The sequence below is a fragment of the Podarcis muralis genome, chromosome 12, assembly GCF_964188315.1.
Source record: "Podarcis muralis chromosome 12, rPodMur119.hap1.1, whole genome shotgun sequence".
NCBI classification, from domain to species: domain Eukaryota; kingdom Metazoa; phylum Chordata; class Lepidosauria; order Squamata; family Lacertidae; genus Podarcis; species Podarcis muralis.
In genome coordinates this window covers 20,062,522-20,298,988 of record NC_135666.1, presented here as the reverse complement: position 1 = coordinate 20,298,988, position 236,467 = coordinate 20,062,522, and the positions used below count along the sequence as shown (strand labels likewise).

General features: G+C 43.0%; 1 protein-coding gene and 1 long non-coding RNA gene across 5 annotated transcripts; one reads left to right on the top strand and one right to left on the bottom strand.

Moving 5' to 3' along the window:
* Positions 1–80,774: 80,774 nt before the first annotated feature.
* LOC114607785 (uncharacterized) lies at positions 80,775–143,940 on the bottom strand. Of its 2 annotated transcripts, XR_003709222.2 has the most exons (4): positions 143,725–143,940; positions 121,603–121,693; positions 90,180–90,849; positions 87,334–88,107 (listed from the first exon to the last, which is right to left on the bottom strand). It is a non-coding gene; the product is annotated as an uncharacterized LOC114607785 (long non-coding RNA). The 2 variants fall into 2 exon arrangements; XR_003709221.2 differs by lacking the exons at positions 87,334–88,107; positions 90,180–90,849 and adding an exon at positions 80,775–83,485 and having other exon boundaries at positions 143,725–143,918.
* A 48-nt stretch (positions 143,941–143,988) lies between these two features.
* ZEB1 (zinc finger E-box binding homeobox 1) lies at positions 143,989–230,401 on the top strand. Of its 3 annotated transcripts, none has more exons than XM_077936800.1 (9): positions 143,989–144,108; positions 197,927–198,127; positions 207,464–207,526; positions 209,668–209,829; positions 212,792–212,994; positions 218,167–218,272; positions 219,618–221,428; positions 226,883–227,063; positions 227,856–230,401. In XM_077936800.1, the coding sequence occupies exons 1-9, from the start codon at positions 144,051–144,053 to the stop codon at positions 228,443–228,445; spliced, it is 3,375 nt and encodes a 1,124-aa protein (XP_077792926.1). In that variant the 5' UTR covers positions 143,989–144,050; the 3' UTR covers positions 228,446–230,401. The 3 variants fall into 3 exon arrangements, with proteins under 3 accessions (XP_077792926.1, XP_077792927.1, XP_077792925.1); XM_077936801.1 differs by lacking the exon at positions 143,989–144,108 and adding an exon at positions 146,511–146,693; XM_077936799.1 differs by lacking the exon at positions 143,989–144,108 and adding an exon at positions 164,992–165,093.
* Positions 230,402–236,467: the final 6,066 nt, after the last annotated feature.

Sequence of the window (236,467 nt, the reverse complement as noted above, 5' to 3'; positions counted from 1 at the left end):
CCTCCATGGACAGGTGTGAGTCCAAAATGACTCCCAGGCTGCACACCTGCTCCTTCAGGGGCACAGTTGCCCTATTCAAGACCAGTGAGTCCCCCACACCCGCCCACACCCTGTCCCCCCAAAACAGTACTTCTGTCTTGTCAGGATTCAACCTCAATAAATATTAGATGTGGGGTATAAATAATGGGAGAGTGCTGCTTTCTTCACGCCTGGCTTACTGGCTTAGCAGAGGCTTTGGCTGACTACTGCTGGAAACAGCATCACTTATCAACTGGCTTCCAAGGTTTCAGACAAGAAGTCTTTGACCAGCCCTGTGCGAAGGCATGGGTGACTGAAGTTTGTACCTTCTGCATGCAAAGCATGCACTCTGCCACTGAGCTACAGTCCTTCCCCATATCTAATGATGCAGCACCAATCCATGGATATTAACTTTAACTCTGTTCGCTTCAAGTAAGTTGAGGCTCTTAAGGCAAGAAAATTGTAAAAGTTCTCTCTCTTTTATCTCAGTAATTGACTCTTTTCCTCCCTCATTCTCCTCTCCAGCTAGTTCATTTCCACATGACACATTAGATCTATTCCTCTTCTCCAGTTAAGTTAGTTGAACATATATTTGCAGTTTAGCATTTAGTAACCGTGCAGCCGTAATATAATTCCACTGCGATGTTCTCTGCCAGATGTGATTGTTCTCCACAGCTGGGAGGGATATTAAGGGACTATTGCGTAACTCCCATTCCCATCCTAGCACGGAGGGAAATTAAAATTTGCAATTCAAGAACTGTGTCCCCAAATCACTCCTAGCGCTTCCTCCTGGGCTGTTTCACCTGTCAGTTTATAGTTAAATAAAGTCCTGCTTTTCATTTTAATCTCTGGCCAGACACCGGTTCATCTCTCATTTTCGCTCACTCTTCAGGCATACAAGTTCTTTGGCTTTAATTGCCTGTCATTTTTGTTGACCAGAAAATGGAACATTGCAAAAATCCAGACTTCAATGCCATCAAGCCTATAAAAGACTCCTTCATTACTCCACCTGATTAGGAACATCCTCTTAACAGATCTACATTTTAATAAGCAGGGCTAAATCATTAGCTTTGAAGTGAAGTTTATTCAGATGTGATCCTTCTTTGAGGACTTACTAAACTGAAGAGGGGATGAGGTATATAATTTATGACAAAAGGGACCTGGAAGAACTAACTTGTAGATTAGAAATCCGACTGCAGTTGAATGTGCAACAGATGTCTGGCAAACATTTGCCTCTGTGCTGCCAAGTGAGGCAAGCACAGGTCTGCACTTGGGAAGGAACACAGAGAGGGAGATTAGAAGATTGCAATCCTAAACCACTTAGGGGCGTTGCATACATTACATGCTCCTACACAAAACAGGAAGCCATAGCCAATCATAGCTTTCTGGACCACACACCTTTTGTGACTGGAAACATGTGCTAGTTGAATGCACGTATTAAACATTTCATGGGAATGCATTCAAAATGCAATGTCAGGAGGAGCAATTGCCCAACCATCTTAGTGAATGAATGCATGGTCTAGTCCAGCAATGGCCACCACAGGAGCAAGTGGAGGAAGAATTTATTACGTCCTTCATCCTAAAGTCCCAACAACTAGAACACAATACAAGAAACAGTATAAAACAACTTGCAATCATGCCCTAAAAACATACATCTCAAGTGTCAAAAGACAGGACAAAGACCTAAGGGGCAAACAGAAAGGCCTGGGGGTCGCATGTGAGCCCTGAGCCAGAGGTTCCCCACCCCTGGTTTAGTGAGTGAGGGGCACCTACTGTAAGTTCATTTGTGTTCGTCACTCAGGTCAATTTCATATTCCAAACCTCAGCCAGGACATCTCCAGGAAAGCACCTATTTTTCTTTAAGCAAAACCGACAACTTATTTATTCTCAGCAGACACTCTAATCACCTGTATTTACAATGAACATGGCAAGCAAAGAGCATACTAAGCATGGATGGCTAGGATGCATTTAAAAATTATTATGAATAATTTCTAAAGTACATTCCAAACGACCCAAAGTGCTTTAAGATCCTTGCCTGGCACCACCTGTAAGAGGAAGGTTAGGCTGAGCGATAGACCACCCAGCAGGCTTGGAGAGTAAAAAGGGATTTTAATCTGTGTCTCTCAATGTTCTAGCATGCTGTAAATCCTTTACTGTTCCTTTGGACTAAATCAAATTATTTTATTGTCTTTTTTTTTGGTCATCTTTTTGGTGCTATATTTTTGTTTTGTTTTCTTTTTTAAACTTATATCCTGCCCCCTTTGTCAAAAGGCCCAAGGGCAGTTTACAGCAATGAAAAAATAAGTAAAAACAAAACAAAATCAAGCAATTCAACACAGTAAATAAACTTCATCTATTTGGGAACATATTACTATACAGGCCAGAGCTCAGCATTCAAAGCCCTGCTGAAAAAGACAAGTATTTAGCTAGTGCCCCAAACTGTGTACCTGGACCTCTGGTGGGGAGGGAGTGCATTCCATAATAGGGGGGCTATTGCTGAAAAGGCCTTTTAGTGAGTCACAGGCCCCTGCGTTTCACTCAGTGATGAAGCGTCGGAAGGTCTCACATCACAGGCAAGATGGTATGGGGAGAGGCACTCCTTCAGGTAACGAGCCCTTAAGATGTTCAGGGCTTCATAAGTCAGAACCAAAACCATGACTCAGGCTCAGAGCCGATACAGATCTTTGCATACTGGTGATATAGGGTCTCTCACTGTCAGATCGAGCAAAAGCAACTCCATTTTCCACCAGCTGAAATCTCCAAACTGTCTTCAAGGGCAGCCCTACCTAGAGCCCAATGAAGTAGTCTAAACCAGAGTATGGATCACTGTGCCTAGCTATCCCTAGCCACAATTAGCAAGATCTGGAAATGGGCTTTCTATGCTACTGGAGAAACGTGGGCCTCCAGTGATAAGGGAAAACCCAGGAGTCCCCCCAGATTAAAGATCTAGTTCTTCAGGGGGGCTGCAACTGCATTCAGGCTGCCTCCCTGATTCAGAGGCCCATTAAGCCAAAGCACCTTTGCTTAGCCAGGATTCAGCTTCAGCCTGAAACACTGCAGGAAGCTTTGCATCTTCCACATTTGTGCATTTTCCCACAAGAAAGCAGTCTGTTTCTCACGGGTGGTATAAATTATGCAAGGTTTTCTATATAGCATAAGTTCTAATTGACCTCCGCTGACTAAATTGCTACAAATAATGTGCAACCCTGGATGGGGATTAATGAAGCAGCATGTGGACTCTGACCTGTTGGAACACACACTGTTGCATCTTCAGTGGGGGAAACAGCACTTTTAAATTAAAAGCATATTTTATGCACTCATGCCATAAATATTCTGTGGTCAGGTGCGGCAGAAGTACAGAACAGACACCTACCAAAGAAGGATAGGGGAAAGGGATCCAACTTGTGCAATTCAGACACAAGCCCCCCCCCCTTCCTTTTTTGTTTTCAGAACAAAAGAAATAAAATTGGAGTAACAGACACCAAAATGCACAAAGGACACCCAACCCACATGGCTGATGTTACCATCACATCCACATCTCTGAGAAGCACTAAAATAATGCTTAAATCCTTGTTTGGGGGCCCTCAAGTGAGGGTACCATGGTGCCCTCAGACGTTCCACACTTGCTTTTTGTCTGCCAAGGCCATCTGTCCTCCCATTTTGTTGTTGTTGCCTGTTTTTTCTCCTTTGGCCTGTGTTTTTAGGAGGGGTGTATGTAGGTGTTCTGCCTGTTGTTTGTGTTTGGATGGGAAAATTCTGAGCAATGGGTATTTTGTAGTGACAGTTTCTTAGATGTGCTCCTGGGCTCAAAAAGGTTGGGGACCTCTAGCCTAGTCCCTCAAGCAGAAAGATTATTGACCCAGTCCTGGTGGGGGCCAAAAGCCCACATATCCATCAGCTGAGGCGAATAAAGTTTCTATGGCTACTGCTAACTATGCCCGCTTATATCATCAGGTGGTTTTCTATTGTTTTTATGCTGCCTTCTTACTCTGAATCCCCTCTCCTCTGCCTTGTCAGCCCCTTTAGAAAAACTGATTGTAAAAAAGAGTGATTAAATAAATAAATCATCAAATAAGGCCAGACCTAGGAAAATGAAACAGCAAAATGGATTGTATCACTTCAGATTGTTGGTGGGGAACGCAGTTTTTGAATGTTCTCCATCATATATCTGAACAAAGTGCTACAGAGGTAGTAGAATTCCTCCATGCTGCACTTCAACAGATGCCAGGGGTGGTGAGTCATATTTATGAATGCTCCCATAGACAAAAAGGTTGACTATGCTAAATTTTGCTTGCCAATCTGCTAGTTGTATGGATGTTGTTGCTGTTGTTGTTTGAATGGATGTGTTTTATATGACCTTCCCCAATGACATGCTCTACGGGGAGCTGGCCAATTGGCAGACAAATTCTATGTTACAAATATATCTGCAGGTGTGACATGAATGCTGGCAACATCAACTCTTCCATGTGGGATTCTCTTGCAGACAACCATAGTGTCTGGAGACAAGCAGTCACGTCATGTATCCAAAGCAGTGACCAGAGGAGGAATGACTCCTGGGAGGAGCATAGACAGAAGAAACACCATGGTGCATGTGCAACAGCACAACTGGACACCTTCATCTGTCCCAGCTGCAAGAAAACATGTCTCTCCTGCATTGGTCTCTACAGCCACAGCAGGCACTGCAACCTTCCAACAGATTGACCTCACCCCAAAGGTGCGCTCCATTGTCTCCCAAGACAGATGGACACCAACTAATCATTCAAAATTTAACTTTGCTGAAGCTTAGCTTATGGGAGTCTGGGTCTAGCTCAGTGCCTGTGTAGGAATGTTTAGGAAGGTAGGAGAGGATATATTACTGGTAATTAGATATGATCCCTCCTCACTCACACTAGTAAGCATACACAGCAGAGCACATTCCTTGCAGCAAATACTGAAGCTGTTGATGACTGGTTTCAGTCTGTTAATTAAGCAATCCAGGAAGCCCTTTGTGCAGACTGGATTCTTCCTGGTAATTTCCCCTTTATTTTCCTCTTTAAATAATAACACAGTTTACTCACATTCAGTAGCAACTAAAGGCAGGCTTTAGTTGTAGTTACAGGTAAAGGTAAAGGGACCCCTGACCATTAGGTCCAGTCACAGACAACTCTGGGGTTGTGGCACTCATCTCATTTTATTGGCTGAGGGAGCCGGCGTACAGCTTCCGGGTCATGTGGCCAGCATGACTAAACCGCTTCTGGCGAACCAGAGCAGCTCACGGAAATGCTGTTTACCTTCCCGCCGGAGCAGTACCTATTTATCTACTTGCACTTTGATGTGCTTTCAAACTGCTAGGTTGGCAGGAGCAGGTTGGCAGAACAACAGGAGTTCACCCCATCACAGGGATTTGAACCGCCAACCTTCTGATCAGCAAGCCCTAGGCTCTGTGGTTTAACCCACAGTGCCACCCACGTCCCTGTAGTTACAGGTACATTTGGAGATTAAAGTGCAGAGAAGAGAAGTCTGAGCTAAGCCTCAAACTTACAACATGGGCTTACATCCTTTGTTATTGATGAGCCATGTGCTGGATAACAGCCAGAGAAGTCCAAAAGAGAAGTCCAAAAAGAGAGATCTAAAAATAGGAAGACGGCTGTGTGCCCAGCCCAGTTACTTGGGTCAGCTAGGGTCACGCCCATCTACCTGGTCACACTCAGGGGGAGGTGGCTCTCAACAGGTATGACAGGAAGTCCTCCCTGTTTGGAGCCACATTCCTCTGTGTGCCCATCCAAGCAAGCAGGAAATGTTGGACGTGAATGCTCTTGCTATACATCCCACAACCTGGATAGGAACCAACTCAAATCCCATCACGAGAGAATGCCAGGATACAAATTTAAATGAATATGCAAGAATTATTTTACCCCACTGAGGGTATTGGTGGGCTTCAACTATAGCAGAAATGGCAGCTCCACTTCCTTTGTTGCTTATTAGCATTCAACCTTTTTGATTAACATCCAAGTTACTTCTTAGCAATCAAAGGCAGTATTGCTTTATTGCTTTTATAATATATGAATTTTGTTTGCCCATCTGGTCTAGAGTTGTCTCCTCTGACTGGAAGCAACTTTCCTGGATCTCAGGCAAGTTTCTTTCCATTCACTGGCTCTTTCACTGGGAAAGCTGTTGACTGAACCTGGAAGACCCTTCTTCATCCAAAACATGCACTCTGCCACTAAGCCACTGGCCCTCCTTATTTACTAGATTGCTTTTTCTTACCCTAATATTGGGCCACCACTTACTTCTGAGCTATGAGACTGTACTTCAACTTCTATTCAAACAAATGATTTAAGGTTCACACCACTGAACGGAGATTCCCCAGGGCCAATAATTTTGATGCTCAACTTGCTAAGTTGGTTCTCTTTAATGCGATGTTCTCCACGCATGGTAGAACATTAAGCAGTGCCATGTCCTGATCTTTCCAGGACCCAGCAATTTGCAAAGGAATGCAGTGCCTAGATGGCTAAAGAACGTAATAATGATGTTATTACAGATAGTATCTCTGACTCCTGTATTGCCTTCCCCTAACCCAGCAACCAACACTGTTCCTGACAATATCTATCATCTATCTATCATCTATCTATCTATCTATCATCTATCTATCTATCTATCTATCTATCTATCTATCTATCTATCTATCTATCTATAATGGCATATGTTTAATTTAAACATACAGGCAGGAAAATGAGTATCTGCAGCTGGAAAACCAAAGGAGTACAGATGAACTTTCACTGCACTGATAACATAAAGCATGAATATTGGAGAAAAACACATTTCCAACTAGATATTGAAATGTCCCCAGTCAACAAGGATCACAACATGCTACATCAACAAAACACCTGGTCTGATCCCCCACCCACCCTTTTCCAGAGTTTTTTTTATAAAAAAAAAATGAAACAGCATTCTTTATAGCATGCAAATCCAGGTCCTTGGATCGTCACAATAAGAGAAATTCTGACCACATGATGGTTTTTTTAGTGATATGAGAAGGGCTCGCTAGTCCAGTTTTCACCTTCAGTGTTAAGAACAGCAGAGTTCTTATCTCGAATGTGTCTCTTTATAATTATGTAATTACACACCTCATTTATCCAATTGTTAAGCCAGGAGTTTGATTAAATATTAACAACGGCCTGGTTCTTCTAGTGTCATTAGTTGGAAAGCAACCCTGTAATCTCAGGTAACACATGATAGCAATTATCGTTCACAGTCACACTTAGCAGAAACCCCAGCACAATCAGGACAGATAAGGCTGCTCAGTCGAAAACGCATTTACCTGGATTGCCTTTGTTATCTTAACAGCACGGAGGATAATGTAGGTTTCACGCCACTTACGTGCTGTATATGAAGTAAACTGCAATGTGGAATTATATCACAGTGTTAGTAAGCTGTTAAATGTTCAAATTGAAAAAAATTATCAAATTCAAATTAAATTGAATTAATTTGAATTGATAAGCAGTTAAATGTTCACCTACTCAACCTATTTCTTCAACATAGTACAGCAGGCTATATGAGGGTCAAACAAAATGCAATATCAATTTGCATGAAGGAAATTAATTGGTTGATATGTAAACTGTAATTACAGAGAAGCTGGAGAAGCCTTGGAAGTGGGGGAATTTAACTCTTTTCCTGTCATGGCCCCAACAAAAATTGCCCCTCTAAAGCTGCTATTTGCATGCCAAGCGAAGCTTGCTTTGATGGAGCTTCAGAGTGGTGTGTTGTTGTTTTTGTTGGAACTGTGATAGGGAGAGAACGTTAAACCTGCATTTCTGTTTCCCATGGTCCTGAGGCCTAGCTAGGCTTCCCCACAGCTGCTATTCATATAGCATTAAAAAAATCTGCAAATTAATTGCATTTATGCAATTAAGGCCACATCTAGTTCGGCCCTGAGATCACAACCTTTGACAGCAAATGTATGACTGGTTTTTCCATGATGTGTCCGCCCAGTATAACTGCCACTACAGAATTAAACTGGAAATGGAGAAGGGGGAAACACAGATACCATGGACAGCTACCATAGGTGACACACGACTGCTTTAGACAATTAGGTTGACTGAACTCCGCAAAAAACAAACAAACCGATTTACCAGAGAACAGGAGATTGACCAAAAGGCCTCAAGGAGTCTCTCTAAGTTCAAATGGAAGGATATGAATGTTTGGTGCACAGAAAAGAGGGTGGCTTTGAGTTTTCAGAGGAAACTTCTACCTTTTTATTTGCAATTCTCCTTGGCAGGGCTAAGCTCCAGTAGACCTGATGCATCAGTCTCCACTGGTTCTAGAACTAGAGCCATTATGTCCCATCCTGTCTGGTCTAGCAGTAAAGATCCAGCACATACAGTTGGCATCCTGAATAGCTCAGCTCATAATTCTTCATGATGTGTTTATGCTGTGTCGCTGGTCTCATAAGCCTTCAACACTGCTTTATGCCTTAGCCACACACCTTGCAGAACTGTGCTGTCATGTCAAATATCTGGCCCCAGGTGTTATATTGCTTATGCATGTTAAAACTAGGGTTCTAAGCTAACTATTTTATGGTGAATTGTTTTTCATCATTATATAGAGAGCAGCTGAAAAGCTTCTGGTTTTCTGTTACAGAATTCAGATTATTTTTATTTCCCTCCCACTTTTGTAAACTATTCATCACTTTTGGTAAAATGTTGTGGCAGACAGCTGCAAGATCTTAGCTGATTGAATTTATTGATTGCATCCTCCTGGATCTTGCAAATCTTATTTCAAATTTTTGCATCTGCCAATTATGTTTTAGGAGCTATTTATCATAAAGCTGGGGTGAATAGCACATACATACATACATACATACATTTGGGGGGCATTTGTGTCCCCCCAAAATGTATGCATGGTTCCACTCCACTGTGCACCTGTCAGAATCTCCCCATTTGCTCCAAGCGAGGGGGAAATTCTCCACAAAGTGAAACATGACCTTGTATATGAGGAGCAGGACTCCATTTAAGTGAATGGGTAGGCCAGGCATCCCCAAACTCAGCCCTCCAGATGTTTTGGGACTACAATTCCCATCATCCCTGACCACTAGTCCTGTTAGCTAGGGATGATGGGAGTTGTAGTTCCAAAACATCTGGAGGGCCGAATTTGGGGGTGCCTGGGGTAGGAATGCCTATTCAGTCATTAACTTTAGGTGTGCTCACATTTCTGTCTCAGAATATAGTGAAGTTGTTGGGGTTTTCCTGGTGCATTTCACAATTATTTCTCCCCAAACTGTTCACATCAACATATTCATTAGAGTCAGATTTGTTTCTCTTTGTGTCCACACCAGGGGGTGTTGAAAGAGTGGGGATATATAGTCTCTCGCCCTCTCATTCTCTCTACATATAGAGCCAGGGAAAATGTTTTGTAGTGGAGCTTAGATTTTGCAGATCTAACATATCCAGTTCTGAAAAAGGAATATTCCACAATGTGATCCCTTACAAAGAAAGAAGTTTGAAGATTTCAGTCATTAAAATAATCAAGGGTTCCAATACCAGCTGGCTAGATGGCCTGTTCCCTGGATATGTAATATTGTAGGTCATTATCGATCTTTTAAAAGCGAGCAGTTGAACCCAACTCCATTAGATTTAAACAGACTGTAACCTTTTTGTAAGCTTAAAAGTTAAATATAAACTGGGCAACACATAATTTACATGCTGAATGCATTTGTTTATCCTTTTTGGAAAGATATATGGAAGTCCTTGGAGGCTTTTGAAGGTTTATTAAGACTTGAAGGTGATTATTTGGCCTATTGAAGATTCAGAAGAGGAAGTGCAGAGAGCTGAAAAGAACAGATACCGGAGTATTAAATCTAACCTTGATATTCTGAACAGCAGACACCTTTAAAAGATTTGTGTGTATGCGTGATACCCCATGTCAGCTGTAAACTAGAGATTCTGTTGCTTTGTAGACTTAACAGAAATGAAATTCTAGCATCTGCTTTGCAAAACAAAGCAATAATCTCCTTAAGTGAGACGGAAAAACAAATTCTATTTTCAGAATAAATTACAATTTCAAGTTCATGAAGTTTGATTCTCCACCACTCAGAATAAAACCTGCTTAAAGCTAAGACCCTAAAAGTATTTAGCTTAAAATAATTTCCAGCATAAGTGAGAGAACTTTCTTCTAAATAAACATGGAAGTAAACAGAATATAAGCACAGAAACATAGGCAGTTGCCTTAATCCAAGTCAGATCACTCCCCATTCAGTTTAGTACTATTGACGAAGGCGGGCAGTACCTTGAACTTAGCCCACTAGGTATTTGACAGACAGCTAGAGAACCCAGAGAAGGCTGTCTAATTTAAGATCTTACTGCATGGGCAGGCACATATATGAACCAGTGATCCTTCAGGTATCCTGGTCACAAACAGAGGAAGCTCTGACGGTCAAGGACATATCAATTGTATCCTGCAGTAGTGGTGGTGAAATCTTGCTCATGTTAATCTTGGGTGTTTCATTAGCTCCATGGGGGGGGGGGGGAGAATGAAACTTTTTCCAAATAATTTATGGTTTAACTTCTATAATCCCTTGTCTCCCCCACACAAAATGATCAATTAATATTTCACAGCCAGCTCAGAAGACCATCCTCACTGGAGAGGATTACTAATTATACACAGGAGACTAAGGCTAAGTTTTTGTGATGTACCCATTCAACATTTCAGCTGTCAAATCCTGGAAGTCTAGTTAAAAGGAAGTGATGGAGCATTCTGTGGACAGGGAAAAAATCTTTACTGAAAGCATGAGGAAAGTTTGTTATGAAGTGCTGCTTATGCATCCACCATTCTGTAAAGCAGTAGCAATATCTTTTGCCACCAGTACCAACACTGAAAGAAAAATAATTCAATGTCCCTTTATGTTTAGAATAAAGCCCTCAGGAACAGAAACATTTAATATTAATAACCTTTCATTATGAGACATTGGCTGGTGCCCGCTTTAGTGTAGCTTCTGTTTCCAAGAGGCGAACTGAGAGATGTGGAGAAAGTGAGATACGTGGCCACAGAATGGGTAGACGGACCATTCAAGTGGGTAGTGACTGAGGAACTGGCCAATCAACCCTTACAACCTTATGAAATGGACTGTCCAAAAAATTTGATGCTAACAAGAGTTTTGTGAGTTAAAATGTGTGAGCAGGCGGAGTTTACTGTGCAATATTGGACTGGACCACCCTTAGTAAGACAAAACCATTCCCACTGGTGAATAGAGACAAGGAAATCTGTCCATTTTTGTTTCTCTCAAATTCTAATTTTATAATCTTAAATTCAGTTCTCCACTTGTGAATTATTATTTTTTTCAAAATTCATCAGCATTTTAGGAAGAATTTCTCCTAATTTGCACCTTTGTTATTTTGTCTAATATGCATATTTGTGGAATCCATTTTCCCTAATATAATCCATTTCTGTACATTATTCTCACCAATATATGCATTTTATGCACACTTTAATATATGCATTTTTGCATACATAACCTGATTAGAGAACTGCATTGTAAAATTAGAAAAATGCAAATTTTAAAGGATGGTTGCCCAACATTGGAAGGGACTCCCTCGGAAAGTGGTGGACTGTTCTTTCTTGGAGAGGTTGGGTGGTCATCCGCTTTAGTTGAAATTCCTGCATTGCAGGGGGTTGGACTAGATTACCCTCAGAGTCCCAACCCCACCTTTCTAGCATTCTATGAAACACTTGACATGAACAATGCTCGAAAAATGCAGGAGGACATCTAAATGCTGCAGAAGGAACAAAGATGAGAGTAATTGGTTCTTCTGACTACATTACTTTGAGCTCAGGGTTGTTGTTTTTTAAGTCTGCAGGAAATGCTCTTAGCGCTTATGGAGCTTAATCAAATAAACTCCAAAAACATTTATATTATATATATATATATATATATATATATATATATATATATATATACACACACACACACACACACACACACACACACACACACACACATATATACCATGCAGCCTGCTGTGAATATTTGTATAGTGCTAAAACATAAGCAATATTTTTCAGGACTAGTTATTTGTACAAAATGACTCAGAGATGTTGCCAACATTATTAGCAGGGCTAATGCATGCTTTAACATGCTGATTAACTGACTAGAGATCAAGTTGATTAAATTGATGGGAGTCCATTTTAATCAACGAGGGAACATTTCAATCAGAGATGCTGCAAATTAAAGATGCAGCTTTTTCATTTCTAAAAAGTACTTTGTGGTGGGATCACAGTGGCTGTTTCTTTGTATAGGGATGCCCATTTCCCATGAGAATGTAAGAAGCTATCTTCTACCAAGTCAGACCATTGGTCCATCTAGCGCCATGTTGTCTACACTGGCTGGCAGCAGCTCTCCAGAGATTCAGTCAAGGGTCTGTCCCAGTCCTACCTGGAGATGCTGGGATTTAACTTAAGGCTTTCTGCATGAACAGCAGATGCACAACCAAGAATCCTCCCAAGTCTTGAGAATCAGTTCACAATGGGAAATCAACCCCAGGTCACTGCCTGATGCAATATCTATTCCCCCACAAAAAACTGCATTTCTCTTTCAGTCTAGGTAACTCATTGCAAGGGCCACCAATCAATACAGACCACCTGCCCCAGCCAACCACTGGCTTTCCCCCCCTGCCTGCCTGTCTTCCACTATTTTTAAAGAAAAGACTGATTGATTGATTGATTGATTGATTGATTTGATTGCATGTGGGTGGCGCTGTGAGTTAAACTGCAGAGCCTAGGACTTGCCGATCAGAAGGTTGGCAGTTCGAATCCCTGCAACCGGGTGAGCTCCCGTTGCTCGGTCCCTGCTCCTGCCAACCTAGCAGTTCAAAAGCACGTCAAAGTGCAAGTAGATAAATAGGTACCGCTCCAGTGGGAAGGTAAACGGCGTTTCCGTGCGCTGCTCTGGTTCACCAGAAGCGGCTTAGTCATGCTGGCCACATGACCCGGAAGCTGTACGCCGGCTCCCTGGACCAATAAAGCAAGATGAGCACCGCAAACCCAGAGTCGGCCACGACTGGACCTAACAGTCAGGGGTCCCTTTACCTTTACCTTTATATACCCTTTTCTCTAAGGAGCTCTAAGTGGTTCTTCCCCCTCCTCCTTTAACCTGCACAACCCTATGAGGTGGGTTAGGCTGAGAGGCACTCTAACCACTATACCATACAACAGTCAAGAATGAAAACTCTGTGCGTGCATGGGCATAATTACACTGATGTCATTCACATTCATTCCAGAGGGCAAGTGATAGGTAGGAGCTAAGCACAAAGGAAACCAGCCTGTGTGCATGTCCTCCAATAAAACAAGTTCTGCTTAGACAATTCAATTTTCATACACTAAGCACAACCCACTGAGCACAATGAAAATCCCTTTCATTTCACTGGCGCATCCAGGGGCACATATCTGTGCCTAATATGCTCTAAAAGGAAAACACAGAGGAGAAAAGTGTGCATCATAATGCATGTCTATTCATACAATGGAAACCTAGATGTAATTACAGTGTCAATGGCAAGCCACATAAGGGTACCAGTGATGCAAACAATTTGATGCACTTAGGAACCAGTTTTCATAAGAAGCCAGAGGAGCATAAGCCAAGGAATTTACACTATCCTGCCTTTGTAGAATTAAAACAGGAAGCAAAGTCCATGGCTGAAATGAAGTGGTAAAATAGAGACATATTCTAAAGGCATTCTCTACTCTTCAGTTAGAGCTAACAAAAGCTTGCATGAAAGAGTTTCAACAACAAATGGTTTCCATTTCTCTGTATAAGTTCCATTCATAAATCACAGAAGCATAGAAATGTGGAGTTGGAAGGGATCCCGAGGGTCATCTAGCCCAACCCCCTGCAATGCAAGAATCTCAACACATGGTTCCCCATCCAACTGAAACCATACCGGACCCTGCTTAGCTTTGCAAATGTGCCAGCAATTTTTATGCAGCACCACTAGGAGGGGGCAAGTTACCTGTAAGACACCAGGCGAAGCTTTCTGGTAAACTGAACCAACACTGCAGCTTTACACACACACCCCAGTCAAGTCCTTTATGTTGGCCAGGTATTCCTGTGAAATAACAAACTTGTGGTGCTCCTTGGTGCTGTCAGCTGCCAGGTCCCCCCGCACCACATAGCTGTCCTGTCCCTGCTGTTTTGTTCTGCGTTACTCCCAGAACTTGATCAACATCTCTCCTCACTAGATGTACTTTGCCAGCTTTTGTCTTCCTCACTAGCTCACCGTTCCTTCTCTTCCCCCTCTCTCCCCACTTTCCAGCCTAACTGCCCTGTCACTTTCCCAATCATCTGATCGCCTTGGCAACAGTTGTCAAGACTGCCAAAAACTGTCTCACCCCTAACTAGTTTCAATTTTACTTATTTCCCCCCACCCCATGTTCCCCAGGCAAGTAGCCTTATGAAAAATATTAAAACCAAAACAGAAACATTTAAAAACCATCTCATGACAAAACCACATCAATCTGCTGCAAGCACTGAATTGTGAGACAGCCAGATTTGCAAATGGCATCTAGTTATTCTGGATTGTATCATCAGGCTGAGAAAGGATCTCTCCAAACTAGGTTATGAGGCTCTGGACAACCACAGTTATAATTAACTTATGGACTGTAATGCCACAGAATGTTACAATGGCCATTAGATATATGGAAGGCAAATTCAGGGAAGGTCAGTTGATCAATAACTATTAATCACAACAGTTAAAAATGGAATCTACGGATTCAGTGGTATTATAAATTTGATTACTAGATCTTGGGTTGAATCAATGGGGATGGTTTCCCAGAGGGGTCTGGCTGGCTGCTGTTAGAGGCAAAAATGGCAGCATCAATTGATCTTTGGTTAAAAGTCCAAACTCCATCCAAATTCCCAGATAATAAATTATATATTTCATTGTTGTAGCATTATATTACCCGAAATGAACAAGAAATAGTAGCTGGAAGGTGGGAATACTCTAACTTTAAATGCTTTTTTTTTTTTTTTTTTTTTTTTTTTTGCATTCATTTGGCTTGAACATTAAAGGAACTGGGATGTTCCTTTACGATTGGTATCTTCTAGTTATAGGCCAGGATCCAAAGAACTGTGCAATCCATTGTATGTGACAAAGGAACATTCACAGCACAATTTCATGTATGTTTACCCAGAAATGTCTCATTGGGTTTAACTGGACTTACTCTTAAGTGCATGTGCAAAATATTACATTCTATTAATCTCAATCAACAGCTGGAAATCTGTTCCAAATCAGAAAGCTTAAATATTCCATGGGGCTAAAGCAAGCCCCTTATGTCACCACAACAATTCTTAGGATCCTGCCTGTACCATATGCAGTGGTTTTCAATTACTGCAATTAATCTATTTGGGAATAGGAAAAAAGATTCAACCATTCATCAAGGCTAGGTGCTGGACAGGTAAAATATAAAATGATCGTGAAATGGAAGGAGTATTATTCATATCACACAACTTGGGTTCAACACCTTCGGAAGAGAGGCAAGAGAAATCATTTGCATTATCATGATAGGCATATAAGCCAAAAAACCCCCCCCCAAAGTTACCTTGAAATTCTTTTTTTCCATTCTTGCCTCATTATACATGCCGGCATAGGGAAAACAGACTACAGTTTATCTGCCTCAGAGTTTTGCAGATGTGCCATTTATCTTCTTTAATATGCCTAACAGCAACAGACTTCTGGAGTCTGTCTGTATTCAAAAGTATCTTCTCTCAAGCACTGATTAGCTTGGCAGAACATATAGCAGGTGACCAGATGACTTAAGGGCATGAAGGCAGATTTACTGGCAACCATGTCCGCTTTGCACTTACGACAAGTAACATTCTGGCAGTTAGCAAAAAGTAGCTGGATGGGATTCAGGCACCAACTGTTGCCTGATTGGCTAAGAAGCACAAAAAGGATTTATTTGAATAGCACATTATGGCAAGCCCAATTTACTTCAGTCTGGAAAAAAAGGAAAAAAAGAAACACCCTGAATTGGGAAAGAACTAGCCTGCCATGGAAGCTGCAGACACAGCACTTGACTTGAGGTCAAAAATATTCACCCAAGATTATGTATTCTACTTCTGCACCACAATGATTTGTTACTTATGCCAATATTGGAGAATTCTTGCTTTCTTTGAACAGTATTATGACAAGTCATTGTCTGATGCAATGCAACAAGTGCAGCAAAGGCCTTCCACTGCAATATTTTTAAGAAGCCAGTTTTGTGCTCCTATCTCTTGATCACGCCAAACCTCAAAAGTGTGGCTTAGAAAAGTCATGTCGGATGAATTCCTGGGTAGATTGGCACCTTGTGGGACACATTCCCATGACTCGTGTGGAAGCGGTCTGTACCCAAGATCCACGGTGCAGAGTGATTTTGGCTAGGTGTGGATGGTGAGCCTCAAATGCAAGATTGGCAGAGAGGTTGGAGTAAGACTCTTGACCGACACAATAAGAAATCACACAATGCAAGAAGTCTTGCTTTGTGCCAGGAGCAGCTTCAGTACAAGGCTGCTGGGCAGGATGAAGAGGATAAAGCATATCCCCCAACTGCCCACCTACAATAAAATACCTAGAGAAATGGCCACTTTTCTCTAACAGAACAGCATGGCTGTAATAACCTTTCCGCTTGTACACCTCTCCATGATGCTTCTAAACTTGCACCAGTGTCCTGGTGTGCTATTTAGATATGCAGGGAAATCTCTGCAGTTGACCTTAAGATCATAAGCAGGCGGCCTGCTGGATCAGACCAAAGGCCCATCTAGGCCAGCATCCTGTCCCCTGCAGTGGAAAACCAGGAAGACCGCAAGCAAGACACGAGTGCAACAAATCTCCTGCTGCCCCATCCCCTCAGAGATTGGTATTCAGAGGCAAGCTGCCTATGGTCCAGGAGGTGGCATACCCAGCTTGACTAGTACCAGCTGATAGCCTTTACCCTCCATGAATTTGTCCAATCTGATTTTAAAGCCATCTAGTGGCAGCCATTCCTGGTGAAAGCAAATTATGGAATTTGCTTATGTGAGTTTATGTGAGATATTTGCTTTGTTATGTTTGTCCTAAATCTCCCACTGTTCAGATTCATTGAGTGACTCTACATATTAGAATTATGAGAGGGAGAAATAGTTCTCTCTACCCACTTTTATTTACCTCCGTCCTCTCCCCTGGTCTTATTTTTCTACTCTAAAAAAAGCCCTTAAAATTGCAACCTTTCCTCCTTAGTGGGAGTTGCTTTTGCTCCTATCATTTTGGTTGCCCTTTTTCTGCATTTTTCCCAGCTCTGCTGTTTTTTTGTTTGGGTTTGGGTTTTGGAGACACAGTAACCAGAAGCATACATAGCATGGTCACACCATGAATTTGTAGAAAGCAGTCAAACTCTCCTTAAATTTTAATGCTGAAGGTATAAGGTTTCCCATGCATGTGTGGGTATCTAGCTTCCTGGAGAAGAGCCATAGCTCAGTGGTCGAGCATCTGCTTGCATGGAGACAGTCCCAAATTAAATCTTTGGCATCTCTAGTTAAGGCTGGGCTTGTCTCCTATATGGAAGTATAGAGAGCTGTTGCCGGCCAGTGTGGACAACAGTGAGGTAGATGGATCGATGGTCTGACTCAATATAAAGCAGATTCCAATGCTCCTAATTGTGACCTCTCTCTCCACACACACACACACACACACACACACACACACACACCCCTATTGCCTGCAGGGGAAGAAATCATAACAGAATAAATCAGCTGTAAAATGGTATTAAAATGAGAAGAGACAGCCTTTGCTACTCTTCTCAAGTGATCACATTCCATTTGCTTCAAAAGGATGGAATTTTAGCCTCGTGCCATTTTTCAGAGCAGGCATTTTCACACTCCAGGAATGGTGAAGGGAAGTCAGCATGCAAGCCTTGTACATTTAACCGTGAGACGTGATCAGCACGAGTCTGTGCTATAGAAGAGTTTTAGAATAAGAACAGCCCTGCTGGATCAGGCCAGTGGCTCATCTAGTCCAGCATCCTTTTCTCACGGTGGCCAAGCAAATGCCTATGGGAAGCCTGAGAGCAGATGATATGCAGTTCTCTAAATGTAGACTGTTTTCCTTCCAAAGTAACTACAGATGTAGGTGGAATTTTGAAGGAAGTACAATAAACGATATTACTAAGCTTTCATAAGCTGGGTCTGCATCTGAGGCATTGGACTAAGTTAGGGGCAATATAGGCCATTCTCCCAAATTCCTGCTCATCCCCATCGTGACACTATCTGCCAAAAAGCCGAGTGAATGGAAGATACAATCTGTATCTAATGAGATGTGACAGGCAGCTTTGGTGGAGCTAACCAGCAGAGGCCTGGATTTCAAGACGTAAATTAAGTTGAGCGCTCGTTGCCAGCGAGGCTGTTAAATTTGCCATAAGAAAGTACAGCTCTTCAGCAAGAGGAGGAGGAGACTGTGCAAGCAAGGTGGAACTCTTCCAGAGTCAGATTATTTACGGCGGGAAGAGAAAGAACCGTTTTCTGTGCGGGAAAACTGATGTAAACAGCGAAGCTGTAAAAGAATTAATGGAGAGACAGAGTTGGAGAGAAAGAAAAGGCTGGGTCTGCATTTAAAAACTGCTGCAGTTAGAGAAAAGCAGGATCCAAATTTTTTAATAATAACAATATGACAAATCCTTATCCTGTGCCCATGGAGAGATCTCCATAGACTCCTACTCTTCACTGGGCATGCTGCTACTGTGCCAGGACAATGGGGTGTGCCCATTCGGATCAGCTTAAGGTGTTTTGCCTATCCAGGGGCAGCCTACTCCCTGGAGACAAGTGCAATTCAGTTCCAGCGTGTCAGTAAAACCCAATGCCATTGTGTTTCATTTAATGAAGTTGTATAGAGCTTGGAAAAACCTGGAAGTGCTGGTGGCAGATGGAGGAGGGTCCCTCAGAGGTCCTCCTCCTATATGGTCTCACCACTTCCATCACCACTGAGGCTTTGCTCATTTTCTCACTCTCTCTCCCCCTTTGGCTTCAAACACAGCTCTCTCGAGGGAGATGGGAAGTTGCTAGGCCTTCTCCTGGCTCCTACCACTGCTTGTTTGCTCAGAAAGGCCAGGTGAACAGACAGTGTCAAGAAGGGGGAAAGGGGCTGGAGGGCTCCAGGAACGCGCCTGGTTGGGATCTTGGCAAGGGCCCAGCCATGCTGACCCCTGGCACCCGCCCCAAAAACTGCATGTATAGAGCCTGTATACTTCTTAACACTAGCTATTTTTCTAGAAAAAGAGGTGCCAGAATTCACCCTCTTAGAATGACAATGGCGCCCACATGAAAGGTACCGGAACCTACCTGTGAGGTGCCAGAACTAAGTTCCAGTGAGTTCTGGCTGAAAAAAAGCCCTGCTTCTTGATAATGCTGGACACCAGACTGGAGAAAAACAGGAGAATAATATAGGGATGTGAATAGATGCTAGGAGATGATATATTTATTAGATATTATCCTTCCTTCCTTAGGTTTGTAAGTTCAGCAGAGTGCATCCCCTTGCAGCTTAAAAGGAAGTTTAGATAGGCTAGTTTTAGCCTTTTCATTTAAGTAATCCAGGATGCTTTAAGGCAGGCTGGATTCTCCTGGTATTTCCCCCCCTTTCTCCCCCTTAAAAGCCTACTCCCTGGAGACAAGTGCGACTGAGTTCCAGGGTGTCAGTGAAACCCAATGCCATTTTGTTTCATTTAATGAAAGGAAGTTATATAGAACTTGGAAAAACCTGGAAGTGCTTCTAACACAGACTTGTACAAGGTAAAAATAACATTTACTCACTCGGAATACTTGTTGAAGAGTAACAGATACAGCAGCTTTGTTCAGGCTGGCTTAAAATGCTAATTCAGTTACAAAGATATGCTCTAGTCTAGTTTGGAACGGTGTCTGAGCATTGCAGCTGAGACAGAGCAAATGTTCTCACATTGCTGCCGTGACGAAAAAGAGGATATGCCCAGGCAGGTAGGTAGGTAGGGGTGGGTGGGTGGGTGTACGCCCTCCCTCAGTCAGGGCATAGTGGGAGTGTATTACAGAAAAACTCTATGAGCTTCAGCACCTTTCATGTGCCTATCTGGCAAAACATGAATGGTTGGTTTGACTGCCCTTTAAATATCCCACCAGGAGGACTGTTGCTGATTCCCAGAGACAACTGGCACACCATTCTTTCTTATCTTAAATCCTTAGGGGTCATGTTGTAAAATATACTTCTAAATCTCTGTGCCCCAAATCTATCCTAACTCCAACCCTTCAAGGCAGGAGAAGGGGGAAGTTCAGTTGAACAAGTTTAAATTCTTGGGCTGATGGAGCAAGTTAGCTGGATACTACTTTAAGTGTCCTTGTTGTATCTAGTTGTTGTGGTATAACCAGGTCATTGGTCCCATTTCAATCCAGTACTGGACACTAATATTCAGAATAATCCTGCTTGTGTAAAAAGAAAGGATACGCAATGCAAATTAAATTTAAATGCAATGTATATATGGACATAATGGTGTGCATAAATGAACACTTCTGACCACCTACCTTCCAAAAAGTGATGAAAAAGATACAGCATGCTATCTTTACCATTAAATTATATGCAGATTGATACAATTTAAAATGACCATTTAAAACAGCCTCGGTAAAAAGGGCAGATCAGATGGTTAGCACTGCAATAGAGACACAGCAGTGCTGATTTTGCTCAAGCTGATATAGTTAGGTAAAATATATATCCAAAATTAGTTTTTGGGAAAAAAATAAATCAAGCCCAAGGCCAAGAGAAACACTTCCATAAAATATTAACTTTCCAGGGGGAAATGAAAAAATAAATCTGCTGTGTTGGCAATCAATATATTGCAGCACTATGCCAGAAAAGCAGTAAATTAGAAGAAATCAAAAGAAAAATTAAACTAAGTACTTGTTTGGCCTGACTTTCACAAGAAGAAATGAAACCCAAGAAAAACAGAAAGTTAGTGATCTCTTTCCAGTTTTAACAACCCTGAACAAACTTAATCATCGAGGCAGTGAGACTCATTTTTCAGCAGAGATACGATTTATACTTTGATTTTGTCCTTTCTTTGATATATTACTGCAATGTAATAATAAATATGGAAGATAAAGAAAACAGATACATTAGAGGCCATCTTGCTCTCTTTTCTAAAGCAAGTGGGATGAGGAAAAGCATGATGGAGTAGCTCTGCAACAATGAAAGATATGGACAGACTCAACACTAAAACATATCTGGCTAAAATATTAAACCAGGCTAATTCTAACCAATTCACTCACTAGGCTGAACGGTGATTCACAGTGCAATCCTAGGTGTGTCTATTCAGAAGCCAAGTCCCATTGTGTTCAATAGGTATGGGACTGCATCCTCAATTGAGGATCTATAATATAAACTCTCAACATTAATACTACATATTATTATGCTTTTCCATAAAGCAGCATTAACATACATCATGAAATGGAAGCTGAACGAGAAGGTCTCTGCCCCAGAAAGCTTACTATCTAAATATTGAGAGCCGGAGGACAAAAGAAAATTAGGAAGGAATTGGGAAAGGCTAACAAAAGAACTGAGAGGCTGAAGGCACAGCAGTAGAGTCAATTTTATGTTGAACATTAATGTTTTAGAAGCTGGAGTAGATAATTGATCAACCCCAGCTGAGCTTGACAAATGTTAGTGCTGAATTATATTGATGTTCCCCAAATCCCATGACACCCAGTAGCCAATGTGATTCTGCATTTAATATTCACAACTAGATAACTGATATTCTATCGCTGATGAAATAAATTAAAAAATTGTCCAGTAGCACCTTAGAGACCAACTAAGTTTGTTCTGGGTATAACCGTTCGTGTGCATGCACACTTCTTCAGATACTTCTCCTATTTGAGAATCAAAACACATACAGTAAAGATTCGTACCAAGAGGATGCAGGTGGTGCTGTGGTCTAAACCACAGAGCCTAGGGCTTGCCGATCAGAAGGTCGGCGGTTCGAATCCCCATGACGGGGTGAGCTCCCGTTGCTTGGTCCCTGCTCCTGCTAACCTAGCAGTTCGAAAGCACGTCAAAGTGCAAGTAGATAAATAGGTACCGCTCCGGCGGGAAGGTAAATGGCATTTCCGTGTGCTGCTCTGGTTCACCAGAAGCGGCTTAGTCATGCTTAGTCATGCTGGCCGCATGACCCAGAAGCTGTCTGCGGACAAACACAAAGTGAGAATCTTTACATTTTCCCTCAATCCTCTCTAAAACTTTTCAAAATAGGATTCCTACTTTACATCTTTAAAGCCATTTCCATCCTGCAGTTTCTCTCATTTTCTTTCATTTGAGCACTCGACATAAGTCATTTTCAAAAGTGACACGTGTGGAGATTTATGAGAAAGAGATAAATAATAATTCATCAAAATGCTGTTTGAAACAATGCTTATCCAAGCTAAGATCTCTTCAAATTCGGATCATTTTCTTTTCTGAAGCACATACATCCAGGATGCTAGAACTTGGTTACCATTCATGGCAAATTACATCATTTAGACCTGGGACCAAGTCACATTGAACTTTTAGTTTTACTTTCAGTTTAATAAATTCTACCCTATTTTTCCTAAACCCCAAAGTAGCTGACAATCATCAGTAAATAGAATATACTACCATCATAACCCTACTTTTCATCATAATGCATGTAGGCTAAGATAAAATTGGAATATACCGGCTCAAGAAAGCAGAACAAAATAATAAAAGCATCCCCAAAAGAGGCTTTCTTGGAGTGTCTGCATCCTCATGTTTAGGCAGAACTCTTTAGGCGTGTATCCAACAGAGGTGGAGCCATCACTGAGAAGACCCTGTTACACCTGTCCACACCAGCAATTTAAATTTCTTTTGCAGAAGGAATTATAAGCAGGGGGTTGATGTTCCCGTTTGGTCTTTAAAAAATGGATAGACTGCATTCTGATAATACCAAGAACACTTAAGTATTTGCTCCCCCCCCCTTCATGAAGTGAACTGTAAAACAATATGGGTTCAAACTGCGCTGCTCTGTACAGGGAGGTGTTTCTTGCTGTTTTCACAATAGGTTGTCCTTTGTAAGGTAAATGCCCTTTCTGAATGAATATGATTGCATTAACTTGAACTCTATTAAGAGAGCGGATAATACACAATATAAAATTGTAATTAATGCCCTATTTCCTCTGGGCTGCTGCAGAAAATTATTCTGACCAGGTCTCGGGTGGGGAGGGAAGCATTATTAAGGCAGGGATACAAAAAGCAGGAACAGAAATAAAAAGGTCAAGTGGAGACATCTCATGAATCAGTCATGGAGTATGCATCTTGCTTTGCTTACAAATTATAGGCAAAAATATCTTCACGGATAATGATGATTCAAGTCAAGTATCCCCAGTTCAACACGAAGGGTTGCATCCAGCTGTTATACTCAGAATAGACAGAATGAAATTAATGGACCTAAGTCAGGGCACAGCCACACTATACATTTAAACAAGGGCTGCCATACATCCGGATTTTCCCAGGAATTACCAAGATTTCAAAGGCAGAATTGACGTCCAGCGGGAATTACTGAAATGTGGCGCTTTGTCCTGGATCTTAGGCAAGTCAATCAATACACATATTTTTGGAGTCCTGGTTTAAATTATGACAACCCTGGGAGCTGTGGGGGGTCCCTATTGCCTTCACAAAACCACAATTCCCAGAGCTCCCTGTGATGAGGGGTTGATCGTTAAACGACTCTGTGGGGGAAACAGGGCTTTTCTACCAACTTTCAGCACCCTTAACAATGACAGCTCCCAGAATTCTTTGGGGGAAGCCACGGCTGTTTAAAGTGCCATCATAGTGCTTTAAATGTATGGTGTGACTGTTGTCTTAGCCATGTCCATTGATTTAAATGGGTCTCTTCTGAGTATGACAAGCACAGGATGCAACCCTAGCATGCAGTGTAACCACGTGGTTCTTTGATCTTCTGATCATACTCACGGAGGCTCCTTGTGTGATTTAGAACCTTGGAAAAATCAGGATTCTAGATCGTCCAGAGAACCTCCCCAAGTAGAGGTGGTTTCAGAAGAATGCTACTCAGCTCATAAAGGGCTGTAAGGACAGGAAATGGGGCATACTGGAAGAGACAGGGATTGCTGCCACCGCCACCCTGCTCTCCTTCATGTGGTTGCCTCATTCGAAGAAAGTGAATGCCTGAATAGGCATCATATGGTGCAACAGATGTAATGTTGGGCTCATTTATGATCCTGAGTTCAATCCCAGAGAACCTGGAGAACCATTTGCAGTCAGAGCAGAAAATACAGGGCTAGATGGGCAAACAGGCATTCAGACGTCACTTTACTCCATCTTTCAATGTCTCCTTTCCTCCTAATGTTCACATTTTATATCAACTTTTACACAGTGGAATCTAGTAGAAGTTTAGCACTCATCTCTGTGTTAACTGTTTCCCGGGGGGGAAATCAATTTGCAAGCCCATTAACTCTGAAAATTGCAGGAGTTTTACACTGTAATATTCCTGCAGTTTTCATGATCACGCACCTCTGCTCATGTGATTAAATTTGCGGTGGTATCCCAGCATACATTTAAAATTTAGCACGGAATGGTGGTATATTGCTAAAAATGTCACAGCTCCATAACACAACAGGTACTGCAGTATAAAAGAAATGTTAGAAATCAGGGCAGAGGCAATAGTGTTAAAATCAGTATAATTAATGCAATAAACCTGACGTCTGAATGCAGCCATAGTCCAACATGGTATAAAGCATTGCTTTGTTTGTTTTCGTGAATAATCAAATAATCACGGCAACGCCAATCACACTTGTTAAACACTGTCATTCACAGGAATCCTTTCAATATCTTCTTAAACTATAGTTGACATTCCGCACCAAAACTGTCTTATAACTGTTTGTAGTTCCCTGTGCCGAGCCAAACACAATAGATCTGTTCCATGAAAAGAACTGTTAAATCTATATTGGTTGTCATTCCTACTTGAGTTACGTAGCAGGGAATAAAATAAAATCCTTGTGACACCTTTCCCCCCTTTTTCCTTTTGGTATGCTCAACATACAGGAAGTCTTTGTCAAACTTTCCTGCTTTTATCATCACCCAGCTCATCACACAAGCCATCTGCATAAATAAAGATCTAAGCATCTGCTGTATGGCAAATGGTCTCAGGGGCAGATGTTTCTATCCTTGCACTCATGTCACTGAGCATAGATACATTATTTGAACAGATGCATGCAATATGAAAGTGTTGTGTCCCACAGTGAAATGCCTCCAACTGCTTCCTATCAACATACATAAATGCTATTTGCACCTGCATTTATGTTAATGATAGAAAGGCAGCAGGGGTTCCCACTGAGCGAGAGTTGATGCTATGAAATACATTCAGATGGTTAATTGAAGTTGAACGTCTGTCTCCAGAAGCCTGCATTAATACCAGTGGAAATATGGTTTTTAAAAAGGAATTTTTAGAAATGCATCCAATGAAAAATAAATTATTATATGCTGCAGTATCCAGCAATCAACATTTCCAAAATGGTTCCAAGTTTCCCAGTGTTTTGTTGTTGTTGTTTTAAAAAAGATAAAGTTGTGAAAACAAAATTTATGCCTTTGTGTCATTTTTATCCTGCTTTTCTTCCAAGGAATTATGGAGACTGAACATGTTTTCCTGGTAGCCCTATTTATCTTCATATACAATCCTGAAGCTGCAATAGTAACCTCAGTTACCTGGGTGTAAGCCTCATTCAATAAGACTTACTACTGAGTAGACTTGGTTAAGATTGTGCTGGAGAGACAGTAACTGGTCTATGCTACCCAAAGAAGTTCAAGGGCCAGTGGGCTTTTGTTTCACATTTATAGATTATCACTACATGGATATGCTACTAGAAGTGATTGATTTCCTACAGGCCATTGTAGTGGCATTTGTGATGTTTCTATAACCATTGATCAAAAGTAATGCACAGGCTGTATAAAAAAAAAATTTAATTGACTGCCTGGACATATACTGAACCAGGTTTGACAAATCATTAATGCCTACAGCCTACATATAAAGATTGCACAAAGAAAATGAATATGGATTACAGAAAAGGTATTAATGCAAGAAATTGTCACACAGAAACAAAATTAGAGATGATCAGCATGCCATGCCTTTGATCTTCCTGCTCCCCAACAACAAAACAAAGTGCTGGGTATTTAATGTTAAGCAGCAGCATTTTACTGACAATTCTAAGACATTTCGAAGACTCGCTCCAATTTTCTTTCAGTTAAGCCTTGCAACGTCTGTCCTCCAACATCCCAGCTGAAGAGTATATGGTTTTATTTCTGAGATCCCTTTCAACAATCAATCTTAACCCATCTACGTAAATCCATGTTTTAGTATTGCATGGTGGCATATTTCTCTCCACCCTTCTGTCATTACAGGAATGTTAGTGACCCAGCTCACTTGTCAATGCATGGCTGAAAGAAAGAGTAAACCCTATTGAAATCTAAGGGTAACTGGGATGAGAATTTGGAATAGGGAGTAGACACGAAAGCATTCCTACTTGGATGCTTGAGAGCAGAACTGAGAGAGGCACGGCCCATCTCAAACAGCTCCCCCCATGTCATACTTCCTTGTACCCCAAGGCCTATAGTACCTCCTATCCTGTTTCCTCACCGGGGAGGCATGGATTCCCCACCACTACATTACATAAACTTCCTAATAACTCATGACAAGCATATTGTTACATTCAGTGAAGGGTCAGAATTTGAGCAAACTCATAAATTTCATGAATTTAGCAAAGGCTGGAAATAACACCAACTAGCTTCCTCATGAGGCCAGCCTGGTGGTAGCTTGCTGGGGAGTGGGTTCTTGAAGACGGCTTGGATCGTTTGATAATGGGAGCCATCAGCCAGGCAGAAGACAATGCAGGCATGGACGGGGAGGTTGCCAGCGTAACAGAGGACATGATGTCACTGCAGGGAAAAAGGTGTCCTTTTGAACTGAGCTTTTGAGCAAGGGTTTTTAGGAAGGAGAAAAGAGGTGTGAGAACTCCATGCACTCTGGCTGGGAGAGGCTGCACTGAGAGAACGGGGTGGGGGCAAGGGGTGGGCATGACTGGCTGCTGCTTTGGACCCAAGCTTGCTGAAGCTATGAGAAGAGCAAGAGACACTATTGGGGTGCAATGTTCTGCATTCACTCCATCAAAACTCAGGTTGTAAATATGTGTAAAATAAACCATATGTCTTAAGGACACTAGCCTGAAGATCACCATGATGTGCTCCTTACCAGAGCTATGACGAGTGTCAACGACAGCTGGACAGATCACCAATTACCGTATTTTTCGCTCTATAGGACGCACCCGACCATAGGACGCACCTTGTTTTAGAGGGGGAGAACAAGAAAAAAAAAATTCTCCCCCTTTCTGCTCAGCGCCCCTTCAGCGAAGCGGCAGGAGAAACGGAGCCCCTTCCATTTCTCTTCCCGCTTCGCTGAAGGGGCGCTGCGCAGCTCTCCCTCTCTGCTGAAGTCAGGAGAGTCTTGCTCTCCCGGCTTCAGCAAAAGGAACCCGGAGCCTTTAGAGTGCAGCGCGAGGTCCCGACTATCCCTGAAGTCTGGAGAGCGAGAGGGATCGGTGCGCACCGACCCCTCTCGCTCTCCAGGCTTCAGTGAAAGCAACGTGTAGCCTCTAGAGCGTGGAGGGAGCACTCCCTCTGCGCTTCAGAGGCTTCGTGCTGCTATCACTGAAGCCAAGGAGGCTGCATTCGCTCCATAGGACGCACAAACATATCCCTTTAATTTTTGCAGGGGAAAAAGTGCGTCCTATAGAGCGAAAAATACGGTAATACATTCCATGATGGCTCTCAAGATTATACCTCAACATGGGCTTCAAGGAAGGAAACCAAGGTGCAAAATGAACGCTCAAGCCCTTCAAGATCCTATTAAGCAGGATTGCTTCCCAATGACTCTTACGGACCATCTGCTTTTGGAGTTCCCTGATAACATCAAGGAACACCGAACCAAGCTAAAAATATATATTATTTCAACCTGTGAACAAACCATTGGATACCAAACCAAGAAACACCAGGACTTGTTAGATGAGAATGATAGTAAGATTGAACGCATTATTGACAAAAAAAGGAAGGCCTTTCAGATCTGGCAAAGAGACAGAAACAGCACCACAAAAAAACCAGCAACACTATACCAATGCCAAGACTGAGGTTCAAAGAAGAACCAGAGAACTAAGAACACCTGGTGGCCAGACTGCAACTCCCACTAACCCCAGTCAGTATAGTCAATGGGAGTTGGGAGTCCAGACACATCGGGGGGGGGGCACAAGTACCTCACCACTACATTAAATAAAATCCCTGATAAATTCATGACAAGCACACAAACAGTTGACACAGAAGCTTAAAAGACTGAGCTTGGTGCTCAGCATATGGGCAGACAACACTGTTGTGTTATTACTACTTGCATTATTTTTTAAAGGAAAGTTTACTAACAAAAAATTATCATGCTTATACCCTACTTTTCCTTCAATGAGCTCAGAGTATCTGACAGAGTGATTGCCCATCCAGCCGGCTTATAGGGCTTCAATTTAGCAGTAAAATTTCAGCATATGCCTTCTTTCCTTTAGGTTCAACGCAGCTTTTCTTTCTCCAATTTTAATTATTCACAGTGTTTTTATATGGCTTGGATGGTGCTCTTTGTGTATTAATTTGGCAAATGGGCGAAGGCTGTAAATAAAGATGTGGCATACAGAAAAAATGCTGCACTTAGGATTGCTGGGTCCAGAGGTAATTAATTCTACAAAACGTTGCCTATGTCTGGGTTTTAATAGTTTGGACCCATTTTTTCTCTAAAGTGTATTTATTTTCCTGCACCTAAAACCTAGGGTGGCATTAGAGATGGCTACGTCCTGTGCAAGATGAAACTTTCTTCTCATCAAAAGCAGCCACTGTCTGTAGGTAAAAGAAATAAGGGATTATTGTCCCCAGACTGTAAAGAGCAGGGATCTCATTAGTAAGACCACCAGAGAAGAATGTACAAAAAACAAGCTAACCCCCCAACTACAGGAAGAATTGTTCATCACTGAGTTCAAGAGGAGATTCCAGGTGAGAAGGTGACCAAAGGTTGCAGGCCTGCTTATGGCCCTCTAACACAAGAGCTCATTTGAGAAGCTGTCCTATACATTTGAATGTCTTGTGGATAGGAATAATCAAATATATTTAATTCTCCCCTGGCCAGAATTTGAATGAAAGTTGAAGCATATAACTCAACCATAGCAGACATATACTTAACGGGGTTTTGTTTTTTTAATCACAAAGGGGTTATTCTCATGAACAGACCCACCCGACCCCATTTGTCAGAGTTTGTTCCCATGTGCCACCAAGATGTATAACAATTCATCATTTTTAATGCAGCTGGCCTCCCAATTCAAATTTCGCCCCAGCCATAAACTGACATAATGGCTTAGGTAAGCTATTATCTCGTAACTTTTGACTGCCATCTGTTTTACCGGAACAGCATCCTACAGAGCTCGCCATAGGTGCTTTCAGACAGAGGCTCAATTTGCAAACAGGCTGGCTTGAATATCTCAAACAAGTTGTCGGCAACAGGTTTCGCCCAGAAAGGGCAAATCAGGATTAAATTGGGTAGCGGCGGGGCGGCAGGGAGCAAGCTGGCATTTTGATGCTGGCATTGCGTGGATGCTGCAATGCGTGAGGAACACTGTTCCCGCAAGAAACACCTTTCTAAAAGAACTATTTCAGTGCTATTGAAGAATTACTAAGGCAATCTGTATGTTGCACCTTATGCACCCAATAAGTGCTACATAAAACAGAAGCTACATCAAGTCTAATCAGGCTTCGCTTTTTATTTCCATAGAAATAAACAGTAACTTCAGTCCAAGCCTATTGCTCTGCCTTCCCCAACCAGGTGCCCTCTAGATAGTTTGGACTACAGCTTCCAACCAACATGGCCAATGATCAGGGATATTGGGAGTTAAAGTCCAAAACATCTGGAGGCCACCTAAGTTTTGAAAGGATGCGCCAGATGAACAGGAATATGGAAATACAAATCAGAGGCGCTGATGGTAACTTTTTATACTGTTTTTGTAACCTATGCAGATCTGGAAATGAAAGCCCAGCTCCATTCAATTCCACTAACAGTTTTGCAATCTAGGGAGCCCCTTACTTTGAATTCTAGAACAAGGAAATGGTGAGGTTGTTGGTTCCCCCTTCTCCTCCTAAAATGTGTTGTTAAGGTAAAAAAGCAGTACAGTGGTACCTCGGGTTACATACGCTTCAGGTTACAGACTCCACTAACCCAGAAATAGTGCTTCAGGTTAAGAACTTTGCTTCAGGATGAGAACAGAAATTGTGCTCCGGTGGCGCAGCAGCAGCAGGAGGCCCCATTAGCTAAAGTGGTGCTTCAGGTTAAGAACAGTTTCAGGTTAAGAACGGACCTCCGGAATGAATTAAATACTTAGCCCGAGGTACCACTGTATATCACACTGTTCTTCCCACGCACACCTGTGGAATGAGGCCGGCGAAACATATGACATGATGAAATCACATTATGCATTTCCTTAATTACACATTAATTACATGTTACAGAGCAAGGAGGGGAGTTCAACAAAAGGCTGCAGTTTTTAGCAGCAATTCCCATGATTGCTATAATATCTACCGCTAATCTTAGATGGTTTGCCAGATATGTTGGCAAAAGTGAGGCCGTCAAGAATGTGCCTTATGAACCATAGCCTCTTTTCTAAATGTGTTTAGCAAAAGTTCATCTTTAATGTGAAACTGAAAGCCATTTATCTAGGATTGAGCAAATTTTAAACCCACACGGAGGACCGGTCGAATATTTGATTCTTAAACCTGACTTGAAAAGACTAATTTCCTTACCATATTATTGTTTTTAAAGGGATTTCTTCTGGGATTGTAAAGCAAAGGACGGCACAGTTAAAGTATCTTACACAGGAAAGAGATTTTCTTTTCCTTAAAAGCAGGAGGTTCGCCCACATGATCACCTGGGACAAAGTTGGCCAGTGCAAACAGACTAGAAGGTTATAGGAGCCTGGGAATGTTTAACCTCAAGAAAATAATTACAGCTCAGCAAGATCAGAAGGAATTACACAGGAAATGTGAATAGTAACCCTTTAGTGTCCCCCAAAGCATCCCTTAGCACTGAACCATTCTACCAAAGTACAGAGCTAACCAGACAACTGGAGAGAAGGCTATATTTACATCCTAAATAAAATAAACAATGAATTATAAACACATAAATAATACGATGGACTTTTGTTTTCAGAACAGCACTTTTTCATAGTACCCAGCGTACTGTCTTGGGCTTTATAATTAAGAGTGCAAAATAAATGTGTCATTTCAAATCCTATGTAAAATAGCATTGAGGTCAGCTGCATTTCTGCAGCTTTTTTTTTTAAAAAAAATATCATCATCAATATGACTCTTAACAAAGTAGTGGTTTTATTGCTGGAGTTCATTTTCTTGTTTGTGCTTGGACGTCTGGCCCTCAGAATTAAATTACCCCCAAAAAGGGGAGGAAAGAAAAAGGGCAAGTGGTATGAAAAAAAAATGGAAAAATAAACTAACATCTTGATCCTATGCAGAGTTTGAGGTATGTGTATGCCAACTAAAATCAGTGGAATTAGACACACCTAACTCTGTAAAAGAATCAGTCATAAGTGTGTTCTGTGTGCCAGCAACAAACAGTTGAACCTCTTGCTCCTTTTCAGCTGGCAAGGCCAGCTCAACCATGAGTCAAGGTGAGATGACTGCTTCGGTCCTCAAGATCCACCAGGGCAGAAGATCCTGCCTCCAAGGAATGCATTGCCCACTGGTGCTACAGTGATGGCAGGAACAGCTGCAGCATGCTCCTTGGAGGGCTGATCTGCCACCTCCTCTGTAAAAAATGTCACCAGAAACAGGCAGGGTGTGCACATGCATTGGGAAGGCAGGTGGGATGGATGGGATCTGCCAAGAGAGAGCTGTTTCCCTCACTCTCAACAGTGCCTCCCCAGTTTACATGATTTCACGTATACATGTGGAGTCCAGGAATGTAGTTCTTTATCATTAAGTAGACTTGCACAGAGCAGCCCTTCAGCTGGAAGACTCCTTAAAAGAAAGAACTGTCCTCTGTAAAGTAGGATACATGGCACCCTAGGCCAAACACAGATGACACAGGACATTTCTGAGTCAGCTTCCTGTCCAGTAGCCGAGGCATTGTTCTGTAAATATGTTGTAAAATTAAGAAATCAAGGGCAGCTTCATTTGAGAAGCAGTGGCGTAGTGTGGGTTGTCAGCACCCGGGGCAAGGCAAGTAATTTGCGCCCCCTAACCCGTGGATTTGCGCCCCCTAATCTGTGGATTTGCCCTAACCCCAGATGTTGCGCCCGGTGCGGCCGGCCCCCCCTGCACCCCCCACGCTACGCCACTGTTGAGAACAAAAGGTTAAAGTAACCAACTTCTAGGTACGCCCTACCAGTGGCTACCAGCTTTGGATGGCAAGCATCCAGTGCAAAACCAGCACATACATTAATATATTGATTTTAAAATTTCAGCGCATGGGAAATTCACTTTCAAAAAAATCAAGTACAGTGGTACCTCGGGTTAAGTACTTAATTCGTTCCTGAGGTCCGTTCTTAACCTGAAACTGTTCTTAACCTGAAGCACCACTTTAGCTAATGGGGCCTCCCGCTGCCGCCACACGATTTCTGTTCTCGTCCTGAAGCAAAGTTCTTAACCCGAGGTACTATTTCTGGGTTAGCGGAGTCTGTAACTTGAAGCGTATGTAACCTGAAGCATATGTAACCCGAGGTACCACTGTACTGTGAATGTAATAGAGGGTTATTGTTTTATCCTGATCTTTTTGAACTTTAATGGTGCTTTCATTCTTATTTCAAAGAATCTTCCAAGATCCAGTAATGCATTATAGAAAGCTTCAGCTCTGCAGACAACTACAAGGAAATCTGAATGCTTAGAGAGTGCAGCTGAATCAGGTTACAAAATTGTCAAGTGTCAATTCAGGGGTGGGAATGTTACATTGTTGATGCTCTTCATTACACCCATTACGCACTTCAGCTCCAGGGAATGATGGCAATCTAGCAAGCTGTTATGAGATTTTCTTTCTATTATAAAGAAGAAAGAAGATGTCATAATATCCAATACAAGGCAATGTTGTAAGAGGGCTTTTGAAAATATATTTTTAAAACACGTTAATGGTCCAAGAAAACCAAAAACAATACTACTGAAATGTTGTGGGATCACTAGTAAATGCCAGTTTTTAAGCAATTCTTCCATCTATTCAAAATATTGAAGACAACTACCTCATGCCTGTACTCACGCCTAACATGTTTGCAATGTAATCACACCAAACCTAACACTCAGGTATATGAAACATGGAAAAGAGCTGTGAAAAAGGAAGACAAATTATGGCCAGTAGCATCCTCATGGGAATACACATTTCCAGAAAACGAAATTGCACATTTTTGACATGCATTTCTATATCATTTAAATACAACTTTTTGATTCATTCAGTTTGCTTTTCTTGCCCATTCAGTTTTCCTAGTCCAAATATATTGCTCATGTATCATGGTTTTCACAGGAAGCTAGTATGATCAGGTGCTATTCATGAGCATGTGACTGGAACAAGAGGGATAAACTGAGATCAGGCACTGACATGTGCTAGCTTCAACTATTTAATGCAGCGGATTGTGCATGGTGGAAAGACACTGAATCATATCATCTTAAGTATTCCTGACAACACATGACATGAGCGACTGTCCAGAAAGTTCTAGAATTATTTCATTCAAGACCATTGTACTTAACTCTTGCTATTCCATGAGGGCCAGAAGATTTCCCTGGTGCAAATACAAAGAAATGTATAAAAAGTATATATTTCTGCAAAAGTCTTCTACCACTAACCACTTATAATATTCATGTACTTTTGTAGTTATGAACTAAGCAAGTGAAAATATTTTCCCCTATTGGTGAACTTCTGCTTTCTCCAATTTTAATTTTTTAAAATAAGAAAAAGAAAACAAGAAAGAAGAACAAATAAGAAAAAGAAAACAAGAAGTAGAAAAAGACAAATAAGACAAATAAGGGGACAAATAAGAAAAAGAAAACAAGAAGTAGAAAAAAAAGAAGGTGATTTCATTCTTCAGTGCTACAGCATTGGAGGATCACAGATATGTTTTTCAGAGTGCATATATTAAAAGGATTACTATAAAACTGTTCCACTTCTTGGAATGGAAATTACTTAATGCTTTGCTAAAGCAGAGAAAACAAGCCTCAACTATATCTCAGTTGCTACAAACCTTGAAATTTGTTATATACAGTATAAAACACTTATCCAGGGGTTATTTATAAGGATAAAGTTCAGAATTCGAAACAGTGTATGAGCACTAACTCTTTTCACATTGTTTGATAGCAACAAAAAGCCTAACAGTCAAAACCATTATTACCCTATGAGTAAAAATCTACCATTCATAAGAATGTTAGAAGTGGAAAAAAGTCACTGAGGTCTCTGCTACAATCATTCATCAAATATCATAATACATTACAATGGTATCCACTTAGACTTAAATTTGTACTGCACATCACTGGAACTTTACAGTTTTATGGCACATTGTTAGTACCATCATAACCATATATTCGAGCACCGCAAATCTTGGCACTGAATTGTAAACAACCTAACTATTCTATGGTATAACCCTTTATGCATTGTTTGTGGACTAATGCAACCTGCAGTACAGATTAAATTTTGGCTACCTAGTACTTAACCTTTTGAAGTTTTTTTGGAGGAAACACCCCTAAACTAATGGGAAGGACCGAGAAACAGTTTGTAGCAAATCTTAATTTGGATATACAGTAGTTGTATGTTTTCAGCTGGAGTTGACCAAAACTGAGGATGTAGTACAAGCTTCCTCAACCTCGGCCCTCCAGATGTTTTCAGCCTACAACTCCCATGATCCCTAGCTAGCAGAACCAGTGGTCAGGGATGATGGGAATTGTAGTCTCAAAACATTTAGAGAGCCGAGGTTGAGGAAGCCTGAAGTAGTGAATTCCTGGGGAACTTCATGCAGGATTAGCAATTGTACTCCCTGCAATAGGAGTCCTTACCTCCAATATGACTGCCTTAAAAGGTAAAGGCAAAGGATCCCTGACAGTTAAGTCCAGTCGCAGACAACTCTGGGGTTGCGGCGCTCATCCCGCTTTATAGGCCAAGGGAGCCAGTGTTTGTCCACAGACAGTTTTTCTGGGTCTTGTGGCCAGCATGACTAAGCCGCTTTTGGCGCAACGGAACACCAAAACCGGAGCAGCACATGGAAACAGGACACAGGTGGCACTGTGGTCTAAACCAGTGTTTCCCAACCTTGTGCCTCCAGCTGTTTTTGAACTACAACTCCCATCATCCCTGACTAGCAAGACCAGTGGCAAGGGATGATGGGAATTGTAGGCCAAAAACAGCTGGAGGCACAAGGTTGGGAAACACTGGTCTAAACCACTGAGCCTCTTGGGATTGCCGATCAGAAGGTTGGCAGTTGAGCTCCCATTGCTCGGCCCCAGCTCCTGCCAACCTAGCAGTTTAAAAGCACACCAAAAAGTGCAAGTAGATAAATAGGTACTGCTCCAGCAGGAAGGTAAACGTCTGCCTTACTTATTTGTAAATAAAGCAAATGATGCTATATGTCTCCAAAGGAAACTGAATTGTGGAGCACTGTACCTAAATAAGCTGGGATGTGCATAACAGTATTTTACAGAGCTGCTCCCACCTTTGTTTACATGATTTTATTTTTATTCTACTTATATTTGATTACTTTCAATATTTGCTGCAACAAGTTGCACTTGTTGAATTATCGTTTTGGAACAAGCTAAAACAAAAGATGAGTTCAGTGACAAATTTCATTTCACCATAAATGACCTTGTAACCAAAGCATCACCACTGCCCTCATAATTTTTCTGTATTCGGCAGAAATTTAGCTAATGGCCCTCTAAGACCAGAATAAATAGTACTGCCTCATTTCCTCAGCCCAATTTACAACAGATTCAGCATTGCAAGGATAAATATGGCGGGAAAATAACCATTCTGCTTCCCGCTGGGCTCAAAGAAAGGAACCACTTACTTGAGTCAAATTATTTCGATTTGCCTATTTAGTCTGTGGTTTCAGTAGTCTAATAGTACTTCAAAAGAAGACAGGACTATCACATTGAAAGATAATGAAATTCACTGGACTCACAGTCACAGCCTATGTCAGTACCTAGCACATAAGAATCATAATGCTACCATAGTACAACATCTCTCTTTTATTTTGCTTCCTCGCTGCCAGTCTTTAGACTCAGGCACATGGAACATCTCATTCTGACTTATGGTTGTCACACAGCTCTTGGTCATAAAGACAGATTAATTTTCTATGTTTGTTTGTTAGCCATTCTAATTCCATGCACAAAATAATTATTTTTATAATTTACAGAAACACAGAAATCTGCCTTATACCATCTAACCAAGGATTAACTTCAGACTGACCGCAGCTCTCCAGGGTCTCAGAAAAAAGTGTTTCCCATCACCTGTGGCCCAAGAGCCTTTGAAGTGGAGATAACCAGGAATAAATCCCAGATTTCACTTGCAAATCAGGTGCAATCAGGTCCCTCTCCATAAAATAACTACAAGATCCACAGATGCATGCACTGTATTAGAGGTCCAAAAAGCAACTATAGAAGATGGTAAATAATACATATATGTTTTCCTATCATATGGTTTCATATGGTAAAATAACCAAGGTATATCAAGCTGGTGATATATTTAATCCAGTATCAAGAGATTTGGGGCACTTTCAGACTTTCACTATATTTAGGTGAGATTCAATCACATACTGGAAAATCCAGGTTGCGCAATCTAAGTGCAGTTGAAAGACTTGCACAACAACCCTCCTTTCTCCAAAATATCAGGCTTTGCTATAGGAAAAGTGATATAAAAATGTCCTGGAAAGTGTGGAATGCCACTTGCCCGAGGCAATGCCATCTAACCTCCCATGAACAGTTCACAAAGTATGCTCAATAAAAAGGTTGTCCGGAAGCGATTTTGGACAGGAAGAAACTTCTGTAATCCAGTGCTACTGCCTCACTTCAAAATTTATTATTTAGCCTGTCGCATGTTACATCTTTTTGAACACAGCATAGTAAATAACTGAAGAACTTCAAGATATTGAGAGGCCAACAAAGAAATGTTGCCATTGACTACACTCCAGAATGCAGCATTTCTAATTCAATAAAATTATGTCTGCAAATTTATAAACATTCACTTATGTGTGAGCCCCACTGAATCAGCAGGACTTAGTTCCAAGTAAACATGTATAAGACTGGCTGTCACAATACTACAAGACAAAAAGAAAATGGATCTGGTAAGTAAAATTAAAAATTAAGTAAATTTGAAGTTCCAAGTTCTTTCATACACAGTGAAATCACATAGAATTAGGAATAAACAAATTGGGTGAGAAAGACATACTACTAAAGAAATGGATCTTACAAGTGCTTCTGAAATACGTTCACTATCATTGAAAAGCTACAAAATGTAGGGAAAGTAAAGAAATGGTGGAATGCCACAAATAAATACATCAGGTGTCAACAAAACATACATTACAAAACAAAAATGTTGGATATACTGTACAGTGGTACCTCGGGTTAAGAACTTAATTCGTTCTGGAGGTCCATTTTTAACCTGAAACTGTTCTTAACCTGAGGTACCACTTTAGCTAATGGGGCCTCCCACTGCCGCCGCACGATTTCTGTTCTCATCCTGAAGCAAAGTTCTTAGCCTAAGGTACTATTTCTGGGTTAGCAGAGTCTGTAACCTGAAGCATCTGTAACCCGAGGTACCACTGTATATGAATATGTCCAAGTCTTTTCGTAGGCCAATGGTTTAATATACAGTATGGTAACACTTGACTTAGCATGGGTCACGAAGAATCGGACACGACTAAACAACTAAACAACAACAACAACATCCTCCCAATATTACAAAAACTAAGGAAAGTAGGAGAAACTTTTCCTGATGTAGAATGTGTTCACTTGTTTGATTAATGACTTAAAAGAGCAAATACTAGATAAAATTTCAGAAAACTGGAGAGGACAGGGTTACCACTTTTTCCAAGTAGGGTTCCAATGTCTCTCACACCTGCATGACAGCCTGAAATTCTGTCACCCACCGTTCACATCATAGCATCTCTATCCTGGGGATAGTTGCGCCTGCTGTTGCCTATCTGTTTTATGATTTGATTATGATTTTGTTGGAAACTATGAATGAAAGACAGTACACAAATGTATTAAGCTAACAGCCATAAGGGGAGATGCTGTGGGAGTAATCTCTTCAGAATACAGCATTCCCCTTCAATGATTCCCTGCCCCCAGCTTAAATCAGGTAAGACATATTTAGCAGGTGGGCAGGTCACCTATATGTCAACTTGCAGTAAACATCTCCTCCCCCCTCCCCCAGGCAAACACATGTAACTTTAAAGTCTCTTAACCTTCATATTTTTGACTACGAGCCTGAACTGTTGAATTTCTACCTGCCCTGCTGATGCACACACAGGGAGAGAGGAATAACCCAAGGTAGGGGGGGAAGCCTGTGACCAACTAAGCCATGGGTCAGCAAAGTTTTTCAGCAGGGGGCCAGTCCACTGTCCCTCAGAACTTGGGGGGGGGGACAACAACTATATTTTGAAAAAAAAAATATGAACAAATTCCCACGCCCCACAAATAACCCAGAGATGCATTTTAAATAAAAGCACACATTCTATTCATGTAAAAACACTAGGCAGGCCCCACAAATAACCCAGAGATACATTTTAAATAAAAGGGCACATTCTAAAACATGCTGATTCCTGGACTGTCCGCAGGCCGGATTTAGAAGGCAATTGGGCTGGATCCGCCCCCCGGGCCTTAGTTTGCCTACCCATGAACTAGGCACTCAACAGGGGTTCAGACCTTAGAGGGGCACAGTACTGACCTTTGAAGGGCACAGTTTGTGGTATCCCTTGTTACATGGTACTTCCTTTTTGAAGTCAATCTGTGAAGCAACCTGCTACAAACTAAGGAAGCTGATTTAAATTCAGCTGCAAGCCAATTGCAATTGACCAAAAATTACCTTGTGGGCTGCAGGTGTGATGATGTACCTAAGGCCTGCAAGTGGAACAGTATCCCTTGGGAGATGGTGGAGGCTTTTGGAGGCTTTTAAGCAGAGGTTGAATGGCCATCTGCAATGGATGCTTTAACTGAGATTCCTGCAGGGGGCTGGACTAAATGACCCTTGGGACCCCTTCGAATGCTACAATTTTATGAAGAATTTGGAAAAATTGTTGATGCACAATGGAAACAAAGGAATTGATGTTGAAGATCTGTGCTGTGAACTTAACAGCAATAGCCAGAAGGCTTCTGAAGTCTAAGCCATTGTCAGCCACAAGAGGTGAACACCGTTTCTCAAAGTTCAAACTTATAAAAACCCACATATGCTCCACAATTCTAGTTACACGTAGGTAGTCGTGTTGGTCTGCTGTAGTCATTTTTTAAATTTTTTATTTTGTTTCACGCTCCACAATGTTTCAAAAGAGACCAGTTGGGTTGGCAACTATGTCAACTGAATGTGCCAAAGCACCAGCACTGAAGGAATTGGTGACAAAAAAAAAAAAAAATTGTCAAGGAAAAGGCACGCAAAATGAGATTTTGATATGCCTGCAAAGGGAAACATTTAAGAGACTTAAAAATTTAACATCACGATTCACAAGGTCAGATTTGTGTGCTGAAACGTTTCCTTTTGTATTTGGGAAAGATAGCCCAAGATTGCTGCATTACTTATTCTTGCAACTTAAAACAGATTTAGCAGTTCTGTGTTTTTCGTTGGGGTTTTTTCTACATCTGCTTTTGAAAATTGAAGTTAGCAACTGTTTTGCGGGGGGACGGGATAGGGTTTGCAAGTAGTTTGCCTTTCCTAGGACTCAAAATAGCCTGGTATTGAGCACTGCCTCTGACCCCTCTGGATTTTGTCGTACGACAACCCGCATTGCTCCTATGCTGGCCGCAGCTGACGGGAGTCGCAGTCCCACCAAACATCTGGAAGGCCACAGGCTTCCCACGTCACTGCAAATTTCTGAGGCGGCTGAAAAGAGCTTCCCAATAGGGGAGGAGCGCGAGACTGCCCGCCCAAGAAACCCCACGCTCTCTTTCTCCCACATCCTCTCCCTCCTCCCCTAGAGGGCAACGAAACTCCACACGGGGGAAGGAGCCGAGGCGGCGCACACGGTCCTGCGTCAGAAGATACCAATGCGCGCTTTTGAGGTCCGGCTGAAGGAACAGGGGGTGGAGGGGGGAGAGGAGAAAACCGTTAAGAGTCCTGAGTTAGCCTCCCGCGCGTGCGCGCCCGGCCGAAGGCTGCTTATTGTGGTAGATGCGGCTTTGAAAGGCGGAGAACGCGGGGGGATTACTTATGAGCCCTCCCTTCTCACCCCTCCTCCTCCTCTTCCTTTGCGCGGCTGCGTCACGCGCCGGACGACGTCACGGAGGTCAGGCGGTTCTGAGGCTTTTGGCGTGCAGGCTCGTGAGAGCGTCGTTTCTCTCAGGACTTCGCGGAGGACGCTCCTTTTTCCTCCCTCCCGCCTCGCCTTTGGCTCTCCGGGCAAGGCGGCAGCGGGAGGAAGGTGGAAGGCAGCGTTCGGCGGGAAAAGGGATTCCTTCAGCTCGCCTGCTGGGTCATTGTAATAAATAAACATACAAACAAACAAATATTTTGGGTGTCTCTTCTTTTTTCCTGTTCTAATGCCTCACACACCAAGCCACACCTGTTGTGAGGCTGCAGTCCTGTGCAGGGTTGCCTGGGAGCAAGTCCCACAGAATTAAGTGGGAATTAAGCATTATAAAATTTATACCCTGGTTTTTCACCCGACTCTGCAGCTATGAATGTGCCAGTGGGTACTTACTCTTTTAATCTAGCAAGCATCCCATAGTCTGGGTGGCTGCAGGGAACAAGGCTGTGCATCACTGTGGACTGGGGAGCTACAGCAAGGAAGAGATGCTGCAGGATGCTAGACTCCATGAGCCTCTTCATAGATCTAGATATAGATGGAGAAATTAATTTTGAACATGTTCAGATAATAATATAAATATATTATTTGTACCCCACCCATCTGGCTGGGTCTCCCCAGCCACTCTGGGCGGCTCCCAACAAAGATTAAAAATACATTAAAATGTCACACATTAAAAACTTCCCTGAAGTTTTTGCATGTTCTGTTTTGTGCCATGGCACAGAAATCCATCTTAGCCAAGCTCAAATTTAAACTTCGAATACAGTTTACAACGGATGCTAGTTAGTCACCTTGACCATAGCTCAGTTGTAGAGGACACACCCTGGTGAAAGGGATCAGAGAGCAGGTGATGTTCCTCTGCCTGAGACTCTGAAGAGGCTCTGCCCATCAGAATATACAATACTGAACTAGATCGACAAGTGGAACAAATCTGGAATAGATGGGAAATTGTTTCACCAGTGCCAGCTCCCAAGCACACACTTAGGCCTGTACCCATGCTGCCTTTGATCATGCTGTTTGTGTGCCCACATGACAATGTTGTGAACATAGAGCAGAAAGCAAAAGTGGGCAATTTAAAAACTGTGTAGGCTTGATGTTTTAGTTATCTACAGTCTGAGAAAATGCAAAAAGAACCAAAACATTTTAACATTACTGTGAAAATGCCCTATGTATTCACAACACAGTTTAGTATAGCACTGTAGTCAGATGCATCTGCAGATACGCTAGAACAGCACCAACCTGAACAATAAATGACACACAAGCAAAACTGGCCTGGAATATTTTGTGGGTCATGGTTATTCCGAGTTAACAGATGGCAAACTGTTCGCTGCAAATGTTTTAGATGCAGAAGTGAGAAGCAGCCTAGTCAGTTTGAAGAGCTTTCCAAAAAAGCAGAAAGGCAACACTATATAATAAGTGCATTATTCCAATGGGATTAGCTGTTTTGTGTGTTTCTGTTCTGTTCTTGCATCTTATGACTTTTCAATGGCTCTTTATTGGTAGTGGTGGTGGGGATAAGTAGTCAGCATTCTTCTGAAAAACAGAGCCCTTCTTACAATCTCTCAAGCTGTCTGGGCTGCAGTTGAATCATGAGGTCACATACGAATATTTTGAGAATTTGTCGGAGATCATTATTGTGAATGAAAGAAATTGAAAGCATCTGCCCATCTCCTCCTGCTGCATTTCCTATTCCCAGGACCTGAGTTGTGTGTTGGATAGACTATTACTCAAAAGTAAAGCTTTTTGGAGGAAAGGGCAACTGTTGCCCTTTGAAAATCTGTTCCCAGAGCATGACACAGACAACAAGAAGGCACGTTCTGGGAACACTGGGGCAGCCATTCCATCAGACTGGAACACAGAGAGAGAAGGGAAGCAAGGCCACTCCATTAGTCCAGCTGCCTTTGGCTCCCTCACATTCGTCACCTGGTGGCAGCCATTGCATAAGGCGATCTGAACTGCTGCCATCGCAGCTGGTTGTTTTGAGAACGGTAACTTTAAGAACTACAGCCTGAATTTGACTCCCCCTTCTCATCACTTTTTCTTTTTATGTCATGTCCTTTAGATTGGAACCTGATGACAAGAACAACCTTGCTTTTTCTTTTTCTTTTTGGATCTGTAAGCTACTCCTTTTCAGCTGAAGCGTTGGTTTTAAAATGTCTTAAACAAATAAATTAATAAATGATGTCATTTATGAACATAATTTATTCCAAGTTGTTCATACTGTTTTATGGATGTGTTATGTTCACCACCTAGGTACTTTGTTTACTGGGTGTTATCTGAGCCTGTGAAATAAACAAACATATCAGCTCTTGCTGAATACTTTCCAGCAAGGAATACAGTATTGCTGTAGTTCATTTGCCCTCAGTATTTTCTGCCTTGACCAAAGCAAGCTTTATGAAACCTAACCCAAATATGTGGTTGAAGATGCACTGTGTTTGAACGATTATCTCATTAGTGACCTCAGCCATCTGTGCAGACGGCTGCTAACTCTGGAGTTTGGCAAGGCAGGCCAGGGTCTCTATCATTGCATTGAGCCGTGGGTGGGGGAGGGGAGAGAGAGAGAGAGAGAGAGAGAGAGAGATGGAGATGGATGCCCCTTGTTTTTTCTGCTCTGTCTCTTCCACAAACTGCAAAGCATTGTGGATCCCCAAAGAGCAGATTCAATGTAAGAAACAATACACTCTTTTCTGAAACTTTTTGGGCACGTCTATACAAAAGTTTTCACTACTCTGATCCAATACATCTCCTCTCCTCAAGCCGTGAGATACCCATGCTTTCAGGAAGTGCATGTATAAAATTACATGCCAGTCAGGTTTGCTGTGTTGTACAGGGGTGAAATCCTGAAGGAAATAGGACTGGAATGACTAACTTCAATTGCCCAGCAATGTAAAAAGTTTATTCAGATGTATTTGTTTAATATATTTATACAAAGCTGTTCAATAGCATTGTTCTCTGGGTGGCTAACAGCAGAAAATGATAAAATGCATATCATAGGACTATTTCTAGGATAAAAAATAGTAATCTTCAACATATGCTGTCTAAATCTGAATACTTATTCAGTTTTGCTATTTGCTATTTTTTAATATTAAAAAAGATCACAACTGCAGACTTGTGCATTCTTAAGGTATGTTGACATTGCCACATACTCTTCATCAGTGTGCTCCAATTAGCCACATCCATCCTGCAGTTTCTTGACCAACACTGCTATTTGAAGAGAGTTCCCTGCCTCCCCAACCAGCTTCAATCCAACTAGAAAACTGGATGTGGAGTAAGCAGTAATGTAAGCATTTGAGACGGCCATTGCACCATGTACAGATGACAGCTTCATGAACAGGAGTTCTGGGCAGGGGTGTTTTGCAGGTTCAGGGTCATGTGCATCAGGTGAAGACACCCCCCCCCCATTTTCTGAAGTGAACAAATGCAAACTAAAATGCACTGGGGGAGGGGATGACCTTGCCGCATTTTAAGATGCAAATGTGAGCACACCCTTATTTGGGGACTACAGACGCCACCCATCTCTCAATAGGAATTATTTCCCATGAAACACATCCGGGATCAAAATGAACTACTACATTACAAGATGCAAGGGAGAACCTGCAGCCATCCAGATTTTGCTGAACTCTCAGCTCCCATCGCAAATGACCGTTGGCCATGATGGGTGGCTGACGCAAGTTGGAGCCCAACAAGTTCTGGAGGATCAGAGGGGTCTCTTTGATGTCCACCAGCATTCTAAGAGTGGCTTGGGAAAGAGACAGATGACTGGCTGACAGTGTTTTGTTGTATTTCTATTTAGCTATAGCATTCTTTTTTTTAAAGAAGTGTTGAGCTACCACAAATACAAAGGATCAAAACAGTGGTAAAGAAAAAGAAATCCACCAAAACAAAACAAAAAACAGTTGCAAGAATTGTTCCCACATGTTTAAAAAATATATTTGATCAAGGGAAGTTTCTATATTGACTCCTTGGTAAAACACACAAGCACACACACTAAAAAGAGAAGCATAGCCTTTGTACTGCCTCAGAGTTAGCTACAGTATTAAGGGTTTTTGAGGAGTAAATAAATGTAATGGCTTCCCTTGGTAACAGTATTTTAGAAAGGAACAAGGCCAGTCATTGAGCTGTTTCTTTTTAGTACCATAGTAATGCTTGACAAATTCTGCGAGGGACAGATTCACACCCATTTTTTAAGACCGTGAAGTATAATATGTGAATGTAACATACCTGCACCTGGGATAGCTCAGTTGGTACATCATAAGACTCTTATTCTCAGGTTTGTGGGTTCAGGCCCCACTTTGGGCAAAAGATTCCTGCATTGCAGGGGGTGGACCAGATGACCCTTGTGGGTCCTTCCAACCGTACAATTCTGTGATTCTATATGTCCACAGAGGCCTTCCCTGGCACCCACAAGGTCCCCTTCCTCTGCCTCTCCCTTTGCTGAAATTAAGACAATGATTTCCACAGTTTGTAAATACACCCATGGCCCAAAAAATGCGGCTAAAACCATAGAAAACTAATTTTGATTAGTTTTCTGCTAATCATCTTCAGGCGTAAGAATCCTTGATGCATACATCTCCCGACATTTGCCCTGAATCTGGGAAAAGGAAATGTTGCCCATTTTACGCAGTAGGCACAGAATAAAAGCAGGCAGTATTTGAAGCTGGTTAGGAAAATAGTCTACCCTGCTACTGTTAACAGAAGAAAGTTAAGTAGAAATTAACCTTTTGTGTGAACGTGCTTAAGGTGGTGTGGGCATCCGTCTGTCTTGGGAGACAACGGAAGAGTTTGCCTTCAGGGGTAAAGTCAAACCGTTGGAGAGTTACGGCAGCTGCTGTGGCTGAAGAACCACAGGAGATACATGTTTTATTGTTTAATGTTTGACATCTTATTATGTTTTTGCATGGTATAAATAATAATAATAATAATAATAATAATAATAATAATAATAATAGGTGGGGCAGATGAAGGTGTCCAGTTTTGCTGCAACAGGTGTCTCATGGTGTTTCTCCTCTTTGCGATCCTCGCAGCAGTCAATTGCTCTGCTAACTTTTTAAACAGAGTTGTTGTGTGCATTTCCTTTCTCTTTTTTCATTCCTGTCTTTTCCTTTCCTGTTTTTGGTTTTAAAGAACAGTTTGTTATGACTTTCCGTATAAAAGAAAAACAAGTAAAGAAACAATAAAAACTTAGAGCAGATACGCCCACATTTTTGGTTACTGCAAACATAAAAGCAAAACAAGTAGACAACAAAAAAACTCCTAAAATATACTATCTATAACACAGAAACAAGCACTAAGTGAAGCAATCAGGGAACCATCATGGAAGTAATCAACTAGAAAGGAAGAAAAATTAACTCAGCCTATAATATCACTCCATAAAGTTGATGGAAGAAGCCAATCATGCTCTTTGACTGAAACATATTTAATAAAACAGTTTCACACAAAGCGTTTTTTTCTCTTCATTTCTCTCAATTGACAAATTGAGCCACCAGCCGAATCTGAGAATACAATTCTTCCATCAAATTAGCTGTTATTAATTTCCAATTTCAGGCTACCACCATATGGGCCACAATAAAGACAAAAAAAGGAAACTGACACACTCTTATAAAGTACGGTATATTTTTGTCTCCGTGGTGCCAACAAATGCTTCATAATCAATTGGAGCATGGGAAAAAGGTTCTTCCAAAACTCATCACTCACTGGGCAAGTCCCTCAGTTATGGTAAAATGTACCTAACCTTCCACACACCCTCCAGCAATTTGGACTGGTCGTATGAGTTATCTTACCCAGAGTGTGAGGAATCAGACACCACCTATGATTCAATTGAAAAAGAATTCTCTTTAAATCTTGCTTAGGAATGATTTCCCTTTCCGATATCCTGTTGCCATACCTGGTATAGACAATAAAGGGTACCACCAGATTCACCCAGCAATATTTTACACTTCCTCTAGATAAGACAGCTTTGTCTGTAAATGAATGTAGATTTGTGCATGCTGTTTCAGACAGAGTTCTTTGAGGTACATTTTGGGGTTTTTTAACTAGTTGACAATTGTAAAATTCTAATTTACATTGTCTTTCCTTATGTTGTACTTCTTTGTTCACTGTGTCCTTCTCCTGCCCAGTGGCTCCCCTCCCCCGCTTTTCCTATTCACTTTCCCAAAATGCCTCTGCTCACCTCTTCCTCTCCCCCACCCCACTCCTGGTTTGGTGAAGTGAGCGTCCTCCAGCCGCTGACCTCCTTTTCTTTCATCTTGTGCATGGCTTAGATCTGCTGTATCTTTTGATCTATTGGCAAAGAGCATCAGAAAGCACATGTTCTCATTTGGCAACACTGCTGAGGTTTACTACAACCCCTTTTGTCCACCCTGGCCAAAAGAAGATTCTAAATTGGACATGAGTTTTCTAGCAGAAGAACCTCATTCGTTTGAGCAACTCAAGGAGCATTCAAAATGCAAGTTAATTGGATATATACAATGTCCTGTTTCCACAAGATTATGAAAACGCTGAGTTCCACTCATCAGGAAACATGGGTAGCTCAGGTACTCTACATCCTAACAAAAGATGCCTAGACACACACATGGATTGGAAAGATATTCCATGAAACTCAGATGTGCCTATGTGTGGGATTTGTATCAAGCCACACCTTGTCACAGGACACCTCTCCCCATTTTTACACAACAGCTATTGCTTGAGAGAAGCTGTGCTGCATACTCATAATAACAGAGTGGTATCAATGTCTTCCTATCTTCTTCTAAGTAGCAGAAAACTCTACAAAGTGATATTTCAATGAGCCGGAGAAACGTCCCTACATCGTTCAATATATCTGGCAAACAACTGTTCCTGATTTGCCAGATTAGAGCTATAATTAAGTCCAAATGTTCTTGATTTCCCCCCTTATGATCCCTTCGTCTGAAACCTGATGCTGGCAAGGGGCACTGTCCTCTTGTGACCTTTTCCCTTCCTGTCTCCGCAGCCCACCAACTTTTCAACTGTGAACAATTGTAAAACAGCAACAGTTGCAGGAGTTATCACTCTCCTCACACACCTGGAGGTCTGCCTGCCACTTTGGTGAAAGACCAGGCAGGGGAAATCTGTTTTGCTGTCTGATCCCACATCAGGTATAAAGCAACAGATTTCGATGAAATGGAGCGGCAGTCAGGGAGTGCAGGGACTGTACTGGAAGCTCCCCTTCTAAGCAATCAGTCACCTCTATATTTGTGGTATTAGCCATGTTTCCACATCATGGTGAACCACAGTGTGGGATGGGGCTGGTTGCCATGGGCCTTTGTGTGTGGGGGTGTCAAACAATGATTTCCCAGGGGCAAGATATGTTTCCCTCTGGAGCAGTGGTTCAAAGATTCCCGGAGCCTTGTCTGAAAAGTGTTGCTGGGGTGTGGCTGGAAATGGTCAGGGTCTGACTTAGTTCCCCAGTCCTCCGTGGGGGAAAAAACAAAACCATAATCCTTAAGCTTAAAAAAACCCATGATCTGTAAGCCAGAAACAAACCTTGGCTACAGATCATCGTTTGACTGGTATGAAATAAACCATGATTCCCAGTTTGAACATAACACTAAGCCAGGGGTCATGGTTTCATTCTCCCTCGTGCTAGCAGGGAGATCAGTATGTTTAAGGTGGATGATCAGTCGTGGCTTTCTGTGATGTATATCAATAAATGGGGAAAGTTCAGGAAATTGTCCTAATGGTGAAACTGACACATTATTTAAAAACTATAGAAAAAAGGCAACAACAAGCAATACTTTTTATTAAGCATTGTTAAAGAAACCTTCTGGTTCCTCATTCAACTGCTGGCTTTTCAGTGTTTTGAGATATGAAGGCTTATTTGTAGTGTCAGGTAATGGTCATTGATCCTCATGATGCCAGCTGAAGCAAGTGGCAGAAAGGTTTCAGTCCAGGTGAAATATTTCTTGTTTGATATTGTTAAAGCAGGTAATAGCTGTAACCCCCTTCTTTTTATAATTGTGTTTCCTTCAAGAAAGGTCTTGTAAAGTTTAACTGCAGATATAGTAAAAGCATTAAACAATTGGATTGTTCTATGCATTAATTGTTCAGACTAGTTAAATGCTTATCTATAGTGTTAAAATTCTCACTGTCCTATTTGTCTCCACAGATATCTTCCACATTTATACACCACCATTCCATCTAAGGAGACCATGATCGTCTGCACGGATTTGGTCCATTTTATTCCCACAATGGACTTTTGAGGCAGGCTAATCTGAGAGACATTGACAAGGTGAGGGGAATTTGAACCCAGGACCCCAAGTCCGCTATTCTTTCCAGCACAACACACTGGCTATGACAAGTTGCTTGCCTCCATCAGACCTCCAGATCAGTTGCTGAGATCTTCTGTGATTGAATTTTTCTTAAAAGTTATTCCAAGAGTTCACATGGTAATGTGTCACAGCTGGTCAAGGATACAGCTCATGGATAGTTAAAAAAAATAAATAAGCAGCATGCCCTGGCTCTCCCAGATGTATTTTATTACTTTATTGCCAATTCACAGGAAATGAACAATCATTTAGCACTGACAGGTACATGCTGAAACTCACTATCTTTCTTTGAAACCTTAAAATAATGTCTTGCAGAAGTTTAGCATTAACCTCAAAACACACCACTTTTTCCCCCCTTCCTTCTTTTTTGGCCGAAGTTACAATGTCTTGTGAATGCTTTTCAGCCCAACCTGAAAACGATGGCAGCAAGGCCAAAAGAACCTAACTAGAAAAAATAATAATTCAAAACACGTTGGTCTTAATACAATTACTTAAAAGATTCATTGTAGGTCTGAGCAGGGAAGGCCTGTTTTTCTCTTAATTGGCATCTAACCAAAATTAATGGAACATTAGGACCTCTTCATACATTACAATTTCCTTCACTGCTAATGCATTTTCAGTTGTTTGCTGCTGAAGAAGGAAATGTAAGAAGTGGACTTTATGGCCTTAACATTAGACTAGACAGCCAACTAAAACCTTGGGGCATTTTCAGACGTGACACTAACAGCAAATCTAAACTCCCAATCTGTGTTGTTGGATGCAGCAGGGTTGGCCACCTACTGGTCTCCACCAATGCAGAGTGGGGGCCACCACCACAGAGACACTGCCCAGGGCAGTTGGAACCTGCTGGTGAAAGCCTGTATGCCACCCCACCAAGCAGGGCATTATGGGGGCAGGCAGGAGTGGAGCTAGCCATGAATCTAAACCGCTCTACTCTCTTGAGAGGGGCCAGATCCAAGCCCCTCAGCTGCTCCACTTCACACAATAATAATAATATAATAATAATTTATTATTTATACCCCTCCCATCTGACTGAGTTTCCCCAACCACTCTGGGCGGCTCCCAATTGAGTGTTAAAAACAATACAGCATTAAATATTGAAAACTTCCCTAAACAGGGCTGCCTTCCGATGTTATAATAATAATAATTTATTATTAAATAATTTATTATTAAAATGGCCAAAGTTGCGATTTTCAAAGGGGTCAATGGAAACTTCCATTTCTCCCTCTCTCTCTCTCTCTCTGATCTATAGTTTATTCGGGGATTCACATTATTGCAGGAGAACAGTACAGTGGTACCGCTACTTACCACGGGCATGCGCAGAAGCGACACCTCCGGATACGCACACCTCAGGATCCGACCAGAGCACAACTGGAGGTACCACTGTACAGTCCTTTGTTCCTCCTTTCCCTTCCCAACTTTCCTCCCTCCCCTTCACTTCATGTTCTCTTTATTTGTTTATTTTGCTTACTGTTATCATCTCTAATATCCTGCTCTTTAGCATGCTCAACACAGTGTTGAGGTTTGCATGCTCAGATAAAGGTTGGATGAGTGAGTGTCAGGGCTCTGCTGGGCTCCCAGATTAACCTCCGTTAAGCTGAGGAAGTCCTTGAAATGCAAATGGAAGTGACGTTTGTGAGGACAATGACAGAGAGAGTAAGAGTTAAACCATCCCTCCCAACCCCCCATGGCCCCTGCCAAATACATAACAAAAAAGGGCACATTAATTGCATTCACACAATTAACATCATAGCCATCCCACCCACTTACTCCTGCTGTGCTGCAGAAAGTTCATTTGAGCTGGCATCATTCAAGAGCAGTTAAGCCTTTCTCCCATGGTGATCCTTCACAGGTGGTCTCCCATCCAGGCACAGACCAGACCTAGACCTGCTTAACTTCTCCTGAAGCTTAATATGCCCTGGTTCCATGGTCCAGCATCCAGAGGAAGGCCCAGTTTTTGGCATCTTTACTTGCAAAGATGTATGGGAGAGGGCAACTAACCTGTGACCCTTCAGACACTGCTAGGGAGGGGAACATCTGCTAAGTGAAAATGTATCTGTCATGTTAGAAACTGGAAGAGTGAAAAAGATACAGCAAGAGTTTGCAGAATGTGACACAAACAAGGGAGAGTCTTCAAATACGATAGCTGCAAAAGGAAGACAAAAGTTACACTGGACCTGTGGTTTGACTTCGAAGGACAAAAACCTGAGGGAAGTAACATCTGCAACTGAAACTTACCTCATTTTTTCCATGTATAATGAAATGTTTTTTTCCCTTAATTTTTTGAGTAAAAAAATGGGGGGTTCGTTTTATACATGGGGGTTGCCTTATACACGTTTTTCAATGGGGCGATCAACAACTTTGGCAACTCCAAAAATATTGATTTCTTAATCATTTGGGGTTCAAAAAAATAGGGGTTGTCTTATACATGGGCGGGGGGGGGCTTATACACAGAAAAACATGGTATTAAAGTTTTATTAAACTTTTATCAGTATAATTGTCTTGGCATCCCTCAAAGAGTCCTGACCACTTTAGTTTGATGAAGGATGAGTGTTATCTGATACAGATCCCTCAACCTCCACCCCTTTTAAAACTATAGTTCTTGGACGTTCACTAGGGTGGGGGTGTAAATGTTAAGCCAGTTTAAATCCGTTGTATAAATATATCTAGAGAAGAGTGTGTATGGTGTGTGTGTGTGTGTGTGTGTGTGTGTGTGTGTGTGTGCAAACACACATGCACCTAAGGTAATCTAAAGTTTCTTTGCTTCAGCCTGGAAAAAAATAGGAAATTGGTGATGTGAAAGTTAGTATAAAGAGAAGGGAAGGCTCACAGGTTAGGTTAGGGGGCAGCCGCCCATGGATATTTATATTTATTTACTTATTAGACTTCTTATGCACCCTTCATACACAGCTCAGTCAGTAGAACATGAGACGCTTAATCTCAGGGTCGTGGGTTTGAGCCCCACTTTGGCCAAATGGTTCTTTCATTGAAGGGGGCTGGACTAGGCGACCCTCGTTGTCCCTTCCAACTCTATAAATCTCTGATTCTATATGCCCACAGAGGCCTTCCCTGACACCCACAATGTTCCCTTCATCTGCCCCTCCCTCTGATGAAATTAAGATTTGAAAAATAGCTTTTGGTTATAGCAAAAAAAAAAAAAGTTGTGGGGTCAGAGGCGTAGCAAGGGTGGTACCCGGCGTGGAATTTTTTTTGTCACCCCCCCCCCCAATTGAAATTCTTAAAAGAAGGAAAAATAAGATACCGTACTTACAGTTGCAGGTGTTATTTTCTGGTTTATTTACTTAACATTGTGAGCATAAATACTTAAAATTCCCCCCCGCACTTTGTTCTTACACCCCACCTCTCCTCCTGTGCATTCCAGAGTTTGGTCCTGAGTTGAGAGAGCTTTTGCTTCTCTCCTTCCCTCCCACCTCCGCTAGTTTGCTCGCTTGCCTCCTCCAGCAGCCCAGGAGTGGGGGGCAATGGCACGCTGCGCGCCCACGACTCCCAAGCCTCCCCTGAGCTGCCAAAACAAAGCAGCCTTTGCCAGCGGCCTTCCCCCGATGGCTCAGGGTAGGCTTGGGAGTCGCGGGTGGGCAGGGCGCCAAATGTCACCCCCCTCAGCAATGACACTCAGGGCAGTCCATCCCCACCACACACCCCTTCCTACGCCTCTCTGTGGGGTGTGCTTGAGTGGGTGCGGCAACAATGGTGTCCACAGTTTGTAAATACCCCCATGGCCCAAAATGGGTTAGGATAAGTATGCCAAAGGCCACACTCTCCATAATTAGAGCTTCATCGCCTCCAGGCGTGCTCTTAGACTTCCAATGGAAAACTCCAGATCACTCTTTCTCCATTGTAGTCTAAAGGCAGAGGTACATAAATGGTCTAGAACCTTCATTTGAGCCACACAGGTACTTAGTCAGTAGGAGTTAAGCAGAAATTTGGAGGAAGCCGTGATGATCGAAAGCAACGTCTAAGAAGCAAATTTTTAGTGCCCCTCATGGGAACATGAGTAACTTCGGCTCATGTGAACTGGTTGCTTTTGGAAATAGATCTTTGTGGGGTGTACAGGACGATTAAAGGTTTGTTATTATTCTTGGCTCCCATTGCTGCCTTGGCGTTTATATTTTCCCAGTAGAATTCCCCAAATTGGAAATAGAGAAGTGTCAGCTAGCACCGCTTCAGTGAAGGTTGTGTCAACATTTCCTATAAAACGTTGTTTGTCTAGGCTTTATAACCAGACTGTAAAAATGTGCTATGCGCAGGAACTTGGCGTTGTGAAGTGAGAGCATCTAATTTAGCTTTTTCACAATTAAAAATGAAAAACATGCTCATCTGTTCCTAACTACTGCCCAGTGGGTATCACGGAAACAAGCAGATTTCTATGAATCCACTTGCATCATTCCCAAGTGTGCCTTACACAAGTTGTAAAAGGATTAGTCCTTTGACATGATTAAACCATCCATGCTTTGTAACATCAGGCTGTGGTTGGCATTCAACTTAAGCTGGGTTGATATGAACCTCCTTACATCTACGCTGCTCATTGCCAAAATCATTTGAGCAGCTGTGTTGTGAGTGACACCACAATCAGAGATACACTCTTACCAATCAAGAACATTTTTGGTGGCAGTTCCTACACCTCTGGAACCCCCTGCTCAAGGAATGTCACCTAGCTAAAAGAAAGAACACATAACTATGGAACATGCTCCCACAGGAGGCAGTGATGGTCAACAACTTGGAGTATATATCTATCAGTGGCTAATAACCATTTGGGCTAAGACAGTGATACTTCTGAATCTCAACTGCTGGAAACCACCAGAAGGGAGAGTGCTCTTGGGCTCAGTCCTGCTTTCAGGTTTCACACAGACTCTTCAGCCATGCCAGCCTGAAAGTAAAGAAATGTTCGACTAACTGCTCCCTCCATCATTGACTGGCGCAACAGCAAGGATTCAGGTGTGGCCGTGGACCCATCACTTTGCTGCTCCTAGCTGTGGATTTGGATTGCTCTGCCCAAAAGGAAGATAACCCGTGAATGAGGATGAAAGCAAGCAAGCTAAGAACCTAAGGAAAGCCTGCTGGATCAGGCCAACAGCCCATCTAGCCCAGCATCTTGTTCTCACAGTGTCCAACCAGATGCCAGGATTTGAGTGCAAGAGCACTTTCCCCTCCTGTGGTTTCCAAAGACTGCTGCCCTCCACCGTGGAGGCAGAGCATAGCTCCCGTCATGGCTAGCAGCTTTCATATATATATTAGTTTTTTAACATATAATTTTCAACAATTATTGATCATACTTTTATAACTTATACAATTTTTTTGACTTCCATCAATCACATCTGAAAATTTTCCAATCTTTTCACTTAATTTACATTTCTTACTTTCACTATTACATTTAAACCTCATAACTAATATCTCTCTTCTTTGCAATATTTCATATATTTCTCCTTACATAACTTCTTGTAGACCTACTAGCGTAATTTGTGGAGTACAGTTGCTCTTCAAATAGTTCGTATATTTCTTCCAATCTTCTGTAAATCTCTGGTCCCGCAGGTTTCGAATTCTTCCTGTCATTTTATCCAATTCTGCGTAGTCCATTAATTTTGTCTGCCATTGAGGATAATTTAAGGAGCAACAACACAAGACAGATGTGGCAGGGGATTCAGCATATTACCAACTACAAACCTAACCTTGGTGCTGTCGACGGTGACCCTTTGCTGGCGGAGGAGCTTAACCTCTTCTTTGCTCGCTTCGAGAAGGAGCCACCTGAGACGCCGGTATTACAGCCACCAGCCCATAGGGGCCCCTCATTCACGGTAGAGGAGCATGAGGTGAGACAGGTATTGAGGATGGCGAATCCGAGGAAGGCGGCTGGACCTGATGGCATCACTGGAAAGGTGTTGAAGGGCTGTGCGGATCAGCTGGCGAGGGTCTTTACTAAGATCTTCAACAAGTCCTTACACCAGTCTATTGTCCCACCCTGCCTGAAGTCGTCAACTATTGTCCCTCTGCCTAAAAAATCCACAATCAGTAGTTTGAATGACTACAGACCAGTTGCACTGACTCCAATCATCATGAAGTGTTTTGAGAAACTGGTGCGCCGTCACATTATTTCCTGTCTTCCATCAATTTTTGACAACTACCAGTTTGCATACAGGGCAAATAGATCCACAGAAGACGCTATCACCACCACTCTCCATGCTGCTCTGTCCCATCTGGAGCAGCCGGGGAGTTATGTGAGGCTGCTGTTTGTGGATTTTAGCTCTGCTTTTAACACTATCCTCCCCCATAGACTGGTGTCCAAGCTAGAGGCGATTGGACTCTCCAACTCCACCTGTCTCTGGGTTTTGGATTTTTTGTCAGAACGTTCTCAGAGGGTTAGAGTAGGGTCACATATGTCCACAGCCCTTAGCCTTAACACCGGCTCACCACAGGGTTGTGTGTTGAGTCCCCTGCTCTATGCTCTCTATACGTATGACTGTACAGCCATCTATTCCAGCAACAAAATCATCAAGTTTGCTGATGACACTACGGTGGTAGGGCTCATTTCAGGAGGGGATGAGTCCGCCTATCGGGACGAGGTGGAGCGGCTCTGTGTTTGGTGTGGAGAGAACAATCTGGCTCTTAATACGGCTAAGACCAAGGAATTGGTGGTGGATTACAGGAAAAAAAAGGCGGACATTCAGCCCTTGTATATCAACGGGGAACGGGTGGAGAGGGTGGCGGAATTCAGGTTTTTGGGAGTAACTATCGATCAGGGCATGACTTGGAGCGCAAATACCACTGCTCTGGTGAAGAAGGCCCAGCAGAGAATTTATTTCCTCAGACTTTTAAAGAAGAACAATCTGAGTGAGAGACTGCTGGTGTCCTTCTACCGAGGCTCCATAGAGAGCATTCTTACATACTGTATTTGTGCTTGGTTCTCCAGTTGTACAGCTAGGGAGAGGAAGGTGCTCCAGAAGGTCATAACCACAGCCCAAAGGATTATTGGTCATCCTCTCCCATCTTTGGAAGAACTGTACGGTTCCCGTTGTCTTAGGAAAGCAAACAACATCCTGCAGGATTCATCTCACCCGGGATACAGTCTGTTTGCACTACTGCCTTCTGGCAGGAGATATAGAAACATCAAGTCAAGGACAAATAGACTGAAAAACAGTTTCTATCCAAGAGCTGTGGCCTTTTTGAATGCTGTAACTCGATAGTGTGACCTGGGAGTTTGATGGGTGTGGGTGTGGGTGTGGCTGGAATGTGGTTTGTTTGGTTGTTGTGGTTGTTTTGCTTTTGTTGTTTTTAAGGGATGGCATCCAATTTCGTTGCACTTGTGCAATGTTGCACTTGTGTAATGACAATAAAGAATCTATTCTATTCTATTCTATTCTATTCTATTCTATTCTATTCTATTCTATTCTATTCTATTCTATTCGTCGGTATTTCTTCTTGCTTCCATATGACTAGCAGCTTTCAATAGCCCTCTGTTGTCTAATCCTCTTTTAAAGCCATCTAGGTTTGGGGCTATCACCCTGTGGCAGTGAGTCCCGTAGTTTAACTATGCGCTGCTTTGAAGAAGTAAAAGAAGGCAAAATGACATTAGTTGAGGGTCTTGCATCGCAAGGGACTGGATTAGACGGCGTCACTTCCAACGCTACAATTCTATGTCTCCACATTTCTATGCAAATGTGAATATTAGGAGAAATTCACTGAGGGATGTTCACAAGGACTTAAACTTCCAAGAATTGCCAAGTGTGAGAAACCAACACCAAAAGGTTTGCCCCAAAAGAACAAGCACAGAAGCAGCTGCTGCCCATGGCCCAGGCATTTCGATGCTTAGATAACAGTCCCAGGCACAACACTGGCAGTGCCTAGAAAGCGAGGGAGCTAGAAAGGGCAGCCTGGCGTTCCTCACATCAGTGCGAACGTGCTTCCTTTTTACGGTAGCGAGAAGCTGGCTTAGCAAGCGGAACAGCCCTGGGGTAGTTAATCTCTTCCTGCTCGGCGCTGGCTGGGACTGCATTCGTCACCATTTGTACTATGGCAGCCTCTGCTACGGGCTGCTCGGTTGCAATCCCAAGCCGCTCGTTTGGAAATGCGTTCCAATGACATCAACAGTGCCTGTTTTAAAGGCAATGACTTAAGTCAATGCACTGGTGGTTCTGAACACATACACACACTCCCACCCTTTCCACATGGAGGCCTCTGTAAGGCCTGGAAAGCAGCCTTTAACGTTTAGGCAGTCCTGCAGTGTGGCATCCGATCACACAGAGCTGCAGAGGGGAGACAGGAAATTTTGGAAGCCCCGGTGTGCTCTTGTGCTATTATGTTAGGAAATAAAAGCCTAATTTGTACAGATTTGGAGTCTTCCTGCTATCTAAGAGAAGAAAAGTCCCCAAATCTTCACCACAGACGATCCAGCAGGGCTGAACTCACTGCCCATCCAACGAGGGGCTGCATGACTGAGCATCCCAGGGGCAACTCAGTCATGGATCCAACCCAGCCATGTTTTTACCTGCTGCACACCTGGTGTCATATATGTTGTAGGCCACATACGCATGGCTAGCAAGAAATGGCCTTGCAGACCGAACTGGGACCCACGCTGGGCCAAATTTGGCTTGTGGGCAGGAGATTCCCCACTCCTGCTTTACAGTGACAGGGACTGTGTTATTTATATGCCACTTTTAGGTCCAAAGACCAATGCAGCATAATAATAATTTATTATTTATAACCCGCCCATCTGGCTGGGTTTCCGCAGCCACTCTGGGTGGCTTCCAACAAAAGATTAAAAATACATTAAAACATCAGTCATTGAAAACTTCCCTAAACAGGGCTGCCTTCAGATGTCTTCTAAACGTCAGGTAGTTGTTGATTTCCTTGACATCTGACAAGAGGGCGTTCCACAGGATGGGTGCCACTACCGAGAAGGCCCTCTGCCTGGTTTCCTGTAATCTCGCTTCTCACAATGAGGGAATCACCAGAAGGCCCTCAGTGTCTGGGCAGAACGATTGGGGTGGAGACGCTCCTTCAGGAGTGTTCAAATGAACCTCCTTACATATGAACCTCATATGAACCTCCTTACATCTATGCTGCTCATTGCCAAAATAATTTAAGCAATGCATGGCCATTTGTCATGGATGCTTTAGTTGAGATCCCTGCATTGTAGGGGGTTGGACTAAGTGACAGTTGGGGTCCCTTCCAGCTCTATGGTTCTATGATTCTATGCACAGAACGACCCTCTGCCCAATGATGAGACCCCAAAGTTGAGATGCATGTGCACGCTCACTGGTACTACTACTTTTCCTGTTGTTTTTTAGTGCATCCTTCAGTCTGTGTGTCTACAAGTTACTGTTTGCAAAAGAGCAAAAAAGGTTTTTTTAAAATAAATCTTATGCTTAAGCTATATATGCTTATCTGCCAAGCAGGAATGAATGTTAGGACTTCGTTCCCAGCTTATCCCCTTTCTCAAAAGTGTGAGAACAGGCAGGCCTGCTGGAACGTAGGCCTGCAAAGCGAGAGATGCTCTCAGCCAACTGAGCCAGCGCCAGACCCTTGATCAAACGCATCCTGCCCGCCTCCTCCTCCCAACTGGACTGGAAAGATCGTGGGCTCCGGTTCCTCCCGACTTCACATATGGTACTGATCACACCGGTTGCAGGAACAAGAAGCCTGGGCTCCCTGGATCGGGTATGTTTCATTAAAGGAAAAGGGGAAACAACTTGTCCTTAGGTATCGTTTGAACACCAAAGTTGTTCTGTTAAATCAGATGCTCTTTTGCTCATAATAGCCTCGGAAAGCTTTCCACGTATGCTGGGGTAAGCTGGTCCAGCTTGGCTCTGTTGGCAGCTAGCCCTTCGAGCATCGAGGGGCAAAAGTTAAGCCTCCCATCCAAATTCTCCCTCTAAGCTCAAGTAGCAAACACCAGAGAGGGATGGGAAACTTAGGCTATCCGGATGTTGCTGGGCTCTTAATTCCTGTCAGTCCTGGCCATTGTGGCCAATGGTCAGGGATGATGGGAGTTGTGGTTAAATAACACCAGGAGGGCCACAGGTTCCCCATCCATTAAAAGCAGATTTAATATATTGACTTTGGAGGGCTGTGTGTGTGTGTGTGTGTGTGTGTGTGTAGACACTAGCTGACTGTCAAAAGGCAAATTTGGCATTCATTGCTCTGCCTGCTTTTGCCTTTCCCCACCTCTGACTTGTGGCCCTTGGCCAGAAGAAAAGGACAGCCCTCAGACTAAAAATGGTTCACCACTCCTGAGCTACATGGTAACTCTCCTTCAGTGTTAGACTTTCCTGCAGGCAGAATTCCTACAGGCAAATAGAAATATAGCCACCATTAGGAGAGAAGAAGAGTGAAGAATAGCATCATATGAAGAGAGAGAAACTAAGCATTTGACTGTAAGGTTGTACGGTGACCTACTGGTCTTGTCCCTCCATAAAATGACGCCCACACAAAGCTTCAACCCTTTGCCAATCTCCAGTCTGAGCTATAGCTCAGTTCTAGAACTGCTGGGCTCATATCTGTAAGGAGCAAAGCAGCAATAAGAGCCTCTGTGCATGTTGAGAGTGCTTTTTTCCTCACTGGCAAAAGAGCAGAAGTCATCAACGTACACTATTTATTGGCGGTTCAGAGCAGCAAACACTGCTATGTGCCAGCACCAATACTTTTTCCTTTTTAAAAAAGGAATCCATCGTTTTCTGCCATTATACTAAAAGGGGGTTGGCTTGCATGAGGAAAGCTCATAGTTTTCGCTGAACAAAAGTCACGCACATACACTATCCATACGCTTTGTACTTTCAGCCTCCGCCAGAAGCGCTCCAAAATTATTCAGCAAAGCTTAGTGATTAATTTCACTGCCCTGGGTCTTTCAGCTGGAAGCTGGAAGGGCTTCGCACAAAGCTCTAAGTATATAGGGAATTTCTGCAGCCAACTTTTAAACCTTTAATAAACAAAAAAATAGTAATAGTGGAAATGTTGAGGTGATGATCAAAGCAGCACCTTCAGGGGTTGCTATGATTTAGTTGGTTGGTTGTTTAAAAAGGGCGGCCATATAACCATCTTGACAGTTTTTAATTGGGACTTCCATCTGTACCTTTTGGAATCACTGCATTAAAATCCTCACTGGTCTGCCATTATGGGTCCACCTTGCTCTCCAACACTCATGTATGTATTATATATACAGTGTAATACAATTACAAGGGACGCGGGTGGCGCTATGGGTTAAACCACAGAGCCTAGGACTTGCTGATCAGAAGGTCGGCGGTTCGAATCCCCGCAACGGGGTGAGCTCCCGCTGCGCTGCTCTGGTTCGTCAGAAGCAGCTTAGTCATGCTGGCCACATGACCTGGAAGCTGTATGCCGGCTCCATCAGCCAATAAAGCGAGATGAGCGCCACAACCCCAGAGTCGGCCACGACTGGACCTAATGGTCAGGGGTCCCTTTACCTTTTAATACAATTACAGCAGGGCACAAAGGCGCGGGCCATCTCTCTTCATGTGATCATTCTTGGCTTTCCCCTTCCTCCACTGGGAACTGAATAACGTTCCTTGATAAGCAATTGGTGGGTGGGGGCAAGAGTGGGTCACGGAAGTTTGCCGGCTTCCCTTCCTTTCCTCACCCTGGGATCCTCTATCCAAGCTGCCATCTCCATAATGGAAGGCGGGTGGGCAAGTGATCAAGCAAGGACCACACCAGTGTCCTCTGTATATAGTGACACTCTTGTTTCTTTTGTTACACCGGGATGTGGCAAAGAGATAGTGGCATGCATATACATATCGAAACATAGAAATGTAGAGTTGGAAGGGACCCCAAGGAACATCTAGTCCAACTGCCTGCAATGCAGGAATCTCAGCTAAAGCATCCATGACAGATGGCCATCCAACCTCTGCTTAAAAACATCCAAGGAAGGAGAGTCCATCACCTTCCAAGGGAGACCGTTCCAGTGTTGAACAGCTATTACTGTCAGAATGTTGTATATTCATATTCATGGTGAGCCAGTGTGGTGTAGTGGTTAAGAGCGGTAGACTCATAATCTGGTGAACCAGGTTCGCTTCTCTGCTCCTCCACATGCAGCTGCTGGGTGACCTTGGGCCAGTCACACTTCTTTGAAGTCTCTCAGCCTCACTCACCTCACAGAGTGTTTGTTGTGGGAGAGGAAGGGAAAGGAGAATGTTGGCCGCTTTGAGACTCCTTAGGGTAGTGATAAAGCGGGGTATGAAATCCAAACTCTTCTTCTCTTCTTCTTCATATATGTATACATACATGTATGTATATATCAGTGATTAACAAAACAGAAATTTTAAATTCTTAAAATCATAGAATTGTAGAGTTGGAAAGGACCAACCCCCTGAAATCTGACAACTTCCACCTTCAGCAGTTGCTCTGATAAACAGAGAGAGTGAGAGATAGAGAGAGAGAGCTCTGAGGATGGGCTGCTGAGAAGGCCTTCATTCAGTGAAGATAAGAGATGTCAGCACTATCTTCTAGGTTGAGGTCATGGAGTGTCAATGTGCCTAGCATGTACTCCCAGAAGTTCTCTCTTATTGCTAACATTGTTAGAATATATACTAGTGGGGCTCAGGCTTAGCAGGCACAAAATGACAGGGCGGTGGGGGAGCCAGTTTAGCTTGAGGCTCATTGTTCAAATGATGGGCTCTCTTATTTCAAAGACCAGCCAAGAGGGTCACCAAATGTGCAGGTGGTGACTCTTGCCACAGATGGAACACTAATCCTGATGAGTTTGACCAAAGCCTAATGGAAGCCAGTAGTGGTGTCATGATGCTGAAGAGCTGGTATGGTGTTACAGATATCAACTCTGAACTTTGGAGACCCAGCTTCAAATCCCTGCATGTCAGTCATAATAGTCACAACCTGGACCTGGAAGTAAAGTATCTCTGGCATCAGTCTCAGCTACCTCACAGAGTTGTTGTGAAAACAAGTATGGATTGTAGAGCAAAGCATTGGCTGGAAAGAGCTACAGGAAAGATTAATAGTATCCCAGAGTGTTTGTGTCACTGAAGACGAATGTTTTCCCTTTTACAATTCTTGGGCTATGTCAGCTAAAATGTCTGAGAGATCTTGGTGTGAGTGATTCATTTCACCATTCTGCCCAATGTGCAATTTTTCCACTCTCTCTCTCTCTCTCTTTCGGTCTCCCTGGGTGGAGTGTTTTCTGGGGAGCTGGGTTGGTACAGCTGGCATTCTCAATATTATTTAAGGCAGATGAACTTCTTCGCCAAACGAAAGTGGTTATACAGCAGTCCAACAGTGACACGGCAGCTCTAAAGATACACCCAACCCTTTGTTACTCCACCTTTCTGCATAAAAACCTCTATGGTTGCTAACAAGATGATGAGAAAACAATCCAATGGCCTTAATTAATAAACAACAACAATAAAACAGCAGTTTAAAAACAAACAGGAAAGCAGCGGAAAAGGGGGTAAAAATGTGTTGTACATTGTTGCATTTAATTCCTTACCTTCTGGTGCTTATATTTTTTGCACATTTCCCAACATATCTATTATTATTATTATTATTATTATTATTATTATTATTATTATTATTTAGTTTTATTTATGCAACGCTTCCTGTGATGCATCTCAAAGCAATTCCACAATACAATAAAAGCATATATAAAACAATTACATATATAAAAATAATTTGAAACCCAGTGCAGATAATGGCTTGGGGGCAGGGATCTCCACTTAGAAGGACTGATGAAAGAGGAACGTCTTCAACAGACGCCTAAAAAACAACACAGGTGCATACCCTCCAACAATCCTCAGGTGAAAATAGGGACATTTCTCACTCCCCCCCAAAAGATGACCCTCCATTTTTTGTCCCCCACCCCCGCAGAACAATTCCTATCAGAAGAAGGGCGAATGTCACCACCACAACACCAATGGGCCACAGCACACATGTCCTCCACCTCCCTTCTTCAGTAGATTTACAAGAAGATTTCCAAAAAGAAAAACACACACCAATGAATAAATTTTAGAAAGGGGCAAGATGAGGTGTAGATGCACAAAGAATTTTTTAAAAACATCAAGTCCCCTTGCGCTCTTCTCTTCTCCTGCTTTCTTTCCACCCAGGCTGGCCCTGCCCTCACCCTCGGAGCTGGTGGATCACACAGGGTTGGCCTCTCTTCCTCCTCGCCTGCTCTCCAGCAGCCGCTATGAGCTGCCCAAGGGAAGAGGCCAGCAGTGGCAGCCATGGAGAGGCCATGGAGAGCCATCAGGGCTTGGGAGAAGGCTCGACTCATCCTCCTCCCTGAGCTTGGTGGCACATCCAGCTTGCAGGCTTCCGTCAACTGGCCTCTGAGAGAGAAGGCAGCATATTGGGGTAGATGGGCTCTTATTATGCTGTTCAAGTCCTTACCTGAGAGAGGTTTCGAGCATTATGGAACATGGAAAGAAGAGAGGGAACTCAAGTGCCTCCTGCTTCCTCTTCCTTCCATGGATAGCTCAGTCAGTTGAGCCTGAGACTCGGAATCTCAGGGTGGTGGGTTCATGCCCCACGTTGGGCAAAAGATGCCTGCACTGCAGGGGATTGGACTACATGACCCTTGTAGTCCCTTCCAACTCTACAATTCTATGATTCTAGGTCACAGAGTCACGCAGCATACGAATTCAGGCAAATAAAGCAAAGTTACTGTTTTGAATTTGAGCATGTTGTTATTTTCCTTAGTAGTTCACGCAAATTGCTATTCTGAACAATGCGTTTCATAGAGTAGGAGACACCGTGGATGAGTTTATGGGGAACAAGGGGGAGGTGGCTGAAAAAGTTTGGGAACCACTGAGCTAAACAAATAAATCTTGATTCAGCCCAGGCTCTAAAGCACATTGCTACCTAGATGAGAGAGCATTTAGGTTCTAGGAAGGAAGAATGGGTACAAAAGTAACAATGAAATTGAACTCATCCTGCACATCCCTTGAACTGTGATGGAAGTTTAAAGTTGTCCTCCAAGGATAAAGTAACCCCAATAAAGTCTTCCTGGGATTGTTTGTGCAGCTGAGGAATCCACCCACTTCCATATGCAAGCCTTTCCCCTGTCAGGCCTGCCTGCTTCAGCTGCTCCACAGCTCAATGTCTGCAGCAGCGCTTTTGTTAAGCGAGATAATTGGATGGAGCCTCCTAGTTGGGACTGCTCCCCTCCCCCTGCCCCCTCCCACCACAGACAGGCTCAAAGTATATAGTAATGCATTCTCCTCGCCATACCAATAGCACAGCCTAACAATAGTTGTCAGAAATGTATATAAACTACAAGCTCATGGGTACGTTTTAACATCAAACATGCTCATAAATTGAATTCTGAGCTAGAAATTGTACAGCTGGGGACAGTTAGCTGTGTCACACACACAACTGTGATGGCCCTGGAAAGCCATTCATAATGGGTGTCATGTAAATAGGCAGGCCAGGAAGTTCAAATGCATCTTTATATTTGATGTATACTGAGATTTGTTTGTAGTGTGTGTGTGTGTGTGTGTGTGTGTGTGTGTGTGTGTGAATGGATATGTGTGAGAGTTAGAGGGAGGATGGATGGATGGTGAATGAATGAGCAAGTGAATAAAGGGGAAAGAGGCAGGGAGCAAACAGAGGCTGGGGAGCCCAGAGAGAAGGAGGCTGCCTGCTCTGGGGGCAGCCTGAATGTATGACTTTTGACTTCTCCTGCCCCCAAAAGGCAGCACACCCTTCCTTTGACTACAGGCTCATTGGAAAAATAAAATATCCTGGGTTGATAGGGAGGCATGGCAACAAGCAACTTGCCAGACAGGTCTAGGTGCTCTTGTTGGGGACCGATCTTCTAGATCTATTTTAATTGGAGTTCGGCCACAGATACTGCTTTGGTTGCCCTGTAGGATGCTCTGGGTTGAGAGAAAGTCAGGAAGAGTGTGAACCTGTTGATTCTCCTTTATCTCTCAGTGGCTTCCGGTACTGTTTACCATGGTTTACTTCTGGGGCAACTGACATTGCCATGGTTCAACTCCTACTTAGACAAACAGCCCCAGACTCCACTCAAAGAGGGTAAGTTTAGACCCTGTGTTATTTAATACCTGCGTAAATCTGCTGAAAGGGATCGTACAGAAGTTTAGAGTGTGCTGCCATCAGCAGCCTGACAGCAGGCAGTTGTTTCCTCTCTTCTTCTTCTTCTTCTTCTTCTTCTTCTTCTTCTTCTTCTTCTTCTTCTTCTTCTTCTTCAGGTGATACTGTGGGTTTGCTGCCCCCATGTCCGGTCACAATAGCAGACTGAATGAAGGTCAATCAACTGAAGCTTAATCCAGAGGCGACTGAGATGTTGCTAGTGGGTGGTTCTCCTGAGGGGACTGCAATCTCCTCTAGATGTGGTCACACCATCCCAGAGTTCCCTCTGAAGTATCCATTTATTTTTACTTCATTTATAACCCACCTTTTTTCTCAAGGTTCTCCCCCTCCTCATTTAATCCCCACAAGAACCCTGTGAGATAGGTTGGGCTGGGAGGCAGTGAGTGAACCAAGGTCATCTAGTGAACTTCATGGCTAAGTGGGAAAATTCGAACCCTGGCCTCCCAGGTCCTGGTTTGAAACTCTAAGCATGACACCACGTTGGCACAGAATTGTAGCTCTGTGAGCAGAGAAGGTCTCCTAAGAACTCTCAGTGCTCTTAACAAACTACAGCTCCCATAATCCTTTGACTGCTTGAAGTGGTATCACTGTGCTTTAAACATATGGTATGAATACGCCTCAGTCCTTCAATACACACAAGGTTCCAAATCCCATTGCAGTCAAGTCGCCTATCTTTCCAAGTGGAGATTTTTGCTTATGCTTTCAGTTGACCCATATAGGTTATACATGCAGCCTGAGCCAATCAGTGCATGTTTACTCAGAAATAAGTTCTGTTCAGCGCAATAGCTTTACAAACCTGCTCAGGTTTAAGCTCAAAGGCATTTTCCAGAGCCGCGCCGCTGCTAAATAGTTTTTCCCCTGCAGTATGCAGAGAACATTAATAGTCGATTTGCCATTCACATCTTACTGAAAGGCTTTGGAATTGGGTTTAACCCAGTTGGTCTGTTATTAGTGTTTACAGATTAAGAACAGAAGGTTCAAATTAACTGGGATAAACAGTTGATTAAATATTTATTTTATTTGGCTAAAGTTCAGAGCACATAGTAAAAAGGACAAGGCATATCAGGAATGAAATCTGAGAGCAATCAAATGACCCAGCTGCTATTATTTTATTTCATTATGTGTATGTTCTGCTTTTCATCCGTGATGGAACTTCAAGCATCGTACCTCAAGTTCCCAGGCTGTCTCGTGTCTTAAGTACTGACCCAGCAAGGCTGCTGCATCATCATGGGCCTCCAGATCAGGCACCAGACCAAAGCTATGTACAGTGATACCTCTGGTTACGTACTTAATTCTTTCCGGAGGTCCGTTCTTAACCTGAAAACGTTCTTAACCTGAGGTACCACTTTAGCTAATGGGGCCTCCTGGCACGCAATTTCTATTCTCATCCTGAGGTAAAGTTCTTAACCCAAGGTACTACTTCCGGGTTAGCAGAGTCTGTAACCTGAAGTGTCTGTAACCCAAGGTGTTTGTAACCCGAGGTACCACTGTACATATAATAGCATTTAATAGTCATTGTGGCATTGCATTTGTGGCATATATCCTACCCTGTCAAAGAGTTCTGTGATGAATTCTGAAGCCCCCAAAGCAGCACCATGAACGAGCCAATGGTGTTTTACAGCAATAGTGCAAGAAGTGGTGTACCATTCAGTTTCAAAGTCATGCGCATCATGTGCCCTTCCTCAAGCCCCAAACGGCTTTGGAACTTCTCCTAATGAATTTTAAAAGCATGGGAAAGGATGGCAACTTTCCCAGATTTGCATATCTAAACACGTGCTCCTTTTAAAAAACAGTACAAGGCCATGTCTACTTCACAACAGTGCTCTGGAACTGGAGAACCCCTTCCTCGCAGGAGTGCCTCCTAAGTGAGAAATTTGCTGGACCAAAAGCTGCTGATCTGATCTAGTCAATTTCATACGGCCATCTTGGGGTCTGCTTGGTGTATATACAGCCATACCTTGGTTTTGGAATAGCTTCCCGAATGGTTGGCTCCTGAAAGCCGCAAACCCGGAAGTGACTGTTCCAGTTTGCAAACTATTTTTGGAAGCCAAACGTCCAACAGGGCTTCCACAGCTTCTGATTGGCTGCAGGAGCCGCACTTTGGTTTCCGAACTTTTGGAAGTCGAATGGACTTCCAGAACGGATTCCATTTGACTTCCAAGGTACAACTGTATTCCTAGCAACTACCTGCTGCTCATGGCAGATTTGTTAGCTGCTTTCACTGCCGTGAGAAGGGATCTGTATCTGGCACACCACCCAAAATCTCCACAACACAGATCTTTCCATCTACATATATAGCATATAACCAATTTGTGTTTTTATTTATATAAATTTTCAGGCTCAAACAGACACACCCCTTTCAGTCCCCAAATCCAGCTTACTACAATGATGTGGAAATCAAGCGCACAACAAAAATTCCACTAAAAGCAACCAAACCAGTAGCAAAAGCATAAAAACAGCACATAAAATAACAGGACGGAGTAATAATCTCACCCCAATGCAGCAAAACAAAATTTTCCTCACAGTATGCCTCAAGACTGATAAAGTGGGGCCACATGAGTGTCCCAAGATACAAAGTTCTACAATCTGGGTGCCGCCATCACAAAGGCCCTGTCTAGTCTTCTCATCCAGCAGACTTCTGACAGTAGCTGGGTGCATACCAGCACCTCCATAGATGACCTAAGTAGATGGGCAGGAATTTACAGGAGAAGACAACCCTTTCAATATCCTATTCCAAAACTGCTTAGGGCTTTGCAGGTGACCACCAGCACTTCTGAATCACGCTTGGAAACAGACCAGAAACCAATAAGGTCTGAAGAATATTGGCACCACATGCTCCAAAGAGCAAGCCCCAGCCAAATCTTCATGCAAATGTGTGGATATACAGTATACAATATGCAAGTTTTCTAATTGTGCCCACACTGAACCAGACAGATGACTCATTTGCCAATACCAAGTACCCATTGTCAAAGCTGTTATGCCCCCTATATGCCCTCTTTCCTGTTTAGCTAGAAGACAGCATTTCCCCTGCACTCTGTAGCTAAAATGGTTGGACCCCACTGGCTTTTTTCCCCTTCCTGCCTTGAAGGTGATCTGTACTGTGACTCCAGCACTAATCTGCTTCCCCAAGGGAGGTGAATTTCTTCATTACTGAAATGTAGGCCTGTAACAGTTTCTGCCCCAGTGTTGCCAATCTGGAGTTTATCTCGGTGGCAAATGGGCCTGAGCCTTCCAGTGAAATTAGACCCTGCATTCTAAATTAAGTTGGCCAGATGTCTTCAGTTTAGCCAGACAGTCCTCGGTGTTTGCAGGGAAACCACCAAGACCCGCGAACCACCCCCGATTTGCCAGTTTTGCTCTGTACAGATGGCCCCACTTCGAAATCCATTCCTTCCCCATCTCTGCCACATGCAAGATGCAGATCAGCGAAAGCTGCTGCCAGTCAGTTTAAAAGACAAAACATCTTCCAAGCTGTGCTCGTAGCTGGGGAAGAAAGGAAGAAAAGCTCTCCTTTCAGAGGGCCCCTCTGGGCAACAATGGAAATCCCTTTGGGGATCTAATGGGCAAACCTCGTACAAAGAGATACATGACTCCCACCTCCAGCTGCTGCTTCAGTATAAAACAAGGGGAGTGAAGATTTGGCTACTTTCATCCAAATCCTCTTAGACAATGCGAGTGCAACGGGGTGTTTTCGCCCTTTTGTTCAACATGCTCTGCTTCAGAATCAGTGTAACATCCTTGGGCGAGGGAGACAGAGCACAGCTTGTAGGCAACAAATTACCAAAGGGTCTTCTTATTGTCTAACAGCACACAGAGTACCAGTGAGGTGAGAGAAAGTTTTTCCCAGAGATTTGACGGTACGGTTACAACGGCACCGCTGCCCATAGCATGTGCCTACTCTACTCTCCTTGTCGTTCAAAGATTATGCAGGTTTTTGGTAAGCGCTCCAAAAACCTGTGGACACTGTTTGATCAGCAGGACGAAAGAAATCTGTTTGGGCCGTGAATGTGAGAGGGGCTGATGCTTCTCTTATGCAGCCTTAGGTCATCTTAAAATGCTCTCTCTCTGTGTGTCAGGTTTTGCAATCGTCAGCCATCTACCTTGAATCCTTAAACTGCTCTGAAAGCATCCCTAATAGTAAAGCGCAATAGGATGACTCAGTGAAAGATCTGCCAATAAGAGAGAAAGAGTCTCTCGGGGGCATATGCAAGTTTGCTTGTTGGCAGAGTTTGTATCGAGCTGCCAAGGTGCTTTTAAAACTTGGGGCACTTTGGGGATTGCATTGCAAAGGGATGCTGACTGGGAAAGACTGTAGCTTGAATTCCAGGTAGTACTTGTGTGTGCAGTTGGAATATTTTCCCCTGTCCTCCATGTTCCAGGAGGACAAGGAGAGGCCTGTTGAAGCAGGCCAAGGGCCCATTAAGTCCAGAATCCTGTCTCATGTGCCAGCCAGCCAGTTGCTCCCAAGGCAAAGTGCGTTTTGGGAAACAAAGGGATGGCAAGAGACCATTACTAGGGGAGCAAGGATTTCATCCAGGATCTAAATATATTCTAGCTTGAAAGCTCCCCACCTCCAATGATGCAATTAGGTTTTAAGGTCTATAAACTTGCTTTCAAAGTAGCCTCGAGTGCTGGAAACTCTCTTTACAGAGCTTAAGCACCACTCCGCCACACATCCTGTTCTCCCCCCCCCCCTTCCCCATCGGCATGGCTCAGCCAACAGCCTCTGCTGGATGAAAGGGATGGTCATTTTGCACAGATGGCAATGAATCCTGTGCTGACCCTGCAGATGCTGTAGCTCAGGAAGGAGGGGGTAGCTGGCCCTGGGGGGCTGAATGTGGACCTCCAGGCCTCTCTACTTGGCCCCTGCAACTCTCCCCAGACAACATCCCTCACCCACAGTCCCCTTGGGGACTTTGGCTTGGCTGGAAAGTCCCGAATTGTGATAATGGCCCTTGCTTGCAGGATGAAGAGAGATGTCAGCACAGAACCCTGCAGCTTTTGTGTGGCCGAAATGTAGCCTACATCCATTGCTCCGCCCACTTTCCCCTCTGGCTCCACCCACCTCTGGAATGCCAATCCCAGAAGGTTATCTATGAGGAAGTGCAGCCCTGGAAAAATGTCCCCCATCCCTGCTGTAGCAGGCAATACAGAAGCATCCTACACATGTCGAGCGAAACTCAAAGCCCACCTTGCTCTTCCACTGATCTTTTGTAAGCGATTCCACCGTAGCAGCTTCATCAAGGAGTAAGTTTTTGCCTGCTGGTGGCTGAAAGGCTCTTAAGATGCAGTGTGAGTTACCTTGATCTCAATGCATTTCTGTTCTCCGTGATTTACCCCAGGCACAGTCCTTGTACCAGCGACGTGTCCTCAGAGAGAGACGGCCCAAGGGTCGCTGCCGCATTCACTGCACCGTCACATGCACAGCCCATGCGCTCAGGCTACAGCTTCCAACACATGCACTGCAGGTGACAGCATGCACTGGTTACCTGCACACAGCAGGTTAGGGGTTTTTAAAACATCACATTCTCCCACATGCAGCAGCTATAAGAGTTTTCCTGTATCGGCAGCATGGGTTAGCAAATGTTTAAAGTGGGCTGAGGTTTTCCACTACATTGCTCTGGCAATATCCTAGGTCAGCCCCCGCTGGGCCAGTTCAGCATTCCTTACAAAGGACCCTACATTAAAACATTTGTTGGTGCAGAAACTCCCAGGATCACCACGGTTTATAAGGCTAGCGTTATGCAAGATTGAGGCTGCAATCCTAGACACACACTGGGCGTGTGTCGCACTCATCTCAGTGTAGATGGGATGGCACTGCAAAATGACTTTGATCTGGTAGGAGAGTCACAAAGCACTGCAGAGAGGGAGAATGTAAGTACCACCAAGACAAGAAACCTGTGAAGTCTCCGTGCCTCGTCCTTGGACGGTGCCCTCCCCTCTCCTCCTGCATGGAAAGAACAGAAAGATGCATGTCCCAAAAAGGGCAGCTGAGCAGCACAAAGTTATTAGTCACCCAGGTATTTACAGTGTTTTTCCTACTTCCTTTCTCCCATGGCCTTTGTGGTCAGCAGAACAAAATTCCTGGGAACTCCCACCTAAACACAAGTTTCCTGTTTATGCTCTCCTAGTGCTTTTATGCTGTTGCTGCTGAAAACCAGGGGACCAATGTTGCCACAGAACAACACAAACAGAGATTGCAGGTGAGCAGAGAGCAGCGAAGACGCCTGGTCTCTCTCCACACATTTCTCTTTGGTGAAAAAACGGGAAGGGAGGAGGGCAAAGAAGAAAGAGAATAATGATCAACATGTTTCTCTCCCTCTCTTAGCTTCTTTGTCCTTTTTTTGCCAAAATCTAAAAACAGGGAGGAGGTGTTTTGTGTCTGTTTTGCCCTCTAGATCTGTCCATCAAAGTGGGGAAGGAAGTGATGGTCCAGGTGGGATTCTGATAAGTAGCTGTGCTGCATAGTCAGGCTGGCAAAAGGTAGCTTGTGAGAATGGACAAAGCTGTGGATTTCAGATTCTCTCCCTTTCACGTTGTTCCAACCTTAAGTTCAGCTCGCCCTGTTTCATAATCAGTGTGTGATTTTTAATTCTAAAAGTTTGCATGGAGATTTGTATACGAGGTAGCTCAGTTGGTCAGAGCAAGGTGCTGACAACACTAAGGTCACAGGTTTGATCCCCATATGGGACAGCTGCATATTCTGGCATTGCAGGGGGTTGGACTAGATGGTCCTCAGGGTCCCTTCCAACTCTACAATTCTGTGATTTTAGGTATGCCAAATGTTGCCAAACATATGCAATTTTGCAAGCCATTTTCCTAATGGAATGTCGTTTTGCACACTGTGTTTCCACTAATTTCCGGGCACTTCTTGTGGCCGGAGACCAGGCGCCGCAAAATTCAGAGAAGCGTGAATTCTGAAGGATAGCTGAGTTTGCTCATTTATTGGTCCATAAAGTGCAAATTAGGGAGGTTCCTATAAAAATGCAAATCAAACATTTTTCTCTGCCCCACCCCCAATCCCTAGCAGTACAGCTAACTCTGGAAAAAGATGGCAACTGTCCAGGCGACGTATTCAAAGAATTTGGCTTGAATGCCAACATCTCCCGCTTGTTCCTGACAATCTTACCTCCTCTGTGGGGGAGAGGGGACCAGATCACGAGTGCCCCCCACCCTAACTATTGTGCATGCCAGTCCCACATTGGGAGTTGAGCTATGCATGAGCATCTCATTTGCCTGTATTTGCTTCTGCTTCAGAACCAACATCTGGCCTGGGAATTAGAGGTATTGCCACACAGAGTATCCCCAACGAGGCATCTCTGGATTCACTAGAAAAGGATCTGAGTCAAAAGGAGCTGGAATTTGAGATGGCGTGGGCTGGCTTACCATGCAGCCATTATACGCTAATAAAATACTGGGTTGTTATGTAATGATCTCCAAGGGATCGGAAGGATCTGGTATACAGTACTCTTCCAGAGCTTGCTGTGCAGCAATAAAAAATTTCTGAAATGTTATGTAAGTGCAAAACTAGCACACCAGAGAGCAAAGCTTGAGCCCAGCCCTATTTGAGTGGTGCTCATTTTAAGGTGGGGAACCGTTCGGCTGTGGCTCCACTCCCTTGAAACTGGAAGTGGTACAGCCTCTTCTATGGCCTCTCCCACTTTAGCCACCTGGCCCAGCATCCTTCTCAGGCCCCAGAAGACACAGGTTCACCTTCGACCAAAAGGAGGGTGATACAGGGAGTGGCAAGAAAGTCACGGTTCAGCCTTTCCTTCCCTGGTCTGGTCCCCTGCCCACCTTCTCTGCCTGAACCCCAAGGATGCTATCTGGCTATTGGGGGAGGCAGGGGAGAGCCCCCCATGCCTCTCCATCCCACCCACAGAACTCTCCCCAGGCCACCAGGCCAGCTTCACACCCTCCTCGAGTTTTTGCCTGGCTGGAACGTGCCCCTGAACTCCAAAAACGCCTCTTCCTTGCAAGGATGGAGGATGAGAGGGGCGTTGGAGCATGTGCCTGGACTAACCTACAGTGCAAAGGCAACATTTGCATTTCTTTCACCTCCCACTTTTGTCTCTGAACCCTCAACCCTTGGAAGGTTGCTCAGAAGGGAATGTCTCCCCTGGCCTGAGAAACGTTTCCCCACACCTGGTAGAAGAAAGTGAGGAACTTAAGTAGGGCATTCCGGGGGTTCAGTGTTGGTGAGATTAAGCTGGGGAGGCACCAGCAAAAGTGAGAATATTGTCCTTATTTTCCAGGGACAGTCCTGGATTTACAGAAGCCATCCCGGTTTCTGATTTGATCCCAGAATGCCCCGCTTTTCCTTGGGACGTCCCTATCTTCATCAGAGAAACGTAGCAGGGTATGGTTATGCGACCCCCGAGACAAGGAGATAAGTAACTGTACAGCCCTTAGAACACTTCTGAAGGCAGCCCTGTATAGGGAAGTTTTCTTTAATGTTTAATGTTTTATTGTGTTTTTATATATGTTGGAAGCTGCCCAGAGTGGCTTGGGTGACCCAGTCAGATGGGCAGGGTAATAATAATAATAATAATAATAATAATAATAATAATAATAATAATGTTGTTGTTGTTGTTGTCATGGAACAGAATGTCCCTATTTTCATCAGAGAAATATAGGAGATGCTATACACACAGTTGGGGTAGTTGGTGGTTGGGGCTGGGTGTCCCCCGTATTTCTATGCTCTGCTAGTACTTAGGAGGGTTCCCATATGCTATTTGCTTTGGTATGTACTGAGGTTCAAGAGCAAGGGTGGGGAAACTCAGATTCAAGGGCCAAATGTAGAAGAAGAGAAGAAGAGTTTGGATTTGATATCCCGCTTTATCACTACCAGAAGGAGTCTCAAAGCGGCTAACATTCTCCTTTCCCTTCCTCCCCCACAACAAACACTCTGTGAGGTGAGTGGGGCTGAGAGACTTCAGAGAAGTGTGACTAGCCCAAGGTCACCCAGCAGCTGCATGAGGAGGAGTGGAGACGCAAACCCGGTTCACCAGATTATGAGTCTAGCACTCTTAACCACTACACCACGCTGGCTCTCAGAGAACTTCAAAGCTCTTCATTCAGCCCTCTGGACCCTTCCCAGGCCACACCTCCTCACTGGCCCTGCTCTATGCCTCTCTCCACAACTTTTGCCTAACTAGAATGTGACCTTGAACTCTTAACAGGGCCTCTTGCTTGCTTGGATGTAAGCGTAGAAACCTCTGGCTTTTGTGGCTGGACTGCAGCCTCTGGGAGTCACATCCACTGCCCCACCCACGGTTGGCATGCGGCCCCTGGGAACTCGCTTATGATGGAATGCGGCCCTCAGGCTGGAAATTGTTTGCCTGCTCTTGTTCAAGAAGAGATTTCATCTAATTGTTCTGCGCTGCTCTAAAATGTGGATTTTTTTATTGTATTGATTTTGTTATTTGTCATATTTTTTAGTTCAGATCACTGAAATAAGAAGCAGCATGTTAACAATAATAACTGGAGATTAATGAAAAGGACAGGCTGATGCTGCCTTGTCTCCTAGTGTACAGTGGTACTTCGGGTTAAGAACTCTGGAGGTCCGTTCTTAACCTGAAACTGTTCTTAACCTGAAGCTGTGCCACCGCCACGCAATTTCTGTTCACATCCTGAAGCAAGGTTCTTAACCTGAGCTACTATTTCTGGGTTAGCGGAGTCTGTAACCCGAAGCGTCTGTAACCCGAGGTACCACTGTACTGGGGAATTTAAAGATTCAGTAGGACTCTGGGCAGGGCAGGTATTGGATACAGTATTAAGTCTAGGAGACAGGATTGACTGCTTCGTTAAAGGGCTACTGTACCTTTTACAACTACATGACAAGCAGAAATTCAGCAGATGAAGCTTTCCCCAACATATATTAGGTGCAACAATGGAAAGCAAAGGTTTACCTGACGAATTTCCTTCTTCCTAGTTTGGAGAAATTAAAATTGCGCCTCTGCTAGGAGCAAAAAAGTTGATTTACTTGGTTTTAACCGTTTACCCCAAATTTCTTTAGTTTGGTGATTAAATCTATGACCGAGGATCCTATACACTAATACCAAGCTAATTTTCAGCATGTAGATACTTTTATAGTGAAAATGACACTATGCAAGCTGAAGGGGAGGGGGGGACATCAGCAGTTTTTTTTGGGGGGAGGGGTTTGCAGAAAGCTTACAGAAGTACAAAAATATATTTAGAAACAAAAACCCAGAATAACCTAGCAAGGACTGAGCATACTCACTCAGTCCAGAATACTGACTTTTTAAGGATGGTGATGGTGGGTTGGAGACTAGAGCAAGAGATGGAATGGTGTATCCTAGCTGGCCAGAATCCTGAACCAGAGAACTCTACTTAGACAACTGAGAAATGCTGCATTTCTTGCCAATTTTGCTTCCCACCGCTGTGTACTATATACTCATGAACGTATTGCAAAGGATAAAACTAAAAGAGCTTATTACTGGATTCTCCTGGGATGTGTGTAGCAGAATGCTTCACCTGTTGAATATCATCTACCTGCTGAAATCGCAGGAATCCCGCAAAGGGGGGAACGGGACTGGCAGGCCTATTTAAATCTAGCAGTTGTAGAGCTGTAGCCAACACACCACCCACAACACGCTTTTTATCCACATCAGCTGGACCTGAAAGTGGAAGTTCAATATTACTTTTGATTTCCGGCCTTGGGTTTGCTTTGAGCTGGACCCTTAATGTTATTTAAACACAGTTGTGTGTATTTAATTATATCACAAATTATGTCACTTTGACCGCAGACAGCCTCGAACTGAATTTATTTTAGCAGCTGCCGATCAGAAAAGAATAACGGTGCTTTTTGTATACGGCCCATTAATACAGCAAACTTTTTATCCGCTCTTGCGGAGACCCCAGGATAATGGGGGTGATTCACAATGTATAAACCACATCGCAGCCTGAGGCCATCAAAACGGTGTACAGCAGGATAAAATTAAAATGCAAATGATGTAAATTCTAAAAACGATTAAAACCTTCTCTACAACAATACATTCTTATAGGTTTACAATTTCAATACTGTTTGCAGCTGCAAATCGCTGCTTCGTTTCCCGTCAGTGTGTGTCTTGTAACATGCCACTGAAACCCCTTAACTTTCTATAGCACAAATGTTCTGGTTCATTTTTGTCCCAATTTTGTTGCTCTATAGCCCCTGTAGACAGCACTGGGGAAGCATAGCACAACAAACCGAAGTAGAAGGACTCTACCACTGACGCCCGGTTATCATGTCTAGAACATGTTTCTTCATACAGCTGCAATAAAACACCAATCTGCAGGGGCTCCATGTCTAATTTCAGCTGGTAATTGATTCCAGAGGGCTGGAGCTGCAACACTAAAAGTCCAGTTTCTTGTAGAAGGGTTGGATATGAATTCAAACCACCACCATCACCACCACTACCACCAGCAACAACGTGAACCTCTGGAACAAGTGGTACTCTCAGTAGTGCCCTATCTGAAAAGCTGTGCAGTTGCTGGACAGGAATATTCAGGCTGAAGCAGCCTCTTAAGTAAATTGGTCCTAAGCAAAGATGAACTGTAAAAATGGCTACAGTCCCATGCATTAGGTATGGGGAATTTTTGGCCCTCCATATTTTGCTGAACAATGTTCAAGAATGCCTATGCTTGCTGGGGCTGACAGCACTTGTAATTCAGCAACAACTGGAGGGCCAAAGGTTCCCCCACACCTGTTATACACACTATTTTCTACTTTTTTAAAATTTGTGCTATTGTTTCTTACTCCTTTGTTAGCTGCCCTGGAAATGTAAGTTTATGTTGAAGCTGCAGGATATAAATGATGGAAATACAGTGGTACCTCTGGCTACAGACACTTCAGGTTACAGACGCTTCAGGTTACAGACTTCGCTAACCCAGAAATAGTACCTCGGGTTAAGAACTTTGCTTCAGGATGAGAACAGAAATCGCGCAGCGGCAGTTGGAGGCCCCATTAGCTAAAGTGGTGCTTCAGGTTAAGAACAGTTTCAGGTTAAGAACGGACCTCCGGAACGAACGAAGTTCTTAACCCAAGGTACCACTGTAGAGGTGAAGGAAGCTCCAACTTTTCAAATATTTAAGCAGGGTTGGAGATAGATATATATATATGGACTGGCTTTTCTCAAGAGGCCTGTTCCTGAATGGGCTGCATTTCTTTTTTGCTGCTTATTTATTTAAAACCAGCCTATGTTTTTAAAAATGCTTGTTAAACTGCTGCTTTTAAATTGGCAGCTTTCTGAACATCAGTATGTTTTTACGAGATGCAAGCCCCCTCGGGTGAGCTGTGCCCTCGTAAGGTGGTCTATAAGCAGTTTTATAAATAAACAGATGAACTCTCTGAGGTTTACGTCTGAGTAGACATGCATATCTAGCACATACATCGACAGAGCATAAATAACCTGATTTGTGCTGGTGAAATCCTAACAAGTGCATCGCTATTGTCATGACGCAGAGACTCCCATCAAAAATCTTTTCACGACCCACAAAGTCCACACTGAGGATGACTTTAAGCTTGAATTGTAAAACTGAAAGAGAAGCCCAGAGATTTCTTTGTTACCCCAGGCTCCTGTTTTATGAACCTTAAGGTTTAATTCTCCCGTCTTAAAAAAGCAACAGAAAATAAAAAAAATATGTGGCCTTTCCTTTGTTAGGTTAGCACTCAAGGAAAAGATGAAACAGAAGCAATGTCGTTTCTATTGAGCGGTATCAGGTTACAAAGCAGATGTCTTGCATGCAGGGATGGCGAGGTGAGGAGAACAGATGGCGCACCAGGAAAAGGATTGGTGCATTTCCCCAACCCCAGACACTGTGGGACAGCAGGGGAGGCCCTGGCCACCTGGGTCCCACACAGGTGGTGGTTAATAAACAACAACAACAACAACTCAATGCCGAGGAATAATGTAAAGGAAATCATAACTCCTATCTTTGTCCACCTGAGACATTAATAGTGTGCCACCCGGCTAGAATGGTTCTTGCATTTCTCTGATGACCAAGGTTGCTTCCAAACAGGGGTCCTTCAGAACTACAGGGCCATACCTTTTCCACCATCCTCTTGAAGAAGAATTTTAAAAGTTTGGTGGTCCACACCACTTTTTGTTGTTTAGTTGTTTAGTCGTGTCCGACTCTTTGTGACCCCATGGACCAGAGCACACCAGGCACTCCTGTCTTCCACGGCCTCCCGCAGTTTGGTCAAACTCATGTTGGTAGCTTCGAGAACACTATCCAACCATCTCGTTCTCTGTCGTCCCCTTCTCCTTGTGCCCTCCATCTTTCCCAGGGAGTCTTCTCTTCTCATGAGGTGGCCAAATTGTTGGAGCCTCAGCTTCACGATCTGTCCTTCCAGTGAGCACTCAGGGCTGATTTCCTTCAGAATGGATAGGTTTGATCTTCTTGCAGTCCATGGGACTCTCAAGAGTCTCCTCCAGCACCATAATTCAAAAGCATCAATTCTTCATAGTACTTTGCATCCAGCAATGCCCTTCTGCTGGCCAAGATCCTTCTGTAATTGTTTACTCGGAGCTCAGTCTCATTTAGCCAAGGTCCCCTGCCATGTTAGTTAATAGTTTCCTTCTTGCAGGTTCCATCCCTTTGAGCAGGGATGAAGGAAAAGCTTTGATTATTGGGTTTCTCCAATCATTGGCAGTCTTCAAATAAGCTTTACTCAGAACAGACCCATTGAAATTAGTGGACCTAACTTCAGTTTCTATTGTATTCTATTCTATAGAAACTTCAGTGTTTCTATTGTGAGTAAAACTTGCCCTCTCGCCCCAACTAACTTCAATAAATATTGTGCATACAAACCAAGACAAATGATAGATAGATATATATATGCAGGAAGTGAGATATTTATCCATTTACTCCATTGGGTACATTATATCTCATGCCATTTCAAATAATGTCTATCCATCTCTTTGCAATATTTTGTAATTCAAATATTTTTCCTCCAGCCATATGTACATGGATGATTTGGAAGAATGTCCAGATTTAGAATGGGATTTACTAAAGCTCAGGTGTCTGAATCAGTTGTATCTTGAGTGTAGGACAGCCACATGTTCTACAGAAGAACATCTAGGCACATCTCGTCCAGCATCCTGTTCTCACAGTGGCCAGCCAGATGCCTATGGGAAGCCCACAAGCAGCACCCGAGTGAAAGTATGTGAAGCAGCCTTCTTTTTGAAATGTCCAGCTCTGTTTTAAAGATGGCAAACCATAAGAAGAGAGAGCAGGGGCTTTGAAGTTGCCCATCAACAGGACCTGGTTAAACAGCTGTCCACACATTTGTCTGCAAGACCACAATGTTCCCCACTATGCTGAGGTGAAATATATGTCTATTTAAATTGCAGTAATTATATCTAAGTATGCAACTATACATATAAATTGGCACATATGAGTTTTATGCAAATCTATGACCTGTTTCTTTGACAATCCGTAAGTGTCCGCTCTACCTGAGTGTAGGGATGTAGGAAGGCATCATTTCCACTCCATTGTATGCAGCGTGGTTTCCATTCCACTGCAATTCATCTTCTGCCCAAACTCACATTATTCTGCTTGCTGTCCACTGTGGTGAAATGATGTAACTTACGTAATGCACTTAAGCACATAAATTGTGTTGTCATTATGTTATTCCACCCCATTCATTTCAACTTAAAGGAAACACGATGCAAAAAAGGTGTGTGTGTGTGTGTGTGTAAACAATTGCATATCAATTGCGGACTGAAAGCAGCAGCAGCAACAACAACAACAACAGTAAATACTGATCATAGTCATTGGATTGATTCCTGTTCTGGACATGGGATGAATAAGCAAACATTGGCAATTTCTGCTCCCATTTCTATTTTTGTTGGAAGTCGAGTAGGAAGGGACGCCACATGCCAAATATTTTCAGCAGATGTATAAGATCACAAACAATTCACTTATATAAAGAAAATTACTGAAAGAAATTACTAAGCCTAATCTTCCAAAGCAAACAAACAAACATAGCCATATGGCAGCCGCCTTAAAAGCAATTGCAGTGAGCTTGGCTATTTAAGGCAGCTTTTCCTGTATAGCAACTTGCTGCCCAGATCTGGCAAAACCATATTTGCCTCACATCCATAAACCACAAAATGGAACTGTTTGGTCAGTGTGTTAAAAACTGCAGAAACCATAGGACAAGCAGCTCTATGCCAATGGCTTGCCTCGCATATCACCTCGTTTTTGATGTGTGAACTGATCACAAGATCTCTATGGACTGCTTTGAGATGGCTCTCACACGTAGACTTGCCAAGTGATCGCTGCAGCATCAAGTGATAGCTGTTACATGGGACTGAGGCATCACAGGTCTTAACCTGCATGCCAAACACAAGGTTTTTCAAAGGAAAGCATGATCAGGTCAGGTTATGGAGCAGTGCTGGGAAAGTACATTTTAAAAAGCAATCCATTCCAGTTCATCCCTTCCAAATTGGAACTAATTCCATTCCAGCTCAATTCAAAACTCATTTACATGGTATTTCACACAAACACACCCACCTTCCTAAGTTTACAAGCTGCTCTGCTAAAGTATAAAATATATTTAAGAAGACTAAGGAAGCATCAAAGCTTCAGTGTAATGTGAAACAAAATTAATCTATTTTTCTCAACAATCATGATCTGTTATCTTAAACATCATTTTTCAGCAAGGTGAAAATGGCAGATGCAAAGGCCACAATCACAGAAGTGTGATGACCCCCCCCCCCCCAATATAAATTATTGAATTAAAAGGGAATTCAATTTAAAATTTCCCGAAGTTTCATCACAAAAGGATTGGTTCACCCAGAAATTATAAGAACTACTTTCAGGTGTAATTCAGAGATTTTTTTAATCAGTTTGGTGAATTAGCTGAACTGAATCAGTTCATTCCAGTGCTATTTTTCTACATTAAAAAAGGTGCCAAAACTCACCATAAATGCCACCCTTGTTGTCTTATAATGGCAATGACGCCCACCTGACAGGTGCCGGAATGTATTCTGGAATGTTCCAACTAAAAAAAGGCCTGGTTCATTCCAAGGACTGGTCTGGAGTGAGTTGGGAGACTGGAAGTGGGAGTCAGAACTGAAGACCAACCCAGATTAGAGAGCAAACCAGAAGGCAGGTCCACAGACACAAGTGAGAGAAACCAACAACACTCACATTGGCCTTGTTGCTCAAGCAACATTCAGCTGGGAAAAGAAGCCCTTTATCCTCCTTCCTACCCAGATGCAATGGTTCAGGTTGGGTGGGTGGAGTCAGTCCAGAAGGTTCTTCATGGAGAAGACCGCAAACTGCAGTTCACACATTCACCACACACAGGGCAGCCACACAGATTTTGGGAGCTCTTCTGCCTTTTGGACAGAAATGAATTCAGGGTGGTCCTACTTCTACACTGCAAGTTTAGCTTTATTGCACCTCTGAACTGCGTGAACCCAGTTGACTAGAATTTGACTTTGAACTCAGGCCAAATTTTACAAAGGAATGATTCCATTGACTAGCTGACATTTACTGCAATTCCATTTGTTTTAATGGGACTTCTCCAGTGAAAATTTTCACTGAGCCGCCTAAACCTTTTGGTGAACTCAAAACTTTAAAGAAACATGGGATTTATTTATGATTGCAGGTGGGAATAAGGTAATGCTGTGGTTTGGCATGTTTTCTTTAATAACCCCAAATCTGGCCTGACTTAGGGAGCTGGGCCAAGCTGAACTCTGAACTTACGCAATTCATGAATCGCCACTCACAATTCTTATCTGGAGTTGTGCACATTGCAGAAAAGGTGTGGTGTGTTGCTGGATCAGTACGCAAGGGAGGGAAGTTTCTCAAGCAAGCAAGATGTTTAATGCAAAACCATCTGCTGGGATAGACTAAAGGTGAATTCAGTCAGCTTCAAGGTAAACACTCCCAACTTGGGAGGGGTGAATTCTTCTGTGCTGATAACAGGCTTTAAAAGATGCTGCAATGCGTGTGGATGGGGAGTCACTGTGCACAGCCCTTTCTGAAGACAGTAGATATACATCAAGCAAGCAGTTTTAGTTGCTGCAAAACAATGGTTTCCCCACTTTGATTTTAGCTAATCAACTACTTGGAAAGCACAAAAGAATGTGTTGCAATGGTGTTAAGTTTGCAAGCAACCTTGAGGATTCAAAAATGTTCTTGCCCAAATGATCCGTTGCTGTCGGCCATCTTTGGAGGAAGGGGGTTGGTGTAAACAGGCTTATTGTGAGGATAAAATGAGAAGGAGAACGATGTACATCTTGAGGAAAAGGCGGGGTATAAATGCAATAAATAAATTTTCATGAGGACTTTAAAAAAAAAAAAACAAATGGTAAAACTGATGTGTAAAATATGGAGAACTGAATTTAAGATTTAAAAATGAAAAACTGAGAGAAACCAAAATTGATATAGTTGCCCAAGACCTGATTCTTGACCATTCACTCAGAATTGTTTTCAGGGAGATTAGACAACATTGACTATTAATTGAGCATGTATTCTACTTTGTTTGTGGGGAATTTAGACATTACCTCAAAGCAAGCATCATCCTACACTTTCTACTGCATTTTCCTGTCACTTTCTTTATTGAAAAACGTCTAATCTTTGGGGGAAGTGGGTTTGTTGTGCAAGACCCCTCAGTCAGCTATTGTTGCACAACCTGATTTTGTTGCGAGGTGACTGAATCCCACCAAAAAATAGCAGCGGTCTGGAAGCACCAGTAATCACACAATCCCTTCCAGCTATCTTATGTCTGATCTTGAGAGTGTGCTATCAACTTCCTCAAAGCCGACACCTGCCAAAGGTGTCTAAAAATTACCTTCAGACTGTATTAACTTGCCTGCACCGGAGTAAAGCAGGCTGGATGCAGAAAGTCGTTATTATTATTGTTTATTTGGCCTCCTTTTTTTTGTAAATGGCTGAAAGAGTACGGCGATCAAGAAGCCATGCCCTGCTGACCTCCACTGAAAGAGAATATTGTCTCACTGTGGGGAGATCATCTTAAAGACGACTGAGACAAACCCTGCTAGATATTTGACTGTGGATTCACCATATCAAAGAGAGTGAGTGAGAGAGAAATTCACTGTCATCAGCCGTATGGCGCAAACGATCCCAATGCTTTTAAGTGTAGGATTTATTCTTCCCGGCTTGCAAAACAGATGCCACAAAATGTCCCCAGATGTCCATGAGATGCTTCCCAGGGTGTTCTTCCCTTGAAAAACTCAAAGATCATTCCAAGGTGTGCAAATGTTTGCACTAAACGCTTGATTTAGATGTGGCTCCCGCATCCTGTTTTTATTTCTGTTTGGGCATGGTGGGAAGACTAGACTTTGGATGGAGGGTATGACATGGCTATTTGTTTGTTTCTGCTGACTTTGGCACATGACCACATCCTGCTTCTAGGAACGATGCACCTTGGCCCTCGACACGGCCAGCTGGTGGTGCACCCTCCGAAGGGATTATCCTCCGTCAGAACAAATTGTTTTCATTCTCGGGCAGAAGCCAGCAGACATCTACAATAAATGGTCCAAGATCCTGGAATTTCAGGACTCTGAAAGAAGAGAGCCAGGGAGTCAGAATTCAGAATGGGATTAGAAGTCTAATCTCTGTTCCCGACTGTATTTTATGAAGGACTCCATCAATTAAACCAGCCTCTGACATGAATCTGTTCCAGGTGTGTGTTATCTCCTACTCCATAGAGCAGTTTCCTGCCTTCTGGGGGCCGTGTGTCAGTGGTGGGTGGGGCCTGAGGCAAAACTGGGCAGATCAAGAGATGTAACTCTTTCCAGAGTACGCATCAGAGTACAAAGGACAAAAATCCCACCATGGAGCATTTGGTTACTGAGCACCAAATGTAGCATCTTCAAAAGGACAGGGCGCGTGAAGGTGGAGAGACAGGGACTCCCTGGCTGGAAAGGAAGGAGGCAGCAGCAAGGGAAACACACACACACACACACACACACACACAGAGAGAGAGAGAGAGAGAGAGAGAGAGAGAGAGAGAGAGAGAACTTCATATATCGACTGCTGCTGAACTACAATTTATTTTAAATTGTGTATCTGAAGAAGTGTGCATGCACACGAAAGCTCATACCAAGAACTAACTTAGTTGGTCTTTAAGGTGCTACTGGAAGGATTTTTTTTGTTTTGACTATGGCAGACCAACACGGCTACCTATCTGTAACTACAATTTATTTGTTGCTTTTATGCTCTGCCCTTTTATCCCAGGAGCTTAAGGTACATGGGTTCTCCCCCTTATCATTTATACTCAACAAAAATTCAGTGAGATGGGTGGGGGGAGAGAGAAACCAGCCCAAGGTCACCCAGTGAGCTTCATGGCTAACCCTGGTCTCCCAGACCCTAATACAACACTCTAACCTCCTTAGTGTCATGTCATCCCTGACCATTGGGCATGCTGGCTGGGAGCTGGAGAGTGCTTGGCACTAAACAAAGGTGGAAACATTCCTCTTTCTTTATTATAACTTCTATGAGGTGCTCGGTGCTGTAGAGATGCAAAATTATCACCATCATCATCATTATTATTATACATATTGCTATTATTGCTGGTGGCATTGAATGGCAGTGGCTCTGCAGGATTTCAGACAGGGTGACCTGGAGATGCCAGGGATTGAACCAGGAGCCTTCTGCTCTACTAGAGTGGGGAAACCCAGCCAGAATTATTATTAGAAACCTTCAGAGACACTAGGAGATCTCCTCCAGCACCCAAAACACACCCTCCCCTTGCTGAAGTTGAAAGAAAGATTCTGTTGAAAGAAAGATTCTGCCATAGCCAATAGAAAAGGTTGTAATGTGTGCTTGGTTGCTGGGGATGTGGGGTGGCCGAGACAGCTTCTCTGGTTTGCAAATATGCTCCCAAATACGAAAAAGGGGCCCTGCTCTATATGATGTGGCAGAAAACTTGGGTTTGCAACTGAGTCTTTACTTGGCACTGATGCCAAAACTCCACGTTCTGGGGACATCTATGGCCACCACCAACCTGTGTTTCTCTCTGCGTCTCCCTGGCACATTGTGGCATAATGTAATTAATTAATTAAACTCTTTCCATCCTGTCCTTCAGTTAAGGGCTGTCAGGGGCAGCTCGCGGGATTTTTAAAGCAACAAACACGTTGAAATCAGAAAACAAGTGAAACAATAAATCGCTGGAACAGAATTGGTTGGCAGTAAACCAACAACAAGAGCAGATATTGTAAAAAGCTAGGGAGAATAATGTACACTTATGTTTCTTCACTTCCTGCCAGGAAAATGCTAATAAAGTGACATCACATGGGACATTTTTTCAATGATACATCACCAGGGAGATATGGAGGAGAATGTGGATCATTGGCATCTATGTGTTTCCCTGTAACACGTAATTTGGGTCAAAGCTACAGCTTATTCTCATGTTCTGATGGCTGTATCATAATATGTTTCCAATTTACTACAGCAGGTAGTTGGGCATTAGTCATTGCAACTGGTAACAGCTGAGAGCCTTATCCTCCACAAATTCATCTAATCCCTCTTAAGGCCATCAGAGTTGGTGGCCACTGCCAGATATCACAGTAGTAAACTCCATATTTTAACAAAATGGTGTGTGTAAAAAGTACTTCTTTTCTTCTGTCCTAAAACCTTCAACATTCCGCCTCATTAGATGTCCCCCAACCCAACGGTCATTTGTAGGGTTCCCATGTTGTCAGTCGAATTTCTACCCCACAACTACATCCAGTCAGAAATCCTAGGAAGTAAATAATTGTGCAGTTCTCCTCAATGTATAGCCAGATCAACGGTTATATGATCACTGTGGTGGCTATCCACATTCAGCATCCATCATGAGAGTTGGTAAGTTAAAGTTAATCAGTAACATTTGGTTCTTTAGCTTGTTCTTTCATTTTTCATATTTCCCCCTTGGATATTCCTAGGCTGGCTTTTCAGGCCATGCTTTCCAAGGTTTTCAGGTAATTTGCATAGAAATACTTAAAGCCTCATGGCTGACTTGAGCTTTCCCATGAAGCTCACATTTCAGTGAAGAGTTCAGATGCAGAACTGAGACCAACATACATAAAAGGCCCAGAATTGTTCCTGGTTGACTCATCATCATGGTTATAGTTCACGTGAAAGGTCCTCTCCCCCCAAAAAAGTTAAAGCCATTTGAAAGTATGGGTTAAAATCAGAGTCATTTTGGATTAAAGAGAAATTGAATGCCATTGGTAGGACCTCATTCTTTTGGATCTTCTGCCTTTTCTGCAAATTATTTGGGTGGTGCTGTGGTGTAAACTACTGAGCCTCTTGGGCTTGCCAATCGGAAGGTTGACGGTTCGAATCCCTGTGACGGGGTGAGCTCCCATTGCTCGGTCCCAGCTCCTGCCAACCTAGCAGTTTGAAAGCACGTCAAAGTGCAAGTAGATAAATAGGTACCGCTCCGGCGGGAAGGTAAACGGCATTTACATGCGCTGCTCTGGTTTGCCAGAGGTAATGTTGGCCACATGACCTGGAAAAACTGTCTGCGGACAAACGTTGGCTCCCTTGGCCAGTAAAGCGGGATGAGCGCTGCAACCCCAGAGTTGTTCGCGACTGGAGTTATCTGTCAGGAACGGGAGTGCGGAGGGAGCGGACAGTCCCTGGCACCATTATTCTGGTAGGGTGCCATCGTGGCGCCCTCCCCCCCAGACACGTGCTGTACACCCCCACATGCGCCGGGCCCCCGCAGGGACCCTTCACGCCCCCACCTGCTCTCCTCCCCCGGCAGCAGAGCATGCAGCTTCGCCACTGCTGTCAGGGGTCCTTTACCTTTACCTTTTTTACCTGACACTTTCCCTTCTCTTCTCCTAGAAAAGACTTCCCTATGATTTTTAAACAATGTCACTTATAGTAAGAATGGGATTAATTTTACACTGCAGTCATTCTACGTAATGGTGTGATTAATATTTTGCTAGAGGCTGAAACCTATTCAGGCTTCTTTCCTACCATAATGCAAAATACATTCCACCAAGCATCAGCCCCAAAACAATATTTCTGTAGCTCGCAGGAATATTAAGTTTTAAGCGGTTCTTCCAGAAACAAAGCTTTCCATGCAAATGGCCTGTAAACCCTGAAAACAATACCACAGGCCTGCTAATTTATTTGTTTGGAAAATGCAGCTCAAGTAGGACATCTCATTTCAAGAACATCTTCGGGGATAATGGTAAATTATAAACTGTTCGTGATTGTAGGCAATAGAAAGTGCAATATATATGGTCAGCCCTGACAATGGCAGAAGTTGCTTAAACAGGGCAATAAAATTACCTAGAAGGGAACTCTAGAATAAAGTCACAAAAATATGCCATAATCAAAAGCAAGCCAAGGACTGATGCGATGCTTTCCTTTTTTAGGAATCATTTCCTTTTAAACCACAACATGAACATCTGTAATCAAAGCATTCTGCTTTATTTTTAAAAAAATAACAAAATCATCAGGTTAATCCAGGTATTCATCTGGAGAATCCCAAGGACACAAAATGGATGGAAGTAAGAGATTTAACAAAGGAATGTAGTAGCTGCTTATCTCTTTAAAATACTGTCTTTGAAGAAAATCTGCTGTTCAAAAGAAATATATGTGAGGGTTTTATCAACTTTGATTTGGATCACTAAATAAGAGCCATTGGTAGGCTGAGTTGAAAACTCTGGATCAGTACTGCAAAGAGTATAAACTCATTTATGTCCAAATTGGAAAAAGGCGGAGTAGGGCTCTATATACTTATTATTTGTAGTATTAATTTTAATGCTCTATTTACCAAGTCAGACCACTGCTTCATTGAGCTCAGTACTGTCTCCTCTGACCGGGAGTGGCTTTCTGGGGGTATCAGGCAGAAATGTTTCTCAACACAGGAAACTACCTCTGGTTTGGGGAAGGTCAGAAATGAAATATTTTACCATTGTTCCACACTATCCTGTGTGAGAGAGTGTTCCTTGCCCAGTCACCTTCCCATCAGCCTTTAAAATCTTACCATTCCCACCTTCTTAATTAATGCACCTCTTTGAAGTCAGTGTATAGAAATGACATTTTTGTTTCAGAGTTCTTTTTTCCTAACCAAAATAGTTACATATTCAGACAGGATGATTTCACAATGAGGATAACAAGGAGAAGTAAAATCGTAGAACTCTGAAGATGGCACATCAATTTCCAGACAAAAATGAAAACCTGTAAGGAGGAAATGTATATTTATGTCATACAGCTCCAGAACTTCTAAAAACTGCTGACTAATAGCAATGCAATCTTAATACTTTGCCACTTTTCTTGTTTGCAGAGGATAATAGCAGAGGTTCCCCCCTCCCCCAAAAAAGAACTATAAATAAAGGTAAAGGTAAAGGTATCCCTGACGACTCTGGGGTTGCGACGCTCATCTCGCTTTACTGGCCAAGGGAGCTGGTGTTTGTCCGCAGACAGCTTCTCAGTCATGTGGCCAGCATGACTAAGCCGCTTCTGGCAAACCAGAGCAGCACACAGAAACGCCGTTTACCTTACCATTGAAGCGGTATCTATTTATCTACTTGCACTTTGATGTGCTTTCGAACTGCTAGGTTGGCAGGAGCTGGGACTGAGCAACAGGAGCTCACTCTGTCGCGAACCGCCAACCTTCTGATCGGCGAGCCCAAAGCTCAGTGGTTTAGACCACAGCGCCACCCGCGTCCCTTGAACTATAACTAGGTAGACATTAAAAAAAAGAATAAAATCCTTTGCTTTGAATTCTTGTAGTAAAAGATTTTGTCTCATTATTTAGTTTTATATTCTCCTAGTTAAGTTAACTTTGACTCTTCACTCTTTAAAGTTGGGGATAATTACCCCTTATTAGGCCCACAATTAGTCCTGATAATAATGATTAATAATGACAATAAGTTACATGACTAATAACCAAAGTATAAGTACAGACTATGGCTTGTATCTAGCTAAGTTCTACTCAGGGTAGACCCACTGAAATTAATGGACATATTTTTTTTATTATTACATTTCTATCCCACCTTTCCTCCAAGGAGCTCAATGTGACATACATGGTTTGCCCCGCTCTCTGTTTTACTCTCACAACAACCCTGTAAGGTAGGTTAGACTGATAGATGGGTGACTGGTCCAAGGCGAACTTCATGGCTGAGTGGGGATTTGAACTCTGGTCTCCAAGGTCCTAGTCCAACACTCTAACCACTGCGCCATGCTGACTCTTACCACCAGGTATCATATAAGTCTGTGCCTGACAGGCATTTTGTGCTGGCTTAGGTATTTATTTGCAGTATTGTAAGGACAGCCCCAGAAGAACTCAAGCTTCCAGCTGGTTAATCATGCCCATTAATTCCAATGGGTCTGTTCTGAGCATGATTAACACTGGACACAGCTCTTAAAAACACTTTAAATGAACCAGTATTGAGCAGATGCTATAAGCTATATAAGTTGGAAAATACAACTATAAAAACAGCTTCAAATGCAATCTATATCTTATTAAGATTAACAGCAAAGTTTCCATTGAATTCAATGGATCTAGGTTTTGCCTTCAACAAATAAGCCTTTTTGCTCCAAGCTTGCATGTGTGCTCTTGGTATTGCTATGGAGTCACTGGTCTGCAAAGGTATGAAGTGTCTCCATCGCATTCAGGGTTGGGGCCAAGCACATGACTATGAAACACATGGTAACTGCTTGAAATCTCATGGGTAATAGCTCCCTGCCTATGGTCCTGTGCAGTCAGGGTCTTGATTCCAGCCTATCTCACCTATGCTGGTCTACACAGGCTGGCAGTGCATGCTGTCCAGCTTTTGGAAACCCAAAACTGTGACGCACTTCTTCTGGGATGTACTCCTGGGTGAGTCATGTGACCCACGCCTCACTCTCCCAAAAAAGTACTTTTGGGGGTGAGAGCACAGCAACCAAAATGGGATGTCCTGTTTTTTCTGGGGCAGGTATGACTGTGGCTCTCCAGGGTCTCAGCCCAGAAGACTTTCCTCACTTTATCTACTTGCACTTTGACGTGCTTTCGAATTGCTATGTTGGCAGGAGCTGGGACTGAGCAACGGGAGCTCACCCCATCGCAGGGATTTGAACCGCCGACCTTCTGATTGGCAAGTCCTAGGCTCTGTGGTTTAACCCACAGCGCCACCCGCATCCCATCCACTTCATTAATAGCTGCCAAAGACTGAACTTGGGGACAAGCAAAGCATAACCACTGAGCCCTGGGCTTTCCCCCACTTTTTGAGAAAAGATACAGGCGAATGAGGAAGGTATCAACTTACCGTATCCTTCAGTAGGCTTTGCAGATCAAAAACTGTGCAGGTCTACTATAGTTCAAACAGTCCTGGCAGGTATTTATTCAACATATTCTAAGGCCGGAGATTCTTTCACATTTTGCTAATTCTTCCAACAACTCTAAACTGCTCTAAGAATTGGAAAGACTTCTGATTATCAAGGCTGCTTTGGAACAGTGCAATCTGCTGTGATTCCTGCAGGCCCAGGACTTTTCAAAGGAATTTGTAGACATTAAAGGAAAAACAGGGGAAAGGGGGGGGGGGAAACAAGCCAACGTCTTCTTTTTGCATCCTACATAACCAACGGCTTATGATTGCCTAAGGATGTATTTACTGTACAACTTTGTTGATGCCCATTTGCCTACTGATTAGAGGATAGAAGATTTGTGAGGGATTAGAAAAGGCAAATGCCGAAAATATCAAGGCCAAGAACAAATGCGGCAAGGACCAGTTCTATACATGAATGGCCTATTAAGGGATAAGCATATGGAACAGGGAAATCTCTGGGATCAGGAAAAATAAACAGAATGGATAGTCTTCTGCTTTGAAGGTAAAGGTCATGACGGTGCCATCCAACCTCCACATTTCGAAGCTTTTGAAATTACAGCCACAGATCCCTTTGCAGGAGGTAGGAGGACTGAGGCAGCAGCTGTTGTCCCTGAAAAGTGCCAAGAAAAAGTTGACTAGGAGAAGAAGTTGTCAGACGTCACATTGTTGAAAAACGTGCTCTTGGTGCTATTCTAGAATAGCCTCGGCAAAATAGACTTGCAACATTTATCCATATTGCATTAAAACTTCTAAATGGCTCATAAGAAATATTAAAATTATCACTAAAAACAAGTAATTAGAAGCATTTAAAAGGTAATAAAAATAACAGCGAACTAAAAAGAGATTAAAACGCATCAACATCTACCGTATTTTTCGCTCTATAGGACGCACCAGACCATAGGACGCACCGGAACATAGGAGGGAGAGAACAGGGGGGGGGGGGAATTTCTTGTTCTCCCCCTCTAAAACAAGGTGCGTTCAAGGTGCATTTACCCAAAGCCTCCGGAGCGCAGCGGGAGGCTTCAGAAGGCTACCTTGGAAGCCTGGAGAGCGAGAGGGGTCGGTGCGCACTGACCCCTCTCGCTCTCCAGGCTTCAGTGAAGGCAACCTGAAGCCTCTGGAGCGCGGTGGTAGTTCCCTCTGGGCTCCGGAGGCTTCAGGTTCCTTTTGACCTGCTCTTTGGGGCTGGTGGTGGTGGGGAAGCCAGCCTCAAAGACCCGTAGCCCCCCGAGGTTGTGGGGCTGGCGGTGGGGGGAAACGCTGCTTTCTCCCACCGCCAGCCTCAAAGACCAGGTTGGGGAGCAGCGCGAAGGTGGCAAGAGGGGCAGCGCTCCGTCTCCCTGTTCTGGCTTTGGGCTTAGCCGTGCAGCTTGCATTCGCTCTATAGGACGCACACACATTTCCCCTTAATTTTGGGAGGGGAAAAAGTCCATCCTATGGAGCGAAAAATACGGTATTTGTCCAGAGAGATTGTCTTAACACAAATGTTTCAAAGCAAGTGAAAGGAGTAAAGTTAGGCCACCTGCTTGGTGTCAATAGGCAGGGAGTTCCATAGTTTAGGTGCTGTCACACTAAAAAGATCAGTCCCCCCCCCCCGAAGTGTGGAATGAATATTATCTGTCGCCTATAAAAGCACCGGTTTCACAGACCAAAGTGGTTGAGTAGGTTAAGGTGATCCCACAGGTAAACTGATCCCAATGTGTTCATTTACACACTCAAGCAAAACAACAGAAATATGCCTTTGTCAAGAGTTATAGATAAAATACAAAATGTATAGGACAGGGTCGGGAACTTATCATGCACTTCAGCCCTTCAAAGAAAAAAAAAAGTAAGTATATTTTTCAGCATGTGTCCAATAAATGGCTCTTTCCTAATTAGAAATTTCCATAAAGCTACACTCAGCTTTTAAAGTAAAAAAAGGCTCCTATGTGCTTTGCAAGGTGCTTGGCTCTCACTGGGAGCTGGATATATTTCTGCTGAGTTCGGCCATAAATGGGCCAACTACTGATGGCAAACAATATAATTGCCTTCTTTATTAAATTTCACAAGCAGAGAAATGTTTTAGATTCTTGTTGAACCTTTTAGAAAAAGGCATTAGCACCACAGCAGTGGAACTCAGGCTAGAGATGGATGAGCTTTCCCCCATTTGCCTCGAGTTGAAATAACCCAGGCTGTTTCTGGAAAAGTCAGAAATCACTGGGTTTATTTTCTGAACTAGTTTGCCAGCCTTCCATGAACCGGAAGCTGCTTTATATCATAGAATCACAGTATCGTAGAGCTTTGGAAGGGGCCCGAGAATCATCTAGTCCAACCCCTTGCAATGCAGGAATCTCAACTCGATCATACACAACAGAGGACCACCCAACCTCTGCTTAAAAACCTCCACGGAAGGAGAGTCCACCACTTCTTATGGGAGTCTGTTCCACTGTTGAACAGCTCTTACTCTCAGTAAGTTCTTCCTGATGTTTAGTCGGAATCTCCTTTCTTGTAACTTGAATCCATTGATTCAGGTCCTAACCTCCAGAGCAGGAGAAAACAAGCTTGCTCCATCCTGCATGTGACATCTCTTTACGACACGATGCGATAATCTTTATTGTCATTGTCCCATACAGAACAACGAAATTGAAAATCTACACCACACATTCAGAAACCAACAAGCCTGCTATCCCAGCCTGGTTAGCCCCCTAAAAACTCTGATATCCCATAATTAATACAGTGGTACCTCGCAAGACGAATGCCTCGCAAGACAAAAAACTCGCAAGACGAAAGGGTTTTTTGTTTTTTGAGCTGCTTCGCAAGACGATTTTCCCTATGGGCTTGCTTTGCAAGACGGAAACGTCTTGCAAGTTTGTTTCCTTTTTCTTAACACCGTTAATACAGTTGCGACTTGACTTCGAGGAGCAACTCATAGACCGCGGTGTGGTAGCCTTTTTTGAGGTTTTTAAAGACTTTGGTGATTTTTGAAGCTTTTCCAAAACTTTCCCGAAACCGTGCTTCGCAAGACGAAAAAAATCGCAAGACGACAAAACTCGCAGAACGAATTAATTTCGTCTTGCGAGGCACCACTGTACAATAAACTCCCATAGAGACTACCTTACACTGCGTTTAAAACCAAAATCGCATTTGAATAGAAACTGTTTCTCAGGCGGCTAGTCCTTTAGATATCTTGCTCAAAAAATATCTGAAGATATCACCCAGAAGAGTTCTGCTGGGCAGCAAAGAGAGGGTGCAGTGGAGGTGGTGAAAGAACACTAGTAATAACACCTGATTTGTACTCTTCATGCAAACTCTGTTCAACGTTTGAATTCATCTCTAGAAGTGAAAACTTAAAAGCCACCTGACTTGCACATCTATGGCTTGCACTTTGCACCCTATCAGCTTCAAGTGCTGATGGGTCATCAGGACTCAGTGGAAGAGCACATGCACTGCATGCAAACAAACAAAACCCCAAAACCCAAACTCATGTCCCATCCCTGGCTTCCCCAGGTAGTGTTGGGAAAGACACATGTCTGAAAACCTGGAAATCCCAGTCAGTGGAGACAGTGGTCCAGGTTTGTACGAGACAGCATCCTGTTTCAGAAACTGTATTTTTGGTATTCATGCAAAAAAGGTGCACAAAGACTGTTGAAGCATAACAGTCTCTGAAAGAAAAAAAACAAATGCAAAGAAGTCTATAGCGTGCAGGGCGTGAGCATGGGTGGAAGTGGGGCAGGGTGGGGGTGGGGAGAGCTGGTATTACTTTCAAAATTACTGCCTTGTTCCATTCTTCTGGGAAAGCTCAAGATCTCTCTTTAGGGGGAGAAAAATTTGCCTGTCGTGGTGAGCAATTTTATAATTCCACCCCCCAAGCCAAAGCTATTAGACCAAACTGAGGCATTTCTGAACCCCCCTGGGGTGCAGAATAAACCACAGGTGAACATCAAGTAAAGCAGGGATGAGTTACGCCTTGTTCACACCTGTTTCTGAGCTCTTCTCTGTTGTGAAATCCAACAACACACTGTGGTGTGTGATCAAGCGCCAGGACAATGGTGCTGGGGCCAGTTGGTTGGATTTTACCCATCCGGTCCTCACTGGGCTGGGAAAGAAGTCAGCACCCAGGTGGAAAACAACAGGCAACTGGCCTCACCCACCATGCTTCTGATATTTACACCCCACACAAACTGCAGCGTCATGAAATGTCTGCGCGAAAGAGATTTTATTATTCAGCTATTGAGGCAAATTGGGTTCTGTATTTCTTCCATATCAACAGGGAGAAATGGTTTCCCAAATCCTACTGAGAAAGCCACTACAGACTCTGCAGCTACCCCAAATTTTCTTGCCAGAGCTACTGGCTTGCAGGTTTTTACCTTCAACAGCCAATTCTAAGTAAAAGTTTCGAACAGGAACATTTACCTCCCCACGTAATGAAGCAGATGCAATTACTGCTAAGTGATCAATCGATGCATATTAATAGCCATTCATTCTGCGACAGGGTGAAATGATGTTGGCTCTCTAATATATGCTGCAGAGAGCAATATTTCATGGGCATGAGAGACTGGGATTGGATCTCCATTCACACCAGTTTGACTTGGGAATACCCACTTCTTTCATACCAACATGAAACGAAAGGTTGTTTCTAATGCTGTGCAATTCCACCCCCTTTCTCTCCTCTCCCCATGCGACCCCACCTGCACAGGGGCGCCAGGTAGGGGGAGTGGGGGCAGGTCCCCCAAAAAAATTCAGTGAAGGGGCCAGGCCCCCTAAAAGTTCCACGTCAGCTGGAACTTTGAGGTCACGGTAGCTGCAGTGAGATGGAGCAGGGTAGCTCAGTTGGTTATAACACTGTGCTGATAACACCAAGGATTCAGGTACGATCCGCGTTTGGTCAGTTGCATATTTCCCCATGGCAGGGGGTTGGATTAAATGATCTTCAGGGTCCCTTCCAAATCTATAATTATATGACTCTCTGTGCCTGCTCCTGTAGCACGGGATGAAAGGCCAGGAAGCATATTCTCTAAATCCCAGCAAGGTGGAAAAAGAGGAGTTGTTTCTTAGACTGCTAACATCTGCACAAAGGTACCCAGATATTAGCAATGCACTTGGATAGCATTCATTACATTAGATGTTCTTTAACTGTAAAGGAATGAATGTAACTCAATGGTAGAACACCTGCTTTGCATTCAGAAGGACCCAGGTTCATTCCCCAACATCTTCAGGGAGGACTAGGGAAGATTCCTTGCCTGAAGCTCTGGAGAGTTACTTCAGTCAGTAGAGACAATACTGAGATAGATGGACTCCGTGTAAGGCAACTTCCTGTGTTTCCATGTAAGAATACGAGTAAGAGAAAGATTCCCCCTCCCTCTCTGGCTGCCTAAAAGAGATAAATTGCTTGTAGGTTCTTAAATTATGAAGAGTGAGCGCCATTCACTTTTATTGACAATGCTGCAGTACTCTGTGGGAGAAACGTTTTGCCACTACTCAGCACAAGCGATGGCAAGACAGGGGTACTTTGTCTAGGTTGGAGCTAGCTGGAAAACATTTCTTGATAATAAGACATTGGTAGTCTCCTGGGAACGCAGGCTGATAGTATGCACGTTAATTTCACCTTCTTGCAAAATGCTCTCTAAAAAGATGGTAGGCCTGAAGTCATAGATTGCAATCCAACACAGAGTCAAGCCCCTTTGTTGTTGCACTAGGCTCTGACAGCTCAATCCTATACACATAGAATAAAAGAGTTGGAAGGGACCACCAGGGTCATCCTCCTGCAATGCAGGAATCTTTTGGCCAACACGGGGCTCAAACCTACAACCCCGTGATGAAGAGTCTCATTCTTTACCAACTGAGCCATCAGTCAGTTGTAATTACCAAAGGATTGGACCTAGTTTATGTTAGTCATGCTTGGTTCCCAATGCATCAGTGTGACTTAGACAATCTTTTCAGTGATTTCAGGGGGACCTGAGTACCACCAAGTCCGACCCAGTGACTTCTTAAGGGTCAGAGGTGCCCCTTGAAACTATGTACTCCAATGCTCTGTCTGGAAAGCAGATACTCAAAATAGTCCCAGTAGATGCTTGTCCACAATGAACTTCAGGTATAATTCTGGTGTCACTCACAAGTTAGGGGCATTGGAAGCTGCCTTATAGGGAGTAAGACCATTGGTCTACCTATCTCTGTACTGTCTATACCAGTGGTGGCCAAACGTGGCCCGCAAGCTGTTTTGGGACTACAATTCCCATCATCCCTGACCACGGGTCCTGTTAGCGAGGTATGATGGGAGTTGTAGTCCAAAAACAGCTGGAGGGCCAAGTTTATCTATACTGACTGGCCATGGCTCTCTATGATTTCAGACAGTTTTTCCCAGCCCTGCCAGGAGATTCCAGTGTATAGAACCTGGGACCTTCTGTATCCAGAGTAGAATAGGTGCTCCACTGCTGAGTCTTTCAATCTCAGCATTTATTGGAAGAGAGTGAGACTCTTAGAGGGTAGCATAAAGTTCTACTATAGCTATTTATTTGTAAGCTAGTTACCAGTATGTGCTTTGTTGCCCTGGATAATAGTATGCTACTAATGTTGTAAACAGACAGGAAGGGTATACAGTGGTACCTTGGGTTAAGTACTTAATTCGTTCCGGAGGTCCGTTCTTAAACTGAAACTGTTCTTAACCTGAAGCACCACTTTAGCTAATGGGGCCTCCTGCTGCCGCCGCACTGCTGGAGCACGATTTCTGTTCTCATCCTGAAGCAAAGTTCTTAACCTGAAGCACTATTTCCAGGTTAGTGGAGTCTGTAACCTGAAGTGTATGTAACCTGAAGCGTATGTAACCCGAGGTACCACTGTAATTGCAACTAGTCAAGAGTTAATACATTGTTCTGAAATGTATTGGTGAGGGCCAGTTTCCCAAAGCCTTGAAAGTGTTTCACATGTTTGCTTGAATAAAACTGTTGAAGAGTTAAAGAGTGTGTGTGTGTTTTAACTGGGAATCTTAGTCTTGTTTCAGATCAAGAAAATCCACGTTACTTATGAAGACAACTGAGCGAAAGAGAGACAGAGACTAATAATAATAATAAATATTATAATAAAATAATGAAATTCTGGAACGGATCCTAGAGTTCTGCTTCTCCTCAGATATTGGCTTGGGGTTCAGTATAGCTATGATGACTCAGTGGAGTAGTTGCTGAGTCATAATGAGGAACTGGGAGGAGGGCTCATAGTTTTCTTCTGATACAGATAATATCTGGAGGGTGTTGCACTCTTGTGCTCTGTCATCAAGCTGCTGGCCTAGTACCTGTACCCTGGAAGAATTGTTGTGTTGTCGTCTGTTTCGGATGCAACCCTCAACTCACTTCCTCAAAAAGTCATTACAATTTTGTTTGACAATCTTTCAGAGTCAGTATAGTGCAGGAGAGAGACTAAGAAAGGACTAGTATTGCTGGTTATCTATGTAACTGGGAAGTACAGTGGTACCTCGGGTTAAGTACTTAATTCGTTCCGGAGGTCCGTTCTTAACCTGAAACTGTTCTTAACCTGAAGCACCACTTTAGCTAATGGGGCCTCCTGCTGCCGCTGCGCCACCGGAGCACGATTTCTGTTCTCATCCTGAAGCAAAGTTCTTAACCTGAGGTACTATTTCTGGGTTAACGGAGTCTGTAACCTGAAGCGTATGTAACCTGAAGCGTATGTAACCCGAGGTACAACTGTATAAGGATATCTGCTTGAAGTGTAGTGTTTGTAAGTTGCTGCTCTGTTTATTTTATATGAATGAATATGAACTTTGTATAATTGGTATACATGTGAAATATTTATTTATTTTAAGTGTGCTGGAATTGGGTTAAAGTCCCCCTTTCTTCCATGAAGCTGACTGAGTAACCTTGGGTCGGCCTAACCTACCTCACAGGGTTGTTGTGAAGATGTAAAGGGTGAACTCCGCATGTCAGCACTCTTGATATTAGAAGAGGTAAGAGGTCAGAAGAGCCCTGCAAGATCAGGCCAGAGGCCCATTTAGTCCCAACTGCCCACCATACCGCCTTTGAAATCTGTGGTACCAGGGAAGGTATCACAAGGGGGAGGGAACTTCCCAAGGGATTCGGTGTTTTTGTGTGTGGAGAGACAACGCTCATTGCCTGGAGAGAGGGAGCAGGCAGCAATGGCTGCATCTTCATGCCAGGTTTTGCTGACGGACTCTCCCAGGATGCCCAGACCTCAATAGATGTTCAAGGATGCAGACCCCTGATGCAGTGTGGCATGGGATAAACCTCTACCCCCTTTGAAACTTCCAAGCAGGCACACACTTAATTACAGCCCTTGCTGCAAATTAAATGACTTTGCTTTAATTTAGTCCCTTGCTAAACACCTCATAAGTTTTTCCTGACATATGCTGTATCCACAAATCATTATTTTGCCCCCCAGTGGGCACACTCGCACAGAAACAGGTTCATCAGATATGGAATCAATTTAAGCTAATGCTATGTGAATGTATTGTAAAATTATTTCAGATTTAAAAGCAAGCAATTGTTAGAAGCTGACTATGGCCTGATCTCATATATTCCAGTACAGCCCCCTTGGATTTTGTCTCTCTGTGTGACAAAATAAGGCTAAAAAATGCAGGGGGGGGTGCTTAGTTCTCTCTTACTGCAGAATGAAGTGGCCTTTGTAAGAATCTGACTCAATGACAATTTCTGATCTGCAAGTGATCTGCAATTTTGTCCACAAACCAGCCTCTGGAAATCTGCTTTGTGATTCCTCCCCCCCTCCTTCTTTCCCCTCTTTTCTTTTTCTTCTGTTTTCATTCTTCAGAAATGCAACTCAGCTAACTGACTCAACTCACTTCAAACTTTGTTCCCTGACTCAGGAGGAGCAGCTGCAAAAGTTCTTCCATTTCCCACATCTAACCCATGCTGGCTCCCATCGAAAGCCAAATTCCTGGCACGTCCAGGAGGAGAGAGGAATCTACGGGAACAAGAAGTGCCGGAGTGGTGCTCTCTGGTTACAAGGCAGGTGGAAGGTGGCACCGCTTTTAATAAAAACAGAACACCGATCAATTTCCAGAGATCAGGGATGGCTCACAGTTGTTCTTTCGCTCTAGATTTCCCTGGAAAAGTCATTTTAAGGAAAGATGGAGAAAATATCTACGAGCCCTGCCAGTGCCTTGTTACTCTTTCCTCTTCTGACTAAACCTTTAACAAACACATAAGTCATTTTTGCAGCTCCTCCAAGCAAAGTCAGGCTATGGTATAGAAAACAAGCTCTGCCCCCTCAGACTGTTCTGCTACAAAGGAACTTGTTTGGAAAAGAAACACCTGCTTTTTGAGAAATATTACGGAAACCAATCATCAGCCATAAGGAGAGCCCTACTGGGTCAGAACAAAGGCCCGTTTTAGCCTAGCACTCTGTTCTCACAGTGGCCAACCAGGGACTCAGCTACATTAGTAAAGAAAAAGCATTTTAAGTGCATTATAACCTGTGACAACAGATGGTGCTGTGGGGTCCTGTCTTTCAGCAACATGATTTCCTATTATGAGGTTTACAACGCATTTTCCTGAAATGTTTTTTTTTTATGTGTCTAGATCCAGCCCAGGTTAAGTTCATGCAGCCCATGAACGCAACAGCTCTCTTCTGCTTATGGTACCCAGGAAATGGCATTCAGAGGCAGACTTCCACAGATACTGGAGGTAAAATACAGTTCTTATGACTAGTAGCCACTGATAGTCTTGTCCTTTAGGCAGGAATTTGCCTAATCCCCCTTCAAAACAGATTGGCAGCCATCCCTACATCTGGTAGTAAAAAAATAAAAATCCATGTGTGAAGAAATACTTCTTTTTGTCTTTCCTGAATTTCCCAGTGCTCAGTTTCATAAGTATTCTGGTATTGTGAGAGAGGCAGATGAACTTGTCTTTCCCCCCTCTGTGCTTAATCTTGCATACCTCATACCTTGACCCCCTTACTCGCGGGCCCCTCAAATATTTTATGTGTGGGGTGAAGGCCCCTCGGCCCCTAGGAGTTGGCTCCTATGCCCCTAGGCGACTTCCTGCTCATTTTTGTTGTGAACACAGATACAGCATGACAGAAGCAAACACTTCTGCTACATCAGTAAAAGTTATGAAGCCTTTGGAACGTTGGGAGTCACTGCTTTCTAATCCAAATTCTGCAGAAAAGTCTGGCAATTTTAAGAAAAGGGTTTGTGTTGTTGTTCTTTCAAAAAATATCTGACTGGGGTGGTGAAGGTGAATATGAAGAAGATGTTGAAAGCCATCAATGAAATTGAGGATCACAGAATATCTGAACTGTTGGGTAGGAATGAAAAGGTCTCCTTGATTTTGATTTATTGCATTTCTGTGGAGAGAGAGAGCTCAGTCAGCAGAGCATGAGACTCGTCATCTCAGGGTTGTGGGTTTGAGCCCCACGTTGGGCAAAGAGATTCCTGCATTGGACTAGATGACCCTCGTGGTGACTTCTAATTCCACGATTCTATGATTCTATGCCGCTTTTCATTCAAATGAATCCCAAAGCAGTTTACAAAAATAAATACGGTAAGAGAACATAACAGAACATTTTACAAAAGCAGTTTACAAAAATAAATACGGTAAGAGAACATAACAGAACATTTTTCTGCATAAATCTTATAGGACAATTAACAAGCCATCAGGGAAACAATTGCAATCTATGAAACGCTGTTAAGAAGCAACTAAAAAAATCAGCTGAAACATCACAATTAAAGCAAAAGTCATATTATATGATTAACAAATCAATATGGCATTCATCTATAAAGCAGTATTAACAACTTTAACAAAACAGCAACTGAAAGATAAACAAAGCACTGTTAAGTTCACACACTCCACCAACCCATGAGTCGTAATCTTTCACTCTAGTCGCCTCATTCAAATACACATATACATACAGCGGTACCTCGGGTTACATACGCTTCAGGTTACAGACTCCGCTAACCCAGAAATAGTACCTCGGGTTAAGAACTTTGCTTCAGGATGAGAACAGAAATTGCGCGGCAGTCAGAGGCCCCATTAGCTAAAGTGGTGCTTCAGGTTAAGAACAGTTTCAGGTTAATAACAGACCTCCAGAATGAATTAAGTTCTTAACCCGAGGTACCACTGTATTGCCTGTGGCAGCAACTCCCTTCTAAAGGTTCCGCGGACTTGAGCTGAAGCAGCAAAGGTCAAACCAAGCAGCCCCTGATGGAAAACAAGAGTCTCTCTCCCCTCACAGTCCTTCCTTCCTCATGAAGGTTCCTAGGGCTGGAGGGTGGGGCAAGGCAGGTTGAAAAAGCCATGGCAGGATCAGCCTCACCAATTCAAAGGCCTTTTATTGCCTGCCTGTCACAGGGGCTCGTGTCTGTTTACTTATAGCACTTTTACCATGCTCTTGAGCCAAAAAGAGTTCTCAGAGTGGCTTACAGAAAATGACCAGTAACAAATAATAATGGTGATGATTGTTATTTATTAAATTTGTATACTGCCCTTCATCCGTAGATCTCAGGGCGGTACACACCAGTCTGCGCCTGCAAGCTTACAATCTAAAAGACATGACACAAAAGGAAAGGGGAAGGGGAAGGGGGGAGGAGAAAAAGCAAATTCAGGAACCAGTTCTTAAAATTTACAAAGTTCATCTAATGACCCACTTGAATAGAAACAGAGCCTCTCTCAGCAGATCCAATGCAGTGGGCCCAGGAAATCCCAGCCAATGATATTGTGGGATTTCCAGGAAATGCAGGAAGTCAGGATGGCGGAAGAATACAGACATTGGCTACCATGAAAGTAAAGTAAATCCCACATCTCGCCCATGAGGATTTAACGGAAAGTTTTCTCTTATTTGGTAATTTTCAAACGCAATTTCTTCCGGCATTATTTGGCAGAGGAATGTAGTTAAAAACAGAAAGAATTTTTTTTGATGCAGCACTACTAGTATGGCCAATAAACAGAACAAGGTTAAATAAGTCCAGTTATTGTTGAAACCTTGGCATTTAAAAGCATCCCCCCTCTATTTTGACTGAAGAAATTTGCACATTGAAGCTGATGATTTGCAGAACTTGTGTGTTCTACAGGCACGTTATTACACAGAAAAACCTTGAAACGAATAAGCTGCTCATGAAATATGAACACACTTGTGACTGAAGGTTGAGGTGTCTGCTTGTTTTTAAATTTATTTCTAATCCTGAACATATTTCCCCAAATGAGAAACGTCGAAGAAATTCACATAGGGAATCAACCCACCCCTCCACCCCCAGCAATTTAACACATTTATAAGCCTCCTTTCCCCCAGCTTGGTTTTTAAGACTGTTTTGCCACCCTTGGGAATCACTGCCTGAAAACAAGGTGGTTTAGGTCATTCCCTCTTATAAACCCAATGTATATATAGCACACGAACAAGTGCAAATCTCAGAGTCCCATAAACATTATATTTCATCTGCAAGACCCTGAAATAACAATGAGGGCAGCGTCAAAAAGGTTCCTCTTGACAGACAAAGTTTCAAATGTGTATTAAGGGTCTTTGTGACACTAAAAAAACAACCACCCTGAGAACACAGACAAGGAGGCTAGAAGCAATATTTATATTATGTTCTCTCTCCTCGTCCCCGTTTTTGAAGGTTTTGCAAGTAATGGATGATTGGATCATGAGGGTAAAGTCTACTGTTTTCCCCCAAAGCTTGTGGATAGTTGCAATCTACAGTACTTAAAAGGGGAAAAAATGTTTTTACAGGCTCGAATTCCCACAGATTCAAATGCTGTTCCCCCCGCTCAGCAAATGGGAGAGTTACTGCTGGAGGTCAGGAACAAAAGCGGGAGGAACTTTTGCCATTTTGAGGTCCCAAAAGTTACACGACTTCAAACATGGGGAGGCTACTGCCCTCCTGCGTGCCTTACCTATCTCATCATCGCGAGCCACTTCTGGCAACGGCACATTTTCAATAAAGCTGTGTTATATTAATTTGGAAGAGCAACCTTCCCAGCAAGCTTGATCCAACTTAAATATGGAAATAGTGAAAAGCTTTGTATTTGTGCCAATAGCAGATTTCTTCAATCAGCCCTAGACACGCTGGGCGAAATTAACTCCGGACATCTTAGTGAATTTTGAGCGAGGCCTCCCATGGCAGATGGCAGGCAGGGGGGTGAAATGAGCAACCAGTTAGGAGGGCAAACAGAATGAGTAATGCTGTGTGAGGCAGAATGTACTCAATGTAGCCCTAGAAGCCAGAGCAGTGGCTTCCAAATAGCCTCCCCCGCCCCCCCATGGACCACTTGTTGATTTTCCTCCCTCTTGTAATAACAATAATACGTTTATTGTCATTGTACAACCTGTAGCAATTGTAATGTGCTGTGCTAGGTGCTGTATTATTTTTAATTGAATTCTTCTTGCTGCTTTTATTTCTTGTCGACTACATTTCATGGCCTTACCATTCAAATTGCAGACATAACCACTAAAAGAACAATTGAGAGTTAACATGAATATTTCACAGCCACAGATCCACAGATGCCATGGACCCCTTGGATGAATTCGTGGACCACTGGAGGACCACAGAAGACAGTTTAGGAACCTATCAGGTTGAGAATGGCCTCCTTTACAGAGGACAATCCTCTGTTTGAAGCTGTCCACCGTTTGAATGGTGGTCCAGCTCATGTCCAGTGTAAATATCTTATTCTTTATGTTCTTAATTCAGTATTGCATATACCGCCATGCAATATTTCATATGAAAGTGTGGTTTAAAGATGATAGATAGATAGATGATAGATAGATAGATGATAGATGATAGATAGATAGATAGATAGATAGATAGATAGATGATAGATAGATGATAGATGATAGATGATAGATAGATAGATAGATAGATAGATATAGATAGATAGATAGATAGATAGATAGATAGATAGATAGATGATAGATAGATAGATAGATAGATAGATAGATAGATAGATAGATGATATAGATAGATGATAGATAGATAGATAGATAGATAGATAGATAGATAGATAGATAGATAGATGATAGATAATTAGATAGATGGTAGCAAGCAAACTCTAGGAAGGAAGAATAGGGGTTCAGTCAGCACCTGGACAGCAGGTTGAGCAGACACACAGGGCACTTGGCCACCACCTTCCTCACCTTGCTGAGATGTGTTTCTGTTTAAATTACAGTAATTATTTTTAAATTTGCATGTGTACATGCTTATGCAAATGTAATGTGAATCCGTGTCTTCTTTCGCCGTCCTTTTTGGTGATGTGTTTCCTCTTTTTTTCATGAGGCTTAAGTGACCAGCCTAGGTCAGGCCCAAAGTGATATGTTATCTAGGCTGTGAGAAGGCACCAGCCAACCTGGGAGCCAGCAGCACCAGTTTTGCTGTCTGGCGTCACCTGTGAAATGCTGAGAGTGATCCAGCTACAATTGCCTGCATTGCTCCCATCAGATCAGAAGGTGCAGTCGGTGCAAGGAGACTGTGTCTAATTCACCAGACTTCTCGTGCATCTTTATATCCTCCTAGCATTCTCAAAGACAAAGATGCTCCTGAGAACTTTCATCACCCCTTTAAAAATGCCCAGCAACATTTACAATGTGGATAGGTGGTTATTAAGGATGGATGGATCAATCAATCAATCAATCAATCCATGTAGCCTTTGATTCATTCATAAATCCATTCCATCCTGTCTCTGCATTTAACTGCTTGTTCATTTTTTCAAAATGTATATTTGAATTTATGAAAGTACTGTACACATTTCTAAGTGTACTTTATCTGAAAATATGCAATCCTAAGTGCCTGGTGATGCATTTTTTGGAGATGAAAACCACATTGCAAAAGGTGCAGATGTGTGAAATCCGAAGGAAATAGACATTCTGATCAGGGCATTAGCTCAGGAGATATTGATGGTTGATTTGTATCGAATTCACAAAGATCATATTCCCTAAGCATCCCTAGTGGCCATGCGTGGAGCAGGAATGTGGCAGCATGCTGACCTCACTTGCTTCACACCCTTCCTTGAGTGTTTTTGCCTGCCTGGAATGTGTCTTTGGAGTCTAATAATGGCTCCTGCTGGCCAGAATGGAGGATAGAGAGGGGTGTGGGAGTGTGTGTCTAGCCCACTGTGCAAAGGTAAAAAATTACATTCATTAAATTACACTACCACTTGTATGTAACTTCTGGTAGGTCACTCAAAAGGGGATGCAGCCCTTAGATTCAAAAAGGTTTGTCACCCCTGCCCCAAACTTGGAATTGTTAGTTCCATATTCAGTTATAGGGAGAGGTGAGACACTTGGACATTCTTTTTATGCCACATTCAATAAGCCCAAAGCTCCTCAAAGCTAGGGGCACTGTTACAGACGGGGGAATATTTTCATGCAAACCCGCTTAATTCTCCCTGCCCAAATCAATAAGCGAACTGAAACACTGCTATCCTTCAGAATAAGCCCGCCTCTGACACAGTTCTCCAACCCAAAAAGAGAGCACAAAAGTGCATATATTAGTGAAAATAATGCGCAAAATAACATTATATTTTGGGAATTTTCTTGGGCAAGTGCATGCACTGGGCAAAATCACATTCAACGTGTGGACAGTATGAGAAATGCATATGAAAATGTATTCAGTTTTTAATATGAAGATTTAACAAGAAAATTTCACAAACTGATGCCGGAATGGGGTGAAAAGAATTTACGCCTGGAAAAATGAGAAACTGAGAGAAACCAAAATTGACAGACTGATCCATCCCAAGGCATCGTGTCTGAGCACCCTCATTTTTGCTGCTGGGTGAGCAGATAGAAAACGCTCAGGTTCTAAAAGCATCTAAGAAACTTGGCACGAGTGCAATATTCACTACTGAAATTTACTAGGTCATGAAATATTAATCCTATCCCACTGTCTTCCTCGTGGTATTTTACTGCATTTATTTATTTAAGAGCAAGATTTCCAAGAATGCTTGTGAACATTCTTTTTGCACTTTGTCAGCTGAGACCTATATTCTCATTCCTTGACTTCTGCCAGCTGGTTTAGGGATGTCTCTACGGAGAAAAACATCTTGTCTCCATAACGGCAAACAAATAACTCCATAACAGAGCAGGCATCGATTCGGATATCAGATTCAAACTGCAGATTGTCAAAGGCTACCAGAGTTTTTCAAGTAATATGTTTTACCCATTGCCTCCTATGAAATGTGTTTTATCACTTGTATGATGCTGTGCGGAATTTCTTTTTTATCCTGGTGCTGCAATTTGATCATGGCCTGGCAGTTGGTATTCCTCTCATGGTTTCCACCATGTCTTGCAGAAAACCAAACCAGTCAGACACAGTGCTGACTTCACACAGCATTTCAAACGAAGATTGGATGTGGCTACTTCTTTAAAAGTGGCCACCGGGAAGCAGATTTGTACAACTGCTCTTGCAAAGTGGTAGATCTGGAGATCTCGCATTCCCAAATGCCCCTTGCCCTCTTTATCTCTCAACCTCCAATGTATTGACATGTATTAATAATGTCATTGTCCTTACATATAATTTTAGAGCACCTCTAGAAAATGTCAGAGACCGGATGGATGCAGTCGGAAGGGTTGGAGGAACCAGCTGGAGAACTCCCAGGGGAAGAAGGCTCAGAGCCAGGGATTGGTGGTGAGATGACAATGAGTGGTCAGAGAAGGCAGGGAGGATGTGGTGTTAGAAGCCGAAGAGGTAACAGGGCTTTGTGAGCGGGGAGCCTGTGGCAGAGAGAAGTCTATAACGCCTTCTTGTATATTTTCTCACTAACACGTGCATTCTTATGCACAATTTATCCTAGCACATGCATTTCTGTACATGCTACTTGGCTGGAGAACTGCAAATTTCGAAGGGTGGCTGATTTTCAGCTCGCATATTGTTTCAGAAATTATGAATTAGAGATGTTCACCTTTAAATGTGAACTGAATCAAATTTCTGCCCCACCCCTGTCTATCACTGAGTTCTGGACCTCCCCTTGCTGCTCAGGCCAATCAGAAAGCCCAATCCAGAGTTTCTTCTAGCAGGCAGGGTCTTTTAGCCGCCATGGCTTGGCCTATTGGCGCAGAAGCCATCCTTGGCTGGTAAGGCTGGTCTCCATTGGCCATAGATAGGTGGTGGTGCAAGACCTGCTGCACAGTCCAGTTCTGGCACCAAGGCATGATTAAACAGAGCAGTGGTTCTGAACAAATTGTCCGCATTTATAAGCTTCTTTATCATTGTCTCCTTCCACAGCCAACATCCCCACATAATACACTGGATGTGAGAGAATCCCTTTCATGCATCCTACATTCATGTCTAGCCATCCAGAACTGTGGTTTACTCAATTACTTTGATCCAACTGGAATTTCCCACATTAGTTTTCATTTATTCCTTTGGGTTCTTGGTTTGTTTTCCCTCCAAGATTTGGGGTTTTTTTTAAAAAAACAAAAACCAACAAATATTTTCCATTAAAACTAATTACTGATGTTTAAATATCTGGGCATTTTTTTAAGAGCTTCAATGAGTTAAAGCCTGGCAAGGAAACTGTAAGGTTGGGCTGCAAGTTGTTTCAATAAAGGGTTTCTTTTTACAGGCAAACCATGATGAGCTTTCTCCTGGTAATCCCCTTTCAATCCCAATTCCTGGGAGAACCCCTACCGCGAAGGTGATTCACTCGAAAAGGAACAAGCTTGGGAGGAGGAAGAGGACCACTTCTGACAACAAACACATCATGTAAGTGCTAGAGCTACAAATAATGTGATTTAGGTTTTGTTAAAGATGTTTTAACTATCCAAGCTGTAGCCTCAACAGGATTTATTAGGTAGGAGAAACTCTCAATATTTATTTATTTATTTATTTATTTATTTATTTATTTATTTATTTATTTATCCAATCTTACTGAAGTGTGTGGCTAGAGCATACAGTGGCTCTCTTGAATATGTCCCATTTCACATCTAATTTTATTTGTTTGTTTTTTTAAAAAAACTTTTCACCACCAAAGTCTCAAAGTGGCTTACAAATAAAAATACACAGTATGCAAAATTTAAAACATAAAGTCAACTGCAGAAATTTAAAGACATGGAAGAACATTAGTTTTTTTTAATAAAAGGAAAGAAAACGGGAGAAGCATTCACGATGCAAAGACCTCCTGAAATAATACTGCTTTAGCCAGGCACCTGAAACTCAGTGATGGTTCCTGTCTGATATTTAGTAGGAGGGAGTTGGGCCCACAACACTGAAGGCTTGACATCTCATTGACGTGACTCATGCTTCTGCTCCATGGAGGAGCATGATTAGTGGCCCTCCATGGACCTGAAGCATGAGTCACGTCAATGAGAAGTTGAGCCTCCAGTGTTTAGCCCCCCCCCCCCAGTGCCTGCCAGATTATCTGAGTTATTGACTTGGGAAGGACAAGGTAAGGCAGTCCTTAAGGTATGCTGAGGACAAGTTATTCAGGGCTACGACAAAACAAGCTTGCTCCACCTTTCATGTGACAGCCTTTTAGATATTTAAGGATGGCTATCATATCTCTTCTCACTCGCCTCTTTTCCAGGCTAAACATTCCCCACTTCTGTCAACTGTTCCTCATAAGGCTTGGTTTCCAGACCCCTGATCAACTTGGTCACCTTCCTTTGCACACATTCCAGTTTCTCAATACCCTTATTAAATTGTGGCACCCAGAACTGGACACAGCACTCCAGGTGTGGTCTGACCAAGGCAGAATAGAGCAGTACTATTACTTCCCTTGATCACGACACTATACTTCTGTTGATGAAGCCTAGAAGAGCATTAGCTATTCTAAAATATAAAATGAGTCAACACATCAGAGTTTTGACTCATTTTATTTTATTTTATTTGTATATTGCCCTTCATCTGAAGATCACAGGGCGGTTCACAAAATAAAATCACAACATGAAGACACAAAAGACATAATGAATAAAAACAAAAGCAGAGCAAACCAATAAACCTTCTCTCACAAGAGGACCTCACTTCTTACTTCCAAGAGTGCTAAGCTTGTAAATAGGTTTGAACCCTCCTAACCAAATCCAAACCATATGGGAGAACACGCAAAGCTATTTTATTTAACAAGCACAGCTAATTCTAAGGCATAACATGTATAAACAATACAATAATTAAAACGCATGGTTGTGCAACAGTAAGATTTCCCCACCCTTGTGCTTCCCGTCAGTATGCTCCTCAATATTTTGAAGATTCTTACTCTTACTCTTATTATAGCTGTGTGTCCCCAAACCTGGAAGTGGTCTGAGCCTCTGACTCTCTAAATCTTTCATTTCATTGCTGGCCTGGTGTGATGAAGGTTTTATTCTTCCTGAAATGTGCATGACTGATGCTGACACACACTAACCAGAGGATGAATGAATGATGGGTGAAGGGGAGAAAAAGTACGTACGTGTGTGTCAGAGAGGGAAAGAACGGATGATGGAGAGAATGGAAGAGAGAAGGATGTCTTGCACCTCAAGTCCAAAGGTTCCTCATGCCTACTGTGCAAAAATGGCTTTGAAGAATCAGGGTTTAAGAACCAGAACAAAAGTCGAACGCTCATAAACCAGTCGTAGTTGTGATGTTTGTAAGGCGAAACAACAACAAAACTGTGCTGTGGGTGGTGGTTAGAAGAGTATGGTGAGAATTAGGACAGGTTTGGATCCTGTAACAAAATTGCACAGGATCTAAATGAGTGGTGGGAGCCTGTGGTCCTCCAGATGTTGCTGGACTACAACTCCCATCATGCTTCACAGTTGGTCATGCTGGCTGGGGCTGAGGGGAGTTGGTGTGTCCAACAATAGGGCCACAGTAACCCCACCTCTCACCTAAACACATTCCAATAAGACGACATGGAAAGAGGCATTATCAGGAGTCCAAACTGTAAGAGCCAAGGGGACATACCATGTGAGGAGCAAAAGTTTTAGTTGAAAGGAACCATATATGAACCACGGTGGAGGTGATATAGTATGACATTTCAGACAGAGGAAAATGGTTATATGATGCTGCTTGTGTTTGTGCTGTTTAGCTTATTTTTTTTAAGTTGTTTTAGTCATAGTGTTTTCTAGAACGTGGTGGCTTTAGTGATTTGTTAACTATTCTATATGATTTGTGTTATATTTGTGACGTTCCGTTCTGTTTTCTTATTTATTATTTGTGAGCCGCTTTGTGATTCGTGTGAGTCAAAAGCGGCATAAAAATATAATAAATGGAAATGGAAAACGGTTTTCTCACTCCACGGACAAGAGGTTAGATCGCTAAACAAACAGCATTCCCATTGTTATAAACAACTGGGTGAAAGCAGTGATGAACTCTTGGCATTAATTATATAGCTATGCATATTGCATGATCACTTGACTGGATATAATGTGGGAGTCGAGAAATGAAGGAACTGGAGCAACAGAACTAGAAGGAATATTGGCTTTGATCTCTATTGGGGAAAGCAGAAATGAGAACCTGCAGCTTGTTACATAGCAAACCTAGAAAGGAACCAGTTTCAAGGTCCAGCTTGTTGTTTGACTTGCTCTGTTTTTATTAGATCTGCCCATTCCTGGTCTTTCTTACTGGGGGGGCTGCAGCTTTACTGCCAGCAAAATTGCAAGCAATGATAATCCTGATTAGCAGCATGGAAGGCAGTCGAGGAGGCCCTGGACTCAGTTATACCACATGGTATGGTTACTAGCTAGCTTGATGGACCTCCGTGAAAACTGTCTACATGGGCCATTGTTCTATCAAACCTTCTTTGAAGGAGGGATGGTGACCTAAAAATGACTGGCTCAAAATATGTGGCAGACACACATCTTCTGATGCCTGATCAGACTTCTTATTGGAATAGCTCCATAGCCCACAGAACTGAATGGAGAGTCTCTGCATTCCATTTGTAACCGCAGTGCAGTAACCACTCAAAATGTGTCTGGTCTGTCTTGCTGATCACAGTTGCATCTATTTGTTTTGGGTTTTTGAACCATAGCGTTGTGGTATGACAGCACACTACATGCCCCTAATGAGAGTAATTAAATCCCTGCTATGAAGCGTGTGAGTTTGTTTGTTTGTTTGTTTGTTGGGTGGACCAAACGATAGGAACAACCACCCTCAGAACATACTGAAAGAGATTACTGTGGGAAGGGCGATGGCAGCTTTTTGGAATAGGCATAATCCCCTGCATGGGGAGATTAATTTATAAGGTTGTGACAGGCAGAGGACAGCACTGGGCTCAATTCCACGCTGATTCATAACCTGTATTCATTTATGCAGAACTGTACCATGCTATCATTCTTGCAAATGCAAAATAACTGTAACAAACAACCGCAGAAGCAAATGGAAGAATTCTCCTGGCTAGTAAGGCAGCAATGATATGTGCTAAACCAAGGCTGCAATCCAATATCCACTTATCAGTGAGTAAGGCCTACTCTTCTGAGTAGAGATGCCTAGGTTTGTGCTGTAAATGAAATTCTTGCAACAATAGCACAACTAAAGCAGATGGCTGGGGACTAACCTCTTTTTTGGGCCAGAGGGTTGCATTCCCTTTTAGCCAACCCTCAGAGGTGTGCATGCAAGTGTGGCCTAAGCAAAAATGGGCATCGCCACCCCACATTCCCCCTTGCACACATGCAGACCACACATGCCCAAAACACAACACATGTGTACTAATGCTGATACAAACTCCTCTAAAGGAAGAGGAGTTTGCATCAGCATTATTACACATTACGTGTTGTCTTTTTGGAGGGTAGTTCTCTTTCCTGCTGCTCAGCTAATTGGGAAATTGCAGAGAGAGGTGACACCCAGAGGTGGCATGCACACAGATAACTGCAGGAGCACAACACATGCACACACTCATTGGACCTTTCCAGCCAGTGTCTTCTTTTGGCACAACTAGCTGTCCAGTTCGCCTCTCCTACCAGCTCTCTGCAATCATTTCTCCCCTGGAAATGACAGGTTTCAGGGACCTGTGCTTTTGGACATGGCACAGAGCCACCTTCCTCGATTCTCACCTTTCCTGTTGCTAGGAGAGAAGGGTAGTCCTGATCTGCCAGAAGAAGACTTCAAAGATCCAATGAAGTCATCAGTAACTCAGAAGACTCCAAAGCAGCGGAAGATTGTGATCCTGCATTGCTGACAGATCGCCCCCTTTCCAGTCTGGGCAGGACAGACTTCAGACAGAGGGCGGGGCCTTGGCCAGGGCTTCAACAAACTGAACAAAGAGGCTTCATGCTGCAGAACCAGGCTGGAAGGGCAGGTTTGCTACCAGTGAACTAAGAAAGGATAAGGGCAAAGTAGGGCAATAGGAGTGCAATGTCCTACTGGGCATTTGGAACAGCATTTGCAAGGGCAGCTGAACGCATGGGAGCTGAAGAATAAATCTTGAGAGGGTGGGGATTTGAGACAGCTGAAGTTCTGGAGCAGGAAAAGGACTGGACAAAAGAGCCAAAAATAGCTCCAAGCCAGGGACTGCAACCAATGCATCCTCCAAGAACTGTGTCAAGAACTGCAGCAGATGTTGCTGGACCACAACCCCCATCATCCCTGACCACTGGCAATGCTGGCTACATCTGATGGGAGTCCAACAGCATCTGGAAGGCCACAGCCCTTCAATAGAGGGTGATCCCAAAGCCACGCACCATAAGGGATGGGAAACTTGTGTCCCACCAGATGTTGCTGGCCCACACCTCCCATCGTTCCTGGCAGATGGCCATGCTGCCTGGGAGATGGAGTCCAATAATAAATTTGGAGGGCCACAGGTTCCCCTCCCTTGCTATAGGATAAGTTCCCATGCATGCCTGGAATGTCCTCCAACTGTGAAATCCCTCTCACGTACAATTTTTGGATTCCCTAACTGCCAAAGAGCATTGCAAAACATTTCCAGGGTTTGTGCTGCAGAAGTATCATGTTTGCAAATGTTAGCTGCGCCCACAAAGACCAGCATCAGTGCACTAGCTTTTGTGATTTTTAACCAGGCCACCGCTCCAGAAATGGTCCAGGACTTGCCCTCCCGTAAAGCCTACACATGCCCTTATCCACAAGGCTAAACCTCCATAGATTACCACACCATACAGTAAGGCTGGATTTTACTGAGCACATAACAAAGAAGGCTATTTTTAGAACATGGCACTCTTAAGTGGACATTTTAAAGAGGAACCGACAAAAGTTAGAATGTACTTTCTGGTAGTAATTACCTCCTACAAATGTGACTCATTCCTGCAGTTTGAATGTATACGTTTGATGTCCCAAAATCAGCAGTCTTATAAATAAATCTCTGAATCACAGACAGAAAGCCTTTAAGTGTTCAAATATTTCTGGCTGCTCTGGGAAGCAAGTTTTTCGTTTAAGCTTTTAACTTCATAACAAAATTCCAAAGTCACAATGTTGATATTTAAGGTAGGCAAATGCAGATAAAAGGCAGCCTGCGAAGAGAGATGTGTATAAGCATCATGTTCTTTCCCTTGTCTTGTCCATATAGCTCTGTAAACACGAAACCAGCCTTGCAAAGTCAGGACGTGAAGAGCAGAGAGGCCGGGATTGTTTTATTGGGGAAGGACCTGCAGCTCAGCACTAGAGGACATGCTTTACGTACACCAAGTTCCAGGTTTAGTTCCTCACATCTCCTTCTAAGGTAGTAGAGGCTGGAAGGATCCCTGTCTATGTTTGAAGAGCTGCTGCTGGTCAGAAGAGGCAACCCAGAAGATCAGAAGATGGACCCATGGACTGACTGTATATAATGCTAATACTGCCAGGGCCATTGGTCCATGCAGCCAAGAACTGAAAACAGTGGGACACTTTATAGCAGGTTGACAGTGGTGGGGAGAAACCTATGGCTCTCCAGGTGTTGAACTGCAATTGCCATCAGCACCAGGCAGTGGGGCCAATGGCTTGGGCATGATAGGAATCGGAGTCCAACAAGATCTGGAGGGCCATAGCTTCCCACTCCTGCTTTGTAAACTGCATTGCTAAAACCAAAAACAAAGTGGTGTTGTAGACTTTCCTTATTGCTCAAAATACACCAACGGCAACAGTGGGTGGGGCAATCTAAGGTACTTAATGGACAGCAGATAACATACAGCTCTGTGTAACTGTGTCAGTTGAGGCAGGAGGTGTGTCCGCATTCAGCGTTATCACTTTAACAAATTTGCAGCAACTTGCAGATGCAGGAACTGGACAACCTGGTGTCTGGGAAACATAGATAATGTATTTCTCAAACTCAGCGTCCTCCTTTCTTCTTACCTTTTCCAGGACAAGGTTGTCGTAGCTTTCAGAAAGCCTACTATTTACCTTTTTCTTTTTGCTTCTAGTCCAAAGATATTGGCTCAGTCTTTAATCATTTTTTATCTTATTGCCATGTTTGAGGCATGCTGATGGCTTGCCTTAAGCCTTTGTTCTCATCCCAGAATTCTGCCACTTTGGTCCAGCTCACCAATGGTTCTGATCAAACTAACGCTCTACCTTACACATGAAGGTAACAATCCTATGGACTCTTAACTCAGTGGGACTTACTTTTGAGCAAACACCCACAGGACTATGCTGGATCATATTTATTTTGGAATAAGCTTTCATGGACATCTCTGTTGGCAGGTATATTATATATACACAGGGGGGGGGCATAGGATATGTATTGCAAACAGTGGTGCTGCAATTTCACACTGGACTAAAATTTAATCAACAAATTTGTTTCCAGTCAAGACTAGAACACTACAAAGCACTTTGAAACTATTTGTCTCGCCTTAGGTGCTAAATTAGCCTTGCAAGAAAAACTTATGTCACACATTGGGCTCTGACAGACTTGCTGATTTCCTGTGCATTTCATGGCCCCATTCTTCAGTCCACAAAAGCTTATGCCACAATATAAAAAACAGTGTTGTGGGGCTTTTATTTATTTATTTGCTACCAACAGCTTAAGACAGCTGAATCCCTCTGGAATTCATTATGATCATATTACTTTTCTCTTTTGACCTCTTAACTGGATCTTTAATTTGCCCCTTCATATTCTGCTTTTAGTTTTAGTTTTTGAGGCGTTCAACAGTTTGGCTCTTCCTGACCATTCTCCTTTGATTTGCTGTCCGTTATCTCTTCCTTTTCCCTACGTCTGGAATGGTCTTCCTGGACGCATTTGTCATTCTTCCTCTCTTAAGAAGTGTAGGAAAAAATGTGCATCTTTTTGCTTCCCTTTTTCCACCTAAATCTTCTCTCTCTTCGTCCACTCCTCAGAGATTTCTTATAGTTTAACATATAACTCAATAATATATCCTGCAACTTACTATAGTGCTTCCATTTCAAATTTAAATTTGGAACTATAATTATTTGCTCTGTTCCTTCCCTCCCACCTGTCCTATCCCCACATCCCTGTTCCGTCTCTTTTTGCAAGCTACTGTGGACAGGAACGTACAGATTGCACCATTTGTCAAAAGCACCAAACACACCTGTAAGTACTATGAAAAAATACTAAACGATTAAAATGGTTGTGCAAAAGTGTCCATTGTCCTCAAGAAGAAGTGGAGAACACCTTCAGAACACCTTGCAAGATACTCCAAATAGGAAAACCGGTCTTTATTTTCAGTTGAGATGCAAAACAGCAAGCATTATAATGATCCACTTCTTTACCAATTGTACTTATCTGCCCATTCTGTTATGTCCAGAATCAGCGATGAAAACCCCACGAAGTCCTAAAATTAACTGCATTTTTGGTCAGTCCGAAGGAAGAAAACAGCTTTATGCTTTATCTTTCGAGAAAGCAATGTGTTAACAAAGAATTGGGGAGGGGGGGGGAGAGTCATGATAAGCTCTTGCTTTGTCCTTAATGCTCCCCCTTAAATCAATTTTCAGCTTCTTCTGAATTTGCTGCCTGTTTTGCAGCTGTTCTCCGCTGCTGGATTTGCCTGCATGTCACTGAGGAATCCAAGGAAACATTTAAGCTCTTCTGCAGCAAAAGGAAGGAACTGCTGCCAAAAAAAGGGGGAACTTGCTGATGGAGGTCACTGCCAGCTGCTCAGCCAGGACTTCAGCATTCTTAACTTATACTAAAGAATATTTACTCTGTGAGGTCACCCATTCTTCTGCATTTATTCTGAAAATAGTGGAACAACCTTAGAAGATACTTCCTCGCACCAGCAAGGGAGTGCTTCTTGCTTGCTTCTATGCATGTATACCTAACTGGATTAAGACAGATGCTGTATACACAACTGCCAGGTCCAATCCAGCCATGGGGGCTGTGTATGCCTGCGATCCCCAATGTGGTGCTCATGGACACCATGGCATCCAAAGCCTCCGTCCCCGTTTTTAATGTTTTGAAAGGCAGAGTTTGCCCGGGTGGGGGGTTTCCTTTTTTCATAAGTGGGTTAGCCTCCTATTCTTATCTTTGCGCTTAGTTGTTGGGGTGTGTGCATGTGTTTTGCCTGTTGGGGGGTGGGTGTCTAAGCATTGCCAGTTTTACTTCTGTGAAATGCCCTCAACGGTTTTTTCTATAGGCTTTTGAATGTGCCCATGGGCTCTTAAAAGTGGAGGAGCCAGGGTTGGCACTGCTATACAGGAGAGTGAAGTGACCAGCTTTAGACAGCACCATGAAGGGGAGATGAATGAAGGCATGAATTAAGTGTCTGAATGGTGCAGCAAGACTTTATTATCATAGCAGGGCGGCACCATTTGGGCTCCGCCTCGTGCAGAAAAATGCCCTAAGCTGGCACTGGTTGCATGTGTGCAGTTGGATCGGGGTCCAAGGATGTAATCCATCTCCATTAAGAGTAATTGGGCATTTTTCCAATACCTTCAGTGAGAAGCAGACCGAATCCTAAATCCTTTTAAAAATACAAACTAAGTCCTGATATTGGAGAAGAAATGTTTGTTTTCTTCTGGGCTTGATTCAACTTTGCTAGGAACAGCATTCGTTCTTCTCAGATGCCTCCCTCTCCATTTGTGTTGGAAAACGTCACTTGTTGAAAAGAAATTTGTAAAGTGAGATGGTTCGTGGTCTTTCTTTGCACAAAGGTAAATGTTCCAAGCCAATCTCCTGAGTGTCTGATTTCATCAGCACACAGAAAGACAGGGCCTCAGGGAGGGGGGCTGCTTACACATTACCAAAAAAAACCAACCCCACACATTCCCCGCCCCCCACAAAAGGACATGAATTTCCATAATATTTGTGCGGTGCAGGGAAAGTCAACATTATGCGCTCCAGACGTTGGACTACAAGTCCCATTAGCTCCACCCGGCATATCCTCCATGAATTTGTCTCTTTGTCTTCTAAAGCTGTCCACATTGATGGCCACCAATGTCTCTTGTAGAAAGAGAATTATGGGTGAAATACTTTCCTTTGTCTGTCCTGAATCTTCCAACATTCACCTTCATGGGAAGAGGGCCCTGAGTTCTAGTATTATGAGAGATGAAGAAACCCATCTGCACGCCATGCATGATTTTATACTAGATGCTGAACTAGAAAGGCCTTTGATCTAATCTAGCAAGATGCTTACATTCGCATATAGGCCTACACACACAGTGGAATGAAGGGGCAGCATCCTGGAATGGTAATATGGACTGTGCAGATTACAGGTTGGGGATGAAATTTTCAACACATACACCCCCAACACACACAAAAACTAGGGATGTTATGAGCAATCCCATACTTATGAACAGGATCAGGGTGTGCTCACCCCAACCCTGCAAGTCACTGTGGCTCCAACCTCCTCCTTCCCCAAGGCATCCCAGAGGTTTGCCATGTGCCAGAAGGAAGGCAGAGGAGGTTGTGGTGGTAACTCAAGTGTTCCACTGTAGCAGATGATCGTTTTTCCTGCTGAACACTGAACTGCACTAACAAATCCTAGTACCTCAGGTGGGAAAATGATGCTCTGCGTGATTCTCATGGGAGGACCCCAAGGGCCAGCTCAGCAGAAATTGCACATAGCGCATAATTTTCCCTGTTCAGGTTGCTGGGGATAGTAGTCCCACTCTAGCCCCCAGCAGGCTGGGGAACGCTGCCTTCTAGGAGCAGGGCTTGGGGCGAGGGAAAGAGCTAGCGGGGACTTTTCAAATGGTTACTTGGAACATCTGCAAAATGCTCAGGTTTTTCCTTCCCTCGGGGAGAGGCTGCTGTAAACCAGCATCCCATGCCACTTCAACTATACTGGGAAAGGCAAGCACAGTGTAAGGATTACGGCCTGACTGAGCGAAGACGAATTAATAAATCACCCTGTGAGATTTCTGTCTGTGAAACAGTTGCCATTCCTGCCCTCCTTCAGCAAGAGCATTCATTCCTGTCCTGCTAGTCTCTCAAGATCTCACAGCCAGCATCAAATTAATGCATCACGCTTCAAAATATTTACAGTACAATGTCCTTAGAACGAGCTCAGAGGAGCATTAGCATTGGGATCACGGTGAACTTGGGAAAATAAGCCAGGTCACAAAGCATTTATTATACAAAGTTTCCCATTACACGATCTGACTGACTGCTAGGAGGGTTAGGATGTTTCTTGAGTGACTAAAAATATTTGGCCGAAATCTCTGAAACAGGGACAGGGAACTCTTGGCCCTCCAGATGTTGCTGCACTTCAACGCCCGTTGTCCCTGCCCATTGACAAGGCTCACTGGGGCTGATGGGAGTTGGAGTGAAACAAGAGCAACTGCAAAACCTAGGAACTGATATAACAACAACAACAACAACAACAACAACAACAACAACAACAACAATAATAGAATTTGGAAGGGAGAATGGAGGGACAGAAGTGAGGTCACCAGAGAGAGGACAAATCCAGTTCTGGTCTCCATCCCCTCCCTTCCTTTCTTCCAGAGGTTAAAGCCTACCTAGGACCATGGCCCGTCCTCCAGCAAATGGCACCTGATTTTGGGGAGGAGCTAAGGAAGTAAAAGAAAAAAGTGACCAGGTCCCACATACTGGGGTGCACACAGAAGGTAGAACAACTCATGTCCTGCCCTCTTCAGCAGCTCAGTCAGCAGGACTCATTTTGGGGTGCCAGTAGTGACTGGGTGCCCAGATTTTTACAGCCCTGCTAATAATTGCAACGGTAAAAACACAACTATCAATTAAATGCATGAACTGAGGATAAAGCTTCAGTAAATGTCTATAGCCGTCTCTTTCATCCTCTCGTCTCTCTCAGCCTTGTATGTTGAGAGATAAAGCTCTGAGCATCCTAACAGGGGTTCCTGAAGCAGTTTATGTCTGTAATGCAGATCGCAGAATCATAGATGCTGCCTCTTAAATCCACGTTTTATATTGCAGGAGCGTCTGCCCTGTACATAGGGGTGGTTGCAGCTGTGAGCATCCTATTGTGTGAATATGGTATGTTTTGGTAAACACATAGGGACATGAGGCGAACATGTGTTGGGGAGTTCAGTTTGGCTACAGTTCTCTGCTGTGTGTCCACTGCATGTTTGCAAGAATACATCCCTGTTTCAGACTTCCCAGCATTTAATTTCTGCCACTAAATGCTATAGATGTCAGATACCTTCTAGAGTGTGAACTAGCTATCACTAAGAACAGCTTCCCAAATCAAGGAATCTGAATGTGGTTATCTGAAATGAGATTAAATTGAGCAACGTTTTTTAAAAACAAAACAACAGTGCATTTAATAGTGAGGAAAAGATGTGTTCCATTGGGGTGGGGCGGGGGGAGAAGGGGACTTTTCCAGGAAGCCCTTGGGTGCACCTACTGGAAAGCTAGACCATCAGCAGCTGGATGGGTGGGTTTTATCTAATAGAGTTTTGAAGCACCTATGTAGAAATGCTTTATACAGCAGCATTTAAATAAGAAGCACACCATGCCTAAAGGAATAAGCTTTTAAAAGTGATGGATCCTTTGTATTCACATATAATGCCTTGATGCAGTGCTCTACATTTCCTTCACGAATGATCATAATTTCTCCGGTCGGTACGCTGCTAGAGTATTATTATGCACGCAATTCAGTTCCTTGCCTGATTTTTGCTATGGTTTGTAGCTTGAGGCCTGAATTACATAACATTTCCTTCCCCCTCCTTCCTTTCTTCAGCAAAGCTGGCTTTTTTACAATGCACTCTGTGTGTTCCCGTTTTTTGCTTTCATATAACATTCTATCACATGCAGATCAATGCCCTGAAAAGACACTCTAATGATAGCTATTTGGGTGCTGATAAAGTATGTGGTGTGGTTTTTCAATATTCCCTGATGCTCTTTGTGACAATTAATTTGCTGTATATTTCTAGTTACACAGAGAAGGAATTTACCACGGAAAGTACCAACGTTTGCTTCTCTCTCGGTGCTTAAGCACATACAGATTTCTGCTGTGTCGTCCAGACCAGTAGGAACAGCACTAACCAGGGAGGATGGCGAAGGGGGCTTCCCACTGCCCTCCTCAGCCGTCCCTGCTGCTGTTGTCAGTCTCCTCTGGAGGAGAGGAAAAGGACCAAAGTGTAGGAGAAGAACTCCTGATATATATGCAGAGAGTCCCATGTTCAATATCCAGCCTCTTTGGGTAGGACTGGCAATGTCCCCTGTCTGAAACCCTTCATGTCCCCTCTTGAAACGCATGCAGAAATTCCTAAGTTCAATTGCCAGTATCTCCAGGTAGGGATGGGAGAAGCCCCTGTCTGAAATGCTGGAGAGGCGCTCAGTGTAAGGCACCTTCCTATGTTCTGCCTTCCATTCTTCGGAAGCGCCTCTGTTTCTAGCCATTTCACTGGTTCTGCAACATACTGGTCTCTGACTCCCATCAGCCCCAGCCAGTCAGGGAAGATGGGAGTTGGGGCAATAACGTTCAGGAGGCACCACACTGGCAACCAATGCTGGGTTATGTAATCCTCATGCCAGATATTCATATCAAAGGCACAAACTGTTTGTGATCATTCTTACGGAGGTATTTTAAAACACCCCTGGCACCATTCTCTTAAAATTGTATTCTATTATATTTTATTTCCTTTTTGCTGTGTTTCATTGAAATGTACACTGTTGCTCATAAGGCATGATGGCACCAGCTACAGCATTTGATCCCTCACACTGGCATTCTCTTCCTTTTGCAATTTAGGGCATAAGCCTATTGTCTCAGAGGCTGCAGGAGAAAAAGTCTGGCCTCAAAGAGGGAAATCTGCCCTTAGAATCCCTTTCCCAGCCAGCACGGGGGGGGGGGGGGGAGAGACACACCTCTGGGTTACCCCTGCCAATGAAAAAAGTGGGTGCCATGCCAGGGTGGTACAGATCAGGATCCTGACACAACCACACACACTTGGGGGCAGGGGTAGTACTAGCGCTGGCATGTTGATTTTCCATCCTGTTGTGACCAAAGTGGAAGGGGAATATTATGTCCCAAAACAGGGAAATGGGGGTGGGAACTGCTCCCTCCAGTTTTGAGTCTAGCAGGGCTTTGGATTTAGTAGTTCATCTGCCCCAGCAGCTTCCCTGATCCGGTAAGAGTGCTCTGCCCATTTTTATTTGAATAGATCTAACAGCAGATCTTTAATCTTTAATAAGCCTTTTACCTGTCACTCAATGAAATCTCAAATGGCGCCCGGGATCACTCTCCAGTGAATCTGCCTGCAAATACGATGCACGATTTCTTCCCGTATTAACCTGGAAGCACAAGCAAGAGATGTGTGACTCATTTGTGTCTTTAATGCTCAGGACTTTCCAGTAAGCTGCAAAACATCCCTTCTTAAGAGTAAGGACACCGATAATAAGTATTTATTAAATTCATTTTAAACATTTACATGCCACTCTTCAGTTTACAGAACTCTCAGCATAAGAGCTTGGCATGAAAGCAATAAAAACACTGTCAACTATAAGAGAAACCAGTTGAATAACAGAAACATAGCAGAGAAATAAATTCCATAGAATCAGAAAAAGCACCATTTTAAGTATGCGTCAGGGTGCGTCATGGAAAGCCCAGTCAAATAAAAAGGTCTTTGCCTGGTGCTGAGAAGACATCAGGTTTGGCATCAGCCACACCTCCCCTGGGGAAGGCGTTCCGCGTACACTGTGCCTCTCCCTCTAGTTATTGCCCATCTGACTTCACAAAGCGGAACGACTTGAAGGAATGTATCTGGTGATATCATCAGGTTTGGGCAGGCACACACGGAATATAGAAGACCTTTGGAGTCCTAAGCTTTCAAGAGCCAAAAAAGGCAATATATTCTGCACCCTTTAGCTCATTTCCACATTTGATCTCTGCTCCCTATGTGCAGCGTGCATGTGCTGCTCTCCTAGTTTATGACCCTTCATTCGCACTTTCAACCATGTTTCTCTTTCACTGTCCCATTACCTTGTCCCTGCAAACCCTTCTTTGGACATGTTGAATCTGCCTTCTTGAGGAGCATAAAAGAACAGCATGGACGTTGTAGAAGAACATTTTATGTTGTGGCTTTCTTTCAGTCCTCTAGTGGATTCTCTCCTCAGTTTACCAATGGATACCTTAATCTGAACACGGCGCCAGATGGCAATTTTGTGGATATTGATGAGTTCTGCTATATGTAAACACAATATCCAACCATAGTGTCTCGCTTTTTCATTTAGGGGGAGAAGCTTCTGGAAGACTAATATGGAAGAGCTGTGCAATCCTCAGCCTTTCCCTCCACATTATTCTACATAATCTAAGGACAAATAGCTACATAGGTGAGATGCAGAAGAAAGTTAACGGTGACCTAGCTCATTGGTGTTTTAATACAGGCTGCAGCTCTGTCTACAACATTCAGAGCAGATCCCCTGATTGCTTGCACCCATGCAAACGCAGGCATGCCAGGGGGTTAGTTTCAATGAGGAAACGTTTGCAGGTTTGACCTGGCTGGTTTTTACAAAATCAGCTGTGTGAAGGGAGTTGTACTTTCTTAGCAAAAAGAATTCTGGCCCTCTGCAAAATTCCAGAGTTTCTAGATTCATGCTGTCATTGGAAATGGTTTTAGGGAACACACAAATAGGTGAAAAAAGAATCTGCATGACCTCTCATTAAAAGCAAAAATGTCAAGCTACCTTTTTTATTTTAAACAAACCACAGGTTTCTATTAGTGCCTGAGCTACTGTCCATGGTATTATGAACTCAAATCTCATTTAAAACTGGAATTGTTTTGCATTGATGTTTATATGGCTCTCCCCCTTGTCAACTGGGGGAAAACTGAATATACTTGGTTTTAGTAGACAAGTTGAATCAAAATTAGCATGGGAAATAGAAGACATGAGATTCCTTTCAAAAATACTCAAACATACAGCCTGCTGATTGCTTTAAAATTTTAGCAATGTGCAGGGATTTAAACGGCCTAGTTGAGATGTGCAGTGGTCTTGAGTGTGTGTTTATCTATCTACTCTCTCTGTATCTCATACTTGCACACCACATGATTTAGTTGATTCCTGGATTACAAGGAATGGGATTTGATGGCCCTCATTGTCCCTTCCTTCCACCTCTACAATTCTATGATTCTATGTGAACCTGTTGCCTAAAATCTACCCAGGTTGTAAGTTCATCATCTCAGCCTCTGGTTTCTTTTTAAACTCTAGACTCATTGGGTAAGCATCAAAATTAAGCCCCACTTTTTTAAACATAGCCAGGATTGTATAATTCCCTTCCAGGGAAAACCTGCCAAGCCTCCTCATGGTGTGCTTTTAAGGGTGTTTTGAAAATGTTTATTCTTCTACCCCAGAAGCCTTTTAAGAATTGATTTCTGTGTCTGTTGTCTTTAAAGCTGAACTGTTTTATTGCTTTTTTATTGCTTCTATTTTATTCTTGACGTTAGGTTTCTTGTGGCAATTACCGTATTTTTCCATGAATAAGACTAGGCTTTTTCCTAAAAAATAATGTCCAAAATTTGGGAGCGTCTTATACATGGATAGATTTTTCCCCATTTTCTTAAATTGTGAGTCTTCAAAAATAGGGGGCATCTTATAGACGGAAAAATATGGCACTTATAAGCAGCCTGGTGATTTTTTGTTTTTGTAAAAAGCAGGGTAAAAATGAGAAAATACATCATTTTATTTTTAAATCGTAAACATCTTTTGAAATCCCCCACCCCTCATGCTTTGCTACATAGCATAAGGGGTTGCTGTTTGAGAACCAAAGGCCAAACTCATCTATGGCCAAGTTTGGTCGTTGCTCATGACAGCAGGTAGTACTGTACTCACATTTTCAGAAATGATGAGATTCGGCTGTCTCTTCAAAGCGTATCTTTCAAATACACATTGCAACAAATGCTTTGACGTGAATTAAGGTGACATTTGACATCCATCTTTCAATGTCTGGTGTAGCAATTAAATGTTACTTCAATTTAGAAAGCTTACTTTGGCAGCTAATATTCACTACTGGTATAACTAAATATGAGAGTCATGCATGAAGAGCCACTTTGCAAAGATCTTCAGAGATGAAGTTGGGTGGTTAAAAAGGAAGTAGAATGACACAAGGACAAGGACAAGTGTAAGCACTAACAATCTGAGTCAACATTAACAAGAAAAGGCTCCCTGAAGGGAAAAGGTCCCTTTCTCATGACTTCTCTGTTTATTGATTCAGATGAAAGAAGATAGATTCCACATTGAGTTTGTTTATTAATTAGAATGGTGTTCAGGGATTTGCAATTTAAGCATTCGCATGTTAAAAACCAGGAGAAGCAAACCTATTGTTACTGCCTCTTGTTTAGTCTACCTTTAATGCCTTGGAAGTTTACTATCAAGGGTTGGAGAGCAGGAGAAATACAAAAGGACTCTCTCTCTCTCTGTCCGCCCCCAATATCCTTTGTTCGCTTACATGGCAATACTTTAAAGTAGGTGTCTCTTCTACTTAGTGCTAATCAGCTATACAAATATTTTACAGCGTTCACTGGCTGGTTATATATTTGGAAAGCTTAGGTGCCTATTGTATTTTGGAAAGTCACGGCAAACCTGCTTATTATATTCTTACATAAGGCTGAAAAGAAAACTCGGCACAGCTTTTCACAATCCTTTTCATAAGTGTCAAAAACCATACTCTGGTTTCTCTTCAGATCGTATAAACATAAGTGTCAAAAACCATCTCCCTTTTCAACGTTTCTGGCCGAGCTGCTTGGACATTTTGCAATAGGCTGTTCCTATTTTCACTTTTCATAGGCAACGGTCACACAGTTATATCTTCCCTTGCATTGCGTGAGACTGGATTGGTGGAATCACCCAGGTGAATAGGGCCCCACCTGCACAATACAGTATTACACCACTTTAAATGGTCATGGTTTCACCCCAAAGAATCCTGGGAACTGTGGTTTGTTAAAGGTGCTGAGAGTTGTTAGGAGACCTGTAAACTTAAAGAGTCTTGCAAGATCAGGACAAAGGCCTATCGTTGTCCAGCATCCTGTACTTGTGGACAGCCCATAAATAGGACCCAAGTAAGCAGCACTCTCTCCTCTTGTGATTCCCAGCAATGGATATTTGAAGGCTTGCTGCCTCCAGCAATGGATGGAGAAAACAGCCATTGTGGCCAGCAGCCACTGATAGCCACCATCTTGGATGGCTTTCAAAAGGAGGGTGGGCATTTTCTTTCTCCATGTTTTCTACTAAGGAGTTAATCTAGAAGTTGAATAAAGTAGGCGCAAGGACACAGCCTTGTTTAACACCATGGTAGGATTTCCTTGGATAAATGGCTCTGTTGGTCACACCTAACCCGGACCCGAGTGTAATCGTATAAACTGGATGAGATGCAGTAGACGTCTGTCTATGTTTGAGGCGCTTAGTTTTTCCCAAAGCCTGTCTTGTGATATTAAATCGAAGGCAGATTTAAAGTCTATGAAAGCTGCGTAGAGAGATCCTCCTTTTCTTGAGGTATATTTTTCTGCAAGATGTTGGAGTACTAGGCCTTGGTCAAAAGTTGACCGGTTTGCCCTGAAATCAGTTCACTATTTTCCAAAAGGTGACTGAGTCTCTCCTTCGAGAGGCCTCTATTAAACATTGCCACTCTCCCCTTTGGGCCTAAGCTTTTTCTTTTTCTTTAAAAAGAGGATTAGACAAATTCATAGAGGGGAAGGCTATCACTGCCACTTCTGGGACAGAATTCCATAGTTTAACTATGCGCTGTGTAAAGAATTATTTTCTTGTGCCTGGCCTTAATCTTCCACTCTCTACATCCCTCCATTGGGAAAACTGTCGATTTATCCCTACTCTCTGCCTCCAGTTTCCTAGGCATTTACTGATTCACAAAAGCACCCGTGGCTTCTAAATTTATGCAGGAGTCCTTGGTGAGGGGCTTTTATCAAAAGCCTTTTTGAAAGCAAGAGCAAATTTTACTAGTAAAATAAAAATGGCTTGATTCAAGTTTTATGTCCCAGTTAGAAAGAAGTCAGCCAAGCCAAAAGGAACTGATCACAATTCTGTGAGCCCAAATTGGCTAGTTCACCTCAGCCCCTCCACCACACTAAGATTTTGGAATGGGGGAAATTTTATTGGTATACCACGAGAAGTGTGGCGGATCAATTGCTCAGAGAAAATCTCAGGCCAACCACATGTTGGAGATATTTGGCACTCTACTTCTGTGCGTGTGTCCACACGGAAAACGTCAGACACCATTTTTCTTTGCAATGAAACCTAAGGAACATGGCAACAGCTCACAATATGCCTACATACTGCGTTCTTTGCAAATATCTGAAACCGTACATTTCCATATGCCACCCATTCATTTGTTATAATAAAATCCATGTAGTTGAGCGTTTCCTTGCCTTGAACTGTTTCTCCATTTGACTATAGCAATACCACATACTGGTTTACCCTTTGTGTGTGTTTAAAAGGAGAGAGCAGATGTACTTGAGGCCCAAACCATAGATCACTGAAACTAATGGGAATAATAATTGGTTTCAGTTGGCTTTAGATCAGGGCCTTGGCTCTTCAGCCAGGCATTGTGCTCGCTCATCTAAAAGTTAGCTCCAAAAGAAACATATTTCAGTTTATGTATTAGCGTTTTATTAAGGCAGACAGGTGGATGAGTAACTACTGCCAACATTTTCCCCACAGAAAATAAAGCTTTAATGAATTGTTCTGTTGCAGGCCGTAGCACAAAGACAAATTGTTCCAAGACATGGTGGGGATCTAGAAGAGCAAGTCAGAATTAGACACTTGGGATAGTTTAAACAAGAAAAAGAAGAGGGATCTAGGGCAGAATCCAGGAAGTTAGTCACAACTCCATTCCGTTCACTGCATTTGTACTGTAGCTTTGAATCAGTAAAAACCCACGCTAGAGTAATGTCATGGCCTGAAATGCTGCAAATATTAAAGGGACATAAGTCCTTTTAGATTTTAATAGGGTTTAGGGCTACTTGCCCATTACTTTAGAAGACTGTTCAGTGTCGGAAGATCCAAGCAACATTAAGACTACAATATTTGCATCTACATAAAGCATTGCCTCTGGATTCTGGAGTTTTGCCCTACATGCTGCTTCTCTCAGAGATTAGATGCATTATTTTAGTCTGATCCTTCTTTTCCCACAGAACTTTAGAGACGCACAAAACTCCCAAGAGTTGACCTTCAAAAGTAATGTGAAAAGCAGTGCTTAGATACAGTTGACCGCAGAGCACAGCAGAATGGGTTAAAGGAGATGTGTTCACATACTGCAGTAGGCCGGGAAGCCGCATAACCTCTAATGAAACTCTTTTTCCTGTGTGCTGAGATAACCGGCTCCGTTTGGCCCCAACATGAGCTGAGACAGACAGGAAGTGGCAACAGAGAGAACCTTCAAGTTCATCATTCCCTGCCTCTGGAATGCCTTCCCTAAGGAGGTTTGATTAGCACCTACATTGCTCTCTTCCTTGCACCAATAGAAACCATTTTTAATTCTCCCAAGCTTTTTTTTTAACCCTCTTAGTTTCCATTGAAATCAATGACACTTAAGTCATGTCTCATTTATCCCACTGATTAAATGGGACCTCAGTGCAACTTACAGCAGAATCCCAGCCATGTCTACTACTACTACTACTACTACTACTAAATTTTATTTATATCCCACCCTCCCCAGCCAAAACCGGGCTCAGAGTGGCTAACATCAAATATATAACATATTACCATAAAATCAAGCAATCAATTAAAATATCAGAATCAAAGTGAAATCTAATCAAATGGCAACCCACAAATTAGGGATGGGGACCTTAAATGCTCACCAGGCCTAACTGTTTATACTGATCTTATATGAGCCTGTGAAAAAAGTTGGGGAGTCACTTTCATGCAAGTTCTTATAAGGAGAGGGGGGGAGTCAGACTGGACTCCGGTCAAAGGCCTGGCCGTGGAACAGCTCCGTCTTGCAGGCCCTGCAGAAAGATGTCAGATCCCACAGGGCCCTGGTCTCTTGTGACAGAGCATTCTGCTCAAGGCCAGTCTAATCTCCTTGAGGCCCAGGACCTCCAAGATGTTGTTATTTGCAGACCGTGGGGCATACCAGGAGAGGCAGTCCCGTAGGTACAAGGGTCCTAGGCCTTATAGGGCTTTAAAGGTTTTTTTAAAAAACAAACAACAACTCAGAAGTAAACCCTGTGGAATTTAATGAGGCATATTTCCAGGTGTAAGGACCCTTATCCTGGATCAAGCAAGTTGTGTTTTATTGTTATCTAAGCAGCAGCATATATTTGTTTGTTGCATCCTGGTTTCATCCATTCAACATCTGTTGGCAACTGGTCCCTAGTGCTTTGCATCCCTCGAGACGAACTACCTCAACTTGATTCCCGTGACTTGATACACTCAACTTGATACACAGTGACTGTAGGAGTCAACCCCATCCCTCACTAAGGGGTAGTCGTCCCCGGCCAAAAAAGTAAGTTTTCTACTTCTGTAAACGTTGGCGTACCCATCTCCTCAACTGTTTGGGCTACGTAAGGAACCACGCTGAGAACTGAGTTCACTGTTCGCATGTAGGATTTCACAAATCCCTTCTACATTTTCCTCCCCTAAGGGAATTAAAAGAACAGAGTTTTTATACTACACTTGCTTTCACTGCTTTAAGTGGAAGAACTCGTACTGCTCCAATGAACAACTGTGCGAAAAGAGCATGGCGTTTTCACTGATGATGTCAACACCCTCGAATAATGTTCACAGGAAGGCCCAGCTAGCCCCATCACTATTTGCATTTCACCACTGAGTGAGCGCATGACTTTGGAGGGGAAGTTTTTGTGCTGGCTGACTACTCTGGGATTTTTTAAAAAACTACTGCCAATACTGGGGTTTGCAGGCTGCTGCTTTTGTGTAATTTTATTCTTGACTTTTTATGATGTTTTTGATGTTTTTATGGCTATGTGCTGCCGTTAGCTACATTGACATTTCTTGTTAAAGTGGGATATAAACGTTTAAAATAAATAAAGCTACAGTGAAAAAGCTTTGAGGCAGGATATAAATATATTAAGGAGCAACTGAACATCTAAAAATGTTCTCTGTACAAACAGGACCTTTGCAAATTGTTCGGTCACAAAATACCATCCTGCTCATGCAATCAAGTCTACAAAGAGTTCATGACCTGCCACTGAAAGTATTTTTTCTGGACGGAGGTTTCCTGGCCCACTAGCTCTGGGCATCCTGCCTCTCAGCAGTCACTGATTAGCACCAACTTCCTCGTTTTGGTTTCCGTTTTTGTGAAGGGTCTCCATCCTTCCCTTAGGTTTTTGTTATGCTCAACAAGCAGCGACTTCCACAAGGTTGCAAGATTTGGTGGGACTACCATCATACCACTTCTTAGGGAGAAATCTATTTCAGAAAAGATACTGAGAACTTTCAGCAGCGGATTCTGCAAGTTACATTAGGTTTTTAACTAAAACATAATGTGGCAAGCAGATTTTTACTGGGAGAGTAAAAATCTTCCCATTGAGACATTCCTCCTCTTAGGTTCTCTTTTATAGAGATTTTGTACTTGAAGACAGGTAGTGAATAAGAACCATGTCTTCTGGTATGGTCATTTTTATAATTGTCAGAGAAAAGGTCCTAAACTAGCAGAAGAAAACAAAAGAGGGAAGACTTCTCAACTCTCTCTCTCTTGTACTGTAGTTATAAATGCCAAACACATTTTGGATTTTTTTTCTTTATGAGGGACAATTCTTTTCACATGAACTCTGCACACTCTCACACACAAACACAGAATTCAGGTTTCCTCCTTGGACAAATGCAAGCTATAACAGAAACTAAGACTGAGCCACAGGTTTACCAATGTGAACTTTCTGAATTTGGAACGGCGTCAGGTCAGAGGCTGAAAGGATGTCCTCACTTCCTTTTTCTTCATTCCTGTCAGAAATGCCATTTTAATTTCCCATCATGGTGCCCACTCTGACTCTCCATAATTCCCCTCGGAATAATCTATATGATGATGACACAATGCAATTTTCAGTGCGGCGATGGAAAATTGAAATAGTAACTGACAAGATCTCTGTCACATCAGCTTAAAAAACAACAACAACACCCCTTCCATTCCTGAAAATTGTCATTCCCCCTCAGCTTTTTTTTAACCACCTGTGACTAGGGAAACAAAACCCTAATAACAAGCATTATCTGCCCAAGGAAAACTCTGGGTGGCACAGGAATAACAGTGGCTTCGATCCTACCTACATTCTAACAATAATATTACTGGGCATTCCAGTAATAATCCCTAGGTGTTTAATTAGTGCAATCACATTAATAGTAGAAAACTGTTGGGGCAGAAGGACAAGTAAAAAGCTTCATTTTTCAGGATTGTGATTTGGACCCAAACTGGACTGGGCACCATCCAAAACACTTTACATTAAATCTGACTGTTCTCTGAAACCCCCAAATGGGATCTGATCTGAACCAAACCTTCTGGCTGCTACACACTCCTAATTGATAGGAAAGGAGCTGCTCTGGTTTTGTAGGAAATAAATTAGCTAAGGAAGGTCATGGTACAGCCAGTTTTTCCACAGGTGACACAAGGCAATTGCCTATAGTAGGGACACTTCCTTTCTCCCCCCCCCCCCCCATAGCTGTCAACTTACAGATTTGAAAATAAGGGACCAGCAGCCTCGAAAATAAGGGATCAGCAGCCAAAATAAGGGATCAACAATTACTTTGATAAAATACAATTTTGTTGCGTGCAAATGGCTTTAGATACCTATTAGGTCCATAAATTACCATATAGCATATATTCAACACAAAAAAACAGCAACAATTTGTTGTTGACAAAGGATAGCTGGACATAGAAAGGGCCCCATTACCTTCAGCAGCTTATTTAAGGGACATCATCAATAAGGGACAGCAGCGGCAATAAGGGACAGTCCCGCCAAATAAGGGACGCTTGACAGCTATGCTCCCCCCCACACTGCTAAGCATACACTGTCATACACACCCCTTTCAAGTTGACTGGGCACATTCTCTTTCCACAGTGCAATCTGCCTCACAGCTATTTGGTGATGGCCGGCACTGTCCTCAGGCATGACTTGAGCCACAGTCACAAGTGCGGAGAGGCAACCCTGGAAGCTCCCCAGCACAGGGCTGGCTGCCTGACAAACAGTTGGGAAGCAGCATAGCAGAAGCAGGTGGCGTGTGCGCCAGAGGATACGACCCTTGTCGAGCTTGACAAGGGTGGGTGACAGCAATGCCAGTCATGTGCCAGGGAGGAAACAGGGGTGGCATTTTAATTGTTACTCAGTGTGCCAAAATGTTGAAGGACTGGCCAGGAATAGAGCACAGAATGTATAAAATTACTGTTGAGAAATGTAAGAGGACACGATTTGGAAAACAGAATCAAATAAGCTCATTTGACTACTGCGGGGTACGGAGAAGGTCTTATCCTACATCATCACATAATGCGCCACTCCCAGAGATGGAACAATGAGAAGGCCCTCCCCAAAATCTAAGGTCATTGACAGGCTGGTACACAGAAAGGCGCTCCTTTAGATATTTGGATGCTAAGTTGTGTATGTCAACATCACCGTCAACATTTAGCCTACATAGCAGCCAATGGTGATATTTTAGAATCCTGTATAGGTGTCACATGATTCCAGCTAGCTGGAATCATGTGACTAGTTGACGTTCTGGCCGCTGCATTCTGCTCTAATAATTGTAGCATCTGGATAGTCTGCAAGGGCAACTCCATGCAAAGTGAACTACAAGAATCCAGCTGGAAGTAGCTCCTGGCTACTTGAAAGGAAGATTTTTCTTTCATTGGCAACTTAGAAATGCCTAACTTTTCATAGGATGACAGCCTTAGCTGGACACAAGGTATATGTGTGAGTAGAGGTGGGGGCAGCATATATTGCTAAGAAGCACTTCGTAATTTTTATTTATCACATTTCTACAGCTCCCTTCTCCCTGAAAGTTCTCAAAATGGTATACATCTAATCCAATGAAATTTATTCTATGTAAAATTAGACCATAAACTTAATAATAATAATAATAATAATCAAGCAGTATATACATCTGTGAAGCAGACACATAACTTATAGGCTCAGCTATGCCCAATGAATGTAATTTAAAAGAGTAAGAAAAAAAGATGAATGCCGGAAGGCTACAAGACAGGGACCAAGTGTATCTTCAGTGTCAGTTCCGCATTTGGGGCACCACAACAGTGAAGGACCTGTCTTGTGCCTGCACATTCTGAAGCACAGCTGTACATGGGACCAGATCTTAAAGCCTGGGTAGGCAGAGCTTCAGAGAAGTGTTCCATCAAGTATTAAGTCTTGAGCCATTAAAGGTTTTATATTCCAATGTTAATATCTTGAAGCTGGACCTAGAAGCTAGTTGGCAGCCAGCGTATGCCATCAAAATGCAGAGCATTTTGAAATTTAAAACAAGAAATGAGAGGACATAACAGATGAACGGCATCCCCGACATGTGCTTGCAATAAAAACATGAACATGAAAGAAAGAATAAATGAAACCCTATTTGGTGAAATAATTAAAGAAGTCTTGTTAAGATTTAGAGTACTGAGTGAGCCAGCTGTATAGAGACTGTAACTAAGAGAACTGCTCCAAATGAAAGCCAAATGAGCAATGGCATAATATTTTGAGAAAGCAAATAGCAAGGATTGCTGTGTGTAAAAGAGTGAAGCCAGAAACAGCGCATGCATTTCAGAAGGCAACAAAAACAACCATATGGAAAGGGGGGGGCAATATTCTTGACGCCTTAGTGTTTAATAACAAGGTAATGGCAATCACAGCAAACAAAGAACAAATAAAACATTTGTTACTCGTCAGGAAACCCGTTTGTTTGCAACCTGATGTGAAATCTGAAATAAAATAATTTCTCTTTGGCATATTACATAACTTGCTGCTACCATATTTGACAAGAGACTACTCACACTGAAGTATGGGGCATTATGGGAATTAGTTTCTGTGGCACTGTGAAGAATGAACCCAAGAGTTTTTGAAACAAGGCAGTAATTACAACACGCTGCGATGCGCTGAAGGGTAGTCATTTTAAAAGTGTTGTACGTTTTCCTAGGAAAAGAGCTATTTAAGAGGACTGCAAAGTTGGGGAGGGTTACAATAAGGATCTGACTGACAGATAGACCAGGCAGTAACACCCTTAAAGCTAGGGTAGGGAAGATCTTTCTGCCTAAGGGCCATAGTCCCTTGTGGATATGCTTTGGAGGTACTGCTTACCTGTGGCTGATGGGAACAGAGGCTAAATTGGGCAATGGAGGCAACTCCTACCTTTTCATAGCAGGCTACATTCCAACCACACGTACACAAACAAGGCTTCTATAGCAGCACGTATACATCTCTCTATCCAAGCAAGCAAGAGGCATTAGCATAGCTCAAGGACACAATCCAGCCAAGGAAAAATCATAGAATCATGGAGTTAGAAGGGACTCTTAAGGATCATCTAGCCCAACCCCCCACAATGCAGGAATATGCAGCTGTCCCATACGGGGATGGAACCTGCAACTTTGGCATTATCAGCACCATGCGCTAACCAATTGAGCTATCCACAAGGAAGCAATGTAGGCCAGGGCTGGTGGGGGTTTGGCCTGGGGAGAGCCAAGTATCAGATAGAGAGGACCAGAGGACTGGATTCTGCCCCTGGACCTGAGGTTCCCGACCTCTGCATCCAACCATCCATCTGGGTGACAAAAGCTGCTCGAGTTTATCCAGCTTCCAGCCAGCAAATAGGTTCGGCAATATATTTGGTGCATCTAAATGAGTGCGTTTCCAGTTGCGTGGGGAAATGTAAATGTCATTCACACTCTGATGCTGATCTGCATGGATAGGTTTATTGATATCATTAGAGCACAGAGCACAATGGCTAGACATGCTAGGCAAAAAAGGCAGCAACATGAATGGGAAGCTTTTAACACAGTGGAGATGGTGTAAGGAAATAACACAGGGATTGTTGAAGGGTAGTGGAAATATAGGGAAGGGGGGGAATGACTAGATGAAAAGATGCCACCATTTAATTGCACGTTCCAAACACAGGCACAGCTAGGGAAGAGGCCCCGATCTCTCTGGCCACCTGACGGCTAACAGTGGCATCCTTAGCCCCTCCGAGAAAGGCCAGGTTAAAGCCAATGGCATAGTCCTTTCCCACTCACCACCAAGGCTTGGGATATTAAAAAAGCACAGCGAATTATTTACTTATAGCACCATCTATGTACATGGCACTTTACAAAGAACAAGAATGACAGGGCCCTGCCCCAAGGAGCTTACAATATAGACACAGGGAAGCAACAGAGAATTGGGGGGGGGGGGAGAGATTGAGGCATGGATAAGCAAGAGAGAGACGCGATTCCTTCAATTACATATACTCTGGCTTAGTTAAATTAGGATTGGCGAGATGTGGCAGTTTCCCCAGAGAACTTGAGTTTTGAGGTGCGATTTAAAAGGGATTAAGGTGGTCATGCAACAAGCCGTTCTGTGCATAAGGGGCAGGAAGGGAAAATGGATGAAGTCATTTCAGGGAGCAGGAAATCTTTAGGCATTGGTGGGTGGTAGAGCCTGATGAGGAAAACTCACAGGAAGGAACCTGTTGGGAAATAAGTACAGAGAGATAAGGAGGGGCAAGGCCACGAGGTTTTTGAAGGGGGTGGCAAGAAGCTTGTGCAAGATCTGTGTGTGTACAGGAAGTCAGGGAAGGGGTTGAAGGAAGTCACACGGTCAGAGTGATGAGAGGTGAGTAATTTTGGCAGCAAAGTGCAGGGTGGATGTACGTGGACAAAGGTGAGACAACAAAAGTTTGGAGAGAAGACTGCAGTAGTTAAGGTGAGGTACGACCAAGGACAGAGAAGAAAGGCGAATTCCTGTAATGTTATAAAGGGGGAAAGTGGCCGGATTTAGCAATGGATGGTTATCTCACATTCTGACAAATTCAAAGCTGTATTTGGAAATTATTTTTATCTGAAAACTTGTAAATATTTTCGCAACTCAGTTGTAAACACTTTTCCTTATAGAGTTTATGCTTTAAAGAAAAAAACAGGTATTGACAGCCGTTATCGTGCAGGCTGAGCAATTCTATGGGTTTATTTATGAGTCGTGTTTGTGTGTGTGTGTGTGTGTGTGTGTGTGTGTGTGTGTGTGTGTGTGTGAGAGAGAGAGAGAGAGAGAGAGAGAGAGAGAGAGAGAGAGAGATCATCTGGCAGAGCACTGCAGTTGCACAGGAAAAGCAGCTTTCATTTCTTCTTTCATGGGCTGCAAAGGGAAGGAATTAACTATGCCAGTCCCAGGGCTGACAAGAAAGAACCTGGGATGCTGCCTTATACCAAGTCAGTTTTTTTGCCTACCTGGCTCAATATTGACTGGGAGTAACTTTCTAGTTTCAGGCAGCAGACATTACCAGCCCATATTAGAGACACTGGAGATTGAACCAGGAACATTCTGTATACAAATCAATGAGCTGTGACCCTTCATCAAACCTTATACAATTTTAGGCTGTTTTTCAGGTGTAATGGGGAAAGCAGCAGCTTTGGACCTTGCAGATCCTGATGCGCCCCTCCATGCCTCTAGCTGGCCCTCAGGATTTTTTTAAATTTGCTTTTTTATTTAATCATATCATCAATGCACACTGTGTTACAGTCATGTACAAGGTAAGAAGGAAGAAAAAAAGCAAAACTTAACTTAAAATAAAACAGAAACTTATTTCTCCAATTTAATTGACTCTTATAAACCTTGATTTCAACTCCCGTTCCATTCTTTTCCTGGTTTCCTATATCTTTTCAAACTGTGTTTTCTTACTCTACTAAATTATTTTTATTACCATACTGTCCCATTTTGTCCCGTCTACTGTTGAGCATTTTTTCAATGTTACACTTATTTTCTTGTTATAGTATTTTTCCACAAAATCTGAATATAATGCCCAGCCCTCTTTGTTTGTTTTTTATTGTCTTTATTTCTTAATCTGTTTGTCATGCTGGCAAGTTCTATATAATCTATTATTTTAAGGTGCCATTCTTCTCGTGATCTTACTGCATCTGTTCTCCACTTTTCTGCTCCCAAAGTTCAGGCAGATGTGGTCACATACAACCATAACGTAGTGTGTTTTTTTTTTGGTATTTCTGTTGTCATTATTCCCGGAAGGAAAGCTTCTGGGTTTTTAGGAAATGTTCTTTTTAAACATTTTCTTAAGTTCATTTTAAATCATCTCCCAGAATTCTTTTATTAATCTGCAAGACCACCATGAATGATAAAATATTCCAGTTGTTTCTTTACATTTCCAACATAAGTCATGTTTAGATCTAAACATTTTAGCCAGTTTATTTGGAGGCAAGTACCACCTGTGGATCATTTTTAAACAGTTCTTGTTTAGTGTGTAACTAGCGGTGACGCAGGTGGCGCTGTGGGTAAAAGCCTCAGCGCCTAGGGCTTGCCGATCGAAAGGTCGGCGGTTCGAATCCCCGCGGCGGGGTGCGCTCCCGTTGTTCGGTCCCAGCGCCTGCCAACCTAGCAGTTCGAAAGCACTCCCGGGTGCAAGTAGATAAATAGGGACCGCTTACTAGCGGGAAGGTAAACGGCGTTTCCGTGTGCGGCTCTGGCTCGCCAGATGCAGCTTGTCACGCTGGCCACATGACCCGGAAGTGTCTCCGGACAGCGCTGGCCCCCGGCCTCTAGAGTGAGATGGGCGCACAACCCTAGAGTCTGTCGGGCAGGGGTACCTTTACCTTTACCTTTAGCGGTGAATTTTAAATTTGTTTTCCACAAATGTTCCCACAGGTTTAAATCAATATTATGACCCACAGCCTGTGCCCATTTGATTATAGATGATTTTACAAATTCTTCTTTCATTTCCCAATCAAGTAACACCCTATACATTTTAGATAAATTTTTAGCTCTGGATCTTAGGTTTCTTCCCCCCAAATTGTGATAGTTTTTCTGCAAATTCCAATTGCTTGTTGTTGTTTAGTTGTGTCTGACTCTTCATGACCCAATGGACCATAGCACGCTCCAATTGCTTATCTACCTTAAATTTTGAATTGATTTGATATCCAATACAAATTCTTTGATCTCTTCCATTTTCCTCATTTTGGGCTCTTCTTCTGAAAAATCTAACAATTCAATATAGGTACCCGTGTTATCACTCATATTATTATTTTTTCCTTGTCTCAGCTTCTATTGGGGAGAACAACCTTGGTGTTTTGTTTTCTAGTAGGCTTTTGTATTTTTCCCATACCCTAATTAAGTTTTCTCTAATGACATGACTGGTGAAGCTTTTACATATTCCCACTTTACCATACCAGATACAGGCATGCCAGCCGTGTTTGACATCATGACCCTCCAAATCTAGCAATTGTGTATTTTCTAGCAATATCCAGTCTTTTATCCAACACAGGCAGGCAGCTTCAAAATACGATTCCAAATCTGGGAGTGAAAAACCTGCTCTGTCTTTTATATCAATAAGAATCTTATTTTTTATCCCAGGCTGTCTTCTTCAACCTGTTGGATGGAGAATGAAAAAAGAGGTATATTTGTATGTAGAAACTTCTGACTCTTGCCTATCCAGGACAGTGGAAAAAGTTCAGCATAGAATCGTGGAGTTGGAAGGGACCCTGAGGATCATCTAGTCCAACCCCCTGCAATGCAGGAATATGCATTTGTCCCATACAGTGATCAAACCTGCAACCTTGGCATTATCAGCACCACGCTCTACCCAACTGAGCTATCCAGGCTCAGCAAAATGAAAAATTCCAGGTACACAGAGGTGAAAGGAAAATTGACCAAAACAGTTTCTTTCCCACCTGCTCTCACAGGTGAGTGGTTTGGGTAGTTTCACAGTTGGGGTAGGAGCAATACATGTGTGTGTGAAAACTTGTAGACCCTGCTCTTACATGAACATTACACTGGTCTCCCAATTACTGATCAGGTCTGTGCCTGATGAGCTTTAAAATAAATGCTTTCCAATCCATATATGGTAAACTGCATGGGACAAAAAATGTGTCTTCCTTAAAATGACAGAAGAGACAACACCTGGACAAAAGGTTTAGCCGGATGCATCCTTGCAGTAAATTTTTGTCATTTTGCTTCTGAATCCCTGGAGCAAGGGAGGAAAACTGCACCCTTGTACTTTTGTTTTTTCCTTACTGAAAACCTGGAGGGCCAGATTAGGAAAAAGTCTAAATGCCGCTAGTGCAAAGGGTGACTCCACAATTTTCAAGCCTCACGTAATGCTCCCAGGTTAACTTTGCCAGAGCATATTCCTGTCTGTGGAATGTTCTGTGACACTCTGGCACACACCCTGCAACAAAAGCCATTTATTAGTGACTACCATCGACTGTGAAGAATAATTTGCTGCCTTGATTAAAGCCAAAATCTTTTGTTTTACTTGCGCTGCAAAGAACCGAATTATCTCACTTTGATTATTTGCCTAGATAATGGTTATGCATAGCTTGTTAATGGATTATTTCAGAGCCGTGGCTTCAACTATCAGTATTAACTTTACCATTTTAAGGAATTGCTATTGCTGAGCATGAACAGGATATCTGTGTTCCGATGCAGTGCTGTTTTGGGTAGCAAGTACTTTTACAACTTCAGTGGCTCTTTCCAAAATATGTTGCCAGTGCTGCATCTCAGATGAGATTACGTCTGTGCTTCTGCTATCAAGGCTTACATTTGTCTTATCAAGCACTTTCAAGATTCCAGATTATATGGTACCTCTTGTCGTTGAGTTGCCCATGCAAGCTGATTTTTTGCTCCAGATGAACCAAATTCTGTAGATAATTAAAAAAATTAAAAGAATATGCAAAAGCAACCAGAACTGTACATTTGTATTATTATTTGTATTATGATAATCATGTAAGTTTTGTTTTCATTCCCTTTCCTAATGATTGCCAAAATAAAATCCTCATTTTTCACAACTGTTTCACACTAGTCAATGTCTTCACTGAGCTATTCACCATGACCCCAAGATAACTTTCCTGGATCATTCACTGCCAGATCAGACCCCATCACTATATAATGTGAATTTCTTTTTTGCTCCAATATGCATCACTTTACACATGTGTACATTGAAGCACATTTGGAATTTTATTGCTCATTCACCCAGTTTGGAGAGATTATTTTGCAGGTCTTCAGAATCCTTTTGTTCTTCCCTTTTTCTTTCTTTTTAGCCCCCTGAATTATATGATGTCATCAGAAAACTTGGCTACTCTATTTCTGAACAAGTTAAAAAGCACCAGTTCCAATACATGTCCTTGAGTAGTGATGGGTGATTCTGCCAATTCTGGTTTTTCTCAATTTCTCATTTTTCCAATCAGGTTCAGTTCTCCACATTTCAGTTCGCAAGCATTTTGTTGGGGTTTTTTTTAAAAAAAAAAACCATGAAAATTTATCAGCAATTTAGTGCAAATTAATCCAAATATACACATTTCTCTATGTAGTTTCCCCTAACATACGCATTTTTGCAGAGCAGTTTCCCTTAATATAATGTATTTTTATGTTTATCATCACTTACGCATTTTTATACAGACTGCCCCAAACCTTCTATCAATGTAAAGGTAAAGGTAAAGGTAAAGGGACCCCTTACCATTAGGTCCAGTCGTGGCCGACTCTGGGGTTGTGGCGCTCATCTTGCTTTATTGGCCGAGGGAGCTGACGTACAGCTGGTCATGTGGCCAGCATGACTAAGCCGCTTCTGGTAAACCAGAGCAGCACACGGAAACGCTGTTTCCCTTCCCACCGGAGCGGTACCTATTTATCTACTTGCACTTTGACGTGATTTCAAACTGCTAGGCTGGCAGGAGCAGGGACTGAGCAATGGGAGCTCACCCCGTTGCGGGGATTCAAACCGCCGACCTTCTGATTGGCAAGTCCTAGGCTCTGTGGTTTAACCCACAGCGCCACCCGCATCCCTCCATCAATGTGGTTGGCTTTAAAAGAAGATTAGATAAATTCATGGAGGACATGGTTGCCAGGGGCTGCTACCCACGATGGCTGTGCTCAGCCTCCACATTTGACACCGGAGGCAAACCACATCATGGCCTCCCCTGCCAGGGAAGAAGAGGTGAGTGAAGATCCACATCAGGAACAAGGAGGGAGAATAAAGATCTACATCAGGATCTGTTGTTTTGGTGGTTGCTGCCGCCTGAGGCGCTCGCCTCCCCTTGCCTCATGCCCCTGGGAGGCAGTATCCTTCTGAATACCAGTTGCTGGAAATCACAGAAATGCTCTTGTGCTCGGGTGCTGCTTGATGCTTGGCATCTACCTTCTAGCCTTTTTAAAAAGTCCCGCAAGGTAATAATTATGCAAATCATCCTATGGTAACACCTAGGCTTAAGTACATGACAAGTAAATCCCTGCCAGTAATCTAGGGAGGAGGCGGAGGTAGCAATTAGACAAGCAGGTGAAACTGTATTGTAGAACTGGAGGAGGAACGGCGCTCTAATGCACAGCTTTCTAAGCAGTACAACTCCTCTGTTATAATCCACCTGAGGAACTGAACCTCATTCTCCTGTAGCCCAGTTCAATGCAGGCTTACTCAGAAATAAGTCTTCTTTTTTTCTTCAATGGGACAATTCACTTCAGCTCATAAGTATGTGTTCAACTGCAGCAATCTGTTTAAGACACTTGTTATTCTAGATCAGAAGTCCAATGCTTGGTTTCCCGCAGCAATCAGGCATGAAGGCAACAACCAGTCCCTTCATCTCATGTTCAACTCCAAGGGGCTTCAAATCATGTGTGATAAAGTTGTCCTATTGTGAATGCTTGTTGGGTCAGAAGCCTTCAGCAGATGTCAGCAGTTGTCGAGCAGTTAATAACCTGGGACCTGGGATGGTGCAGCTTTTCATTTTTCTGGAAGCTGTGTGTAGACTATTTTGTAGAAATCAAATCAGATTATTATTTTTTTTGCTGGTAGCAGCCAATTTAAAGATTACACATCATTAGTGTTATGCCAAGCTGAAAGGGTTGCGAGTTGTCATGGGGGACCAATAACAGCCCCTACCCACCAAAAAACTCTTTGAGAAGAACTTGTTACCAAGGTATCTTTGTCATTTTGTGTGAGGTTGTGTGATGCACACGTGGCTTGGAGTCGTCTCTTCCTCATGGACAGTGTGCACATTGAACAAGCATCTAGTATTTTGTTTTCTCTTTTGGCATTGTTTGTATGAAGAGCATTTGTATGCTTCTGATGAAAGATTAATTACAAAAAAGTACACTGCGTAGACAGGTGCATGTTGCATATTTCCCAACATTAATGCTACTCTCATATTCAACTCAGGATTCTGTATTCCACTGATGACTGGGTGTGAGATGGCACAGGCTGCACTGTGAGGTGGAAAGGAAGCATGCAGAACAGCCCCTCATAACTATCATCATACAGTGGTACCTCGGGATGCGAATGGGATCCATTCCGGAGCCCCGTTCGCATCCTGAAGTGAATGTAACAAGCAACGGCGCGTGCGTGGGTCACGTTTTGCCGCTTCCGTGTATGCGCGTGACATCATTTTGAGCGTCTGCGCACGTGCGAGCGGCGAAACACGGAAGTAACGCGCTCCGTTACTTCCGGGTTGCCGCGGAGCGCAACTCAAACACGCTCAACCCAAAGCACATTCAACCCAAGGTATGCCTGTAATGCACTTTTTAAACATACTGCAATTGTTTCTTATTTTTTGCATTTAACTGTTCTGTAATACAAGGCTGGCTTAAGGGTGGTATATAAATATTTTAAATATATAAAGAAATTATTCAAAACCATAGGCTAAGGCCATTTTGCAACCTGTGCCTATGCATGCTTACTCAGAAGTAAGCTGCACTTACATCAATGGGACTTGCTCCCAAATAAATGGGCATAGGACATTTGGAGATGTCCACCCAGTATTTGAAGATACTTGACCAGTCATGTTAGGAGGCAATCATCTGATGGGTCAACTGAGCACTATTGCAATTCATGGTTATTTTCCTGTTCATTGTCAACTAATTGTACCAAATCTCAAGTCAGGTTGGCCATTCAGAACCCGTGATGTTCCCATGTGTCTGCTTTCTCCTTCCTTTTCACCAAAGCAGCTCTGGTTCCTCCTCACTTCCACTAACATTTTTTTAAGGGGAAGAGCCTTTTCAGTGGTGGCTCCTTGCATGCACAAGTTCCTCTCTTCTACTGAACTGCATCTGGCTCCAGTTTAGGTAGCTGGCAAAGAAACACATTTTTTCTGCGGGTATTTGGAAGAGAGACCTGATCAGATGAGAGGGTGTCAGACTAGGACCTAGGAGACCAAGATTCAAATTCCCACTCAGCCATGAAGGTCACTGGGTGACCTCGGGCCAGTCACAGCCTCTCAGCCTAACCCACCTTAGAAGGCTGTTGTGGTAATTAAATGAGAGGATGAACTACATACACCACCTTCAGCACTTTGGAGAAAAAAGGTGGGCTTTACAAATGCAATCAATCAATCAATCGGCTACTATTGCAGCTCTTAATAAATGGCCATTCCGTGCATTTTTATGAGTTGTGAATTTTAAAGAATGCATTATTTTATAACCTTCTGTATTCTTTTCATCTTACTTCTCACTTTGTTGTAAATCGCCTTGTTGTCACTTTTCCCCCCAGAAGGGGCGGGCATGATGAATCGTCTAAAACTCTAAATAAATAAGTAAATAATCTACATTCAGCGAGCTAACAGTTCAAACAGAAGCCCTGGGAAGGCGTGTGCCGACAGTAAAGCCGACGGTGCGTGTCCCCACAATTCAGCAACCCACCAGCAAGTGTACACATGGACGAGCTGCATATCCCCCACTCCCGAACTTAAAGATGCTTTACCAAGCTCTACCGGTAAAGCCAGGACACAACAACTTATCACACACATACACGAAAACTTCACACGCACAAAAACACCGTGTAAACAACAAATCCACACTTCACCTCCCTCGTCTCTATCTCTCTGCAAGCCTTTTCGTTACTTCCCTTTAGTTCGTTCTGGGCTGATACGGATGCGCGTGTGCTTGTGTCGTGTACTGATATAAAGCGACAACAATTTGCAATCCGTGATAATGAGGATAATAATAATAATAACAACAGCGCGGCTAGCGGCGCCTCCTCGCCCGGCTCCAGCACTAGGGGCTCGCGCGCGCTCGCCCGGCTCCATTGCGCCGGAGGGCACCGCTCTCGCTCTCTATCCGTGTCGTCCTCTGGGCCCTCCCCTTAGACACCCCACATCCAGAGGCACTTTCCCTCTCTCTCTCACCCCAAATCCTCCTCCTCCCTCTCGCGATCCCATTCCCCGGCCCTCCTCCTGGCGCCCCCTCCGCGCCCCGTGCGCCACACACGGGTACCTGCGTCGCGCCCAAGCGGGGCGAAGAAGAAACTTTTCCCTCCTGCCGGTTCAAACGTGCTGCCGTAAAGCGGCCGTCTCCCCTGGCAACAAGGTTCCGGCGGCCGAGCACTAGGTGTAGGAAGGTGATGTAAAAAAGTAAAAAAAAAAAAAAAGGACATATACACACACGCGCGCACACACATACACAGACACACACATACACCCAACCACCCAGTGTCGTAAACCAGGTCCGGGCGGGGGTTGGGGGGGGGAGAGCGGCGAGGGGGAGGGGGGAAGGGAGGGGGGAGGAGGTGACTGGAGCATTTAGACACAAGCGAGAGGATCATGGCGGATGGCCCCAGGTGTAAGCGCAGGAAGCAGGCGAACCCGAGGCGCAATAACGGTCAGTCAGCTCCGCCGGGCAACGGCCCGCGCCGCGCCGGGGACGCTCAGGGGGGACCGGGCCGGGGGTCGGGCGGAGTAAAACGGGGGGGGGGGGAGGAAGAAGAAGAAGAAAGAAGACAGACAGAAGCAGATCCGAGAAGTAGAAAGTAATTTCCCGGGCGCTCCTCGCCGGGAGCCCGGCTCGCCCTGCACCGTTAGATCCGCTACCTGCCTGCCTGCCTCCCTCCCCGCCTCGCGCTCTCCCTCCCCGCCGCCGGGCTGCCTCCTTCTCCGCCTAGCGGTGCCTCCTCCACTCGAGTCTCCTTCGCCGGCGAGGATCAGCCCTGCCCGGGGACCGTTACACGCCGCCCGCTGCCTCCTCTTTCTCTTCCCCCGTGTCCCACCCTTCATTTTGCCCGGCCGCCGCCCGTCCCCGGCTTCTTTCCCTCAGGAGCGAGAGGGCGAAGCGGAGCCGGGGGGGGGCGTCTTTCTTTCTTATTTTCGTAGTCACTCCGGTCCCTTCTCTTTGGGGGGGGGGGGGAGAGAGAGGAAGGCCGCGCCTTCGACCTTATAACGGGCCCCCCCTCACCTCAACTTGGAAACTTATTACCTGAGCTGAGGCGGGTCTCGCCGGCCTCCGAGGAGAAGGGGCGCCCCCTCCGACTCCGCTCCCCAAACTTTTTGTTTCGGGGGGGGGGGGCTTTGCTATTGCGGAGGGAGGGGGGTCACTTCCCCCCTCTCTCTCCTCCCCTCGCGCTGGGGAAAGTCCCCGAGGGAAGCGCGGCGCTTTCCCCCCCGCAGCCTCCCACCTCCAGTCTTCGCGATCCCCCCATAGTTTGTTGTTGTTGTTTTGGGATGGTGGGGGGTGGATGGTGCGCTAAGGCTCATACTTTGGAGGTGGGGGGGGGGAGGAGAGAGATCCAGAGGAAACTGCGTGTAACTCCCGAACTACCTGCATGCCAGACACGCAACAAAAACGTCGAGGGCAGGATGACTGTAATGGGGACTTCGTTCTCTGGCGTGTGGCGTGTTTTGGCCCCGGCTGGGGAAGAAGCGGGGGGAAAGCGGGAGGCGAGGGGAAGCACTGTTGCTTGCTGCAGTGTGTATTGATTTTCTTTTTTCCCCTTTTTTTACAAGGGAAACGCACCACATGCGCACCCCTGAGATTGCCCTGGAAAGGGACCCCCTCCTTTTCTCTGCCCCTCCTCCCCTGCCTTCTATGTATTGCTCCCCCCTCTTCTCTCTCTCCCCCCCCCCGCTACTTTCGCCTCCGCCTCTTTTAGTGCCTGCAGTGCATGTTGATTTATCTCCGTAGCCATTGAACATATTGTTTCTCCTCCCACACCCCCGCCAACCTCCAGATCTTGGCAGAAGTGTTGGAAGTGTTTCTGTGAGGTTGGGTGGGTGTTTTTTTCCCCCTTCTCCCCTCCTTTATCAACGTGATTGGGGTGAAGGGGGGGGGAGAGAAAGACAGAGCAAAAGGAAGGCTTTCTTTCTGTGTGGGTTGGGGAGGGGACGTGAATCAGCCAAGTTTCTCTTTCTCGCCCTCTTCTTGGATTTCGAGGTACCTGTTTGTATCATAATCATAATAATGGGTGGTAACGGTTTGTCCGCTGCGCCCCCTCCCCGCCTTTCTTCGCTGGCTAGGAACAACTGCTACAGCCTATATAAGGAATGACGCTTACTTTTCAGATTTAAGGGCTGTCTCTCTCCCCCCCCCCCTTTTTTTTTATGCATACGTATTACTTTGAAATGAGTTGAAACCTGCGTTGAAAAGTGGGGGAATAAATACTCAAAACTTATGTTGTTGGATTTTTCTTCTTATGTATTCTATTAAAAAATAATAACGGGAAAACTGATGACTTCTTAGGATGTATAAAACGGGAGGTTTTGTAACCTTTCTTGGCAGTTTTTTTTAAAGCTTTCGTTTGGCATTTCCTGTATACGGTTATGGATTGGAAGGGTTCTAGTGGTTGGTCCGAGATCATGACGTTTTGGACAGGATTATTATTTTTTTTAATATCTCCGAGATGGAATTATGGTTTCCCCGGGTGAGAGGGCGCTACGACTTCTGATACTTAACGTGAAACACGCACATAAACATTGGCCTTCTAATCGACTAACTAGTTGATCGGGTGGTTCTGAACTAGTAGCTCCCTGCTCTGTATGGGGTGGGTTTATTTATAGCAAGTATCAGGATATATACGGGATATTGTAATGCTAATTTCCTGTTTTAGAGCACGCATTTGTGTGGTCTGTTTAATGTTGAGGCAGTATTAAAGGTAAGTTTGCAAAGTGCTCCTCTCTCCTTACCTTATTTAAAATGTTAATGATAGAGAAAGGGGGCTTTTCTTGTTGCTGACGACATGTGTGTGACATGGGAGTCTGAACCACCCAGTCTCCGGGCAGGAGCTGTAAACATGTTTACCTGAGCAAGGAAGAAAATGGATTTTCTCTTAAAGATACGCTTAATTGGAATATTATACTTGTAAAGCATATTAGTAGATGCCTTGAGAGACTGCCTGAAAACCTTCCTTTTGAAATCAACCAGGGAAGAGGGGGAAGAGGGATTTTGACGGCTGCAGCAAATGGCAACTTGTGCAGGTAGGGAAAAAATGGTGTGTGAGGTTTCTCTAGCATGCATGTCAGCCCTTCTGACTGCTGCTCTTGTTCTCAAGGGAGATATTTATTTACCATGCTTGCTGTCAGTGTTGTTCCTTTGTGCTTAATATTAGAAAAATAGATTTGAGGCTGTTTAGCACAAACCATTTCATCTGCAGCATGCATGACTCGTAGAAAACAAAAGGTGCGTGGGATATAATGCTATTCCAGGTATCTTTTCATTTTTCATTATTTCCGTTAAAATCGTCACCCCAGTGTTTTCAGGTTCTGGAGGAAAGCCTTTGATTTATTATTGAGTGGTTCTGATTATACTATAATCTTTTAACACATAAAGAATAACTTGAACTGCTCTACATTAACCATCACTGGGTAGGCGAGATAATAGATGCCGGATAATAGAGATTTCTCAGCAGTAGGTTCCTGTTTGACTTGCAAATGTTTACCGATCAGAATTGCCAGGGAAAGTTAACCCTTAAACCTTTCCCACAAATGGACAATTGAAATTATTTCTATATCAAATCTCTTCCATGAAGATGATGTTGATTTCATGCCTTTCAAAGATAGGTACCATGTCTTCCTGCTAATCCTGTGTAATATTTTTCCTGTCTCCAGTCTTAAGGAGGACAGACTATGATAAACTGATTTCCAGCAATGTGATTTTTACTTAGCTGTAACACCAAATTAAGTACTGCTGCTGTCTTAATGGAGTAGTGTACACCTTTTAAAAATGGTATAATTTTTTTAAAGGACTTACTTTTTTATTCCACTGCCTTTGGCTCTTATTAAACTATACATTGATCCAACTACCTTTTCTTTTCCCCCTCCCCCCTTAACAGTATAAAGGTGTATTATCTTTGTGCGCCAATGTAGGTATATCTGAGGTATGTGCCATTTTTAATCTCTAAATGTAATCACTGCACTGCCCTCTCATTTGACAGTTTCAGTATTTGAATTCCAAGATGTGTGGACTTAAACATGAATATTTGGCGCTAGAAATCTGAACTTGAGTCAGAAAATCTTCTCAAACGGAAGATTTTTTTTTCTCCTCAGGAGCTGTCATGTCTAGTCTAGGCAAATACAGAAATGTCATCTGAGCTAATACAAATAAATCTATTAATTTCATATAAAAGTGTCCTGAACTATTTAGTGGTCTGTCAGTATTACATTGTATAGTTTTGCTTCTGCTCTGTTGTGTTCTTGAAGTTTGCAAATAAAGAGATCTATGCAAATCACTTCATTAATCTAAAATGGCTACTGGTTGTTACATTTAAATGGTACAACTTACTTTGGACTGATAATAGTACTTGCTTATTTCAGGTATTTATTTCTCAGCTTTCTATGTCTTAGGTCCTCAAGGTGGATTTAGTACATGTTTGAATAAAGTTGTTTACTGTGTCAGTAGGACTGGGCTGTCCTAAGAACTGCCTGACGTCTACTCAGGTTCTGGCTGCCTTGGCCTTAAAGGTGAGGCAAAGAGCAATCAATTTCCAGATGAACCTACCTCCCCAACCAAATCTAGGAGCATATAATGTAACAACGGCTAGGTCAATTGTGGTTTGCCACAGAGTTCTTCATGGCCATGACTGGCTTTGTCTGAATATATATACCTCTTATTTGTAACATTCCTAAATACTGTCCCACAATACCAGGTATGTAATATGGTCCTTCTGGATTGTTCAAAGTACTTTATTTCCATTCTCTCATCTATAACACCTGTGTAAGATACTATCGCCATTTTACAAGTTGGGTTGGGGCTGAGAGTAACAGCTCAGATGTTATGTTTCGGGGGGAAACATTAAGGAGTGAGACATGGAAGTGTATAAAGATATACCTGGTGAGGAGAAGATAAGTTTTTCTCAATGCCTCGTAATATTAGAATCTAGAATCGTCCAGTGAAGCTGAATGGTGGGAGATTCAGTTTAAATGAAAAGGATGTACCAGTTCAACACAACACATACAGTGGAACCTCTACTTACGACCGTAATCTGTTCCGGAGGTCCGGTCATAACTAGAAACATACATAAGTAGAGGCGCACTTTTCCATAGAAAGTAATGGAAAAGTGAATTGATCCGTTCTAGATGATGAAAAAGACCCCCTAAAACAGCAATTTAACACGGATTTTACTGTCTAACGAGACCATAGATCCATAAAATGAAGGCAATAATCAATGTAGGTAAAGGTAAAGGGACCCCTGACCATTAGGTCCAGTCGTGACTGACTCTGGGGTTGCAGCGTTCCTCTCGCTTTATTGGCCGAGGGAGTACGGCGTACGGTCATGTGGGCAGCATGACTAAGCTGCTTCTGGCAAACCAGAGCAGTGCACGGAAATGCCGTTTACCTTCCCGCCGGAGTGGTACCTGTTTATCTACTTGCACTTTGATGTGCTTTCGAACTGCTAGGTTGGCAGGAGCAGGGACCGAGCAACGGGAGCTCACCCCGTCACGGGGATTCGAACCGCCGACCTTCTGATTGGCAAGCCCTAGGCTCTGTGGTTTAACCCACAGCGCCACTTGCATGCCAAATAATCAATGTACTGTACTATAAAATAAATAAGACAGCATTGTAGATGAAAAAAACTAACTTTTTTTTTCTTACGTGCACTGAGGGTGGGTAGGTTTACCTGGCTACAAGCTGGGGGTGGGGGCAAGGGTCAGTAAAGAGCTGATTCACTTCGGCCAGGGTCACTTTTTTTTCTTGCCAGGCCAGGTTCTTCTCTGAACTTCCTCAGGTTAGTTCCTCGGTGGGGTTTGGGGCTGCAGTGAACCCTGCTGTGCCTCTTGCAGGCAGCACCTCTTCCACAGCTTCAGGGGTGCAATGGGGGCCCTCTCCCGGGCAGCAGAAGCCCCAGCGCTGCTCCGCAGCTGGCCAGGCAAACTCCGGGCTGCCAGCAAGGCCTCTGTTCATATCTAGAGGAAAGTTCATAAGTCGAAGGTCGTAACTGGAATCATATGTAAGTAGAGCCATATGTAAGTCGAGGTTCCACTGTAGTTAAATAATGGAAATCCCTACTTTGTATGATAAGGCTACCAGTGGCTACTTGTCGTGGCTATGTACTACCTCCAGCTGAGTACGAGTGACAGGAGAAGGCCATTGTCCTGCTGTGTTGCTTGTAGGCTTCCCATAGCCATATTGTTTGCCACTATGGAAAATGGGATACTAGACTAGGTAGGCCTCTGATCTCATCTAGCAGACCTGCTCTTGTGTTCTAGTGCTACCTAGTAAGCTAATGGCTATGGTGAGATTTGGACTTTCTGCTGCACGCTTCTAGTTGCTACACTATATGAACCCCTACAATGATACTGGTATTTTTTCCAGAGTGTTCAGAGAGTGTCAGCAGTTAACCTGTCATTATAGGCTTTTGTTTGGTCACATACAACTTGGCTGCATTCCGAGATAACCCTGAACCATGATTTAGCATTATGAGAAGAAACCTCAGGCTTTCATGCTCTCTTCTCCCCTCTCCTAGGGTGTCTATGAGAGGGAGAGCAAAAACTTCCATATTGCTGTGTAATGCACTATCCGAAGCATAGTGTGGTAACTCTTAACTATAGCTAATTGACACATGTCAACTTCAAACCATAGTTTATGAAGCTGTCTTTGTTTCACCTAACCATAGTTAATTAACCACAGCTTCTCCAGGTATGGATAACATGGCAGCATATGAACAATTTAAACCAGAAGCAAAAGCTTCTGGACTTGTGACTGTAGTGTGTTGGGGACAGTGCGAACCCAAGGGTAGCTCAGCAACAAAATGCTAAATATTATTTAGGGCAGGGCTGCTAACCTCCAGATGTTGTTGAACTCTAGTTCTCATCAGCTTTAGCAAGCATAGCCAGGAGATATTTGAAAATCTAAATACCCATTTCACTGAAGAAAAGCTGGCAATGCTCAGAACCACCCTGCCTCCCAAACAGGTAAAGAGCTACACGTGCTCCAGAACAAACAAAACATGTAGGAAAGCAGGCAGCTCTCTCCCAAAACAGCCAAGCCCCAAATGGAAAAAACCACACCTTATAAATTGGGAGGGATAGGGGCCTTGGTGGGCATCAAGCAGACGTCCAAGGGTGTCTTGGTGTCCATGGGTGCTATTTGGGGGGTCCTAGTTGTATGTGTTCAGTGGGATGAGGGTGGTGCTGTGGGTTAAACCACAGAGCCTAGGACTTGCCGATCAGAAGGTCGCGGTTCGAATCCCCGCGACGGGGTGAGCTCCTGTTGCTCGGTCCCAGCTCGGTCCCAGCCAACCTAGCAGTTTGAAAGCATGAAGTGCAAGTAGATAAATAGGTACCGCTCCGGCGGGAAGGTAAACGGCGTTTCTGTGCACTGCTCTGGATCGCCAGAAGCGGCTTAGTCATGCTGGCCGCATGACCTGGAAGCTGTACGCCGGCTCCCTCGGCCAGTAAAGCGAGATGAGCGCCGCATCCGTAGAGTCGGTCACGACTGGACCTAATGGTCAGGGGTCCCTTTACCTAGTTGTATGTGTTAAAATATTTTATGCTGCATTTTCTCACTGGCCTTGGGCAAATTATCACAACCTTGGTTCCCTATATGAAAGTAAGATGACTAGGGCAAATGCACTTATTGCCGTGTGTAGTGCAAATCCCTTATTTGCCAAAGTTTTTTTATCTGACCTTTCTGCAGCTAGTAACAGAAATGAGATAACAAGAATATATTAATAGCCTAGCCCATAGCACTCTGCTGATTTATTAAAACAAACAAACAAACCCGTAAGCCACCCAACAGAGCAACTATGATTTCAGCAGCAATAAATATGCCAAATGGCAGCCATAAATGCTCACTGAAACCGTGATGTCTTGCCCTGTACCTAAAAACAGAAAGGGTGGGTGACAAGCAATCCTGCCAAGGCAGCCTGTTTCAAAGCTCTGGTAGGCCATCTCCAGCATCACCATCTGCAGCGCTGCCAAGGGAGCAGAGCCCCAACCGTGGAGCTTAATGTAGGGGTGAGCTCATACGGGCAAATGCATCCTTCAGATACTCTGGTCTCAAACAATTAGGACCTAAAAGGGAGAAACCATAACTAACTGAATCCCAAGTAAATGTGCATAATGTGTTTGTGTTTTGATATACTGTAGTAATAATCAACTGTTGAATAAGAGAAGGGTGGCTCACGCTGGCCAAAAGTCTAAACTTTTGCTTTGGGGGTGACTCTTCCCTCGCCACATCCTTCCGTCAGCTTCGTCTGCCCCCCCCCCCAATGTACATGCACTTGAGCTGCAGGTTCCCCACCCCTGCTTGCGACATAAAAGTTGCTATACTTATCCTCTGAATCATAAATTACTATTCCCCTAGGGTTTGAACTGTATAGCCAACAGGTGACTCCTCTGGGTAATGATTGTTTTTAAAAAGAAAATTGCACTACTGTAATGCATTAGCGCTCTGCAGAATGCAAATATTTAAATGTTACACAGCGTCATACATTCAACATTGATGTACGCTCATGACTAGTAAACAATGCTGCAATTTAGTAGATAGCCAAGTTTATATATAGCCAGCTGTAAAAATACTCTTAATAAATGCATTAAGCAAATAATTGCTTGTTGGCAGGTGTTAATGCCGCTTGACATCCATTTTTGTTATTTTCTTGTGCTTCTTTTTTCATAAATGTTGTGAAAAACATGATACCTGTGGTAACTTGAAAATCTCTAGCATAGTAAAGATATCCACATAGCAAGCTAGTCAACAGTTTCCATGGAAATACTATCCTAAAGTTTTAGATCGTGATGAAACGCTGTGTTTTGTAATTAAGGTTTTTGATTTAAGTTGGTTATTTGTACTTTGTGTCTGATAGAGTAGCTTAAAGAATACCACTACACCCATGGGTATCCACAGCCAACCCTATGTATGCCAGTCTAGAGCTTATTGGAAGTATGTTGGGGAAAGGGCAAGATACAAATTTAGGTCTTTAGTCTTAAAGTGCTCAACTAGGCAAAACTCTTGTCAATGACTTCAGTGATGTTCTGTGAAGATAAGGTTTCAGTCTCAAAATAACCATTCTGAGAACTTAATAGGAAGAAACATGTTTAAGACAATATCATTCTGGACAGCATCGGTAAAACACAGCACTCTTTTTGCAAAATAGTACGAGTGGTGAAGTGATGCACAGGAAGTTGAGTCCTAGCAAGAGGAAATGATCAGTCTCTGCTGTTTTGGTTGTCTAGTGTGCCGACCACAGTGCCATGTGACACAATCATGATTTTTAAAATTGATTATTTTACAAATTAGTACCCTACTTCATTGTCAGAAACTTTTGAAATTTGGTGTACACCAAGATAAAACATGATAACATACCAAGTAGCATATTGATAATGGGGCCATTGTTCTCTGGCATCTTCAAACATCCAGCTGTCACTGGATCAGACAGGTGCAAATGCACAGGTCAATATTCTAATTCTATGCAATCTGTTAAGGCACACAAACTCATCTATGGTAAGCTATTGGAAGGCTCCGAATAAGGAAAAGCTGGTTGTGCCAGTAAGCTAAAGCACATTCTACTTTGCTGCCATCACATGATTGGTGAAGATGACTTCTTATGTTGTTATTTTTTTAAGGTTACTTGGGTAGAATTATTCAGTATTTAGCAGCCATATACAGTGCTATTTTCTAGAAAAAGAGGTGCTGGAGCTCACTATGAACATCTCTTAGAATGGCAATGGCTCCTACCTGAAAGGTGCCAGAGCTGAAAAAAAAGCCCTGGCCATACATATTGTGAAGACCTGTATACAAAACAATTTTTCCTGAAAGTTCTTTGTTCCACAACTCTGGCATTGCCATTCTTTTTAAGATGGTGAAATAATCTCTGTGAGACAGAACTCAGAACTTTTATAGTGATAATTCAAATGACCTTATCGTAATTAAGTTAATTTTACAGGATTAAAAAATATATGATAATTACAAAGTGCGTATTTTCTGGGAATATTTTTCCAGGCTGCTTAATTGCATTTCTCTTTCAATAGTGCATTTGTATATTGTGATAGTTCAATTTGTGTTCTGGTTGTATCACTCTCTGTTAGGATTGTAAGAAGGACTAGGAGTATGAAGATGGCTTTATGCTCTCTCTCCTCCTATTCCGTTATTAGTTATCCATATTCACTCCAAGTGATGCAATTGAAAAGTTAAGTGTGGCAGCTGAATCAGATGTTGTTGTTATATTTACACCTCATCTGGCTGGGTTTCCCCAGCCACTCTGGGTGGCTTACAGCATATCTAAAAGCATAATAAAAACATCAAACATGTACGAAGGGACTTGCTCTTTAAAATACTTCTAGTGCATAGATCCTATGGAGGAAGCCAAAACACCTTGGTTTTGTGTCACAGGATATTTTTGGGACATTTGTGTAGAGCACTTGCCTGCTTTGGGACTTGGGGAAGGAGAACTGTAAAAGACAACCAAGAAGTGGAAACTTTGTCTGCAGCGTGGTGGGTACAGCTGCAGCTTGTCCGGTAATAACTCATCTGCATCAGGTTATGCAAAAACAGGTGGGGTCTGTTATGGGTCTGTTACATCACTAGTTTTAAGCTAAGGTTGCCAAAGAAACTGCTCCCCTGAGATCTACCATGTTCCTTTGCTGGGCAGGAGGAACGAGGCCTCTCCCACTTCTTAACAGGGAGCAAACAGGGAGTAATGCATGTACTGTATTATTATTATTATTATTATTATTATTATTTATTATTTACTGTATCTTTTGTAAGTTGCTTTGAGAGTTTGTTTAGCCAAAAAGCAGCTACTGTGTTAATGTATCTTTGTCCATCAGGCTGGTACCTCTTACCCATAGCTGTCAACTTTCAGATTTGAAAATGAGGGATCAGCAGCCTCACCTGTCCCGGGGACAGTCTACGGGATATCTAACAATCCGGGGAAGCAGCGGGAAACGGCGCTGGAATAAGGGAATTTCCCGCAAAAAAAGGGAAGGTTGACAGCTATGCTCTTACCTCTTTTGACAACCCCCTCCCCATAATTTGCTTCTGTATTTGAGGGGCAGGGAGTTCACCGTTTTAATCCCTATATTGATTGAGTTTGCCCATTATGGCAGATCAAATCTAGTACTGGTGTTTTTGGCAAGTGAACGGGACAGAAATGTGTGATACCTGTTCTTCCTTGGGGAGGAAAGGGGTATATAACTGGTATATCAACTGCCCAGAGTAGCTGGGGCAACCTAGTCAGAGGGGTGGCATATAAATAATAAAATTATTGTTATTATTATTACTGTCACAGGAGGAAGTGGATGGGTTGAATAATCTCTCTACCCTTTCTTTTTTTTGTTGTTCATTGTTTGCTTTCAAACTGTTGTTCAGGATATTTCCAAGGAAGTTTGTATATGTAAGAATTACCACAGAGGAATGCAACCTCTCAGACAGCACTGCTGAACACACACACTAATCAGCAAAAAATGAACGGGGATTTTTATACACTTTGCACCAGTACTAACCATTCTATGAAGAGGTTTGACACAGGCCTATTTGGACTATGCTCTCTGCAGAACAGCTACTGCTTATTGGGCTCGTGCTTAGCTAAGGATGGTAACTAAGGAAAGGTGCTTCTGGTCTGGTTGCCTGGGCTTAAGACTACACAAAATGAAGAATGATCAGGAGTAAAGTTAACATTTTTTAAAAAAAATGCTTCTATGGGGAGAAACTTTTCTTGCAGAAATTTCAGTTATGCTGAGTCACTTTATTTCTGCTCTTTGAAAATGGCCAAAGATTTATTCATACTTACAATTCAGTTTAAAAATTCAATATATATATATATCTCTCAGGTGTTTAATAAAAGCACTGTAAAATACAATAGGTCATCTTGCCAGTGCAAGGGCCTAGCTGTCTTTCTCTCTTGCTAGCTGCTTATTGGCTGGCTGCAGCTGGATCCAGCAGACCAACAGAAATATTGTGCAGTGTGTGCTGCTCTGTTGTCTTTGGGTTTAGTAGAAGATTGTTCTGCTATACAGAATCTTCTCTTCTCGAATGGAAAAGCAATGTCACATGGGATGACTGTTTACATCCACTGAAATGGAGTGGAGGAGTGAATAGAATGATAACTCCTTAAAACATATTCCAGTGTTTGGAGTATGGCTGGGCTGCTGTATTATAAAACCACTACTCATAACTTCCTGTTTCCATAACTTCAAGGTCTATGACCAGTTGCAACAGGTGGGGAATTTATTTAAATATCCTACATACATTCTATCTTGCATGAAAATAGGATGTTAAGTATCATAGACTATCGGAAATATAGTCAATACCAGGGTTCATCAGCCTTTCTGAGCCAGCTGGCACATTTTGAATTTTGAGAAAGTGCTGTTGGCGCCAATTACAAAATAGCTGCAATGGGTATAACACTTCAGTTTGGAATGGAAGGATTGGTAGCTGTCCAGTCCTATCATCCAGTGAAATGTGGACATGTTTGATGGGACATGTTCATTGTACAAGAAGCTGAGCCAAGTGCAAACACAAACTGAGCAGGAAGAAGAACTAACCATTTCTTATGTATTATTATTTACTGAGGCCTTTCGCGGGTGGCTGCAGCGATTGCCACAGGTGCCATGTTGGTGACTCTTAATACTGTTACATTAAAATATTGCTGTAAAACAAAATGGTGGCAGTGCTAAACAGTTTTGTATCTAGCAAAATACCCCTCTCTCCAAGTTACGGTACATTTCATTGCTCCTTTGTGGAAAGGTGTGAAATATATTTGTAAGGTGGTAGTTGGAGAGAAAAGAGAAGAGATCCGTGTTGCCAAGCAAGCCCCAGATTGACATTTCCCCTCATGATCTACTCCCTACTAGTTAGGGGGGATTGAATGTTTACAGAGAAGCGCACTGCATTACAGTGGTACCTCGGGTTAAGTACTTAATTCGTTCCAGAGGTCCGTTCTTAACCTGAAACTGTTCTTAACCTGAAGCACCACTTTAGCTAATGGGGTCTCCTGCTGCCGCCGAGGCACTGGAGCACGATTCCTGTTCTCATCCTGAAGCAAAGTTCTTAACCCGAGGTACTATTTCTGGGTTAGCGGAGTCTGTAACCTGAAGCGTATGTAACCCGAGGTACCACTGTACTTCCAATGTGATATGCTTTCAGTTGCTCATCTCCTTTCTGTCCCAGCTATCCACATGGAGTTTTACATAATGAGAATCAAACTAGGGTGAACGTATTGCACTGAGCCCTGGCAGGCAATGAAATAAAATAGCTCACTAGACAGGAGACCTTGCCCTGTTGGCTGTGCAGTGGAATCGCATCCCCTCTTATTTTCCCCTCATCCCAATTCAGAGTAAGAGCAATGGGAGAAGCTCACTTTCCATCAGAAATTCACCACATAGCCAAATCTGGCTACATGATGGAAGGATGTACATATATAACAAATAATAATGTAACTGGAAACTATAAATATATGGTGCCACCACAGCGTATCAGGTATGTGAAGTGGTGTAAAGAGATCACTGTTAGGATTTTCCTCCCAGGCCTGCTTGCACCTCTTGAAAGCCTACATTCCATGATAAGCTTTCACAACTGGATAAATAGATTGGGTGTCCCTGCAGTTACAGAAGCCTAGTGCAGCTGCTGGTATAGTCTCCATCCACTTGCCAGCTCCAAACATGGGGCTGAGGTGGCCATGGTTTTGCATTTTTCTGCAGTGGCATTTGGCAGTGTCTTGGGATTGTGATTTTGGCACAGGAGTCTCCAACTTGACCTCCAGCCCTAGGGCTCTTCCCTAGGGCTGCCATTCGTCCAGATTTTTCTGGACGTTACCAGGATTTCAAAGACGAGGGATTTCTGAAAGGCGGTGCCAACAACTTTCAGTGTGTCCTGGTTTTTACTTTTTTGAAATATGGCAACCCTAGACTTCCCTGTAGCTGAACTGTGCTTTTGAGCACTGCACAACTGAGAGGACAGTTCCCGCCCCTTCCTGGTTTCAGGGTGGAAGCTTGGGGCCCCTAATCGCTCTCCCCAAAAAGCAATTAAAATGCTCTGTGGAAAGTGGAATTGTGAATTACTGATGGTTATCCTCTGAACCATCTTTGGGGCAGAAGAATATTTTAGTGTAAATTATTTTGTGTCTATTATTCAATTCATCCACCCCACCTTTTCCCAGGAGCCCAGTGTGGCTAACTATAATAGTCCAGCATTCAAGAAAAGTAGAAGCACAGTGCAAAACCTAACATTAATAATAATGTTTCCTTATACAAATGGTGTTGCTCCCATTTTGCTCCAGAGACCTACTAGAACAAATTAGTCTTAAGGTGCCATTGTCCAAGGGACAATCTGATCTCTACAGAACAGGGTGCGCCCAACTGAGGAATTCCTGTCTCTTGTGAACAAAATTTCACAGGCAGGGCCTTCCCTGCAGATCACAAACCATGGCTTGGCTGGCACTGGGAAGATGCTCTTTCAACTACTTGTATCCTAAGCTGTTGAGCTGGGTGTAATAGTACAAGCACCTTGAATTGGATCTATATTGTCATATGCTGAATTAAGTTTCTTTTTGACACTGTATGTTTGTGTGTGTGTATTTAGAATCTATCATATTATTGTGATTGTAATTTGTTTTAAACTGTTTTTAATGTTGTATTTTAAATTGTTGCGACCCGCCCTGAGACCATATGGGTAATCCAATCAATCATAATCATCTATTAAGTAGGTGACCTAACCTAGTCATCAGATGTACTCTAAGGATGCTATGGGAATAAAATTTTGAATCCGGTACTCCTTGCTAGATGACCAGAACATGTTTGAAACAGGCAAGCATCAAGGTTAGAATTATTTATTCCAAATGTATCCATTTAGACTGATGGATGGTGGAGTCAGATTCCTGAAAGTCATTAATAGGAAGCTATACAAAAGGTAGCAGCTGGAATTGGGTGGCTTCAGGAATGTTTGCTCAATAAAACTCGTACTGTTCTGTCAGAAAAGGATGAATATTAAGTCAATGAGCACATAATAAACTCTGCACTGTCTGTAAAGACTAAGATCTCTCAAAAAACTACTTTATCAGAACAAATTGCTTGTAATTGTTGGTCTACTTAAAACACCTTTTTTGAAAAAACTGGCATTTCTAGCACAACCAGTGCCCATGACCTTTAGTGGCCTTAGATTAACTAGTTGAGAATTTGAAACACTCTGACTTATTAATTACCAAGGTAATGAAAGGGAGGAGAGGAATTACAAATGAGAGGCCACTGAAGACCCTTTAAAAACAGTTTATGTTAAAACAATTAGTTATTACACATGTTTGCATCTATGCCAATATGAATAGTTAAGATCTGCATTTGTAAAGTGCCAACCCAATATCCTCCACAAAAGAGGGTTTTTGTTTTGTTTTGTCTTTAGACTGTCAGAAATGATCAATTGCAGCATTTGGGAACAATTCCAATTGCAGTCAGGCTGCAGTACAGCAACTCCCTGATCTGAAAGCTGTGATTAATATGTGAAGTTCCTGCATTAGAGGAATCCTCCTTTTATTTTACATTCACTTTGAGCACCCCTCCATGCGCACATCCCCTCTGAAGTGAATATGAAAACCTCTGGTCGCAGGGCATCCTCTTGGAACTCTGGATTGAACTACAGTCTGTTGTGTGAACTGAACAAATTCTATATTTTCTTTCATTTCTAGACTTATTTGGACAGCAAAAAACGTATCTCCAGTTCAGCACCTCAGGGGTTTGCTTCAATCATTCTTGAGAGTCCGCTTTGGTTTCTGTGCATAGTTCGAGATCATTATTTCTAGCGTGACCTACTAAGATGTATCCACTTCCTCTTTTTAGATTCTAAAGCATTAGTAGCTATTAAAAGCAAGAATCTCTGGCATTTTTGTAAACTTAGTAATGCCACTCGACTGGATCAAAACTAATTTCTTATGAAAAACAATTTTAAGCACTTGAAAGATATAATTTTGCATATTGCACAGAACTCATCAACGGAAGCAATTGGACATTTTATTCTGGCATGAGACAACTGCAGTTTTTTGACAGCTACTGCAATTTTTATATTTCAGATTTCATCATAATATTTAACATACAGTACTGCCAAAGAGACTTTTACAGTCATAACAAAAATAGAAGGGACTAATTGCAAAAAATAAAATCCTCACCAGAAGTCATAATCTTTTGTTTAATAACTTTTGGTTTTGCTGCTATTTAATATTTATCACGCATATATAACATATTTCCAATATGGCCTTTCTGATATTTCTGCGTTGGACATTCAGTAAATTTAAAGATGCATAGCTCTGACTCTCTAAAGATCTTTCAAAATGTGCTGCTACTATTTTGGCGGGGGGGGGGGATTTCTTGTATGTTTTATACACTAATCTTCTGTGCCAAGTTGCTTGCTCCCACATATTGATTGATGGTAACTGTTGGGTTTTCTATTAATTAGCAATCAATATTCCAGCTGCAGCTAATATTTCCTACCATCTTTATTTTATTTTTTTTCAATTTATCATTTCAGTTTCTCCAACAATGTAACCACACAGTTTAGTTTTCATTTGTGTGCTGTAATTTCATTCATCTTTATAACTTCAGTCTGAAATATTCACTTCTTTGAAGTCACACCAAATATACTTAAAATCTGCCTGGTCTGACACATTACCAGCATAATGCAGTAGAAAGTTTATTTTTAAAAATAGTAACCTACAAGGAGTGAGATATCATGCATTTAACATTTTATGGAAGTTTTTTCCCCTCTTGCTGCAGTATCACATAAAATCTTTTGCTGCCATTGCATATGAAAGACCATTTCTAATTGGGTATTAGAATTTATACATTTACCCACTTGATCCTGAAACAAACTTTTGTTTCTTGGACTTCCAATAATATATTAATTTTTTGAAAGCCCAAATTCAGAAAGGTCTGTTTACTAAATAATATTTCACGTTTTATAAATGATCTAAAACTAGTTTGAAGGCTAATTGCTAGTACTTGCACAAGCTGGTGGCATCTTAATTTTGTTACAGAGAAAAATACAGCAAGTTTTGGTTGCCAAATCAAGATTTTGCCAAAATATGTAGCGTACAGAGACTTGACAGACCCATATCAAACTTTACTTGGCAGCTGAAAAACTAACAACCTTTGACACAGGAGAGCTTGCAAATGCCCTGTGTATGACTTCACTTTCACCACATTCTTTGAGCCTGAATGCTTGTGAAATCAGATGTGTATTTAAATCTTTTCACTTGGTGTGCCCAGGAGAGGAAGAACAAAGCCCACAGGGTCAACTTGTAGTAATCCCACATTTATCATAACACTATTGTAGTGGCTTATGGGGGATGGGTAACTGCTCTCTAGCTGTTTGAAAATACAAGTCAAACACACCAGCTACTGGTCTTCTGCTAAACTCTGTTCACAGCTAGCTTTAAACACTATGTATTGAGCTAGTTGATGTGTTTAGCTATTTTGATCTATGTTCTCGCTGCACTATAGCAACATCAATTGGGGAAAATTTCAGAAGGATGATCACTATGGATGATTCTCCATAGGCTCAGCAGTTCAAACCTGATGGTTCTGTGTAAAACAGATTGGTTTCTAAGCATATGTAGGAAACAGTGATATGATTATTAGTTTCATTTACAAAAAATAATGGTCAATTACTCTTTTTTTAAACCCTTTAAATTAAATATCCTGATTGTATGCAATTTTGCTAAAGGGAATAGTTGTTGCCTAGGAATTGTCATACAGAATCTGAGATCTGACTGTAAACAGTGACATTTATTCTCTTGCCTACATAAGTGTGTTTAATGTGCTACGTTAAACATGCCATAGAAAACAGAACACTTTTTTTGTGTACAGCAAAGATGACTAATTCACACTCAGTCCTGCTAGATAAATTCTACACAGAATGGACCAGCCAAACAAGCTCATGGTCTCCCCTATATAAAGAACCTTTGAGAACAGAATCCTGTGTATTTTCTTTCACAAATATGCATAGGTATGCAGTGCTCCCTCTCATTTTATTTAAGCTAATGCATCTCATAGCATTCATGTACAATTGTTCACACAAGGCAGGGGCAAGGGGTTGACTGTCAAAGTGCATTATAGACTGTCCAATAATATCAGATCCAGTATACTCAAGCAAATGTGTCCTAACAGAATAGTATGAAGGCTTTAAAAGAAGATTCCTCCTTTGCTCCTAGGATTGCTAATGAGTACTTTTCATGTGAACGAGGTAACACAGCTGGAAATGACATTATTGGATAGCGTCTTCCCCAAGGATTGTGAACAGACAATATTTAGTACAACAGGAACAATTTTGCTATTTAGCATTTCTGTGGCACTAATGCCCATCCATCATTGGTAGCACAATTTTCATACAAATATAGGGAGGAGTGTGTTGTCTGGCTGGCTGGCTCTGGTAACGTGTATGGAACGGAGATTCCATTTGCTGTATTATTCCAAGTTGTGGCTAATTTCCTTCCATTTCACATGATGGCTGCTTCCCTACAGTTGGCTATAGCACTCAGAATGTAGTCCTCAACCTTTTCAAACTCAGGAACCATATTTAACCCAAACATGCATTTAGGGGCACAACTCTTAATTTTTACCATATATGTGTATGGTGGTTACTGTAACACACCTTAGACTTGGACCAACCTGCCAACTGAAGATCAGTTGAACTATTCTTCAATAGCTATACTATAGTGGTACCTTGGTTTATGAACTTAATCCGTACCGGAAGTCCATTCTTAAATCAAAACCATTCTTAAAACGAGGCGCGCTTTCCGTAATGAGGCCTCCCACCGCCAGTGCCCTTCCACCGTTCTTAGACCAAGGTAAAGTTCTCAAACCGGGACATACTTCCGGTTTTGTGGAGTTCATAAACGAAATCATTCGTAAGCAGGACTGTTCTTAAACCGAGGTACCACTGTATTTAGAAGACAAGGTGCTTGCCATCATCTGGGTGACAGGTAATATTCTGCAGGCAGTGCAGTATAGTTTCAACCACATGACATTCCAAGGAAGAAGATGCTCCTTTTATGTCTTCAGCTACCTTGCACTGATTGATAGATGTGTCAGAATTGTACCAATGAATAAAAGTTTCCTAATCCAGCAGTTTGGATTGAAGGTGTTTCTGACGATAGTGACTTTGAATAGGTGTTGTGATTTGGAAACATAAATATAAAATAGATTTTTCTCTTGGAAAATATGTATTGAAACATAAGCTGAAACTTAAAATGTAAACAATTATAAACATTGCAAGGCTAGTATTTTTCTTGGTAATTTGTTCCCATGGGGAAAGGTTTGATACCTGTCAAGACAGTTAGACATATTAATTTTGGGTTTCATTAGCTTTACATATGCAAACTTTTGTGAATGCTGCCAAATAAGGGGGGTAGTTTTTTTAATGAAAAAAATATGCAGTTCTTATTCTTAAATGATTCTAAAATGTCTGTGCGTTTACTGTCCAACTACTTTACACGGAGTGAAAATTTTTCCATGCATAACAACAGTATAGTATTGCTAATGTTCCACACGTAGCCAAGTAGGGCAAGTGATGTTTTGCCCTAGCAATCACACCCCCAGAATGCATTCCTATGAAAGTTGCATCGTTTCTGATAGCAGGCTGAATTGGGGGGATTTGCACCATCCATTTTCCTTTGGTCCAAATCAGTGAGACTGAGAGGGGGATCTCGTCAGGGCAGACCATGACGTCCATACACACTGCCCAGGCTTGAACCCCAGGGAGGTCACTTCGGTGCTGCTAATGCAGTGGTTTGACCTCATCCCCAGAGGCACACTACATTGTCTCTTGAAACAAACGGATGCTGACAACAACATTGGGAAGCAAAGAGCTCACATTCAAGCCTTAGCTATTTGAATAATGCCACAGTTCAATTAAATATAGGCAGCTAAATATCAGTCAGTGCACAGGTACATTCTTGCTTTATGGTATGTTCAGTAGCATTTTACATTGCTTAATTGACCACTTAATCCTTATTTCTGAGCCTGGCTAGATTGTTGCTGTTTGCAAGAACATAGTCTGCCACTTCAGTCTTCTTTCTGCTGGAACAGGGTTGCAAGAAAACAAATATAGGGGTTTATTTGACTACCTGTTTCACAGTATCATGAGGTAATGTCAGCGGAGAAGGAAGCTGCTTGGGCACCTGGGGCCCATCGGTGTGGGGGCACCGTGGGGCCTCCGGAGTCTGCCAGCCTCCTCCCACTCAGCCACCCTATAGCTGGGGGTGGGGAGGCAGCGGGCAGACCATTTGGGCAGCGTGGAGCCTGCATGCGCCCAAGCCACCACGTCACTCCCTGCAGGCCCCACAGCAAGTGCTGCCCAGCATTTTGTCATCCCCCTCAGTGGTGACACCCAGGGAGATCCGCACCCCCCCAATCCCTTCCTCCACCCCTGGGTAATGTGAATATTTAATGTATAGTAATAGCATCCAGCTAATTCCACCATGCCCTGGAACTGACTTTCTGACTTTTTGTTGTTCGGTACCTCATATTTCACAGTGCGTTTCCACTGAAAGTTGCTCTACTGTTCATTTGTTTTTTTTAAAATTGCCCTATCTACTACCTGTGAAGGTGTTTAATAGCAGTACAGGTCTGGCCTAGGAGTGTTAAGACAACCTAAAATACATGTCTTGGAATAGACATTACAATATAATATTCAACTGGTTTTAATGCATAGTTGGTTTCAAATTCATTGACAATTGTAATTCTATTTACTTAAGGCTTGGTTTGGGGTTGGAATGATGTTTTAGCACCTGGGTAGCTTTGCTTTATAACTGCTGAAACTGCATATCATGTTGCTTTCTAGAGCTGGTATGCAATGTATAAGAATGATTTGGAAGGATTTTGAGTATCTGTTTTCATCTCTCAAACTTTGTGCCAGTTTTGTTGTGTGTGTCTTTTAAACCAGCTTGTGGCTTAAAACAGTCAAAAGCTACTTCCTGCATGAATGCCTTGTCTTTTCCAATACTCCCTCTTTTGTTTCTTTTGCAAACTTGAGTATATTAAATTTCTCTTTTGTCCAGGTGTCTAACAGAGGCAATCAGGCAGATTTCAACAAAACTGTTTGTTACCTACTCAAACATCCCATGGCCACTGCTTCATCAGAAGAGTGTTGAGTGCATTGACATCTTTGCTCTTTGGATATGGCTATATATCCACGTGTATTCCACACATTATCCTGTTGTGCCTTACAGTGGTACCTCTAGTTACGAACTTAATTTGTTCCGGAGGTCCATTCTCAACTCGAAACCATTCTTAACCTGAGGCGCGCTTTCACTAATGGGGACTCGCGCTGCGTGCACGCCTCGGACGTGCGATTTCCATTCGCATGCAGGGGCAAAATTCGCAACCAGGAGCACCTACTTCCAGGTTAGCGGATCCCATAACCCGAAGCGTTCGCAAGGAGGACGGTTCGTAACCAGAGGTATTACTGTATTTCTTTAATTTTGCTCATTTGAACATCAAAGGATCTTTTTAAACAGTGTAGTATAAAAACAAGCCTTCCCATAGAAATATATTTGAACCCATGTTTTGTATGTTTAAGACTAAGAGAGCTTGTTGGGTTTCTGCTTTTGTTGGCCAGTGATGGTGGAATGTAGACTACCTGCCTCCACCTTTTTACACTGTTTATATTGGTTTTATGACTTTTACTGTGATGAGTTATTTACGACCACATTGAACCACTGGATTGAGAGTGTTAAAATCCCACAAATAAGCAGTAGTACTAGTGTCGCAAAGTGTCTAAGGGTGCATAAATACGAACACAGCTTTAAGCCTTTCCTGGCTCCTTAGCTGCCTCCTTCTGGAGGTTGAAGATGGGGGGGGGGGCAACCAGTTTCCAGCAGGAGCTGGCTTTGGGGATAATTGGCTGGCCTTCGTGCAACTCACAAAACATCTTCTTGTTCCCCTGTCCTGTTTTTCAAATCGGAAGAAAACATGGTTTGTCTTTTTAAATAAATAAAAAACACAAATGTTTCTTCTGGTGCCTGGCATTGTTTCTCCCATCCGTCCACCCCCTTTTCTTTTTTAAGCAGCAAACATGCTTGGATCAGCACTGGATTCAAGGCCATTTCATGGATGGCATGGAAGTAGAGGCTCAGGGTTTTTTGCCGGCCTTGATTGGCCGCCCCCTCCTCTTCCTGGTGCAGTTGTTGGGCCACTCTGGGAGCTTCAGATGCAGAGCAATCAAGGAACAGCAAATTATGGGAGGTGTTTGCTGTGTCCCTGCTTGGTAGAGTTTCTCAGGTCACTGCCACAGTGTTGTGGCTAAACAACTCCAACCCTTCCTCCAAAACATGGAGCTGAGGGGGAGGGCAGCTATCGCTGTGCATTTATTGAGATGATTTCACCCACCTCTGCAGCACCAAGGTTGGGAGGAATGCTTGGGCTAATCATGCTCACCAGGAGTCTTGGCAAGTGAGGGAAAACATGGAACATTGCCTGGAACTCACTTGACAGATAACAGCCAGTTAGACCTTTCTATAAAGTGACTTTTTATGGCCTCCAGCATTCTTCAATGCAGTCTTACAATTCTTAACTAATCTGCTGCCCTCCCATCCACCCAATGTCCCAGAGCTGTGTTGTATTAAAAAAGTAAAAGAATCTCACCAGGCACCTGGATAAGCATTGTTAAAAATATATTAATGCACATAATGTAAAACTGCTCTCAGCAGGTCTTCCCTTTGACTTGGCTACTTGCATGATGCTTGTTGCTATATAGCGGGCACCCCCAAACCTGGCCCTCCAAATGATTTGGGACTACAGCTCCCATCATCCCTAGCTAACAGGACCAGTGGTCAGGGATGATGGGAACTGTAGTCCCAAAACAGCTGGAGGGCCGAGTTTGGGGATGCCTGCTATATAGCTTTCTACGGCTCAGAAAGTAACCATCTTAATAGTGATTCACAGTAGCAGTTGCTTATACAGTGGTACCTCGGGTTAGGTACTTAATTCGTTCCAGAGGTCTGTACTTAACCTGAAACTGTTCTTAACCTGAAGCACCATTTTAGCTAATGGGGCCTCCTGCTGCTGCCACGCCGCCGGAGCACAATTTCTGTTCTCATCCTGAAGCAAAGTTCTTAACCTGAAACACTATTTCTGGGTTAGCGGAGTCTGTAACCTGAAGCGTATGTAACCTGAAGCGTATGTAAGCCGAGGTACCACTGTATTAACAAATTATGTTTGACTGGAAATTATTAATGTATGGTATCATACAACTACTATACTGTTGTATGTACATGTACATCAGTACTGTACCTGATACTGTACTGTATCAGGGTATTAAAACTTAATGATTTCACTAATAGTGTGTGTGATAAGGCAGCCATTTAGTAAGGTCATTAAGTAGTGTCCGTATCTTGTTGCAATCAGGTCCTTGTTCTGAAGGACTTGCTTGGCCAGAGTAAGAGCAGGATGCTGGACTAGATACCCATTTGTTCTGATCCAGCAGGACTTTATGTTTTTATGCATGCTCCCAGTTTTCTTTTCTGTAAATGGGATTTTGTGAGGATTTGTAATAACCGAAAAGCACTTTGTGCAGTTAAAAGTGCTATATAAAACTATTTAATAAAACCACATTGGAGGTATTTAAGCAGAGGACAGGTGGTCATTTAGCATGGATGCTCTTGTTGAGATTCCTGCACTCTAGGGGATTGGACTAGATATCTTGGGACTCTACAATTCTATGAGTCTGATTGTATGATTCTAAACTGGAATACTGTGACTTTGTCAACCCAAGGATAAATGATTTCTGTGGCTTTGCCGGGTAGATACTTTTTAACTATTACTATAGGGGACCTGGCTAGGGTTAATTTTGGCTTGAATCCAAAGATTCACCAGTGGAAAAATAAGCTCTTTTGCTCATGCACAAGGAGATCATTTCTTCCCCATGCTAATTTCAATATATAGCATTGCTCTTTGCTGTGTTTCCTACTGCTCCAGAATGTCCTCTTAGACTGAGTGTTCTTTCGAGGTGAAAACAAGCTACAGATGAGAGAGCCACCCCCTCTTTTCAGGCAGAAATGCTTCAAAATGTGCAAGCAGAACGTTTGATTCCACTTGCCTATATATTTAATATGCATACATTATTTATACAGAATTTAGTTGCTCTTACTTTTGATAGAAATTCATGCAGTCAGCTTAGATGCAGGCAGTTGGATGTTACCTGGAGGAAGAAGAAGAAGAAGAAGAGTTTGGATTTGATATCCTGCCTTTCACTCCCTTTTAAGGAGTCTCAAAGCGGCTAACATTCTCCTTTCCCTTCCTCCCCCACAACAAACACTCTGTGAGGTGAGTGGGGCTGAGAGACTTCAAAGAAGTGTGACTGGCCCAAGGTCACCCAGCAGCTGCATGTGGAGGAGCGGAGACTCGAACCTGGTTTCCCAGATTACGAGACTACTGCTCTTAACCACTACACCACACTGGCTCTCTGGAGGATGGTGGAAGGGGATGGGAAGAGACTTGACCTTCTCAAATACCAACAGCTTACAGGATCTTGGAAGGAGGAGTTGGGGTTGGGGGAAGCATATGTGCCATGAAATGAAATTCCCCTTCATGTATTATTCAGGAATGTTTCAGGAGAAAGGAGGGAAAAGTACCTTCCTTTGCCACTTCCATTCTTGAGTGGCAACTCCCCTTGGCACTATTTCGCACAGCAAGGCAAGACTTGGTGGGAGGGGAAGGAAACGATACCAAAAATAATACCTTTTCTTTTCCTCTGATAAGCGTGGACAGTACTACAATAATCCTATTCCAAGCTGGGTGGAGACCTAACAAGAGCCCAGCAAGGGGAATGCAGTTTGTTCTAAGCATCTTTTATTTTATTAAATTTCTCTACTGCCCTTCAAAATTAGTTTGTGGGGCAGCTTGCAAATGAGAGAAAAATATATGGTAAGTACAAAAGATACAACCAAAAGCATAAAAAACAGTAAAATTACATAAGCTTTCCAAATATAGAAGAGTTTCCAGCATAATGTGCTAGGGCAGCCTAGAATAAACACCTTTCTGGTTCTTAACCGTAAGAGTCAAGCATGCATTTTTTACACTGGCCAATGGATAAATTGCTATAGAAGGAGATTGTTGCTGTGCTTGTGGGCATTTTATAGGCATCTGTGTTTCCACTGTGTGAAACAGGATGCTGTGCTAGATAGGCCTTTGGTGTGACCCAGCAGGGCTGCTTGTATGTTCATAAATGGGGACTCATATGTGCAAAAGGGCCAAGGTGGAAGTTTATGCAAGGGAGGTTCCTTATAGCAAACAATATCGCAAACAGTGGAAAATCAGGCACAAGTGTTGCAGGACTAGGGCAGGCAAATGATGAAGTGTACACCTGTGTGACCAAAATATTCTCAAAAAGCAGTAGTAGTTCACTGATTTGAGGAAAATTATAATTGCTCTGGAAAGCAAAACACCTGTCTTAAATGATAGCTGCTATTTATGTACACTGAAAAGGGCATATTAAATTAGTAGCACTGTGAATCTAGATCTTTTTTTCAAGTGTGTCTCCATATGCAAAAGTGGGTGAACACATTTTTTCTAATCCAGGGTCAAGTTGGGAAATGATAGGTGAATGCTAATTTGGGGGGTCTAAATTGATCCTCTGTCTTCATAATGAAGGTCAGCAGATAACGTGAGCCCATGAAGAATCTGCCATTTGTCTCTGGTAGATGTCTGCTAGACTTTCTGCTTCATTTCCTGTTGAATAGAGCTTGAATGAGTACTTTTGATTGCTTTATGTGTGAACCATGACTTGAAAGACCTTTTAAAAACTAATTAACCTGTTATGCTTTACTGGAGCTAACTTGTGAATATTGAGGGAGCCTCTCAGTGGTAGCTGCGCAGTTGAAAGCAAATTTGAAAGTTTACTGTAAAATACACATGTAGCTATTTTTCCCAATTGAATGTTTAATGCTGCCATGCAAATAAGTCTGCAACATATACTAGCATATACAATTTAACTAGCCCACACTCAAGCATATTATATGTGGCCTTAAAAACTGCTTTACCCTCAACTGTCCACTTGCCTCAGTGGGATTCTTACTTGCCACAGGTGACTAGTCAGCTGGCTATTTACAAGCCTTATAAATGTGTATCATACGACTTTGGCATCAGCTGTTTCTCATGGAAGCTAAAGTGATGTAACATTTTTGCTTTCCTTGCTATTTTGAGGTATTTATCCAGCTAGACAGCTCAGGCCCAGCTTCTCCAAGATGAGTGATACTTTTAAAAAGTAAGCATACCCTGCAATATTTCATCTAAAGCTTTGAACCTAATCCCCACAGACTCACTGTCAGGTGAGGGCTTAGACTTTTGGAGTTTGGATTATTCCATTTGTGTAACAGTTGGAAATGCATTGGATTGTTTTGAATGTTGATATTAACAAGAGCAGGTTTTTCTGGTGTTTTTAGAGAGGGTGGAATGGGAAGAAAACTTGGAACAGCTGAAGAATTAAGTAGCAATCATTACTGCGCAAGTAACGAAGAGCTTTTTGGCGTTGATGGAGCTATAAATAACTAGAAGCAGCATTGGGTTGTTTAGGACAACGGAACAGATGATGTTTAATAAACTTTTTTCCCTGTAGCATATGCAAAACACATTCTGCCACGTCTCCCTGAATTGGCATAAAGGAAACTCGCTTAGGATACCAGGTAAATGAATAAAAAGTGAGATTCAAGCTGCAGAAATTAATAAGTGTTCAATAAACATTAGAGATTGGGCAAAAAAAAATCAGGATTGCTGATTTTCAGATTTGAGGGAATGAATCAAATTAAATTCTAATGATAGTGCATTTGCAACTTCTAGGACGGTGGCAGTTTGTAGGTAAATATAAACCTTCATAGCAGAATATATTTTGCCCTGTGTTGTATTCACTGCATTGCATTTCATAAGACCAAACTAAACTTTGGCAGAAAAGCACATCATTCAGGAGGACAGTTATTATAATTCCTGGAGGCTTAGTTTAAAATTTATACTCTTCCATCTATTCTGTAAACTCACATGCATTTTTCTTACTAAAGCTCAAGAATAACTTTTGAAACATATGTGTGGGACAACAGAGAGAGTCATCTGTACTCCATATGAATTGTCTTTTTAAATGTCTGGAAATGTCTGTGTGTTCATAAACTAGAACTATGTACAAACATGGATGATACTTTGGCCACTGGAGGGCTCCCATATTTTTTTTTCCCTTTTGGAGCATTGAATCCTGAATGAACAGATTCCTGCAGCACAGCTTCAGTTCGATTACTCCACTTTCTATATACCACTTACAGAACTTCAAATCTAAACTTTCTGTGCACAGGGTGGATTGATTTAAATCGAGGTTCCCATTGCTTTAAATAATATTTCCTAAACTGCAAATTAGCTCATTAAACCATGTTAATTCAGAACTAAAAAGAGTATTATTTATATTGCTTCCTTTTTACAGCCAGGTCTTGCATTTCAGTCTTGTTGCCCTTTATACATCCTGCCTACTTTCCTTGTGTACCTTTAGAAGAAACGTCTTAAAAATAGCCTCTCATATGAGCTTATTAATAAAGACCAAAGTTGCCATAATAGTTCGTGACATTAAGTGCGGGAATATAGGAACCTGAGCCCTGAACAAATTTTGTACTGTATTCTTTCCTGTGTTGCTTCTCTCAACAACAAAAAGCAGCAAACAAAAATGAAATCTCCGTGACTTACGTCAAAGTAAGGCCTCATTGTGACTGGGTAGACTTCAGAGTAGTGTGTAAACCTTTAGCTATTTGGCTTCTATCTCCAGACTTCCATAGGAAACCTAATGCTAATACAAAGACCCAGGTAACTTTTGTGGGTTTTGAACAAAATTATTTGTGTTTGTTTGTTTACCTAGTTCTTTGCAGATTTTTAATAGGTGAATGTACTACCTGCATATCACCAGCATCTTAACATTTTAACAATAATGTTAAGATCACTGCACACCACAGTCTTCTGGACACGTTGACATTTTAAAAATATTTTTTAACTTTTTCATGCAAAAACTGCTCACTTTAATCAGTAAACATTTTAATTAATAAACATTGTAACTGTTTCTGTGCATATTTTTAGTACTTCACCTTTGCTTAACTTAAAAGAAGCAGCTTTGAGGCATGTGAACATAAAACTTTTTAAGATATTCAACGTCCAAAGAAAAGTTTCTTGTTGCAAAGCTTACCAGGAATTTTCACCTCCCCTTTGCACCTTCTCTTGGCTCCCCTTATGGCCACGTGGATCTTTGGGGAATGGAAGGATGCAGTTATTTATGAGTTGGATGAGCAGAAAGCAGATCTTGGGATAGAAAAGTTTCCACTTGATGTGCAAGAAATGTCAAAACGAACATTATAAAGAGGAGTGAATGCATGGCCCTGCCAGCTATGAAGGAGTCAGGTGCTACCTTTAAGCAACTGCTGACACAGATTGCTCACCAGTAATGCTCGTAGAATCATAGAATTGTAGAACTGGAAGGGACCCAAAGGGTCATCTAGTCCAACCCATTCCTCTCACCACAGCAGATATAACAGCCAGTGGGTTACATGATACATGTAAGTCTTATTACAGCATCTACATCCACCTCCCTTACTTCCTCCCGCAAGTCTCCCCCACTAAGTCCTTTGCGAGCTATTTGCAGTCCTTGTTCCTTAGTATTGCTACCCTTTGCACATTTGTTAGTGCCACATCTATTTACAGTTGAGGGGAAGCCCAGAATTCTGCTTCCTCAAGTTGCTGTTCACTGCCTTAAAGCATGTGAAAGAAAGAAGAAAGGTGAGAAAGGACATGTTAGAACTAATTTCTATGTATATGTCTGAAGTTCTCTTAGGGGAGGAAATAGAAAGTTTTGTTGTAGGATAGGAATGGAGTTACCAGTACCAGGTACATTTTGGGACAGGGATGTCTCTTGAAGCTGTGAAAGTAGAATTATTTTATTTTATATATTACATCAAATTTATATAGCACTCAAAGCTATCCTCAAAGTCCTGCTGGATAGGTACTGAACACTGTTCAGTTGCCCACCAACTCATTGTAGGACTGATCTTCAACTTGGAAAGGATCTCTTTCTCACACTATTGTCTGGGTCCAACAGAAAATGCTGGTGTTTTTCTAGAGTCACCTCCTCAGCTTAGTCTTCCTCTTGGTTAGAATAAAGGAACAGTGAATCTTGAGGCTGCTATTGCCTTGACGGTGGCATTTGGAATGCACACGCACTGTGGGATGGTTTTCTGTTATTGCTTCTTGCATCTCAGTGGTGATGGATTTTGGAATGTTGTGATACCTATGTGCAGTTATTCCAAGCTGCTTCTCTCCACTTGGCACCACTGAAGAAAAGCCAGAATGTGCATTGGACCCTTGCTGGGCATGTGGGCAATAGTGAGTTGATTGAAAGTTTGCTGAGTGTTTCCTCCCTCCAAGGATTATAGTTCTGGACAGTAAGGAGATTGAGCTTCTTAGCCTTTTCACTTTTACCTATATGCACATTCACTTTTTATCTTCTTCGGCATCTACTGTTTTATCCCTGTAGTTTTTCAAAAAGAAAAACATATAAGTGACTTGCAATTTAATAAGGTAGATTTGTGTATCGTTACAGTGGTACCTCGGATTAAGTACTTAATTCGTTCCGGAGGTCCGTTCTTAACCTGAACCTGTTCTTAACCTGAAGCACCACTTTAGCTAATGGGGCCTCCTGCTGCTGCCGCGGTGCCGGAGCCCAATTTCTGTTCTCATCCTGAAGCAAAGTTCTTAACCTGAAGCACTATTTCTGGGTTAGCGGAGTGTGTAACCTGAAGCGTATGTAACCTGAAGCATATGTAACCCGACATACCGCTGTATATCTCACATTAGATGTTAGTAGGTAGTACTGTATTATGGTCACCCTAAATTTCCTTCTGTAGGGCAGCAGCCATGAGGAGGTCTGCCTTTTGAGGGGGGTGTCGTGGAGGAGTGGGGTGGGGAAAGGACAAAGTTAAGAGGAATTCCTTAGAAAAAAGCACCAATGAAGGCTGTTTAACCATGAGGTCAGTATTTTTTATGCTGCTGTTGCTGCATAGCCCTATAGTTTGGCATGCATCTGGAATAGGCAAACAAACCACGATTAATAAAACATACTATGTTTTCAAATAATGACAAACCGTGATTAGATGTGTCTGCTAGAAACAGACAAATCATAGTTAAGCTGTTGCACTACTTCAGACAATCAAACAAACCATGATTAAGCAAAACAAACCAAAGTTTAGCATCCTGTGTTAACCAGAGTCACTCACTGTCCAAAGTTAGGACTACCATCTTCATAAGTTATTCCAGTCAGTTAGATCTGGCTATGTACTGATGTAGCTGAAAGTAAATAAATTTCATTTACAGTAAGGCAATGCTTCTTGAGTTGGTCCTTGGGAATAAGATGACATCATTGAGGGCAAACAAAGCTTCTAAGTAGGCAGATATTCTTGTTCCTTTTTGCAGAGGTGTGCTGAAAATTGCTAAAGGGGATGCCTTTATAAGCAGTTAATACTTCTTCTCTTCCCTTAATTCATCAAAAATTCTACATAAATTTATTTCTCTTATCTTATCATATCCTATCCTATGCCATACGGTTAGAGCAGTTAGCAGTGATTTTTGTAAACATTAATAGTTCTTTCTGTCAACTTAAGGCTGACAATCTCAGAATTTGCCTAATCAGAATACACAAAATTGCTGTGAAATAAAGCAGGAAAATTAAGAGTATAATTTTGGTCTACTAGCAAGCTAATAGTAAGTAAGTAAGTAAATAAATAAATAAATAAAGTTAGGTTTTTATACAAAACCATCACTTACTGGTTAGCATGGAATATAACGAAGTGACACAAAAATGTGAGGCTTTAAACAGATGTGATGATTCAACATATCAAAGTGTTGGCTGCGCATTGGATTAACCTAAGGCTTTTATTAATTGAATTGATACAAATAGGTTGCTCCTCTAACATGAGCCACGTCTAATTTTTCCTTTGCAATGTAAAACTATTCCCAAATAGAATTGTCTGGATTCTAATTGTACCATCTCTGAAATATTTGAGCAGATTAGTACAGAGCAGAAAGAGAACGTTTTCCTAATTGGTCTTAAGGGACCAGTTGATTAAAATGTACAACTACTTTGTAGCTCAACTATTTTTAGAACTTGGAAGCCTTTATCTGATGTCCTTTTTGTAGACATGCCAAGAGGTTAATTGTGAACACTCGTGAAACAGTTTAATGAAATTCAAGCTAAGGATGCTTAACTGGCTGAAAAATGTTGTTGAGCCATAGCTGAGTGCCGGATACATCTTAGCTGTATCTCAGTTCTCCTGCCTTCAAATTTTGGCATGGACCTTGGTGGATTGCTCAGCGGAAGTTACGTACACTCTGACTCCACATAGGGATATTCCAGTTACCTGGACAACAATGATGTGGCCAACAGTTGTAGCTTGGAGCTACCTCTGAAGGTGACCGGGAAACTGCAATTAATCCAGAATGCGGCAGCTAGACTGGTGACTGGGAGTGGCCACCAGGACCACATAACACCGGTCCTGAGAGATCTGCATTGGCCCCCAGTTCGTTTCCGAGCACAATTCAAAGTGTTGGTGCTGACCTTTAAGCCCTAAACGGCCTCGGTCCTGTATACCTGAAGGAGCGTCTCCACCCCCATCGTTCAGCCCGGACACTGAGATCCAGCGCCGAGGGCCTTCTGGCAGTTCCCTCATTGCAAGAAGTGAGGTTACAGGGAACCAGACAGAGGGCCTTCTCGGTAGTGGCGGCAGCCCTGTTTAGGGAAGTTTTTAATATTTAATGCTGTATTGTTTTTAACACTCGATTGGGAGCCGCCCAGAGTGGCTGGGGAAACTCAGCCACATGGGCGGGGTATAAATAAATTATTATTGTTGTTGTTGTTGTTGTTGTTGTTGTTGTTGTTGTTGTTGTTATGGCTGTAGTACCTGCTTCTCATGCACAAAGTCTGAGATATGATCTATGGCACTTCCAGTTTAAAAGACCCCTTATAAAAAGGTTGGAAAGAGTCACCTGAAGTAGGCAATACCAGGCCTGAAACTGTTGTTAACCTGAGGTACCACTTTAGCTAATGGGGCAGGCCACAGTTTTATGAACCTGTGATGTCTCTTGGAACAATGGGAACCTAAGGACATGGTTGCCACCCTTATCAGCTAGGCCCCGTAGCAGTCTTCCTCAACCTGTTGCAGACTGTGTGTTCAGCATGGTAGGCTCGATTTGGTGGAACTCTTTCAGGATGACATCAGACAGGCCCCGTTGCTGTTGAACGTCTGTTTCAGCAGGTATTTTAAGTAAGCTTTTCTAATTTTCTGATTGATTTTAACTGATTTGATCTTAGAAACTAGAGTGTTAAGTGGTGTATAAATTGCTGAAAGGAAGACATTGCAAAACATACTTCGCTGCAGATGCTCATCCGCTCTCATTGGTCTCCCTTTTCCAGCTTTGTCTCTGTTCCACACAGGCTCTCATGTGCAAAAATACCATCCTCTGTGAAAACGGGAGTATGTGAGTCTCTCTGATGCCATCTCTTATTTCCTCTAACCCTCTTCCCCTCACCCCCCCCCCAAAAATAACTGGTGTACTTCCTTAGGTGAACAATGACAGCAGAATTTTAGCAATCTCCCTTTGCAGTCATTTTGTAGCTGTTTAACATTTTCTTTACTTTCATATAGACCAGTGCGACCAAGGGCAGAGAAATAGGTTTTGCACCTACAGTATTCTGTCAGATTTCCTATTGCCGTGGGGGGGGGGGATATCTCCCAAATTCCGTTAATTTTCAACAAAATAGCTACTGGTGTTGGCAAGGCTGGTGAACATGAAGGTAGCAAGCAATCCAGGCTAGAAATGGGTGGGATGGCAGCAGTGTGATCTTGGCAAGGTTGAGGCTTGTCAGTCCCATTTAAAGTGAGATGTCTCTGGACAGGGTCTTGAAAGCTTTTGAACAAGCAGGTGTCCACCTAACACTTTTCCTGGGACAACATGGAATAGCTATTCCAAGATTCTTGCATAGGCAGTCTGCTTCTGTTCCACCTGAAACTGCGGCCCCAAAGGCCACTTAATGAATTTGTTCATCTCTGAAATGCTGCAGGCTATTTTTCAGAAAGAAAATGGAACATACACAGGGATCTAAAGTGTACTTTTTAATGTCTGGTGTTTTGTTGTGTTCTTTTATATTCTGTTGGAAGCCGCCAAGAGTGGCTGGGGCAACCCAGTCAGACGGGCAGGATACAAGAAATTTATTATTATTATTATTATTATTATTATTATTATTATTATTATTATACTGGGAATGGGCCCTTAAGTAAGCACCTGCAGGGCTTGAAAGCAAGTCGCTTGATGGCAGAGCTCAAAGCAAGTCACACATTCTTGGTACTATTGGTATTCTCCTCTCTGTTGCACCCAAAAGTACTATTTAGTCTGTTAGATTGTATCTTCAAAGCTTTTTCAAGCCATAATCTCAAACTTCTAAAGAGGCCCATGAAAACAATTTATTATCTGATAGAACCTGCTGACATCCAAACCTCAGTTATCAGAATTAACAACAACAAAAATATTCCAATACCCAGTTGCACTTCTTTTAATTTAAACCCTCAGACTGGTTTTTTGGAACAATAATAGGTTTGCTTCGTGTTTGATCCCATTCTGGGATGAACAGTCCCACAACAATTAGGAACTATTCTTGCCACAATGCAGGCATCAGCAGGACATGTCTGGTCATGTGCAGATCAGTTATGCATCTGACAGATAACTAACCCAGACTTGCCGTGCCTTAGTGCAGTGACTGCTTCAGATAGTGAAGCCATCCTAATTGAGATGGGTGGGATGAGAGTTGAAAGTGCTCTTCTAGGTAGATTTGGTTCTCATTTCAAGTAAAAATATTGTGTATTAAAATATTGTAAGCCACCTTGTGGTGGATAGCTTCAAAAAGCGGAGTATAAAACTTTTAAATTAATTAAATTTTAAGATAAACTATATGTCCTTCTGACACTACACTTTGGAGCAATATTTAATTGATGCAGGAAGATTTTTTTAAATGCTTGTAATAAATGTGATTAAGGTTTTACCTACTAATTTTCACAATCTGTATTCATTCTTGTCCACCCTAGATGTTTGTGATATGCTCATCTAGTATATTTTAATGCATAATGATACAGAATCTCTGCAGGTATATCTTACTGTGCGTGGTTGTGTTCAAAACTGTGTGCCTGAATAGGCATATTTCCTACTAAACCATGACAAATACGAAAGAGACAGATCTGTCATAAGGGAATCTGCTCCTGTAACTTAGATAGGCTTCTTCCCGTAGGCTAGCCCAAACATCCATCCCCCCTAGTGTATCATGTCTGGGTAATAACAAAAAAAAAAACCCACCATGGTATGGTTCTGACTGCACCTGCAATTTCTACTCTCTTAAATCCAGAATTTAAACAACTATAATGTGTGCATGTGTGCACATCCTTATTTCCCATCCCCAGATCTCAGTGGTATGATTTATAGGGATAGGTGTATGGGGATATGGAGGTATTTATTTCCCTGTCCCCGCAAACTGAGGCCCCATCTGGCCTGCCCTGCTGCCCTTCTGATTGGCAATAGGGACAGCTGAGGAGTGCACTGACCAGCTTGCTCCTCAATGGTTTCTGGCTTTATTGAATTGGGCAATAAAGGAGGAAGAGGCTGGGATGCAGGGAAAGTAGTTCAGGGCTGCATGTGACTAGTTGTCCATGTGCTGTATAGACGTCGACCCAAAGCACAAGCTAAAACCAATAAGACATCCCTATAAAAACACATAAAACCAAATAGTACATAAATTCAAAGGATTCAAACACATAAAACAGGGTCCAGTCTTATGGGTCATGGAAGGCCTGAGCCAGAAACAGAAGTCTTTACAGGACATCTGAAACATCTGCTAGTTGCTGCTTCACATATTACTGTGTCCCATGGCATCCCATACGACATCCCATTGCTTAGTCCAGGGCTTGTCAACCTGGTCCCTACCGCCCACTAGTGGGTGTTTCAGGATTCTAGGTGGGCGGTAGGGGGTTCTACGGCACAAGCTGAATCCTCCTTCCATCGAGCACTGGTGGGCGGTAGGGAAATTTTACCATCAAGAAAGATGCATTAGTGGGTGGTAGCTATAAAAAGGTTGACTACCCCTGGCTTAGACTGTACAGTGGTACCTTGGGTTACAGGCACTTCAGGTTACACACTCCGCTAACCCAGAAATAGTACCTTGGGTTAAGAACTTTGCTTCAGGATGAGAACAGAAATCGCACGGCAGTCAGAGGCCCCATTAGCTAAAGTGGTGCTTCAGGTTAAGAACAGTTTCAGATTGAGAACGGACCTCCGGAACGAATTAAGTTCTTAACCGGAGGTACCACTGTAGTCAGTAACACAAATCAGATGTGGTCTGTGCTCTACTTGCAAAACTGGTTGTTGATGTTGACAGAGATATATTGGGATGGAATAAAAACCTGAGCAAGGATTTCTTGTTAAAAGGGGTGGGTGCATTTGGGGGAGGGGAATCACAAGTTATCCTTGCAGCCATTACACTTGGAAGATGCACGAACTGGATAGAAGTGCTGCTCCAGCTTTTCCCCTCCCCCTCCTACCTCCATTATAGTCTGTAGTGAGGCTGTCCCTGACATTAACTGAGGACAGTAGGCCTGGGCCTTACATGTATTGATAGAATTGTAGAATTGGAAGGGACCCTGAGGGTCATTTAGTCCAACCCCCTGAAATGCAGAAATCTCAACTAAAGCATCCATGGCAGATGGCCATCCAACCTCTGCTTAAAAACCTCCAATGAAGGAGAGTCCACCTCCTTCCAAGGGAGTCCGTTCCACTGTTGAAAGTTCTTACTGAGGTTTGGATACTTGCTGATGGTTCGGTTACTTATACAGTATAGTGTTGTTGGAAAAGCATTCTTGCTTCTAATTTACAAAGTATTTTTAAAGTCCTGGGGGCAGGGCATGTTGACAGGCCACTGTTTTGATACTAGCTGTCCCTGCTCTCTTAACTGGGCCTGCTTAGTGTGCCCCTGCACACACCCATTGCTCCAGCCCACATTTCTGGCCTGCTTGGGGTTTCAGGATTAGACATAATAGATAGGAAACAGACTATTAAGGTTGATAGTTTGAATCTACAAAGCAAGCACTTGCTTAGCTTGGCTTAGCTATTTTCTGCTTGTAGAAGTTGTCATAGTTCCTCTCTAATACTGCTAGGTGGTTTTAATCCTCACTGCTTTTGCACAGCAGGAAGTAGCTTCTAAAAATATTTTTAAGATTTCCATATGCTCTCAGTGATCATAGAAATATCTATACTGCCCCCAACCGTTCTTTCAACTTGAAAATATTTGTCTAACTGTCGTGTTTTGAAAAGATTTTGGCCAAATGTGTACTCTCTCACTTTCCTTGTAAATGAATTTGTTGTGCAAGGCACAACTTCTGGGTAGTATTTTAAAGAAATGTTTCTATTTTGTCAAGGGTCTCAACTGGTTGTCGACTATACCAGCTCAATATATTTATTCCAAATAGCTCTTAGCAGGGTTTTCTGTTTACAAAGCAAAGGTCTGGAAGTTGTTCTAGAGGTGTATATCTTGCAGTGTCTCAAACCATAATCCTATCCACATTTAATGGGGAACAAGTTCCATTGAACTTGGGGAGGTGTTTGTGACTAATAACATAGGATCAAGCTATAGGTTCTGAATCTGTACTTTAATAGAAACACCTTGTTACATGTACTATGAAGTCAGTTCCAGAAATTGGCCATTTGAGTTTATATTCAGGGTAAAGTCCGGTTAACAACATTTTTTAATAAACAGCTAAAAGTGGTTGTAACATTTTCAAGGAAGAAACTAAAGTCAACATGAAAATACTGGGATGTATCAGAGGAAAAAACTTAAGTAACTGTTCTTCTCCTTTTCGGTTCCTTTTATATAGGAAAGGTACTACCAAGGCCAAGAGGATGCCAGCATGGTTAATGAGCAGAGTCCAAGAAGCTATTAGACGCAAGAAGACTTCCTTTAGAAAATGGAAGTCTTGTCCAAATGAGGAGAACAAAAAGGACCTAAACTCTGGCAAAAAAAAGAGTGCAGGCAGAGTAAGGGGTGCTCAAGAAGAAATTGAGGAGCATATTGCTAAAAATATAAAGGCCAACAAAATATTTAAACCCATTAGTAGTACATGACTGACCTAGGTAGGCAATTTGGGTGACAAGGCATCCGAAGGTGTGCTAAAGGAGGAGAAGGAGATTGCAAAGAAGCTGAATGAACATTTTGCACCTCTCTTCATAGCAGAAGATAGCGGGCAGATCCCTGTGCTTGAACTGACTTTCAGGAAGGGAGTCTGAGAAATTGGGGCAAATAGTGATGACAAGAGATAACTAGGCAAAATCAAAACTGACAAATTGCCACAGCCAGATAGCATCCACCCAAAAGTTCTCGAAGAACTCAAATGTGGAATTGCAGATCATCTAAGAAAAAGATGTAATTTGTCCCTAAGATCAGCCTTCATACAAGAGGGCTGAAAAATGGCCAATTTTTAAAAAGCGATTAAGAGGGGGGACCCTGGAAATGACAGCTCAGTTAGCTTATCACCTGTCCCAAGAAATGTCCCAAGTTTGCTGATTATACTAAACTGAGGACCTCTCCAAACTGAGTGAATGGGTAGTAAAACAGCAAATGCCCTTCATTGTAAACTAGTATGAAGTAATGCATGTAGAGGCAAAAAAATAATTTTAGTTATACAGACATGGAGTCTGAACTGGCAGCAAATGACCAGAAATGAGACCTTGGGGTCATAATGAATAGTCTAGTAAAGACGTTGACCCAATGTATAGCTGCTGTGAAAAAGGCAAATTCTAATTATTTCTTGATTTTGTTGTATTATATTTTTGTAAACCACTATGAGGGTTTGTTGTTGTTTTTAACAATCAAGCAGTTTATAAATTTCGTGAAATAAATAAATTGCTATTTCCTGTTATTCACATTGTTTGATGATGATTTGACTATTCTGTTGTACAGTATTTGTGAAACTTTAACTCATGTCATTTAATAACAACATTTGGTTCTGTCTTCAGACTGAACACTTTAAAAAGGTTCAGTTTTGACACATTTTAGAACTTGAATTGCTTTATGTTCTGGAATATTTACTGCCTTTGTTTCATTTCAGAATGACCTTATTTAAAAATGTATGAGGCTATTTATAATTGACTCCATGGCAGTGATTAAAGAGGTGTGAATAATAGGTTATTGGACGTTGACAGCTCCTTGTTTGCTAGACTGCTGTTAGAACATTTATGCTGCTCAATCTTACCTCATTTATTCTAAGCTGATATCTGCATTTTGACATGTGCATAGTAAGTTTATGTATTCTTGGGAGGGGGTGAGTTTTGGGTTAGTGAATTACTAATATATCTTTTTAAATTAACATGGGCATTTCAGTGCCGGTTTACATTTATGTGTCTAATGATGCTGTGTTGTACATATTTATTATAATTATGCCCTTATCAGCTATTTAGTTAGTTGAGTGTAAATTTGAAGTTGCCCTCCAATTGTACTTGATCAGGAACTCTAAATGTGTAGTCGGTATTTTGGTATCTAAATAGTTTTATATGAAACTGTTTCTTTGGTTCTCTTTAACTCTGATCAAAATGAAAATGTTTATCCAGTTTCCAAAACAATGAAGAGGGAGGTTTTTTTAGAACAAACAAACAAAGCGTAAAATGCAATTTTCAATGCAGATCTAGTCATGAAGGGAGGAAGCTTTGAAAGAAATATGAGAATTCTAGGCAATACTTCTCGTGTGCTAGAATCTCAAAAGTGAAGAAACTCTTAAACTGGATTTTTCCCCCCATCAATGGTGTCTTTAAAGAAGACATGTTGAACACTGCATTTCTGCTCAATTGCTCATTATTTGTTTATTTAAATGCATTTTTAAGGGGTGGTCTTTTAATATGTGGTCTTTTAAAATGGATTATTAGATAGGCAGCTAGACTCATTCAACCCCCCTCAGAAGTCCATAATACAATCTGAGGGAAATGTATGATTTAGTGCTAGCATATAATAGTACATGAAACAATTCCTTTTGTGGAAAGACAGACAAGCATGAGACAAGAAGTCATAAACACCTTGGTTTGTTTTTGTTGGTTGGTTGGTTGGTTGGTTGGTTGGTTGGTTTACAAAAAAATTATTAGATTGGTTTGTTTTTGTTTTTTGTACACCACCACAACATTTTTGAATAATGGGTGGTTTATAAAAAAAAAAAAGTTTCTAGTCATAAGTCTTGAAATTGTTTCATCTTCCTTTTCTCACCTTCCAATTGTAAGTGTAAATTTTTATGCTAGTGTCTGAACAGCTATTAATATTCACACCACAATACCCGGCCAGATGCATTATTCCCTTTTTTTTAAGGAATGGGATGTCATAAAAAGGATGAAACAGCAACTCATAAAATTCTGATGGAAACTGGCAGGTTGCAACTCACCTATAAAATCTGAAAGGTGTGTGAGAAAGAAGAGAACATTATACCCCCAATATGTAACGTACAATAAAATATCTGTGTGGCATTACTGTTTGTGCCATGTGAAGGTCCTGGGAAGCGAGGATTATTTTCTTTACAAATTTATAAACCACAGTGACATAAAAATATAGCAAGGCAGAGTACAACATGCAATGTAACATCAACAAAACATAAATAAATAAATACAGATGGGTTTTATATATAACCAATGTTCTTAGCTGTTTCGTACATGTGTTCTTTGACTGCAACCATAGGAACCAACTTCCTTTGTCCACCCCAATAAAATATTTGAGGGTGTGCCCCCCCCAAGTTGATGTGCATTGCCATTCAAATGGTGTATGTGCTGCAGGGCGAGACTTACCTGCCCCCCAGGTGTTTCATTAAAGTTGGCACCCCTGACTACACCTGAACATTGTAAATTCATACTTGGTGTGTCTGTACCAGAGATGGGAGTTTCAGGCACAGAGGTTGAATGTGGCCCTCCATCATCTGGCCTACGGGTAGGCAAACTAAGGCCCAGGGGCCGGATATGGCCTAATCGCCTTCTCAATCCGACCTGCGGACGGTCCTAGAATCAGCATGTTTTTACATGAGTAGAAAGTGTCATTTTATTTAAAATGCATCTGGGTTATTTGTGGGGCCTGCCTGGTGTTTTTACATGAGTAGAATGTGTGCTTTTATTTAAAATGCATCTCTGGGTTATTTGTGGGGCATGGGAATTCGTTCTTTTTTTTTTTTATTTTTTATTTTTTTTCAAAATAGAGTCCGGCCCACCACATGGTCTGAGGGACAGTGGACCGGCCCCCTGCTGAAAAAAATTTGCTGACCCCTGATCTGGCCCTTAAGACTTTCCCAGGCCCTACCCCTCACGACTCCTACTTTTAGACCTCCAGTGTTTTTGCCTGACTGGAATGTGCCTGGGTGGAGGGGAGAAAGAGGTGTATGTATAAACTAGCCCATTGCAAAAAAAGGCCCGCCCACATTTCCCTCTGGTCCCGCCCACTAAGGCATGTGGCCCTTTACCCTGTACTATACTATCAGATAATAAAGTGGTAAAAATGTACCTGCAGTGTTTTTGTTATCTTAGGACTGAATAATTTGTGTTGCATCTGTGCATTAGCAAATGTCCTTTTTTTTTTTTTTTTTTTGTAAGCCACCTTGATATATTATGAAAGTATGTGTCAGGGTTGCTTCAAGATCCTAGCTCACAGAGGATCACGCTAGCCAACGGTCATTAAGTAAAAGTCTTTATTGAGTTACAGTTTCCATTCTCAAGCTGCTGCGTGCAACCCTACGTCTAGTAGCTAGATCGGCGAAGCTCCGTCTGAATCTCCGCCCCTCGTACACCAACTTAATATCCTAGCCCTGCTCCACCTTTTCCGCCTGACTGTTCTTCTCTGGGTCCCTCTGCCCCCCTGGGTCTCTTCCTTCCGGGATTCTTCGGACGCTGACCCCCCGGACTCTCCTGTCTCCTTGCGCCGGGCTTTAGGACCCGGCTCTCTTTCCGGGCTGCCTACTGCGCCTCCTTCCTGTGCATTTGAACTTGGCGCGCGCGCCCAACCTTCCACCTTCCGTCTAACCGTTTCTTCGCTCCCAGATGGAGGTGTGGCCACCCCTGACTCGTGCCCTCCCTCCTGCTGTGAGCTGCCAGCGCTTGCCCCCTGGCTCCTTTCCTCTTCCCTGCTCTCTGGCGGTGACGCTGGACCCGATCTCCAACTGCTCTCCTCTGATTCCCCTCTGGCTCTATCTCCCTGGGGTGCCCCCCTAAACTCCCCCCTTGCCTTGGCCACTGGTGCTCCTTTCTGTGAATCCTCCGACTCACTGGAGAGACTCGGAGATCTCGGGTCGTCGTCATCGCTCATCCTTTCTTCTGCCTCCTCCCCTTCGCTCTCTGTTTCCTCCCTTGCCCTTGCCTCTGCTCCTGAACCCCTGACATCCATCCCCCCCTCGAAGCCCCCCACTCCCCCTTCCCCTCCTTCCGGTGCTGGAGCTGGGTGCTGCTGCGTCAAGGAGACGAATGTCGGGTACCGTTCGGTTCCCGTAGCGGGCCTCCCTCCGAAGTCTTCCGGTTCTTCCTCCCTTCTCTCGTCGACGACGGTCACCTCTGCTTCCATCTCTGTGCCGCCGTGCTCGAAACCTGGATCGTCCCCGAAAATGTCCATGTCCGTCTCTCCCTCGCTTCCTCCAGGCGGCGTTGCTCGGCCTGGACCTTCTTGCCACTTCCTGCGCCACTGTTCCTCTGGTTTGTCGTCCCACCAATACGAGGGTTCTGAGGCAGATCCCGAGGGCGACCCCTCCGGGGAACGGACGTCTCGTATCGGGTCCTCGTCAGAGTCGAACCCCCGGAACGTGCTGCCCGAAAGCGTGGGTGTGAAAAGCCAGTCGTCGAAAAAGTCTGCTGGCATCGGTCTATGTGGGAAGAGGGCATGAAACTCGTCTTTGAGCAGAGGTTCGTCCAAGGCGTAGTCCGGCACCCAACTGTTCGCACTGGCCGGGGTGCCCTCCCTGGCGAGAAGGTATTCTACCCCTTCTTCCCCCCATCTGGAATCCAAAATCTCTGTGACTTCGTTGATGCGCTCCTTCTGTGCCACTCCTGCGTGCCCTGTTCTGTCTCTGGCCGGACTCTGCGCCGTTCCGGGTTCCTGAAACCTGTGCGGTGCCTTGTAGGGCGTGAGCACCGATCTGTGGAATACCGGATGCATTCTGGAACCCTCCGGAAGCGCCAGCCTGAAGGCCACCGGGTTGACCTGCTCTTCGACTTGATAGGGCCCCAGTTGCTTATGCCCTAGTTTCTTCTTGGCCAACGACCTGGCCGGCACTGCGTGGGCTGCTAACCAGACCCAGTCCCCCACGTGTAGCTCTTCGCCAACCCTTCTGCGTTTGTCCGCTTGTACCTTGTATGCGTGCTTGGCCAGCTCCAGGTGGCGCCTCAGCTGATCGTGGACTTCCTGCAGTTCCGACGCGAACGCATCTGCCGTCTGCGGCTCCCCTTCCCCCAGCCTTTCCAGTCCCGGGAAGGTTCTGGGGTGCCTCCCGTTGTTGGCGAAGAACGGTGTGACCCCCGTGGACACGTGCTTCGTGTTGTTGTAAGCGAACTCGGCGAGCGGCAGGTAATCCACCCACGTCGCAGGCTGTTGATTTGCATAGCACCTCAAGTACTGCTGCATGATGGCATTGACCCGTTCTGCTTGCCCGTTGGTTTGCGGGTGTCTCGCCGACGCCAGGTTGATCTTGACGTTCAGGAAGCCCATCAGCCGCTGCCAGAAATTTGATATGAACTGCCGCCCCCGGTCGGACAGAATAGACCGTGGCAGACCGTGAACCTTGAACACGTGGTCTATGAACAGTTTGGCGGTTTGTTCCGCCGTGGCCACCTTCGCACACGGAATGAAATGTGCCATCTTGGAGAACAAGTCCACCACCACCAGCACTGCCGTCTTGCCCCTCGAGCTGGGCAGATCCGTGACAAAGTCCAGGGCCACCCTCTCCCAAGGTTCGGCCGGAGTTTGCAGCGGTTCCAACAGTCCGGCCGGCGGTCTAAGCACTGGCTTCGCCCTCTGGCAGGTGTCACACCTCGCCACGTAGTCCGCGACCTCCCTTCTCATTCCAGGCCACCAGAAATCCCTGGCTACTAGTTCCACCGTCTTCTCCTTGCCGAAGTGCCCTGCAGTGGGCGCGTCGTGCAGCAGCTGCAGCACCTTGGCGCGAAGTTCGTCTCCCGGCACATAGATGGCCCCTTTACGGATGAGCAATCCATCTCTTAGCTGGAAACCGTCGGCCGCTGCTTTGCCCCTTTGCACCTCTGAGATCTTTGCTTGCGCGAAGGAGTCCCCTTGCAACGCTCGTCGCACCGCCTCCAGATCCACGGTTGCCGCGGCGCACGCCCACACTGTTGGTGCGAAGATGTGCATGGCGGCCGCTGGCGTTGCTTCCTCCAGATACTGTGGCTTGCGGGAGAGAGCGTCCGCCATGATGTTGGTGTCCCCCGGGACATACTCTATTCGGAAGTCGAAGTTCGCAAAGAACTCAGCCCAACGTATCTGCCTCTGGTTCAGGAACTGTGCCGTGCGCCAGTGCTCTAGGTTCTTGTGGTCCGTGCAAACCTGCACCGTGTGCTTGGCGCCGATCAGAAAGTGCCTCCACGCCTTGAACGCTGCATGAATGGCCAGCAACTCCCTGTCCCATATGGTGTAGTTCTGCTCGGACTTGCTGAGCTTCCTGGAGTAAAACGCTCCCGGTCGCCACACCCCCTGCGGGTCTTTCTGCAGCAGGACCGCCCCCACGGCTCTGTCCGAGGCGTCAGTCTCCACCCTCATCGGCTTGCTGGGGTTGACATGAAGCAGCTGCTCTTCCGACGCGAAGAGACGCTTGAGTGCCTGAAAGGACTGTTCCGCCTGCTCTGTCCAAATGAACTTCTTTTTCTTGGAGCTAAGCGTGTCAGTGATGGCCGCCGTCTGCATAGCGAAGCCCTTGATAAACTTGCGATAGAAGTTCGCAAAGCCGACAAACCGTTGGACCTCCTTCCGGTTGCGCGGGCTCTTCCAATCCAACACCGCTCGAACCTTGGCGCTGTCCATGGCGAGCCCCTTGTCAGACAGCTTGTAGCCCAGAAAATCCACCTCCGTCACGTCAAATTGGCACTTCTCCAGCTTGGCGTAGAGCCTATGGTGCTTCAGCCTGTTCAGTACTTCCTTGACGTGTTTGTCATGCTCCTGTTGCGACTCCGAAAAGATCAGGATGTCATCTAAGAAACAGACGCACGTCTTGTAGAGAAGTCCCGCCAACACGTGATGCATGAATGCTTGAAAAACGTGGGAGCCATTTTGCAATCCAAAAGGCATAACTCTATATTCGTAGGTCCCCAGTGGCGTGAACATGGCTGTTTTCCACTCGTCTCCCTCCCGCATGCGAATGAGGTTGTACGCACCTCGCAGATCCAGTTTGGTGAACACTCTGCCCTTCCGCACCTTTGCGAGGAGGTCGTCAATTCGGGGCATGGGGAAGTCCGACGGCTTAGTCACACTGTTCAAGGTCCTGTAATCCACTACGAGCCTCTTTTGGGGCGTATCCCGCTTCTTAACGAAGAACACCGGGCTGCCTCCCACCGCCTTGGACTCTCGGATGAAACCGCGCTCCAAATTATGATCTATGAACTCCTTGAGTTCTTGCAGCTCGTCCTCTGACATGGAATACAGTCTCCCCTTAGGCAGCGCCGCCCCTGGCAGCAGGTCAATCTTGCAGTCATATGGCCTGTGAGGGGGTAGCCTGTCTGCCTCCTTCTCGCAGAAAACTTCCAAAAATTCTGCGTACTTGTGGGGAATCGCTTGCAGCGTGCCTAGCAGTAGCTGTGACTCTTCTTCCTCTCCTTCCTGCCTGGGCACGATGCAGTGTTCAGCACAAAAGGAAGAGCCGAAGGTCAGCTGCCTCTGGTACCAAGCCAGCGTTGGGCTGTGTTTGTCCAGCCAACTCATGCCCAACACAATGGGCGTGTCCGACAATTGAGTGACGTTGAAGCTGATGACTTCTTGGTGATTCCCAAGTCGCATCACCATCGGTGGCGTCTGCTGCACCACTTGCCCTCCTAGCAGCTCCCTGCCATCCACCGTGACCACCTGCAGGGGCAGTGTGGCCGGCAGCAACTGTATAGCATGCTGGTTGACGAAGTCCTGCCCCATAAAGTCCGCATTGCTGCCTGAGTCAATGGTGATTGGCACGTCCATGGTGATGCCATTGGGCAGCTGGAGCGACGCGGTGAGCCTCACCACTGGTTTGGGCGGGAGGGGGTTCACGGGCTGTAAAATCTCTGGGGACTGCATCATTAATACGTCTGGCTGGGCCCCAGTGCCTCTTCCTCCAGCCAGACAGCGTCGTTTCCCTGCTGTGGTTCTCCTTGCTGCGTTGCTGCAGTCGCCATTGCTGAGGCTGCAGTGAGCTTGTGGAGCCTCTGGGGACACTCTTTCGCCATATGCCCTGGCTCCTCACAGACGTAACACTTCCTGTTCCCTCTAGGAGGCTTCGCTTTCACTGCTGCTGGTGCTAGGGCTCTGGTTGCTGACTGAGCCCTGGCACCTCCAACCTCCATCGGTTCAGCTCCTCCCCCTGGCGGAGGCGTGGATTGCGTACGTGCTGCTTCTCTGGGAAAGAAGGAGGAGCCCCTGGCTGGTTCGCGCCCTCCACGCCCTTCATCCCTGCTCCACGGACGTCCTTCCAGCCGTACCCCCACTGCCAGCGCCCTCTGCACGACCTCCTGGGTGGTCCGGGGTCTCTCCCCCCTCGCAATCTCATCTTTTACAGAGCTGTTTAGTCCCTCCCAGAAAAGGTCTCTTACAGGGGTCGCATCTCTGTCCCATTCTAGGGCACTGGCCAAGGCGAAAAAGCGGGCATGGTACTGCCGTACGCTGGCCCTTCCCTGCTTTAGTCCATGAATCTGTTGCCGAGCAAGATCCACGTCAAGGCTTGATAAAAAACACGCATCCATCGCTTTAATAAAGGCATTCGCATTTTGGAGCGCCGGATCGTTATCCCTCCATAAATTGCGCAGCCATGCTCTGGCATCCCCATGCAAATAAGACATGATGAACCCCACTTTCTCTTGCTCATCTCTAAAATCTTTACTCAGCAGTTGCAGTGCACACAGTACGTCTGCTTTAAAATTGGGATACTGTTGCAGGTTCCCATCGAAGTGAGAGACCAGACCGCCTGTGCGTCTCCCCAACCCAATCCCCTCTGGTTTGGGTGTCTGTTGCCCTTGCTTCGTAAGCACTTCCAACCTGACCTGGAGATCCCTGTAGGCGGCAGCTGCGTCCTCCTCTCTCTTCCTGGATGCGAGAGCCTCGGCATTCAGCTGTGACACTGCTTCTCTGAGTTCCGCTATCTGCTGTTCAGCCGTCATGTCGGCTGCCGTTCGTGAGCTCACTAGTAGGCACCTGCTTCTCTCCTCTCCTCGAGGCTGTAGATGCCCACCATACAGGAGACGGAGCTTACTGTCAGGGTTGCTTCAAGATCCTAGCTCACAGAGGATCACGCTAGCCAACGGTCATTAAGTAAAAGTCTTTATTGAGTTACAGTTTCCATTCTCAAGCTGCTGCGTGCAACCCTACGTCTAGTAGCTAGATCGGCGAAGCTCCGTCTGAATCTCCGCCCCTCGTACACCAACTTAATATCCTAGCCCTGCTCCACCTTTTCCGCCTGACTGTTCTTCTCTGGGTCCCTCTGCCCCCCTGGGTCTCTTCCTTCCGGGATTCTTCGGACGCTGACCCCCCGGACTCTCCTGTCTCCTTGCGCCGGGCTTTAGGACCCGGCTCTCTTTCCGGGCTGCCTACTGCGCCTCCTTCCTGTGCATTTGAACTTGGCGCGCGCGCCCAACCTTCCACCTTCCGTCTAACCGTTTCTTCGCTCCCAGATGGAGGTGTGGCCACCCCTGACTCGTGCCCTCCCTCCTGCTGTGAGCTGCCAGCGCTTGCCCCCTGGCTCCTTTCCTCTTCCCTGCTCTCTGGCGGTGACGCTGGACCCGATCTCCAACTGCTCTCCTCTGATTCCCCTCTGGCTCTATCTCCCTGGGGTGCCCCCCTAAACTCCCCCCTTGCCTTGGCCACTGGTGCTCCTTTCTGTGAATCCTCCGACTCACTGGAGAGACTCGGAGATCTCGGGTCGTCGTCATCGCTCATCCTTTCTTCTGCCTCCTCCCCTTCGCTCTCTGTTTCCTCCCTTGCCCTTGCCTCTGCTCCTGAACCCCTGACAGTATGGATCATAATTATTCAAACAGATTAAAAAAGAGAAAGAATATTTCAGATATTGCTCCATTTCAGTTACTGCAACGTTAAGAAAGAAGTACCATTCAGAAAGTGTTTCTCAGTATATTTTGTACACATCTGACAACAAAACACCTAGCAAATTCTCAAACAAGGTGTGCTTTGCCTTCTCCAGCTTTGCGAGTAGAATGATCAATATTTCAAGTGAATATGTGCCATTATTTTAGTTCTTTCCCCCTTGCTTTATGTTTAAAAGTGCTGTGTTAACATTCACACATTTGTCCATCAGTGTGGTGTATTTGTAAAACTGGTTTGGGAGTAGTTAAAAAAAAAGAAACCAGCCAGATACTGCCATGCTCATTCAACTCTTGCTTGAAGACACACACACCCCGAGTTGAATCCTGGATATTAATAAGTACTGTTGAACATGTTGAGAATATTTCCAGTGCAGCTCTAGTGTTTGGAAAATGTTGTGTATGTCTTCTGCCCGGACCTATGCATTCACTTCTTGGGTGCTGGACTGCTGTGGCCCTAAAGCTATCTCTATGGTATTGATCATAAGGAGATGTAAAGTGATCCAGACAGTAATTGTGACTACTAGGAAAGTTATTGGCATCCTTTAGAAAAACGGCTCCCAGCTGCAGCTAAGTATATGGCCCAGTTTACACCAACTTTATACACAAACATGACTGAGCTGCTCATGTGTGAGGAAACTCACCTCTCCCTCCCCCTTTTTTTTTCGGGGGGGGGGGGATGTGTGTGGAAACAGTTACTTAGATTTCTAAATAGACTCCAGAAGCCGTGTGTATTCCTAAAACAGACAATGCACAAGAAAGATGTGAAGAGAAACAAGCCACTATTCCACTGTCAACAGAAAGTACTCAGTGATTAATGTTATTTTTTCATAATGCATACAGCAATCAACAGAGCAAATCAGTGATCACATGAATAACCATGTGGTTCTAAACAGCTGAAAGTTAGCGTTGAGAGCTGGGAAATTCAGGGCCCCTTCTCTTAAGCTGCAACAGAGAACATTTCTCAAAAGGTTGTGTCATGGCTGATGATTGAAAATCTATTACTGGATAGATTGGTCCAGTTGTATGCAGAGGGGTTTTTTTGTGGCAGTTGCTTCTAATAATGTGTGTCATTGCCATAGAAAATATCCATGAGTGAGCTAATCTGCATTGAGTCAAGCCATGAAGTCCATAAAATGAGAATTCAGCAGCAAAGGCAGCCTTGGTCTGATCTTTACAAACAGGGATACTGCAGTGCAATGCATAAATGCTACACATGTGTTATCTCCTAGCTTTAATGGGCACAGGAAATCTTGGAAGGACCTCTGATAGCATTGTGCAGTACTGTATTTTCAGCTGGGGAAACAGCACTGAGCTGTGATAAAATATTTAACCCCTGTTTTGAAAACCAGCTGATTCAGTGCCAAAGTTCCTTCTCCATGATTGACTTCTTGGACATTATTGAACTGTGTGATTCAAAACCCTAGTGTTGTACCTAAAGAAACAAAATTATGTATAAAACAAAAAAAATTCCTTCCAGTAGCACCTTAAAGACCAACTAAGTTAGTTCTTGGTATGAGCTTTCGTGTGCATGCACACTTCTTCAGATATCTGAAGAAGATATCCCAGGCACATTCCAGCCAGGCAAAAACTGACTATATGTAGTATCTGAAGAAGTGTGCATGCACACGAAAGCTCATACCAAGAACTAACTTAGTTGGTCTTTAAGGTGCTACTGGAAGGAATTTTTTTTGTTTTGACTATGGCAGACCAACACGGCTACCTATCTGTAACTAAAATTATGTATGTAATTCAGCCATGATTAGAGATACCATTCTCTATAGCATGCACTCTTATGGTCAGTTTGGGACTGGATTTACCCATTAGGGCTGAACTGTATCTTAAATAAATCCTCACATTTGCCTGTGTTTTTAAATAAGTGCCATGGGGGGTCAGGCAGGAGAAGAAATTGGCGTAGGTGCAGGAGGGCATTAACTCTTTCTACTCAAACTGCAGTTCAGGTGCAAATTATCTAGCCAAAGCTCAAAGGGAAATTGATTCAATAAGGGTAAAAATATGCATTTACTTAAAGCCAAACACATTTCATGTTCTTGAGAGCTCTTTTTCCAGGGATAACTTAATTCAGAGAGATTAAGAATCTCCTGCAATACTTCGACTGTAGTTGGTACATGAAGTATTCGATCTTCTATTTCCAACAGTTCAGTTGCCCTTAAAGTAGTCTGAACCAAATAATTGAATTTTTAAAAAATAACTGTTCACTTAACTGAAATTATAACAGTTTCAGTTATAATTAAGGCTGGTGCATTTTCTCTGGATCAAGGACTGGATCATCAAGGGACTGTATGTAGTACGTGTCTCACCTTTCACTCCCAGTGTTATTTCTCTCCCTATAACTGTTGGATTTCAGTTTTCCCTGCTTTATGTTTCTTCCCAGTTTACTGCTTTTGCCTGTTTTGCTGCTAACACCAATCTCTCAAAAGCTGCACATATATTAAAGGGATATGCTGTTTCTCCATCTCTCAGTGCAATTTTTTAAATTCCACTGGGTTTATTGTCACTGCTATCGTTCAGTGAGAGGTGTGGATACTTCTCAGGGGCATTAGGATTGTCTTAACTTGAATTTGGATGTTACATAGTATGAAGATGTGTCCCAATTCAGTATTTATCATGGAAGACACAGCAGATACAGTGAGGGGGGGAAGTATTTGATCCCCTGCTAAATTTGCCCATTTGCCCTCTGACAAAGAAATGACCTGTCCATAATTTTAATGGTAGGTTTATTGTAGCTGTGAGATACAGGAAAACAACAGGAAAACCCCCACAAACCCAGAAGACAAAAGTCAGAGATTGATGTGCATTATAATGAGTGAAATAAGTATTTGATCCCCTATCCACCAGCCAGATGTCAGGCTACCTGATATCTTCACTATATGTAACGAGCTGAGATTAGAAGCACCTGTTGTAAGGGAGAGGACTCACCTATAATTCCAGCTCATTACAGTACCTGTACAAAAGACACCTGTCGACAGAAGCAATCAGTCCAGCAGATTCCAAAGTAGCCACCATGACCAAGACCAAAGAGCTGTTCAAGGATGTCAGGGACAAGATTGTAGACCTGCACAAGGCTGGACTGGGCTACAAGACTATTGCCAAGCAGCTTGGTGAGAAGGTAACAACAATTGGTGCAATAATTCGCAAATGGAAGAAACACAAAATAACTGTCAAACTCCCTTGGTCTGGGGCTCCATGCAAGATCTCATCACGTGGAGTAGCAGTAATCAGGAGAACGGTGATGAAGCAGCCCAGAACTACACGGGGGGAACTTGTCAATGATCTCAGGGCAGCTGGGACCATAGTCACCATGAAAACAGTTGATAACACACTACGCCGTGAGGGACTGAGATCTTGCAGAGCCCGCAAGGTTCCCTTGCTCAAGACAGCACATGTACAGGCCCATCTGCAGTTTGCCAATGCACATCTGAATGACCCAGAGGAGAACTAGGTGAAAGTGTTGTGGTCAGATGAGACCAAAATCGATCTCTTTGGCATCAACTCAACTCGCCATGTTTGGAGGAGGAGGAATGCTGCCTACGACCCCAATAACACCATCCCCACCATCAAACATGGAGGGGGACATATTATGCTTTGGGGGTGTTTTTCTGCTAAGGGGACAGGACACCTTCACCGCATTGAAGGGATGATGGACGGGACCATGTATTGTCAAATCTTGAGTGAGCACCTCCTTCCCTCAGCCAGGGCATTGAAAATGGGTCGAGGATGGGTATTCCAGCATGACAGTGACCCAAAACACACGGCCAAGGCAACAAAGGAGTGGCTCAAGAAGAAGCACATTAAGGTCCAGGAGTGGCCTAGCCAGTCTCCAGACCTTAATCCCATCGAAAATCTGTGGAGGGAGCTGAAGGTTCGAGTGGCTACTCATCAGCCTCGAAATCTTACTGACTTGGAGAGGATCTGCAAAGAGGAGTGGGACAAAATACCTCCTGAGATGTGTGCAAACCTGGTGGCCACCTACAAGAAACGTCTGACCTCTGTAATTGCCAACAAGGGTTTTGCCACCAAGTACTAAGTCATCTTTTGCAAAGGGATCGAATACTTATTTCACTCATTATAATGCACATCAATCTCTGACTTTTGTCTTCTGGGTTTCTGGGGGTTTTCCTGTCTCTCACAGCTACAATAAACCTACCATTAAAATTATGGACTGGTCATTTCTTCGTCAGAAGGCAAACAGGCAAATTTAGCATGGGATCAAATACTTTTCCCCCCTCACTGTAGCTCCACATGCTCAGGTTGCGAGTATTTGTCCGATTTTGGGGAAAGGATATAACTTTCTCCCAGGTCAAATAGCTGGTGTTCTGGGGGCAAAGGTGAATGTTTGCTTCCCCTATGGTCCTTGTATTGACTTGCATCATTGCATGTTAGAACAGACAGCGATTATTTGCTCTGCATCCTGCTTTAACTCCTAGTCTTTGCTGATGATTCACTGGGCCTGTGAGATAATTTTTTGACCGTTGATAAGCTGCTCGTTTTCAGCCGTACAATTTTCTCTCCCTGGTATATTTCTTTACTCTTGGAAATTGATAGGATTAAGCAGGGAGACTTCATGTGCCAGGCTCACAATTGTCTCTTAGCCCCTGTTTTTTCAAAAGCTGTGCCCATATTTATATATGGGAAAGACTATGAATAAGGCACCTTTATGTTTGATAAATATAATTTAGGGATTTTTTGGAGGGGAGGTGGGAGAAGGAGTGGTAGGAGTTATACCACCACAAAGACATGATCATAAACATATATTTTATTATAACCAGCTACATCCAGTGATGCTGCATGTAATATTCTATCTGGTGACAGTACGTTGACAGTCTTCAATAATGACTAAAAATAACTTACAATTTTTCTTTGTTTGATTGCACACCAACCAACTGATGAGATTTGACCAGTTTCTCTGGGCATGTTTTGCGTGAGAACCATGATTGGATCTCCCAATATTTTTATTTTTACTTCAGAAAGCAGGGGTGGGGGCTCTGAATTTGCTCAGAGCTGTAGCACTTTGGGGGATATGCTTTTAGATAAGAACAAATGGGTACTGTAAGAAAAATACTATGCAAAGGTTAAAAAAAAAAAAAGGTAAAGGACCCCTGGACGGTTAAGTCCAGTCAAAGGCGACTATGGGTTTGCGGCATTCATCTCGCCTTTCAGGCTGAGGGAGCTGGCATTTTTCCACAGAGAGCTTTCAGGGTCATGTGCCAAACATGACTAAACCGCTTCTGGTGCAACGGAACACCGTGATGGAAGCCAGAGCGCACGGAAACGTCTACCTTCCCGCTGCAGCTGTACCTATTTATCTACTTGCACTGGTGTGCTTTTGAACTGCTAGGTTGGCAGGAGCTGAGAGAGCAATGCAAGCCCAAGAGGTTTAGACCACAGTGCCACCTGCGTCCCTAAAAAGTACTATGCACCCTTCCTCTGGCACCGTTGGTCAAATCAAATACAGTACATGTGTGTGTGCCAATTCAGTTCAGCTTCCCTAAAGGGGGGTGGGGTGCTTGGTTGGTAAAAGACTGAAGATATAACTGGATCTCCTACATAATTAATCTTTCATTCTGAGAAGCAGGCAACCATCAAAATATCTTAGCTATAGGTGAAACCATAGACTCATGGTTTCATATGCTGAAGGAGGATCTATGTCTGACGAATCAAAAGTGCTGTTTGTGGTCGTGTATTACCAAAGGGATGGAGGGGGGACATGCAGTACTATGTTTAAGGGAGCGGTAGCCTCTGGCTTTGTAGATTGGTATGGTAAACAGCTTTACTTCTGGTTATTGAAGCCAAAATCCCTAATAAATTATTTGTAAAGGGTAATGTGTGGTAGAACTGTAACAGTATTAGCTTGATGGCTCAAAAATAGACTAATACCCTTTACAAGTTGGCTTTGAAGGAAACATTGCCGTGTGGGGTGCTCCTGTTCAGTGTCCCAGCTAGTCAGCAGCGTCTTTACACAATACGCCATCCCCTCTTGTTTTATAGCACTTCTCTTTCCTTTCCTTCCTGGTCAGCAGTGCGTACCCTCTGAGCATGCTCACTAGGGGGGGGGTCTGCTTAGGGGGATCTGGTTTCTAAGTTTATCTAATTTGTTTTTTGTTCCCTCAAGCATTCAGATACATCCCTATTGCCCATGGGTGGTATAATCAAATTGAAATTACCTAGTTAATGCAAGTACCCATGTCATATGCATATGAAAAATAAAAGCCAACAAGAAATTTGCTGAAAATAATCTGAAATGGGACTGGCGGGTTGATTCTTTGTAGAACTTTATTCACTAATTTTAAATTCTTTTCTTAAATCCATTCTTTCTTCCATCATGGAAGCCAAAGTAGCATACATTTAGAGGAGGCGTGCGATGCAACTGCTATGCAGCAGTTTGTGTTGAGATATCTAGCTCTCTGCTACTTGATTTCTAAAAAGCTCTTAGCCATTATTAACATACTCTGATTGTTAGTGCAAATACAACAATATTCTAACTGAAGTCATACTGAGAGCTGCCTGCATCGTCCCCAAGCCTCTTGGGCAGTGCCACTCATGGCTGTTGCCAAGCCATAGTATTATATATTACTAGCTTTGTAGTAATATACACTCTGGATTATACTGAATTATACTGTAGGAACTGCTGTGGATCTCTTGCCGTTGCATAATTTTTTAATAGAACTGTCATAATTACAGGTCTTGATCTGAGTCACTCAAAGGGGGAGCTGCCTCTGAACATGGGCAGAATGTGTTTTAACATTGATTACAATAATATTCTGCTGCCTGTCTGGAATTGAGGCCTGCCCTCTGAAGTCAACAGATAGAGTGGATTGTCAGTACGCATTGGAAACCAAAAGGTACTAAACAGCATAGTTACACTGATCTTTCGTTTTGTTTCTCTGCAGTTACCAATTACAATAACATCGTAGAAACAAATTCTGATTCAGATGACGAAGACAAATTGCACATTGTTGAAGAGGAAAGTATACCAGATGCAGCAGATTGTGATAACAGCGTGCCAGATGATGACTTGCCAAAAGACCATGCAGTATTACCAGAACGCAGTGAAAGAGAAGGAAGTGCAAACAGTTGCTGGGAAGATGAAGGTATGTGTCATCATCAGTGTCTCTACCTAAAAAGACCTTGCAAACATAGCAATATATTAACTTTTTACAAAATTGCACAGCACTGAAATGACTGTATTCTGCATAAAAATGAAAGAAAAGGGAACAGTTGTTGACTGCTAGCTCAAATAACAGTTATTTTTGGTCCTGATTCAGGTAGATCATCTCCCCCACCCTATATTACCTAGTGCTGATAGAGTTACTGCTTCATACAAGAAGTTACCTGTATGGCAGAGAGAAGAGACTTGTGCCACTCATTCTACCATGTAAATGAAGTGTCCACACCCATTGACTTGTGAGCTGGGGTTGGGTTAATAGTACCAGTTGTGTTCAGAAGTAGCAGGACTAATCCAGTTTTCAGGTTTTTTTCTGTGGGACAACCAGCCTTATATGACCAACATGCTTTAAGTCTAATTAATGCATAAAGGGGTTAATACCATAGAATAAGCTGTCCTGCCAGGCTTAGCAGCATCACTGCCGCTTACCTTAGGAGGAAATGGGCAATTAAGCTTATCGTTCTCTCTCAGTGTACTTGATGAACTCACCATGTGAAGATGTCTAAGCTGGTTGTTCTGGCTTAGCCACATGGCTTTCACAAGCCGCTCTTCAGTTCCTATAACAATAATTTAGGAACTTTCACCATTGTAATTAAGTCAAGTTTTACTTCCTGTGCAACTTTTTTTGAATGTTGTATGGAAAAGCACATGTTGAAGAGTTTGTAAGTAAACAAATGTTTAACTTACTAGACTTTTGGTCTTTTGCTTTGCTGGGAGAAGAGGGAAGTTTCGGAACTCACAACAGCATATTTTAAAGGTCTATCTCCACACTTTGCTGCATGTTTTGTGATTTTAAATCTCTGCAGGGCTTCTCTCACCAAAGAGTACTTGCCCCCAAATCTGGATTTTGGCATCTAGGGAATTCTCCTTTCTATATACCTATTTTTTACTTCCGCCAACACTCTCCTCCTTGGTTTTGAAAACAGGTGTCTGAGCAAAATCTGTCCACTGTTCAAATTTGGTTGCTTTCAATTAAGTATTACTTCATTCTGCAGTTTCTTTCATTAAAAGCCCTATGTGTCTTTCTGTAGACATTTTTTGCTTTCATATGCCCCTTATCATGAGTTTAATTTGTCAGGTTGCATGGAATTTTGCTCACATGAAAACGTGTGTAGCCTTAATCACTATTTACTTGGGCTCAAAAGCTTCTTGGTCCTTACCAGTTCACTGGGATGTTGCAGTAGAGATTTGCTAGATCTTGAGACTCAACTTTTTCTGTTTCCTCAGCTTGTTACTCTGACACCCACCAGTAATGATCAGACATAAGAACTTATTATGCTCCTAGGCTCTTTGCCTTTATTCCCCACCTAACCAGCCATGGAGTTCTTTTTCAATGGGATGCCAAGTTGCCATGGGCATGGGCATGCTGTGTCTTTTCTGGTTTATGAAATCTCAAATTATTGACAAAGCTGGGAGTGTTTAGGGGGGGGTCTAAATGCATTTTCTTCTGCATTTAAGTCGTGTTCATGTTCAGATCTTGACTACCTTGTTGATTTTTTCGCCCAGCACAACGAAGTCTTCTTTGGTACTTAAAGAAACATGAAGGCCAACTATGTTCAAGATCTTTTATCCCTATTAGCCCAGGAAGACTCCCTGAGTGAGTGCTTGAGGGCCCTGCTCTTGCCACTTACCATCTGGCCTGGGGCGGGGCCTGGGGCCTCATAAGGACTGCGTGCGGCTTGCGGCCTGCTGCCCAGGAAGACTCCCTGAGTGAGTGCTTGAGGGCCCTGCTCCTTCCTGCCACTTACCATCTGGCCTGGGGCGGGGCCTGGGGCCTCATAAGGACTGCGTGCGGCTTGCGGCCTGCTGCCCAGGAAGACTCCCTGAGTGAGTGCTTGAGGGCCCTGCTCTTGCCACTTACCATCTGGCCTGGGGCGGGGCCTGGGGCCTCATAAGGACTGCCTGCTGCTTGCGGCCTGCTGCCCAGGAAGACTCCCTGAGTGAGTGCTTGAGGGCCCTGCTCCTTCCTGCCACTTACCATCTGGCCTGGGGCGGGGCCTGAAGCCTCATAAGGACTGCGTGCTGCTTGCGGCCTGCTGCCCAGGAGGACTCCCCTGAGTGAGTGCTTGAGGGCCCTGCTCTTGCCACTTACCATCTGGCCTGGGGCGGGGCCTGGGGCCTCATAAGGACTGCGTGCGGCTTGCGGCCTGCTGCCCAGGAAGACTCCCTGAGTGAGTGCTTGAGGGCCCTGCTCCTTCCTGCCACTTACCATCTGGCCTGGGGCGGGGCCTGGGGCCTCATAAGGACTGCATGCGGCTTGCGGCCTGCTGCCCAGGAAGACTCCCTGAGTGAGTGCTTGAGGGCCCTGCTCTTGCCACTTACCATCTGGCCTGGGGCGGGGCCTGGGGCCTCATAAGGACTGCGTGCGGCTTGCGGCCTGCTGCCCAGGAAGACTCCCTGAGTGAGTGCTTGAGGGCCCTGCTCCTTCCTGCCACTTACCATCTGGCCTGGGGCGGGGCCTGGGGCCTCATAAGGACTGCGTGCGGCTTGCGGCCTGCTGCCCAGGAAGACTCCCTGAGTGAGTGCTTGAGGGCCCTGCTCTTGCCACTTACCATCTGGCCTGGGGCGGGGCCTGGGGCCTCATAAGGACTGCCTGCTGCTTGCGGCCTGCTGCCCAGGAAGACTCCCTGAGTGAGTGCTTGAGGGCCCTGCTCCTTCCTGCCACTTACCATCTGGCCTGGGGCGGGGCCTGAAGCCTCATAAGGACTGCGTGCTGCTTGCGGCCTGCTGCCCAGGAGGACTCCCCTGAGTGAGTGCTTGAGGGCCCTGCTCTTGCCACTTACCATCTGGCCTGGGGCGGGGCCTGGGGCCTCATAAGGACTGCGTGCGGCTTGCGGCCTGCTGCCCAGGAAGACTCCCTGAGTGAGTGCTTGAGGGCCCTGCTCCTTCCTGCCACTTACCATCTGGCCCAGGGCGGGGCCTGACAGGCCTCACCAGGACAGTTGTTACTGCCGGAGAGGCACAGAGTGTTTTTAAAATGTGTTTTGTTTGGTTGTTTTTTAATTCTTTGGATTTTTTGTATGTGCGGGGTGGGGGTGGGATGGATGTTGGTTGGGCTTGGGGAATTATTTTTTTATTATTATTTTGATGTTTTTGTAATTTTTACATTTTTCGCTTGTATTGTTTTATTGGTTTTGGTTGTTTGTTTAAGGTGTTATTTTGTTTTTGTTTTTAGGGGGAGGGTTCAGGGCTGCCGGGGAGTGGGCCCCAGCCCATAAAATGGCTGGGGCATGTTCCACAGGGCGGGATGCACTGGGACAACCGATCTCAGTGATCACGGGTAGGAGGAGGAGTTACGCTAAGACCAGACCCTATCATTACAGAGGAGGCAGGTTTAGTCGTTGTCTGAGGACTATCCCTGCCTCCGGGTCTGGTCCTGACCGGATGGATACTAGAATCAGCAAGGGATACCCACATGACCTGAAGGTGCTGTTGTGCAATGCCAGGTCAATGATTCATAAGACCACTGCCATCCATGACTTGATCATGGATGGAGGATTTGACCTGGCGTGTATAACAGAGACCTGGCTGGATGAAGCAGATGGGCCTGTCCTTGCCGCTGCTTGCCCACCAGGTTTCTCTTACGCACAGCAACCCAGGTCATGTGGACGGGGAGGGGGGGTTGCAGTGATTTTTAGGAAGTCATTAGTTTGCACCAGGCGTCCTGTTGGGAAGACCCAGTTTTCTGAGTGCATGTTCTGGAAGTTGGGCAATAGGGGCAGTACAGGATTCCTTTTGGTGTACCGACCTCCCCGCTGCACCAAGGATTCCCTGCCCGAGCTGCTTCAGGTCGTGGCGGATGTTCTCCTGGAGACACCTAGCTTGGTCGTCCTAGGGGATTTTAACATCCATGCCGACACGACCTTACAAGGGGCCGCTCGGGACTTCGTGGAAAGCATGGCCTCCATGGGGCTGTCCCTGAATAAGTCTGGCCCAACCCATAGCCGTGGACATGCCTTGGACCTGGTGTTTACCTCTATGGATGTTGGTGATCTGACACTAAGTAAAAGCGAAACGAAAGAAGTGCCATGGTCAGATCACTTCCTGGTGCAACTGGACTTCTCTGCGACCCATCCCCTCTGCAGGGAGGTGGGACCAATTCGGATGGTCCGCCCCCGCCACTTAATGGATCCAAATGGTTTCCAGAGAGTGGTAGGGGATGCTTTATCCCATGTTGATGGCCTTTCAGCTGATTCCCTGGTGGCCCGCTGGAATGTGGAGTTAACCAGGGCTATTGACTGTTTGGCTCCGAAGCGCCCTCTCCGATTGCATGGAGCCCGGACAGCCCCGTGGTTTTCCACGGATCTGAGGGCAATGAAACAATCGTTGAGACGGCTAGAGCGCCGGTGGCGGAGAACTCATTCCGAATCTGACCGGACACAGGTGAGAGCTCAACGTCGAGCCTACCAAGTGGCGATAGCGACGGCGAAGAAGAATTTCTTCACCGCCTCTATTGCATCTGCAGAAAACAGCAGCAGGAGACTTTTTCAGGTGGTTCACAATTTAGCGGAACCACCTGCAACATCGGGGCCCAGTACGGGCCACATGTTCTCCTGCAATGATTTTGCAAAGTTTTTTGCAGATAAAATCGCTCAGATTCGGGAAGAAGTAGACTCCACCGTGGGAGCAGGGCCGGGGCGGGAGAGTGCTAGAGTTCTGTCTAGTCAAGTTGAGTGGGATCAATTCCAATCTGTTACCTCCGAGGATGTGGACAGGCTGCTTGGACGAGTGAAACCAACCACCTGTCTCCTGGATCCTTGCCCATCCTGGCTTATAAAAGCTAGCCGGGAAGGACTGGGCAATGGGCTTCGTGGGGTGGTGAATGCTTCCCTCCGTGAGGGAGCCTTCCCAGACCCGCTGAAAGAGGCGGTTATTAAACCGCTTCTTAAAAAACCATCTTTAGATGCGGCCACGATGGCCAACTATCGCCCAGTCTCAAATCTTCCATTCCTGGGCAAGGTGATTGAGCGAGCGGTTGCCGAACAACTCCAGGCACGCCTGGAAGAAGCGGACCATTTGGATCCCTTCCAGTCGGGATTCAGGCCTCATCATGGGACTGAAACTGCCTTGGTCGCACTGGTTGATGATCTCCGGCGGGCTAGGGACAAAGGTGAGAGCTGTTTCCTAGTTCTGCTGGATCTCTCAGCGGCGTTTGATACCATCGACCATAGCATCCTTCTGGACCGTCTTGAGGGGCTGGGAGCTGGGGGCACTGTTATACAGTGGTTCCGCTCCTTCCTCCTGGGCCGTGTTCAGAAAGTGGTGGTGGGGGATGAGTGTTCAGACCCCTGGGCTCTCACTTGTGGGGTGCCTCAGGGTTCTGTCCTCTCCCCCATGCTTTTCAACATTTACATGCAGCCGCTGGGAGAGATCATCAGGAGGTTTGGGCTGGGTGTTCATCAGTATGCGGATGATACCCAGCTCTACCTCTCTTTTAAATCAGAACCAGTGAAGGCGGTGAAGGTCCTGTGTGAGTGTCTGGAGGCGGTTGGAGGATGGATGGCGGCTAACAGATTGAGGTTGAATCCTGACAAGACAGAAGTACTGTTTTTGGGGGACAGGAGGCGGGCAGGTGTGGAGGATTCCCTGGTCCTGAATGGGGTAACTGTGCCCCTGAAGGACCAGGTGCGCAGCCTGGGAGTCATTTTGGACTCACAGCTGTCCATGGAGGCACAGGTCAAATCCGTGTCCAGGGCAGCTGTTTACCAGCTCCATCTGGTACGTAGGCTGAGACCCTATCTGCCTGCGGACTGTCTCGCCAGAGTGGTACATGCTCTGGTTATCTCCCGCTTGGACTACTGCAATGCACTCTACGTGGGGCTACCTTTGAAGGTGACTCGGAAACTACAACTAATCCAGAATGCGGCAGCTAGACTGGTGACTGGGAGCGGCCGCCGAGACCATATAACACCGGTCTTGAAAGACTTGCATTGGCTCCCAGTACGTTTCCGAGCACAATTCAAAGTGTTGGTGCTGACCTTTAAAGCCCTAAACGGCCTCGGTCCAGTATACCTGAAGGAGCGTCTCCACCCCCATCATTCTGCCCGGACGCTGAGGTCCAGCGCCGAGGGCCTTCTGGCGGTTCCCTCATTGCGAGAAGCAAAGCTACAGGGAACCAGGCAGAGGGCCTTCTCGGTAGTGGCGCCCACCCTGTGGAACGCCCTTCCAGCAGATGTCAAAGTGATAAATAACTACCTGACATTCAAGAGACACCTTAAGGCAGCCCTGTTCAGGGAAGTTTTTAACATGTGATATTTTATTGTATTTTTGGTTTTTATGGAAGCCGCCCAGAGTGGCTGGGGAGGCCCAGCCAGATGGGCGGGGTATAAATAATAAATTATTATTATTATTATTATTATTATTATTATAACCATTTAACTTTTGCAGAGTTAGATATCAATCTCTGTAAGCCTGCTGACCATTCTGTTTGTTTGCTTCAGCAGTATTGAATTCTGACTTCCATGAACTCCTTAAGATTCCTTTCCTAAATGCTTTTTTCTGTTCCAGCAGAGGAAATGAGCAATTTTTAATTACTTTGCAACAGGAAGACACTCACGTGCCTCTATGAAGTAACCTTTTTTGTGATGATACTACAAAAAGATAGCTAGAGTACATGTTGTTGGTTTCAATTAGTCTGTCACTTCTGTTAGATCTCACTGCAATCTCCCAACTTTACTACCAGAGAATGCCAATCAGAAAAAGTAATACACTCCTAGAATTCTATTCTTGTGATACACTTCTCTGAGCCCATGCCTTTACTCTCTCAGCTTCTCACATCATCAATCCAGTTGAATAAATTTTGTATCATATGAAATACTTAAAATATTTGGTGTTACAGACGTTTCACCTCTCTTCTGAAGAAACAGGAAAAGCATTAGATCTGAGTACCATAGGTCAAGGCTTTGAAGTTCCTTGAACCACCTTCTGTGGAATAAAGCAACAACCCAGTCTCTTGTTATATGACATTTCTCAGTTTTAAGAAATCAACAGCTAGATTGAAGGATTGCAATTTTTCTTTTGCTACTACATATTTCTAGTTTTAATTTTTGAAATCTGGTGTATCTGCAGGAGGGGTAACAGGAGGAAGCATGAGATAGATAGATATCTGAGGCAAACATTTGGTTTGTACATAATAAATTAGCTTAAATCTATCACTTGGGAATAGTCTGATGACCTATCTGCACATCTCTGTATTTGTACTTGTGTGAATAAAGCAATACTTAACTAAAGTCTACTGCTTGAAAGGTTGTGTGTGCTTGTTAGGTCATCCTCCCATGAAGAAGGTAGAACTTCTTAAATGAAGTAGAGTATACCCAGGAATAATTCACATTCTCCAGGGTCATGTTCACGTTTGAATTTAAACCTAATTTTATTTCCAGGGCTAAGTTAGAGCTATTTACAGAGGCATGTTGTGAATTCTTTAGGAGGAATCTTCTAAATGGCATCAGCTGCAAGCCCAAGGCCTTTCCTACAGATCCTAGCACAGTTTTCTAGACTCATACACAAAGTATAAATAGTGGGCAGTGTCTCACGTAATTGAAGGCCATGCTTTGAGAGCACACATAGAATCTCCTGTGTATGTAGATTCTGTTTTGGCCATCAACTTCCAAATCCACTATCAATATTTTAAGAAAGAAAAATTACAGAAATGAAAGCTGGCCAAAGTTATCAAGGCCCTGATAACATCTAGATGGATAACTTCAGTGCACCAAGATTGCCTTTCAAGATTATTCAAAATATAGCAGCAAGCCTGTTAATTAGTACTGACAGAAGAGAATTAATATATCACTATATTTATTGATTTTGCATTTGCAGCCCACCCTACACCATGTGGTCCCAGGGCAAGTTACATATGGCTCAGTACAACAAGCTAACCATGTAAGACATAAACATTACAAGTCCATAAATTAAACCTAATCAACAGTAGGCAGAAACAGCACTGTAGTTGGATGCCAGGAAAGCATAATGCGGTTTGTGCAGGCTTTTAATGGGGTTTAATAACCTTTGTTCAAATTTTCTGGTTATATTTTTAAAATAGATATGAAATTGTTTTTTAAAATGATCCAAAATTCTTCTAAAATTTGTTCAGATTTTTACCTGATAGTTTGTTTGCTGATATTGGATTGTTGGATTTTGATCTATATCTATATCTATATCTATATCTATATCTATATCTATATCTATATCTATATCTATATCTATATCTATATCTATATCTATATCTATATCTATCTATCTATCTATATCTGTCTGTCTGTCTCTATACAGTTTTATTTATATTGGGAAATCCACCAGAAATTACCTTTGAAAAGTGAGATATAAATAAATACAGTTTGTACCCAGCTAAGTCATATTTAGAGTAGACCCACTGAACCAATAGTCTTGTATGTCAATACAGGCCTGGTATATAGCAGAATAAGTGATTGGAAAATGCATCATCTGTTTGCTGTTTTTGCTTAGTAGCAACATTGCATAGTACTTTCATTTCTGTACTGTACTTAACTCTTACAAGAACATTAATCAGGGCTAGTAAATCTATTGATAAACGTTCTGATTACATGTTCTAATTTTATACTATTATGCCACATTTGCCTTTAGTTTTAGGATTCTGACTCCTAAGTTCTTTTTACTACTATAGTAAATAAACATATTGTTCCTTGAATTTGGACATTGGGGAGAGTTTCTAACATGTACTGTTGTTAATAATATGCTCAGAGCATTTTTATACAACATACATCTGATTTATGCAAAAGAGGCAACCATGATTAAATATGCAGCAGAAGGTCTTATCCATGTTCAAATAACATGTTCAAATCAAAATGTTTATTCGGCTTTACTTCCATCATGAAACACAACACAACAAAACAAATCAAATCAAATAAAACAGCGGACTTGTACAAGCCACAAGTAGTATAACACAGTTCTCAACTCACAAGGACAGATATTAGCCAACATGATTGTCTGGGCTTCCCAAATCTGCAGAGCAAGGGTCCCTTCCAACTGGACTTTTGCAGGAGGCACCAGAAATGGTACCTTTTGCAATAGCCTGGTGTGAGAGAGTGGCTAGAAAGACTTGTGAATTCCAGCTCGTTGCTGTAGTCTGTTTGCTTTCTGTTGTGTAACTGAAAATTTCTGCTCACCGTGATGCTGGTGTCTGAGGGTGTGCATTTCTCCGATGGCAAGAGACAAAAAGCTGTTTTAAGCAAATGAGGGTTTCTGGATTATGTAAAGTTCTAAAGCTTCTCTTCTTGCCGTATTTTAGCTAGTAAAGAAGCAAAGGAAATCCTGGGGCCTGAAGCTCAAGCAGATGAATCTGGATGTACAGGTATTTGTCACCAAATTCCTTCATTTGTGTTTGTGGTACTTAGCATATCATTGAGGTTTACATAACAGTGCGTGTTCTTGAGGAAGGCTATTATTCGTCTTTCTCTGCCACCCCTCGCCCTTTTGGTCTGTCTGTCTGCATATGAAGCCTGAAGTATGACTAGCGAAGATGACTGGCTTAGACTCCCATTAGAGCCGTTTTGAGGTGTTGCTAGTAAATTATGCAAAGCAATCCCTTCCACTGACTGCAGTGCCTCTGCAGCCTCTTAGCTGCTTTTTGGTTCAGGGAACAAGAGCAATGGATGAACAATTTACTTCTGGTCTGTTGCAAGATCACAACAGAGCATTATGATGGGTCCCAGCTGAGGTAATACTATTAGCCATAATACCTTAATATTACATTTTATGCTTAACAATGTATGTAAAATTAGCTTATATATAATGAGCCACAATATGCCAAGGATGTTTTATTTACTGTAGTTGCCTTATTTTAATTGTATGGAAAATAATGATTCTTCGCATGGGGTTTTAAATTGGCACTATATCCTAACTTTGGGTGAGCGACGTACACCTCTGTAGGGCGTGTTGTCTCCCATAATTTTTATTCATAGTGCAAGCTCTTGTTAATATTCTGGGGATATAGAGATGTATTTGAAAATGCAATTACCGAAGTGTTAAAAGGATAAAAAAAATAAGGAAGTAAGCAAAAAGAAACAGAAATTTCTCTACCACAATACAAACTCCTACACATGCTGTACTTCCCATACTTAGCTATGAAAAGGAAGTGCTGCATGCCTGAATATACATTTTGTACTGTGATGCCAAAGAGTGCCTTTTAAATAGACTCTATACAGGTAATTGGAGCTGCTAGATTGCTGCTGATTCTTCTTCCAGTGCTCTAAACTGAGGTTTTCAAAGATTGACAGGTTAAAATGTGAGGTTAGCCATTTTTGAAAAGGCAAGGGGTGTGTGTGTATGCAACATGTCTTTTTAGCATCTTTCATGGGTGTGTTTGTTTTTTACAGTTTTGTTTCTCTTCCTGCTTTTTCAAAGAAGAGTTTTAAAATAAACCAGCCAGTAGCTGCAATATTTAAAATTAACAATACTCCCAGAAGTCAGAATTAAAATCAACATTCTACAGGCCTGGCAGAACAAAAACTGTTTGCCATTGTTCTAACAGTCCTTATGGATTGTATCTTGCAGGCTTTCTTTCAGAAGGGAGTTTTATAAGCGGTGTGCCAGGACAGGAAAAAAACCATGGGCCTAATCTCGGGTGGAGAGAGCCCATGGAGAAGGAGGTAGTCCTCTTTTAGATCAGGAGGCGTATGGAGTAAGACTTGCCAAATTAGCTCAGGATGCAGAGAGTGTGGAGGTTTATATGCAAATCACTTAATAATATCATGAACTCCAGTTTACGAGTTGCATGAACTATTTCTACACTGCTAAGACTTTCTCTCCTATAACTGAGACCTGGGGCAAAGATTTGTATAGGAGCCGGAGGCCTGCGTTAAAGGGAAGGTACGCAGGGAATGAGATATCAAGAAGGTAGTGATAAGTGGAACACCAGGGGCTTTCCTCTGGCATGTCGGGGTTTTTCCGTGTTCCCATGAAAAATCCCAAGAGTTCAGAAAGATGTCACCAAACCACCACCAGTTACTACGTTCCTGCAAGTTTCAAAGCTATTGCCGCCGTCCCAATAACATGCTTTCTCCCCTTACCTTGCCGTTGGCAGTGGTTTGGAAGCAGTGGCATCACAGGAAGCAAAAGGGAGCCCTTTTCCCCCAGCCTCCCTCCATCATTTTCAGCCGCAGACTTAAGACATTCTGTGGCTAGCAACATGGCTAGTTCCCTTCAAGAACTCCTATATGGCATTGTAGTTCTCTTCAAGAGCTGCTGCAGCTACCATAATGCTGCTTCAAGCCTTGGCAGTATTTTAAATGGAGTGACCAAAAAGGGAGAAATAAAGAGTTATTTGTTCCAGCATGCAGACTTTGGCCCAAACTTATCATTGTCCGCATGTTTTCAAGCTTCTCTCCATAGTTATGAAGGCTGTGACATGTCTCTCCTTTAAAAATGAAAGCCGAATTCTAATATCTGTTACTGAACTTCTCTCATTCTTCACAAATTGTCTTTTACTTGTAGTAAAAGAAGATGAATGTGATTCTGATGCAGAAAATGAACAAAATCATGACCCTAATGTTGAAGAATTTCTGCAACAAGACGATACAGCAGTTATCTACCCTGAAGCACCTGAGGAGGATCAAAGACAAGGAACACCAGAAGCCAGTGGCCAGGATGAAAATGGTTAATATTACTTCTGTTTTCTGTAATTTGTAAAATGGTATTATTGGAAGCAAGCGCTGTATACATTGGCTTCTATTTTGAAATAAAAAGTATGAATGATGGCATTTCCACAGAAAAAAAATCATAGGCTTTAAAATGCAGTCAAAATCCAAAATATAACCTTTGTGTTAAAATTTTATTTATCATTAGGATATCCTGTGTGTTTCTCATATTCTCCATATATTAATACTCTTATAATTCAAATCTGATTTACTTACTAGTCATTAGGGTTAAGCACATAGATTCTTTCTTCTAAGTCCATGTGCTAAATGCCACTGTAACTGACACATATTTACAGGGGCAGGACTGGTCCTCTCAGTCATTATTGTTGAAATGTTTGTTTAGTGCCAGTCTTGTGCAGGGTGTAAGAAACTGCATGGTTTCAATAGGGAGCATGGACTTAAAAGCAGTGGTAGAAAGAGTAATGGTTGCATAGGGCAGAATAAGGTGGAAGTGGCCCTACAAGCCGATGCTGGTGAGAAGGATCTTTACTGAAAAGTAGGAATTGAAAGAGCAATGCCCAATGTGGAAAATAGAACAGCCTCTCCCATCTGCACTTCCTCTTTCCCCCCTTTTCATGTCCTCCTTAAGACCAAATCATATGCAATACCAGAGAACCTTTACTTTTTTCTTTTAACACAGCCACATGGAGGCATCCAAAGTTAATCAGAGTGTGGCACTGGGAGGGAGTGTTTCCCCACACCATTTTCTTGACTGAACTAGCTCCTGTGGAGCTCATTTTTTAAGAAAGAAAAAAAAAACACACACACACACACACACTCTGCAGCAGCTTCAGGGAGTTAAATTTATGAGGGAGGGTAACCCCTGTATTTAAAAAGGGCAGGCAGAAGACGAGCCCTAATCACCGCACTGAACACGCGCGCACACACAAATCCACCCATCCCAAACATCCACCAAGGAAAAAGCAAAACACACCCCCCGATCCTCCAAACTTACAAGTAAGTGGTAGGGTCCCCCTTCTTTTTCTTTCCTGAAAGCGTTTCTGCTGGTGTCTGCAAGCTGAAGCATGGGCTCTTCCTTTCCTATGAAAATGTGTCTGGCTCTACCTAGAACTCTGGGGCATTTTGAGGAAAAGGAAGGGAAGGGCATTGGGCAGGTGGAGGCCTGCTATCCTCTGTCTAGCACATTGGAAGGTTCGGAGGGGCTCAGCCACCATGTAGGATGTCTGGAGGCATTGTGATGACCAAGGTGACTGTACTGGGTACTCCAGGGCTAAGTACCGCATTTTTCGCCCTATAGGACGCACTTTTCCCCCTCCAAAAATGAAGGGTAAATGTGTGTGCGTCCTATGGGGCGAATGCAGGCTTTCGCTGAAGCCTGGAGAGCGAGAGGGGTTGGTGCGCACCGACCCCTCTCACTCTCCAGGCTTCAGGAAGCTATCCGCAAGCCTTGCAAGCCTGGCGGGAGGTTCCGCGGGCTCGCAAGGCTTGCGGGCAGCAGCCTGCAGCCCAAAAGCTCGGGGGACAGCGGGGAGGCGCAACGCCGCCACCCTGCTATTCCCCGACCTGATCTGGAGGCGGGGGGGGGGGAGAAGCAAGCTTGCTTCTCCCCCCCGCCAGCCCCACAAGCTCGCGGAATAGCGGGGAGGCTGGCAAGCCACTGCCCCACGGAGGCTAGAGAGGCTGTCCCTGAAGGCAAAATCTGATCAAAATCAGAGCTCCCTGTCCCCATGGCTTCTTTTAAGGGCTGGGAACTGAGGAAGTCAAGTAATCTGATCTCAGATTTCCACCGTGTCTGATTGTATACCTGTGGATAAGGTCCTTGCCAAACTATACTTTATGGTGTCTAGTATATGGGTCATTCCATATCAAGTGATCCAACTTTTTTTACCTCATGTCATCCAGTTTTCTTAATATTTTGTACACTTGTTGAATGATCAAAACTAAGTTTAAAAAGAAATTTTTAATTTATCTCATCCTGTTTTTGAGTTCAATTTTTTGAAATTTCAAACCCTCATAAGTCAAAAATGGGATGAGATGAAAAATTAAAAATTTAGATTTAAATTTAGTTTTGATCATTCAACAAGTGCACACAATATTAAGAAAATTGGATGACATGAGGTAAAAAAGTTAGATCACTTGATATGGAATGAACCATATATTAAATGCTTTTGAAATTTTATGTGATGGTAATTTACAGCAGTAAATTCCAAATTAATAGGAAGTGCCTTTTTATGGCACTCCATAAAAGAACCTTAGTATTAACCTCTGTGAAATGTCTTCAAAATAAAACTACTTTTTAAAGGGTTGGCTAGCTTTACCTGTATTAGTAGCCAGTTTGTATTCTTTTATAAAGAAATTAGAAGTGTTTGGTAAAACCCCCACAAAGTTATTGTGAGTTAGCCCTGATCAAAATATGAAAACAAACAGTTGAAGAGCTACGGTGAGTGACTTGGAAGCTTTTAGTCAGTTTTAAAAGGAAGTCAGAGTGCTCCTATACCCATGTACCTGGTAGTAAGCATCACTAAAGTAATTAGCACTTCTGACTGGATATGTACAAAATGGCATTTGTGCTATAGTAGGGTATGTGTCAGTGTGGGTGTAGAATTTCCTTTCCCATTGCTATTGGGTCATTTCACCATTCATCAAGGCTATCCTAAGAAATTCAGAACTTGTTAGATATCTATTTACAATTTATATCCTTAAAGTAAGGGTCAGGGCAGTGCAAGCAGGCATCCACCTACACAACAGGGCTTTTCCCTCCCCCTGTGCAGTCCCAAATCTGCTCCTCAGGTTGGGGTGTATGTTGAACTGGAGGGAGGGGAGAAAAACCAAGAGTCCCATTGTGCAAGTGGATTTTCAGGTGGACAGTTTTGGATGTTGCCCTAAATGTACTGATTCATTTGTTTATACACTATGCTGCAATAATTAGCCCCCTAACATGTTTCCTTATTCTTCTTCAGGCACGCCAGATGCATTTTCCCAGCTGCTTACATGCCCTTACTGTGATAGAGGGTACAAACGCTTTACCTCTCTGAAAGAACACATTAAATATCGCCATGAAAAAAATGAAGATAACTTTAGTTGCTCCTTATGCAGTTACACGTTTGCATATAGAACACAACTTGAACGCCATATGACATCACATAAATCAGGAAGAGATCAAGTAAGTGATAAAGTTCATGTCCAATGCACTGTTTGAAACTTAAACGATTTTGGTATTGTGTTCATTTGAGTATACTTGCATATACAAGTGTGTTTAGAGTATTCTTGCCTTGATATATATTCAACAATGTGCTATTAGAATAACAGGAGCAATGTGATGTTGTGCTCTTCTGATAGTTCTATCAGTGTCAAAATTTGGGACGGTCTCCTCTTCTGCCCCTATGCACTGTTGTGGTGTTTCTCCATATCCCCAGAGCCAACTGGGGAGGAAAGCAGGGAGTCCTGTTGCCCTATAGCAGGACCCATTGCACTGGCTCCCGTTAACACACCTACTTAGCTGAATCCAGACTATAACAGCTTTTAGCAAAGCATGTTTACCAGGGCGTTTTGTATTGGCTGCATGACTGGGCTAAGATGATTTGATTAGAATCCTTAGGTGAAAATAACACTAGTATCTTACGTTTATTTTCTCTTGCTCATTTCTGGATTCTGTTGCTGGAAAAAAGCCTCAGGGCTTCGTATAGAGAATTATCGGCATACTAGTCACAAAGAACAAGAGCGGGCAGGTGATGTGATAACTTGTGTTAAACCAAGTTCTGTAGGGGAAAGGTGTTGATAGTTACAGAAGGGAAAGACTTACAGAACTATCTCCACTAATAAAGCTGTGAAATGATACCACCCATGATGTAGAGCAGTGAAGCACGTTGTAAAACTAAAATCATGAGAGATGAGTAACCTGGGGCCATCGCTGCTCCTGACACCATGCAGATGCCACTACAGCAATTGCACGAGTGATTGCAGATTGTTGTATAGATATTACACCTCAGAGATGTTCTGGCAGGCAGCCAATATACAAACAATACACAGTGTCTTGCAAATAATATGGTCAGCCGCCAACACCTGGTCAACATAAAACAGATAATATTTTTTATTTATTAAAAGATGAATATCTGTTTTTCAGAGCAACCCCCACCCTCCCAAGGCTACTGTGCTGCATTCTAACATTTCTACTGGACATTTCCCCTCTTAAGACTAATGGTTTAGGGCAACCGCATAATATGTTTGAGAAAAACAGTAACTTGTGGGCAAGAAAATTCAAACTTTGTGGCAGAATACTGTCAGCTGCCCTGTGATCCTCAGATGAATGGCAGTAAATATTTAGTAAATTAAATAGATAAATAAATAAACTACTCATTTTTATTGGTTCAGTGTGGCAACCAAAATATGTGAACTTTGCATATTTCTTAGACGGGTTTGTGGCTAGTAACTTCTGCTTCAAATACCATATTTACATAAACAGGAATTTACATATATTCCTATAAATGTTTATATATATTCCGATAGATAGATAGATAGATAGATAGATAGATAGATAGATAGATAGATAGATGATAGATAGATAGATATTCTTATTGGTTGCACATTTGTAACATAGCGTCACTTGCATTTTCCTGATTCATAAAGTAGGTGTTCCAAAATTTCTTCCAAGTCCATTATCCTTGACATTGGAAACCTGACAAAATGCTTTCTTGTCATGAATCTCTGACAAAGGGATCCCAAGAAACCTTTTCAAGAACGTGGCATTCTAACAAGGGTGACTTGCCAAGAATGACTTTGCTATTTATTATGATTCCTTCTCATTTATTTATAGCAATGCCCAGTAAGAGTTTGAATGTATATATGAAATACAACTGAGTTGCTAAATCACTTATAAGTTATGAGCCTTTATCATCTAGAAGCCAGCTTGCATTTTATCTGCAATTTGCAGAATTACTGTATTGCTTATTTACATTTCATGGCCTGCCAAGTACTCCTGTTTGGGGACTGAGTACCCGATATATATATATATATATATATATATATATATATATATATATATATATGCAGCCATTGTGACTTGTGTGAGTCACAATGATTTGTGACATGAAAACAAGTCTTCCATGTCTATGTTGTTCACATGGTGCAGAGGCCTACCTGTGTGCTCTGCCTTCAGTGGCAGCTTCAATGTGCTCCAGGTGTGATCACCTGGGGACCACTATGTATAAAGTGGCCCTCAGCATGGAAGAAATGTGCATAGGTGGAACAGCTACCTAGAGACCAGAAACACTGCTTCTCATTAGCTCCAAGTTCTTCTTGCACATGTTTTCCCTGTCTAAAAAGTATAGGAGTGGTCTTATAAAAAGTATAAGGACAGCATGTCTCTTCCATGCCCTTAAGAATTTAAGTTTCATAGTCATGACAGTGTTTGATTTAGTGTTGGGCAAAATGCCTTTCACACACATACTTCACTATTTTGTTCTTGGGCTGGATTTGGGAGTGGCAATGTGTTGAGGTGGGGCAGATTCACTGCTGCTGGTGATTCCTGGTTCTCTTGGGCATGCCACAGTACTCCAGAAGGAAGACGTCTGAATCCACATGAAGTCAGAGTGAGAGTTACTTCCTGTCCTCACTCTGCAGTCTTATGAGTTTATACAGAAAAATGCCACCCAGCAACAGCTGAAAATGTGATTGTCATCATGGGCAGGACCATGAATTGAGTGGTGAATTGAGCAAAGATGGCGGGGGGGGGAGCAATGGAGTTGTTTTCTTGCACACATACCGCAAACCCCAACATTTGGGCTGAAACGTTTCTTTTAAAACTTTTGGACTCAGCAGAGGCCTCTTTGTAAGATATAAATAATGCCCTATTGGGCATATAGAGCATTTGTAGGCCTGATTGATTGATTGATTGATTGATTGATTGATTGCCGAGCACTATGCATTTGAACCATTAATTTGCTCAATGGCCCTTGGCAAGTCCAGATCCTAGTCTCAGTCATTTATACAACTGGGGGAATAATAATAATTAATAATAATAATAATAATAATAATAATAATAATAAACATAAACTGGGGGGGAACAACAACAACAACAATAATAATTTATTATTTATACCCTGGCCATCTGGCTGGGTTTCCCCAGCCACTCTGGGTGGCTTCCAACAAAATATTAAAAATAAATCATCAAACATTAAAAACTTCCCTAAACAGGGCTGCCTTCAGATGTCTTCTAAAAGTCGGGTATTTTTTTATTTTCTTGACATCTGATGGGATGGGAGGGTGTTCCACAGGGCGGGCACTGCTACCAAGAAGGCCCTCTGCCTGGTTCCCTGTAACCTCACTTCTCGCAGGGAGGGAACCACCAGAAGGCCCTTGGCACTGGATCTCAGTGTCCCGGCTGAATGATGGGGCTGGAGACGCTCCTTCAGGTATACTGGGCCGAGGCCATATATACGACGATTCACCTCACTTTGCTATTGTGATTATGGTGATGAGAGCAGCACCTAAACTTATTAAAGGGCTGAATAGTAAGTCATGCTTTTGATGTCTTACTGCCTTTAACACAAAGTTGATCCCTCTGTTGTGTGTAGTTAGCAAACAGCCAGCCGTTTATTTTAATTATTTATAACTGCCTGCAATATTTCATGGATTTTCTCTGCCTCCTGGTATCTGTTAGGGGATCCATAGCTGTGGGTCACGATTTCAAATCAGGAACTGCCATGCGAACTGCTGGTCCAGTCCTGTTCCATTAAAGATAATGGGGGACATTTCACTGCAAAACTTTAGCAAAATGCCTAATTCAGATGAGCATTTATAGGGATACAAAAATCCATAAATAAGCACTGTTAAGTTCAATGGGGAAATTAATCACAAGCTTTAAATCTATGTCCCCAAATTAATGGGGCTTTAAAAGACTGGCTTGTGATTCAATAAATTAGGACTAGAATATAACCTAGTAAAATAGTACCTTTGCACTTTTTTTTTTTGTTTTTGTTTTTTGTTTGTTTCATGATAGCATGTTTGCTGTGGACTGCATTTCTTTTTATTAAAGCAAATTCACCCCAATAACAAGACAATTCTGCATATTGCCCTGTACCTTCACTTCAATGCCAGGTATGGGCTGTTTTTTTCTAATATTGCAGTGAGCTGAGCAGCCCTTTCTTGTTTTGTTCCATTTCATAGAAGTGTTTTCTCTGGATCCCTCGTTGGTGCAACGAATTATAGTAGATGGGGGGCAAAAATGTATCCACTTCATTGGCAGAATTGCATGTATTTTCTCATACCTACCAGCCTTGTGGGATACTATTTTGTGTAGTCATGAATGAGCATATGCAGCTTCTACCAAATGCAGACTGGAGCCCTGGGCATCTTTGAATTGTGGAAACTTGACTTGAGCAGCTCAGATCAAAGTGAATTTTACAGTGTAAAGGTTGAAAGCTGCTTGATACATCTTTTTTTATTTCCAGAAAGTTTCTCGAGTATCAAGGTAGACAAAGATTTCTGGAATTTTAACTCTTATGTAACTTTGAACTTAGCTGAATCCAATTAGTGCGTGCTTAATAAAAACATTTTAAATGCAGGAAAGAACAAATTTTCCCCAGAATAGTTAAAACATTACCTACTACAAAGACAACTCTTGCATAAATATCTCAATTCCATGTCTTATCTGTTGAGTCCTAAAAAATAAGTAAGCCTGAAGGGCTAAATCATACTGCAAATGTTTTAGAATGTGTTGACTGGTTCTTTTTTTACAAGATAGTTACATGGCTTCAACATAACTTATTAATGCTGATTATTAGTTATATGTGAGCTCTACTAACTTTTGAAATATGATTTCTGTGTATTTATTTGGAGAATGATTTGTGACTGAGTGCATTTGTTACTGGACCATCTTCCCTAGAGCAGCCCTGTGATGTCGTTACATAAAGGAATTCGAGGCCAACAGTAAGAGCCGGAAGCATGTAAATGGAAAAATCAAGTCAAATAATTAAAATTTAAACAGGCTTTAATGTTTCTTTGTCTCATAACCCAGATTCTTTGGATGTCTTTTACAAATAGAATAAGGGAATGCCTTGTTGAATTTCCTAGACAAGTAAAATGCCAATACAGTCTCTACCTGAAATTTTGATAGAGGGCAAAATTATTTTGTGGCTTATTTTTCTAACTTTGCTCACCCGTTTTCTTGCTAGTTTGTATTTCACAAGCAATATCTTCAATCACCTGATGATTTTTTTTAACTCTATTAAAATTTTATCTTTTTTTTCTATTGCAAATGAGAGATTCCTCACTTGTGTGTTTCGTTATACCTGTTTTCTCTTTATCTTCTGATTGATATCCACATTCTGTCTTACAGAGACATGTAACTCAATCTAGTGGTAACCGAAAATTCAAGTGCACTGAATGTGGAAAAGCTTTCAAATATAAACATCACTTAAAGGAACACCTACGAATCCACAGTGGTAAATATCTTAAGTCCTGCTTGTCAGTATAAAGTGTTGCATACCACTTGCTATGTCAAAACTATACCAAATTATAGCCTGCAGCATAAATTATGTGTTTTGGTGTGTTGAACATAATTTGTCCGCAATTAGATAAGATATAGTGAAAGCACATAAAATATGTTAAGGAGGCTCAATAAAGAAGGTTTACTGTACTTTATCAAAGCTGTTCTTCGACTGTATGACCCTTGTTCTGGCTAAATTGTAAGGTGGCACTAAGTTGTTTCAGCCATTGGATATCCAGTGTTGGTACTGAGAAGTGGTGATTTTAAAGTTTATACTTATTGCTGTTGGGTTGTATCCAAAGGTATTTTCCATTCATGGGTTATAATAATAATAATAATTTTATTATTTATACCCCGCCCACCTGGCTGGGTTTCCCCAGCCACTCTGTTTTATACCTTGCACGAGAAAATACAAATAACATCCAAATATTATGTCCAATCTGTGCATCAGCTTCTGCAAGCAAAACCACAAAAACTGTTACAGATCCTACCTGAGATAAAGTACTGTATTACCTCTGGAGCAAGCATTTATGGAACAGCAAGCGCAGCTATTTTCTTTTGGCTGGTTAATGTTTGGTTCATGCAGCTATAGCTGTCATGTGCCATCCATTTCTTGGATTTTGCCTTTTAAAAAAACTTCTTTTGCCCTTTTCTGGAGCGGGGGCAGGGTGTACAATGCCATTTATTGGTTCAGCTGAACAGATGAGCTGTTGGACACTTAGATGATATGCAGATTTTATCAATGTGTGAAATCTTGATTTTTTTTGCCCCCATAGAAAATGTAGTACAGTCCAGAAAAAATTAGTGGTGATTAAATCCCTACCTTTGGAGAGAAAATGCATAGTTAAATGTTTTAAGTACCATTGAGGGGATTTAGCGATAGCTAACATTCATTGGATTGTGCCTTTTGCATTGTTTTTTGAAGGCTTTGGTGCAAAGTTACTTGAAAGGGTAGTATATGTGTGCATATGAATTGGCTTATCATTAGTTTTGCATCTGTAGATTTTGAGGAGCTGCTGAGCAGATATTGTGCCTGATCCAAGGTGTCCTTCCACATGTGGAAAGCACTTTCTGCTGATGCAAGTTAGAGTGTTGTGCAAATAAAGTGAAGCTACATACAAAGTGTTCCACATCTTATGGAAGCATGATTGCTGTAGAGCCTACTTTTTTGTAGCAGTGTGTGAGCTCTTGTGCTTGCAGCTATTATCCTTCCAGATTCTTTCAATCCAAGCTATAATTTATTAGTTCAGATTCCTAGATTATAATGGCTTTTTTCTTTCTTTCTTTTTATACCTCTATAGGAGAGAAGCCATATGAGTGCCCAAACTGCAAGAAACGTTTTTCCCATTCTGGTTCCTACAGCTCTCACATAAGCAGTAAGAAATGTATTGGTTTGGTGCCTGTGAATGGCCGGGCACGATCAGGGCTCAAGACATCTCAGTGCTCTTCCCCTTCCCTTTCTGCATCGCCGGGTAGCCCAGCAAGACCACAAGTACGACAAAAGATAGAGAATAAGCCGTTACAAGAACAGCTCCCCATTAACCAAATTAAAACTGAACCTGTGGATTATGAATTCAAGCCCATAGTGGTTGCTTCAGGAATCAACTGTTCAGCCCCTTTGCAAAACGGGGTTTTTAGTGGTGGTGGCCCATTACAGGCAACCAGTTCTCCTCAGGGTGTGGTGCAAGCTGTTGTTTTGCCAACCGTTGGTCTGGTGTCTCCAATAAGTATCAACTTAAGTGACATTCAAAATGTACTTAAAGTTGCCGTTGATGGCAATGTAATAAAACAAGTGTTGGAGAACAGTCACGCCAATCTTCTTACATCCAAAGAACAAGAAACAATCAACACTGCATCCATACAGCAAGCTGGACATTCCCTCATTTCAGCTATCAGTCTTCCTTTGGTTGATCAAGATGGGACAACCAAAATTATCATCAACTACAGTTTGGAGCAACCTAGTCAACTTCAGGTTGTGCCACAGAATCTGAAAAAAGAAAATCCCATCCCAACAAACAGCTGCAAAATTGAAAAGTTGCCAGAAGATCTTAGGGTGAAATCTGAGAAGGAAAAAAGCTTTGATGGAGAGACCAATGATAGCACTTGCCTTCTTCGTGATGACTGCCCAGGAGACTCCAATGCACTTCAAGAATCAAAGCACTCTGATATCAGAAATCCCACTCAGCCATCTCAGCTCAGCGGTGCAGAAGCTGAGAAGTCCGAACCCTCTGTTTCACCAGAAACAGGGGAGGCTAATCTATCTCCTGGCCAACCCCCTCTAAAAAATCTTTTATCCATTCTAAAAGCCTATTATGCATTAAATGCACAACCAAGCTCAGAAGAGCTCTCAAAAATTGCCGACTCGGTCAATTTGCCATTGGATGTAGTAAAAAAGTGGTTTGAAAAAATGCAAGCTGGCCAAATTTCTGTACCATCTTCAGGACCATCTTCCCCTGAACCTGACAAACTAAAAAATTCTGTGGATAATGATGACCGCGCAGGACTGGAAACGGCAAATGAACACCAGGACGGCACGTCTAATTCTGAAAGCTCCCTCAAGGTAGATAAACCGCAGACTGTATCAACAGGATCAGCTCAGAATGGTTCGCGGAGTAACACAGCATCCCCATCACCCCTTAACCTCTCTTCATCTAGAAATTCACAGGGTTACGTGTACCTTAATGAAGGTGTCCAGGAAGATCCACAGATAGAACCTCTTGACCTTTCACTACCAAAGCAACATGGAGAAACATTAGAGCGATCTACTATAACTAGTGTTTACCAGAACAGTGCTTATTCTGTCCAAGAAGAACCATTGAACTTGACTTGTGCAAAAAAAGAATCGCAAAAGGACAGCAGTATTACAGACTCTGAACCAGTTGTAAATGTAATCCCACCAAGTGCCAATCCCATTAATATTGCTATACCTACAGTCACTGCCCAGTTACCTACAATTGTTGCCATTGCTGACCAGAACAGTGTTCCATGCTTACGAGCTCTTGCTGCCAATAAGCAAACCATTCTTATCCCACAGGTAGCTTATACGTATTCAACCACCGTTAACCCTACAGTTCAAGAAACACCAAAACAGATGCAGGCCAATGGAAGTCAGGTACCTGAACCAATATATGATTATGTATTTTAATTAATGAGGCAAACATATAAAGTCACAAAATAAGGTTGGGGGAATGAAGTATTCATTTTGCTAATATTTGATTATTCTGACTAGCTGCATTTAGCTAATACGAGTTAGAATGAATTTTCTGTGCAAATACCTCACACTTAATGTAAGCAAGGCCTTTCATTCCATACGCCAGACACCATTTAGCTTTACTGTGGACTAGATGCAGATGACGACAAGAATTTGAGTCTGGTATTGCAATTTCCTTTTCCATGTGGCCATGCCTACACAACGTGACTTATCATAGCCTCTACAATGGTAATGTTTCACACCTTTGACCTGTGTCCATTATATTCTGAGGCACGTTCCAAAATATTGGGGGGGAGGGTATTTTAACAATCAGTGCCTGCATTTTCTAATTATGCAACCAAATTATTAGCCCTGTACTGAATATTATCTAATTTTGATCATTCCTAAAGAAATGTGCATGTTACTGCAAAATACTGATCTGCCCAATAATTGCATTGTTTCGTGGCTTTTTTATATTGTTACATTTCTCTGGTTACTGCTTGATTATAGTGCCATATTCTGTCTCCATCATCCACATTTAGCCCAATACCTTTCAGCCTTTTAATCAACCGAATAAGCCATATGATTCTGTTTGCAGGTGTTTAAGATGTTATTCCATGATGTTGTTGCCATAGCCAGTCAGATTAAATGGCAATAAGGGCAGATGAAGTCAAAGGCAGTGAGTGTGAATGGGTTATATCAGACACCCCCAAACTCGGCCCTCCAGATGTTTTGGGACTACAACTCCCATCATCCCTGACCACTGGTCCTGTTAGCTAGGAATGATGGGAGTTATAGTCCCAAAACATCTGGAGGGCCGAGTTTGCCTATGCCTGGGTTATATAAACTATAGCCTGGTGATTAGTCAGGTGTGCTACAGACACCTCAACAAGTGTTACTCTCCCTAGCAAGGACTCATCCCAGCTGTAGTTTGATTACAGGAAACTGTCTGACTGCTGCTAACATGGACTCTTCACACAGTCCAGGCAGGAAAAGCCAACCTTGGCGTAGATGTCTAGTTATGAGGCAACAGGGGGGGGGGGGGGGACTTCTACTGCTACATGAGTGTCTGCTATGCAGTAATGCTCCTAACATCCTGGGAGCTAGATGCAAATGCTGGCAGGCCAGACACCCAGTCCCCATATTCTTTTTTTATGCACAAGCAGCTGTTTGTACCTTGTTCTCCAGTGTGGTGTAGTGGTTAAGAGCGGTAGACTCATAATCTGGGTTCACATCTCCGCTCCTCCACATGCAGCTGCTGGGTGACCTTGGGCTAGTCACACTTCTCTGAAGTCTCTCAGCCCCACTCACCTCACAGAGTGTTTGTTGTGGGGGAGGAAAGGAAAGGAGAATGTTAGCCACTTTGAGACTCCTTCGGGTAGTGATAAAGCGGGATATCAAATCCAAACTCTTCTTCTCTTCTTCCATATGTTGTAGGATGCAGCTAATATGTGTCACTGGTCTAATTATTAAATTACTGAGGGAAATCAGTTTCTAAGTGACTGATTATGTAGTGATCACATTATTGTTGTTGTTTAGTTGTTTAGTCGTGTCCGACTCTTCGTGACCCCATGGACCAGAGCACGCCAGGCACTCCTGTCTTCCACTGCCTCCCGCAGTTTAGTCAAACTCATACTGGTAGCTTCGAGAACACTGTCCAACCATCTCGTCCTCTGTCGTCCCCTTCTCCTTGTGCCCTCCATCTTTCCCAACATCAGGGTCTTTTCCAGGGAGTCTTCTCTTCTCATGAGGTGGCCAAAGTATTGGAGTCTCAGCTTCAGGATCTGTCCTTCCAGTGAGCACTCAGGGCTGATTTCCTTCAGAATGGAGAGGTTTGATCTTCTTGCAGTCCATGGGACTCTCAAGAGTCTCCTCCAGCACCATAATTCAAAAGCATCAATTCTTCGGCGATCAGCCTTCTTTATGGTCCAGCATTCACTTCCATACATCACTACTGGGAAAACCATAGCTTTTACTATACGGACCTTTGTTGGCAAGGTGATGTCTCTGCTTTTTAAGACGCTGTCTAGGTTTGCCATCGTCTTCCTCCCAAGAAGCAGGCGTCTTTTAATTTCGTGGCTGCTGTCACCATCTGCAGTGATCATGGAGCCCAAGAAAGTAAAATCTCTCACTGCCTCCATTTCTTCCCCTTCTATTTGCCAGGAGGTGATGGGACCAGTGGCCATGATCTTCGTTTTTTTGATGTTGAGCTTCAGACCATATTTTGCGCTCTCCTCTTTCACCCTCAATAAAAGGTTCTTTAATTCCTCCTCACTTTCTGCCATCAAGGTTGTGTCATCTGCATATCTGAGGTTGTTGATATTTCTTCCGGCAATCTTAATTCCGGCTAGGGATTCATCCAGCCCAGCCTTTCGCATGATGAATTCTGCATATAAGTTAAATAAGCAGGGAGACAATATACAGCCTTGTCGGACTCCTTTCCCAATGTTGAACCAATCAGTTGTTCCATATCCAGTTCTAACTGTAGCTTCTTGTCCCACATAGAGATTTCTCAGGAGACAGATGAGGTGATCAAGCACTCCCATTTCTTTAAGAACTTGCCATAGTTTGCTGTGGTCGACACAGTCAAAGGCTTTTGCATAGTCAATGAAGCAGAAGTAGATGTCTTTCTGGAACTCTCTAGCTTTCTCCATAATCCAGCGCATGTTTGCAATTTGGTCTCTGGTTCCTCTGCCCCTTCGAAATCCAGCTTGCACTTCTGGGAGTTCTCGGTCCACATACTGCTTGAGCCTTCCTTGTAGAATTTTAAGCATAACCTTGCTAGCATGTGAAATGAGTGCAATTGTGCGGTAGTTGGAGCATTCTTTGGCACTGCCCTTCTTTGGGATTGGGATGTAGACTGATCTTCTCCAATCCTCTGGCCACTGCTGAGTTTTCCAAACTTGCTGGCATATTGAGTGTAGCACCTTAACAGCATCATCTTTTAAAATTTTAAATAGTTCAGCTGGAATACCATCACTTCCACTGGCCTTGTTATTTGCGGTGCTTTCTAAGGCCCATTTGACTTCACTCTCCATAATGTCTAGCTCAAGGTCAGCAACCACACTACCTGGGGTGTACAGGTCATCCATATCTTTCTGGTATAATTCCTCTGTGTATTCTTGCCACCTCTTCTTGATGTCTTCTGGTTCTGTTAGGTCCTTACCACTTCTGTCCTTTATTATGGTAATCTTTGTACGAAATGTCCCTTTCATATCTCCAATTTTCTTGAACAGATCTCTGGTTCTTCCCATTCTGTTGTTTTCCTCTATTTCTTTGCATTGCTCGTTTAAGAAGGCCTTCTTGTCTCTCCTTGCTATTTTTTGGAATCTGCATTCAATTTCCTGTATCTTTCACTATCTCCCTCGCATTTTGCTTGCCTTCTCTCCTCTGCTGTTTGTAAGGCCTCGTTGGACAGCCACTTTGCTTTCTTGCATTTCCTTTTCATTGGGATGGTTTCCGTTGCTGCCTCCTGTATAATGTTGCGAGCCTCCATCCATAGTTCTTCAGGCACTCTGTCCACCAAATCTAAATCCTTAAACCTGTTCCTCACTTCCACTGTGTATTCATAAGGAATTTGGTTTAGATTGTATCTTACCGGCCCAGTGGTTTTTCCTACTTTCTTCAGTTTAAGCTTGAATTTTGCTATAAGAAGCTGATGATCTGAGCCAGTCAGCTCCAGGTCTTGTTTTTGCTAACTGTATAGAGCGTCTCCATCTTTGGCTGCAGAGAATATAATCAATCTGATTTCGATGCTGCCCATCTGGTAATGTCCATGTGTAGAGTTGTCTCCTGTGTTGTTGGAAAAGATTGTTTGTGATGACCAGCTTGTTCTCTTGACAGAACTCTATTAGCCTTTGCCCTGCTTCGTTTTGATCTCCAAGGCCAAACTTGCCAGTTGTTCCTTTTATCTCTTGATTCCCTACTTTAGCATTCCAGTCCCCTATAATGAGAAGAACATCCTTCTTTGGTGTCACTTCTATAAGGTCTTGTAAGTCTTCATAAAATTGGTCAATTTCAGTTTCTTCAGCACCAGTAGTTGGTGCATAAACTTGGATTACTGTGATGTTAAAAGGTCTGCCTTGGATTCATATCGAGATCATTCTATCATTTTTGAGATTGCATCCCAGTACAGCTTTCGCCACTCTTTTGTTGACTATGAGGGCCACTCCATTTCTTTTACGGGTTTATTGCCCACAGTAGTAGATATGATAGTCATCTGAACTGAATTCGCCCATTCCTGTCCATTTTAGTTCACTGATGCCCAGGATGTCAATATTTAATCTTGCCATCTCATTTTTGACCACTTCCAACTTACCCAGGTTCATGGTTCTTACATTCCAGGTTCCTATGCAATATTTTTCTTTACAGCATTGGACTTTCCTTTCGCTTCCAGGCATATCCGCAACTGAGCGTCCTTTCGGCTTTGGCCCAGCCGCTTCATCAGCTCTGGATCTACTTGTACTTGTCCTCCGCTCTTCCCCAGTAGCATGTTAGACGCCTTCCGACCTGAGGGGCTCATCTTCCAGCGTCATAACTTTTATATGCCTGTTGTCTTTGTCCATGGAGTTTTCTTGGCAGGAATACTGGAGTGGCTTGCCAGTTCCTCCTCCAGGTGGATCACGTTTGGTCAAAACTCTCCACTATGACCTGTTCATCTTGGGTGCCCTGCTCGGCATAGTTCATAGCTTCTCTGAGTTCTTCAAGCCCCTTCGCCACGGCAAGGCAGTGATCCATGAAGGGGGCAGTGATCCATGAAGGGGCATTATTATTAAGATGCATTGCAAGAAAGTCTCCTTTTTTTAGCTTGTTGATACCATTAATGCTGGAATTGAAATGACTTTTGGGGGGGTTTGCCTTAATAGTCAAGGATGAACTTTTAGCACAGGTTCATTGGCAATGCATTAGAAATATATGCAGATAATTGAGAGTGAAACAACACTTAAACGCATACAGTACATTGGAAAATCATTTTACTTCTTCATAACTGGTATCAAAGTAGTGAAATCTGGAGCACCTATACACTACTGCTAAAAACATTTGAGAAAGCCAAATGAACACATTGCTGAAGCGCCTTCTTACAATTTTTTAGTCTATAACATTCTTGCCTTTGATATCTCCCTTCTTAACTATAGAATAGCTTTCTCTGTTCTACTTGAAAGCCTGAACATCAGGCAGTTATTTAACCTAAATCTTCATGGCCCCCAATTATTAGCAAAATTGGAATGGTAGTTTCATAAAAAGAGAGAGATGTTGCTACATAAATGTGGTTGAGATTTAAATGATTTTACCAAAATGTAAAAAAATAACTTCATACTGCCTGCTGTGTTCACTGCATTTCAGCAGGTGTAAGAATGTTGTTCCTTGATTTCTCAGGATGAAAGACAAGACACTAGCTCAGAAGGTGTATCAAATGTAGAGGATCAGAATGATTCGGATTCCACACCACCGAAGAAGAAGATGAGAAAGACAGAAAACGGAATGTATGCTTGTGATTTGTGTGACAAAATATTCCAGAAGAGTAGCTCCCTCTTGAGACATAAATATGAACACACAGGTATGTGAACAAGAAGGTACATGGGTTGAGTTTATTACGTCCATCCAGGGCCAACTCTAGTCATTGGCAACTAGTCAGGCACAGGTGAGAATATGCTTCACCATTCACATAAAAAGGCATCTCCAGCCTTTCCAAATTGGGTTCAGAGGAGCAAGATTGTGCAGATAAGGTTGCCCATCCAGGTGTCCGTTTGCATTGACTGCAGATACAGAAGGCTGACAATATAGCTGCCTTGATGGATCAAGACAAGAACATAACAAGTTGTATCTAATTCATTTAGATACAGGCGAATTTTTAAAAAGTGAATATGACTACAGTGGTACCTCGGGTTACATACGCTTCAGGTTACAGACTCCGCTAACCCAGAAATAGTACCTCGTGTTAAGAACTTTGCTTCAGGATGAGAACAGAAATCATGCAGCAGCGGCGCAGCAGCAGCAGGAGGCCCCATTGGCTAAAGTGGTGCTTCAGTTTAAGAACAGTTTCAAGTTAAGAACGGACCTCCAGAACAAATTAAGTACGTAACCAGAGGTACCACTGTAGTGATAAAACAAGAAAGAAAGTGATCAGTTAGATATAGGTAACACTAGATGCCAAAGCCTCTCCCATCCTCCACTCTTTAAGAGGTTTCTCAGTGGTCAAAGTGTTAGCCATGTTTAGTTTTGTCTTTGAGTGAAACAGTGAACAAAATTGTTCAAAAAGACCAAACAAATCACGGGACCTCTGTATGTGTGTGCGGTGATTGAGTCCCAGCACACACGCCTGGAAGTTACATTGTTTTTCCTTTTTCAGGTAAGCGGCCTCATGAGTGTGGGATCTGCAAAAAGGCATTTAAACACAAGCATCATCTGATTGAACACATGCGACTGCACTCTGGAGAAAAGCCCTACCAATGTGACAAATGTGGTAAACGTTTTTCGCACTCGGGGTCCTACTCCCAGCACATGAATCACCGCTACTCCTACTGCAAAAGGGAAGCTGAGGAACGCGACAGCACAGAACAGGAAGAGGCGGCGCAGGAGCGGCTAAGTAATGAGCACGCAGGGCCTGGGGCTTCCCCCTCGCAGCTCGACTCCGATGAGAGAGAGAGCTTGACGAGGGAGGAAGAGGAAGACAGCGAAAAAGAGGAGGAGGAAGAGGAAGACAAAGAGATGGAGGAGGAACCGCCAAAAGGAAAAGAATGTGGGAAATTACAAGAGGAGGAAGAAGAGGAGGAGGAAGAAGAAGACGAGGAGGAGGAAGACGAAGAGGAGGAAGAGGAGGAAGAAATAAGTGAAGGTAGCATGAAGGATAAGGAAGCTGTAAATGAAGAAAGCAGTGATAAACAAGAAGATATACAGAAAGAGGAGCCAATGTCAGAATCAGCAGCAAATAAAGCTTAACTGATGGTGTTGTACAAGGCAGAGAAATCTCGGCTGGCAATGAAGGTTGTTCTGTACTCTACATGCTTTTCATGGAAGCACAGTAGCTTGTGCACTGTGATTCCTGTTCACTACTGTGTAACAAAAAAGAAAAAAAAACAGAAAATATAAAAAATATATATATCCAGGTGTGCCTGAACCTCAAACCTAGTAATTTTTCACACTTTTCAAAGTTAGGAACAAGTTTGTGACCTGAAACAGATTAGAAGAACATGGTGACTTTGGAAGCAGATATTTAACATGTTGTAGGAAACATGTTTTATTTGATATGTGTTGGACATCAGTTTGTTTTTATCAGTATTAAAACAAAAATCATTTTTCTTTTCTTTTTGTTGGTTCAATTTTTCAACTGTACAATTGGGAGAGATTTATGTTGTTGTCGTCGTTTTGATTTTATCAGTGAAACAATTCTGCTAATTCCGCTTCAGTATTTTATTATATTTTTAAAATGTGAGAACTTCTGCACTACAAGATTCCCTTAAGCAGAAAGGTATGATGCAGTTCCAAACAGTGCTTGACTACCTTTGTAAATTCAGCTTAGAAGGTAGCAGTTTAAAACATTTAGATGTTGTTAGTAGAACATGTTCTCATTTAAAGTGTATTGTTAGCCTTAAGGAAGCAGCTGATAGAAGAATTGAAGTTTCTTACTCATGTGGTTGAAAATGTAGTTTGAAAAGATTGTGGTGGGGTTCTGATTGCAGGGACTAACAGTGTTAATACTGGTGAGGACAGCCAAGTTGTCAAAATCAGTGTTTGTAATTGTGTCTGGAGTATGTAGTTTAAAATATGAAGGATATGACATGAAGCTTTGTATCTCCTTTGGCCTTATGCAAGACCTTGTGTGCTGTAAGTGCCATTTCTCAGTATTTTAAAGGCTCTGACCGGCCTTTCTCCAATGTGTGGCCTACAATAACTAGCATTTGTTGATTTATATTGAACTTCTATAAAACAAAATCATGGGGGGAAGAACACTTAGCCATCAGAAAAGTAAAAGCACTGGTACATTTCATAATGCAATTCTTCAGTATTATTTTTTCTTTAATTACTTACTTGGAGAATTTCTCTATAGTAATTACGAAGGGAAATTTTTAATTTGTTTTATTGGTTCACTTAATTTCAGACGCATACATCATATGTTATTGGGCTCATAAATGTTTCCAAATGTTAGTTATTCTGGACCCCATTTATTGACAATGTTAGCTGATTTTAACCTATCAGTATTATTTTTATTTCTTTTAGTTTTTAGATCTGTGCAACATTTTGTACTGTATGTTTTCAAACCTGGCAGTATTAATACCCTTCTTACTGACATATGTACCTTTTTAGTTTTAGAAAACTTTTATATTTATGTGTCTTATTTTTATATTTCTTTATTTATTACACAGTGTAGTGTATAATACTGTAGTTTGTATTAATACAATAATATATTTTAGTATGAAAATTTGGAAAGTTGATAAGATTTAAAGTAGAGATGCAATTGGTTCTCTTGCATTGAGATTTGATTTAACAGTGTTATGTTAACATTTATACTTGCCTTGGACTGTAGAAGAGAAGAATTAAAACGGGAATGTATCAATTTTACAATCGCAATCAATTCATTTTACCTTTTCCCAGTTTTTAATATAAAGCTCTTAAATTTTGAAATTCACTGTATGACTAATAGCATGATGCTCTGCCGTTTTATTAAGAGTTTAGCCTAACCATAAAACACTCATTTCCTTAGCTAAGCCAAGATAGAATAATCTTCTAAACAGTGTTGGGAACAATGTTTAACATTTCTGTGCCAATTTGTTCCTGTATTCATGTATGTGAGTTACAAATCTGAAACTTTTTTTTTTTTTAAGTTCCTTGTTACATCATGGTCATTTTCTAGTTTTCTACCAGACTCCCCATCTCACAATAAAAAGCGTCAACAAGCCTGATTTACTGTCATTATTGCAGAAATAAAAGCAAGGAGAGGGTTGTTTGGCACATTCCCGTGGGACATCACTGAGGCTGCGTGTGCCCTGTTTCTTTCACAAGAGCAACTGGAATGACTTCCCCCTCAGTTGTAGAACTGATAGTTAGGTGCAAATGTAATGGGAGAAACAGGGAAGCAAGAACTTTTACTGTGAAGAAAAAAGTAACTTTACTAAGCTTCACGGCTGAGAGAAATTTTTGCATTCCTCCCCCTTTGTTGCTATGCTCCCATTCTTTCGCATTCTAAATTTTCGAAATTGCTGCTGTGTTGGGGGTTGGGAATCCTTACCAGCATTAGCCAACAGATGCTCTCAACAGAAAAACAAAAGCATGCACTCTATCTACAGCAGACCTGCTTCTGGAAGCTTGCTTTCCTTTGTCCTGGGGACAACTTTGAAGCACCGCAAAAACCCAAGATAATAATTGGACTGGAGACCATGGCAGGATGTAGAAATGAATGTGTGTTTGCCACAACCACCTGTGACCGATCTCCAACGCGTCCCTGAAAATCTGTTGCCTATGTATTGCTTCAGACTTCGCTTAGGTGCAGATAACCACTTTGAGCTGGGTGAGGAAACAAGTCTGTTAGAAGAAGCATATGTTGTATGTAGGCAAATGGATTACTTGAGTGGTTTAGTGAGTTTTCTGAGGTCAGCAACTAAAGTGGAAGCAACTAGGAAACTGCTCCTTATAGAGTTGTTCCTTGGTTTCTAGATCAGCAGGAAGGTCTAGGTAGCAACTTGCTAAGTTATAATTTTTGTTTTCTTGTTTGATCCGCCTGCTGCCAAATACCATGGAGCTCTTTTGAAAGGAAATGAGCTAATGTCCCTGCTGTATGCATTTTTTTTGAAATTGGAAGATTACCTTTTTACCTTTTTTTAAAATGGTCAAAATCATTCCATACATCAAAAGGAAAAAATACTATCAGTTCATTGTTTTCTACACAAAAGTATTTTCATAGTGAGCATCATGTACTTCATTTCATGCCACTATACCACTAACATACATACATATGTTGTTCTGTTCCTGCATAAGAGCATTTATTTTCAACATCATGCAAGATACGTGCTCCCAATGAGGTAGGAGTTAGTGGCTGCTTAACTAATCTACTCACTGAAGTAAAAAGCTGAGGCTCTTATCCTTGGACATAATCATGAAATTAGTATCTCAACAATAAACAAAGGTAAATTGGCATTGAATGTGTTTGGAACATAATGTGAGAATGTATTAAAGGCTTCTTAACCAAAGTTAAATTTGTATTTCATGTAACTGCATTTTATCTTCTATATATGTTCTGAAAATGCTTTTTCAAAACCTCTTAATGCCTCATTTTAAAATTTCTACCCCCATAACTTGTCCTTTTTTTGTCCTCTTTTTCTAGAAATGCTGACTTGGGAAATGCAAAGTAAATACATTATGAACCTGGAAATACTTCTAAAAATAGAGAGGGGAATCCAAATAAAGTTTTCTACTTCAGGCTGTAGTCTTGTGCACATTTATCTGGAAGTTTGGCCCCTTGAACACAACAGGGCTTACTTCTGAGTAAGCAGGATTAGGCTGTGCTGCAGGTCGCCAACCATGTGCACACATTCTTATTTTTTAGGGTATTTATTTCATAAACTATACACCACTTGTAACAAAAAAAACCTCAAAACAGTTTACCAAAAGATAAAATGACAACACTACTTTAAAATTTACAAAAGTTGAAATACTGAAATAAATTAAGATTTAAAAGCGTCTAAACAAGAGTGTTTTTAGCAGGTGCTGGAAAGAATACAGTGAAGGCAGCTCCTTCATATCAATAGGCAGGGAGTTCCAAAGTGAAGGTGCTGCCACACTAAACGATGGAGTGCTTACATATGCAGAACAGGTATGTGACACCTGTAGTAGTGCCAATTCTGCTGATCAGTATTCTTGGGATTCCTTTTTTTTTTTTTTTTAACAGTACTGTATTTGAGTGGGATTCAAGTGCCAATTCTAATGCTGCATGAAAAACTCCCGTTTTTGCAACTTCATTTGTGGACTGCAAAAAAAAAAATGCTTGATAATTTGAGAGCAGGGCATGGAATTTCCTGGTGCTCTTCCTGGGCTCATGATCATTTTCCCCAGCCATAGAACACCCTCACAACATCACAAAAAAGTGACGTTCTAGGCATTCTGGCAAGTGAAAGGGTACCTGCCAACCTAGGAAGAATTTGAAGGTATGCTAGTACATTTTGGGCCAAAAGTTCTCAACTAAGTGCTTTCAGCTCATAACTTCCAAATCTTGCTATAATTTTTTTACCTAAAAAGTATCCAGCTAGGCATCTTAGTTTTAACACCAGTTCAGCTACTGCTTTTAGGGACAGTGTAAACTTACTGTGATAAAATATAATGGATATACTGCAGGCATCCCCAACCTTCAGCCCTCCAGATGTTTTGGACTACAATTCCCATCATCCCTGACCACTGGTCCTGTTAGCTAGGGATCATGGGAGTTGTAGGCCAAAACATCTGGAGGGCCGCAGATTGGGGATGCCTGATATACTGTGCAGTGAGGATCTGCTATGTACTGATGGCCACCAACTTAAATGACTTTACAAGGGTTAGACAAATGGACGGAGGACAAATCTATCAATGGCTGCTAACCATGAGAGCTATCTTCCACTTCTGCTGTTGGTAAACTCTTAGGTTCTGTGAGTAAACCTTAAATTCTCTTCTAGATGGCACAGGGAACAGGTTGTTGTTGCTGCTCCTGCTGCTGCTGCCACAAACAAGGGATGAAGCTTTGATCACATCTGGAAATAGGGTGACTTTGTGCACTAATTTTGATTTCAGGTGGTGTTTCTTTAATACACTAATGAAAAGCCAGATGACTCCTAAACGTGGTTTCCTTGCATTTCTTCCTGCAGGGTAAGTTGCAAGAAGGGAAAGGAAAGCAAAGGAAAGACGGTGTCTTACACATGGCTTTTATGTAAGCACTTCCTACTACATTGCATCCAAATTACACGTGATGCTCAGTTGCAGAAGTTCCTGTCCTCTCTGATATTTTTTTCCATTTGGTTAATTAGCTGTTCTCTGTCTTGAAAGGAAGAAATACAAAAGTGCCCAGCCAGAAGATAAAGATGCCACCTTGTTTCTCTAGGTTGCAGCCTAACAAGAATATTAAAGAGGGAACAGTACTCACAATTTGTCAGACTTTTGCTGTCACATCTGCTTTGTATGTTACCTACTCAAACACAACTAGTTATACTGTTGGGTACCGCAGATTATTCTTTTAAACTTCTTTTTAAAAGAAGACAGATTAGAATCTTTAAAGCAATTTTAAAACTGGTTTTAACTTCAAGTGGCAAAGCATTATTGGGAATATAAAAGTGAGCAACAGAAAAACATGGAAGCAAAAAAAAACCCCTAAAATCTGATTGTGTGATCTTTTCCTTAACAGGTGTGCATTGAAGAGTAACAATACAATTGAGAATGAAATAAAGGTTTAATAAAAAGTTTCTGTATCCTGTAATTTGTCTTATGTCCTTAAATGGGGAAAAAGCAAGTACAGTAAGTCCTGCCTGAATATTTGCTTCAGTTTCATCACTCCAGAATGGTGACTTCACAAATGCCCCATAATATCAAGTGCCATAACATCTGTTTCCCACTTTTCTTCCAAGGAACTCAGAGCAGCAGCATTCATGGAGCTCATTTTTATTCTCACATCACACTAATTCTGCAAAATAGGCTGAGCCGATGGATAGTAGCGTGTTTGTCTCTGTAATGCAGCTGCTAGGATGCTCAGTGGAACAACCAGCTTTGCACGTATTACAGCTGTGTTGAAAGATTTGCACTGACTGCCTATTAACAAGCGAATCAAGTTCATCATTTTGTTATAGGTGTTTAAAGTCCAAAACACTGGGAGGCCAGGGATACCTAGCAGGGATACCATTGACACAAGCCGGGTTAGGTTCTGTCTGCTTATTGTTTCATAGCCAGTGGAGTGTTATTTAGTAACAGCGCAGAAAAGGGCCTTCTTTGTGATGGCACTCATCTTATACCAGGAAGCTAGTCCTGCAGACCTAACACATTGGCCAGATGTCCAGGAGCTGTAAAAGGGAATCTGATATCAACACATCAGGAGATTACTTCTACCGCATAAGCCCCACTGCCTGTTTATGTTAAGCGCTTAAGAAAATGTGCTGTATATATTTGGGGTGAGATTCTGTTGCAAGGAGGGCCTTATGTAATTCCCTGCGGATTCTCCCCTGCCAGAATGGTTCATACTCAAGCAGATCAGTGTCTCTAGCCTTCAAACAATCCGTGTGGGTGGCTGAGCAGAGGCCGGCAAGAGTGTCAGTCGGTTAAAAAGAGCAGGCTAATGGAACTGCTTGTTCTGATCTGAACTTGCTTCCTCCAATCAAACCCTCCCAAGTCCACGAACCACACCACAAACACATATTGCATGCAAACTGGGCATTTCACTTCAGTCCCATTTTGTCGTTCTGGTGTGAGATAACAGGAGTGAACTCAGCGGTTCCACACTTTCCTCGCCACCCTATAAAAATGTACAGAGGTGTTGCTTTTCCCATTTCAACGACAAAAATACAACTGTTTCAGGCAGAAATTAGGCCTAAAGATTTGTTATTCATTCCCCCTCCCTTTTAAGATCTCTGTTCTGTGTTTTTTTTGCCATGAAAGGGCTATGTCTAAAAGCAGCTCTTGTCAGCTCACACTGTAAAGTGGCTTAATAAGCTAATTTGTCTGTCACGTTTGTTATTACAATGTTTCCATCATCCTGCTTAAAATACAGAATCTCACTGTTGTGAATTCTCTCTCCTATCCAGCACTGCTAAACAAGACCACTGAACTTTGGGATTTTCAGTTGCAATTAGCATGCCGTCAAACTGGAGTTAACAGGTACACAAGGTGTACATATTGGTGTGACCTCCTCCCTTCAAGCTGATCCGCCAAGCACATGTCTCTTCCAATGCTAAAATTGTGTGTGTTGCCATCTGAGGGGGGGGAGAGATGTTGCCAGGTAATAGAATACAAATATAATGCCAACCCTATGTGAAAAGGGGTGTGCGTGTTTTTCAGCTTGTGGAGACAATGATATTTCGAAGTGAATGTTGCAAGAATTAATTGAATAGGACATGGCGCTGGACCTCATGAAAACAACTTTGACTTGCTGTTATGAAGCCCCGCTCACGTATCATAAAGGAAGTGTACCTGTTTTCATCTGACAGGTGATTTAGCACTTTCCAACTGTTTCCCATAGAAAAGCCTATCACGGGGACAGGATATTTATCTAGCTTCACACAGGCTTTCTGGGAACATTTCATCAAAGTCGTAATGCTGTTCCCATGTGTCTCTTGCCGCATCGCACAGACACATCCACCGCATTACTCATCTGTTCATAATGGAAGTCTATACATCACAGTTGTGCAGGTATCGTCCAGTGCACCATATAGAAAATTCATTTAAAAAAAATAATGATTTAATTAGCCGCAGAGCCTGATGCTGGGATATGCAGATATTTCATCTGTAAGACATTTTATGGAGCTTGGCTTTGAAATGCTGGTACGCAAGTGCTATAAACTCTGGGTAAATAAGATTTCATAGCCTCTATCCTCCAAGGGTTGCATATACAGTTATAAAGGAGGCAATTTGCAATAACTGAGTGGGAGACAGTCTGGGTTAATTGGTGCAGTGGAACCACATAATGCATTCAGACATAAATAATTGCTTCTAACTGCGTTGTTATTTGTTTTGCTTTATTGATATAATGTCCTCAAAATCCCTCTTTAAAACTTTCCTGTCATTTCCAATAAACTCCCAAGTAAGGAACTAGGGATGATCAGACTATTTTGCATAATTATCTTCCCCTCCCCTTCCTAAATTAATACTTTTCAAGCCCGTTTGAAATGTCCGTCCTCTCTCGTTTCTTGGCAAAACATGAGGGTAAGCTAAGAATATGTGTCAGGTGAAAACAGCTTTATGGTTTAGGGCTGTCAATTGATAGATGGGGTTTTGTTTTGTTCAGCTGTCTTGCTTTTA

Bases quoted from the DNA above. Each gene is read 5' to 3' on its own strand.
- ZEB1 (XM_077936800.1), top strand. From the start codon at position 144,051: ATGGCGGATGGCCCCAGGTGTAAGCGCAGGAAGCAGGCGAACCCGAGG. The intron at 209,830-212,791 runs GTTAATATTACT...ATTCTTCTTCAG, and splicing joins CAGTGGCCAGGATGAAAATG to GCACGCCAGATGCATTTTCC. The intron at 218,273-219,617 runs GTAAATATCTTA...ATACCTCTATAG, and splicing joins ACACCTACGAATCCACAGTG to GAGAGAAGCCATATGAGTGC.